General features: G+C 42.6%; 3 protein-coding genes and 1 pseudogene across 6 annotated transcripts; 2 read left to right on the forward strand and 2 right to left on the reverse strand.

Annotated features, from left to right (window-relative positions):
* The first annotated feature begins 22,143 nt into the window (after positions 1-22,143).
* AHCTF1 (AT-hook containing transcription factor 1) lies at positions 22,144-101,985 on the forward strand. Of its 4 annotated transcripts, none has more exons than XM_036110987.2 (37): positions 22,144-22,477; positions 25,257-25,368; positions 35,511-35,635; positions 37,821-38,074; positions 41,624-41,804; positions 46,460-46,667; positions 47,646-47,762; positions 51,875-51,959; positions 53,510-53,660; positions 55,013-55,145; positions 55,229-55,410; positions 55,875-55,936; positions 56,772-56,900; positions 62,314-62,404; positions 63,429-63,518; positions 65,985-66,125; positions 66,759-66,863; positions 67,771-67,864; positions 69,450-69,573; positions 69,739-69,795; positions 70,980-71,126; positions 71,686-71,873; positions 76,763-76,907; positions 76,985-77,116; positions 77,802-77,952; positions 78,408-78,558; positions 78,887-78,979; positions 81,654-81,831; positions 83,810-84,013; positions 84,873-85,284; positions 86,824-86,947; positions 88,956-89,041; positions 90,672-90,880; positions 92,421-94,404; positions 98,210-98,343; positions 99,394-99,476; positions 100,240-101,985. In XM_036110987.2, exons 3-37 carry the CDS (start codon positions 35,518-35,520, stop codon positions 100,427-100,429), a joined length of 6,933 nt encoding a protein of 2,310 aa, XP_035966880.1. In that variant the 5' UTR covers positions 22,144-22,477; positions 25,257-25,368; positions 35,511-35,517; the 3' UTR covers positions 100,430-101,985. The 4 variants fall into 4 exon arrangements, with proteins under 4 accessions (XP_035966880.1, XP_077934005.1, XP_077934006.1 ...); XM_078077879.1 differs by having other exon boundaries at positions 53,510-53,648; XM_078077880.1 differs by having other exon boundaries at positions 22,349-22,473; positions 35,567-35,635.
* On the forward strand, positions 101,682-173,821 carry LOC118547481 (kinesin-like protein KIF28P). The gene is made up of 24 exons (XM_078077882.1): positions 101,682-101,750; positions 107,829-108,023; positions 119,606-119,809; positions 121,198-121,233; positions 132,790-133,014; positions 142,678-142,832; positions 146,529-146,640; positions 147,890-147,957; positions 149,730-149,848; positions 150,052-150,063; positions 150,419-150,510; positions 151,762-151,852; positions 152,833-152,887; positions 154,312-154,435; positions 155,463-155,607; positions 161,292-161,410; positions 161,997-162,104; positions 166,005-166,279; positions 167,505-167,639; positions 168,355-168,521; positions 168,762-168,868; positions 169,114-169,261; positions 169,541-169,731; positions 173,504-173,821. The coding sequence occupies exons 1-24, from the start codon at positions 101,682-101,684 to the stop codon at positions 173,654-173,656; spliced, it is 3,105 nt and encodes a 1,034-aa protein (XP_077934008.1). The 3' UTR covers positions 173,657-173,821.
* A 2,369-nt stretch (positions 173,822-176,190) lies between these two features.
* On the reverse strand, positions 176,191-212,673 carry SCCPDH (saccharopine dehydrogenase (putative)). The gene is made up of 12 exons (XM_036110990.2): positions 212,387-212,673; positions 210,830-210,942; positions 205,015-205,095; positions 202,743-202,872; positions 200,800-200,849; positions 186,920-187,050; positions 185,731-185,848; positions 184,122-184,241; positions 183,972-184,028; positions 179,398-179,509; positions 178,104-178,185; positions 176,191-176,830 (listed from the first exon to the last, which is right to left on the reverse strand). The coding sequence occupies exons 1-12, from the start codon at positions 212,574-212,576 to the stop codon at positions 176,725-176,727; spliced, it is 1,290 nt and encodes a 429-aa protein (XP_035966883.1). The 5' UTR covers positions 212,577-212,673; the 3' UTR covers positions 176,191-176,724.
* Positions 212,674-226,549: 13,876 nt separating this feature from the next.
* Positions 226,550-227,581, reverse strand: LOC118547478 (serine/arginine-rich splicing factor 3 pseudogene; annotated as a pseudogene).
* Positions 227,582-262,022: the final 34,441 nt, after the last annotated feature.

Genomic DNA, 262,022 nt, shown 5'->3' on the forward strand with positions numbered 1-262,022 from the left:
GCAGTTCATGACCACTAAACCAGCCCTACAAGAAATATTAAAGAGGACTCTTTGAGTGGAAAGAAAAGACCAAAAATGACAGTATGCAGATAGGAAACACAGCAGTAAAAATATTCATTTTTACTGTAAATCAGTAGAAAAATCAGTCAAGGAACTCACAAAATAAAAGGTTATAAAATATGGCACCATATACCTAAAACATGGGGAGGAGAGGAGTAAAGAATGGGTTCAAACTTAAACCATCAACTTAATATAGATGCTATTTGCAGAAGAGGTTATATACACACCTAATGATAACCATATATCAAAACCACTAATAAATATGCAAGTAATAAAGAGAAAGAAATCCAAGTATATTACTAAAGAAAACCAGCAAACCATGAAAGAAAGACAAGAAACAATCAGAGAAAATCTTCAGAAACAAACACAAAACAAGTAATAAGATGGCAATAAATACATGTCTATCAATAATTACTTGGAGGTGATGAATCACTAAATTCTACTCCTGAAACAAATATTATACTATATGTTAACTAACTAGAATTTAAATGAAAATTTGAAAAAAAAAGAATTACTTTAAGGGGCACCAGTCAGTAGAGCATGTGACTGGATCTCAAGGTTGTAAGTTTGAGCCCATGTTGGGTGTACAGATTACTTTAAAATAAAATCTTAAAAAATAATAATGGGGGGCGCCTGGGTGGCTCAGCTGTTAAGCGTCTGCCTTCGGCTCAGGTCATGATTCCAGGGTCCTGGGATCAAGCCCTGCATCGGGCTCCCTGCTCGGTGGGAAGCCTGCTTCTCCCTCTCCCACTCTCCCTGCTTGTGTTCCCTCTCTCGCTGTGTCTTTCTCCTGTCAAATAAATAAATAAAATCTTAAAATAATAATAATAATAGGTGGTTGCCTGGGCGGCTCAGTTGGCTAAGTGTCAGCCTTCAGCTCAGGTCATGATCCCAGAGTGCTGGGATCAAGCCCCATGTCAGGCTCCCTGCTCAGTGGGGAATCTGCTTCTCTCTCTCCCTCCACCCCTCCCCATGCTTGTGCTCTCTCTCTCTCTTGCTTGCTCTATCTCTCAAATAAATAAATAAAATCTTTAAAATAATAATAATAATAATTACTTTGAATGAAAATGGACTAAATGCTCCGATCAAAGACATAGGGTGTCAGAACAGATTAAAAAACAAGCCCTTTCTACATGCTGCCTACAGGAGACTCATTTCAGACCTAAAGACATATTGAGATTGAAAGTGAGGGAATGGAGAAACATTTTATCATGCAAATGGATGTCAAAAGAAAGCTGGAGGGGTGGCTGGGTGGCTCAGTTAAATGTCTGACTCTTGGTTTTGGCTCAGGTCATGATCTCAGGGTCATGAGATCGAGCACTGTGTCAGGCTCCATGCTGGGTGTGGAGCCTGCTTAAGATTTTTCCCCCCCTTCCCTCCCCCTCTTCTCCTCCCCCAACTCGAGCATGCACTCTCTCTCTAAAATAAATATATAAAATCTTAAAAAAAAAAAGAAAGCTGGAGTAGTAATAGTTATATTAGACAAACTGGACTTTAAAACAAAGGCTGTAACAATACACAAAGAAGGACACTATATAACCATAGAGGGGATCCAACAAGAAGATATAACAATTGTAATTATTTATGCACCCAAATACATAAAACAGTTAATAACAAACAGAAAGGGGATGCCTGGGTGGCTCAGTCATTAAGTGTCTGCCTTCGGCTCAGGTCATGATCCCGGGGTCCTGGGATCGAGCCCCACATCGGGCTCCCTGCTCGGCAGGAAGCCTGCTTCTCCCTCTCCCGCTCACCCTGCTTGTGTTCCCTCTCTCGTTGTGTCTCTCTCTGTCAAATAAACAAGTAAAATCTTTAAAAAAAAGAAAACAGAAAGGAACTCAATGATAATAATATGGTAATACTAAGGGACTTTAACACCCCATTTTCATCAATGGACAGACCATCTAAACAGAAAATCAACAAGGAAACATTGGCTTTGAATGACACAGTGGAACAGATGAACTTAACAGATATATTCAGAAAGTTCCATCTTAAAAAGGCAGAATACACACTTTTCAAGTGCACATGGAACATTCTCCAGAATAGGTTACATATTACTCCACAAAACAAGCCTCAATAAATTCAAGAAGATCGAAATCATGCCATGCACCTTTCCTGACCACAATGCTATGAAACTAGAGGTCAACCACAAGAAAAAGTCTGGAAAGAGCACAAATACATGGAGGTTAAATAACATGTTACTAAACAATGAACAGGTCAACCAGGAAATAAAGGAGAAATAAAAAAGCATATGAAAACAAATGAAAATGAAAACACAACTGTCCAAGACCTTTGGAATGCAGCCAAAGAGGTTCCAAGAGGGGAGTTTATAGCAATACAAGCCTACCTCCAGAGGTGATTCAGCGGCAGAGGCACTGAAAGGAAGAGATGGATTTGAATGGTATTTAAGAAGTGAGGCCCTCAGGACTTGGTAAATAAACTGGTCTGAGATGGGGCAGAGGAAGAGTCTAGGATGACCACCAGATTTCTAACTGGGGTCACTCAAGGGGTGGTGGTGCCATCGGTCCAATACAGATGTAAAGCGATCACATAGCATCACCAATCGTCCTCCTGCTACTGGGCCACCAGGGCCGGTGATGGTGGGCTAGACATCCAAGCCATTCATCGTATTCACCGCAGGTGGGCACCCAGCTGGTGGCAGGAAGTCTGATCTGAGCACCATTTAGTCACAGACTCCCTTCCATCATGAAAGACCAAGCCCATAATATAAATATTGCTTTAATTTGTTAGACAGGGCTTTGTGGCTTCTTGCCCCACCTCGACTGCCCTATAAAGTAACCAGAGAAGGAGATTATGCCTGAGTTTCCCTAAACAGAAGTTTAGATTTGTCTAAAGGGACAAAGGTACACAGGCGGGATCATCACACCAAAATCTGCTGTGACAGCAAATATTTATGCACAGCACAGTGCCAGACACTAACCTAAGCTCATATGCCCTTGAGGGACTACTTTATTCCTCTGCCTTCCTGTGATGATCTTTCTGTTAATTGGATGGTGAGGGGAGTGGTGAAGAAGACGCTTTGGTAACCAGCCCAGTCAACCTCGAAGTCAGTGGTCACGGTGGTCAGCTCACCATTACCACCAAGTCCGAGCCATCTGAATGTCCCTCTGAGGCTGGGACTGGCTGTCCTTCCCAGGCTGCAGGATGAGGAGCCCAGAGCCAGCACCCAAGAAGAGAGTGTGAAGCATCTTTCATCTAGCAGAGGGACCAGGCCAATGGGTGAATGTTGGGTCTGAAGCAAAGGGACTCTAAGCAGAGCTGGTAGAGGGGGTGGGTGAGTCAATGTAGCAGGGTAGAAAAGAAGCATCCTGGAAAGATTCCCTGAGGGTCTGGAAAAGAGAAGCAGAACCTACCAATGAGTATGGAGAGAGATGTTTAAAGCAACTCACTTGAACACAAGCATCTTATACAGCTATGACCCTGCATTTTATGGAATGCAAGTGGTGGGCAGGGGCAATACGGGGGCATGCACTATAGGAAGATAGAATATTTGCATTCATTTATTTTAAAAGCTTTTATTGAGTACCTACATGCACATAAAACAATAGGTAGCAACAAAAGATTGCCACATTAATGGGATAAGCAGATTAGAGGCTGGTGCCGTTTAACCCATGGATAACTTCTAATGAAGGGTTATGCCTAATTAGAAGAATGTATATAATTTCTTTTTTAATGATACTATCAAAGATGGCAATTTTGAGTTAAATATATATCCTAAAAGAGTTTTATCCCACAGGCTTGAAGTCGATAATTTTTCTTGAACATTAACTGACCCTACTATGAGTTTCAATAAGTGAATCAAGCCAAGAGGTTCACCTTCATGATGTTTTTAAATGATAAGGGAAATAAAAACATTTGCGCTCAAAAGAGCTCCATAGATCCTTTTCTTCTGCGGCTACTTGTACTGTTCTTTGGAGAAGAGTTAGCTTCCTTGAACTATTGAGAACTGACCTGAATTAGTGGACAGATGTGAAGACAAGAGCTTGTTCTGCATGGCCAAGCAGTTCTTGTATGGCCTTCATACTCCAAATGGAAATAAATTGTACCCTGGGGCTTTAATATATATGGGAAACACAGGTGTTATTCTGTGTTACTGCACTTACCAACCTGTCTTTGCTTTTACGTGTATGACAAATAGCACTGAAGAAAGTAGCAAGCCACTGCAAAAACCCTCTCAATAGAGAGAGACAGAGACACAGAGAGAGAGATTGATTGATCTTTTTTTACAAAACAGTAAACATAAGACCTTGCTCGTGTACAGCAAAAGGCATCTGGGTCACTGAGAAATTTTAGGGTTTCAGGGTTGTTCTCTCTAAATACATTAGTGTTTCAGATAGAACCCTGGTTCCCTTTTTGCTGATATGTTTACAGTTTCTTTGATCAGAAAAGAGGAAGTATTACAATACGATTAAGCTTCCTTAAATAATGACATGGCAAAATGTGTGACTCTGATAGGCAACGTAAACAATTATGGGACGCCTGGGTGGCTCAGTAGGTTAGGCATCTGCCTCCGGCTCAGGTCAGGATCCCGGGGTCCCGGGATGGAGCACTGCATTGGGCTCCCTGCTCAGTGGGAGTCTGCTTCTCCCTCTGACTCTCCCCCCTCTAGTGCTCTCTCTCTCTCTCTCTCAAATAAATAAATAAAATCTTTTTTAAAAAAGAAACATAAACAATTATGAATTCTTCATGAAATTTCTCGAACTTTCATTCTGATGGAAGAAAGAGCAGGACTTTTAAAAACTGGGCTTCTCGATGCAGCTCACTTTATTTCAAAGGGCACCTTTGTGAAATATATAATCTGATATGCTTATAGGGATCGGCTTGAGGTGAAACTATTTATTTCATGAGGACAACAACCTGCCAGAAATATCTAACCCTAGCTGTGAAAGCAAATACAGTTGTCATAGAGCTAACGGGTCAGAAACACAGGAAGGCACCTACTGTGTGCTGGGCACTGCTCCCAAGGACATAGCAGTGCCCTCAGGAGCTTATATTCCAGACAGATAATAGAAAAGAGCTGAGTTTGGAAAAGTTAACAGTGCTATGTAAATACAGGGGATTGTCACGTTAGCTTAAAGGACTGAAGCAAATCTTGAAAAAAAAATCTTTTATACAAAAGAAAATGGATTTGGATGAAAATGAAACCATTTCTGTTCTTCGTAGGTGTTTGGCAAGCTCAACGAGGAGATGAGAAATGCTGAGCAGATTGACGATTTTGGAGTGTAGAACATATCAAACGCTCTATAAAGGGGTTCTGCCTTCTAATTAAATTAAATTAGGTACTAGCATTTTGTCACATCATACTTGCTAGTTTTGACATTCTTGGTTATTATCTCTCTAACTCTTTAACAAGCAAGAAACCCATATCATGACAGAGACAGTGAGGCTCACAGGGTCATCTGATCCAGGTTCCACGCTCTGACAGATGATCTCATCAGTGACCCTTGCAGAGGGATTTGCCTGAAACTTGCGGTTCTGGATACACTTGGTTTCTATGTGCAGAAGCCCAGTTCTGAAGTCCCTGCAGTTAGATAAGGCTGTTGGAATCTTGTGTTGCCTTGATCTGTGTTCCTCATCTTCCATTACGTGTATTTTTCTGACCGTCCCGTGATTGCTGAACTTGTAGGGCCACCTCAGTGTGACGGTGATGGCCAGTCTGGAGGCTGCTTTTACGCCACCGGGGGGGGGGGGGGCGCGTGGCAGACTTCTCCAGCAATCTGGGCTGAACATAAGCAAAGCTGAGCCTGAGATCATCTGGGAGCCTTTCCCCCCTGGAACAGCTGACAGATACTGTGTGTATCTGCCTTTGGCCTTAAGCTGCTAGGCAATGAGGTTGGGAGTGTGCACCAGTCCTGGGGGATTTTATTCTCCCTGTTTAACAGTTCTTCGTGCTGTTGGCTCTCAGGGAAATTCAGGACAAGTTCCTTCTGTGACTTCAGGGTTAGCCTGATTGGCAAGGCAGTCTGTCTAGCTGGGCACAAATTGAAGACACTTGCTCATTCAGGGCTAACATCCCTGTTTTCAGGAACAGTTGTTCTAAGGGTAGCAAAATGGAAGACTGCGGAATTTCAGATATTGCCGACTGGCTATCCTCTTGGGACTCCTGAGGGTCTTAGCAAAGTCCCATGTGCTACACCTACCCTGAGTTACAGGTTTCTTTGTTTTTTATTACCCAGGATACTCTGCAGGTTTTCTTAAAATAAACGATCAGTTGCTAGATCCACATATCCAACTTTGATGACCTTCCAGAATTCATGAACGAATAGAACAATAGTTAGAAATGTCACATTAACCCGTTTAAATCCACTGGAATCTGCCAATGTTCTCTTATGCTCCTCTCCAAAGGAGGCTTGATGTTGGAGCAAATGGTAAGGAGACATTTATTAGAGTAGAGCAAAGCCAGTACTGAACCAGGATTCTAGGAATGCGATAGAACCTGGCTATTGGGAACTGGGGAGAATTGTAGTGGGGACGTGTCCCTTCTAGTATGGCCTAGGCCCGGCCATATCCTTTTGTTAGGTTTTCTCCAGCCTGGCTGAAAAAGGGAATACTTTCCCAGAAGAAGTTACTTAATACTGTTGGGGGGAGAAGGAAAGGTGAATTACATATAGAGAATTTAAAAACCATAACATCATTTATTCAACCACTCATTCCAAAAATATTCATTAAGCATCTGGTATACACTGGAGATACAAACAGTAAACAAAACTTGAGAGAAAGCTTGAGGCCCTGCCACCAGCCCCCTAAAGCTCGTAGGTTTTAATATCCTTTGCTGATTAAAAAGACAAAAACTGCATGCAAAATACAGGGAGACACATGAAAAAAAATTTTTTTTTTTACAATCACCTGTGCAAAATGCAGGGGAAACGAAAGAACACTTGATAAATTTTACCGGTGGTCCCTGTTCTTGTGGGGGAAATTGTCCTTGGGAAGTTAGACAGTAAACAAGTAAAGGTAACCTGCGTCACCTGGTGCCAGGAAGACACAGCAGGTGAGGGGATAAGGAGGGGAGGGGTGTACTTAGGGGGGCCGTCAGGGAAAGCTTCTCTGAGAAGGCCTGCAGATCTCATTCTATCCCTCTCTAGTCCCAAAGTGTTGGCTCAACTTTGCAAGCACCTCCTTGCTTCCCCGACCCCACCGGCCCCACGTGAAGGACCTGCCTCATGGAAGCTGGTTTTGCAGACAACATGGATTCCTCCTGCTGAGAATTCTCCGCCATTGGCCCGGGACTTGCCTCTAGGTTCTACTCTCTGGTCTAGGAGCCTGGATTAGTTTTCTAGGGCTGCTGTAACAAATGACCACAAACTGAAACTTGCTCTCTCACTGTCATGGAGGCGTCCAACATCACAGTGTCAGCAGGGCCACGCTTCCCCCAAAGCCTCTCAGGAGAGATCCTCCTGTGTGTCTTCTGGCTTCCGGTGGCCCCAGATGTTCCTTTCTTGCGGCTCCATCAATCCAATCTCTGCCTCCCAGGGACACCTTCCCTCTGTGTCTGTGTCTCTTCTCTTCTTAAAGGACGCCAGTCATGTTGATTAAGGGGCCATCTTACTCCGGTATGATGACGGACCTCATCACATATACCTATTTCCAAATGAGGTCACATTCTGAGATACTGGGGTTGGGACTTCACCATAGCTTTAAATTTTCTTTATTATTTAAGTATAGTTGACATACAATGTTATATTGGTTTTTGCATAACAGTGTGAGTCAATGATTCCATACACTACTCAGTGCTCACACAGTAAATATAGTCACCTTCTGTCACCATCCAACGTTATTGCAATCTTACTGACTGTATTCCCCATGCTGTACTTTTCATCTCCCTGACTGACTTATTTTATAATTGGAAGTTTGCACATTTTAATCCCCTTCACCCATTTTGGCCACCTCCCCCCACCCCTAGTGGCCACCAGTCTATTCTCTGTATTTATGAGTCTGTTTCTCTTTTTGTTTGCTCATTTATTTTGTTTTTTAGATTCCACATATAAGTGAAATCATATGGTATTTGTCTTTCTCTGAGTGACTTATTTCACTTAGCATAATACTCTCTAGGTCCAACCATGTTGCTGCAAATGGTAAGATTTCTTTCTTTTTTATGGTTGAGTAGTATTCTATTGTGTGTGTGTGTGTGTGTGTGTGTGTGTGTGTACCACATCTTTGTCCATTCATTTATCAACCGACACTTGAGTTGCTTCCAAATCTTGGCTATTATAAATAAAGCTGCAATGAACAGAGGGGTGCAGTATATCTTTTCAAATTAATGTTTTCATTTTCTCTGGGTAAATACTCAGTAGTGGAAGTGTTGGATCATTTGGTATTTCTTTTTTTAATTTTTTGAGAACCCTCTATACTGTTTTCCACAGGGGTTGCACCAATGTCCATTTCCACCTACACTTTTTATCCAGATCCTCACCAATACTGGTCATTCTTTTGTCTTTTGGATACTAGTCATTCTGACAGGTCTGAGGTGATATCTCATTGTTGTTCTGATTTGCATTTCCCTGATGATGAGCACCTTTTCATGTGTCTGCTGACCATCCGGATGCCTTCTTTGGAAAAATGTCTATAAATGTATTCTGCACATTTTTTGATTGGATTATTTGTGCGGGTTTTTTTGTGGTGAGTTGTATCAGTTCTTTATATGTGTTGAATATTAACCCCTTATCAGATAAATCATTTGTAAATATCTCCTCCCTCCCCTTCAATAGGTTGCCTTTTCATTTTGTTGATGGTTTCCTTTGCTATGCAAAAACATTTTACTTTGGGGTAGCCCTCACAGTTTGTTTTTGCTTTGTTTCCCTTGCCTGAGGACATATATCCTAAGTATGTTGCTAAGGCTGATGTCCAAGAGATTATGTCTGTTTTGTTTTAGGAGTCTCATGGTTTCAGGTCTCCCAGTTAGGTCTTCAATTGATTTTGAGTTTGTCGTTGTGTGTGGTGTAAGAAAGCAATCCAGTTTCATTCTTTGGCATGTGGCTGCCCAGGTTTCCCAACACCATTTATTGAAACTGTCTTTTCCCCAAAGTATATTCCTTCCTCGTTTGTCATAGATTAATGACCATATATGCATGGGTTCATGTCTGGGCTCTCTATATTGTTCCATTGATCTGTGTCAACATATGTTTTAGGGAGCACACAATTCAACCCAAAACAGAGACCAAGAGTCCAGGCAATTATTCCCCAAACAGGTGACTGGGCCAAGAGTGACTGACATCACGACTGAATGTGCACACACACTGGGAATTTCTTAGTGCCTCCATGGGAGGCCAACTGTATGACAACAAACTTTAATTGTGTGGAAAGCACAATATTCCTACAATATGAATAACACCCTTCTGTCATAAGAGAATGATTAAGGTCAAACTCTTGGTTTATTACTAAATATATGTTGACTGGTAGTAAACAAGTGAAGGTGGAATTTGAAGAAACTAGAGGCATCTGCTTAATTTTCTTAAATGTATAGTTCTCATAGGAATAGCTAATACTTCCTGAGCACTTGTTAGGTTCCAAGTAGAGTTGACCGTTGAACAACACCTGGGTTAGGAGCACAGACACAGTCGAGAATCCACATGTAACTTTTAACTCCCCCAAAACTTACATACAAATAGAGTACTATTGACTAGAAGCCTTACCAATGACACAAAGTCAATTAACACATATTTTGTATGTGTATTTTATCCTGTATTCTTACAATAAAGCTAGAGAAAAGCAAATGTTGTTAAGAAAATCATTAGAAAGGGGAGCCTGGGTGGCTCAGTTGGTTAAGCGTCAGACTCTGGATTTCAGCTCAGGTCACCATCTCAGGGTCATGGGATCAAGCCCTGCCTTGGGTTCCATGCTGAGCATGGAGCATACTTGGGATTCTCTCCCCCTCCTCCTGCCCCTTCCTCTCTGCTCTCTCTATCTCTGAAAAAAAAGAGAGAGAGAGAGAGACACACACATACACAATTGTTACTACGGACTGATGGTTATGTTATAAAATAGAGCAGTAATTAGTCTTTTCCATTACTTTGCAATGTGGAAAAGGTGTCAGCAGTCACACTGACCACACACAAGAAGGCAGGTGGAGGTGAGAAGGATCAGTCACTCTGGGAACATGTAAGAATGAGGACATTCAGCTCAGTTAGAAAGGAAAGCCCATGGTTCATGCGAGAAAGCTCTGTAGGAGACACTAGTCCCATGCTTTCAACATGGCCGTATTGAGCCACAGTTCAGGTTCATGTGCATCTCACAGCATTAAGTTAGAGAAAAATACCACACTATGGTGTTTCTATTTTCATTCTTACCAGCAGCGTCCTTCCTCTTTGTTCCTTGCTTTAATTTTGTTTGTTCTGGAGTTGCTGTCGCCCCTGGAAAACTTTTGCATATGGTTGTTTCCCTGAATATTATGCTACCATTCTTGAAAGTATCCTCAAAGCTGGTCAAAATGAGGGAAGAAAACTAGCATTTATTGGACCCCTACTATGTGTTTGGCACTATCCTGAGGGTTTTACACAGGCTGTATACTTTAAGTCCCAATGACAACTCGAGCAGGGAGGCACTATTATCACCCCAGTGTCGCCATGAGGGAGTCGATGCTGAGAGAGGTGCGCTGGGGCTGCAGAGTTGTGGGATGAATGACAGGTGTAAACCCTCAGCTTCCCACTTCTCTTCCCTTCTGTGAGCCAGTTGCTGGGCTATATCACTAGAAAACTCCTCTGTCAATGCTAAACTGCAATAATACCAACAAAATAACAAAAGAGACAACTATGTGTTGTACTCCTGGCATGTATCATGTGTCATCATTAATCTTATCCCTATAACAGCAGCTCTACTTAGTTGGTTTTATTTCCCAATTTTATTGCTAAGGAGCCAGGACTGGAAGGTAAATCAACATACTGCTTTCTTCATTGAGAAAGTTCCTCTTGAGAGAAAGTCAGTGCATTTAGTGAATGATTTCACATTCTGGTAGCAGCATCTTAGTTCCTTGAAGACCTATCTAGACTGCTTGAAGACCACGCTTGGAGTAGTGCTGCCTTCGAAAGGTCAGGTAAATCACTTGGGGTCTCACAGGCAATGAGTTGTAGAGACAGGATTCCAACCCAGGTCAGACTGTGCTCTCTCCCAGCATTGCGCTGTCTTCCCCGGTATTCACGGACCGAGGTGATGGCCCCAGCAAACAACCCTGGAAAATGTGCTTTGTCTCCCCCATTCCCTGCCATGATTTGACAGTAAATATATTATAGCAGGAAGAACAAGGGCTTTCACAAATGATCTGTTAGAATTATAAAAGAGTGTATGGGGCACCTGGGTGGCGCAGTTGGTTGAGCTTCCGACTCTTGGTTTTGGCTCAGGTCATGATCTCAGAGTCATGAGATCGAGCCTTGAGTCGGGCTCCACACTGGGTTGAAGCCTGCTTAAGATTCTCTCTTTCCTTCTCTCTCTGCCCCTCCCGCTCGTGCACTCTCTCTCCCTCTGAAATAAAGAAGGTGCCTTTTTGGGGTGCCTGGGTGGCTCAGTCAGTTAAACATCTGCCTTCTGCTCAGGTCGTGATCTCCAGGTCCTGCGACTGAAACTTGCATCAGGCTCCCTGCTCAGCAGGGAGTCTGCTTCTCCCTCTCCCTCTGCCCCTCCCCCCATTCATGCTCTCTCTCTCTCTCTCTCTCTCTCAAATGATTAAATAAAATCTTTTAAAAATAAATAAATAAATAAATCTTAAAAAAAAAAAAGAAGAGTGTAATATTGGTACATAGTAACTTGTAGAAGTGAGAGCAAGGTATCCCCCAAGAAAATAAGGGACATAAAATTGTCCTTTGAATGACAAATGAATGAAATTCACACATATCATGGATAGACTTGAGCATCAGTGAGAGTGAATCAAGAGACTGGATGAATACATGTGGGTGGAGAAGAGTGGAAACACCCATACATCACTGGCAGGCACCTGGAAGCAAACTCGGGGAGCCAGCCTGGTTGTAGTTGCACCAGCAAAACCCCCCTCTGTTGTACTGGGCTCTGTCTGGACTGACCTTGCACTCACATTGGCAGCAGTGAACCTTTTCTCCCTGGGACAGGAAGTCAGGGGCCTGGAGCCGGCCATGTGTATCCAGCACAGACTGTCCTCTGTTGTGAGGCAATTGTGAGTCATCGGGCTTCTCAGGCCTGGATGAAATCTCTCTCAAAACAATTCCCCCCTTCAAACTCTGATTTCATGTTCATCAAGCAATCTCTTGATTATTCCATTTCCCAGGTACTTCACTATAGGAAAAGGGGGTGCTCTGGAGAGGAGTTACAGGGATCCTAGTTAAAACAAGGAAATATCCACTACTGTAAGTTAATAAATTAGAATTTGTGTTTATATATAAACTTCTTACAAATGTGGTTCCTACAAGTCAATCTCCTTGAGACAGATGAGCTCTGGGAGTCCTGGCAGGACTCAGTTTCTGGACCTCCGAGGCCGAGACTGGAGCTGGGTCATGGTGCCGTCACCCTGAGGGGGTCTAAAGGGCTGCTGGCCAGATCCGTCGCTCTTAAAGCTCTTCCTCCCAACCTTCAACGACAAGTACAATGGTTGGCCATATAAATGCCAGGAAACAAGTGAAGGTCAGCAAACTTTTCAGAAGGCTAAAAAGTGAATCAGATGGCACACAAATCAAGAGATTAATAGGAACCACGTAATTCAGAAAAGTAGCAAAAGGAAAGACCAAGCTTTGGAAGAGAATGAAATTAAAAGCACGTTGTAGGGAAACAGACAAAAAATGTCACGGTGTCCACATGAGGCTCTGTCATGCAGGGATTCGTGGGCCCAGAAAACATCAGGAAGCACTCAGGTGGTCAGTGGCAGTGGCAGCGGGGTGGGGGGTGGGGGGTTATCAGGAGAGTCACAGGGCTTGAAAGCAGGGAACTGAGGATGATGCCAGGACTGGCAAGTGGGGGGAAGGGTTTGCCATTTCCGCTGCTCACTCTTAGGGGAAAGAAAATGAGCTAAAACAAAAACAAACAACTGAAAACACCTGTATTTATGGAGCTATGGCATGGCTTTAGATTTCTCTCATCTTCTGGTCATCTAAAGCTTTTCAGAGCACTAAGAATTCAAAATGGGAGTCATCAGGAAGACTTCCCTGCTTGAAATAAATCTTCATTCGGAAACCGTGGGGTGCTCCGGCACAACCCATACCCAAGGAGCTCCTCGGTGTAGACTGTAAGCTGCCCTAAGAGAGCCCAGCAGAGGCTGTGTCTCGGCTCGAAGGTGCACAGTACAGGGCTGGGATTGCCTGCGGCAGGTGTGTCGCCCCCCCCCCCCCGCTCCCCCCCCGCCGCCCAGCCAAGTCCAGTGCGGCCACATCCACGTGAGATGCAAATTAAAGCACCTCTCCCCACATCTACTTCTCATTGACAGTAAAGGGAGAGCCCCCCGTGTTTGTTTTTATGCACAGATACCTCTATCTTTTTTTCTTTCTTGCTCTCCAACTCCCAGAAAGAAGAGAAAGCATATTCATTTATTTCTTTAAAAAAAGTGAACACCTATAGATGGCAGGTTCTTCGAGGAGTGTTGCGGAAAAGTGACAGAGCCACTAACAAAGCTTGCCAGGTGGTCAGGAAGATAACTTATAAAAAATAATCAGAATACAGTGATACGAGATGTTGTAATGCATCCCTGAACACTTCCTGTGTTAAGACAACGGGCTTCCCAACCAGTGCAAATAGCAACATCGCTCATTAACTCCCTTTGTCTGGAGTGGCCCTTCCATTAACTTGCTGCCAACACACCAGATAGTAGCAGCAATCGTGGATGAAGATTATTTTATTTATTTATTTATTTATTTGTTTGTTTGTTTGTTTGTTTGTTTTAATTCTGGTTCATTAGGCTGGAAACGCTTTGCTTCTCATATCTCAACTGTGTTTTGTTTCTTGTCTAATTACCCATGTTGATGTTGGAAAATGGGCAGGAGAATAGACTTTATTTATTTGGTTTGCAGTTGTGTCATAAAGGGTAATTAATTTTCTTCCAGTTGAAGTAAATGGGATACAGCAACTCAGGAACACAGTGGGATGTCTGGTTTCAGTTTGCCAAAACTAAACACGACTTTGAGCAAGAATCCCATTGAAACAGGTTGGGTTAGGTCATTTCGAAGGGCCCTCTGACTCTGGTGACCCATGATTTATATATGAAATTATGTATTAGATGGGTTAACATTAAAAATCAATGACTAGCAACTTAGAAGAAAAAGCTTAATACAGCGATAGCCTGATATTCATGTAGAACAATTCATCCGAAACATCAGAGAAACATGTTCCATAACCTCACACATTGTTCTTTAAATAAGTCATCTAATGTCCAGCAAAGTGTTGGCACCAGCGAATACTTGGTAGAAGTTCAAAGTTTACTGCATGTTGTTACACATAATCCTTATAACAGACACAGACACAGAGGCTTGGACAGTTTAAGGTCTTTCTCCACGGACACAGATAGCAAAGGTAACATCATCTTTGGGATGGACATCCGCTCCCTGTGAATTCAGTGCTTTTGTGTTTCAACATACTGCTTCCCAAAGTGTTTCATGTTTCCAGAAAATTCTCTGGAGAATGCTGCTTTCAACTATGTGCTGGAGACGCTGCCCCCATTGTGTTGGCGTTGAGGCTGGTCTAGAGTGGAATGTGGCTCAGGCTGTGCTGGCCTGTGGGCCTGATGGTCTGGGGGGTTGCGACGGCTGACCTGAAGTTGGGAGCCACAGTTTCAGATCTCTTGTTCTCCAGGAGGCTGACAATACACAGGTTTGAAGTGTGCCAACAAAAATAACAAAGGAAAGAAATGATTCTAATTAAATACCATTAACAAAGTCACTGGGTTCTTAAGGACCAGCCTGCAACTGTCATTGAATGACATATGGAGATTTATTATAAGTAACAAACGGTTTCCAAATCAGCTGGAATCATACCCAAGCCTGCCAAGGTTGGTTTTCATGTATCACTTTGTCTTTTCGTGGTTCTGCCCCATGACTCCACCCAAGTCTTGCAGTACCAGTGGGACTGTATTTGACTCTTTGAAATCTTTATGATCTTTATTTTTAAATTTTTTTAGATTTCATTTATTTATTTTAGAGATAGAAAGAGTGCACACGTCGGGGGGGGCAAAAAGAAAGAGAGAGAATCTCAAGCAGACTCCCTGCTGAGTGTGGAGCCCCATGCGGGACTCAATCTCATGATCCTGAGATCATGACCCGAGCTGAAATCAAGAGTCGGACACTCAACCGACTGAGCCACCCAGACACCCCCTTTATGGTCTTTATTCTTTATTTTTATTTTTTGGGGGGAAGAAATTTTCATGATCTTTAAACTGAGAAACTCTTGATCATCTTCTCTAATCCTTGAACACTAACTCAAAGAGACAGGTACTCTTCTACGATGGCTTTGCTGTGTCCCTCCTCCCTCTGCTTTCGAGAAGTTAAAGTTTCCACTGTCTACCCTGCTGAGGAGATAGCTCCCCAGTCTTATTTACTAAAGATTTATCAAGTGTCTGTTTTCCAATAGCTGCTCCATTGATAAGGTAATATATGTTGTCTGACATGGGATTAAAAGATCGCATGAGTGTTATGTCAATAGCCCAGAGAGTGTAAAAACCTCCCAACCATACAAAAACGTAAATGCTGTGGGAACAATGTATTGCAAGGGGGTGTCTTTTTATTCGTACTTTAATCAAAGCACTGTATTTTGCCAAGTGTATTGATCTTTCATGTCCACAATCTGTGGCAAAGGTAATAAAGGGTAGTTATCTAACTTTAAAATTAGACCCTTTAAGGGGTGCCTGGGTGACTCAGTCAGTTGGGCATCCAACTCTTGATCTCAGCTCAGGTCTTGATCTCAGGGTCACGAGTTCAAGCCCTGTGTTGGTCTCCATGGAGACTACTTTAAAAAAAATAAAATAAAATTAGACCCTTTAAATAAGAGAATGTAGAATCATACAAACAAAAGAAATCTGGGATTATATAGCCATCATTCAAAAACATAAAAGTGGCAGGCCTTCCTTAATTTTGCCCAACTGGTAGGAAATGACTCTGTGACCCAACCAATTCTTTTGAATACATGGCTTAACCAAAACCAGAAGGTGAAGGTAGAATAGTCCTATGACTGACTAGGACACTGAGTGTTCGTTATAATTATCAATAAGATATTCAAGAAAGAGTTGTAACTCTCTTTGATTTCAAAGGAGGGTTTAGGGGCGCCTGGGTGGCTCAGTCAGTTGAGCATCGACTACTGATTTTGCCTCAGGTCATGATCTCAGAGTCCTGGGATGAGCCTCATGTTGGACTCAGCTCAGCAGGGAGTCTGCTTGGGATTCTTTCTCTCTCTCTGCCCCATCCCCTGCTTGCACGCACATGTGTGCTCTCTCTCTCTCTCTCAAATAAATAAATATTGAAAAAAGAGAAGGGGTTTTATAAAAAAATATTTCAAACAAAAGGTAATTTTTCATTTTATTATGTTGTCCTCATTGCGTTGCTGAAGGACACAGATACTGGTCTTATCAAGCTTTGTATCCCCAGTGCCTTGAGTAACGACCAGCCTACTGAAAACATTCAATAAATATTTGATGGATGGACCAACAAATGAATGAATGACAGGGAACTGAAACAAAACTGTAATGAAAAATACAACTTGAGAGTTCTGCTTTAGAATCTTAGGGATGTAATTTTGATTTTATTAAAGTTCTATATTGTTTTCATTACTAAACAGGAATTCTGTGGTCTGCTAATAAATAATTCATTTCTAAACCCTACAGATCTTCTACACTTAAACTTATTTTCAGGAGAGGAATGTTCTAGGTTATGCCGAACTTTATCCTGGACATTCCATTGCCGGCTCTCCACTTAGGCATCCTAGTGAACATCTTGTTTTGATTTTCAGGGACATTTCATGCTGAAAAATGGATACCACGTCACCTACGTCCTTCTCTAATCAAATCCAACAAATCTACCTGAAGTTTATTAAAAAACCATACAGAGGACCAGTAAAGATCAGAAAAAGGCAAAAGGGAAAAAAAAATCTACAGTTTATAATCTAAACCATGTAGAGCTATTGTTTTGACTAACAATTTACGACACTTTGAAAATTTAAAGCACCATGCAAACACCACAGTTCTTATAGGACATGTAAGCTCAATGGGATTCAAATAAGTTCATGAGAAAAAGTAAGGCTGAGAATCCATCGAATAAACTAGGCAGAAAGCAATTATTAAAATGGGTGACCTATTCCCTCAATGGAATATCAGACTTGGTCGTGCTCATTCCATCACTTTTCAACTGTGCAGAGCCAACTTCTCTTAGCTGGGCTTCCTTAGAGGCAGGAGCTTGGGACAAGTGAGAGATTTGTGAGTTATGAGCAATACTTGCAACACCACTGACTAAAAGAAGCTTGTAACTGTTACATGCCCTCTGGAATCTGGTATAACAACCCCCTAAGGCAATCAGGAGTCTTGAAAAGGCAAAGGTTGAAAAAAAAAAATGCCATGATATGTGAGCGTGTGGCAGAATTTCAAGATCCATCATTAATGATGTTTTCTGGGCTAAGGAAGAGAGAAATCAGACCCTTGATAGTTTTAGTTAAAATATACAGATCTTTCGATGCCTGGGTAGCTCAGTCGATTAAACCTCTGCCTTCAGCTCAGGTCGTGACCCCAGAGTCCTGGGATTGGCCCAGCTTTGGGCTCCCTGCTCAGGGAGGAGTCTGCCTCTCCCTCTATCCCTCCCCCAACTCTTTTTTTTTTTTTTAAAGATTTTATTTATTTATTTGAAGATAGAGACACAGCGAGAGAGGGAACACAAGCAGGGGGAGTGGCAGAGGGAGAAGCAGGCTTCCCGCCAAGCAGGGAGCCCGATGCGGGGCTTGATCCCAGGACCCTGGGATCATGACCCGATCCGAAGGCAGACGCTTAACGACTGAGCCACCCAGGCGCCCCCCTCCCCCAACTCTTGCGCAGGCGCACTCTCTCTCCCCAATAAATAAATAAAGTCTTTAAAATATATATATATATATACACACACACACACACACACACAGATTTTAAGAACTAACATTGGGAGAGGAGGATGTGAAAAACAAGGAGAGGCAGAAAAGGAAATAATTTTTAAGAAGAGATTAATTGTGGTACCATGTTCATGACAAATACTATCAGTGTTCAGAGGGAAAGAAAGAAACTATGTGGCTTTTTGGGGTATCATTCATGTAAAACATTCTTACAAGGGCATAATGACATAATAAGGATGCTTGGCTGGCTCAAATGACTCTTAAACTCTAGATTTGATTTAATATCTATTTTTTTTAAAAAGAAAACAAATAAAATCCACCCCAAAGTATTTGTGGAAAATCATCTGACAATGTGTTTCCCCATCTATAAAATGAACTGTTTGGCCTGAATATCTCCAGTGTCCCTTTTAATCAAATACTGTATATTTTGCTTTGAATGGTGAAATCAATACATATACACTAATTCACTAAACAATTATCTATTAATTTATATGTTGGCATTATGCCATCTCTGGAAGCATCATGGGGAACAAGAAAAATAACATTCTTCAGTCACCAAGCTAATTGTCAATTGGGAAAGTCAAGGGTGGGGCACTGCTTGTTCTAACCAATAATCTCTACAAGAATAATGAAAATGTAACTGTTAGGACAAAGGATTGCCTGTATTTGAGACAGACAAGCTCCCTTTGTTGTTGTTTTGCTGTTAAAGCAGGAAAGTTCCCTGCCCCCACCAATTTCTTTGTAAAATAAACAAGATCTAAATCACAACACTTCAGTGAGATTCTAAGATCTCTGAAATCACATGGTTGTCTGTTTGCTCCCAGGATGCTCGCATGGTCTTGAAATATTGCCTCTTAAATAAACATTCCAAATGAAGTCATGAGGGTCCCCACTAGACATGATCATTTTGTAGGCTTTTTACCAAAACCAAAACCATAACAACAACAAAAAAAAACCCAAACCTTATTGACCATATAGGTAAAAAGGGAATGAAGTTCTGAGCTGGGCACGTACTTTTCTTTAATCTCTGCAAGAGCCCTGCAAGGGAAGTAAGTAACGTTCTCCTCTCTTCCCAGAGGAGAGATCAGGTTCAGAGAGGGAAGTAATTCAGTTAAAGTCAGGTTGCCAGAAAGTAGTGAAAAGGATTAAAACCCAAGTTCTTTTGACTCCAAATGACCATATTCTTTTCACGACACAATGTTTCCTCCAGTAAGGGAAAGCTTTGAGGCCATGTTTACCAAGGTCCATCCTGGGGAACACCAATGAGGCCAGATGATCCAAGAGCATAAATGGAGTCCACGGTCAAGTAACTTTGGGAAATGCCAAGCCTATTAAAGGCTGTGAGGTAATACGTAAAAGAAATGTTTGATTTTATTTAATCAGTTTTTCCCCAAACTCATTTGACTAGCAAACCCAGATTTTTTCCCTCATTTAGTACTTATTAACATCTCTTGGAACTAACAAATAATTTGCCATATGCTTAAATGACTGAAAAAGAGGAAAAAGGGTTGAACGAGAGCATTAAAGTGAAAATTCACTTTTCCAATGGAATTTAAATAAACAACTAGCAGTTATGAGGGTAGCGTTAAAAAAAATGTGAGATACAGGGGCGCCTGGGTGGTTCAGTTGGTTAAGCGACTGCCTTCAGCTCAGGTCATGATTCCAGCGTTCTGGGATCGAGCCCCGCATCGGCCTCCCTGCTCGGCCGGAAGCCTGCTTCTCCCTCTCCCATTCCCCCTGCTTGTGTTCCCTCTCATGCTGTCTCTCTCTGTCAATTAAATAAATAAATAAAATCTTAAAAAAAAAAAGTGAGATATAGTCTGCTCTCAGGTTGACAGGGGTAATGGGAGGGGGATGGAGGGAGTTGGAGGCAAACAGGGAAACAGACAAAAAGTCACAGCATATTTTCAGGGCAAGTTCTTAGTAATGAATGTGGGTTAAAGTTGAAGAGAAGATTTGGGAGAGAAAAGAGGCTTGAGCTGGACCCGAGGGATATTGAGATTTAGACAAGGGGAGAGGCTGGGAGACACTGAAAGGCAGAAATATATTTGGAGGATAGTTCATGTGGGATCATCGAGCACAACAGTCAAGAATTCTTGAGACATTTTTGGTGCAAAAGGTGTTTTATTATAGCGCGGGGACAGGACGTGTGGGCAAAAAGACCTGCACTGTGATTGTGAGGAGTGACTGATCATATAGGGTCTTCTATCCTATGGAGGTGAAGGGGACATTAGGGCTCCAGGAAACTGAGTTTATAGGTTCCTGGAGGTCTATTATTAAGATTGTTTTTCTTGTAAATCATTAAGACATTACAAACTCTAGTGGAGTTTCAAGTCCTATATGACTGTGATCTTTATCAGTTGACCATTTATTTTTCCTTTGCCTTGTTCTTAGGCAGTTATTAGTGCCTGAGGAATATCTGATATATATATATATTATATCCCATCTTAAGTTGGGGGGTGCGGGTCGTGAGGTTTCAGCTCATGTTTTGCCCTCGGTTTGCCTTTTGCTTTCTCATCAGAGTGAAGAAAGGATCCTCAGAACTACGAAGGGAAATAAAATAGGACAGGTAGGATTGGTCCTGATTATAGATAACCATACAGAAACCATTCTGCTGGTAATGATGAAAGGAAAGAATAAAATCTGATTTAGAAAGTTGATTAATCTGTAATAATAAGTATGAGGAGATAGACTTTTGAATTTTACAACTGGCAGGCCCTTAGAGAAAAGTTAACAGATGTATGTGTAATGAGTCAATCCTCTAATCCAGTCCCCCTTGCTCTAAAGCTAACTGAAGCCCAGAGAGGTCACTTGATTTTCCTAATGTCACACAGCTTTAGGAGCAGGATACCAAAGTTAAGAACTCAAGAAGTTCAGTACTCATGGATTGAGCATAAAATGGTGCCAAAGAAAGTAAGTGTAGGATGGGAAGCTAGGCTACGACATAAATCAGCACATTTGCCAGAGGGATTTGTTTGAAAAGGTCTATTTAAAATAATTAAGACAAACAACCAAAACCCCTTTTAACTCTGCTGCCGCAGCTTAGCCCAGTACCTTTGCAAACAAATATGTTGTTACATTTAGATGTTGCTGTCAATAAAGAAACACAAATTACAGAAAAAAGGAAATTACATTTTAAAAGGTAGCATATCTCAAAAAAACATACGGGAGAGGGTAACAGAAAAGGACAGACTTTCCTGAAAACAGAAGCGGCCTGCTACAATCTTCCCTCTACCTTATGTTAATAATCCTTTTATTTGGTATTTACTATCAGGGACATAATTGACATCTATTTGTTTGAAACGCGTTTGGTGCTGGGACTAGCTTCAAAGATACTAACAACAAATTAAAGAAATTCCTACGGCGACCAAAATGGTAACTGATTCGGGGTAAAACTAGGAAAAAGATTCGACTAGGCGGCGTGACACCGGTGGCCACGAAAGCAAGCGCGGGTATTTAAAAATATGTAAGAGGAAGAAAAACGTTTCCCCAGTAGGCCCACCTTGGGCTCGAAGAGTCGGAGCACAGGGAACGAAAACCACCGAGCGCACACGCGCCTGCCACGGGGACAGTGACCACCCCGTGGCCGCCAGTGGACAAGGTTACACGCTAACGTGGCGTCACTCTCCGGGACCGCCAGGCACGCGGATCCCGGCTGCCGCGGCCAGAGACTACCACCCCGGACTCCGCGCGGATACGCGCGCCCGGCCGCCACAGCGGGGTGGCGCGAAAGGCATCGCGGGACTTGTAGTTTCACCCAGCCCCGCCCCAGCAGCTCTTTGGAGACGGCGAGATTCTGTTTTATGTAAATGACCCGCCGGTGCCAGGCAGGCTTCCCTTCCCTCCCTCCACCTTCTCCTGCGAGAGTTTGAAAATTCCCGCGGAGCCGGCGCCTAGGCCCGAAACACTCGCGAGAACTGAGGTCTCCGAGCCGCGATCTCCTTTCCGGCCGCTGCCCTCCCTCCGCGCCCTCCCTCCGCGCCCCGCCCCTCCGCGCCCCGCCCCTCCCCACCCCTCCCCCGCTTATAAGGCTGGGTCGGTCCGCCCGGGGGAATGCTTAAAGCAGGCTCGGCGCGGTCTGAGTGTGGGAGGCAGAGTCGCGGGAAGGAGGACCCGGAACCGCGGCGCAGGCAGCGGCGGCGTCGGAGTCGCCGATCTGTGCGCCGACCTGCAGCCGGCGGAGGTGCCCCCGGCGCTGCGGGTGTGCGGCGGCCGGCGAGGTCGCCGGCGGAGGCTGGAGGTGTGGCGGCAGCAGCGGCGGCGGCGTGCGCGCCCTGCCTGTGGCGGCCGTGTCTCCCGGGAGATGCTGTGACGGACCCGCGCGGGAGGAGCTCGCGCGCGGCCTTGCGACCCCTGCACTCAGCGGCCGGGGCGGTCAGCCGCCCGCCCTGCGTAGGTAGGGGAAGGGCGGGAGGGGCCGGGCGGGCGCTCGAGGGCGGGTTCGCGCGGCCTGGGCCGCAGGGCCGCGGGCCTCCCCGCGCGGGGCCGGGGACCGGGGGCCGGGGCGCGCGGCGCGGGGGCGGGGGCCGGCGGCAGTGCTCGAGGGGCCGGGCCGGCGGGCGGACGCGGTTGGCGGCGGGGGTGGCGCGCTCAGGGGGGCCCCCGGGTAGAGGATTACATAACCACCGACCGGCGGCACATGGCGGCGGAGAGGCGTTGCGGGATCCGCCTTCCGCGCCGTCGGCCCGGCCCGCACGTCGCGCAGGGCGGCCGGGCCCGCGGCGTGCCCTGGGCGCCGTGCTCCGGGGCGGTGGAGACCTTGGCCGGCCTGGCGCCGGTCTTCCGTCGGCGTGTGCTCCACATGCTCCTGGGCCTGGCTCGGGTGAGTCCGCGCCACGGGAGGGGTCGGGCTCGGGATTGGAGAGTGCGGCGAATTGGTCAGCACGTCTTGGGGTGGTTGTTAATTCGCCTTCCCGGTCCCCCCCCGGAAATTGAGGGCGATCACTTTTGTTACTAGTTGAGTGCTGGGCTGTGGGGGAGGTTAGTTTGTTCTCAGCGCCAAAGAGGCTGTGCTCGCTGTTACCTTTTTCAAATTGGCCGTTTGAGAAGTATTTGGAAGAACCTGGACCCTTTAGGATAAAATATAGACCTCTTGGAAACTTTAAGCTTCAGTTTATTCTCAAAATATTCTAAAGAATCAGTAGATTTTAAGAACCTTTCGTGAGCTTTGACCGACTTGGTCAGAGACCAGGGAATGACAAGCCCAGTTCAAGTTAATGCTGGAGGGATGCTCCAAGTGCGTTAAACGCTATGGGAAGTGTGCATTCTCTTCATAACTGTAATTTTTTATTCTGTTTTTCAGTAACCTATCAAAGTGTCACCAGGTCGCAAAACAGCCAAATTTATTTTAAAATAAAAATTTAAAAGATTGTTCTGTAGCAATTTGGGGATGGACACATCTTGATTTAAGAGGAAATAGAACACTGTTCCTTTCTCTCCTGCTGACCATGAAAATTTTCAGCACCTCCTAAGTTTTGTTCAGAACGAAGTCTAATTCTCCTAGGGTTAGGTCAACAGTCTCCACGATAAGTCTCTTCTGTCCATACTCAGCTACTCACAAATTTATGCTTTGCCTATTCCAGAATCTTCCCCTGCCTGGGCCCATTTTTCTTGAAGATGTACTTTGGTGTTCCTTTGCTCATGGCCTTCAGCCTGGAGCTCCATCCCTGCTTTATTCAAGTTATGAAATTTCAGATCCTCCTCAGCTTAAATGCCATGTTTTCTAGTCATTCTTCCATTTCCTTTTATCCCACATTATTTATACCACTTGTTGTAGCATTTATTTGTGTCTGATATTCTAAGGGTTGATTACGTATCTCCTTCTAGAAGGTAAACTCTTTGAGGTCAGGAAGTGGGTCATCTTCGTGCCCTTGCATTCCCTGCCCAGCACAATGTTTTAAAAGTACTTGGAGATTAATAAATGTTTGAATTAAGTTTGAAAGAGCAGCTACTAAAAGGCTGGAAGTTTCCGAGTCCCCTGACAGCTTACATGTGCATTGTAATTCTTAGTCTTTTTAAGAGTCACAAAAAAAGTAAAAATGCGTACAAAATATCCTGTAGAAATGTTTGCTCAATGTTGTTACAATATAATTATTGAACAACTAGGTGAGGTTTTATTTACTGTGGTGGAATTCAGCTGCTTTTGAGGATGCGTGTAATTTCCCACAGAACTGATTCGTGGTATTCTGTGTTATAAAATCTTTCCTAGTAGTTTTGTGAATTTTGTTTTGCATCTTAGTACTGAGACAATATATATTTAAAAATAAGTTGGACCCAAAACTGGCCAATATTGAGATTTTTCTTTTTAATAGACTTTATTTTTTAGAGCCATTTTAGGCTCACGGCAGAGTTGAGTGGTGGGTACAGAGAGCTCTAGTATACACTTTCCGCGCTCCCACTCATGCATAGCTTCCCCCCATTATCAACATTCCCCACTAGAGAAGAATATTTGTTACAAATGTTGAACCTACATGGACACATCATTATCACCAAAGTCCATAGTTTACATTAGGGTTCAGTCTTGGTGATGTGTATTCTGTGGGTTTGGACAGATGTATAATGATACGTATCTACCATTATAGTATTATCAGAGTACTTTCACTGCCCTAGAAATCCTCTGTGCTCTGCCTAATCATCCCTTGCTTGCTGCTAACCCCTGGCAACCACTGATCTTACTGTCTCCATAGTTTTGCTTTTTCCAGAATTGTCATGTAGGTTGGAATCATGCAGTATGTAACCTTTTCAAATTGGCTATTTTCACTTAGTTATAATTCTAATTCCTCCGTGTTCTTTCATGGCTTAATAGTTCATTTCTTTAAAGTTTTTGTTTGTTTGTTTTAAGTAATTTCTATGCCCAATGTCAGGACCCTGAGATCAAGACACATGCTCTACTGTCTGAGCCAGCCAGGGGCCCCTCGCTCATTTCTTTTTAGAGTTGAGTAAGTATTACATTGCCTAGACGCTCTACCATTTATTTAGCCACTCACTTACAGAAGGACATGTTAGTTGTTCACAGATTTTAATAGTTATGAGGAAAAGCTGTGATAAGATCTATGTGCCGTTTTTTGTGTGGACATATTTTCAACTCCTTTGGGTAAACACCAAAGAGTGTGATTGCTGGATTGTATGGTAAGAATATGTTTAGTTCTGAAAGAAACTGCCAAACTATCTTCCAGAGTGGCTGTACCATTTTGGATTCCCACCAGCAGTGAAGGAGAGTTCCTGTTGCTCCACATCCTCACCAGCATTTGGTGGTGTCAGTGTTCCGGATTTGGGCCGTTCTAAAAGGTGTGCAGTGGTGTCTCATTGCTTTGATAATGCATTTCTCTGATGACATATGAAATGGAACTTCTTCTCACGTGTTTATTTGCTATCTGTGTATCCTCTTAGTGTTTGCTAAGATCTTTGGCCATTTTTTAATTGGGTTGTTTGTTTTCTTGTTGGCTTTTAAGAATATTGAGTTTTTAAAAATTGATTTTATTGTTTAACATGTCTATTTCTGTTCCCTGTTAGTACTATCTTTGCTGTCCTAATTTACCATGTTTTGGATCTGTTAGTTGCAAGGCATTGTGACTCTGGAATTCACAGGAACAAGACATGATTTTTGCTTTTTAGGAATTAATACTAAAGGGGGGAAGACAGGCAAACACAAGTAACAAGTTTCAAAAATAATATTTATGATTGCTAACCTAAAGGTGGAAAGGAGTGAGCTCAGAGATAAGATTAAGTGGGAAAAGATTGGTCTACCCAGGCCACACTGGGAATTTAGTCTTTGATGGATGGGGTTTTGGCAGATAGAGATGAAAGGGGGAACAGCATAAAAGAATTTTAAGTGCTGGGCAGTAACAAACTGATGATGGTTTTGGGAGACAGACTAGAGATAGTTTGGAGCTGCCATTCATTGCCTGCGGCTGAGGATGTTGGTTTTTATATGAGGTAGAGAATCATTGGAGGGTTTTGAGAAGGGAGTGACATAATCCATCTGCTTTATCAAGAAGATGAACAATATTTTTATTTCATTGGCAGCCAGCACAGTGTCCTGCTCTGCCTACCTAGACCTTGAGAAGAAATTGAAACTTTCAGAGGTTGCTGATGTTGGCATGTCATAAAGGCTGGAACTCTACTTAATTTTGTATAAAACTGAGCAGAGCTGCTTAATGTGTATTTGTGAACATACATGTCTATATGAGATGTTCTTTTCAATAGTATAATTTTTCAGAAGTTCTTTTCAGTGTGCTTAAAATGTTAAAATTCATAACTGTAAATTGTGATTTGAAAGGTCTTGAAGCCAATTTTTGCCCTATGGATTCAAAGGCTAACTTGTGAATTTGAAAAACTTTCTCTTTCATTCACTGAGCACTTTTTTAACTCTTTTGTGCCAGGCATCATGATAAGCTAAGAGTTGGAGAGAGAGGTATTCACATTTTCTAGAAGCTTGGGTGTGACACGAAGACAGAGTAGAAAAGTACAACATTACATGTACTAGTAAGTGGTAGAACCTGGACTTAGAGCCATTTTAATTCAAAGTTCGTGCTTTTTCTAGTACTCTGGATGGAACCTGCAATTATTGTTCGACTTGCTGTTTCTCAGACACTAAGAGTTTTGAGAAGTTCTTTTTTCTCTTGAAAAAGGAACAGTTTGCGAACACTGCTCTAATTCTGGTGGAACTAAAGGGCTCAATTCCTTTAGTTATGTAGACGCTAAGTCTAATTAACTTGCAGGGCCAAGAAATGAATTATAATTATTATCCTAATCCTAAGAAACAATTGAATAAAGAGGAGAGATGGGGAGATGAACACAGAGGAGCACTTACGAGGAAGCTATGGTTTCAGCATTTCATTTTTGTGCATCAAGCATTTTACCATATGATAAGCATTTAGTATTGGTTGAATGAATTAAGAAATAGACTAAGAATTAATAAACTGATTATCCGTTGAATGTGAGAGGTTAAACAGGATCACTAACGAAGTTAGCAGCTTCAAGGATTCAAAGTTCTAGAGTCTTTAAGTTTAATTTTTAAGTTTCTAAGGATAGCACTAACTTAACATCATTATAATGTTAACCTTTTGTGGAAATACTGGTCACAGGACACTGTGTACCTGGGGTAGCTATAAAGAAGCAACTATTGGGCATGCTTGGAGGCATGGTGTTGACGTGCCTGCAAACCGTCTTGTTACCGGTCTGAAGTGGAAGGCATCAGCTAGAGCAGAAGCGACAGAGCTTTGGAGATGGATGGCTGCACCCTGGATATACCTGTTCAGAAGTCTTTCTGTGTTGTGGACTTGTGACTGGGCCTAGCAGAGAGAAAATCATGGATCAATTTAGGACAAGTACTTTTCCAGAGAAGTTGGACCACAAGTGTGCCTGAGAACCAGATAGTGGACCCCTTCCCCAGAAGACCAGCACAACCCGCCCCCAACCACATACACCATGTCTACTGACCACAGAGTGCTGCAAAGCTTCAGCTCCAGTGGAGACGGCATCAGGTCTCTTTTAACAAGCAGACCAGAGCACACCTAGTTAAAACTTGCCACACACTGCCCACTGCAGGCAAGGAGAAACTCTGCAGAGGACTAACCTGAGGGAAAGCACAGTGCACGCAGCATACACCAGGACACTGCCTGAAGTGCCAGGCCCTGGATGGTATATGACCTCTTAATAAAACCATTACTCTCGGAAAGAAGAAACATAACAGGCCTTCCTAACACACTGAAGACAGAGACTTAGACAAAATGCCAAGATGGAGGAATTGATTCCAAAAGAAAGAACAAGAAAAGGTCACGGCCATGGATCTAATTGAAACAGAAGTAATATGCCTGAGCCAGAATTTAAAGGAACAATCATAAGGATACTAGCTGGGCTTGAGAAAAGCATAGAAGACCCCAGGGAGTCCTTTACCACAGAGATAAAAGACCTAAAAACTTCAGGCCACAATGAAAAATTCAGTAACTGAGACTTGAAATTGACTGGATATAATGACAAGGATGGAAGAAACAGAGGAACAAATAAGTGACATAGAAGATAAAATTATGGAAAATAATGAAGCTGAAAATAACAGGAAAAGAAAAATTTTAGATCATAAATGTAGACTTAGGGAACTTGTGACTCCATAAAGCGTGATAACATTCCTATCATAGGAGTCTCAGAAGAAGAAGAGAGGGCAAAGGGGGCAGACGTTTGAAGAAATTATAGCCGAAAACTTTTCTAATCTGGGGAAGGAAACACATCCAAATCCAGGAGGCACAGAGAACTCTCATCAGAATCAATAAAAGCGGGCCAATGCAAAGGCATATTGTAGTTAAATTTGCAAAATACAAAGAAAAAGTTCTAAAAGCAGCAAGAGAAAAGATGCCTCTAACTTCCAAGGGGAGACATATCAAGTTAGCAGCAGATCTCGCCACAAAAACTTGGTAGGCCAGAAGGGAGTGGCATTGATATGTTCAACCTACTGATTGGGAAAAATAGACAGCCAGGAACACTCTATCCAGCAAGGCTGTCATTCAGAATAGGAGAGAGAAGGAATTTCCCAGACAAAGAAATACTAAAGGAGTTCGTGACCACTGAACCAGCCCTGCAAGAAATATTAAAGGGGACTCTGAGTGGGAAAGACCAAAAGCAACGAAGACTAGAAAGGAGCAGAAAATCTTCAGAAACAGACTTAACAAGTAATACAATGGTATTAAATTCATATCTATCAATAATTACTCTGAATGTAAATGGACTAAATTCTCCAAAGGACATAGGGTGCCAGAATGGATAAAAAAATAAGACCCATGTATATGCTGCCTGCAAGAGACTCATTTTAGACCTAAAGACACCTGCAGATTGAAAGCGAGGGGATGGAGAACCATTTATCATTGCTAATGGACATCAAAAGAAAGCTGGATTAGCCATCCTTATATCAGACAAACTAGATTTTAAACCAAAGACTGTAACAAGAGGTGAAGAAGGGTACTATATCATAATAAAGGGGTCTATCCAACAAGAAAATCTAACAATTGTCAATATTTATGCCCCCAACTTGGGAGTACTCAAATATTTCAAACAATTCATAACAAACATAAAGGAACTCAATGATAAAAATACAGTAATAGATAAAAATACAGTAATAGTAGGGGACTTTAATACCCCACTTACAGCAATGGACAGATCTTCAAAGCAGAAAATCAACAAGGAAACAATGGCTCTGAATGACACTGGACCAGATGGACTTAACAGATATATTCAGAACATGTCATCCTAAAGCAGCAGAATACACATTCTTTTCAGGTGTGCGTGGGACCTTCTCCAGAATAGATCACATGCTAGGTCACAAATCATGCCTCAACAAGTACGAAAAGATTGAAATCAGGGGCGCTTGGCGGGCTCAGTCGGTTAAGCATCCGACTTTTGATCTCAGCTCAGGTCTTGATCTCAGGGTTTTGAGATCAAGCCCTGCGCTGGGCGGGGAGCCTGCTTAAGATTCTCCCTTTCCCTCTGCCCCTCAACCCCCACTTGTGCTCTCTCTCTCTCTCCCTCTCTTTCTCTCTCTCTTCTTAAAAAAAAAAAAAAATTGAGATCATACCATGGGTATTGTCCATCACAATGCTGTTTGTCTTCCCCCCCCCTTTTTTTTAAAGTAGGCTCCACGCCCAACATGGGGTTTAAACTCACGACCCTGAGATCAAGAGGCACACCGACTGAGCCAGCCAGGCACCTCTCCAATCACAGCACTATGAAACTTGAAGAAAACCACAAGAAAAAAACTGGAGAGACCACAAATACATGGAGGTTAAAGAACATCTTACTAAAGAATGAATGGGTCAGCCAGGAAGTTAAAGAAGAAATAAAAAAAATACGTGGATACAGTGTATACTTGGAACCTCTACACTTGAAAACATAAAAGGGTGGTTTACCCCACAGTCCATACAGCTCTGGGTTCTGTTTCTGATGGGTTAATGCAACAGATATTCATTTGTTGAATTTGTTTTGACATAACGTAACAGTAGTAATAAAATTCTACCCCCTGGTAAATTCAAAATAGCAAATGTTTCACACAACATTCTACTTCCTTTTATTTTAGGAGGTTCTACCCCAGACGTGGGGCTAGAACTCACGACTCCAGAATCAAGAGTCGCATGTTCTAGTGACTGAGCCAGCCAGGCGCCCTTACTTCCTTTTGTTTTAGATTAATTTTGGATTTATAAATTTTACCTTTAAGGTTTTCCCTCAAATTAGGCTGCTCTTTTACAATTTAAAAATTCTTAAATTTTGGAATTTAGTGATTAAGTCAAATGGCTCTGTGCACCCTCCGAGATCATGATTCTTGTCCCTTGAGTTTTCTCTTTCTAGACCATTGAGTACCCCCCGCCCCAAAAGCTTTTTTATTTCCATATGTCAGTTTTCACCTTCAACATCATTATCTTTTGGGGTTAGCCATTGAAGCAGGTTTTTTTTCCCCCTCAAAAAACAGTGTTGTATGCTGCGCTTCTCAGAATGATAGTACCAGGGATACAAAGATGAGGCAGGGTGCCCGAAACTATAGGACAGACATGGTGTCAGTTTTACCTGAAGATTTAAGGTCTCATTAATGCCCAGTACATAGAAGTTGCTTCATAGATTATAGCTTCCTTCTCACCACTCATTTTGGGGTAGGGGATGCTTTCAGATCTTTAATCCATCTATAATTTCCCATTCCTTTTGTGGTTTTTTTTTTAGATTATTTATTTATTTGAGAGAGAGAGAGAGAGAGAGAGAGAGCGAGCACATGGGGGGGGGTCAGAGGGAGAAGCAGACTCCCTGCCGAGCAGGGAGCCCGATGGGGGACTCGATCCAGGGACTCCAGGATCATGACCTGAGCCGAAGGCAGTCGCTTAACCAACTGAGCCACCCAGGCACCCTATAATTTCCCATTTCTGTATCATACTGAGGAGGAGTTTTTTTTCTTCCCAGCAGGGATGGCTAAATTATCCCAGAACATTATTAAAAGTTCGTAATTTTCCATCTGGTATCATTTTCATAGCGATTTGAAATGTAATTTTTGTCGTAAGTGGAATAGTTCATTCTCTGGTCTCTTGCTGGCATTGATCTATTTCTAAATACTATGTTGATTTTTTTTTTTAAGTCTTCTTAAAGAACCACCTTTTTGTTTTATTATTCTTAACTATGATTTTTCTGTTTTGTTTCATTAAATTCAGTTCTTTATTTTTTCTGTTGATGGTGGGTTTATTCCTTTTCTAGTTTCTTAAGGTGGAAGCTTAGTTTACTGATAGGAGATCTTATGGATGTTTAGTGCTCTGAATTTCCCTCTAAGCACTGCTTTAAGCTGTATCACACAAATTTTGATATGTCATGTTTTCATTTTCATTCAGTTCAAAATACTCTTCTTCCTGAAGGAACTTCTTTAACATTCCTTGTACTGCATATCTGCTGGTGACCATCTTTTTCAGCTCTTGTATGTCTGAAAGTTCTTTATTTTGCCTTCATTTTTAAGTGATTTTCACAGGGTATAGAATTCTAGGTTGACACTTTTTTTTTCTTTCATAACTTAAAATATATTCCACTGTCTTCTGGCTTGCATCGTTTTCCACAAGAAGTCTCTTGTCATTCTTGTTCCTCTTTGCAGTATGATACTTCTAAGATTTTCTCTTTGTCCCTTGCATATGCTGTATTTTGTTCCAATTTTAGCATGTGTGCTGCTGAAGCGAGCACAAGTATGATGTATTTTGGTGGTGTTTCTTCATGTTTCTTGTGCTTGAGGTTTATTGGCCTTTTTGATTTGTGGGTTTATAGTTCTATCAAATTTGGAAAATTTTGGCCATTAGTTTTTAAATATTTCTGTCCTTTTTTTTTTGGGAGATTGCTGCCCTATATTAGGGCACTTGATATTGTCCCATACCTCACTGATGCTCTGGTCTTTTCCTTTCTGCCTCAGCCTTTTTTTCTCTTTGTGCTTTGTTTTAGATAGTTTCTACTGTGGGTGTTTAGGTTCAGTAATACTTTTGGTGTCTATGAATCCCATTCAGTATTTCTCATCTCTAGAAGTTTGATTTGGTCTTTTTTGTGTCTTCTGTGTCTTTTCTTAACATGCTTATGCTTTCCTCTATGTTCTTGGACAGAGGGATTATAGCTAGAATAACTGATTTAATGTCCTCATCTAGTAATTCAAACTTCTATGTAATTTCTAGGTTTGTTTTTAATGGTTGTTTTTCCCCCCCTTATTTTGGGTCATATTTTTCACTTGTGCATGCCTGGCAACTTTTGATTGGATGCCAGATACTATGAATGTCACTTTCTTTAATACTGAATATTTTTGCATTCCTTTACATATTCTTAAGCTTTGTTCTGGGGTGCAGCTAAGTTATTTGAAAACAGCTTGATTCTTTTGAGGCTTGCTTTTTCAGACAAGACCAGAATGACCTTTAGAAAAGGGCTAATTTTGGGGCACCTAGGTGGCTCAGTCAGTTAAGCATCTGCCTTCAGCTCAGGTCATGATCCTAGGGTCCTGGGATCGAGCCTTGCATTGGGCTCCCTGCTCAGTGGGGAGTCTGCTTCTCCCTCTGCCTCTCCCTCTGGCTTGTGCTGTCTCTCTCGCTTTCTCTTTCTCTGTCAAATAAATAAGTAAAATCTGTAAGAAAAAAGAAAAGGGCTGATTTTTTTTCCCCCATCACTGAAGCAGTCAATACCTTTCTGAGTACTCTACTCAGTGCCTCATGTGTTATGAGGTTTTTCCATTCTGGAGCTATTCCTGGGCTTGTGTAAGCTTTGGGGATTGTTTCTCCTCTGTTTTTCCAGTGATTCATTCCTTGGCTTCTGGTAGTTTCCTTTCATGCTTACACCGATCATATGAAGGTTCAGGGGACCCCACTGCAGATATCTGGAGCTCTTTTTATATCTCAGACCTTCTATCTGATCACTATTCTACCTGAAGCCTTCTATCTATAATCCTTTAGAACTCCCTTTAAGGGAGAGTTTATTTGTGATAAACTCTGTTTTTGTTTTTTTCTAAAAACATGTTTCATATTTAAGGATAATTCCAGTGATATATAATTATATGTTGACAGCAATTTTTACTTAGAATTTTGAAGATATTCCAAACCTCTAGCTTCCACTGTTCTTGTTGAGAAGTCATTTCTTTTTATTTATTCTACTTAGGATTCACTGTTCTTCCTGATTCCAGAGAATTGGTATGACTACGGATCTGGGAAATGCCTTTTAGAATATTGATTCTTTTTTTTTTTTAATAGATTTTATTTCTTTGTCAGAGTGCACACAAGCAGGGGGAGCGGCAGACAGAGGGAGAAGCAAGCTCCCTGCTGAGCAAGGACTTGATGCGGGACTTGATCCTAGAACGCTGGGATCATGACCTGAGCCGAAGGCAGACACTTAACAGACTGAGCCACCCAGGCATCCCTAGAATATTGCTTCTTCCTTACTATTTAGTGTTATATTTTGAGGGATTCTGAATAAACATGTTAGATTTTTTCCCTCTCTTGCCTATAACTTTTTTTTTTTAAGATTTTATTTTTAAGTAATCTTACACCCAATGTGGGGCGTGAACTCACAACCCTGAGATCAAGAGTCAGATGATGACTGAGCCAGCCAGGCACCCCTCTTGCCTGTAACTTTCAACTACTTATTTCTTTGTCTCTCTGTCCTGCATCCTGGAAGAGTTTTGGTGTTCTCTTTCTCTTTCTAGTATGCAGTATTACCTATTTTTTGAGTTTGTTTTTGTTGACTCTAAGTAGGTACAAGAGAACTATTTGTTGAGACAAAAGAGTATTTGTAAGTTATAAAGAATCATGGTGCAGTGAATACCTGTCTACTCAACATCAAGTTTTAGAAAAAGAACATTACCATTACCTTGGAGTCCTTCTGTATTCCTCTCCATTCCAGCCCCTTTCCTTCTTCTCAAAGTAACTACTATTATGGTTTTTGTGTTTATTGTTTCCTTGTTTTATTCATAGTTTTGCTACATATGTTTGTGTTTTTAAATATTTTCTTAGTTTCACAGCCTTTTAAACTTTATGTAAATGTAACCATTCTGCAGGTATTTTTTGCTCCTTTTATTATTTAGTATTATACTCTGACATTTGTCCATACTGTTGGATATGCTGCAATTCTCATTACTCCATTGAGGTCTTTTCCCCATTGAGTTCTAAATTTTACTTATTTTTCATTCCAGAAGTTCTGTTATTTTTTTTTAAATCTACTTGACCATTTTTCATTATAATTTTTAAGGTTTCTTCCTCATTAGCAAGCTAAATCTTTGATTTATTTACCATATTAAACGTATTTTCTGTTCTCTGATCATTTTCAATATCTGAAATCTTTGATAGATTGATTCTGCTGGCTGTTGATCATAGTATTCTTGTTACAGTTTGTTATTTTGACTGTGAGTCATTTTCTTTGAGAACTCTTTGTGATTCCAGAGAATATTTGGTGGTGTCTGTGGGTTATGTGGAGCATAACCAACCTGGGAATAATTTATAAAACATTCTTCCCTGAGTGTTGTCAGATAACATAGCTTGAATTGTGGCCACCAATTTGTATGAAGGGAAGTATTCTTTTTCTGAGTAGACACTTCCAGTCATGGCCAAAACGGGCAGCATTATTGCTCCCTGTCCTGCACAATGGGTGTTTCACTGATTTTTATGCTGATGGTATAGCCTTATGGAGTTGAATGGCATGGGGAGGAGGCCCGTCTTAGCTTGCCTTGGCTCTGTTAGTCCTTAGCTTTTTCTTCTGCCTCTGTGGATCTCAAGAGTCTCAAGACAAAATCAAGAGTCACAGCACTAGATTTGGTAGCCAACCCTTGAGGCCAAAGCCAGCTTAGAGGTTTCCAAAATTCCTGCTGTCTCTTCATGTTTGGCTTTATCAGTTCATTCAAAAAAGTTTTTTAACCATCATTTTTGGTTGTTTACAATAGGAGAGTCATTCCAGGAATTTAATCTTCTATATATTGGAAGTGAAAGATAAATTTCAATTTTTTTTTTCCTCTATCCATTTAAAGACACATCCCAGACGTGATTCCGGAGGTTACTGTGTGTTTGGACATTTTTTATGGGCTTTCTCCCCTTTTACTGTAGCAGTAATTTTTCTAAAATGCATCAGTTCTCCCTGTTTGTGTGTGAAGAGTTCTTTGAGAGTGGGTCAGGCAATAAGATTAATTGCATTGAACCAGTTTTCAAACAAGCTAGGGAATCATGTATATCCTTAGGACATCTGGCTTAATAAATTTACACTCTCCTAAAGCTGTTGGGAAATATATTTTTAGGTGGGAATACCTCAGACCCAGAAGCACATAAAACGGGCTTTATAGTCAGATTTTAGTTTTAGCTTATTTACTTTTGTGTGGTGGTTTTTTTCTTTTTTTCTTCTGGCTAGAGATAATCAAGTATATTATAGTACAAAGATATCATAATAATGTTATCTTTTAAAAATACTTACAGTGAAAGTATGCGAGGCTTAACAGCAAAAGTGACTAGTGGTCTTCTGCCCTTGCCAGAAGTGAGTCTTCAGGCCCTGGAAGATGAAGTCACAGTGGAATCTGTGCTTCATGGAAAGATTGCTGCAGGTACAGTAATGTTGCTGAAAACTTACTGATCCGATTGATTTGTAAGCTAGTAATGAGCATGTATTGTAATTTCCTTTAGTGTGGGAGAAAAAAAGAATAGTTATAGTGGTCTTATATAACTATAAAAAATCTACAACTACTTATATAATAACATCTCTATACTCTCGAACACATTTTCAGTGAATCTTGGGGTGGTTATTGTTCATTTTTCCTTATTAAAAATACTGTATACTTTGTATCTTTTAGTGTTGGATATTTATATTTAGGAAGTAGAAATAATACACAGCTGTTCCTTTTTTAAGAGAGAGAGTGAGTGTGCGGGCATGCACCAGCCAAGGGGCGGGGGAGGGAGGAGCAGAGAGAGAGGGAGAGAGAGAGTCTCAAGCAGGCTCTACACCCAGTGCAGAGCCAGATGCAGGACTCCATCTCACGACCCTGAGATCTTGACTGAGCCGAAATCAAGAGTTGGACACTCGACCAGCTGAGCCACCCAGGTGCCTCTGTTATTTCTTTATAATCAGTAAGTTTTATTGGTGAGGAGTTTGGATTAGAACCTAAATAGTCATTATGAGTAGAAAAATCTGATTGTAGGGCCCTGGGTAATACAAAATATTCAGAAAGTCTTGTTTCTTAATTCCACTAATGTGAACAAGATTTTAATATATAGTTTGATTATATAATGCAGCAGAAAACCATACCAGAGTAGCCATTAAATTGTGGATTTCAGTCAAGTGAAAGATCTTACAGGACACTTCTGAAAATGAATTCACAGTCATCCATCCTAGCAGGTAGACAGCAAAACTTACCAGTCATTTAAGTAGTAACAGTGCTTAGGCAGGCACTGTAACAACTTTTCATTGAGGTATTAGACCCTCATTGTTCTGTGTGGCTAAGAATCAAATATCCCAGTTACACAGATAGCAAGTGGTGAAAGTGATCTTTGAATCCGGCTTGTTTGGGGTCTCCTTTGTGCCGTGCTATTTCCTTAAACTAGGTAGCCTCCCTTAGCTACAACGAGGTATAGCCAACTGTGTACTTAGATGAATGGTAGACATCACAAATTGAAAAGTTACCACCATTCATCTAGCCGCTCAAGGGAAAGTTCGAGTATGTTCTTGATCCTGGTTTTACTTACCTCCCCACATCTTATTCATCAATAAGCAAATCCTTTTAGTCCTGTTCTAAGATGACTCTCCGGTCAATCCACTTCTGTTTATTCACAGCCACTGACCAGGCAGAGGGTATTCTCTCCCCATGTGGATCCTGTGCTCCCCCTTATTGTCCATTTTCTGCTTAGCAGCTAGAGTAATATATAACAACATAAATCAGATTGCTTAAAAACCTCTAGTTACTTTATATTTTGTACATAATAAAATCCAGACATGACTACTAAGGGGTCAAGAAGTGCTTCTGGTATTTCCTATTGTTATACTAGTTATGTCTTCTCAGTTAGAGTTTGAACTCTTCGGGAATAGAATCATGTGTTCCATTTTATGAGCCCCAGAGCACCTGGTTTAATTGTTGAGGTATGACACAGTGTAAGTGTGAATTTTGGAGTTAGACTTGTGATGCACTTCTGGTTCTGGTATCTGTAGCCATACATTTATTTTTTTTAAGATTTTACTTATTTATTAGAGCACGAGCAGGGTGGGTGGAAGAGGCAGAGGGAGAAGCAGACTCCCTGTGGAGCAGGGAGCCTGATGTGGGGCTCGATCCCAGGACCCTGAGATCATGACCTGAGCTGAAGGCAGACGCTTAACAAACTGAGCCACCCAGGTACCCCTGTAGCCGTTCCATCTGTGAGCAAGTTATTTAACTGTATGAAAGTTAACTAAACTTACCTCTCTGTTGTCTTTGTTGAGGTGTGACAAGGAATAAATGAGATAATCTGTTTTATAGCATATATAAAGACACCCCATAGCATGCATAGTGACTTTACCGAATGGTTACTTTAGTATTGAGGTCACAGTTGTTCAATATATTTCACTAATTTGGACCACTCTGTTCTATAAATGCTTAGATTTCCCTTTGGAGATAATACATAAAGTTATATATGTAATGAGCTATGTATTATATATGTAAAAGATCTAACTTGTATTTAGTTAGGTGGTGTACATACAGTATTAAAGTAAGCAACATTTTTGCTTTTTTTCTTTTTTTTCCGTTTTTCTTTCCTTTCTTCTAGGGAGAAGAGGACTTGCTTGCCTGGCTTGTGGTCAACATCTGGAGGTAGTGCACTCTCTAACAGGAGAGCGGTTGTCTGCATATAGATTCAGTGCAGTCAATCAACAGCCTCCTGTGATCCTGGCGATGAAGGAATTCTCTTGGCAGAAGAGAGTTGGATTGTTAATTGGATTAGAAGAAGCGGAAGGGAGTGTTCTCTGTCTTTATGACCTTGGCGTGTCCAGAGTGGTTAAAGCAGTTGTTCTTCCTGGAAGGGTAGGTACTGGTTAAGGCCTGTGAGCTGCAGCTTTCAGAGCCGAGCCCCCCTGCTGAGGACACAGGTGTGTTCACTTTGTGAACGTTCAGTGAGCTGCACATTCATAATTCATTTACTTTTATGACATTGTGTTAGTTGTCATTAAAAGTTCAAGATCAAAAAGAGGTTCAAGGTAGTATATTATCAAAAGAACCTAACACTTAAAATAGAACTTCCTTATTCTTGGTTACAGAATTGCAGAGTGAAAGTAGGGATGACATCAAGTGTTCTAATATTCTTTTATATGAAAAGTATCATCTGAGTCTTGTTATCTTCAGTTGTGTTTTTCGAGGTTACTGAAAGTTTGTATTAGAATATTATGTTCATTAGTATGGCATTTTTTTGTTTGTTTTTCTTTTTTAATTTGAGACTGTAGCCTTGGAGCACTATGGAAAATATGTCTTCACTGTTGTTTAAGTTTTGAATAATATTTAAATAGCAGATTCATTTCTAATCACCATTTATTAATTCTAATATATGTATGCCTTCCATATGCCAAACATCTTAACCAGTAGTAAAGTATAGAAGTACTTTGAATTCAGGTTGTTTCTTCAGTAGGTTTATTCCTGCTCTTTCATATGCTAAGAAAAAGTATGTCCTTAACAAATATACGCACACATATAAATACAAAATGATGTAAGAGTAGAATTCTCTCTGTACATAGTATGGAAAAAATATGTAGCAAATATATAATAGCATATAAACAATATACAGTATAGACAATGTATAAAAATATATAACATACAGACAAATGTAGGCATGCATATAAATGTTCTGTTGTGGTCATAGAATAGCATTTTTAAAGTTAAGAGGGAGATAAATGTCAAAATACTATGTTTTTGCCATTTACAGAAGCTGACTCAGTGGGCAAATATAGGGGTCTGAAGTGGTTTATAGCCTGGTTATCTTAATCTTGCCAATGCAGATTTTAAAGGCAGAATTAATTTAGCAGTTTATTGAGTGCTTACTCTAGATCAAACTATGTGCTAGATTTTGGAGATGAGTAGATAAGTAGAACTTGGTCCACACTGTTAAAAGCTGGTAATCTAGTGGGAGAAGACAGGTCATAAGTTTACAGCATAAATATAATGAGTATTTTGGTAAACTCAAGCACATGGAACATGGAAACGAAACAGGTGGATAATTTCTATTCATAGAGGTTGGACGTTTCAGGCAAAGAGACCAGCATGTAAAAAGTCGTAGTATTTAGAACATTTGGGAACTGACCTTATTTGGAATGGCTGTGGGAGAGGGGAAAGCGGAGGTGGGGTCTAGAAGTGCTGAGCGTTCAGATAGTAAATGGCCTTGTTTGCAGTTTGTGGCCACTGCCTGAAGTCTCTGGTGAAATCATTTTAAGTTTAAAGCAGAGCTCTATAGTGTAAAAAGCTCGTTGGATTGGAGTAGTTCGGGCAGATAATGATGGTGAGCCAAACCAGGGAAATGACTCTGGAAACGGAGAGGATGGGGCAGATTCAGAGTATACTCAGGAGGTGACATGGGTAGGACCTGTTCATCATTTGGTTAAGAGTAAATGAAAAGGAACAAGACTTTTATTTTTTTTATTTTTTAAAGATTTTTATTTATTTGAGGGAGAGAGAGAGAGCACGCGCGTGCACACATGAGCAGGAGGGAGGGGCAGAGGGAGAGGGAGAAGCAGACTCCCTGGCTGAGCATGGAGCCCAACTTGGGGCTCCATCCCAGGACCCCAAGATCATGACCTGAGCTGAAGGCAAACTGTTTTGTTTTGTTTTTTTTTAAGATCTTATTTATTTGACACAGAGAGACACAGCGAGAGAGGGAACACAAGCAAGGGGAGTGGGAGAGAGAAGCAGGCTTCCAGCCGAGCAGGGAGCCTGATGTGGGGCTCAGTCCCAGGATCCTGGGATCATGACCTGAGCCGAAGGCAGACGCTTAACGAGTGAGCCACCCAGGCGCCCCAGAACAAGAGTTCTAGATAAGTTCCTGGTTGCTCAGTTGTGTGGATGGCTGGCATCCCATGGAAGAGGGAGAAGGGAAAGATTAAGAGAGTAGTGATAGATAACCTTCCATACAAGTTTGGTTAACTAGTTGTTTTTTGGCTAGGGCACAGTATCCCCTGTTAAATTTGTTTGCTTTTAACTGCCTTACTAATTAAGGTACCATTATCAATTAATTCAGAGTATTTGTATGGGGAATGCAAACAGAGTTCTTAATTCCTATCTGAGGGAATTGAAGAGACGGTGCTCTAGTATTTATAGACATTATTGCCATAATTTAGAAAAGGAAGACCGTCCATGAAATTACAGCTTTCAGAATTAGAAACACTGTAGAATGTTTTGTGTACCAATGAAATATAGACAGAGCCAGGCTTTAGTCTGTGATAATAAATTACAGCCCGAAACAAACTTTACTTGTATTAATGCATAAACCATTGATAATAAATTTACTCCTTTCTAGGACTCATCAGTATCATAGTAGAAGTCACTAAGTACTTAATTATCATATATCATACTTAATTCTTGTGAATTAATAGGAAACAGAAGGAAAGCTGAGTATAAAATACAGACTATTTATTTAGGTACAGACATTTAAAATTTGACTCATGAGAGGAAGAGGCAAAAACACAACTGTAATGTAGCTATAGTATGATATTTTTTAATTTTAATTTTTATTTTTTAAAAAAAATTTTAGAGAGAGGGAATACAAGCAGGGGGAGTGGGAGAGGGAGAAGCAGGCTTCCTGCGGAGCAGGGAGCCTGATGCGGGGCTCGATCCCAGGACCTGGGACCATGACCTGAGCCGAAGGCAGACGCCCAACGACTGAGCCACCCAGGCACCCCTACAGTATGATTTTTTAAAAATAATTTAAGTTCTTGTTAAATGTCAGTAATCCAGTCACTGCCGAAGCTTAGTGTGAAGTCCATTGTAATATGGCCCTTTTATTAAAGAAGGTTAGACCTCTTCAGGCTAAGGCATAAGCAAGACTTTTATTTTAAAGAGTAAACAGTAAATTTTTTTTGAATGATTTATTTTCACTCTTCCTTAGGAAGAGAGGCTATCTAATCATGGAGTAGCTGGTTGAGAACTTAAGAGAAAAATCTAGATTTGAGTTTTACACTTAATGTCTGTGTGACTTGAATAACCACAGCTAAACTTTCTAAGTTTCAGGGTGGTTTCATTTTTGAACAGGTAGAATTATATATGATCCAATATCCAGGGTTATCATGAACATTACATGAACCAGTTAGCACAAGGCCTGGCATATAGTAAGCTTTCAATAAACATCAATTATTTCAGCGGCATGATTTGTTATATATTGAAATAATGGTGTCATTTCTATTTTATTTGAAGATTTCATTATGTTATTCAGATTCACAAGTATCAAATGCAAATTTATAATTCTCTAATAGAAAATGTTTAAATCCATGGTAACTAATAACCTGCTTTAACGTCCAAATTTGTTTATTGTGTTTTTTAATTGTATTTTCTCACTTTGTATAAGAAAAACAAATGCTGTATTCTGCTTTCTAGGTGACCGCGATTGAACCCATAATTAGTCATGGAGGAGCCAGTGCCGGCACTCAGCATTTGCACCCAAGCCTCCGATGGCTTTTTGGAGTCGCTGCAGTGGTGACCGATGTTGGACAGATCCTTCTTATTGACCTGTGTTTGGATGACATGTCATGCAGTCAGAATGAATTAGAGGCCTCAGGTAATTGTTTCAAACCCAAAACTGAGCACCTGAATACTCTGATGCAATGGATTGGGTTTTTTTCCCTAAATATTGAAAAATTTTTATCTAGAAGCTTCTCTTCATGTGTCTTTGTTTCTTTTATTGTTTGGACTTATTGTATTATTGTTTTGGGCACTGGATACTTTTTGCATGAGTTATTCTATTTTATTGATGAGTTATTCATATACTTAAAGTAGGTATTGACAGAAATGGAGATTTTGATTTGTTTTTCCATATACACTTGAAAAATAGCTGTTATTAAGTATATGCCAGAAGAAGGGCTGAAGGTATAAAATCTTGATCTTTATCAGACAGTAAAAAACTGTCCAGCTGTGTAGGATCTAACAGTGTTTTTGGCACACTAGTTATGTGCCTACGGTAAGGCCAAGTTAGAAATAAGGTAGTGTAATAGGAAATAAAATAGTAATCGAAGGTTTTCTTCCACAAAATAACATCCTAAGATAGAACTAATACTTACTCATATTTTTACAAAGTGAGGAGAATTTTCTTCCTTTAACACTAATAACTTAATGCTTATAAGTCTTCTCATCAAATGCTTTCCGTTCTTTGACTTTTATTTATGGGACATTTAAATGATTGATTTATACAGGGAGGAGAACTAACCTAAAAATCTTAAAAAATGTATGTGTTAAAGTTTCAGGAAAGGACCATTTGATCTTGAAGACCTTCTTAATAGTTAAACCAGTCCTGTACTATTAGGGCAGATCGGTTTCTCTGTGGATCAGCTAAGAAACAAATAATTATTTTATCCCAATTTATAATGAGCATAACTAATAAAAATTGTCAGTGCATAGTAAAACTAATTAAAACTGCAAGTAGTAAAAATTGTATTTAACCAGAAATTTAAGAACCAAATCAGATTTCTGAGCAAAATTTTAAATCTGTAAAATACGACTTGAAAGAACTTGATTTGGCAGAAATAATGGCCACATGGACACTTAAGAAAAAAAAAAAGAAGAAAAATTCTCACAGTGATAGAAACTTTATCTTAAAATCTGATATGTACAAAGATCTGACTGATTAACCCTGGGTAAAGTTTAAAAGAAAAGAATTGACTAGCAGAAATAACAGTAATTAAAAATGTATTTATAGAATATTAGAAGTGCTTGAACTGGTCTTTATAGAAAATTGATAGAGGACTTCAGTAGTCTTTTTTTTTTTTTTTAAGATTTTATTTATTTATTAGAGAGAGAGAATGAGATAGAGCATGAGAGGGGGGAGGGTCAGAGGGAGAAGCAGACTCCCTGCTCAGCAGGGAACCCCATGCGGGACTCGATCCAGGGACTCCAGGATCATGACCTGAGCCGAAGGCAGTCGCTTAACCAACCGAGCCACCCAGGCACCCGAAGACTTCAGTAGTCTTGATGGAATTTTGTTCCAGAGTTTTGTAGACAGTATCATTCTACATGTAAGGCTAATTAAGATGCTTGTATTCATAATTAAAACTCTCTTCAGGGGCGCCTGGGTGGCTCACTCGTTAAGCGTCTGCCTTCGGCTCAGGTCATGATCTCAGGGTCCTGGGATCGAGCTCCGCATTGGGCTCCCTGCTCGGCTGGAAGCCTGCTTCTCCCTCTTCCACTCCCCCTGCTTGTGTTCCCTCTCTCGCTGTGTCTCTCTCTGTCAAATAAATAAAATCTTAAAAATAAACAAACCTCTCTTCAGACCAAAATAGTGGAGTTAAGACATCCTTTATTTCAGAGATCAGCAATCAGTAGTTGAATTCAGCACAAGGATGATTTTATAATGGAACTCTTTGGATTGTGATCAGAGATCAGAATCCTTTCTCAGTTATAAGATTTACAAAGCCATTGAATAAAAAATTGGGGTTTAATGCAAAAGTTTTTGTTTACAAAAGTAATTTATGATTACAGCTATTTGGACTTTGCTGTAATACACGTAACATAGAAAGTGAAGTTCCAGGGCACCTGGGTGGCTCAGTCAGTTAAGCGTCTGCCTTTGGCTCAGGTCATGATCCCAGCGTCCTGGGATTGAGTCCCACATTGGGCTCCCTGCTCAGTGTTTCTCCTCCCTCTGCCCCTCCCACGCTTGTGCATGCGTGCTCTCACTCTAATAAATAAAGAAAATATTTTTTTTTTAAAAAAAGTGAAATTCCTAATATTTATCGTACTATATACTGTTTTACAACTTTTCTAAACCTAATGGTATTGTATATCTTTCCACATCAATACAGATAGAGCCTACCTTACTCTCTTGAATAAGTGTACGTTATTCCATTGTATGAAGTACTTATTTTGGCAAAGTTTAATCCTTGCTCTTCTTTGGAAAAATAATCAGAAGCAGAAGGGATTAGGAGAGTAATTGTTCAAGTACAATATATGATTTTTCCCTTCTTCATAACAGCATTGAGGGAATCTGCCCTTGCTCGTGGTTATATCAATATATGGGCCTGAGTATTTTTCCTTTTATTGAAGATTTCAGAGATCTTCAAGTAGACAGAAGAATGTAAGAACTCCCACATATCCGTCACCTAAATTGTTTTCAGAACTCACCATATGTGCATCTTTTTTCTTTCTTTTCCCTCTTCCTCCTTTTGCCTCTGCATTAATTTAAAGCAAATATTGGCTGTCCTGTATAATCGTAATGCCATTACCAGTCCTAACTATAATAATAATTCCTTGGTATAGTCTAATAACTGGTCCGTAATCCAATGGCTCTAGAGCATCTTTTTGCATTTGTATTGTTTGAATCCGGATCTGAACAAGGTCCACACATGACATTTGAGTTGTCTCCTGTCTCCTTGAATGTAGAGCAGACCTCCCTCTAACTTCTCCTTTCCTATTTATTTTTAGTTCTACTGACTTGTTGGAGAAGTTAGTTTATCTGATAGAAAGCCCCACATTTCGGAATTAGTGGAGTGTTTTCATGTGGTGTCATTTACATTTTGTATTTTCTGCAAATATAAGTTAGCTCTGATTAGGTTCAAATGTGACATTTGGCAAGGACACTTCCAGAAGTGCTGGATATTTCCTACTGTATCACATCGGGAGGACATGATGTCTTGTTTCACCTTTAGTGATCAGTGGGTCCAGATGATGACACTGCAGTCCTTCCTTGTTAAAGTTTCCCATCTGCCTTTGTACCAGTGATTCTCAGCCAGGGGTGACGTTTGCCTTCTAGGGGATCTTTGATAATGTCCTGGGGACATTTTTGGTTGTTGCTCCTGGAGGGAGATGGTGCTACTGCCATCTAATAGACAGGCCTGGGGATGCAGTTCACCATCCTGCAGTGCATAGGACTGTTCCCCTCGGCAAAGATTTATCTGACCCAGAGTGTCCGTGGAGCCAAGCTTGAAAAACCCAATTTAAATTAATTGTTTCATCCATTGAGATTGTTACCTTAAATCTCCTGATTCAGTAGGGGATACAAAAATGATGATTTTAGGGCGCCTGGGTGGCTCAGTTTGTTAAGCGACTGCCTTCGGCTCAGGTCATGATCCTGGAGTCCCTGGATCGAGTCCCGCATCGGGCTCCCTGCTCGGTAGGGAGCCTGCTTCTCTCTCTGACCCTCCCCCCTCTCATGTGCTCTCTCTCTCTCTCTCATTCTCTGTCTCAAATAAATAAATAAAAATCTTTAAAAAAAAAAAAAAAATGATGATTTTAAAATTCTGTTAATCTAAAGAAGAATTTTCTCTTTATAACTAGGGCTATTTGTTTACCCTGAAATACAGTTTGTACAGAAGAGGCAGGATGAATGCTTACTATTTTTTTAAGTACTAATTTTCAGAGTAAGGAGCTGGTACCCAGTTACTTAAAATGGTTCAGTAAGGTGTTTTGTTGGTGAGGACAGGAACTCAGGAGGTTTTGCATACTTCATGTGTTTCATTCATTTACTTTCATAATTGTTTACTGATGTTCAAAAGAAATTTTTTTTTTAAACTCATGAGTACCCCTTCATGTAGTCTCACAGATCCCCTTTAGACTTTGATAGTTTCCTAGATTTCTGGCACAAGATGTCCTAGGCTCGTCTTAACATATTTTCTGCCCCAGGCCTGGAACCAGCCATTTCTCCAAGGGGAATATTTAGGTTCTTAGTTCTAAATTTGAATAAAGAAACCCATCAGCTTTTTGTTTAAAAAAAAAAAAGAGGGGTGCTGGGTGGCTCAGTTGGTTTAGTGTCTGCCTTCGGCTCAGGTCACGATCCCAGAGTCCTGGGATCGAGCCCCGCACCGGGCTCCCTGCTCAGCCGGGAGCCTGCTTCTCTCTCTGCCCCTCTCCCCTGCTTGTGCTCGCTCTCTCTCTCTCTCTCTCTGTCTAAAATGAATAAATAAAATCTTTAGGACAAAAAAAAGAAAACCCTGTCAGCTTTGTTTACGATTATTAAGGAAATTGTGTAATCCTTTTTTAAAAAAGTATACTTCAGATATTTGAGATGTACCCTGAGGTTTTTTAAAAAATTACACAGTTAAATGTATTTTGAAAATTAGAGCATTTAACCTAGGTATGGTTGGCTGTTTTATAGTTCAGCCTGCTTTGTTATCACTGATCTGATTTTAATTGACCACAGTAGTCCTCAGTTGAAGCTTGAATAGTGGGTGACACATTTGCTTTTATGGTTGTTATGATCTGTTAATCTTACTTGTCTTGTTTTTCTAGACCTTGAAGTTGTAACCAGCATCCCGGCCGAAGTTCCACACATCAGGGAGACCGTGATGCGCGAGGGCCGCCACCTGTGTTTCCAGCTGGTGAGCCCATCGGGCACTCCCGTGTCAGCCCTTCGCTACATCAGCAGGACAAACCAGCTTGCCGTGGGCTTCTCTGATGGCTACCTAGCTCTTTGGAATATGAAAAGCATGAAAAGAGAGTAAGTATGACTTTCTTCTCTCGGTTATTGGTAGTTTCTTTCTGAATATAACTTACTGTTTTAAAATTAGCATAAAGAGAAAAGGGTATGGTTAAAAATAAGACTTTTTTTTAAGTTTTATTTATTTAAGTAATCTCTGCACGCTATCTGAGGCTCGAACTCATGACTCCAAGATCAAGAGTTCCATGCTCTTCTGACTGAGCCAGCCAGGTGCCCCTCTTTTTTTTTTTTTTAAATAAAAAACCTTTTTAAAAAATTGCTGCAGAATTAACCCTTTATTGAGGGAAGTGCCCTTAATTGAGGGAGGTAGCAGATCGGCATTATAGACTTTTAATCTCTCTGAAGAGTTAAGTAGATGCCTGTTTTTCTCATAAGTTGTCAATTTAATATTCATTTTTTTCAAGGCATAGTGGATTTTTTTTTTTTTTTTTTTTTTTACTATGTACCAGTGATGAAGTGGCAGTGCTGTTGCCTAGTAGCTTCCTAGGGCAAGTCCACCTCAACTCTCTTTGCTTGAGAACCTTTTACTAGCTCTTGTCTTGGAATTGCTGCTCAGTGAATGCCTGGAGAACCTGGCTTCCACAGTCTTTCCCCTGGCACTGTCCTCTCTTGGTGAACTGTGCTTTCTAAGTGGTTTGTGGGAATTCTTCAGATTCTCCCTCACTGGGGTGTCGTGGTGAGGAAACTAAGCGCAGGCAGCTGAGGTGGAGTGTTGTGTCCGTGTTCATCTTTCCTAGGGGGCCTCTAGCTGGGAGCAGCCCACAGTGGCGCATCCTCACCTGACAGGAGGCACGAGTTCCCACATGCGCGTATGTGGGCACACTAGTAGTTTTGGCCCCTCCCCCGGCCATGCCTGTTGCCTCACTGTCCTGTGCCCTGTGCATTAAGATCAGACGATCGTGTGAACAGTAGTTGCTCCAACCTAGATTTTCACACGAGACCCAGTATGAACTGTCCTATTTTTTGTGCCTGTTGTAGATACTACACACAGCTGGAGGGTGGAAGAGTTCCCGTGTATGCAGTCACTTTTCAAGAACCTGAGAATGATCCACGTAATTGCTGTTATTTGTGGGCTGTTCAGTCGACACAAGATAGGTAAGTGTGATGCGTGTGGTTTTTAAAAACACTTGTCAAAGATGAGGCAGAAGTTCATTTCTTTCGGAAAGTCTTGTAGTATTTCTCTTTTTAGTGAAAACAGCATAATTCAGTGAATTAGTGAGTGGTAGTTGAAATGATTTTGAAAGTTAAATGATTGTTTCGACATGGTTGAGTAAATTCTGGGGTATCAGAAATGGTACTTGTTTGCTGTTTCTAGGAGTAAGCCAATACAGGGGAGTGGGCAGCCTCTTATTGCCTTAGACAATTTTTATGGCCTTCTGTGTTCTTACACTTTTATAATCTCATTTCTTCTCTTTGTTGTGTATGCCTCTCTCGTTTTTATTTACCCTTACTCTGTTCCCTGGTCCTCCTGTTTGCCTTTTTCAGTATATTCTTAGCATTAACTTGGTTAATTTTTCTCTGTCATAAGGTCTAACTTTGTCCCAATTACAGTTAGTGAGAAATCTTTCAACTGAATTCTAACCAGTTAAATTTGTTCAACTAGAATAGTGTAAGTATTGATTTTCTCTTATTTTTCTTTGGTGTTTTGTTCTTTCTTGGATGATCAGTGAAACAGTTGAGCTTGTGGTATAAATGCCATGATGGTGATAATGTGCGGTTCCCAGTACTTTTCTCTTCCCAAGTCCATCCTGCCTTGGGCTCTAGGTAACCTGCATTGTGGTCACTTGGGGTTTTGTGTTCTTATGTCTCCACTTGGTGGTTTGGTCTTGCCTTACTCTGTAGTAAGTCAGGAAATGGAGAATTGATTTGCCACTTTGAAATTTGTCAATCCTGGAAAAATACTGAAATGAAAATACAGAGCCTACTGTTGGGCTACCCCTCCTTGAGTCAAACCCGTATTTCCATTCATCTGAGTGGGGGGGGGGGGGCAGCAATTGGAGGGATGTGACCTGTGAGGGCTCTGGGTGGTGGGGAATGTGAGGGGACTTTCATCTAAACAGTTGTTGTATTCTGCTTATTTTTCCTCCTAGGACTGTCTCTTAGGATAAGTTCTATTAATTTTTTTATTCTTTATGTGGGTTTTTGTATTTTACTTTTTCTGAATTTCTCACACTAAACTGTAGAGTGCTTTCCTCTTATTTTGGAACTTGGTGAATAAGTCTGACTTCTTTTTTACCATACCACTCTTGATTCTTTTGGTGTTATCTGTAAGTGATGCCCACTCTATTCTTACAATCATGAAGCTATCTGAATATTCTCTGTTCCTGATTTTCTTTTGTAAAATCCTTGTGAAATGTATGCGCTTCCTTCGTCCTTTTTTGAGGTAGTTTTCAGAGCTCTCTACAGCTGATTCTTGAACAAGGTGGGAGCTGGGGCTCTGACCCCTCTGTGAAGTCAGAAATCCATGAAAACTTTTGACACCTGCCCCCTCCCAAATTTAGCTACTAATAGCCTGCTGTTGACTGGAAGCCCTACCGATAAACATCAATAATTAGCACGTATTTTGTGTGTTAAATGTGTTACATACTGTATTCTTTAATGCCTTTTTGCTTAATTTTTTCAGTATATCTGTGCTATGCGGTTCATCTGCAAGGTTTTTCAAATTGTCACAAGTCTCCAAAAAACTTCCCACTATATTTATTGAAAAAATCTGCAAATGGACCACACAGTTGAAACTTGTGTTGTTCAAGGGTCACATGTATTTGCATTTGAAGCACAAATGAATCATAGTTTAAAATATGGGCAGAATATACTGTTTTCGGTTTCTCTTAACAAGGTGATGCCCTGTATTTACTTGTCTTTATTATTCACAACACACCGAGGAAGTAACCCATAGGAACAATTCTCTAATGACTTGTAAACCACTTTCTAGTACTGTATATAATATTCTTTTAATAGGACAGGGTTAATTTAATTGGTAAGTTGGGTTATTTATTTCTGCATGATTTACTTTGCATTTGTCACTATTACTGATGTGAGATATTTTTGAGAGTGGTATTTTTGTGGACTTCTAGTCTTTGATTTGGGCCCTTAAATTAGTATGTCATGGGCCTCTTTGAGAATCTGATGAAGGCTGTGATATACATTGGTATGTGTATGTAATATGATTTAAAGCAGAATTCCTGACCTGTGGTCTGTGTGTAGACATAGAGCAGTCTGTGAGCTCCCGGAAATGATATACAAAATTATTTACATTTGTTCATATATGTCTATGAACAATACATAATAAAAATATATTTGTGTACACATATACAAATAATATGTATATACATGTATAAATAATACTTGTACACATATGGAAACAACACTTACATATATAAGTGATACTTATACTGGTATATTTAAGTGGAGGTTATTGGTATTATAAGTAAATGAAAATAATATAAACTTAGATTATAAGTCTAAATTAAGAAGACAGATGATGCGCTCCTTCCTTTTCCCCATCAGAGTGATTATTTAAACAATAAAAAAGGAAAAAAAATCACCATAGAGTGATTATATCACCACAGAATTACATGGGTATAGATCTTAAATTGTTGCCATAGTGCTCATCAATTATAATAAAAGCCACATTAAATTTTTAAAACTTATTTTTATTTAAATTTAATTAATTAACATATAATGTATTACTGGTTTCAGAGGTAGAGGTCAGTGATTCATCAATCAAGCCACATTAATTTTGTAATATGGAAAAGTGAATGAAAAAACCAACTGGTGTTCCCTTTAATGTTGGTTGTATGCAGTTTGTCTTATTTAATATTTGGTCTTTTAGAGGTTATTTGTCTTTGTTTCATGTCCATGTGTTTATTCATTCCACAAAATCATTGAGTGTTTATATGTGCTAGTGACTGTTGTTGAAAATGTAACGATGCGTAGCACCAATAAATTTCTTTTCTTCTAGATGTTTTATTTCAGCGAGTATATTTCATAAATATACTAGTGCATGTGTTTCATATAATTTCAGTTAGTGATGTTAAATACAGAAAAAGCTGGGAGAGGAGATATGGAATGTGTGGTATAGGGAACTGCTCTTTTAGATAGTGTAGTTGGGGAGATATGAATGAAGTCAGTTGGGGCAGGTAGGTAGGAGAGCCATGGGGAGATCTGGGGGAAAGAATGCAAAGGCCTTAGAAAAATGTCTCAAGGAAAAGGAAGAAGAGCGGTAAAGGGTAGAATGCAGACTGGTCATAGATGAGGTCAGAAGAGCAGAACTAGTTTATATAGGGCCATGGAGGCCAGGATAAGGTAAGTATACGAATTTGGTCTGGTCTAAATTAGTTTCTGATGGGAGGGTCTGAGCATTAGTATTTCGTCAAAGCTCCTTTGATGATTGTAATAATAAGCAACCAAGATAGGGAACCACTAGCCCAGAGTGAGAACAGTAGAGAAGAGAGCTGGGAATCCTTCTGCACGTGGAGGTAATTGATGGTGGAGAAGCAGAGGGTAGAACAGCCAGCAGAGGACTATGGATAGTGTAGTGTGAGGAACATGAACATCATGTGGTATCCTGGAGGCCAAGTAGAATATGTGTTCTAAGAAAGATCAGCCAGAAAGAATAAGAATTCACATTCAGACAATATGGAAATCTGTGCTCTTAATACTTACTGCACGCTGTCCTTGAGCAGTGAGGAGTTGATTTGGGATCTTTGCTTTATATTCATACTGTATAGCCCTCATCCTGTGGTCCCGGGCAGCAAGATCTTCATTTTAGGTAGAAGCATAATGAGATGGGGGAAGAAGGAACAAAGGACATGCAGTCCCCTAAGGACAGTTTTCTGTAGTTGCCACGGGATAATTCTATATACATCCTGTTGGCCAGAACGTGGGCCTCCTGCACCCAGCTCAGAGCACGCCTGTTAAAGACGGGGAGAAGCGGTGTTGGGTACACCGCTGTAGTCTCTGCCACATAAGGGGTCACCTAAAATGTCCAAATAACATCAGCTTAAGTTAATTAGAATCTGTTAAAAATAAAAATCAGTTATTGTTTCAAAGGACTGCATTTTGTGAAAACTAAATCACAGTGAGTTCTTCATGTTGACCTTAGTTTTGTCCTGTGCACTCAGTATTGTATACTAGACAGAAAGAGGTGCTTGATATATTAGTAGGATCTTGAGTGTTTCTTCTCAGCTCGTTTCTGTTTCTTTCAGTGAAGGGGATGTGTTGAGTTTACATCTACTTCAGCTGGCTTTTGGTGATAGAAAGTGTTTGGCATCAGGACAAGTCTTGTATGAGGTAAATGGTACTGGGAATATGGGTTCATTATGACCATTTTATCATTGTTTTGCCTTTTTTAGTTTTTAAGATACTAACATATTGAAAAGTTATTCTTCTATTCAAGTTAATACTGTATTCACAATGTAATGAAAAAAGTGTTAGATTAGGGATCAGAAGACTAGCAGTTTTACCAACATAGCCCTCTTAACTTCCCCACGTATCATTTTCATCTAAAATGAGGGGATTGGACACGACTCATCTTGTGACCTAATTGGTACACAGGAAAAATTGCCACACTTTGTTGCACTAATATATCAAGCAGTAAGCCATGGGGTGACTTTATAAACAATCTTGGGGCACCCAACTGGCTCAGTCAGTGGAGCATGCAACCCTTGATCTCGGGGTTGTGAGTTTGAGCCCCACGTTGGGTGTAGAGATTACTTAAAAATGTTTTTTTTTTTTTGAAAAAGCACAAGTTGGGTGGGTGGCAGGGAGAGGGAGAAGAGGATCTTAAGCAGGCTCCACGTTCAGCACAGAGCCTGATGTGGGGCTTTTGATCTCACGACCCTGAAATCATGACCTGAGCCAAAATCAAGAGTCAGATGCTCAACTGACTGAGCCAACCAGGCGCCCCACTTAAAAATAAAAATCTTAAAAAAATACACATTTTTTTAATTAAAAAAATGGTCTTGCCACTTACAAAAGAGGATAAATGCATTAGCCTTTCAGATGACTGTTTCTCCAGCTGAATTTGAAGAAAAGGTGGTGTGCTGCTAATAGCTACGTGGTCAGCCCCTACATTCCTTTCTGTAGAACAGTCTTTCTTAACCTAGTGTTTGAAGTTATGTGGATGGGCTTTAAAGAATCCATGAAGTCTGTGAATTATGTGTGACATTTTTATGATTATGCATTTTTCTGGGGGAGTTTAATAGCTTTCTTAGATTCTTTTCTTTTTTTTTCCCACTAAAGATTTATTTATTTTAGAGAGAGAGAGCAGGCATGCACAAGTGGGAGGGGTAGGGAGAAGAGAGGATCCCAAGCAGACTCTGCTGAGCATGGAGCCCATTGTGGGGCTAAATCTTACCACGACCCTGAGACCACGACCTGAGCTGAAACCAAGAGTCAGACGCTCACCTGACTGCACCACCCAGGCGCCCCAGCTTCTTAAAGAGATTGATGAACAAAAAAAAATGTATGGGCTACTGTTCTAGAGCAAGAATTTCTCTGAGAACAGAGGAGCAGGTTTGCTGGCCTGGAGTATCTTTGTACAGAATAGTGATGGTTAGTCCAGTTCACACTCCAGCCGAAAGTGCCTGAAGGTTCCTGTGGTTGATAACTGCTTTAGAAGGTTTGTTGGTCACTGTTTTCAAGAGACTAAGTTTAGCCTTTTATCTGTGTTTTATGCTATGTAAAATATCAGAGCCCTTTTCAGTGATTTGCTCTCTTTACTCTTTAACTTTTTTGTGTTTTCTTTGTATCATGTAAAAACTCTTCAAATACAGAGAACATGTAATTTGTGAATGATTTCTGGCTTAGAATTCCATTAAGATAGAGATTTTCTGTTTCAGGGGTTAGAGTACTGTGAAGAAAGATACACACTGGACCTCACGGGTGGCATGTTTCCTTTGAGGGGACAGACTAGTAATACCAAACTGTTGGGATGCCAGAGTATAGAGAAATATCGGTATCATGGCGACAGAGAGGAAGGTATGAATGAAGGTTGGTTAAAAGCACTCTTATTATATGTCATGTGGAATGCTTGATTTTAATAGTTATCTTGATGTAAGATTTGACAGACTGCTTTTTAGAGTTCATACTCCTGGCAGTTAAAAAATTGGAATATTCTTTAGGTCTGTGTCAGATTGTCAGTATTCTCATTCTCCAGTTTGCTATGCAGAACTCAAGAGTCCAATAGATTAAGGGATCCTTGAATTTTAATCCAGCTCTCTAAACAGGCAAGAATGGTCTCTAGTTTTGACTAGTATGAATAGTTTATGAATAATGGTTCCTTCTGTGTATTTTTTGAGACCTATGGCAAACAGGCCTTGGTTGTCTTTAATTTTTCTTTTTCTCTTTAGTATCATCCCTTCTTCCTGGTAAACAACCCTTGCATAGGAAAAATGGCATCGATTTGGAATCCATCATGGCTTCAGATCTCTGCTGTGTCACTAGTTGTGACCTTTGACAAATTATTTCACATTTCTGAGCCTCCCTTTCCCCATCTGTGAATGGAATAATACAGTTGTACCTTTTGCAAAGGGTGGCTGTGAGAAATAAATGTGATACCTGCATAGGTTCGTTCAGCTCTGGACATGCTCCCTAGGGCCCTGCTTGTGTGTGTTCTTACTGGGATTCATCCTCATGGTTCGCTCCTCCATCCTGGGCATGTCCTCTGCTTGTTCCACATCTGTATTTGTGGTCCAGTCTTCACGTCCAACTAAACATGCCCCAAACACAGCTCTTCAAACTCTTATCTTTTCTCATTCCCCACTCCCCTCTTTTTTGTTTCCCATTGTTTACTTTTTTCAGATGTTTACTTTTTTCTCTCATTGGTGCCTCTTACTTTGTTCCTATCTTTCCATTCCCCACAACCACCATCCAGGTCCTTGTCTTCCCCCCTTTTCCCAAAGAGCTGGATTAGCCCTTCTCAGCTAGAATTCCTCCAAAGAATTAAATGCCTCAAAGCGTCTGTTTTCAGTATTGATATTCTCTGGTACTGGCTGTGTTCCCTTGTTGGGAGAATATGCATTCAAATAATTTTCTACTTTTACGTCCAACACCTCAAAGTTGCCAAAGTGTTAAGTGAAAACAAACCAGGATATAACTTTTCTGATGAGTACTTTTTAATAAAATCTTCTTGAAATGGAGAAATAGTAAAGATATAAGTGAATGAAACCCTTCTTACAGAATGAAACCCTTCTTATAGAATGAGCGATAGAACTGTGCTTTGAAATATCAAATATGATTAAAACTTCTTAATTTATGTCAAAATGTTGCTAAAATTTTATTTGGGCTACTTTTACTTTGTGATTATTTATTCAATTTATAAAAATGATATTCTTTTCTTTTAGCTCTGTCTCCTGACACTAGTGTTTCAGTCTTTACCTGGCAGGTGAATATATATGGACAAGGAAAGCCTTCTATGTATTTGGGGCTTTTTGACATAAATCGTTGGTATCATGCACAGATGCCAGATTCGTTAAGGTATGATTTCGCCCTCTCTTCTTTTTCGTGTTTGTATGTGTAGCAGCTCAGTCATTTAATGATTTTGTAACATTTTCTTTTAGATCAGGAGAATATCTGCATAATTGCTCTTATTTTGCATTGTGGTCACTGGATTCTGTTGTGAACAAGACTTATCCACATTACATTTTGGATATACTAGTAAATGAGAGAAGCTTAAGTCGAGGAATTCCTCCTTCATATCCACCTCCTGAGCAGTTTTTTAATGCAAATATTTACAATTTTGGTATGTATTTCCTTAACATTAGCTTTCGAGAAAAATAACATGCACGAGTATGTCTGCATGTGTGTAATATATATTTGTGTAGTATGTGTGTGCATATATGTGCAGTATGTATATAGTGTGTAGTATACATGTATATATAGTTACCTGTTCATGTCTCATTACTGTTAATATATGGGTAATTTAGGAAATTAATTTGATATGTACATGAGAAATTTAATACTTAGATATTTTATAAAGAAATTATCACTATTATGAATTTGCTAGAAAAGGTAACTATTATTTATGTTGAAGTTTGGTATCTTGTCAGGATGGAAATACCTGGAAAAATTATTTTAAAATTTATTATATGTAATAATTTTGATATCTTGCCTAGCAGTCTCTTGTTAGGATAAATTTTGGTGTATTAATGCCATCTACAATATAATATGTAAGCACATTTTTTTTTTTTACATCTTTTTTTTTAGATGCCACTTGTTTGTTAAACTCAGGAATTGTTCATATAACTTGCAATGGCTTTCAAAAGGAGGTAGGTAACTAGCAATGTGGACAGAGTGTGCCTTATTGAACTGAAGTCAGATCATGGATTTAAACTTTCTTTAGTGTTAATTATATAAACTGTTGTTTCAGCTTAAATGGTAGCTTCTGCTAGGTTTGTGATATGAGCAGTTAGTAGCATCAGTTACTGATGGCAGCCTGCCAGAAGAAGTATTGGGGTTGTGTGGATGTTAGCTACTTGAACGTTAAGGAAAAGAGCAGAAGTAGGTCAGTGCCTTCACCATATCCCTTTGTATCCATACTCTTAATTCTCCTCTTTCTTCTCAGGAAGCTTATGAATAAGTGAAGTAACGCAAAGAAGGTGCCTAGCACAGTGCCTGGCACAAGTGGGGATGACTATATGTTGAAAAAGACTTTCCCAGGAAAACACAAAATGGCAGATTTCAAAATTGATAATCGGCTAGATGTGCCTGAATGCCATATTTATATTCATATTAGATCTCTCTTACATTAGATCTGAAGGAATAAACTGCAGGGGGGTGTGTGTGTGTGTTCATTAAGATCTGTCACCAGGTCTGTCAGCTTTGGAGAAGGTAACAGGGTTACCTGTCATAAAAACAAAAAGCCACCCAAAGTACCCTTATCAGTAATATTATTTATAACTAGCAAGCATTGGTTTAGCTCAAGAACCTATAAACCCTTTTCCTTTCAAGAAGTGTAAAAATGGAGTCTTACAATTTCTATTCCGTGTCTTTTAGCTTTATTCTCAAAATATTAAGTATAAAGTAGGGTGATAAGTTTATTATTCTTAAATTTGATTATTTGAAATTGTGTATTAATTGATACTTATTCATCGATCTTTACAGACTTTGAGGTTTTTAAAGAAATCAGGAGCATCCCTCAGTGAATTCATACCTGATGGCTATAATAGATGTCTTATGGCTGGCCTTCTGTCACCGAGACTTACTGATACTCACCCTTCCAGTTTAAGTCAGGTGAGATGATTTCTAACGCTGTTGTTTCTTTTGAACTATTTTCTTAGCTTTCTATTATAATAAAAGTCTACTAGATAATTTTTGCAAAAGTAGATTCAGTAGATGCACTCTGTATGATCACTAGCTATGGTCTTGGGTTTGGCTTAAAATACATACTCCCAGGACTTAGTAGGCCATAACTTGACACCAGGTTCACTTAGCTGTAAGAAGGATGTAGGACAGGAGGCCCATCATGGCATGTCATGAGTAGAAGCTGTTATAACAGGCCTGGGGCCATTTTCCAGCCCCTATGGGAACTGCATGGGTGCAAGAAAATGAGACCTCTGTGCGTGGAAATCATCTTGACTTAGGTAGCTATCTCATGGTCTAGAACAAAAGCATGTGATCACTGGCATGAGCGTCACTGGGAACTTGTTCATGGTTTCTATCATAGCGCTGTTTAATCAGAAATTCTAGGAGTGGAGCCCAGCACTCAGTGTTTTAATAAGCCCTTGGTGTGGGGGGCGCCTGGGTGGCGCAGTCGGTTAAGTATCTGACTCTTCATTTCGGCTCGGGTCATGATCCTGGGGTCCTGGGATCGAGCCCTGCATGGGGCTCCCTGCTCAGCGGGGAGTCTGCTTCTCCCTCTCCCTCAGCCACTCTGCCTGCTTGTGCTCACTCTCTCTCTCAATAAATCTTTAAAAAAAGCCCTTGCTGTGATTCTGATGCAGTGTTTTATAGAAACCAGTATCTTCTGAGAGCGTGTGAGAAGATTCGAGGTTCCTGCAAAACAGGGCTGTTGGTTCTCGAAGTCAGACTCACTCGTGGAAGCCAGAACCTTAACTTCCAAGTGGAGGTTTATAATCCATTCACAGTTTTCCTGGTCCCAGTACAGTTTACCTGCCAGGAGACATTCTAGCAGTAAACAGTGTTGCCTGGGGACAGCTCATAATTCACCTTTATTTTAACTCATTATTTGTTAGTAAAACATGCTAAATGAAGTAAGCTCCATTTTCCCATGGAGAAAGAGAAAATGTTAACTCTCCCCAGATAGTGTTTGGATAAAGTTATTTAAAAATTACAGTTGTGAAACATAATGAATTGCTGGAAAAAGAGCCTTTTAAACATCCGAAGGAATATAAATATTGCCACTGTGGTTTAACACTTATGGTTGGATTTTAATACTTAATTTCATGGAGTGAAGAGAAATACTCGATTCTATTATCGTTGGGAGATTTCCTCTCCTCATTCCCCCTCCTTTTATATTTTTGTATCTGTGTTTACCACATGGTCATGTCGTGATCAATGTTAATGTTCTTATTATGTAGCTTGTTTTTTCCTGGAGTTTCCAAGTGGCCTTTAAAAAACAAAACAAGGGCGCCTGGGTGGCTCAGTTGGTTAAGCGACTGCCTTCGGCTCAGGTCATGATCCTGGAGTCCTGAGATCGAGTCCCACATCGGGCTCCCTGCTCAGCAGGGAGTCTGCTTCTCCCTCTGCCCCTCCCCCCTCTCATGCTCTCTCTCTCTTATTCTCTTTCTCAAATAAGTAAATAAAATCTTTAAAAAAAATAAAAAACAAAACAAAACCTTGCCCAGTCTCACACAAGCTTAATTTTTTTCTTCTCAGTTTGTGTTTGCTCTTTGTGGAGCCTCCTTAGATGAAGGGTGTGACCTTCTGTTAGATTACCTTCGTTGCCCAGCGTTTTGTCACCTTTGCCTCTGGTTCTATTTTTGGGGAGATTTCTTCATCATCACCCTGTCTTCCTATTAGCTTTTTAAAGATTTGACCCTCATTTAAAATTTTTGGAGTACTTTTTCTTTGCTCAGTCTTTTGTTCATAGTATTCTGTTTTATGGATGAACCAGCTCCTGTCCGTGTGTGTTCACAGTCTTACTTGGTTCTCTGCATTAGCTCTGTTTCCTCTGCAGTTGGTTTTCTTCCTTTAGTCTCTTTGATGCTGGTGGCTCTCCTTACGTGTTTGGTGGCCCTTGGTCATCTGTTCGTATGTAAAGTGGGTCAGTAACAGATGATACACTCTCTTTTGCATGAGTATAGTTCATGTAGAGGCATCCTTTTCTTGGGGATAGTAGATGGGACGTGCACCATTACAGTGGAGAAAGCCCACACTTTGGTTGGGGCCATCCCATTTTTCCAAAGATCTGTGAGGCAGGCATCCGTGGTTCTTTGCTGTGGGATCAATGACTGGCTGTTCCATAGACTTAAGTGTCCACCAGTTGCCTGTTTTCAGCCCTGGGTCTGACCACTCTTGCCCCCCACTTTCCTCTGTACCTGGTTTCTCCAAGGACTTAGCCTGAGGGCTCAGAGAGCTAACCCGATTCCATTCTCATCTGTAGCTCCCCTCTGTGAGGACCTAAGGACGTGGTTTCCCTCACACTGCTGGGTCTGTCACCTTTCCTCATGACTGCTGTTCACGGATTTTGTTGAGCTGTCTTACCCCATGATGCCTTCTCTTTTCTTTGCCCTTGCTGATTGATACCTATCTCTGCTCTTTACGATTATTCACTGGGGTCTGGTGATGATCTGGAGGCAGGAAGTAAATGGCTGTGCGTGATGTTCCATCTTTATCCACAGGTAACAATTTTCTTTTGTTCAGAAAAGGCTAAAAGCAGTTAATGATAAGGTTTCTTTTGTTCATTGTGAGTAATACGGTCTTTTTAACCCATCTACCTTGTGAGAGTTATGGAAGAATTGCTAATAGGTTGTGCAGAAGAGATCTATTCTTTCTGTCTAATGGCCCAAGAATACTGTTGAGGGTTTGATAAAACAGCATCATCTAACTATGGGCTGTTGATTTCCGACCATATACATATTCAAAGGACACCTTTGATCAGTCTTTTGTCTGTTTTGTGGTGTCCATTCCCCTGCCCTCAACAAGACAAGGAGAAAAAGCACCAAATTCAAGATGGCTTTCTGCAGCTCTTGATTGGGTTCATTGAAAGACCTTAGGAAACTTTGGCCCCAGTGGCCCTGCCCATCCTCCCGTCAGGGACTGGAACTGCCTTTCCCGCCTGGTGCTTCAACTTCTGATGGCAGAGAACTCACTGCTCATCCTCGTCCTCAGGGCCTTGGGTGCTCCAAGTGCTCCATTTAACTTTCTCACTTTAAGGAATTTAGTACAGATTATTTTTTTCTGATTACATACTGTCAAATTTATTTAAAGCAATAATATCTTAAAAATGTGAAACAAGAAAAAATTACCTGTAATTCAGCCACGTGAATAAAACAGCATTTAGTGTTTTCTGTGATTAAACCTGGTATTCCAACCCGTTTAGGTTTTTTTCCAATTACATCAATAATATATGAATAATTTGGATTTAGAAAATTGGCTAAAGTGTTTGGAGGCATATAAGTATTGGCATTTTGTTAACCATTCTTCGTGTACCTTTCTTTTTATTTTTTAAACTCCATTCCTAGAACAGGCCAAGTTAAACTGTATTCTTTAGTGATACACATGTAGAATTAAAGGAAAAAGAAAGCAAGAAAGTGATGACTTCAGAAGGCAGGAGAGGGTTGTGGTTGCCATGGGAGATGGGAGGGGAGAGTGGGATTTGCTTTTGGTCAGGTCAGAGCAGACACAGCTTCCAGGTTACTGCCAAATATTCTCAGTCTAAACCTGGGTGGGGTGTTGTCAATGTCCACTTTGTAATCATTTGTTTGTATACATGGTGCATGGACTTTATACTTTTCTTTCATGCATTTCTTTATATATCCCTTCTTTATATACATGAAAAGGATGATACAGATGCAATTTCATATTTTTATTGACTGGTCAGTATTCTGTTAATTACATATTTATAGGGTTTACCCTTTTTTTACTGGGTTATCTATGGAAATTCTTTATGATACATATTTACCCTTTTTGTCGTAAATCTTCTAGATCCTCCCCCTACTGTTTTCCTCTTGATTTGTTTTATGGTATCTTTTGCTACATACAAATTAGTATTTTTGTAGTCAGATGTATTTTATAGCTCTGGCTTAAAAAGTCTAACACTTAAATGTTCCTTTAACATTTAAGGGTTCAGTTCATCTTTGTGTATCACATCAGGTAAAGGTTGATTTTCTTTCTCCCGGATGATGATGAGTCCAGCTGTGCTACACCACTTATAAAATAGAACGCAGAATATCCTTTGCTCATGCTACTGAGATATACCACATTCATTTGATTTCCTTTGTGTGTACTGGGTTCTGTTTCTGGATTTTTATTTCTTCCCATTAATCTGATCTATTTCTACGCCATTCATAGATTTCTTTGATATTCAGTGTGATTTATAATGATTTTAAGTAACAGACTTACTAAGACACGGCTATATCTTGCAGTCACCTGCTTACAGTGTCTAATTCAATGGTTTTTAATAAATCCATGGAATTGTGCACCTATCCCCACATTCAATTTGAGAACATTTTTATCACCCCCACAAAACCCCCATATTCTCCCCCCCACGCCCTGGCTTTTGATAACCACTCCTCTGCTTTCAGTCTTCATAGACTTCCTTGTTCCTTATATGAATCCACAGTTTATTTATGTGGTAGCATGCATTAGTCCCTCGTCCCGTTTAATGTCTGTGTCACGTAATTTCTGTATAAGGAGCGTACCACAGTTCATTTATCCATTCTTTCGTTGATGGGCTTGTTTCCAGTTTGGGGCTATTACGAATAATGTTGTTCCATGTAGAGTTTTGGTGTGGGCATGTGTTTTCATTTCTTTTGGGTGTGGAGTTGGCTGGGTCATGAGGTAACTCTGTATTTAAGTTTCCCAAAGTGGCTTTACCATTTTACATTCCCACCATCAGTGTATGAGGATTACAGTTACTCCATGTCACCACCAATGCTTGTTACTGTCTGTGTCTGTGTTTATAGCCACCTAGTGAGCTATGAAATTTTTTTTTTTTAAGATTTTTTATTTATTTATTTGACAGAGAGAGAGAGCGTGAGAGAGGGAACACAAGCAGGGGTAGTGGGAGAGGGAGAAGCAGGCTTCCCGCTGAGCAGGGAGCCCAACGTGGGGCTCGATCCCAGGACTCTGGGATCATGGCCTGAACTGAAGGCAGACGCCCAACGACTAAGCCGTCCAGGCGCCCCTGAAATGTTTTATTTCTAACCCTTGAAATGTTTGTATTCTTTCTTTTAAGATTTGTTTATTTTCGAGAGAGTGCATGTGGGGGGAGGGGCATAGGGAGAGAGAATCCTCAAGCAGACTCCCTGCTGAGCACAGAGCCCCTTGTGGGGCTCGGTTCCAGGACCCTGAGATCATGACCTGAGTCAGAATCAGCATTTGGACGCTTAACCGAATGAACCACCCAGGTGCCCCTAAATGTTTGAATTCTTACAGAACTTGCTGTCTCTGAGTCTGTGATCAGATATCCTTTATCTTCACTTCTTACTCTTTTTCCTTCTTTTTTTAATGCATGGTTCAGGAAGAACAGTTAGAAGCTATATTGTCAGCAGCAATCCACACAAGTTGCCTGGGACTTTTGACTGGATGTATCAAAAAGTGGACAAAAGAAGGTAAGATTATAGTTTTTAACGAATAAAAAATTACTTTTGTATTTTAAATTGTTTAAATGATTAATTCGTTTGGGGGGTTTAGTTAAACTTTATTTTGAGATAATTATAGGTTCACATTGCTATTTTAAGACATTATTTAGAGAGATCCTGTGTACCCTTTTATCACCACCTTCCCCCCCGCAAGACAATAGCTCAGTCAGGATCCCCATGTTGTCCTTTTTTATAGCCACACCTACCTCCTCCCACCTCTAACCCCCGGGAGCCACCAGTCTATTCTCTACTTCTGTAATTTTGTCATTGCAAAAATGTTCCAAAATGAAATGATATAGTATGTAACTTTTGGGATCGACTCTTGGGCAAAATTCTTTGGGATTCATCCCAGCTGTTGTGTATCCCCCTCTTTAAAAACACACACTCACACCCACATTATTTTTGTTGAGTCATTTGACAATAAGTTGAGGACATCAACGTTTCTCTACTTGTATTATCAGTATTCTTTCCAAGAACAGTCATTACAAAACCACTGTGTACTTAGAAAAATCAGAAAAACATTGAATATGCTATTATCTGATCTCAGACCTTACTGGAATCTTACTAATCATGCCAGTAATGTCCTTGGTAGCATTTATAGGGATAGGGAATCCAGAATGTAATCCAGAATATACTTTGTGTTTAGTTTTTATGTCCCTTTAATCTCTCTTAATCTCATGTAATTCCTAGGCTTTTATCTTTCAAGAAATTGGCATTTTTAAAGATTTAAGCCTATCATTTTACAGACAGCCTTTCAATGTGTGTGTGTTAACCTTTCCTCATGATTAGATTCAGATTTTACATTTTTCACAGCAGCGCTACATAAAATGATGTGCTCCTTGCTGTGTTTTCGTACCAGTTTGTTTCTGTTAGTGTTGATGTTCACATTGCTCACTTGATCAGCGTGGTCTCTGTCAGGGTTCCCCACTGAAGTTACTAATTTTTTGTTTGTAATTGAGAATTCTTTTTTTTTTCATTGATATTTACAAATAAGAACAACCAAATTCTGCGGCTAATCTGCGCTTTGTTCTTGAATGGACATGGAATAAAGTGGTTTTTACAAAAGAGGAATTTGACAGACTGTGTAAGTATTGTATTAAAAAATTAACCTTGGTCTATGTTTTAAGTACATGACAATTTTAATCATTTTGAAGTTGTAAACTTTTTTTTTTAAGATTTTATTTATTTATTTGAGAGAGCGAGAGAGGATGAGCCTTAGGGAGGAGCAGCAGAGGCAGAGGGAGAAGCAGGCTCCCCGCTGAGCAGGGAGCCCGATGCGGGGCTCGATCATGACCTGAGATCATGACCTGAGCTGAAGGCAGACGCTTAACCGACTGAGCCACCCAGGTGCCCCTGAAGTTGTAATGTAAACTCTTTAAAGAAGTCTCAGAAGAAAACCATTTCTTTTAATATTGGGGTGGCAAAATTGTATTATTTTTGTTTTTAAAGATTTTATTTAAGTGATGGCTACACCTGGTGTGGGGCTCAAACTTATAACCTCAAGATTAAGAGTCACCTGCTCCACCACTGAGCCAGTCAGGCGCCCTAACAGAATTATTTTTTGAGCGAGATTTTGCAGTAGATTGTTAAACGGGCAACATGTTAATATGTCTGCAGTACCAAGTTTCAGAGCTGAAGGGCTCTCATTTGCTAGCTTCTCCCACTCCCTGTTGTATCACACTCCCCTGCTTCACCCCTTTATACCTGCCTGACTCCTCTCTGGTGTTTAGGTTTGTCTTAAGTTGTTTCCTTTAAGGAGAGCTTCTCAAATATTTCCTCTGCGGGACCCCTAAGATCGGGAGAATGAACCATTTTCCCCACAGCTTCTGGAACACTGCAAAGTCACCTGTAAGAAGCCTTATCTTTGATCTTAAGAGATTAATTTATGAAGTTTGCTGATGATGGAGTCAGGAGAGTATGGCAGTTGACCTCAGAAGCTCCCCTACTTACTCATTTTCTATTTAAAATATTTATGACTATAAAAAAGCTGAAGAGGAGGGCAAAAACTCATTCACCTCTTTCTTCTACTAGCAGATGTCATTATCAGTCATTCAAAGCATTTTTCTTCTTGACAGTCTTACTTATTCATCTGTTGTCCACTTTGAGTCTTGAGGTGTCCTATAAATATCAAAAACCCATTATGTGCAAAAATAATCAGGGTATAATATGTGATTGCCCTGTACGTGAAAGTATAATTTAAGTTTATTTAGAAGTATATGTTTTTGTTATTTCTATCATTGTGTCAATGATGAATGAATAAGTGGACTTTTTAAATAACTTATTCTTCTACTACTATAGACACGGGGTTCTATGGTATTTTTAGGCCATACTTACGAAACTTATAAACATGAAATATTTTTAAATATTTAATCACTTAATACAGTTGAAGTGAGAAACAAACACCTGGTAATTCAGAGTCAGGGCAAAAAAATGTATTTTTTTGAGTGGAAAATATTTTCAGGACTGGTAATGTAATTCATGTAAGAAAAGAAAAAAATTCAGATCAGTTCATAAATTGTATGCCTTTGTTATACTTTGAGCATAATGTGGTACTTCAGGTTTGAACCTGGTAACTCAGCCACTCTTGCTGCCTTGAGCTTCGTTACTGGTTAATGGAGTTTCTTTTAAAAAACCTAAATGTAGGGCGCCTGGGTGGCTCAGTTGGTTAAGCAACTGCCTTCGGCTCAGGTCATAATTCTGGAGTCCCGGGATCGAGTCCCACATCGGGCTCCCTGCTCAGCAGGGGGTCTGCTTCTCCCTCTGACCCTTCCCCTCTCATGCTCTCTGTCTCCCATTCTCTCTCTCAGATAAATAAATAAAATCTTTAAAAAAAATAAAAAAATAAAAAACCTAAATGTAATTAAAATTCAAAGCATAGTACTTTAAATGTATTGGAAGTAAAACAAATCCATTTGATTGAGGAAGGATTTCTAATTATGTTTTCTGGTTTCCAATTATCCATTAAATATTAATGTGATTAAATCTTAACCAAAAGATGTAACCAGTAGCAACTAAAATACCCATTTTTTCCTGAAAAATGAATTTGTAAACTCATTGTTGAATTTAAATGAAAGGACAACCAAGTCTACAATGAATTGTAACAAGCATGCAGTTTTATTATCATAAGTCTTTATCTGGGTCTTAATTTTTAATGTCTCACTTTTGAAGGCTGGGGGTGGAAAAAGTGCTCTTATAAAATCATGACAAGACAACATGGCACATAAAAGATCTGGTATGAAAGATTTTTATTTGAGGGAGAAGCATTTAATGAATAGACCTCATTTCTAGTCAGCCTGAAGTGGACTCCATATCCCCTTCCTCTGCTCACATTGTTTACCTCGTTCTGCATCTTAAAAAACTAGGATAGGGATTTGTATTTGTCCCTTCTTGGTTTCTTGAGGTTATTTGCCATTTCCACTGTGTTTTTGTAAATCTCATAATGTATAGTCTGATTCTGTAGTTAATAGGAGTTTGAGAAATTTTGCATTTATGATTTTAACTAATTCAGATTTATTGTGTCAGAACTAACCTAGTATTTCCTCCCGGAAAGGTACACCATTATTTGATGGCTCGTGTCGTTTCGCCGACCCGCAGACAATCCAGGCGCTCCAGCAGTGCTACTTGCTCCTCAGCAACCTTAATTCCGTCTTAAACTGTTTTACCACAGAGGCCCAAGAGATCACGGAGAGAGGTGTGCTCTTTATGTGATAGGAATGAGCTTTTATTTAAATTTTACTTCGAGAAACAATAAACTTCCATGTCTTAGATGCATCACTGTGCAGAGAGGCCTTTTTAATTTTAACTTTTTAAATGGAAACTAGAGAATGTTATTAGATACGCCGTGAGCCCATGCTGAATGAAGCAAGCTTGGGAAATTTGCGGGTTAAACTGCCAGTGAACGTAGCATACGTACTTCCAGTGGAGTTTCACATTCTGAAAGTATATGTAAGTTTTTATTCACAGAAGTCATTGTAAGTGTTTGTTTTGCCATTTAAACAAAAGAGGCAGTTTCACTTAAAGGCCCGGTTTGAACAACCTATATTGATATATTATTGTGCTAGTTTGTGTTAATGTCTACATTTGACTTCTGAAACTAGCTAAATGGAAATGTAGCTTAGGTGGAAGCGTATTTACCTAAAATACCTACTTAGTGAGTTACTTTAGCATTTTGGAGGTTATTTATTCAGGCTAAGTGTGTTTAAAAATACACATAATGCTGTTAAAAGTCACCAAATAATTCGATTTTGGGAACTGTCCAGGGTCTTGATTTTTCATGTGTGGTTGATAAATTGAATGTTACACAACTGGTGTTTCATCCTCACAGGCCTCATGGACTTGCACAAAAAGTGCCTGGTTACCCAGCTCATCTGCCAGTACACACAAGTGGTGCTTTGGTTCTGTCATTCTGGGCTTTTACCGGAGGGCCTAGGTAAAACATTTACTTAATCTGTAGATATTAGTGGAAACATGACCCTAGCCAAATCTCTATCATTTGGGGTTTCTCATTTTCGGATTTCCTTTCTTCCACCATCCCTCTTACATTTTCTTCTAGTCTTACATTCTTTCTCACGTTGTATTTCTAGTTTCCTGCCCCACACCTGATGCACAGGCGTTCCATACATGCATATTGGGCCGAATGACATAAAAGGAAAGAATATTTAACAAAACATGGTTCCGAAAAAGGGTTCAATGATACCATCAGCTATAAATTAGATCCATTCAACTGTGGGTTTTATAATCTAGTTTGCCGATCTTTTTCTCCTTAAGAGTTCTTCTAATATGCTTATTAACCAAGATTATTTGCCATCAGTTGGAATACCTCTTTTCATCTAATAATTTGTGCCAATACCAAGAATTAGGGAGTTTGACTTTTGCTCTGCTTATGTAGAACACTTCGAAGGCCTCTAACTTCTTGCATTTCCAGGGCACATGTTACATTCTATTGAGAAGCACTTCTGTCCCTTTGCTAATTGCCGTTAACCTTACTTTTTCATTATTCTCTTTGATTTTTACTTAAATAGTGAATACTGCTTGCTTTCTAATTATCATTTGAAATTAAGGAAGTGATTAAGGATTAAGGGGGTAGAATCATTTCTGGAATAGCTTTTCCAGAGTTTTAAGCCAGCATCCTTGTTTTTACCGACTGTTGTGAGAGACTCTGTTTTCTCGTTTGTGTATCTGTTAATAAAGGGGTATGTAGTTATTAAATTTAGGAAGCCTGCAGACTAAAGAACATCATGCAATTATAGTAAAATATTAATGTGGGTGACCTTAGGTATTGTTGAGATATTTCAGAAATATTATTGACTTTTTTCCCGACTCTTAAAAAATTCTAGATGATGCTGTGCAGTTGTCCAGGTTGTACTACAACTACCCTATAATTCAGAACTACTATACCAGTCGTCGACAGAAGTGTGAGCGTCTGGCAAGGTACCTTACAGAACCTTCCAAAACCTCTTAGAAGTTACTTTTTTAAGAAGTCATCGCTTTCTCAGAATTCATCATGCTACAGAAAGATGAAATGCATGGAATTCTTAAGTAAAGTGACAGAATTTGTTAACAGCATTATTATTTTAGTTGTAACGTTTGCCTGTTTGCCTTGACCTAACGGTTACACCTTTATTTGATAAGTTGAGTGTGGCTACTCAGTATTTCCTAATTAAGAGTAGTTACCACAGTTGATTTATTAGAGGAGATTCTGTCACTTAAGCACATATTTTTCCTGAGGATTCTTATTCAGAAAAGGACTAAAAGCTCCAATTCGTTAGAAAACCATGAAGCATACCACCAGTTAGACTTTTTACGTTCTTTGCATTAACAGTTGCATTTCAGGCCCTTCAACCACTGTTTTCTTGTTTTCTTTGTCTTAATTCCTCTATTTCTCCTTTTTAAAATAAATAAATAAAATACATGAATGTTAACCTCATTGGTTCCTTTGAAATAAAGAAGCAGAGATAATAGAAGAAAGAGCAGGGATTAGTCATCTTCCTCAGGTGGGAATTGATGCTTGTAGAACAGCGTGCAGCATTGACAGCAGTGGTTCACGAGCGTGGACGTCAGGCATGTTGTAAGAATCCCCCAGAAATCAGTACTTAAAAGGCTGTGCTGGCTATAATTTGGTGTGTGGCAAGTTTGGGGTCCGGTGCTTTAGAAGAAGTAATCTCGGAGACTGAGCACAGACTTGGGAGATTTATTAGGCATTATTTATTTTTTAAAGATTTTATTTATTTGAGAGAGAGTGTGCACGCGAGCAGAGGGAGGAGGAGAGAGAGACTCTGAAGCAGACTCCCTGCTGAATGCGGAGCCCGATGCAGGGCTCCATCTCACGACCCTCAGATCATGACCCTAGCCAAAATCAAGAGTTGGACGCTTACTCGGTGGAGCCACCCAGGCGCCCTATCAGGCATAATTTAAAATTATAGATCTGTTATTTCCTAAGTGTGTGTCCCTGAATGGGTTTGCTAAGCTTTCTAGTCCTGCTTGTCACGTAAGTTACGCAGTCCATATAAATAAAGACGGAGCGGTGGATGCGGTGCCTGACTCGGGAAGTAGGAACTGCCGCTGCCTGGTGGTTAGTAGATGAGGAGGCAGGGACAGTATCTGCTGACCACCGTGTAGGCGCTCGGTGATACGTTTTTGAAGGAATCACTGGGTCAGAAGACTTAGGTGGTGAAAGGGAAATCATAGCTCTTTGACTTTGGACTGTAGCATGTTTATACCCGACTGGCTGCCACGCTCTTGGGCTTTTGCTCCAGAAGGTAAAACTGAGCGTCGCCTTAGGAATCTGGCAGCTGGACCATGCTCTCCCTGGGGACCTGACCTGCGTGCATGGGCTTGCTGATGACCAAGCCTGAGGCCTCTGCAAGGTTCATCTAATTCTTATTGGTGACTGGACTTCACATGATGCTAACTGGGGTCCTGTTCTCAACTCTCTTCTCCTTTGGATTGTGGAGATCAGTAAGAGTTTGGAATTAACACGAATAACGAATAATCCCGAATGTCACCCTTTCTGCAGAGGGAAGTGGAGCCCTGATTGCTTGATGATTGACGAAATGGTGTCTCAGTTAGGAGATGGCGTTGAGAGGTTGTGGAAGCGCGATGAAGGAGGCACGGGAAAATACCCTCCGTCTAGTCTGCACGTATGTTCGTGACCACACGCTCCCCCATGAAGACCCTGCAGGGTTGCCAGGGGCGGTGGGGACATGGTTAGCGGTACTGTTCCCACCCGGCACAGGCTTGGGGAAAATGGGGAGCGTGAATGAACGAACATATAAAACACAGTGAATTTTTTATCCCTTTTACAGGCACTGCTTGACATATACCTACTGGACGACGTCACTGAAACAAGCAAACATGCTGTTGTATCCTTTAAAACACTCAAATAATTCATGTATTACCGACATCATAAAATTTGAGAGTAATAGGAACCTCGCACTAATCTAATCTAATCTCAGTTGCACATTTGCAGTTTTTTTAAAGGAAGGTTAACCTAGGGTCTGTTGGTTGGGTTCAGATGGTCTATGGCAAACCTGAAACTATGCAGAATTTAGTTTTAGGTTTAATTTTCTAGGGATAGGATCCACAGCTCTCATCAGATTCTTGTGTGTGTACAGGACATCATTAGAGTTACCAACAGCAGTTCTGAAACATAGCTGGCCAAATGGTCTTTCTTTTTTTTTTTTTTTTAAGATTTTATTTATTGATTTGTCAGAGTGAGCACAAGCAGGGAAAGCGGCAGGCAGAGGGAGAAGCAGGCTCCCCACTGAGCAGGGAGCCCGACATGGGACTCGATCCCAGGACCCTGAGATCATGATCTGAGCTAAAGGCAGATGTTTAACCCACGGAGCCACCCAAGCGTCAAATGGTCTTTCTTAATGAGATTAACTTATGTGTTCAATACGAATACATGATAAGTTAGTTTAGTATTACCTTAGGCATCGGGTCTGAACCCAATGGTATTTGCAATAATATTTTTGTACTGATGGTCAGTTTCTTAATTTAAAAATGTAGTTCCAGGGAGCTGGGTGGCTTAGTCAATTAAGCATCTGCCTTTGGCTCAGGTCATGATCCCGGGGTCCTGGGATAGAGTCCTGCATCAGGCTCCCTACTCAGCAGGAGTCTGCTTCTCCTCTCTGTGTCAAATAAATAAATAAAATCTTTTTAAAAAACTATGTAGTTCCATTCATAATTTATAAGATATGTGATGTGTTTGCTTAAGCTGTTAGGTTTTGCTGATAACTGGAATTTTGTTTGTAGCTCTGTCTCTTCAGTTTGCTGATAAGCTACTGACTTCATGAAGAAAGTAGACTTTTGTTCATCTCTTTTGTGGTGGTACTTACTGTTGAGAGTGAATGAAGTTGCTTGTAGGACTGGCTGGACCTGCATTTAATAAAATTACCATACTTGGATATCCATTCTGGCTTATAGAATCCTAAAAGCAGTCTCTTCAAGCCTTTTTGCTGCTCTAGTCTGTTGCTACCTAATATAAGTAGATATATGTAGGAGATTTTCTTCTTGTTATTGTCCTTAATCCTCTTTCTTAAAGACCATTTATTTGTTGCTTGATATTATGTATTCCTTCCCAAACAAAACAGATACTTGCATTGAATCATTTCCCACTGCCTTTGCCATTCCTTGGGGCCAGGTGAAACTTATTCAAGGGTTTTGGCTGATAGATCATAATGACTATGGGGTAAGTCTGTTCACTTAGAATGTAAACTTTTATAAACTGTTAGTATTTCAGAAAGAAGTACATAGCTGGATTAAATGTGGTATTAAAGATATGATACAGTCTACTTCTGGAGTAATTTACGGACTCACTTCAGTCATTACCTTTACCAAGCGCTATCGTAGGCAGCAAGAATACGAAGATGAAACAGTTCAGGACTCCAGGTCCCATCCTGTCTAAAGAAGGAAATAAATAGTAAACAATTACTAATAGTGCAAATACGGCAATTGTTCTGTTAGAGACACGTTTGGTGTGTTGCTGTTAGAAGGCAGGGCTTGGCACTGATGTATGACGTTGGTGGCGGAAAGATACTACATCATAGCCCAACGAGGCCTCAGAAGAATGGGGCTTTTGATAAGGCTTTTATTTAAAATCAAACATACCATGGATTAAAGTAGATCTTTACAGGTTATGTTTAAACCGTTGTTTGTGGCTTTAGTGTTGCCCGTCTTTAAAGGCTGGTTACTTTGTCCAAGTGCAGGAAATTATATTTGCATTTAGCAGTTTTTGTGTCCTTTTGCAGAGTGGCTTGGATCTCCTGTTTCACCCAGCTACTGTGAAACCTGTGTCGTGGCAACATTCAAAGATTATTCAGGCCTTTATGAGTCAGGGTGAGCACAGACAAGCCCTCAGATACATTCAGACGATGAAGCCAACGGTGTCCAGCGGCGATGATGTTATCCTTCACCTCACCGTTTTGCTTTCTAATAAGTAAGTACCTGTTTTGAAAATACGATCAAATTCTTGATCGTATATGTTAAAGTGCAATTGATGAAACAGCAATATATAATATTTTGCTTTGGTTGCATTACATAATATTCTTAGGATTCTTCATCTGTCAGTGTGAGGAAAAACATAAAAAACCTTTTATCCTAGAATAGGATGAAGAAGGAGTACCCTTGAGTAAAAGGGGAAAGCAAACTGAGACTCGAAAATTATATCTGTTGCTAATTGGCAATGTGGACAGTCTCCCATGTGGGCGGTTGAGGTTTGAGTATGCTGAAAAGGAGCTAAAGATAATAGGGAAAGGATAAAATCCTATTGAGTTGTAAAATCAGGTTTTGTATCTTAAATACTTGAACCAGATTTGAGCAGGTCCTATCTTTACATTGTTTTTCTTCCCTATGCCATATTTTAATGTTCTCTAATCAGCACGATATATTTCCATTTATATTATAGCAGTATATATATTACTGCAGTTATTTGTTGTATATGTGACAGCTATGACAAGTTAAAGGTCATGATTGGAAATACAGTGGTCTGTTTACTGGGTTTTTTTGTTAACCTAATTAGTTGGGGAAATTGCTTGGAACTAATGCTTCTTACTAGATTGTAACTGTTTTATCCAACTCACTGTTTTTTTTGTCAGTTCTGTTAGTTGGTCACTTTCATAATTTTTAGAAATTGGTTGCTTTACTCACCCCAGATTGTCGTTTATGAACCAACACCATTTCAGCGTCAGCACTCTGAAAGTTTAGCTTTCTTTGTTCTCTTAATGTATTTCTGAGAGGAGAAGGTTGAATCTCCCAAATTTCAGCTGGAAGAGGAGTTATGTAGTATGGTAATGGGTTGGCTAGACAGGTAGGACATTGCCAGTGTCCTCAAAAGTAATCAGTTAGGAAGTACTTGTTGAAATGAAATAACTTGGATTAGCCACAAGTGTTTGGCTAGCTGAATAAATCTGGAATGAACATAACAGCAAAACAAAATTTAAAGATGCTAGTGGTGATAGAGATTTAATAAATGGATTAAGAGTCCCAGTACTGGGTAGTCAGGCAGCATGTAAACTATTTTGAGTTGTATATAAGCTGCTCACTCTACTGACTTGAAACAGGTGGTACTTGATCACTGATGCTTACATCGAAAAAACAGATGTTGGAACCTTGGAAAAACACCTTTGAAAGGTTGCTGGTTTTTCCTCTACGATCCTGTTGTCCTTCGATTCATTCACAACACATTTCTCTGGTTTGCTAGATCCTCATTCCCTCTCCTTTAGCTATAGCGAACATTATATATTAATGTTTACGATAACAGAAACATACTGTGTGATTTCTAAACCTGATTTGTCTTAAGTAAAGGCTCAGTTACCTAGTCTTGAAGTGTCCTGTAGAGGACACACAGAAGTAAAACCACAGGGCCACCTAAAATGGTGTTTGTTGAGATGATGTGGGTTCAGACTCGGTACAGGGGCTGTTTCAGACCACTGCAGCCAAGCGAGTCAGAGGAGTTTTGTTTCCTAGAGCATATGAAAGTTACACTTTTGGAGTATGTTGATGTTTACACGGGAACGTACGTCAGCCTGTCTTTGCTGCTGTATTACCGAGAACCCCTGTGCACTCCTTAATGAAAGGACTTTTACTGCCAACACACTAGTCTAGCCTTTTATCAGTTGAAATAATTTTCTTATTGCTCTTCCCACCACCATGGTTTTCTACCATAGGAAGCAGTAGAGTAATGGGAATTTGGGGGCTTTCTTATTTTTAAAATCTATGTTAGTGTTGGCAGTGGAACAGCCTTGCTTGAAGTTGGAGATAGCTGTGTCTCCTGCTGGAGGGGAAATGGGGAAAAACATTATCATTTGCCTTTGCCTTCAAGTATACTCTCCTGGTAGATTAATATTTGATAAGTCATAAATAAATCTGTCTTACTCTTACTGTTATATTTGCTCAGCATCATACTTTAAAGTGGAAAATTTCCATGGACTGGTGGGCAGAGGAGGGTCAGGAATTTGGTTTTTTGTTTTTTGTTTTTTTTTCAATAGTAAGATATTTACATGCTTCAGAAAGGTTCAAAAGGATACACCGTGCATTTCCAGCCTCCTATGCTGCTTCTTGGTACCCAGTCAGTGTTAATAATTTCTCGTGTATCCTGCCTAAGAAGTTGTGTACATATGTAAGCAAATGCATCTATGTTTCTTCCCACGCCTACTTAAAACCCTTCCCCCCACTTTTTGAAAAGCACTTGCTAGCATTTAATGAACCTCCCTCCATGTGGCTTCAAGCTACTGGGACGCAGCCAGTCGTTCCCCCCCCCCCCCCACGTCCCCCCTCACATGACCTTCATCTCCTCAGCTCTTCTCCTGAAGAATTTGCCCCTTACGATAACAGGCTGCTTGGGGAGCTTTCCTTCCCCAAAACTTTGTAGGAGTCCGATCACAGCACATCAGTGATGGGAGCAGCTCCAGGCTTGTTTCTGGCAGCATTTACCCTTCAACATCCGCCACACACACACACACACACACACACACACACACACACACACACACACACTTAAAATACAACAGCACATCTATGTCTTGGTGCAGTGTACTTTTTTCTTCTATTTAATTTGGATTTGATTTCATAATAGGACAAAAAGAGCTTCCCTACTGTTGACTGTTGCGTAGTAGTTCCTTGTGATGTGTCTGTATTTATCGAACTAGCTCCCCTTCCTGAACATTTAGGTGTTTTCCAGTCTGTTGCCATTTTAACCACTGCCGTGAGTAATCACACATTTTGCTCAGGTGCAGATTTAGTTTGTAAGACATAAAACTCTAAAAGTGGAATTACTGGGTGAAGGGATATTTACAGTTGTCATTTTGATAGATCACGGCACACGGCCCTCGTGAGGGTTAGGCCACTTCGCCCCCATCACCTGTGCCGTTCAGTTGGTGTTTATTCATCTGATGGGTGAAGGTGGTAATAGTCATAGGTTTTGTCTCACCATAATAATAATATTTTCATAAAGATGCTATTTCCTGCTTGTGACCTGCCCATTGTTTTTTTGTGTGTTGTTGAGATTATTCTTCCTAACTTGTTAGAGCTCTTTATGTTACAAATATTAATCCTGAGATTTTTTTTTTCCTCTTGTTTGTCATTTGTCTTTTTACTTTGTTTTAGAATGGATTTTGCTATGCTGAAAATCATGAAGTCAGAATTATCAGTATTTGCATTTGGCTTTATGTCTTTTTTTTCACTTTAATGTCATTATTTTTTAGTTTTCTCATGGTATCTGCTACCACTTTTATGGTTTTTGTTTTATCCTTTAGGTATTGATTGATCTGAAATTTATTTTGGTGAAGGCATTTTAAAAGAAGATTTCAGTGTACACTACACAAAACTAGAATAGTATGGTGAAGGTTCCATATACCTGTCCTATGTCAGATTCAACAAATAGTGAGATTATGTCATAACTACTTCATCTATACGTATGTTCATATGGTTTCTTTTTAATTTATGGTGATATAGTATTTATCCTTCTTATCTATTTTTCTATCTATAAAAATGTTGTGCTCCTTTTAATACTCCCATATTCTTTATGTAGGAAAAAAATTACCCCCTAAGACACTCAGGTTTATAACAACCATACTCTCCTGCCTGTTCTGGTATGGGGTGAAGAACAAGGCAATTTTAGATTTTTAGGGATACCTGTAAATGTGTTACTTATTTGGGTTCTTGACCTTAGTAAGTCCTGTAGAATATGTTAAAATACTCTAGTCCCAAGACAATAAAATGAACAGCTGGCCCCGCCTGGCCTGTCAGCAGAGGGAGCCCTTTTCTTCTCTGAGGAACTTGGTATCCACAGGAAGTCCAGGTCGGTGCTGCGAGAATTTCCTTCCATGCATTTTCATGCTGAATATTAATTGGTGTGATTTTGTTCACATATTCTGTGTTTCTTATATGTGTGTTAGTTATTTATTAACAAGTCTTTATGTCAGTGTTTGTGACTATTTCAGTAACCATAGCTAAAGCTTTTTTATGAAGATGTCCATTGAAATCAAAATTGTGTGTTAACTTAGAATTAGATAAAAGATGATTTTTTTAAGAAAATTATTTCCTTGATGCTCGTATGTAGGTGCCATGTTTTTATTCTACCCTCCACTTCAGCCCTAAAAGTTATCAGCCCCTCCAAAAATTCTGACAATTTTAGTGTCTGTCTTTCAAGACATTTTGTTATCTAATTAAGTAAATAAGCACATAAACATTTATAGGCTTTGTTTATTGGTTAAGTTTTTACAATTATAGTCACTGTTGATAATTTGAAGCTTGCTTTTTTTTTTTCTTAACAGTATGTCATGAGAAACACTGCTTTATTTGATGTCTTACTGCCCGCAGAAGACAGCATCTCATGGTCCCCACATGGTGTCTAAAACTCCCTAATTTAACCCGTGTTCTCCAATCAGATCTTGCTTATAGATCAGTCAGAATATTCTTTGAGCTCAGCCTGTTGCCGTCCCATAAACACAATGTTGCTTGTGTAGGTCTTTGCTCACTACCCCTTCCACTGCTCTCCCACTGGGTGCGCATACGTAAGGGCCTGGCTTTCTCTGCCACACCACACTAATCCTTGTCTGCTCCCCAGGCCACGTTCGTTTGTGTCTTCTCACTCCCGTGTATGCTCTGTGCTTTCCTGTCACACTCTCCACTAATGATCCAGAACTGCCTCACACAAACTCTGCTCGTTGAGATCAGCAAACGTCATGATGCCATGATGCGTGTTTAAGAAAAGCTCAGAGTACTTCTGGATCACACAGAGTGTCATTGCTATTCTATAGGTCGATCACTCATTTTGAATGCCTCCAACAGCTTTTCTAACACTAGGCCTTGTGGACACTGTTTCAGGTACATGGTGGAGGCCTGGACGTTCCTGCGGCAGCACTCCACCAGTCTGAACGTCGAGCAGCTCCTGACACACACGTACAAGGTCTGCCAGGAGACGGGCCTCATGGAGGACTTGCTGAAGCTGCCTTTCACAGACCTCGAGCAGGTAATGACGCCCCAGCATCCGCTTGGCGGAAACGCAGGGGAAGTGAGTAGCTGATGAGTGTTTTTCGTTCTTCTTAGGACTGCCTGGTGAAATTTTTGCAGTCCAGCACCAACATTCGGAATCACGAATTCCTTCTAGTTCACTATCTGCAGCGTGCCAATTACGTTTCTGCCCTGAGGCTGAACCAAACTCTGAAGACCAATTTTTCGGTATAGTGAAACGTGTTTCATTATGGGGGATAAGAGAGTAAGGAGAGGTGCTACTTTTGTTGTGTGAGAGTTTCTAGTTCGGTAACCACTGGGTTCTTCGTATCCTCTTGAGCTTGGAGAACCCTCGTCTGACCTTCTCTAGCACGTTGGGAACAGGGCATTATTATTACTTAACCTAATTCTTTTACATATGCCATTTCTATTTAGATAACTGCCCACAGTCTTGCCAGACTAACCACTTCACTCAGGGGGAACGAGAAGAAGAGGTAGAGGAGCAGTGGGAGTTACATAGTGCTCAGACGGATTCTTTTTTGTGCTTTGCTCTTGGAACACATTCTCTGAGCCTTGGTTCTTCATCAGTAAATGACAGTATCTCTTTGTGGGGATGCGCACAGGTGTGTCTGAGGTGATCTGTCACCTGACCCGTGTAGATGCTTGGTACATGATGATCATTGTTGCTAGTCGTGGTGAAGACTCGAGCCTGGGGGGAAGGCGGGGGAACTTACGGACGGATGAGGACTGATAATGCAGTCAGGTGTGTGTAGGAGGTCCTTGGTGTGGAAGAATGAATATGTAGGGAGAAGGAAGATAGTCTTAGGTATTCAGAATTATGTTTTAAATGGTAAATACATAAACATAGCGCTTTTGAAGATTAAATTTTTACCTATGACGTCATGTTCAATAGAATGATCGTGATCCTCGTTTGCGGGAGAGATCAGAGGTTCGAAATGCTATAGTAGAGCAATATGGGAAAGTCCTTCCTAAAATCCAGCGAAGATTAGCCATTGAGCAAGCTAAGCCTTACCATCTGTCCACATCACCTGTTCTTCGAGAAGGTAAGATTTGATTGAAAACTATCATAAAGTACTGGGTGAGAAAGGACATCAAGTGATTACCTCCTGAAACCATTGTTCTCTTATATTTAGCTCACTTTTGCTTTGATTCATTACTATGGTGCCTTTTTTTTTTTTTTTTTTTTACTGGGCCACTCCCACCAAATGTAATGCTTTCTTGGAGGATTTTATAGTTGATTTAGCAATGTAGTACAGAATAAAAAACTCGTTTTATTTCGCTTGGACACTCCTGTCCAACTGTTAGAGAACATGTACAGTAATTTTTTCACTGCCTCCAAAAGCCCCAAGTTGTTACATTTCTGCATAGATGTTGCTGAACTAAGTATAACCTGTAACTGCTTATCTTGTGAGCCCTGTGTCCCAGTCCCTCTTTCATACTCATCTTCTAGTAAAATCCTGGTGTTAGGAAATTAAACCCTGCATTCTTCACCTTACAGTTTCTAGACCCCAACCATTGTCCACTGTTACAAAGCAAGCTGCAACAGGGGCTGTGTTAACAAGATCTGCTTTCATCAGTAATGTGTTGTCTAAAATTGGAGAGATTTGGGCATGTACTGAACCTAAAGGTGGCACCTCAGCCCACAAGAGGTACGCTTTCCTTATACCTGTTATGCTCTTGCCGCTCGTTAATCTTTCCCCGGTATCAGAAGCGGTCATCAACCATCCAGCCTTGGAATTTATTAGTCTGTGTAAAAAGGAAAAACTCCTCTATGTTGACTATTTTTATTGTAAGAAGAATTTTTTTTTTGTCTTTAACTTTAAAAGCAATTATATTTATTGTAATTTGTAAATAAGCAGAAATGTACAAAGTAAAAAGTGAAAGCACTCCTCTCCAACCTAATCCCACCTTCTTAAAGCGTATTTTAATACTCTTCGTAGTACATGCTGAAAAGTTACATTTTTATTTTCTTTGTAGTCCTAGAAGAGAACCATCTCCTCTTCCACATCCACAAGTGCCTGAGGCATTTGTTGGAACACCAATTTTAAAAGCATCACAAAAGGTTTCTAGGTAAGACTTAGTTAAATCATTTTAAAATCACAATGTTAGACAATAATTACACTGTCATTTTTAATTATCTTTAAAATGTTACAGTATTTTAAATTCTTCAGTGAGTTTTTAATGATTTTTTTAATGCTTTTATTTATTTTTTTATATAATTTGGGAAGTAGTGTAGTAATTTTAGCACCAGCTGCTAACCTACTTAGAATTTTGGCTTAATGATTTCAGACTGCTTAGAGAAAAGAAGCAAACTTTGTTTTATTAAAAATCATGAGCAAAGTAAACTGTTAACTTGCTGCTTTTCATATCACTTCCTTGTTGATTGATCCCTGAATGGAGGTTATTTTTAGAATACGTAACTAATCTTGGTCAGCTCATTGAAACTTTCTCCTGTACAACAGAGCCCACTAAAATGCCTTCCGTGGCTTCAGATCAGTAATACTTGTACAACTTAAACTGTGGTATTAGAAAAGTAAATAATTAAGTCAAAGTTTTCCATCCAAGATGAAATTGTGATTGTATTTCATTTAAGAATATTGGATAGTTGAAATAGTTGTTCATATCCTCAATATTAGAGAACAAACAGCTGTCTCCTAATGTTTGCTTCCTTGTCTTTAATAGCATGCTCCTGATTATTATAAATTTCAAGAATAAAATTGCGTTACTTTTGAGAATAAAATGATCTGAATTTACGATAGAATAAGGTACTCAGAATAAGTTAATAATTTACAAACAGTTGGAGCCAAAGCTGTTGAGAGTGGGCATATTTTCAAAGCATGAAAGGGTTTTCTGTTTGGGGGATTTGGATTTAATTAGATTGATGTTGTTTTCCTTTAATTATCAGGAAGATTATTTCAGATAAAAGTCATTATTATTATCATTCTGTTTTCCTAGCAGTAGTGTTCCAGTTTTTCCCCACAAGTCACTTTTTCTCAGTCCCTTTGTACTTTAATAGATCTGGGGTTCAAGAAGGGAGCAATAATAAAAGTTTTCAGATTCATGACTAATGGCCTAAGGACCTAAAGAAAAAGAAGTATTATGAGAATCCTACAAAGCTATGATTAACTCAGATGGAAGAAAGTCAATTGAGGTGTGAATATTTATTTTTATAGAAATCATTCCATTCCCTAATTCTGTTTTTCAAACTGGTTTGCATTAGTGGGTAGTAAGTAAACTTGATTGTGACTAGCATATCTTTCAGTGGAATAGCAGAGGTGACATCACTGGGCACTGCGTATAGTAAGGCTATGTGCTGTTTGTGCAGTGTATGTTTTGTGTAACGCATTACTAATGTGTATCATGCTCAAAGATTTGTGGAAATCCTAAGATCTGATGCAGTATTTAACATTTTTAAAGAAAATATAATAAATACTTTTCCTGATAATTGTTTTAGTATTTAGTATTTAGAAGTATTTTATTAGTATAAGAATTTTGTTTTTACTCAGTAGGTACCTTTGTTGGACAGGCCCTGCTTTTGAGAAGCAGTCATTCATAAATGATTGAACACCTTGAACATGAATACCAACACAGTGAGAGGCAATTAACAAAATTCCAATTTGGGATAGTTCAGTATAAAAGTGAGCACACGGTTTACAAATACAGATTTTGAATACAAATGAGGTAGAGAAGGAAAAGAAGAATTAGAACAGACAATAAAGAAACAAATGTTAGTGGCCTGATGGGATATTTTTGGTTTGGTGGAAATCTAAAGCTGTGTTTAGTACAGAATAACAAGCAGTAAGGATTAAGGAAATGCTTCCTGTAAATATTTCCCACTGGGCACCAGGTTGGGTCTTAAAGCACCCATCTGTGACCTGTGTTCATCTGCCATCCCATTTGTGAAGAAGGACAAGGAAGGTACAGCCATGGGGAGTTTTTATTCCTGGGCACCGGGACACGCTGGACCTTTCTGGTCATTTTCAGCTGAACCACAGAGCACAGAGTCATTTTGGGGAAGTAAAAATGTATTGTTTGTATTGCTAGGAAAAGGACCATTATTCATTAGGAAATTGCCTATGCAAAGGATCCATCAGAAATTGTAACCTGAAAATTTCACTTTCAAGTTTAAATTCTTTATCTGTGAATTAAGTTTTTAAACTCTTGGGACTATGCATGCTTAATACAAGTTATCAGTGAGATTAGTTTTATCATTTGTATGAACTACATCCAGGACATTACAGAAAACCATTCAGCAGAATCTGGAGATTCCATTTTGTCACTGACCTCATTAATTTGAAAAAATTAACTTTTTGTGTGTGTTCGTGCTCAGTTTTTTTGCAATAAAAACCATAAAGGTAAAGCAAACCAGTATTCATTATGTACGTCACATGTAGATAAAAGGAATTTTTATGTGTTCGTAAAGAATTATAGCAAATGAATTTATTTTATCAGTGAATATTGGTGAGAGGGAGGGCGGGGGACTAGAGCTTTTTTTTTTTAATTGTTATCTAGAATTCCTAATTCTCAGTTTGACTACTGAATTAATTTTCTGACTTTTTGAAGTAATGGCATTATATTAATATCCTGACTGAACTTATAATTTCATGTGGTTACCATATTTGCCAGTGAATATAGAAGTCTAATGACATGGCATGATAAATTTTTTGGGTTTTTTTTCACCAGAACTCGATAAGTTAGTTACCTGGGTCTTTCTGTGTACTGTGTGTGTGTACTGTGATTACAGACCGCTGGATTTGGTTGTTCATCCTGTGCGCCAGCCTTGTCAGCGTTTGGGATTTATTCAGCAAACCCCCAAAAGATCTCCTTTATACGTGGCGTCCAGTTCATTGTTCAGAGGATCACATCACAGTCCCTCCAGGACTATAGAATTACGTGTACTTGAAACTCCTTTCGTGGTGAAGGTGAGTATTGCATAGCTCACGTTCATAGTGAAGCTAGGAAGTTCTCACGTGTCAAGCAGCAGGGAGAAAAAAGCTATCTCTAACTGATATCTCTGGGTAATGGATAGCATTAAGCCTGTTTGGGGGGAGTTACCTTTGCATAATGTTTATTGTATCTTTACATCTTCTTGAATAGGATTTTACTACATTTACCTTTTGTGCTTACCTGATGTACTCAAGGTTAACAATTACATCGTTGTTCTGAGGGTAATCCAAGTCTCTGTGGTTATTACAAGTTGAAACCTTAAATTAAAACCTTTGAAAAAAAGCTTTCACATTCTTGGGTTTGCCCCCCCGCCCCCGCCATTTCTGCTACCATTTTGCTGTTTCTTCTTCCTTCTGTCATATGCTTTTAATTTTTTTATTTTATTGTTTTAAAGATTTTATTTTTTATTTATTTGACAGAGAGAGATACAGCTAGAGAGGGAACACAAGCAGGGGGAGTGGGAGAGGGAGAAGCAGGCCTCCCGCAGAGCAGGAAGCCGGATGCGGGGCTCGATCCCAGGACCCCGGGATCATGACCTGAGCCGAAGGCAGACGCTCAACCAGCTGAGCCACCCAGGCGCCCCTCTGTCATATGCTTTTTAGTTCTCTGGTTTCTTTTTTTATTTATTTAATTTCTCTCCTTTGATGAAACTGCACTCTGTTACTCCTTCTTACTAGCAGTATATCTGTCTTAATTCCTTTTCCTCCACCATCTCTGATAAATCATTAGCTGAGAAACCACAAAACTAGACTTGAGGTGGCGGGGAGTGGGCACCTTTTCCCATCCTGTTGTCAGAATGGTTTCACAGCACTTGTGCGCTGGCAACTTGCCCAGCATCCTGGATTGAGTCCCGGAAGTGCCCTATCTTCATTTCTTTCCATTGTTTCTGGATATTCAGCATGGAGAGGGAAGCCAGGGGATTCTTAATTTTTTTTTTTTTAATTGTATTTATGAGAGAGAGAGAGAACAAGCAGGGGAGGAGGGGCAGAGGGAGAGGGAGAAGCAGGCTCCCCACTGAGGGAGCCTGACATGGGACTTGATCCCAGGACCCCAGGATCATGACCTGAGCTAAAGGCAGACACTTAACCAACTGAGCCCCCAGGCGCCCCTGATTCTTACCTTACAAGGTGAATAAAAGATAGTTCAACAAATGTCAGTCCTAAAATAGTTATTAAAACAAGTGGAAAAGAAGATTGCTGAGCTTTTTAAATGCCTGATATTTACTCTCCAGGGCTGATTCCTGGTGATTCCTGTTTTTATCCATTAAAAAAATTACATTTTGTATTCTCTAAATCAAGGAATAATTTTGTGTCTGCTACCAAAAACAATCTTGAAAAAAAAAATCAGTATAATATTGTAACAGATCTAATGGAATTTAATGATTTAATGGGATACAGCCATCTGCTTGCTAATCCTTTAGAGGAGAAGTGAAGTGAAGGAATTATTGCTGCTGAATAGTTTCTGTGCTAATTATTTTTATTAATTCTGGTAAATCTTCAGGATTCTCATAAGTCATCAGTTACTGTTGGATTCATGAGATGAAATTATATTTCTTGTAAAACATTCTTAAAGTCAGGTTTATCATTTGTATTAACTTGCTATAATTAAGCTTGGTTCTTTTCTACACACACTGTCCTGACTCTTTATCTAACTAAAGTTTTGTAGGCACCCATTAAATAATTTATCTCTGCACTCTCTCTTTTAAGTTATTAAACTGGGAATAACCAAGACCTTAAAAGAATGATTGTGGATGTAGTTTTATGTTTTGTAGCCTTATGTATAGAAACCTCTTGAGTAGAATTTTGTACTTTCTTTCCAGTAATCTGTAAAAAAACTTTTTATTGATGTGTCTGTTGGAGTTGAGTATGTTGTGACTCAGTTGACCTTGTCTGTCCTTATGTAAGCAGCTTTTACAGACACTAATGGTGGAATTTCATTCGTTCTTTGTTGCAGAGAGCTAAAACTTTGGCCATGTCAGTTACTTCCTCTGGATTTGCCGAGTTCACTCCTCAGTCCATCTTAAGGTCTGGTCTTCGAACACCACCTTTACCCTCTCCCTCTCTGTCACCTGGAAGGTCCGTTACCCCTCCTTTACGACTTAAGGAAACTAGAATTTCATTTATGGAAGAAGGCATGGCCACAAAACGGATTCCTGGAGTAAGTTTGATAATAGTTGGTACAAATTAAGAATATATTAGCTTTTATAAGTAAAAATTCAGATAAATCAATTTTTTTTTGAGAGAGAATGAGCCGGAGGAGGGGCAGAGGGAGAGGCAGACTCCCCACTGAGCAGGGAGCCTGACTTGGGGCTCAATCCCAGGACCCTGAGATCATGACCTGACCCAAAATCAGACGCTTAACTGACTGAGCCACCCAGATGCCCCACATAAATCAGTATGACTGTAGATTTTTATATACAGTCTCACAGATAGGCATGAAATCAGAAAACAGGGGTTCAGTAAAAATCTCATGGCACTGACTGGCCAAGCCAAACCGATCATTTACAACTGAAGTTTTAAAATAAGGCCCAGAAGCACCAAGCAAATTGCCTGTAATCAAATGGCTATTTGGTGGCAGAAATGGACTACAGTCAAGACCTCCAAATTTCTTAGTCCATGTTGGGTTTTTTTGTTTTTTTTTTTAACCTTATATTGTGTTGGCTCTCTTACTAAGTTCCTAATTGGGTGTCTGTTGAGACGGTATGTGGTCAGAGCTCCATTGTGGGTTAATAGGAAACCATTTGGTAGTAGTGGGTCATCTTGCCTATTCTGTGTTTTAGTCTTTTGGAAATACCGTTTTATTCCCAATCAGGGAAACATTAACAACCATTAACTTTCATGTATCTGGAGAGAATGGATTTAGAATAAATGAGTTTTGACTGAGAAGAGAATCTAGAGAAATACCAAACATGAAAAGGATGTAAGTAATCATTTACTATTGATTGGAGATGGAGAGCTTAGACTCTACTGATTTCTCCTAGTAAATTTTTTTTTTTCCAAAACCTTTTACTTGACAGGCTGCAGATGACAGCAAAACAAGACTATCTGTTACTACACCTCTCCATAAATGTGGAGGTCCAGCAAAGAGCGAATGGCTAAAGAGCAAAGCCAAGACAACAGCCTTTTCCCTGAGTAGTCCTGAAAAGGACCATCAGGAAGTGGAAGTGAGGTCCCAGGATACCCCTTCCCAGAGTTTGGAGAAACTGGATATGAGCCGAGAAAGTAGCGGTGCCTCCACCAGGTCAGACCAGACTACCTTGGAGTATCAGGATGCGCCGTCACCAGGAGACTTGGAAGATATTTTCGTGGCCTCAAGGCCAGAGAGCTCTTCCACAGAACTCATTAATTTAACTGAACCGACTGAGAAGGACAGTGATAAAGATGTGCCTGAATCAGAAGTGACTCCTCCAGACCTAGAGAAACAAACGGGTAAGACCTCCTTTCCAGATACTCAAAAAATGTGTAGAATTCTTTCCACCATAAGAAAAGCATCAGGATTAAGTAATTACATGATCCCAGTGTACTAGGTTCTAGACACAATGCACACATCTGCCTTAAGGCCATATTGTAGCTGTGAGAAGTAATAATACTAACCCTCCAGTCTGGGTTGTTACTACAGTTTCTACCTTGTCCAGCAGCCTCAACTTTCTAGAAAGCTGCTCAGAAACCAGGTTGGTCGTTCTTTTCACCATCCCTATCTCCGAAATAATCACTGGACAATCCAAACAGATATTCAGAGGCCCATGAATTTAGAGTCTTTATGTTTACTTCTATATTTAAAAGATTTTGAGCCCCTAATGTCTGTGGAGAACAGGTAGGCTCCCCTTGTGTGTGTGCTCCGTGTTGAGGAGCCTGCCCCTGCCTGCAAGTAATTTAGAGCCTCGTGGACTAGATACATAAACAAACAAGCACTTACAGTGTAGTTGGAAAAGCGTTCCAATAGGAGGCATGGAAGGGGCCAGGGAAACACCAGAGGGAGGGGAGAGACTTGGCTTAGAATCGGATGAGAAGGGGCGTCTGGGTGGCCCAGTCGGTTAAGCAGCTGCCTTCGGCTCAGGTCATGATCCCAGGGTCCTGGGATTGAGTCCTGCATCAGGCTCCTTGCTCAGCGGAAAGCCTGCTTCTCCCTCACCCTCTGCCTGCCTCTCTGCCTACTTGTGCTATCTCTCTGTCAAATAAATAAATAAAATCTTAAAAAAAAAAAAAATTGGATCAGAAAATTTAGTCTATTTTTGGTTTCGTAGCCCTGCACGGTTTTAACAAGCATATTTAAAGGTAACTCCTATCTTCAAATCTGTAAAACTAAATACTTCAGTAAAAATCTCTGTCATACTGGTTTCTTTGGGCTGTGATGTCTTTGTATAATAAACACAAGCATTATTGCTCTAAGAGCCTAGGACTGTCCTCATGAACAGCATCTGTCTACAAGTGTACATCAGTCCAGATGTGCTCTGTTCCACCAAAATAGTTGAATGATAAAACAGATGAGGATGTTCATGGCAGTATCTTCATTGATTATTCCTAAAAAGATGAGGCAGTCTCAAATAGAAACTTGTATTGTTTTCGTGGGGGATTATATAGCACACACTATAGGGTGAAACAGGCTAGCTGTGAATTTCAGCTACTTACGCGGCCTGGGATAATCAGTGTAACTGTACTTCTGTGTCCTCGTCTGTAAAATGGGGATAATGATCCCCCCACTTGGATTGTCGAGGACTGAGTCGCTCTATGTACAGCACTTGCATGTTAAGTCTCAAGTGAGGGAAGCGGTAGGGTACGGGGGCTCCCGGGCTGGGCTCGGGCTATTTGAAAGACCTGTTGGCATTCTGAGGCCAACGGAGTAACTCTAAAAGTACAAAAGAGCAGATCCAACAAGCTTGTTAAAAAGTAGTCATCCAAGAAAGATCATGAGTACTCGCTAAACAGTTGGCATAAATGATGGTAAGTATCCTTCCCACTGATTCATAGGCACTGTAGACGGCGCGAAGACAAAGGACCTCTTGGTTGCAGAGGAGGTGCTTGCAGACTTCAGTCCCTTGCGCCCCATTCCAGGAGGTGGAGCTTCCCGCTGTGCTCCGCCAGCCCACGACGGGTAAGCTAGCAGGGAGAGCTGCTCGTGCTCAAAGTGTGAGGAGATGGTGAGCCGGAAGCTTCCTATTCTGTGCGTAGATGAGCTTCTTTTTCAGACCTTGGGCATTCCCGCTTTGGTGCTGGTTTCTGTTGCGAAGGACGTTCATTTGTACAAGTGTGTGTTACATAGTAGTTATTGTGAAGTCTTAGAACGATACTAGATACTTCCTGAATGTACAAAGTCATGAAGTGAGGCAGATCTCCTTTTATATTCTTTGGTGACTCTGTATTTGTTGAAGTCCTCCTGGTTTCGGGTTGATGAAGTGGGTCTCCTACGGCATCAAGATGGAGTATAGGGGACATGGCTCAGAGGCAGTTGTGTTCCCTACCATGTGGTGAATACAAGACTCCAGCACAGGTTTTCATTTGTAATGACTGCTTGAACTGTTACGCTCTTGGTTAGTTTTATTCAGTGTTTGTACATTCAGGCACTGTACTAGACGATGTGGGGTCTACCAGCCTGATGCTTCTCAGTGGGGTCTAAGAGCTTGAGGCCAGGCCCCAAATGGTTTGTGGTTGCAACACATGACAGGCAGCTTGTATTAGACTCTAAACCAGTACATCACTTCCTTTCCTGAAAGTCAGCTCAACTCATCAGTGAAGTGATTGACTGCCGTTCTGGCAAAATCTCCTTCTCTTGTTGCAAGGCTGGACGCCTTGCGCTTCAGGACTTGGACCAACGCTGTTGTAGAGGATACCAAAAAGTTGCAACTTTAATTATCGTGAAGTAGTAAGGGTGATTTAGTAAGATTAATCCTTATAAAACATGGTCATTTAAGATACCATAAGTGGTTCATTGCTTTATAAGTCCTGAGGGAGTTCACACACCACCCACAAAAATCACTACCGTAATAGTCACATCTCCTACATAGAACCCGATCATATGCTTCACTTCTGAGAAGAGAAATCCTGATTAGTTGCAATCTTTGCCAGGCCTCCATAGAAAAAGTGGGAGGAAACTATAAAAGGATTATCTAGATTGTTTATTTAATTCTAATACTTCTTGAACTTTAATGAAAATAGGATTGCAGTGGGTTTGATGGAGAATTGCAACAGTTGCAAAGTAAAAAGTAATCACATGACAAGAAACTTTGTGGTTACTTGGCGAATCGTCACCATCATGACAAGCCTATGTCTTTTTTAAATATAAATTTATTAGTTGTTGCTTCTTGGTTATCGTAACATTGTGAGATGGAGATAAGTCTTAAAAATACATCTATAAGGGACGCCTGGATGGCTCAGTTAAGTGTCTGCCTTCAGCTCAGGTCATGATCTCAGGGTCCTGGGATTGAGCCCCTTGTCAAGCTCCCTGCTCAGCGGGGAGTCTGCTTCTCCCTTTCCCCTCCCCCCACATTCATGCTCTCTCTCAAAATCTTTTTAAAAAAATCATTTATAAAATAGGTATATATTCCAAATGCATGTTTTTTCTTGAATTTATTATTTTATTTGTCCCATTTTTTAAAAATCACGCTTTTGTTGGGTTTTGGGAAAGGGCCTATTCAGAATAGGAAGGGATCACTGTCCCCATATTTCCAGAACTTAATTTCACCAAGTGGCTTAATACAGGTCCCATTGGTCTCCTACTGTGAGTCTTTTTTCATACTCTTTCCACATAATACTAAAATATTGAACCTGATTTTACTGAGTATATAGGGAATACTCCATAATATCTGATAGACTTAAGAATGTGCCCACAGATAATTAAAAACTGGCTTAAGTGTAATTTATACTGACCAGCATTTTAAAATAATTTTATTTGTAGTTTAAAGCCATCATATTAGAAAGTGGGAATACCAAATACAGCATTACTTGTTTCTAAATTCACTTATAAATTTTATAGTGTTATTTAAAATGAATTTGGGTGGTATTAAGTTCTCCGAACCTCGGGATTTATTACCAAAATGACATGTAGCAGAGAAGAGCAGGTGGGACCTTCTTAAACACTAATGCATGTATTTCTTTTTCTAAAGGAAAATCCTCACCCTGAAATCCCAGGTACCAGTTTTAGACGAAGGACTAGTATCTGTTGAGACCTGCACTTCTGCATTTAGAGCAGGTAACAGTCAATGTGTGTATTATTTTGACTTTAGAATTATTTCATTTTAGGGGCGCCGGAGTGGCTCGTCGGTTAAGCATCTGACTCTTGATTTGGGCTCAGGTCATGACCTCAGGGTGGTGGGGTGGAGCCCTGCATCAGGCTCTGTGCTCAGCATGGAGTCTGCTTGGGATTCTTCCTCTCCCTTGCCAACCCCCAACCCCCTCCCCGGCTCACACATGAGTGCATGCGCGCTCTCTCTCCCCTCCCCCCCCCAAAAAAAACAACAAAAAAGAATTATTTCATTTTAGTGTTTTAAGAGTGTTCTTATCTCAGTTCTTCCTCTTTGGTCAGGTTCCGTAGCTGTAAGTAGCCTTGTGTTCTAAGGAGATGTATCAGAGCAGTGAGTTGCTTGTAAGGCGCTCTGTGGTCTAAAAGTAGACGTCTTAGAATGGTTTTTGTGGACCTATTTTCCTTCAGAACATCAAAGAAGAGTAAAATCAATTACCAGTCCCCAGCCAGGCGGCATATCTGCTTTTCTGTCTTCTGGGACTCCAATATCTACATGGGGCAACTTCTGTTTTTTAATTTAAGGCCAAGATTGGCTTTTTATTAGTGGAAAATAATTACAAATGACTGCATTTGCTCTAGGGAAATTAACAAATATGTAGAATTCATTTGATTTTTTTTTCAATCCAGTGACTTCTTTTCTTTCACACACTGATAATTGGAAGGTAAAGTGCTTATTTTCCCATTCGTCTTTACCAAACGGACAGGTGAAAAACTTTCCTCATTTTGTTTTATAAGCTGTCTTTGTATCTTAGGGATACCAGCCCCATTATCTGTTGAAAGCATGCAAATATTTTTTCCTTGGTTTTTTTGTTTTGTTTTGTTTTTACTTTTTTTATTGGGGTGCTTGCATGGCTTAGTCTGTTAAGCATCCAACTCTTAATCTCAGCTCAGGTCTTGATCTTAGGGTCACTTAAAAAAAACCCAAAAACCTTTTTACTGATTTTTGTTAAACACTAAAGGGTTTTGATTTAGTCAGATTCTACCCCCCCACCCCAAAATGCTTTGGGTGTCGTTCACAAACCCAAATGACATAAAACTATGCGTGCTAATGACATAGAAAACTTAGTCAAAGAGGAAGGTAAAAGATGAGGATTTATTTTTTCTAATGAGCTGTCACCCTCTCTCAGCTCCCCTCTAGGTTTTTTGTTGTTGTTTTTTTAAATGGTAGAGTATATTTTTGGCCATTTGGATGCTTTCTGCCAAAAGAGAGATACCTAGTCCTTTTCACAGTGAGATACAGCCCAGACTGCAGGTCCCTCTTGTCATTATACTGAAGTTTCACAGTAAGGGCCGGAATTATACCTAAGTTGGAAAAAAACAAAAAAAAAACCACCATTGTCATTTTTAAGTGTAAAATTTATCTTCCATGTGTTTGTAGAAAGCAGATACGTATTGTTTAAACTGGATACTGAAGAGATGGGATTAATATGTAAACTCTCATAAGGCTTTTCCCCTTTAAGAAGTTAGAAACTATTGGGCAATAGGACAGTTTTTCAAGGAAATATTCTCAAGTGCAATACAGCCTTTGCCTTTCTCTTGCTTCTCAAACAGTGTGTGTGTCTTTTTGTTTTTCTTTCAGCTCTGGCCGATGTGCACGGTGATAGTGGAGACTCTGGGCTTGCTATCCCTGAAAGTCCTGTGATCTCCGAACATAAGCCTGACCAGGAAATAACATTGAACTTACAGGAAGATCACAAAGTAGAACTTGATGTCCTGAAAGCAAGTGTTGACTTAGCGGAAGAAAAGCCTCCCGTTTCTGACGATCCTCCTGATCCTCAAGAAATTCATGTAAAAAATTAATTTTTTACTTTGTTGTTAGTTTTGGTTTAGTTAGATTTCAAATCATAGTTTAAACCTAATGTATTCATTTATTTGACTGTTGTATAAAAACCTCTTTTTAATGTGCATTAGAAAGAAGCATGTAAATATTTTGTGGATTATAAAAGAACACATCCTTTAAGTGAGAAATTGTTTTTCGTGACCACCAAAAAGCTATGTTAAAGAAGTCAGAATTCTAACAGTTTAATTTTTGCTTAGTATCTGGTTCAAATGAAAGTTCTTTTAGCCATGAGAAAACAGATACTGGCTACTCCAGAGAAAAGTATGACAACTAAACTATTCAGAGCATTTGAAAATAACTGAATACAGTTAGATAGGATTGTTCCCCCATGCATATTTGTAGGAGAGTGCTCATTAGCTGGCTGGGGTTTAACTTCTATAACACGAGAAAGGATTTCTTTTCTGTCTTTCTTTCCTTTCCTTTTTTTTTTTTTTTTTTTGTACTTAATACGATATGGTTTCTAAAAATTCCGCCACGTTTCTTTTAATATCAACAGGCAACTTTATATGATAAATGAATGTAAGATTAAAAAAAAACAAACCTCTTCTAATTTATAGAAATGTGATTGTATAGTATTTGGGAAGTTTCTTAAATCATAAAAGTGTCATGGTTGTCCATATTCATTTTCATGAGTATTCTCACTGTAAAATAGATGGATAAAGTCCCCTTACTTCAGCCGGGAAGCTAATAAAAATTGTGGGCGTGGTATGAGTGAGAATCCTCATTTCTGGGTATTTCCAGTCTTCATCTCACTGAATGTGTGGGGAGTGGGAATATGTCATTGTCTAGGTGGGTGGTAATGTTCTACCTTCTTGGTCAGGAGATCTCTCTGTTACTTTCTACCTCCTCCTTTTTCTCCCCCTCCCTTACCAAAAGGTAAATGCAAGGACCATTCCTTCTTCCACCAAACCCTTGCAGGAGAGGTACTGAACTTGAAAGCCTTAGGAATTTCATGGTTTATGCAGCCCCAGCAAAGGGAAGAGGATTGAGTCTAGCCCAAGGGAGCTTATGTAGGTGAATTCTTCTTCAACCTTATGGGGATCATGCTGTTTAGAAAAAGTGTGGTTAGTTAGGGATTTTGGGGATTACCATTAAAACACAATTTGGGGGTTGTGTCTTTTTCTCCAGTTAATGTTTTTTTCCGGGTGAGAACAGAATAAGTCCTTAAATTAGCATCATAGTAATTTTCAAGGTTTTGTAAAGACTGTCTTTTTTAGCTAAGGAAATGTGGAATTTCTATTTTAATTCCATTCAGAATCTCAAAATCTTTTTCTGTCTAGTTATTTTGACCAAGTAATAATCTCTGATTGCTTAAATAGATATTTTTATAAAATAAACCCATAAGTATATGCCATATCAAACGTAGTTTATGTTTAACAATTCATATACCAAGGGTGAGATGATTATTAAAAAACTGTATGCTTTAGGCTAAAATAAATGTACACATTAAAATTCTTTAACCAGTCTCTTATCTTTAATTCATTGTAGGTGACTGAACATGAAAAGCTCGGAGTTCAAGATTCAGAACACGAGGCTAGGAGTCTTTCATTTAATGAGTTGTACCCCTCAGGGACTCTTAAACTCCAATATAATTTTGATACCATTGAGCAACAATTTTGTGACTTACCTGATAATAAAGACTCTGCTGAGTGTGACGTTGCCGAAGTAGACGGGGAACTTTTTGGGGCTCAGAGCAACTTTACCTTGATATTGGAAGGTGAAGAAGGAGAATTAGAGACAGGTGATTCTGCAGCATCTAATGTGTTAGCTCCAGCGGCAAACACAGTAGCTGAGGAAAAACATGTATGCAGTGAGGAAAATGGTGGACACGACGCAGAGTTGCCAACGGTCCTGACTAGTGATCAGGAGTCCCAGAAGGTAGAGACCTTACCATATGTGCCTGAACCAATTAAAGTAGCAATCGCAGAAAATTTACTAGATATAATTAAAGACACGAGAAGTAAAGAAATTACTTCAGATACAGCGGAACAGCAGTCCATTCATGAAAACATACCTTTAATAAGCCAGCAGGTCACCAAGGTAGTCAAATCTACGTTGAAGACTGTTCAGGAAACAAGTACAGTGACTATAAACGTGAGCCAGCTTGATGACACGATTTCCTCCAGAACTCGCAGGAGAGGACGTGTCCAAAACCTGAGTGTCCAATCAGCACAACAGGAAGAGTCTGTAGCTGTTGCTACTCCTGACAGGCTGGGCCTTTTGGATAGGAGGACTCGGAAAAGGAAAGAAATTTCTGGGTCTTTTGAAGGTGCCTGTTCTGATATCAAAGTTATATCTCAGAACCTGCAAATACCTCAAAATTCTGTGACTCCTAGGAGAGGAAGGAAAAGGACAGAAGATAATCAGGACATGTTAGAAAGTGATCGTCCTATGGAACAGGACTTAGAGGTTACTCCAGATAGCAGACTAAGGAGGGTAAAACCCTCTCAGCTCTTGGAACCAGCTACTGGAAAAACTAAGCTTTCGTCTGTTACAAAAAAGACTCCTAAAGGAATTAAAAAATCTGTGGAATACCCGGAAAGTGTTGAAATGGTAGATCTAGATCTGACAGTTAGTAAAGTAGCACATCCCAGCGGAAGTACCCGAAAATTGAGAAGTGCCACTCTAGAAACTTCTAAAAAGACAGGACATAAGCCAGATGGAGAAACTAAGCTTTCTTCTGTTACCAAGAAGACTCCTAAAGGAATTAAAAAATCCGTAGACTATCCGGAAAGTGTTGAAATGGTAGATCTAGATCTAAAAGTTAATAAAGTAGCACGTCCCAGTGGAAGTACCCGAAAACTGAGAAGTGCTAATCTAGAAGCTGCTGAAAGTAGAGGACATAAACCAGATGGAAAGCCCATGGACGAGCCACCGCCTGTCAAGCCTGACAAAAGTCCTAAAAAGAGGGAAAGTAGCACACTCGATGTCACAGAAGACTCCAAACTGGATTCATCACAGCTGAGTCTTCAGGCAGAGTTTGGTAGACCTAGGAAACGTGGTAGACCGAGAAAAGTTAATCCATCTGGAGATGTGAGATCCAAGGCTGCCAAGGAAGTGAAAAGTCCCAAGAGGAGGTCAGGAACTTTAAGCAGCCAGAGGAGGTCGACAGGAAAGAACCCGGCCAAAAGAAAGACTGATGTTGCAAAAACACCCTTAGAAAAATCCGCTTTAGTGCCAAATGAACTTGCTGTGGTGACTGGCTCTAAGAAAAAGCTTATGAAAAGGACTGAAGATCCAAACCAAACATGTGCATTACGTCCAGTATCAGAAAAATACACTGATGAAGAAATGACAGCTATGGAAACTGACAACCTGGAAGAGAGGGGGCTTGCCTCAGCCGCTCCGCCAAAATCGTCCCGCAGCACAAGGACTCGATCTAGCAAAGCCATCTCATTTCCCGACCTCTCTGAACCAAAAAATGAGTTTGTGTTCTCTACTCCCGTGTCAAAGGTTCCAAGGAAAGAGAAAGGTACTTTTACTTATATTCAGAGCACAGTTTTCATCTCGCTCAAAGTCTTCAGCTTAAAATTCTGTTGTGTAAAGCGCAATTTAAGACCGTAATTATTTCTCCTAAAAATGATTAGTAGTTACAGGAAATTCCTCTCCCCCTCCAAAAAAGAAAACACACTTTAAATAGTAAAATTTAAAGATTTTAAATTTCAAAGGAATTTTCTGTTTCACTGTGACTCTTGAACCCTATAATTCACTTGACACAGGTTTAATCTAGAATAGTATCATTTCTCTTCATTCTGCCCTGACATAAGTGACTTAATTTCTCCTCAAATAGAATCAGCATTTTTAATCTTAAGTGCCACTGTGTTTGGCTCATGTCCCAGCAGATATCCGCAACCTCAAATCGTTTTGAAGGGAAGGAGCAGTAGAATTTTATTGTTTAGGATACAGAAATTATTTCAGTGCCACCTCCCTGTTGCCCATAAATTGGCGTGGCTGCACGTCCAGCCTCCCTCATTGCCCCTCCTGAGCTCACGACTGTATCGTTGGGTTGGTATAGCTCATACCTTCCCAGCGGGGGTGACGTGTCTCCCCAAAGAATGAAAATATCTTAGTCTTTATCTGTGCTATTAGGATTTGGAGGGGGGATGTTTCAGTGAAGCAGCCAATTAAGAGAAAGGGTCTAAAAGGTGGTGATGATGATTAAGGAAATGTTGAGACACTGGTGTAGCTGAACAGAACGTGTTAGGGTCGTTCTTGGCAAATGTAATAAAAATGGTTAGGTGAGCAAAATGTAGTTGTTCACTTAAGGTTGAAGATCTGAATTTCAGCAAAGCAGCTCAGGGACTCGTAAGTAAAGTAGGTGACTTTGTTGTATTTATTTAACCTTTCAGAACTGTTGCGTGTACTTCTAAAAGCATTAGTGAACATCCTGTAGAGTTAGTTGCCTTATGACTTGAGGAAGGCCACACGAAAGATAAGCCATTTAGAAATATGCAAACTGAAAATTTTCTATATTCAGCATTCACTCTGCAAACACTGTTTAAATGTGTTGGTTTATGCAGTCATTTATTTTAGTTACATAGTCTGAGCCCAGGAAGGGGCCCTTTGCCATCAGATTGATCATTTGTTTTACAAAATAACTTGTAGTTGCAGGAGGTCTGTCTCCCTCCCCTAACCCCCAGTTTTTAAAAATAGATCTTTGATTTTGTGGTACTGTAGGATTCAGTTTTTTACGGTTTGAGGAAAGGGAGGTCACGCCCATACTTTCCTTGGAGCAGGACGCAATGACCGGAGTGTGTCCGATTTTAGCTCACTTGACTAAGCTGCTAGATCAGATAAATTTTAAATGCCGCAGTGTGGGTAGCAGAAGGTCATTAACACAATTCTTTTACACTTTCCTTGTGACTTAGAAAAGTATAGCAAACACCCAGATTGTATGGTATTTTGGCAAATGTCTCAGTAGTTCTGATCTTCGTCATCTTTACATACTTGTCACCTATATACCCACGAACTACAGCTTGTGTCTGTAATAAAATACATGCCTGCCATAGAAAATTAGAAATTCAGTGTATATCCTCTCGTTACCTGAAGGACCGATAACCAGAGTTCACATTTTTGTGTGTCTCGTGGCTTCCCCACCGATAGGCTTCCCGGCTGGCACCGCATCTTGCTGATGGGCCACACATGCTTGTACCTTCTCCTGTTACGTATTTGAACCGTTGTCAGATTCTCTAGTGTTAAAAACAGGCACCTTCTCGCGTTAGAAGTGGTGAGAAATTGGGGACTGAGATCTCTCATTTCTGCCACTTAGTAGCTGGGCAGCCAGTCCTTTCACTTTTCCGAATCTGGCTTTCTCACTTTGACAACGAAGAGGACAGCGCCTGCCCTGCAGCCTTCTGACAAGGCAGTCACCAGCGTCCAGGCCCTCCTTGCTTCTCTTGCCCTCCGGCTAGAGTTCCCTCTCTCCTCCTCTGCCTATTCACGTTATCTTCTTAAAGCTCTTTAGGAAGGGCAGGAAGCACAGAGGAGCGGGCCCAGAAATATTATCGGATGACCCGAAGGCAGTCAGAGAAACAGCCGTCCTAGAATTTAGTTAGAGGCATTTCGCTGGTCAGAAAAACGTGAAGCTTGACATCTCCGTGGAGTCTGTCTAATTTCTGTTACTCAGCAGCAGGTGTTTAAGGGCCTGCCATGGGCCTGAGGCTGAACTGGGGTAGATGTTCGTCAGGTGATTGGATTCCCACTCCAGCGCAGTGAAGTGTAGCTACTGTTCTTCCTTCCTTCCACAGTGAGGGGAGGTTGAAGTTCAGGGAGACTGAGCCCCCACGCCACGCAGGCTGCGAGGCGGTGTCCGGACCCCACCTGCTGGCTGCTCAGAGCATTGACCAGTACGTTCCTGGCCTTGAAGCCGGCACTTTGGGTGTAGCGCTGGCATCAAAACTTCCCCTCAGGAAACAGAGAGAGGTGGGTGAGGAGTGAATATGCCAAGAAGTATCATAAAATCTTGTTTGGCTTAGTAGAAGCACGTGGAAGAAATGGGGGAGGCTGAACATTTTTGCACACAATAGTGGGTGTTCATATTTCCTTACTTCTTTGAATTGTAGGGGGAGATGGAGGGGAAGAAGGTGAGCTGGTCTTTGAAAAGCCAGGGCAGTTGTTGCTCCAGGTAGCCTAGAAAGAGAAAAACAGCATGTTTTCATTTCCTGGAAAGACCCTAGATAGGTTTCTTCTTAACGACAAAAGGGGAAGGTCACCACCAGCACCCCCACTGTTGCTGCCTCTGCCGCTAGTCCTCTGGCAGCAGAAAGAACTCTGATTTCTGACCTCACCTCGGTTTTTTCTTAACAATCATGTGCTTTAAAAGCAGAATTTGATGTCTTATAGAAGTCCAGGTGGGTGAAATAATGCTGAACTAGACTTGGAGAATTTTATTTCAGGACTGTAAATTCTTGAAATAGTAAGCACCTACTGTGGGCCACCCACGCTGTTCGATCTCTCATCTTCACGATGACTTGATAGGTCCTATTATTAATCCCATTTTGTAGAAACTGAGGCACAGAGGGGTTTAATTTGCCAAGTGCAGGAGCTGGGATTTAACTGGTGGCAGACGGCTTCAGCGGCTGCTTCCGTAACATGGCTACTGGCCATGAATACAGAGATCCTGTGGTAAAAACAAAATCTGAGATACAGTCTGTGATATTTTTAATTACGTATTTTGAACCAGTTCTTAATTAAACCATTTTTATTTATCTATGGCATTTCTTCCTATCAGCCTGTTCTTCCACATTCATTACTTTCTCTGCTTACTTTTTCTTTCCCTTTATGGCGGAGACTTTTCTGTTGTTGCTTTGACCCGAACAACTAGCTCAGAATGAGCTGGAAGGAAAGAACTTTTGAGTCTTCTTTGAAGATAAAATTACTTTTGTAAATGAAAACCTCGTCTCTGGAATAGGAAGGTTTACAAAGCAATCTAGCTCAGCTTATGTACAAGATTGACGCTTCCCTCCCTGAGAACATTTGAGGAGCAGTAAAGATTAGAATTAGTGGAATGATATAGTTCTGAGCTTTTTAGGTCTTATTTTTCTGTTGTAGTGTTAACTTAGATTGAGGCATTAGATGTTTCTGAACTTGGGATTTGCCCTGTCGTTCCTCTCCTCCTGGCGCAGCCGCCATGTTCAGATGCTTGTGTCTTCCAGGTTGTCTTCCAGGTTGCCTTCCCGATGTGCGTCGTTTGTTCCAAGCTTTAAAAAAGCATAGATACTGATACATATTTAGATGGACATGGATACAGTGTGTTTTTTCTCCCTGCCTTGCTTTAGGGAAAAAAATAGAGGCTCCCGCACAGCTGCAAGAATTAGTTTCAGATATACCTTCTCGGTTTGTCTTCTCACCTCCTGCGTCACGGACCAGGCGGAAAACCACATCTAACACATCCAGAGCTGGAGATGAACTGGTAAGAAATGAATTGTATTCATATGCTTATTTAAACATGCTCTTTACTTGTTTAGGCAGTGTTTCTCATTTATACCGAAAGCCCCAGATCACCTTGTGTGCACTTGGGGGGGGGCCTTCCCTTGGACACAGTATGTCACCAGTGGTGTGTTCCTGGCAGCTACAGTTTAGATGACCCATTAGGGGAAAGGCTTTTAGCTTTTAGGGTCTCATCAGAATGATCTGGATGTGTTTCTCTAGATTAGAGGTCCCTGAACCCCCGGGGTGTCTTGCACAGTCACACTTGGAGAGTGTTTCAGAGTTGACTGTATCACCTGATGGCACATAACCCTAAAATCAAAGCAGTTCCGGGATTGAGAGGGAGACAGACCCTTGTTTTAACAACATTAATTCATAAGCATTTTTTGAACTATCTGCTATGAGCCAGTTATAAGGACAAAGACTTACAGAGAAATCACTTGGGCAGATTTCATGGTCTTTCAGGAGCTCAGTTTAATTGAAGAGGCTAAAACACACATAATTACTTCACGGTATGTTAAGAATCATTTATGCCCAAATAACCCTATAGACGGAAGGTAAAGCAAACAGGCACCGCTGGAAGAGAAAACCGTGGATCACAGAGGCACAGAGGCCTGGCAGTGCTCGGGGGTGGGGGGCTGCTTACAAACGGGTGAACAGCCATGTGCACATTAAAGGAAACGTGAAATAAGTTCTAGGGAGGAAAACTGGTCTCTGGTGGCCAGTTCCTTTACAAGATGACGAGAGCCCGGATGTGGACGGAGGCAGTGGGAACAGGAGCGCAGCAGACAAGGACACGTTCCACGTGAAACATGCGTGCCTTGGAGATGAACTGGATGTGTGGGGATAGGGATAAAGAGCGGCCCTAGATGACCAGAGTTCCTACTAAAGATAAAAGGGGTCCATTTGGGACTTGTGGCATCTGAATTCACTAGCCCTCTTTGGCCATATTCCTTGATGCAGGATAGAACTAATACAACTCGGATTTCAAGTATTTACTTACGATTTAGCTTCTAAAATTTTTAACCCCTAGAAAGACAATGCTCCATTAATGGAAACTGTGAGAAGGCCAAAAGTGAAAACAACCAGGACGGCAAAGACAAAACAAGCAAGCAGGTATGAACTTTTTTATGCTGTAATTTTTATCCATTTTGTTTTGTAGATTAGATTTGAGAAGAGTCATAACTTAGAGAAATGAAGCTCTTCAGGAAAGGGTCATTCTTAGGGGCATTGTGCACACTGGCTTGTGGCGACGGCTGGGTCTCCCCACACAGCAGTGAAAGCCAACCTGTCCTTTTTAAAGGGGTCACGGGGGTCTTGTTTTTGGCAGTGGGAGGTTTCACCCTTTCCTTAGTAAAGGTAGATAACTATTAATAAAAATAATTATAAACTTAAAAATCTTGTACTTATTTTACTAGTAGCAATAAAACTTCCATTCACGAGGACGTTTGTCCAGGTATATTGATGCTTAGGCATGGTTGAATTTCATAAAAGTACAAAGTAAATCCATTTGATCTTCCTTTAAAAATGGACGTCATGAGACTTTGGACCATAACTCATAACACCGTTCATATATATATATATATGAAACGTTCATACGACGGAGGTATACCCGTACTTGCTGATTGCTGGTGTGCGAGAGTTGCTGTTTCTCACACACTTCACGGGCCTGCTGGGCTCTCAGCCCACCGACGTCATGTGAAGCCTTTACGCAGCCTCCGGGTACCCTGTGACCAAAAGTTTTGCTTCACTTCTAAAATCAAAGCACCAGGAAAGGGTACTGCTCCTACAGGCTTTTTTCCCCCAAGGTAATTGGGAAGTGGATTCTAGTTGATATTATAATGTATTTATTCTTACTTGAATTGTGTTTTGTTTTCAGAAGCAAAGAAGAAGATAATTGGTCACCTCCTCCCGTGAAAATCCAGCTGATTTCTCCTTTGGCGAGCCCGGTTGACGGAGTCCAGAGCAAGCCTCGAAGAGCGACAGCAGTAGCGGGAAGAGCTCCGGGAAGGAGCAGGAAGAAACTGTCTTCCCTTCCAAAGCAAGTTTTACGCAGAAAAATGCTATAATTTTTTTTCAAGTTTTTAATGAACACCAATTTGTAAAATCATCAGAATTGTGTGGATTATTAAAAATCACCTAATTTGGAAGAAAATAATTTGTATAAATTACTGTAAATTTTTGTAAACAGAAGGTCTTCAGTGAGTACAATAACTCCGTAAGGAGTGTGATTCTTTTAGTCTGGGCAGATTTTCTATTTTATATTGACTTCATACATTTATATAATATGTAAATATGGCTTCTTACTGGAATGTTAAATAAAGTGTATACTTCACAGTAGTTTGTGTCTGTTAGATTTTTGAGAGGGGATTTCTGTTTTAATAATGATTTTATAATGCTAGTAGGTATTGGTCCCATTTTCTTTCGCTACAGTTAAAAGGTATTAGACCAGCCTTAAAACGAAGATAATTGAAGAACTGCTGATTTTTTTTAAAGTTGCTATTTTATAATTTATGCACTGTGCTCCTATGATTGAGATTTCTAATCATAAAATGTATATATATATTTTTTTGCCTGTTACTATGTTGAAATCGAATTATGGGCATGTAATTTTGCCGCTTTTTGTAGTTTAACAAATTTTGTATATTCTACCTCAAATTTGTCATTTTCCAAGTAAGGCATTGGTTAAATACAATGTTTGCATTTCTTGTTCAGCAAGCTTAAAGGCTCTTTACCTTTAAAGTCTCTTCATTCTTCAGAGACTAATCATCCAGGTTAGACTGACCGGTTCACTGCTCACTAGCCTCCTGGAAAGGTTTGAGAAGAAAGGGAAATGTCGAACAAAACTATTTCATGGCTGCTCGATACACCTCGTGTGTGCCTAGTATCGACAGAATGAGAAGTCTGAACAAATTTTATAATATTCTTGCTGTGAAGGAGCTTGCTGTAAAATCACAGAAATCCCTTAATATTCAGGTTTGAAAACTGACTCATTTTCATAGGACCTCAGGCACAGACTATTGAGGACGGGGAACGAGTGTGAGGTGGGAAGGGAAAAAGAAACAAGACACTGTTGTCTGCAGTACAACTGTGCAGTTCAGTGGGGACGCTTGATGTAGCCTGTGAAACTCATCAATAAGTGAGTGCTGTAAAATAATTTATAACAGGTCATGGGTAGTGTGTAACGAATGGACCATTAATAATTGATTGTCTAGAAACAAACTGCTTGTGTTGGCTAAGCTTGTAATGTGTTAGTGTGAAGCAGAAGCACTGTGCTTTCCACCTTATTTTTCTACCAAATAAATCCACGGGAGATGGGAAATGATGACAGCGCCTCTGCCAAGTACGGACGGTGTGCGAGTAGCGGTGCGCGTGCGGCCTTTCAGTCAGGTTAGTGACGGAGGCGACGCCGCCTGGTTGAAACTCTGACTAGGACTTGCATTTTATTCCTTTTGCTAATGATCGTTATCAAACATGTATTCAAGCTGCTTGTCATTGATGGAATATTAAACTTCCTTTTAAATGAACTTGTTAAACGAGTAATTTAACGATCTCTACGTAATTAGTAAACACGTAACCTCATTCCTTTGCGCAAGTAGCTCAATAAAAAAATTGCTGAGAGAAACGTACTGTCAAGTTAGTAATTCTTTAAACCGATGCGGGTTGGTGACTACAGATATATGCTGTCCTTAATAAATGTACTTTTCCCCCCAGCTGCTCATTCAGCTGTGTTGCTACAACACTGTAGGATAAAATAGAGGTGGTACTTGTTCTGGGACCCTGTAGCAATCTCTGATTATCAAGGCATTAGTTACAAATTTTAAGATAATTCTGAACAATTGACCCATTCAGTGAACTTTTGACTGCTTGAATCAAACGCGGTACTAGAGAAATGGGATACAAAGCAGCTTGCTGTCTCATATGTAAGTAAGTAATTGATGGCAGAACGCACCACAGTGGTAAGGCAGACAGCCCCCAGAGACTGATCAGGTTTAGTTCATCCTACCTGGCTCGGTCATGAAGACTCTGGAGGTGGAGGCATTTCACATGACCCAAGGGCCGAGTAAGATTCAGACAAGGATATGCTAGAATGACGAGCAAGGGCATATTGGACAATAGTCCTAAATGGCATCCGATGAGTGCAATGGAGACCATATATGAGGTCTTCCTTCCCATTTGGACCTTGTTCAACCTGACGCTCTTCTCTGTGGTCCATCAGTATTCAAGATTGTTTTGCACGTTTTCAGTTGGTGTCCATGATTTCCTGCCCCCTAGCTTTCATCTGTATCCCAGAAAATACTTCAGCAACCAGGCGACATATCATTGGATAGCGCTTTATGTGAATAACGACCACTTCAAGTGTAGCGGCTCATGGGGGCTTCTAAAGGGGCATGGCTTTTCAGCAACCTGATAATAAAAATGTCAAAGAATTGTGAGGAGCAATTTAATGTTTTAACCAAGAAAAAGGAAATAAAACTTTTATAACCTAATCCGTCAATACGCTATAAAGTAATAATTCCAGGGTATTTTTCGCTGGCCTTTAATACTGCTAGAGTGGCTACAAGTTTTAAACAATGAGGTAGAAAGTAGGAGCTAAGTTAATTACATGGCTTTGGGACCTCTCATCAAAAAGATTGCATTTGATAGCATTCTACCACCACCGTTGGCTAGCTTATACTAGAACAGTAGCAAGGAGGAGAGCAGACCAACTCAAGAGGTGACTTGAGGGTGAACGGATATGGGGCATGCCTGGACAACTGGAGCCTGTCTGGGTAACCTGGGCTCTAATTCTCTGACTTCCGGTCTTAATCCTCGTGGTGGGGTCGGAGGACCAGCTTGGTGAGACTGACTGTGTTAGAAGAGGTAGCACTTTCTCAGGAACCTTTGAAGTCAGATGAACTTGGGTTCAAGACCTGACTATCACTCACCCACTGTGTGACCTTGAAGAAGGTTTTAATCTCTCTGAACCTTGGTTTCCTTCTGTGCAAAATGGAGATGTTGATACTTCACAGGCTGTTTCAAAAGCTAGATGAAAATAATGTGTAAATCAACACAATGCCTGACAAATAAGCAGCGTTGATATTAGCCACTATAATTCTTTCTTATTTGAGAGACCAAGACCATATGTTGGGGGGGGTGCGCGGGGGAGGGGCAGAGAGTCAAGCAGACTGTGCACTGAGCACTGAGCTCAATCTTACAACACCAAGATCACGACTGGAGCCAAAACTGAGAGTCTGGACACCCAACCAAATGAGCCACCCAGGTGCCCCTGCTATAATTTTTTATAAACATTTTCATTGAGATAGTTCACCTACTATAAGGTTCCCTCACTTAAAGTCTACAATTCAGTGATTTTTAATACATTCACAGATAGGTACAACTATCACCAGTTTCAGAACTAAAATTTTTATGACGTCAAGAATCTGTGCCATTTAGCTCTATCATCCTTATCCCTCTAGTTCTAAGCAACCCTTAATCTAACCTCAGTCTCTATATTTCCCTGTTCTGTACAAGTCATGTGAATGGGATTAGTCTTTTGTGACTGGCTTCTTCAATTTAGCATAATGTTTTCAAGGTCCATCCATGTTGTAGCATATACCAAAATTCCATTTCTTTGTGAGTGGTTACTATCGCATTGTATGGATATACACATTTTGTTTAATCCATTCCTCAGTGGATGTTTGAGTCGTGCTGGCTTTCTCCACAGCCTTATCCGCAGGATATAAAGCTGCTATAGACACTCGCGTGTAAGTTTCTGTGTGGACGTATGGTTTTTTTTCTTTTTTTTAAAAAGATTTTATTTATTTGACAGAGAGAGACACAGCGAGAGAGGGAACACAAGCAGGGGGAGTGGGAGAGGGAGAAGCAGGCTTCCCGCAGAGCAGGAAGCCTGACACGGGGCTTGATCCCAGGACCCTGGGATCATGACCTGAGCCGAAGGCAGACGCTTAACGACTGAGCCACCCAGGCGCCCCTGGACGTATGGTTTTATTTCTCTTGGTTTACACCCAGGCTGAGACATATAGTAACTAGTTTAATCGTTGGAGGAACTGACTTCCAAAGCCAGCTGTACCGTCTTCTGCTCCCCCTAGCCAGTGTACGACAGTTCCACTTTCTCCAATCCAATCCAGTTACCTGACTTTACTATAGCTGTTCTGGGTGTGACGTGGTGCCATATGGTTTTGAATTGCAGTTCCCTGATGACTAAGGACGCCATGTATCTTTTTTCGTATTATTGTCCATGAATGTATCCTCCTTAAATGTCTATTCAGATCTTAGGATTATCTTTTTACATTGAGTTCTTCTGGATACAATTCCTTATTAGATGTAAGATTTGCAAATTTTCTCTCATTCTATGGGCTTTTTCACTTTCTTGATGGTGTCCTTTGAAGAATGAACATTTTTAATTTTGATGAAGTCTTACTTTTTTTTTTTTTAAACTCATGCTTTTGGTGTTCTGAGACTTCTTTGCCCAATCCAAGGTCAGGGATGTCTACTGCTGTGTGTTCTCTTGTACTAATAGCTCTTACATTTAGGTCTTTGGTCCGTTTTGTGTTAATTTTTGCATATGGTATGAGGCAAGGGTCCAAGTTCATTGTTTTTGCATGTAGCTATCAAGTTTTTCCAGGACCGCTTCTTGCAAAGGCTATTTTTTCCCCATTTTGGCAGCCTTGATGAAAATCAGTTGGCCACGGAGGCCTGGGATGAGTTCTAGACTCTCCATTTCATTACATACATCTGTATGTCTATCATTGTGCCCATATCACACTGCCTTGGTCACTGTTTGGTTTGCACTAAGTTGTGAGATTGGGAATTGTGAATCCTTTGTTCTTTTTCAAGATGGTTTTGGCTATTCTGGGTGCCTTCCAGTTGCATGGACATTTTACCATCAGCTTGTCAATTTCTGCAGAAAATCAGGTAGGATTCTGATAGAGATTTCACTGAATTTGTACATCAGTTTGGTGATTGTTACCATCATAACAGTGCTAAGTCTTCTGATCTATGAATGTAGGGTGTTTTCCAATTTTTAGATAATCTTTAGTTTCATTCAACAATGTTTTGTAGTATTCAGAAGATATATTTTGTACTCCTTTTGTTAACTATTCCTATTTTGTTCCTTTTGATACTATCAGAAATTGAATTTTTCCATTTCATTTTCAGATTGTTCAAGTGTATATAATTGATTTTTGTGTATTGATCTTGTATTTTACAACTTTACTGAACTAATTTATCAGTTCTAATAGTTTTTTTTAGTGAATTCCTTAGGATTCTCTATATACTAGATCATGTCATCTGCAAAGAGATCGTTTTATTTCTTCCTTTCCTATCTAGATGCCTTTTATTTCTTTTTTCCTACCTATTTGTCCTGGCTAGACCCTCCAATACAATACTGAATAGAAGTGTTGAGAGTAGAAATCTTTAGGATATTAATTATGGGTTTTTCATAGATGCCCTTTATCTGAAGAAGTTCCATTCTATTTCTTAATTTCTTACATGAAAAGGTGTTGGATTTTGTTAAGTGCATTTTCTACATCTATTGAGATGATATGTGATTTTGGTTTTCATTCTCTTGATACATTACATGAAGTCATTATTTTAAAGTATACTTGAGATTTATTTTAATCGAGTATAGTAAGGTGATAGACACCAAAACAACTGCCTTAAAATTTCCAAGAGAATGGAGCATGACACACAGAGCCCCATGGGGAAGTATCAAGGTCAGTCAGAAGTCAGAAGGAGCACAGCCCACAGCCTTGATTTCTGCAGGAAGGAATGGGCAAGGCATAGTGGGTGAGTTTGAGCACTTTTAGAATTATATAGTTTGAGTAATTCCAGGGCTCTGGGCTAGAGAGGTGGTCTCTAGTTGTCAGGTACCTGGCCCTGGGGTGATTTTGGGCAAGGGAAATACTGGCGTGGTGTGTGAGAGGTAAAGTAAAGGAGGTGCCTGGGAGATGGACTTGGGATATGGACTTTGGGTTGGTTGGTTTACATGAAAGGCAAGTTGTTTACTATCTCTAGGGATTCATTAGCCCTGGAGGGACAGTCTCTCTAGGCCCCAGGATGTCAATACGTTATCAAATATAGAAATAGAAAATATGATTAATACAATCATTTTCAGATGTTAAACCAACCTTACATCCTTGGGATAAATCCCATTCGGTCAGGGTGGATAATTCTTTTTACATGTTGCTGGATTTGGTTTGCTAATAATTTATTGAGGATTCTTGCATCCATATTCATAAGAGATATTGGTCTGCATTTCCATTTTCTTGTGATGTCTTTGTCTGGATTTGGTATCAGGGTAACACTGCCTTCATAAAAGCAGGTTTGAGTATTCCCTCTTCTATTTTTGGCAGAGTTTATGAAGAATTGGTATTCTTTAAATTTTTGGTAGAATCAGCATTCAAACCAAACCCTCTAGGCTTTTTCTTTTTTCTTTTTCTTTTTTTTTCTACTTCAATCTCTTCACTTGTTATAGGTCAATTCAGATTGTCTATTTCTTGAGTCAGTTTCAGGAGTTCTGTATCTAAGAATTTGCCCATTTAATCTAAATTATCTAATTTATTGGTACCCAACTGTCCATCGTCTCCATTATAATCCTTTTTTTTCTCTAATCATGGTCCCTGGGTCCGGGGGCGGGGACATGCAAGGTGCTTCCTGTTTTAGAAGCCCAGCATTTGGTGAGTGTGGAAAAGCAGCCTGAGATCCTCTCAGCTTATCTGCCCTGGCATGGACACCCCCCAGGGGCTGGAGCAAGCATGGCCAGCAGCCTCGTATTCTCAGTGGGATGCATCCGAAGTAGAGCCTCCACTGCATGCGTGGGTGCTGGGTAGAAGAAGGAATCTCACCTCTCACCAAGTCTCTCACGGGAGGTGAGGGTAGGATGTGAAATGCTGGTATCCTGCTCCTGGAATCTGGGGAGAGAGGCAGCCTTGCGGCGTTGGCTGCAGCAGGCTGGAGTAGAGTCTCCACCTGGCTGAGCGGGCAGGAGAGAGGAAGGGAATGGTCTTGCTTCAGATACCAGACTCGACTCTCTAAACAACTGTGGTACTTTTCCTTGAAGAGATGTTTTGTCATTGGCTGTCTGCCCGGAGGACCTTTTCCAGAGTACTGAAATGGTTGGTTGTTTTTCCATTTTCATTTTTTTCATGAATAATTTTCACCAGTTCCACTGGGGAGCGAAACAGGGAAGTTCTCTGTTGCTATAGTTATTGCTATTAGCATAGCTGGGTGTTAGGCTATTCTCAGAAAATTAACATCACTAGAGACAAGCCTTTCAACAATTCTGAGGGGGTACAAGAGCCACTGCTTGTCATTAACAGCTGCTAAGAATAAGAGAGAACAAAATGAATAAATGGTAAGTACCTGACTTAATTTTTTATGAGGTATGTCTCAAGACTTGCAAAATAACTTGGATGACAAAGAAAAACTACAATGATTAACTCTGAATTTGTAATTTGACTATAGAGAGAGAAGACTTCTGGGAGCAAATGTGTGATTTCCATGCATTCCAGGACCACCACAACCATACAAGACCCTAAGAATCCAGAACATAGGAAGACATTTACTTTTGACCTGGCATATTGGTCTCACGATGGATTTCAAAAGGATCAAGATGGTGTGTTTATTTCAGCTGATCCTAGCAGTCAATTTGCAAGCCAGGTAAATTGCTTTAAAACACAACTTGAAAGGAAAGGTTTTTTTTTTTTTTTTTTTTTAAATGAAGTGTTAACAGTAGAACAGTACAATTTTTTAATGCAGGCATGCTATGATATATACTTCCATTTGAGAGTTTGATTTTAAATTTATTCCTTTTTCGGGGCGCCTGGGTGGCTCAGTCGGTTAAGCGATTGCCTTCGGCTCAGGTCATGATCTCAGGGTCCTGGGATCGAGCCCCGCATCGGGCTCCCTGCTCGGCGGGAAGCCTGCTTCTCCCTCTCCCACTCCCCCTGCTTGTGTTCCCTCTCTCGCTGTCTCTCTCTCTCTCTGTCAAATAAATAAATAAAATCTTTAAAAAATATAAAAAAATAAAAAAATAAATTTATTCCTTTTTCATGTTAAACATGAGGTCCCAAAGTACAGCTATTGCCTAAATAATTTTTAGGAACTCAGATCAATTGATTTGCCAATATACTGCCATATTTTGAAAAAGAAGTGTCAGTCAAATCAATTATATTTTCCCTTTCTGAAATAAGCAAAATAAGCAAAATTTGTGATGCACGCAGCCTTTGAGAACTCTTGTTTTCTCAAGTATTTATCACGTGCCAAGCATTATTCCATCTTAAAGTTGCCCACAATTTGGTATGGGGGGACAGGCAAGTGCATTCAGAAATGTTCCATGTTCTGGGATAAGAATACAGGAAATGATGGAGTACAGTGGAGAGGAGGTCATTGCAATCTGGACAAAGCTCATTAAGTTTCTTGGATCTGGGTGTGTATAGTTTCAATAAAATTTGGAAAAATTTCAATCATCATTTCTTCAAATATCTTTTGCCCCCTCCCCATCTTATTCGTTCTGTGATTCCAACTGATCTTGTCCCACAGGTCACTGAGGCTCTGTTCATTTCCCCCAAAACTTTTCTCAATATTCTTCTTGTCTGCCTATTTGTCTTCCAAACTCAGCTGAAAACTTACAGGTTTTATTAAACCACTCCTAAAAATACCCCCTGTCAAATAGTTCTGACTTCACAAACTCACTAAAAGGATCTCACGGACCCTGGAATGCACTTTGATAACCACCGTCCCAGAGTAATCAATTTAAAAAATCAAACAAAATTGTAACTCATCAGTCAATTGTGGGGAAATGGGATTAGGAAGCACTCAATCCAAAGCACAGCAGGAAAAGACGGGAAAAGTAAAAAGGAGACGGGAGAAGTAGAATACAAATAGCGAGCTGGTAAATTTCATGCCAGCCACGTCAGTTAGTACAGCGAATGTAAATAGACGTGCCAACTACAAGTCAGAAATGATCAGATATCATCGGAAAAGCGTGACCCAACTCCGTCCGTCTAGGAAACCCAATTTAAATATGGACACTCCATGTAAACCCTATGAAAAAAAAAACTAGAGAAGCCATATTTACATCACATAAAGTAGACTTCAGCACAAGAAACATTCCATAATGATAATTTATTAAGGAAACATACCATCCTAAATGAGTATGTACATAATAATAGAACTTCAAAGTACATGAAGCAGAAAATACTAGAAATTGAGGAAGAAATAGACGAATCTACAACTGTCATTAGTGATTTCATCACTCCTCTCTGAGTAATGGATAGAGCAAATAATCAGTACTATATAGAAAACTAGATCCACACCATCAGCCTGACCACTGTGTAATAGAGAACACTTTTGCTGCCCACCACCCAACCACAGCACAACACATCCTTTATATGTGAATGTGAAACTTCCATTACAATAGACCATATTCCAGGTCATAAAACTAGTCTCAATAATGTGAGATAACCTAAATCATACAAAGTATGTTCTCTGACCACCAAACTAGAAAGAAATGAAAGATCTTAGGAAAATCCACAAATATTTAGAAAATAACAGACTTCTAAATAATCCATAGGTCAAGGAATAAACCATAAACAAAATTAGTAAATACTTTGAATAAGAAATTTAGGGGAGCCTGGGCAGCTCAGTTGGTGAAGCGTCTGCCTTTGACTTGGGTCATGATCTCAGGATCCTGGGATTGAGCCCCGCCTTAGGCTCCCTGCTCAACGGGGAGTCTGCTTCTCCCTCTCCCTCTCCCCGCCCCCATAATCTCTCTCTCAAATAAATAAATAAAATCTTAAAAACAAAAATTTAAAAATTTACCAAAATTTGTGGGCCACAGCTAAAGGAGAGGCTTAGAGAAATTATATAGCATTAAGTTATTGGAGAAGCACAGTCTCAAGTCAACATTCTAGTCTTCCATCTAAGAATTTAGAAAAAGAAGAGCAAATTAACACAAAGCAAGCAGAGGAAGAAATAAGAAAGAACAGTAATTAATGCAAAATAGTAAAATAATAGGAAAATCGATGAAACTCAAAGCTAAATTCTTTCAAAAGATCAATGAAATTGAACCTCTAGCCAAACCAATCAGGAAAAAAAGATACAAAGTACCAAAATGAGAAATGAGCCATCACGGCAGAGTTTATAGACATTTAAAAAAAACAAAAAACAAAAAATAAATAAATAAGAAGGGAAAATTATGAAAAACTTATCGCTGATACATTCAACAGGTTAGATGAAATGACACAGCTACTGAAGGTCACAGCAAAACAGAGATAATTCAAGTAGCCCAAAAGAAGTTGAATTTATAGTTAAAAACCTTCTCACAAAGAAAACTCTAGGCCCAGATGCCTTTGCTGTGAATTCTACCAAAGGAAGAAATAATGAGAATTCTTAAAAAAAAAAAAAAAATCCTAGAGCTGAGAGAAGAAGGAACATTCATTTTTTGAGGCCAATATTACACCAAAACCAGCCAAAGATTACAAAAACACTACAGACCAATATCCATCATGAACATAGACAAAAAAATTAGCAAAATTTCAGCAAATAGATTCCAACAATATATTTTAAAACAATAAATTTCTATCAAGTGGGACTTTTCCTGGGAATGTAAGATTGGTTTAATATTTGAATATCTATGTAATTCATCATATGATCAGAATCTGGGGGGGGGCATATATGGTCAGAAAAAGCATGTGACAAAATTCAACACCCAATCAAAATTAAAACTCTCAGCAAACTTAAAATAGGAGAGAATTTCCTGAAATACATGGGTAAAATCATATTTGATAGTGAAAGGCTGAATGTGTTCCCCCTAAGACTGGGAACAAGGTAAGAAGGGCCGATCTCACCATCTCTATACAACATTTACTGCGGGTCCTAGCCAGGGCAAGAAGGTAATTAATAGAAAATGAATGATATGCAGATTAAAAAAGGAATAAGTAAAACTATTTGTACATGACATAATTATCTATGTAAAAAACCCTGAGAAATCAACAACAAAAAGGCCACTACAGTTCATGAGTGTGTTAGCAAAGTCAATATACAAAAATCAATAGTATTTCTCAATACTAGCAGTCAACAATTGGAAATTGAAACTGTGAAACATTTACAATAACACCAAAAATATGAAATACTTTAAGAATAAATTTAACGAAACACATGCAAAAGCTGTCCACTATAAAACATTACTGAAAGGAAGACATTCATGCATTAGAAGGCTCAATATTATTAAGAATTCAAATTTATCAATCAATTCAAAGCAATCCCAACCAAAATCCCAGCAGTAAGGTTTTGAAGCAATTAATAAGCTATTTCAATAATTTACATGGAATTGTAAGGGACTTAGAATAGCAAAAATTATTATTTTTTAAAAGATTTATTTATTTACTTACTTACTTTACCTACTTATGAGAGAGAGAGAAAGTGGGGAGGGGAGCAGAGGGAGAGGGACAAGCAGACTCCATGCACTGAGTGCAGAGCCCAATGTGGGGCTCGATTCCACCACCCTGACATCATGACCTGAGCCAAAATCAAGAGTTGGACACTCAACTGACTGAGCCACCCAGGCCCCCCAACAGCCAAAATTAATTTGAAAGACCCTGAAACCTGAATAATTTAAAACCCACTAGACAGCTTCAGTAGTCAAGACAGAGTGGTATTGGCTAAAAGATAGAGATACAGATCAATGGAACAGAATGAAATATCTAGAAATCGATCTTCGTATATTGTCATTTTTTTTTATGATGTGCTGTAATGGGAAAAATCTATATCCACTTAATACCTTAGAATGTAACCATATTTGGAAATAAGATATTTGCAGAAGTAATTAGGTAATAATGAGGCCATACTGGATTAGAGTGGACCCAAAATCCAATTCTTGTAAGATGAGGGAAATTTGGACATACAGGGAGAATGCCATGTGACTATGAAAGTAGAGATTGGAGTGATATTGCTATGAGCCAAGGAATGCCAAAGAATGCTGGGAGTCACCAGAAGCTGGGAAGAGGTATGGAAGGATTCTTCCCCAGAGCCTTCAGAGAGAGTGTAGCCTTGCCATCAGCTTGATTTTGGACTTTCAGCCTTCGGAATCATGAGAGAATAATCTTCTATTGTTTTTAGTCACCCATTTTGTAGTAATTTGCTATGGCAGCCCTAGAAAACTAATACTGGTGACAAGGTTCTTCAAATTAAAGCCTTTCAACAAATGATGCTGGAGATATTAGATATCCATGCGGAAAAGTATGACTTTTTCTCCTTTCCTCACACCATATAAAAATGAAGTCAGAATGGATCATAGACCTAACTGTTAGAGCTAAAATTATAAAACCTCTAAAAGAAAGAAGAAAATGTCTGTGATAGCTGATTTGAAAGATATCTTACGCAGGACACAAACCTTAAAAAAATATTTTTTAAGTTCAAGTACAATTATAATAAAAGAAAATAATAAATGAGACTCATAAAAAAAAAAAAGCTTTTGCTTTTTAAGACATCCCAGGAAGAGCATGAAAAGGCAAGCCACAAAGAAGGAAAATATTTACAAAACAGAAAAATATCTAAAATATACAATGAATTCTTATACTTAATATTAAAAAGGAAAAACAAATCAAGTTTTTAAGGGAAAAGATTTGATCAGAGGCTTCATTAATATAGATATGCAAAACCAATGAAAAACTGTCAAACTTTATTTATTTAGTTATTAGGGAAATGCAAGTTAACACCACAATGACAAAAATGACAAAGATGACAGAACGACAAAAATTAAAAACTGACAATATCAAGTGTTGACAGGCATGTGGAACACCTGGAACTCTAATACGGTACTTATGGCAGTGCAAAAATGTTGAGTTATCTTGGAAGACAGGCAGGTTCTTTAAAAGTTATGCATACACTTGACCATACAACCCAGGAATTCCAGAAGAAATAAAACATATGCCCTCACAAACAACCATCTGCAAGTGTCCTTAGCAACTTTATATATCATAGCCTCGAACTAGAAACTCACATTGAGAAAGGTAAGAGGGGCAGAGACACACTGGGGAAACAAACCTCAGGCACAGCAACCCTCACATAAGAAGGAAATCACAGGTGCAGAAGTTCTCCCCAAGGATTGAAAGGAGGAGTCCCGCAGTGGACATCCCCAGCCCTGGGGACCTGAGCAGCAAGAATGAGCCCCCATAACACCTGGCTTTGAAAATCAGCAGGCCTTAACTCTGGGAGAGCCGGAGGGCTGTAAGAAACCGAGACTCCACTGCTAAAGGTCCCGCACACAGGGGCACACAGTGTGAGACCCCACACAGCAGCAGTTGTGTGAAAAGCACTATATGCAAAGGTTTATTGACTGGTTTTAGGTGATGTGTCAGAGGGTCATGTATCTATAGGAATTTTATCCAGGAATGAGAATGCTGGCAGGTGCCATTCTTCTTGCTTTCCTTCAGCCTAGCTGGCCGAATGCTTGCAGAAGCCAGTTCTGACGCTTTCTATCTACCGTGTTAGCACTGTTTGCCCTGACCCAGCATTCCCCAGTAGACACAGCCACCCAGACTGCAGCTACTGCAGGCAATCCCTCCAAAGCAGCTCTTTCCCCACCAGGCTTGGCTGGGCCTGGAACCTCTCCAAAGAGGCTCCTGCGCTGGGTAAGCAGCCTGCCGTCCAGTTCCCCGGTACAACTACAGCCAGGCCTATTAGTCAGCCATGCCAGGGACCAGCCCTAACTCACCAGCGCAACCACAGCAGCCAGTCACAACAGGAGGGCACACGCAGCCCACACAACAGCCATCTCTAGACCACATGGTTCTGCTGCTGGGCCCTACAGGACACCTTTTATATAAAGCCATCATTTCAAGTCCAGGAGACATAGCTCACCTACCTAATAAACAAAAACGAACACAAAGGGTAAGACAAAATGAAGACATAGACAAATGTTTCAAATGAAAGAATGAGACAAAACCTCGGAAAAAAACTAAATGAAATGGAGATAAGCAATCCACCTGATAAAAAGTTCAAAGTAGTGGTCCTAAAGATGCTCACCAAACTCAGGAGAATGGATGAACACAGGGAGAATGTCAAAAAAGAGATAGAAAATATTTTAAAAATCAGTCATAGCTGAAGACTATAATAACTGAAATGAAAAAGACACTAGGAGGGATCAACAGCAAATTGGAGGATGCAAACAACAGATCAGCAATCTGGAAAACAGGGTGGTGGAAAGCACCCAGCTGAACAGCAATCATTAAAAAAAAAAAAAAAAAAAAAGAAAAGAAATTTTAAAATGAGCATAGGTTGTAAAACCTCTGGGACAACATCCAGCAGATTAACATTTGCATTATCGGGGTCCCAGAAAGAGAAGAAAGAGAGAAAGGGGCAAAACACTTATTTGAAGAAATAATAGCTAAAAACTTCCCTAACCCTTGGGAAGAAAATAGATATCCAGGTCCAGGAAGCACAGAGAGCCCCAAACAAGATGAACCCAAGGAAGCCCACATCAAGACACTTAAAAACTAACAGGTGAAAAATTAATGATAAAGAATCTAAAGAACAACAAAAAGAAAGCAAAATGGTTTATACAAGGGAAACCCCAAAAGGCTATCAGCTTGTTTTTCAGCAGAAACTGCAAGCCTGAAGTGAGTGGCATGATATATTCAAAATGTAGAAAGGAAAAACCCTACAACTAAGAATACTCTACCTGGCAAGATTATCATTTAGAACTGAAGGAGAGTTAGTTTTCCAGACAAAAATTAAAAATTAAAAAAGCTGATCAGCACTTAACCAGCCTTGCAAGAAATGTTAAAAGGACTTCTTTAAGTGGAAAAGGAAATGCCATAAATAGAAGAAAATTATGAAGGGAAAAATTTCACTGGTAAAAGCAAATATATAACAAAGGTAGTAGTAGATCAATTACTTATAAAGCCAGTATAAAATTAAAAAAAAAAAAAGTAGTGAAATCATATTTTAAATCAGTTAAGGGAAACACAACATTTAAAAAATGTAAAATATGGTATCTGTATATAAAATATACAGGGAGGGAGTAAAATCGTAGAGCTTTTAGAATGTGTTTAAACATAGGCAACCATCAACTTAATATAGACTGCTATATACAGCAAATATTACGTGATTCTCATGTAACCACAAACCAAAATCTCATCATAGATATACAAAAACTAAAGAGAAAGGGATCCAAGCATAACACTAAAGAAAGTTATCAAATCACAAGAAAAAAGAACAAGAAAGGAACAGAGAAGAATTAGAAAACAATGACCAAAATAACAAGAAGTACATACCAATCAATAATTACTTTAAACATAAATAGACTAAATGCTCCAATCAAAAGACACAGGGTGACTAGATGGGTGAAAAAAGCAAGACCCATGTATATGCTGCCTACAAGGGACTCCACTGTAGACCCAAAGTCAAATACAGACTGAAAGCACGAAGATGGAAAAAATATTCCATGCAAATGGAAGTGAAAAGAAAAGCTAGGGTAACAATATTTCTATCAGACAAAATGGACTTTATATATATATTTTTAAGATTTATTTATTTTAGAGAGAAAGAGCATGCACAAGTGGGGGAAGGGACAGAGGGGGAGAGAGAATCCTCAAGCAGACTCCCCACTGAGCATGGAGCCCTACTCGGGGCTCGATCCCAGGACCCTGAGATCATGACCTCAGCCAAATCAACGCTCAATGGACTGAGACACCCAGGCACCCCAAACAAAATAGACTTTAGAACAAATACTGTAAGAAGAGACAAGGGCATTATGTAATGATAAAGCAAACAATCCAACAAGAGGTTATAACAATTGTAAATCTCTATGCACCCAATATAGGAGCACCTAAATTTATAACGCCAATATTAAGAGATATAAAGGAAGAAACTGACAGTAATATAGTAATAGAAGGGGGCTTTAACACCCTACTTATGTCAGTGGACAGATCATCCAGACAGAAAATCAATAAGGAAACAGTGACTTTGAATGACCCATGAGAACAGGTGGACTTAACAGCTACATTCAGAACATTTTATCCTAAAGCAGCAGAATACACATTTTTCTCAAGTGTACATGGAACATTCTCCAGGATAGATTTCATGTTGGGCCACAAAACAAACCTCAATAAATGTAAGGAGTTTGAAATCATATTAAGCATCTTTTCTTTTTAAAGATTTTATTTATTTATTTGACAGAGAGAGGGAGCGTGCTCACAAGCAGTGGGGAGGGGCAGAGAGAGAGAGAGAGCATGAGTCGGGGTGGGGAGAGGGACAAGCAGACTCCCCCGCCGAGCAAGGAGCCCGATACGGGGTTTGATCCCAGGACCCCAGGATCATGACCTGAGCTGAAGGCAGATGCTTAACTGACTGAGCTACCCAGGCATCCTCAAGCATCTTTTCTGACCACAATGGTATGAAACTAGAAATCAATTACAAGAATAAAACTGGAAAAAAAACACAAACAAGTGGAAGCTAACCAACAGGCTACTAACCAACCAATGGGTCAATAAAAACATCAAGAGGAAATCAAAAAATACATGGAGACAAATGAAAATGGAAACACAAAGGGTCAAAATCTTTGGGATGCAGCAAAAGCAGTTCTAAGAGGGAAGTTTATAGTGACACAGGCTTACCACAAGGAACAAGAAAGATATTAAATAAACCTAAACTTACTCCTAAAGGAATTAGAAAAAGAACAAACAAAAGCCAAATTTAGTAGAAGGAGGAAATAATAAAGATCAGAGCCAAAATAAATAGAGACTTAAAAAAATAGAAAATAACTATGAAACTAAAAGCTGGTTCTTTGAAAAGATAGACAAAATTGATAGAGCTTTAGCCAGACTCATCAAGAAAAGGAGACAGGACTCAAATACATAAAATCAGAAAGAGGGAAGTTACAACAGACATCACAGAAATACAAAGGATTATAAGAGACTATTACAAGAAATTATAAGCCAACAAATTGGACAACCTATAAGAAATGAATCTGTAGAAACATACGACCTTCCAGACTGAATCAGAAAGAAATAAAAAATCTGAAAAGACCGAACACTAGTAACACAATTGGATTAATAATCAAAGAACTCCCAACAAAGTACACAACCAAATGGCTTCCCAGGGGAATTCTTCCAAATATTTAAAGAAGAGTTAATATCCATCCTCCTCAAATTACAAATACACAAAGATCAAAGGCACAGAGTAGAGAGCCAGAAATAAGCCCATGCTTATATGGTCAGTTCAATGGGGAAAACACAGTCTCTTCAGTAAATGGCACTGAGAAACTGGACAGCTACATGGAAAAGAATGAAGCTGAACCACTTTCTTACATCATACAGAAAAATCAAGTCAAAATGGGTTAAAGACCTAAAAGTGATAACTGAATCTATAAAAATCCTAAAAGAAAACATAGGCAGTAAACTCTTAGACAATGGTCTTAGCAATATTTTTATGGATTTGTCCCCTCAGACAAGGGAAACCAAGGCAAAAACAAACAATTTTCCATCAAGAAAATGGAAAGGCAACCTCCATAGATCAGTGGAACAGATAGAGAGCTCAGAAATAAACCCATGTGTATATGGTCAATAATCTATGACAAAGGAGCCAAAAGTAGACAATGGGAAAAAGACAGTGTTTTCAGTAAATGGTGTTGGGGAAACTGGACAGCCACATGCAGAAGAATGAAACTGGACCCCTACCTCAAACCACTCACAAAAATTAGCTTGAAATGTATTAAAAACTTGAACATAAGGGCTGAAACCATAGAACTTCTAGAAGAAAACATAGGTGGTCAGCTTCTACACATCAGTCATGGCAATGATGTTTTGGCTTTGACACCAAAACCAAAAGTAAATAAGTAGGACTATATCAAAACAAAAAGCTTCTGTACATTAAAGGAAATCATCAACAAAATGAAAAGGCAACATATGAAATAGAAAATATTTGCACATCATGTATCTGGTCAGGGGTTAATATCTAAAATAGATGAAGAACTCATACAAGTCAATAACAAAAAGCAAAACCAAAACCCATCCAAAAACAAACACACACAAAAAACAATCCAATTAAAAAATGGGCAGGGGAACTGAATAGACAGTCTTTCCAAAAGAAGAAATGCAAATAGCCAACAGGTGCACGAAGCACTCCTTAGGCTTAGCTAATAGCTCCTAAGGTAGAGTAGATATCCTTTATGTGAGTACATTTTTCTGGGAAAAGTATGGTCATGATGTTTTCAGAAACCACGGGTCAAATTCTGTATTTTAGGCCTGAAGCTCCCAGTATAATAATTTCTATTCCTTTCTTATGAGAAATGAACAGTAAGATTGGCTACTGTCTGTTGTCCATATATAAATCATACTATGTTGGTATGTGCATCTTTCCCAGAAGTAAAAATTATATAGATGATACAAATGTACCTATTACAGGGGCGCCTGGGTGGCTCAATCAGTTAAGCGTCTGCCTTCGGCTGAGATCATGATCCCAGGGTCCTGGGATCGAGCCCTGTGTCAGGGTCCCTGCTTGGCGGGGAGTCTGCTTCTCCCTCTCCTTCTGCCCCTCCCCCCACTTGTGCTCTTTGAAATAAATAAATAAAATCTTTTAAAAAAACAAAAACAAATGTACCTGTTTCAATGGAGGGATCACGTAAAACTCACTTACTATTTTATTGATATTAGAGACCAGAGAAGAATGTCTTCAGATAAGAGAATATGGCTGGCTTTGACCATGACCCAGATACTGAAAGAGCCAGACCACATCCTCTCTTTCCAGCAGTTGCGGGCGCAGGCATCTGTGTCTCCCACTGAAAAGGGGGGGGGGCGCGGTGAACATGTATGTGTGCATATTGTAGAAATGCTCCAGAACCGCTGGGTCTTGTGGCAAAAAAAAAAAAAAGTTCACCAGCAGAGGACTAAAATTAGTTTGGGCATTTGACTGATCTCTATCCCCTGACACCTTGAAATTGTTTCTATTTGCTGAATATTAAAGACTGAGCCAGGCTAGGTTTGGGCCAGGCTATGAGATTCACGGATTTGCTATTGGATACCAGCTAGTTGAAGATCCATGGTGATCAGTGTCTTCCAAATTGCCAACTCCCTTTTTGGTCTCCAGCTTTGTTCCACTGGTTCTAAGTATCAGAGTTTTCTATCAAATAGGCCGTATGATACTAATTAAGCAATTGGTCGAAACCAGAATATTTACTATATGTTAAGGGTATTGTGGAAAGCATGTGCTGAACGCGGTGTCTGTGATCTTCTTTCCAGAAGGATGTTTTCCACGATCTCGGCAGGGGGATTCTGGACAGCGCTTGGCAAGGCTATAATGCCACCCTCCTAGCCTATGGCCAAACTGGCTCTGGAAAAAGCTATTCCATGGTTGGGTTTGGTGCAAACAAGGGTATTATTCCAAATGTGTGCGAGGAGCTCTTTCAAGCAATAGAGAAGCAGGAGGGAAATGAAGAATACCAGGTATGCATTATCCGAAAATCCCTTCTTCCAGGAATTTCTTTTTTTCATTTTGGAAATTCCTGGCTCCAAATGAACAGCATCTCTATTTCAGGATAATGTTAATTTTCCATACCAAAATCTTCTCAGGATTGCAAAATCAAGTTGCAGCTAACTAGAATGCTGACCTTTTCTGGTTCTATGGAGGCAAACCCAAAGGCACTTCGAGTATCCTAGAAGCAGATGTCTTAAAGCTAACACTCATGAGAGACTGTCGTTGAGGCTGATAGAACAAGACCCTTGCTGACTTGCCGATGGCTTCCTTTACTCCCCTCTTCTACCAAGGCTGTGGGTGTGTGCTCATTTTCATTTCTTTCTTTCTTTTTTTTTAAAGTAGGCTCCAAGCCTGTGGAGCCCAGTGTGGGGCTCGATCCTGAGATCGAGACCTGAGCTGAGACAAAGAGTTGGATGCTTCACTGACTGAGCCACCCAGGCACCCCGTGGCATCCTGTTTTTTCATGGAGAGCATTCTTTCTCTCTCCGAAGCTATGAGTTAGAGGACTTTAAAGAACGTTTCTTCTACTCCATGCATCATCTGCTTTCTCGGAGTTCCTTTTTTCTACTGTTTGTTTGATCTCTCATATTGGAGCCTTTCCCTGTCTGCTAATCTTAGGCCATTGGTTTAAAACATGTGACACTCAAGCTCGTTGGAAGCTCTGGGGACATTAGAGGTGACTGGGAAGACCCACCACTGGGAAACGAAACCCACAAGCCCGCCTTCTCATGGGTGGCGGTGGCAAATGTCAGTATCTTAGGGCCTTTTCTCTATGCCAGAGTCATTCTGATTCCTCCAGCCTCCCACATACAGAGTGTTGGCTTGTCCAGAAATATTCCAGAAGGAATACACAGTAGGATAAAGACCAGTCTTTTTCTCTACATATGTTCAGATTGGGAGTGAGTAATAAAGAATAACCTTTTTCTGTTGCCAAGCAAGACCGAAATACACACACACAGCGTTGTGTATATGTTTTTAATTTATATTAAGAACTTCTTCCATATCATTAAAATTATGTGAGAATCATTTATTGCATGTGAATTAGCATTACTATATTTTTAAAAGATTTTATTTATTTATTTAAGAGAGAGAGAGCACAAGCAGGGTGAGGGGCAGAGGGAGAGGGAGACTCCCCGTGAGCAGGGAGCTGGACACGGGGCTTGACCCCAGGACCCTGGGATCATGACCTGAACCAAATGCAGATGCTTCACCTACTGAGCCACCCAGGTGCCCCAAGCATTACTATATTCAATATTAGCTTCTCCCTTTGTTGGAAATTTATATTGTTCCTATATGACTTTTTTCCCCAAAGATGAGGTTCTAGGGAATATTAACTTTATGCTCTTTTCTTATACAGGTTACGTTCAGTATGCTGGAAATTTACAATGAGCAGGTAACAGTGATTGTATTCTCTGACACACACACCTGAGGGTCTCTGCAGCCAGAGTCTCCCCCTCCCCCACCCTACAGCTAGAGTCCCAACTCCGTTAGCCCACCGTGGGCTACAGCCCTGTCCTACCTCTCCGGCTCCACTTCTTGCCCTTTTAACTCCACACAGTCTATGCTTCTGCCACATAAACGTCTTCCTCTCCGGAACATGTCATTCTTCCCCACATCTACCCTTCTCTGCCCTTCCAGGGTCCACTCCCCTACCCATCCAGTTGACCTCAGTCAGCATGTGGGGCAGAGGAATGGCAAACTTTGTTTTCAAAGGGCCAGATGGTTTGTGCTGCAACTATTCACCTCCCCCTCTCCCAGCACAATGGAGTACGGGGTGGGGGGGGGGTTCCAATGGGGCACAGTTCTTGGACACTGAAACTTGAATTTCACATAATTTTTGATGTGGGGCTGAGAGCCAGTGGTCAAGAAAGAATTCTTGAGATGCTTTCGGTGCAAAGAGGTGCTTTTGTTAGAGCAAGGCAACAGGACTCTTGGGCAGAAAAAGCTGCCCCAGGGTTATGAGGAGTGGCTGATTATGGACTTCTGTTAGCGGGGTTTAGGGACAGATAAGTTTCTAAGGAATTTGTGCATGTTAGAAGCAAGGCCTCCAGGACGCTGGATGTGTTAAGGTTGCTTAAATCTTTAAAGATACATCAACATTAAGGCAGCCATGATTTCCTTGCGGAACGCCACACTTTGCAACTTAGGCTACAAGGTGTGAGGAAATTTAATTTCAGCTGCATTTCTCTTGCCTTTGTTCTTCTCATCAGTTTTCACATGTCACAAAATATTTTTTTTTTTAAAGATTTTATTTGTCAGAGAGAGAAAGAGAGAGAGCGCATGAGCAGGGGGAGAGGCAGAGGGAGAAGCAGACTCCGCGCTGAGCAAAGAGCCCCATGTGGGACTCGATCCCAGGACCCTGGGATCATGACCTGACCCCGAAGGCAGACGTTTAACCAGGCATCCCCAGGCATCCCCAAAATATTTTTCTTTTGATTTTTTTCAGTCACTTAAAAATGTGGAAACCATTCTTATATCAAGGATCCTACAAAAACAGGTGGCTGGCTGAATTTAGTGCCCACACCATGGTTTGCCTGTCCCTGGGGTGGTTGGAAAGAGCATGATCTCAGATCCCACCTCTCTCATTGAGTAGCCATGTGACTTTGGAAAATCACTTTATCTCAGAGCTCAGTTTTCTCATTTATAGAGAATTTAAAATAAGACACCACACATTGAGGTGCACTGTTTTAAATTTCTAACACAGAGCTTAGAAAATACCAGATATTCATTGCCCTTTCCCCCTGAATTGATATTATACTGTGAAATTTTATTTACATATTTGTGTCTCTAGAACAGCTCATGTCCTTGTGAACATCTTTCAATATGAAATACCCTCTCAATCCTCAGTGCACTTGTAGGTTTAGAATGGGTGCTCCTGAATATTTACTGAGTGGATGAATTTTGACAAAGGCATCTAAAACTGTAAGTTTCTTATAGGAGACCATATCCTAATAGTTTTTGTGTAACCCCAAGCACTATCCAAAGCCTTGTACTTAATCATTCCTAAATAAATATTAAAGGAATTAATCTGTCAGTGTTTTTCTCTTTATATTAAAGAAAGAAAATATCCATTTTGTTTCTTACACTCTTTCATGAATGTAAGGTTACCATTGAAGGTTGATAGTAAATTCAATGGGTTCTTTTTTTAAAAGATTTTAAATTCCGATTAGTTAACATATTAGCTTCAGATATACAATATAGTGATTCAACACTTCCCTACATCAACCGGTGCTCATCACGACAGGTGCGCTCCTTAATCCCCATCACCTGATTCACCCATCTCCCCACCCATCTCCCCATCTCCCCTCTGGTGACCAGCAGTTTGTTCTCTAGAGTTTAAGAGTCTGTTTCTTTGTTTCTCTCTCTTTATTTTCCCTTTGCTCATCTGTTTTGTTTCTTAAGTTCCACATGAGTGAAATCATATGGTATTTGTCCTTCTCTGAATGGCTATTTCGCTTAGCATAATACTTTCTAGCTCCATCCATGTCATTGCAAATGGCAAGATTTCATTCTTTTTTATGGCTGAGTAATGTTCCGTTGTGTATATATTCATACACCACTTCTTCTTTACCCAATCATCAGTCAGTGGACACTTGGGGTTTCCATATTTTGGCTATTGTAGATAACGCTGCTATAAACATTGGGGTGCATGTATCCCTTTGTATTAATTTTTTGTATTCTTTGGGTTAAACACCCAGTGGTGCAATTGTTGGATCATAGGGTGGTTCTATTTTTAACTTTTTGAGGAAACTCCGTACTGCCCTCCACAGTGGCTTACCCAACAGGGTAAGAGGGTTCCCCTTTCTCCACTTCCTCATCAACATCTGTTGTTTTTTGTGTTTTTGATTTTAGCCATTCTGACAGGTGTGAGGTGATATCTCATTGTGGTTTTTATTTGCATTTCCTTGATGATGAGTGATGTTGAGCATCTTTTCATGTGTCTGTTGGCCATCTGCGTGTCTTCTTTGGAGAACTGTTCATGTCTTCTGCCCTTTTTAAATTTGGATTATTCGTTTTTTGGGGTGTTGAGTTTTATCAGTTCTTTATATATTTTGGATACTAACCCTTTTAAATATCTTCTCCCATTCAGTAGGTTGACTTTTAATTTTATTGATTGTTTCCTTTGCTGTGCAGAAGCTTTTTATTTTGATGAAGTCCCAGTAATTTCTTTTTGCTTTTGTTTCCCTTGCCTCAGGAGACATATCTGGAAAGAAGTTGTTATGGTCTATGTCAAAGAGGTTATTGCCTGTGTTCTCCTCTAGGACTTTTATGGTTTCCTGTCTCACATTTACGTCTTTAATCCATTTTGAATTTATTTTTGTGTACTGTGTAAGAAAGTGGTCCAGTTTCATTCTTCTGCATATCGCTGTCCAATTTTCCCAACACCATTTGTTGAAGAGACTGTCTTTTTCCCATTGGATATTCTTTCCTACTTTGTCGAAGATTAATTGACCATATAGTTGTGGGTTCCAAATGGGTTCTTCTGTTAAGGTCACTGATCAAGTTTCTATTTCTTTCAAGTTGCTAAGGCTTGGAAGACAGTGTGACTCCTTTATTTTGTACCAATGACTTTGGGAGGACAATTTAATTTCCTTTGTTACCAAGTTCTGGTGGGCATCTCACTGTGGTCTCCCTTCTGAAATCTGTTTATGATGATAGTCTGTATGGAATTCTGTTTCCTCATCTCTAAAATAAGAACACTGGACATCCTGGGGTGACTGGGTGGCTCAGTTGGTTAAGCGTCTGCCTTGGGCTCAGGTCGTGATCCCAGGGTCCTGGGATCGAGCCCCGTGTAGGGCTCCCTGCTCATCTGAGGATGAGTTAATCCTTGGACTTAATTCCCGCCATGGAGGAGTCTAGTGGGAGCTACAACACCCTCTCCAGACAGTGATGTATGACATGTGCGCCATGAATGGCGAAGAGCAAGGGGCAGAGAGGACAGAGTACATGACTACCTGGGATGATTGGCAGCAATGGTCAATGCTGGACTTAGGACCTCAAAAAATGTGTAGGAGTTTGGTGAGGCAGCCAGAGGGTTGGGGACACAGACAGGGGCACTTTAGGCAGGATTAGTTTTAACCAGTCCAAAAATACATGAGAATGCATGGCATTTAAAGGAACAGTCAGTACCCTGTGTAGCCAGAGTTGGATACATGGTGGGGGTCTGCCAGAAGTAAAGGGACTTTGTCCCAGAGGCAGTAGAGAATCCGTGGAGGGTTTTATAGGGAAATCAGATAATCAGATTGGGATTCTAGAAGAGTTCTCTAGCAGCAGAGTGAAGTTGGATTTGAAGGTGTGTCAAAAAGAGGCACAGTTAGGGGATTCTCAGGAAAGCCCAGGTGAGTGAAGGTCTTGTGACAATCACCAGTTTTGATCTCCAGGCACAACATGGAGGGTCCCGGCACCAGGGTCCAACCTTGTCTCTGGGTGCCCATACTTCCACTCCACGCAGATGAATCTACTTAGCTTTTTTCTAATAAGCCTTACTCAGTCCTATCTTCAGCCTTAGATGCCCCTTCCAACAATTTGTATGTTAGAGGAAAGGCTTCCTAGCTATACCAGAAGTGGTCTCTGTTTTGATATCTCCTTATCTCTGTCACCTTATGTCCATTGTCTTAGTTTGGCTTGCCCAAACTTCAATCTGTGATCTTGCCTTGGCTCTAGGACGAACAGCTGTAGAATACCAGAGCTGGGGGATTTCTTGGAGATAATTTAATCCACCTCTACCATTATGAATACTGGGAAAGTAAGAGATTTTCCAAAGCACTCCCAGGTTAGAGGCAGAACCAGGACTGAGAACCCAGGTCTTCAGGCTCCCAGTCCAGACATCTCTGCACCATATAACACTGGCCACCCCTCTGGGGCCTCTGGCTCTACCAGAATCCCACAGTAGGACCTAGTTGGCCTTGTCAGAGGTGCCTTTTCTTGGATGAGAGGCAACATGGGCTTTCACCCAAAGCCACGGTCTAGGTATGACATCTCACAATTCTCCAATAATAAGATTCAAAGAATCACCCATATTGTCCTGTTAGGTGTGACTGTAGCAGATACTGTTTGGATTGAATTAGTTTCCATTGGAAGTCGAGAGTTCAGGGTGGTGGCATTTGTGGGCACATGATCTCACCTAGGCAGACCAGGCCTTCTGCTTACATTAGGTACTTAGAAAGTTACTATCTACTATTTATTTTTATTTTCATTTATCACTGTTCTCGGTAAAATAAGACCGAGATTACAAAATTACTTTGTAATAGAGAATTTGTGATAATTCAGAGAGGGGCTAGGAGAGTGTATTTTTATATTATCCACAAAGGAATTGCTAATCAAATAAAACAATTAATAAGATTTCTAGGCAAATGTTTGTCAATAAGAGAATAAGAGTTTCAAGCACAAATGTTTTAGAAGCACCTGCTAAAAGCCAGACACCTGTGCATACCTACTCCAATATTTTATCCTGCTGCAGAAGCAGATCTGCAGCATCCTACATGTGATGTATTAAACATTATTTGTTAGCCTAGCTCTGGTTACACTGTTCTGTCAAAAATCATTCACTGAGTGCCTCTTCTACAATGGGAACTATGTCAGGATCTACTAGTAAAAAGCCCTGGTCCCGGTAAGAAGATCTGGATCTCTACAAACAGAATATCGCAGGCGGTTGGTTTTGAGGTACAAAGCGGAGAGCCGTGATTCTGCGGGCAGATATTGGAGGATAAACAGCAGCGGGAGGGTGCCTGGCTGTGGGGATCCTACACCGCCGGTGAGTGACAGCCTCGCGCGCTGCGGACGGGCACAGACTCGCAGACCAGTAGCGTCGGGAAAGGACTTTAGGGCAGCCCCCGGGGTGGAAAACCAGTGCGGCGGGGTCGCGCGCACGCGAACCGCAGCCTCCCGGACAGAAACCGGAGCGACGGTCGCGCGCACGCGAACTGCAGCCTCCAAGACGGAAACCCGGTGCACCGGGGTCCCGCCGGTGAACTGCAACCTCCGGGGTGGAAACCCCGAGCGGTGGAGTCGCGCACACGCGAACTGGGAACGGCTGGCGGTTTTAGAAGCACAAAGGGCAGAGACGTGCCCCGACCTGGAGGCAGGACTGGGAGCACACAACCCAGGCCGCTGCAGTTTATAGCAGCACGGACAGAAACGGAGACAGTGTGGTCTGGAGAGCTCACTGAAGAACAGACTGCGGTCTCTCTGCTCTGAGGCAGAGGGTTGGAAACTGTCTCTTCTGCTCTGACTCGCGGAAGAGATGCGGAAAGCCACCAGGGAAAGGCGCCAGAGAACAAAAGCCCCAAAAACTGATTCCCACTGAGCCCATCCCCCGCCACAGGGGCGCAGGGCAACTCCGCCCAAACAGGGTTGCCTGAGTAACAGCACGGCAGGCCCCTCCCACAGAAGACAGGCTGGGAAAACAAGAGGCCAGAAACCCTAAGGTCCCAAGAAAACAGGTGCATCTTGCTTGGGTTCTGGTCAATAATTTGGACTCTATACATTCCCTCAAACACCCATCAACAGAATGACTAGGAGGAGGAGCCCCCAAAACAGAAAAAACTCAGAGATTATGACTTATGCTGCAGATTTACAAATGGATGCAGATATAACCAAGATGTCGGAGATGGAATTCAGGCTAGCAATTGTGAAGACAATGGCTAGAATGGAGAAATCAATTAATGGCAACATAGAGTCTCTAAGGGCAGAAATGAAAGCTGAACTGGCAGAACTTAAAAATGCTATCAATGAGATCCAATCCAATCTAGATAATCTAACAGCTAGGGTAACTGAGACAGAAGAGAGAATAAGCGATCTGGAAGACAGTATAATAGATAAAAAGGCAAAAGAGGAGGCCAGGGAAAAACAACTCAGAATCCATGAAAATAGAATCAGAGAAATAAGTGACACCATGAGGCGTTCCAATGTCAGAATAATTGGAATCCTGGAGGGAGTGGAGAGAGAGAGAGGGCTAGAAGATGTATTTGAGCAAATCGTAGCTGAGAACTTCCCTAATCTGGGGAATGAAACAAACATTCGAGTCCTAGAGGCAGAGAGGACCCCTCCTAAGATCAAGGAAAACAGGCCAACACCCCGGCATGTAATAGTAAAACTTGCAAATCTTAGAACCAAGGAAACCATCTTAAGGGCAGTTAGGGGGAAGAGATTCCTTACGTACAGAGGGAGGAACATCAGAATAACGTCAGACCTATCCACAGAGACCTAGCAAGCCAGAAAGGCCTGGCAAGACATATTCAGGGTACTAAATGAGAAGAACATGCAGCCAAGAATACTTTATCCGGCAAGGCTTTCATTTAGAATGGATGGAGAGATGCAGAGCTTCCACGACCGGCAGAAGTTGAAAGAATATGTGACCACTAAGCCGGCCCTGCAAGAAATATTAAGGGGGGTTCTATAAAAGGAGAAAGACCCCAAGAGTGATCTACAACAGAAATTTACAGGGACAATCTATAAAAACAATGTCTTCGCAGGCAACATGATGACAATTAATTCATATCTTTCAATAATCACTCTCAACATGAATGGCCTAAACGCTCCCATAAAACAGCACAGGGTTGCAGATTGGATAAAAAGACAGGACCCATCCATATGCTGTCTACAAGAGACTCATTTTGAACCTAAAGATACATCCAGACTGAAAGTGAAGGGATGGAGATCTATCTTCCATGCCAGCGGACCTCAAAAGAAAGTTGGGGTAGCAATTCTTATATCAGACAAATTAGACTTTAAACTAAAGTCTGTAATGAGAGACACAGAAGGACACTATATCATTCTTAAAGGGTCTATCCAACAAGAAGATCTAACAATTGTAAATATCTATGCCCCCAACATGGGAGCAGCCATCTACATAAGCCAACTGTTAACCAAAATAAAGAGTCATATTGATAACAATATGTTAATTGTAGGAGACCTCAATACTCCACTCTCAGCAATGGACAGATCATGTAAGCAGAAAATCAACAAGGAAACAAGAGCTTTGAATGATACATTGGACCAGATGGACCTCATAGATATTTACAGAACATTCCACCCTAAAACAACAGAATACTCATTCTTCTCGAGCACACATGGAACTTTCTCCAGAATAGACCATATACTGGATCACAAATCAGGTCTCAACTGATACCAAAAGATTGAGATTATTCCCTGCATATTCTCAGACCACAATGCTCTAAAACTGGAACTCAATCACAAGAAAAAATTTGGCAGAAATTCAAACACTTGGAAGCTAAAGACCACTCTGCTCAAGAATGTTTGGGTCAACCAAGAAATCAAAGAAGAACTTAAACAATTCATGGAAATCAATGAGAATGACAACACATCGGTCCAAAACCTATGGGATACTGCAAAGGCGGTCCTAAGGGGGGAAATACATAGCCATCCAAGCCTCACTCAAAAAAATAGAAAAATCCCGAATTCACCAACTAACTCTACACCTTAAAGAACTAGAGAAAAAGCAACAAATGACGCCTAAGCCACGCATTAGAAGAGAAATAATTAAAATTAGAGCAGAAATCAATGAATTAGAAACCAGAAACACAGTAGATCAGATCAATGAAACTAGAAGTTGGTTCTTTGAAAGAATTAATAAGATTGATAAACCACTGGCCAGACTTATCCAAAAGAAGAGAGAAAGGACCCAAATTAATAAAATTATGAATGAAAGGAGAGAGATCACGACTAACACCAAGGAAATAGAAACAATTATTAAAAATTATTATCAACAACTATATGCCAATAAACTGAGCAATCTGGATGAAATGGAGGCCTTCCTGGAAACCCATAAGCTGCCAAGACTGAAACAGGAAGAAATTGACAACCTGAATAGGCCAATAACCAGTAACGAGATTGAAGCAGTGATCAAAAACCTCCCAAAAAACAAGAGTTCCAGGGCTTGATGGATTCCCTGGGGAATTCTACCAAACATTCAAAGAAGAAATAATACCTATTCTACTGAAGCTGTTTCAAAAAATAGAAACAGAAGGAAAACTTCCAAACTCATTCTATGAGGCCAGCATTACCTTAATCCCCAAACCAGGCAAAGACCCCATCCAAAAGGAGAATTTCAGACCGATAGCCCTGATGAATATGGATTCCAAAATCCTCAACAAAATCCTAGCTAATAGGATCCAACAATACATTAAAAGGATCATCCACCACGACCAAGTGGGATTTATCCCCGGGATGCAAGGGTGGTTCAACATTCGCAAATCAATCAGTGTGATAGAACACATTAATAAGAGGTGGGAGAAGAACCATATGGTCCTCTCAATTGATGCAGAAAAAGCATTTGACAAAATACAACATCCTTTCCTGATTAAAACTCTCCAGAGTATAGGGATAGAGGGAACATTCCTCAAGCTCATAAAATCCATCTATGAAAAACCCACAGCGAATATCATCCTCAATGGGGAAAAGCTGAGAGCCTTTCCCTTAAGATCAGGAACACGTCAAGGGTGCCCACTCTCACCACTGTTGTTCAACATAGTACTAGAAGTCCTAGCAACAGCAATCAGACAACAAAAAGAAATAAAAGGTATTCAAATTGGCAAAGAAGAAGTCAAACTCTCTCTTTTCGCAGACGACATGATACTTTATGTGGAAAACCCAAAAGACTCCACCCCCAAATTACTAGAACTCATCCAGCAATTCAGTAATGTGGCAGGATACAAAATCAATGCACAGAAATCAGTTGCTTTCTTATACACTAACAACGCAACTGTAGAAAGAGAAATTACAGAAACGATTCCATTTACAATAGCACCAAAAACCATAAGATACCTCAGAATAAACCTAACCAAAGAGGTAAAGGATCTATACTCTAGGAACTACAAAACACTCATGAAAGAAATTGAAGAAGACACAAAAAGATGGAAAAATATTCCATGCTCATGGATCGGAAGAATAAACATTGTTAAAATGTCTATGCTACCCAGAGCAATCTATACCTTCAATACCATCCCGATCAAAATTCCAATGACATTTTTCAAAGTGCTGGAACAAACAATCCTAAAATTTGTATGGAATCAGAAAAGACCCCGAATCGCCAAGGAGATGTTGAAAAAGAAAAACAAAGCTGGGGGCATCACGTTGCCCGATTTCAAGCTATATTACAAAGCTGTGATCACCAAGACAGCATGGTACTGGCACAAAAACAGACATACAGACCAATGGAACAGAATAGAGAACCCAGATATGGACTCTCAACTCTATGGTCAAATAATCTTTGACAAAGCAGGAAAAAACATGCAATGGAAAAAAGACAGTCTCTTCAATAAATGGTGCTGGGAAAATTGGACAGCCACATGCAGAAGAATGAAACTCGATCATTCTCTAACACCATTCACAAAGATAAACTCAAAGTGGATGAAAGACCTCAATGTAAGACAGGAATCCATCAAAATCCTAGAGGAGAACATAGGCAGTAACCTCTTTGACATCGGCCACAGCAACTTCTTTCAAGATACATCTCCAAAAGCTAGTGAAACAAAAGCAAAAATGAACTTTTGGGACTTCATCAAGATAAAAAGCTTCTGCACAGCAAAGGAAACAGTCAACAAAACAAAGAGGCAACCCACAGAATGGGAGAAGATATTTGCAAATGACACTACAGATAAAGGGCTGGTATCCAAAATCTATAAAGAACTTCTCAAACTCAACACCCAAAAAACAAATAATCAAGTCAAAAAGTGGGCAGAAGAGATGAACAGACACTTCTCTGAAGAAGACATACAAATGGCTAACAGACACATGAAAAAATGTTCATCATCATTAGCCATCAGGGAAATCCAAATCAAAACCACACTGAGATACCACTTTACACCAGTTAGAATGGCAAAAATGGACAGGGAAAGAAACAACAAATGTTGGAGAGGTTTTGGAGAAAGGGGAACCCTCTTACACTGTTGGTGGGAATGCAAGTTGGTACAGCCACTTTGGAAAACAGTGTGGAGGTTCCTCAAAAATTTAAAAATAGAGCTACCCTATGACCCAGCAATTGCACTACTGGGTATTTACCCCAAAGACACAGATGTAGTGAAAAGAAGGGCCATATGCACCCCAATGTTCAGAGCAGCAATGTCCGCAATAGCCAAACTGTGGAAGGAGCCGAGATGCCCTTCAACAGATGAATGGATAAAGAAGATGTGGTCCATATATACAATGGAATATTACTCAGCCATCAGAAAAGATGAATACCCAACTTTTACGTCAACATGGATGGGACTGGAGGAGATTATGCTAAGTGAAGTAAGTCAAGCAGAAAAAGTCAATTATCATATGGTTTCACTTATTTGTGGAACATAAGGAATAACATGGAGGACATTAGGAGAAGGAAGGGAAAAATGGGCAGGGGGAATTGGAGGGAAAGATGAACCATGAGAGACTATGGACCTGAGAAACAAACAGGGTTTTAGAGGGGAAGGGGGAGGGGGGATTGGTTAGTCCGGTGATGGGTATTAAGGAGGGCACGCACTGCATGGAGCACTGGGTGTTATACGAAAACAATGGATCATGGATCACTACATCAAAAACTAATGATGTATTGTATGGTGACTAACATAACATAATAAAATTCAATAAATAAATAAATAAATAAATAAATAAATAAATAAATAAAGCCCTGGTCCCACCCAAAGGGAGTTCACAGGCTGGTTGAAGCACTCTAGGTACTAGAAAATACTAGAACTGAGTTTTTAAAAAATTATGTTTACGTCACTTATTACAACAGGTTTCCGTCCTGTTTGCCATTCCCCTATTTCTTATTTACCTAAATAATGAGCTTGTCTGGTGCCTACAGAAACTTAACATTTATTCATTCATCTAATAAGTTTTTATTGAGCACTTAATATATTCTAGGCAGAGGTGTAGGTGTTAGGTGTAACGGTGAAGTAAATAGACATCTCTGCCTTCCTGAAGTTTACATTATTTATTCTTTTTTCCACAGGTAAGAGACTTGCTATCTAGAACCAAGAAACCTGGGGGACTAAAAGTAAGGGAAGACCAACAGCTGGGCTTTTATGTGGATGGCCTGAAGTCAGTGCCCTGTGAGAACTATGCACAGATTGAAAGGCTGATGGAACAAGGGACAAAAATAAGGACCACAGCATCGACCAACATGAATGCCAGCAGCAGCCGGTCTCATATGGTTATCACCATTCAGTTCAAGCAGGTGAGACTCATGGGAAGGCTGCTGTCCCAGTTTCCCACTAAGCGTGATCCATGGGAAGGGTTCCCAGTGGCATGAGTTGGTGAGTACTATGGAATCCTTTCAGATTTGACCTATGGATTAAGGTGGCTACTTCCAACCATGGGCTATGGGGTCAGAAACAGAAGAAAGTGAGGCACTTTCTCTTTTCCTACTTCCCCATATCCCTGCTCCACACAGGCTCCCCAGGATGATGATGACCAGCTTTCAGATCCATGAGCCTGGAGAACCACCAGATACTGAACTACCTTTCCAATACTTGGAAGTAGCAAGATAAGGTCTTTGAAACTAGCTAATCCATGTAACTTTCCACTAACTAGAATTTTTGAAAAAACTGAGCACATTTTTCTCCTCCATACTTCTTGGTAGATATCAGAGAGTAAACTCTAGATCATCATCAGTTTGATTCTAAATAGTTATTTACAAAGTCTGGGTAAGCATTACAGTTAACTATGATTTCACCATCTCTGTTCCCTAAGCCACATCCCTAGTAATAGACAGAATGGTGAAAATGAAGATTACCTTGCTCTAACCAGGAATAGTGGGAAAACACTGGACTATATCTAACTCTCTGTTTACCAGCTTTGAAACTTTGGGAAATAACTTACTCGTCCTTAGTCTCAGTTTCCTATTCTGTAAAATGAGACAAATAGCTATCCTGCAGGAGTGCTGGGACGCTTAAAGAAGAACCTGCATTTTAAAGAACTTTGAAGGATGACTGGGAAGATGGCAGAGAGGGCTCTGAGCTCACCTCCTTCCACAGAGACAACAACTATGCATAATCCAACTCGCTCTGGAAACGACCTGAAGACTGGCAGAACAGCTCTTCCACAGCTAAAGACATAAAAAGAAACCCACAATGAGAAGGGTAGGAGGGGCAGTGGTCTAGATGGAAACCAATGCCCAGGCACAGAGACCCTCAAGCAAGAAGGATATCACAGGCACCAAGGTATTTCTTGAGGAGCCAGGGTATCAAGCTTTACATCAGGCACCCCCCTGCTCTGGAGACCTGCATCAGAAAGACAAGCCTTATAACATTGGGCTTTGAAAATTAGTGGACTCAACTCTGGGAAAGGTGGAAAGCTCTAAGAAACTGAGAGTCCACTCCTAAAGGGCCAGCACACTACATCACGCACTGTGAGACCCAGCACAGAAACAGTAGTTTAAAAGTGCCTGGGTTATACATGAAGAAGATACAGTGACTAATTTTAGGGCATGTGCCAGAGGATCAGAGATATGTAGGAGCTCTTGTAGAAACAAGAGTGCTGGAAGGCGCTATTTTTCTTAACCTTCTGCCTAGCTGGTCAGTCCTTATGGGAGCCAGTTCTGACACTCTCCACCCACCTTCTTAACACTGTTTGCCCTGCCCGGTGTTTCCCTGTGGACATGCCTCACCCACCCACCCCTGTGGACATGCCTCACCCACCACCCCTTCCCTGTGGAAGGCACCCCTCCAAAGAGACTCCTTCCCCAAGGAGGAGGGGAGCCAGCCTTGACCACCAGCACACCTGTAGCAGCTACAGTCGGGCCTCTCAGCAAGCTGGCTTGGGGGCCAACTCTGCCCATCAGCACACCCACAGCAGGTGCAGCCAGTCACACAGCGGGTGCACACAGCCCACACAACAGATATCCCTGAAGCACCTGGTTCTGATGACCAGGGGGATTGTGCTGCTGGGCCCCCCATAGGATGCCTTCTACACAAGGCCACTACTGTCAGGACCAGGAGATATAGTTAACCTACATAATACACAGAAAGAAAAGAAGGGTCAGACAAAATCAGGAGAACGGAAAATATGTTCCAAACAAAAGAACAAGACAAAACATCAGTAAAAGAACTCAACAAAATGGAAATAAGCAATCTGCCTGATAAAGAGTTCCAAGTGAGACAGGTGCTCCACAGACTAGAGAGAAGAGTGGATGAGCTCAGCGAGAACTTCAACAAAAAGATAGAAATATAAAAAGAACCAATCATAGCTAAGTAATTTGCATTATCAGGGTCCCAGAAAGAGAGAGAAAGGGGCAGAAAATGTATTTCAAGAAATAATACCTGAAAACTTCCCTAACCTTGGTGGAAAAAACACAGACATCCAGGTCCAGGAATCACAGAGAGCCCCAAACAAGATGAACCCAAGGGACTCCACACTAAGACACATAATAATTAAAATATTGAAAATTAATAATAAAAGGAGAATCTAAAGGACAGCAATATTAGAAAAGCAAATTGCTATATACAAGGGAAACCCCATAAGGGTATCAGCTGATTTTTCAGCAGAAACTTGACCAGAAAGGAATGCCATGATATATTCAAAGAGCAGAAAGGAGAAAACCTACAATGAAGAATTCTCTACCCATTAAGGTTATGATTCAGAATTGAAGGAGAGATAAAGAGTTTCCAAGACAGGGGCGCCTGGGTGGCTCAGGTGGTTAAGCATCTGCCTTCACCTCAGGTCATGATCTCGAGGTCCTGGGATCAAGGCCTGTGTCAGACTCTGCTCAGCAGGGAGTCTTCTTCTCCCTCTCTCTCTGCTGCTCCCCCGCTTGTGCTCTCTCTCTCTCAAATAAATAAATAAAAAATCTTAAAAAAAAAAAGTTTCCAGGACAAACAAAATTAAAGATCATTACCACTACATTAGCCTTACAAGAAATGTTAAAGCAACTTTAAGTGGAAAAGAAAAGGCTCTAACAAGAAGAAAATTGTGCAAGGAAAAAATGTCACTGGCAAAAGCAAACATATAGTAAAGGTGATAAATCAATCACTTCTAAAGCTAGTATGAAGGTTACAAAGCAAAGTAATAAAATTAATTATATATACAAAAATCAGTTAAGGGATACATAACAAAAAATGTAAAATATGACACCATATACATAAAACATGCTGGGGGAGGAAAAATGTAGAGCTTTTAGAATGTTTTTGACCTTCAGCAGTCATCAACTTAATATAGACCTTTATTTACATTGAAAGTTATATGTGAACCTCATGGTGACCACAAACCAAAAACTTATAAGATACACAAAAAGTAAAGAGAAAGGAATCCAAGCATAACAGTAAAGAAAATCATCAAATCACAAAGGAAGACAGCAAGAGAAGAACAGAACAGAGAACCAGAAAAACATCCAGAACACAATTAACAAAATAGCAAGTATATACCTATCAGTAATTACTTTAAATGTATGGACTAAATGCTCCAATCAAAAGACATAGGGTGACTGAATGGATTAAAAAAAAAAAAAAAAAGCCACAAGACCCACGTATATGCTGCCTACAGGGATTCACTTCGGACATAAAGACACATACAGACTGAAAGGGAAAAGATATTCCATGCAATTGGAAGCAAAAAAAATGCTAGGGTAGACAAACTGACTTTAAAACAAAGACTGTGGGGTGCCAGGGTGGCTCAGTTGGTTACGTATCTGCCTTTGGCTCAGGTCATGATCTCAGGGTCCTGGGATCGATATCTGCGTCAGGCTCCCTGCTCAGCAGGGAGTCTGCTGCTCCCTCTCCCCCACAACCACCTACGTGCTCTGTCTCTCTCAAATAAATAAATAAAATCTTAAAAAAATAAAACAAAGACTGTAACAAGAGACAAAGAAGAGCATTACATAATGATAAAGGGATCAATCTAACAAGAGGATATAACAACTGTAAATCTCTATGCACCCAATATAGGAGCGCCTAAATATATAAAGGCAATACTAAGAGACATAAAGGGAGAAAGTGACAGTAATATAATAATAGAAGGGGACTCTAACACCCCACTCATGTCAGTGGACAGATCATCCAGACAGAAAATCAACAGGGAAATGGTGGCTTTGAATGACACATGCGACCAGATGGACTTAACAGCTACATTCAGAACATTTCATCCTAAAGCAGCAGAATACACATTTTTCTCAAGTGTACATGGAACATTCTCCAGGATAGATTTCATGTTAGGCCACCAAACAAACCTCAATAAACATAAGGAGTGTGAAATCATATCAAGCATCTTTTCTGACCACAATGGTATGAAACTAGAAATCAATTACAAGAATAAAACTGGAAAAAAACACAAACAAGTGGATGCTAAACAACAAGCTACTCACCAACCAATGGGCCAACAAAGACGTCAGAGAGGAAATAAAATAATACATGGAGACTGGGGCGCCTGGGTGGCTCAGTCAGTGAAGCATTTGACTCTTGGTTTCAGCTAAGGTCATGATCTCAGGGTCATGAGATCAAGCCCTGTGTTGGGCTCTGTGCTCAGCAGGGAGTTTGCATGAGATTCTCTCTCTTCCTCTCCCTCCTTCCTCTCCCCACTTGCACTCTCTTTCTCCCTCCCTCTCTCTCTCAAATAAACAAACAAATAAATACCTTAAAAAATTCATGGAGACAAATGAAAATGGAAACATAATGGTTCAAAATCTTTGGGATGCAAGGGCACCTGGGTGGCTCAGTTGGTTAAGCATCTTACTCTTGTTTTTGGCCCATGTCATGATCTCAGGGCCCTGAGATCAAGCCCCGCATCAGGCTCTGCACTCACCTGGAAGTCTGCTTGTCCTTCTCCCTCTGCTCCTCCCCTGCTCATGTGCTCTCTCTCTCTCTCTGTCTCTCTCTCAAATAAATAAAATCTTTTTAAAAAGTCTTTGGGATGGAGCAAAAGCACTTCTAAGAGGGAAGTTTATAGTGACACAAGCCTACCTCAAGAAACAAGAAAAATATTAAACAACTTAACCTTATACCTAAAGGAACTAAAAAAAGAAGAACAAAAGCCAAACGTAGTAGAAGGAAGGAAATAATAAAGATCAAAGTCAAAATAAATGAAATAGAGGCTAAAAAAAAGAAAATATCTATGAAATTAAGAGCTGATTCTTTGAAAACATAAAAAAATTGATAAGCCTTTAGCCAGACTTATCAAGAAAAAAAGAGAGAATACCCATATACATAAAATCAGAAATTAAAGAGAAGTTCAACAGACATCACAGAAATACAAAGGATCAGGGCACCTGGGTGGCTCAGTCAGTTAAGCATCTGCCTTCAGCCCAGGTCATGTTCCCAGGGTCTTGGGATCAAGTCCCGCATTGGGCTCCCTGCTCAGCAGGGAGTCTGCTTCTCTCTCTACCCTTCCCCCTTCTTGTGCTCTCTTTCTCACTCTCTCTCAAATGAATAAAAAAACTTTAAAAAAAAGAAATACAAAGGATTATAAGAGACAACTACAAAAGATTATGCACCAACAAATTGGACAACCTAGAATAAATTGATAAATTCCTAAAAACAATCTTCCAAGTCTGAATCAGGAAGAAATAGAAAATCTGAACAGACCAATTACTAGTAACAAAAGTGAATTGGGAATCAAAGAACTCCCAACAAACAAAAGTACAGGACCAGATGGCTTCCCAGATGAATTCTACCAAACATTTTTTTTTTAAAAAAGATTTATTTATTTTAGAGAGAGTGAGTGTGTGCAAGCATGATTTGGGGGAGGGGCAGAGGGAGAGGGAGAGAATCTCAAGCAGACTCTCCTCCGAGCACAGAACCCAACTCAGGGCTTGATCTCACAACTCTGAGTCATGACCTGAACCGAAATCAAGAGTCAGGCACTCAACCGATGAGCCACCCAGGTATCCCTCTACCAAACATTTAAAGCAGTGTTAATATCCTTTTCAAACTATTCCAAAAATTAGGAGAGGAAAGAAAGCTTCCAAATTCACACTATGAGGCCAGCATTACCCTGATGCAAAAAATAAATAAATAAATAATTGCAGATCAATATCCCTGATGAATATAGATGCAAATGTCTTCAACAAACTAAATTCAGCAATACATTAAAAGTATCATTCCCCACAAATCAAGTGGGATTTATTGCAGAGATGCAAGGATGGTTCAATATTTGCAAATCAATCAATGTGATATACCACATTAACAAAATGAAGGCTAAAAATCACATGATTATTTTGATAGATGCAGAAAAAAGCATTTGACAAAACTTAACATATGTTCACAATGAAAAGTCTCAACAAAGTGGATTTAAGGAGAACAACTCAATGTACATAATAAAGTCCTTATGTGCCAAACCCACAGCTAGCATCATACTCAATGGTGAAAAACTAAAGGCTTTTCCTTTAAGATCAGGAACAAGGCAAGGATGTCCACTCTTGCCACTTTTATTCAACAGAGTACTGGAAGTCCTAGCCAAAGGAATCAGATAATCAGATGTGGAAAAGAATAAAAGGCATCCAAATAAGTACAAAAGAATTAAAATTTTCATTATTTGTAGGTAAGATGATACTATACATAGAATAAAGACTACCAAAAAACTATTAGAATTAATAAATGAAATCAATAAAGTTTCAGGATAAAAAATTAATACACAAAAATCTATAGACTTTTATTTCTATACATTGATACTGAACTAGCAGGAAAAGAAATTAAGAAAACAATTCCATTTACAATTCTATCAGAAAGAATAAAATACCCAGCAATAAATTTAACCAAGGAAGTAAAAGAAATGTCTTCTGACAACTATAAGACATTGATAAAAGAAACTGAAGAAGACACAAATAAATGGAAGGACATTCCATGCTCATGGATTGGAAGAACAAATACTGTTAAAATGTCTATACTATCCAAAGCAAGCTACAGATTCAATGCAATCCCCATCAAAATACCAATACTATTTTTTTTTTTAGATTTTATTTATTTATTTGAGAGAGAGAGAATGAGAGACAGAGAGCATGAGAGGGAGGAGGGTCAGAGGGAGAAGCAGACTCCCTGCCGAGCAAGGAGCCCGATGCGGGACTCAATCCTGGGACTCCAGGATCATGACCTGAGCCGAAGGCAGTCGCTTAACCAACTGAGCCACCCAGGCACCCACCAATACTATTTTTTATAGAACTAATAATCCTAAAATTTATATGGAACCACAGAAGACTCCAAATAGCCAAAGCAATCTTGAGAAAGAGGAATAAAGCTGGAGGAATTGCAATCCCAAATTTCAAACTATACTACAAAGCTACAGTAATGAAGAGTATGGTACTGGCACAAAAACAGACAATAGAGCAATGGAACAGAATAGAGAGCCCAGAAATAAACCCACACTTTTATGGTCAATTAATCTATAAAAAAAGAAGGCAAGAATATACAATGGGAGAAAAGACAATCTCTTCAATATATAGTGTTGGGAAAATTGGCCAGCTATGTGCAAAATAACAAAACTGAACCACTTTCTAATACCATACACAACAATAAATTCAAAATGATTAAAGACCAAAAGTGATAACTGAATCTACATAAAGAAAAAAGAAAACATAGGCAGTAAATGCTCAGATAGTCTTAGCAATATTTTTTTGGATATATCTCCTTAGACAAGGGAAACAAAAGCAAAAATAAACAGTTGGAACTACATCAAAATAAAAAGGTTTTGTACAGCAAAGGAACCCATCAACAAAAATGGAAAGGCAACCTACAGAATGGGAGAAGGTATTTGCAAATGACATATCCAATAAGGGGTTAGTATTCAAAATACATAAAGAATTTATACAAATCAACATCAAAATCAAAACAAGGAACAGTCTGATTTAAAAATTGGACAGAGGCTCTGAATAGACATTGTTCCAAAGACTGATACACATACATGAAAAGATGCTCAACATCACTTATCACCAGGGAAATGCAAATCAAAACCACAATGAAATATCATCTCCCACCTGTCAGAATGGCTTAAATCAAAAACACAAGAAATAACAAGTGTTGGTGAGAATGTGGAGAAAGGGGAACCCTCGTGCACTGTTGGTGGGAATGCAAACTGGTGCAGCCACTGTGGAAAACGGTACGGAGGTTCTTCAAAAAATTAAAAATAGAAATACCATGACAATCCAGTAATTCCACTGCTGAATACTTACCCAAAGAAAATGACAACACTATGTGAAAAAGATATATGCACCTCTGTATTTATTGCAGCACCATTTACCATAGCCAAGATATAAAAATAACCTAAGTGCCCACTGATACCATATGGTATATATACTCAATGGAATATTACTTAGCTTTAAAAAAGAATGAAATCTTGCCTTTCAGGACAACATGGATGGACCTAGAGGGTATTAGGCTAAGTGAAATAAGTCAGAAAAAGAAAAATACCATATGACTTCACTTGTATGTGGAATCTTAAAACACAAGGCAAATGAACAAACAGATGCAAATAGAGACTCATAAATACAGAAAGCTGGTGGTTGCCAGTGGGAGGGTTTAGAGGAATGGGTGAAATAGGTGAAGGGGATTAAGATGTATCTACTTCTAGTTAAAAAATAAGTCACAGGGATGAAAAGTACAGCATAGAGAATACAGTCAGTAATATTGTAATGACATTGTATGGAGACATTTGTTAACTCCACTCATCACGGTGAGCATTTTGTAACATATATAATTGTCAAATCACTATGTTGTACACCTGAAACTAATGTAATGTTGCATGTCAACTGTACTTCGATTAAAAGTAAAAAAAAAAAATAGGAGCCCCTGGGTGGCTCAGTTGGTTAAGCATCTGACTCCTGGTTTCGGCTCAGGTCGTGATCTCAGGGTCATGAGATCGAGCCACGGGTGGGGCTCCACACTCAGTGGGGAGTCTGCTTGAGATTCTCTCTCTCTGCCCCTCCCACCCCACTCACGCGTGCACGTGCACACTCTCTCAAATAAATACATCTTTTTTTAAAAGTAAAAGAATAAAGAACTTTATAAACTTTAAGTACTATTCAGATGATTTTACATTAGTAACATTCATAAACTTTATATATGGTTTGCCCTTTTTTAACTTGATGTTTTAGAGGCAAGGGAAGAAATCCACTGAAAAAATATGTGTAGGGATCTAGCATTACACTCTGCGTATTAGTGTCAGTAATGATATTAACACCTGTTACTCTATGCTGGGCATGGTGAGAACCATTACTTCTCTTATCTCTTACCCTCCTAACACCGCAATAATATGCTGTGATCCCTGTTTTTCAACTAAGACAGTTGCAATTCTGAAAAGCTAGTTCTCACAGTCATGTAACCAGCAAGGGGATCTGTCACATTCTAAAATCTACGTTCTTTTCCCCTCCCTGCATGACCACACTGTTCCAAACATTTCCTTATTTTGCAGATTTCCCAGTATTTTCTACTTAAAACGTTTGATCACAGAAATACTAGAGCAGTAATTGGTACCTAATATACCACTGGAAATAGCTTTGCAAAATTGAGAAGGAGCAACTGAGACATTTGGGCCTGATGATGTATTAATGTGAAATGTCATTGTAAAGAAGATGGCCTTTTTTGAGAGAGAGAGAGAGAGAGAGGAGAGGAGAGTGAGCAGGGGTGGAGGGTCAGAGGTAGAGAGAGAGAATCTTAAGCAGGCTCCTTCACCAGCAGGTAGTCTGACATAGGGCTGGATCTCACAACTCTGAGATCATGATCTGAGCCGAAACCAAGAATCGGGTGCTTAACCGACTGAGCCACCCAGGTGGTCCGAAGGTAGCCTTTTAATTTGTAAATTTTAATATATAATTTTGAGTGTGATGTACAGTTAGAAAAAATGTTTTAAAGTGTGAACTAGATTGACTTTATATGTAGCCTGCTACCACTCTAATAGCATGACTTGTGGCGATTTCCTATAGGTTTTCCCAGACAGCGACCTCACCAAGCACTCCAGTATTAATTTGGTGGATTTAGCAGGAAGTGAAAGGCAGAAATCTTCAGGATCTGAAGGAGACAGACTGAAGGAAGGATCACGAGTTAACTTAAGTTTAACCAATTTAGGAAATGTTATCAGGTAAATAATCGGTGCATGGGTATTTATTTCTGCCGTAAAAATGGCCTCAGAAATTTTTAAAAAATCAGATTAATCATAGCCCTTGGTTCATGACCCACTCATGAATTCATTGGCTCATACCTGGTCCTCCTATATATTTTATTTTAAACTTATTGCTTTTTAATAAAACTAAAAACACCAGTAAATTCACCACCCAACCCAAGAAATAGTTGGTATTTCTGTGCTATGCTCCCCTTGGAGGTAGCCACCATCTTGAATTTTGCTTATCCCCTCTCTGTCCCTTGCTCCCTTTCTTTTTTCACCCATTCTTATTTTATCACTTGTGAATATTATTAGTTAGTGGCACTCATTTTTGAAATGTACAAAAAGGGTAAAATATTATACTATCTTTAGGATCTTGTTCTTTTTTAAGTGATCAAAGTATAAATTATATAAAGTACACAAATCTTAAATGTTCAGCTTGGTGAATTTTTATATGTATATATCTATGTAATTACCACCCAGCTCAAGATATAGAACATTTCCAAAACCCAGAAAGCTCCCTTGTACCCTCCTCCTAGCTTTTACACCCACCAAAAGAAGTTGACCTTTGCCACTAGAAATTGGTTTTGCCTAACTGTATTGATTTTCATCTAAATGACTGTATCTATGAGACTAAGCCATGTTTCTCATGTAATGTATCAGCTCTTTTTCATTGCTATGTAGGATTCCATTGTAGAAAATATACCACAATTCATTTATCCATTCTCTTATTGATGGACATTTCGTTTGTATCCAGGTTTTGACTATGAATAATGTTGCTATGTTGCTATGAACATTCTTGTACATATGCTTTGGGGAAAACAATTTCTCATTCCCCTCAAGGATACACCCAGGAGTGGAATTGTTGGGATTGGCTTTTTGATCCAACATTATTAACAATATGTATCCATGTTATGTGTGGCTTTGGTTAATCTGCCCTCTCTTCTGTCACTAAACATTGTGTTTATGAGATCCCCTGTTGTAGTAGAAGTTGTTACTTCTTTTTCATTATGATGTAGTGGGGAATTCCATTGTGGGCATATGCCACAATTTATTCATTTGTTCTCCTGTTGGATTGGCATTTTGGTTGTTTCCAGGTTTTGGTTATTTGCTATTATAAACAGTGCTATTATGAACATTCTTGTACAAATCACTGGGTATCACTATATTAAAGTTTCTCTTGAGTATAGACAAAGGACTGAAATTGTTGAATTATTTGTAAGGTGTATGCAATACCTATTTTTTTGGCAATACCTAACTTTTGACAGTGGGGACAAATTATTTTCCAAGCGTTTGAGCCAATTTATACTCTCAGCAGCAATAAATATCCCATTGATCCACATCTTTTCTAAGGCTTAGTATTGTCACATTTCTTGATATTTACTAATTAAATGGTCTTGCTATGGTCTTGATATTCCTGGTTACTAGAAATTTTGAGCATCTTACCATGGTCTTGATATTCCTGGTTATTAGCAAGTTTGAGCATCATTTGATACATTTACTGGCAATATGTCTCCTCTCAAAATACCTGTTATGTTTTGCCTCAGTCTATTCAGTTACTGTCTTTTTATTGACTTTTAGGTGTTCTTTACATATTTTGTATTACTCTTTCCTCAGGTATATAATAAATATCTTCTCCCAGCAGGTAGCTTGTCTTTTCACTTTAAGGTATCTATTGATGAGCAGAAATCATGGTAATGGTTTTTGTTTTGCATTTCTTGTGTCTTGTTTAAGGAAAGTAGAATCCAAAAGTTATCTCCCTACATTTCACTTAATTTCCTATCCATCTGGAGTTGACGTCTGTGTGTAGTGTAGGGTAGGCGTCCTTTTCATTATTTTTTCCTTATAGATTACCAATTTTTCCAGTTACACTTGTTGAATAGTCTCTCCTTTCCACAGTGGATTTTCTGCGCTACCTCTGTCATAGACCAAAATTCAATATATTTGACTTTCAACTGGTCAAAGTCTAAATATTAATAAATGCTTAAATAATACAAGGATCTCCATCCTACATTTGTAATTGTTGATATGTATGTTAATTCTATTCTTCTTTAACCCCAAAGACATTATTATTTCTATTTTACACAGTGTTCATTTTTCTTTTTAAAGATTTTATTTATTTATTTGACAGAGAGAGAGATAGCGAGAGAGGGAACACAAGCAGGGGGAATGGGAGAGGGAGAAGCAGGCCTCCTGTGGAGCAGGGAGCCCGATGTGGGGCTCGATCCCAGGACCCTGGGATCATGACCTGAGCCGAAGGCAGATGCTTAACGACTGAGCCACCCAGGCGCCCCCACAGTGTTCATTTTTTTAAATTATTCACTCCTTCTTGAACCTCAGAGCTGCTAAGATCAGTTTCCTCCTGGTGGAAATATATTCTATAGAATTTCCTTCAGTGATCACTTGCTGATGGCAAATTCTGCTTTTGTTCGGTTGAAATGTATTTATTTCACCTCATTCTTGAAAGGTAATTTTGCTGGGTATATAATTCCAGATGTGTAGAATTTTCTTTCAACTCATTATGGTTACAGTCTCCTGTTTTCTGCCAGTGGTCTAATTGCTATTTCCTTGAGGATAATCTATCTTTCCCCCTCGCTGCTTTTAAACTCTTTTGTTTTGATTTTCTCCAATTTCATTGTGTTGCATTTGAGTGTGAATTTATTTATTCTGCTTGGAATTCCCTGGCCCCCAAAGCTCTGTAGATTAGTGATTTTCATCAGGACTGGAAAGTTCTCAGCCATTACTTCTCATGTACTGTCTGTGCCCATTTATTTTCTCTCTTCTCTTCTGGAACTTCAATTAAACCATTTAAATATTCTCACACTGTCCTCCATGATTCTTAACCTTCCTCGCTTGTTTCCCGTCTCGTGTCTCCAGGCTGCAATCTCATTAATCTCTTCTGAACTATCTAGTTCACTAATTCCAATTACAGCAGTGTCTAACTTGCTGTTAAACCTGTCCATTGTATTTTTCGTTTCAATTACTGTATTTCTTTCTTTCTAGAAGATCATTTTGTCTCTTTTCCAAACCTGCTAGATTAACTCTATAAATTCCTTGTCATTGTTTGTGATCATAATTTCCCATCGATGGGATTGCCTCCCTCCTCCTCCCTGCTCCGGTCAGTGACAACACCACTGTGTTTGCGGTCCCCTGGAGTTGGGTGGGGATTGGCCCATTTGCTTATTCATGCTTTCTCTGGTGCCTTGTCATATGGGGTCCTAACTTTATGGGCTCTTCTGAAAGCAGTAGGAGAGAAAAGCAAGAAGAGGACTTAAACCTACTCCCCATTCTCCCCTACTCCACCGCTAGCTGGCTGCCCTCTTCCTCAGATTGAACTCTTCTTTATACACAGATTTACAATAGCCTGCAGGCTCCCCGGGTTTTCCTCACATGATTAAGCATGTTTGTTCCTCAGATCTAAGCTTCCCTCTGTCTGTCATGGTCTCTCCAGGGTTGAGGGCAGGGAGGGAGCCTGTGGCCCATGTGGGTAGCCGTCTTGCTGCAGCATCCTCGCACAGAAGGTGTCTCAACTAATTGATATTAGTTAGAGTCATGCCTCGGGTTTATGGGGTCAACGAGGGGATGGGTGGGGTGTTTCTGACTTATTCCCAGGGAGGCAGATTTCTTCTTGACATATTTTTTTATCTGTTGTTTTGTATTTTCTTTTTCATTCAGTGCTCTGGCTGATGCAGCCACGGGGAAGAGAGTCTTGCATGTTCCCTACAGAGATTCTGTTCTGACCAAACTGCTCCAGCCAGCTCTGGGCGGGAACAGCAGAACGACTTTGGTAAAGTGATTCTCTTACAGCATGTGACACCAATTTAGCTGTTGCTGTTGTTGTCGCTGTTACTGTTACAATTATGCTTAGTGTACTATGATGTCACACTTTGCATTTATGTAGCGCATTCTTACCTAGCTCGTGACTCCTGGAACTCTTTCTATTACAATGTTCAAATATTGTTCATTTTCGTTTTTTATTTATTCTTTTCTGTAGTGTTCAGGCTCTCTACAAGGAACATACTATTATTATCAGGAAAAAACATCAGATTTTTCAAATCACACTGATAAGGTCATACTATTCTAAATCAGGGGTCATTCAGGGCAAGACTGGAAATCAGTTTGACCATGTGTGAGACACAAGGCAGGTGTTTAACCTGGAGAGGAGCTGAACTGTGTCACCCTAGCAAAGACTCCAGACTCTTACTACTGAAGGTTTGCCAAGTGGGTACAATGTAGAATGTGTTAAAATCAGGATTCTGTGCTCTTTGGCTTCAGGTGTGGGAAGGAACAAAGCCGGGCAAACTCTGCCTGCCTCCTGCTTGCTGTCCTGATTGGGAGAGAAATGCTCACTGCCTGGCCTGTTCTGTGCATGCTCTCCCAAATTCACAGAAGACATCCTTGTTCTCTATCGCCGAATCTTGCCTACGCATTTAAAAATATTTCAAAGTTCTTCTGGTTGTCTGTTTGCCCGTGGGCCACAGTGGGCACATCCCCCAAGAACCTGGACTAAAAAAGGGCCCATAAGATGCTCAGAATGTTAGACTACAAAGTCAAGTGTAACAGGTCTGCAGGGCAAGGCCCTGACTTGGGCGCTACGACGCTTTAAGAGAGAAAGATGTGGTTTGGGAGGAAGTTGGGGGTCACTTAAAAGAGTATCTCTGCAAAGCCAACATCCAAGTGCCAGATCCTCTGTGGCTCCAATCCTATTTCCGGCACAGTTATCTTAACACCTCCTTTGTTTTATTTCTAAAGTGGATATGCTAACAGTATTCCCTTGAAAGTGTTGTTGTGTGTGTTGTGAATTTGTGTCGTGTGTTTGTGTTGTGTATCTGAGGTGTCTGTGAGCTGTGTGTGTCGTGTGTGTGGGGGTATATGTGGGGTCAGCATATGCTATAAATGTGTCACGTGCGTTTTCCGACTTGTAAAGCTTGAACAATACTGTAAATTACAAGATATTCTATGAACATTAGCTGTACAATATCTACAACAAAAAAACCCTCTAAAATCACACAAGCTGAAAGGGCTATTTTTTACAGATAGCAGCCATAAGCCCCGCTGACATCTGCTATGAAGAAACTTTGTCCACATTAAGATACGCTGAAAGGTACGGGTATGAATATTTACTATCCCTAGTAGCTCTCGGTTCTAAATCTGCCAGATTCTTCTGGTATCCTCTACCCTATGGGTTGGCAGTTGGGAAAGAGGTGCGGGAGGAGACAAGACAGAATGCTTCCTGGGAACTGGGGCCCTCCTGAGCCTGTCACTCGGTCGCTCCAGCTCTGCATGGGAAAGACACCGGGGGTGCAAACCGATGGGGAAGGGCTTGCCAATCCCCCGATGTGATTGGCATTGTCCTCCCTGTATTTTCCTGCCAAATAGCATGGCCATTCATACATTTCTTCCCTTGTCACATGGCCCACGGGGAGCGCGGAGTGGCAGGCAGAGGACTTTTATGCTAATAATGTGGGAGGCAACTCCCCGGGCTGGCACCCACTTTCCCGCTCCGCAGCTTTCCCCCCAGGCTCATTCTCATTTCTCCAGGCCCCACGCATACAGATCATACTCTCGGAGTAGGCCTGGCGGTCATCGGCATCTCCTCCCGGGGAGGGTTCATCATCGCCAGTTTCCTTCTGTCCAATGGGGCTGGGAAGCAAGTCTACACACTTAGCCTGGGGAGGAGGCTGCAGCCCAGACAGGTTCCTGATTTTCAAGGCAGGTATCTGGATCCTGCTTCTCCGGACCCTTTTAAGAAAGATGAGGGTACGGGGTGAGGGATACTCTAAGGAGGGTAGAAGCCACAGGCTGCCACCCCTCCTCCTTTCCTTTATGTGGCGGACATTGAGAATCTACCACTGAGACCCACCTATCGGGTTCAGATGGGACCTTGGGATTCTGGGCCTCCCCAGCCCTCAGCTGCATCCCATATGGAGGGAGGTGATTTCTCATCAGAGTTGGGGTGAAGAACACAGGCGATCAGGCACGAACTGTGCCAGACACATGGCAGATGCTCCAAACCATAGCTGTTACTGCGCCACCAAGTAGTGGCCGCTCGTCGGGGGCTTCCCTGTGGCCTGGGCTCAGGGAGGGAACCTTGCATTTCAAGGACACAGACTAGTGTCCTCCTGCCTCGTGCAGCCTCAAGACCGTGTTACATCATTAGACATTCCTTCCAGCATCTGCACCACAAGCTCAGATCTTTGGGTCAATTTTGTCTCTCTGCTTACCAGGTGCAAATCTGCTGCCAGCAGATTTCACGTGAGAGACTATGTGATGCAGAGGAAGGAGAAAACAGTAGCCAAAAGTCCCGGGCTCTGAGCCCGGATGTGCCACGGGCTGTGTGACTTGGGCGCCAAGCCTTGGAGATCCTCTCCTCCTCAGTGAAAGGAGTAAGGTGGCCAGAGTTAGTAAATAAAAACACAGGATCCCCAGTTAAGCTCAAATTTCAGATGCAGAGCAAGTCAGTGTGTTAGTGTAAGTATGTCCCATGCAATACACTAGAGGCAGTGAAAAAGTTAACCCCCAGGACCCCCACCCGTCTGGGGCACGTGCAGAGCAGCGTGGACAGCCTCCAGGGTTGAGTTAGGACAGTTGCAGCCGCCCTGACTGTGTAGACTCTTCCACTAGTGGAGTCAGCCCAGTCGGCCAAGTGCATTCAGGACCCAGGACGTGTCAGGGCCGGGCTGTGGGCCCGGCTGAGCTGCTCATGTTTATTTGAGCGGGTGGACATCACTCAAGTTCCTTCTGGCCTTAACGATTCACTGGAACCCAACACAGTGGAACCAGCTGGGCTGAAAGGCTCCTGTTCCGCCAGTTGCCGGCCAGTGCTCTGCAAAGGGGCCCAGGGCCTGAGTGTGTGTTCATGTTTGCACATGGAAGGGCTAAAAAGATCCAGAACAAAGCCGTGGTCAACACCTCGACGCTGATGAGAGAGTCAAAGGCAGAGAACAACAAAGTACTGCTCACACGTGGAAATTCCAGGATGGCAGGTAAACTGAGTCTGGAGTCAGTGCCCGGTCCAGGTCAGGCTGGGAGCAGGATGGAGGGAGGGACCGGCTGCAGCCTCAGCATGAGGCTTGGTCGGGGGGCGGCGAACACCTGCCTGGAATCGCTGGAGCCCTAGCCCAGGCCAGGGCAGCCTCTAGGAACATTTTGGCCCTGGCCTCGGAAAAGCACACTTTATTTTGAGGTAAACGCAGAGTCGCATGCAGTTGTAAGAAATAACGGCCCTGCCCGTCCTGGAGAGTCATTTTCAGTCTCATTTTTATTGCCATTTTTATTCCGAAGTCATGGTTTCTACCGAGACTACACTTTCCTTCCCAGAATTGCACGGCGGCCATCTGTCGTTTATTCTACTAATGGTCTCATGCAGTTAAATGATGTTCAACTCTCCAGAAACCTTAGTGGCAGCACCCCGACCTCACCATTAATCCCTGGGGGCAGCAGAAGAGCTCACGATGCCTCAGCTGGTTATTAGTTATTCTGCTCCTCCCCCTTGACATTGCACACCTGTTGCTGAAAATGCCTCCCCCTTCCAGAGCGGCTGGCCTACCCGCTGGCAGAACCAGGGCCCAGACCACAGACTGGCCAGCCGACCTGGGCGCACCAGCTGGAGCAGGCTCGGGAGGAGTGGCATCAGCAGTATCTGGCCATCACCCAGGTGAGCCTCACTGCCTCCACCTGCAGAGGCCGGGCCCCACGGGGAGCTGCGGCCAGGTGGATTATGGGAGTGGCTTCTGTTTTCAGTGAACATGTAGTATGGGAGATGTGACAATGACTTACATTAATGCTATTGGCAGGGACAAGAGGGAAGGAAGCCAAGAGGCTTGATGAGTGAGGCTGAGGGTAGATTCGAGGCTGTTGATAATTACCATTCAGGGAGAATTTGAGGACTACGACAAACTGTCTTGTGGGGACATATTGTGCCTACCCTGTCATTCACTGGCAGTATCAGATCCTAAATGGGCTGCGATGTGAATTTCGTACGTGGGTCAGGGAGATGCCCTCTTGGTCCCCCATCCACAGCACACTCCCGCCATGACCTGGCCCCCTAAAGCCACAGGTTCTGCATGAACCCCAAGTCAGGGGCCAGATGTGGAGCACTTTGGGAGTGGTGGCGGAGGTCCAGCCGGGCTTCTGAAAGGCTCGTGAAGCCTGGAAGAGGGGTGAGCCTCAGGCCAGGGGAGCCTAGTGCAGGCAGGGTCTGCAGCACCAGGAGGCCAGGCCGAGTTAGGGCCCAAGGATTCTAGAGGTGTGGACAGTAACAACGGCAAAGCTTCTTACCCTCCTTACTCTTTATCAGAATTCCAAGATTTAAAAGCTTTCCTTGTGCCTGCACCATACAGTCTGGTTCTCATTGACTATTGATCCTCTAGAAGTCCAAGACCAATCTGTACTATACTCAGGGATGAAACACGTTCAGGTGACCAAGAGAGAGTCCTACAGCGTGTCCCATTTTGTCATCAATGTCTGATGACCAGTGAGCTCGCCAGCAGGACGGGGGAGCATGAGATGTAGGGGAGAAGGCTTAGTGGAGGCCCAGGGAAGGATGAGCCAGGTGAGGCACTGGCCTGGGGCGTCGGGATGGCGGGGGACTCGGGGGGAAAGTAGAAGTCAGGGTGGAAGGGGTCGATGCAGGGCAGCCAGGAAGCGGGAACAGAGTTGGAGACGGGCTACACTTTGCAACACTCCTGTCCAGATAAACTCAGGCCCCCGATGGCCGACCTGCCAAAGGGGCTCACCCCTGCTCAGTCGAGCCCCCAGCCCCACTCAGCCTTCCTCGTCCGGGTTCGCTTTACTGGGCGATTTGACAGGATGTATAGACAAATGGCTTTGGTGCGAAGTGGATAGGACAGGAATGCTGCTCTCTCCTGAGCGTGCAGGCCCTAGGACCTCTCCATGTCTCCTCCAGGAGCGGCAGATGACCGAGACCTTCCCTCACCTTCTCAACGTCAATGAGGACCCACAGCTCACGGGTGTTCTCAAGTACTTCATTCAGGCTGGTACTCACCCCTCTTGATTCACTCTGCACCTGCCCCTGCTTCTTGCTTCACAAGCATGTTTCTGGTTCTTTTGAATCTCTGTTTTTGTGGTAAATATACGTAACATAGAGTTCACCATGCTGACTATTTTTAAGTATACAGTTCAGGGACATTAGTGTGTTCACAGTGCTATGCAACCATCACCCCGATCCATCTCCAGAACCTTCCTTCTTCCCAAACTGAAACTCTGTCCCAATTCAACAATAACCCCCTGCCCTTGCCAGTATCAGATCGTAAGTGGGCTGCACTTACGACTATTCTAGGCACCCCATATAATTGGAATCGTACAATATCTGTCCTTTTGTGACTAGCATGTTTCACTGAGCATAATGTCCTCAAGGTTCATTTATGTTGTAGCAGGTGTCAGATCTCCTTCCTTCCTTTTTAAGGCTGAATAATAGTCTATTATATGTGTATGCCACATTTTTTTTATCTATTCAAACTTTGGAAAATGGCATCGGTATTATAGTAACATCTGGCTTTCTGCACCCTGGCCTTACACACACCCCCGGACAGGAGAGGGTTCATGCGGGATGGAAGTGGGGGGCAGCCCCCCAGGAGGGCCGGTGTTGTGCTCTGGGCCTTGTCTGGGGGTCAGTGACAGGACTGAAACAGAGCTTCACAGACCAGGACCTTCCCCGTGGCCAGGCTTCATTGCATCTCCCAAGGCCCAGACGAAACAGTTTCTTCCTCCAGAATTCCCACCAATAAGGTGGAATTTGAAAAAAGTTAGGAATCCCACCAGAACAGCGCAGAACGTAAAACAATTATCCCTAAGGCAGGGTGGTGTCCAAGGACTTATTACTGAAAATCCTAGCAGCAAAATCCCCTCGCACGATCCTCTTGGAGACAAAATAGCACTGCCCAAACGTGAGACATGATCCCTGTCCAGGTCAAATCCTGACAAACTTTGAAGACCAATTATCCCAATTCTTTTCAAGGTTTGTGTGACGCTGGTCGGGCTGCGTCAAATGCCATCCTTCTTCAAGGTTTAGGGTAAGTCTACACGAACCATCTTTGTCCAGCATGCATGAGCTGTGACCAGTCAGTCAGCCCACGGGAGAATCTCAGTGTTTGTCTGGTTGTCGCCGGGCCAGGCCACAAAGCCTGCTGGACAACCCGGAACAAGAAAGTACCAGACTGTCCTCAGGATCCACTCCAGGGCTTAGGGAAGAAAGCCTTGGAAGGGCTTTCAAGCTCTCACTGGAATCCCTCCTGCTGCGCCCACCTTGTCTCCTTGGCTCCGATGTGGGGAGAAAGGGGAAGGCCAGTGGCTAGACACTGTATGAGAATTTAGCACACGGGGACATAAGTAGATGAGGCCAAAGAGTGAAAAGAGAGCCCACAAGTGGTTCACGTCTTTCGTGGTCTTAACCACCGAAGCAACAGCATCCTCAGATCTCTGTGCTCAGAGCCCTCCCTCACCAACTGGACTAAGATGAAGCCCAGCCTCTGAGGTGATTCCCCCCTATGAAGGGAGGCCCCCATGAACTCACAGCTGTCCCATACCTCTGTGGCCTGCCCACAGATTTCCAGCCAGGAGGCTCAATCAGCTCATACAGAGGCTTGACCGACCCATCCCCCTGATGTAACTTAGCCCTCCTGAGCTAAAGTGCAGGGAGAGGAGGGGAGGGGGCCTGTGCTGACCCTGCCCCACCAGCCTCTAGGTCCCTTCTCCTGACTCGTCCTGGGGACCCCCCTCCTCTCCCTTTCCAGACCACTCCCTGTGGGGACCCTACACAGATCTGTAAATGGCTGAACTCAAGAGGAGCTGAGGTTAAAACCTTTCCCACAGCATCCCTGGGCACCAAGCAAACAAACAGTATGGATGGACATGTGTCTCGACACTCAGAACATTCCATGACAGCCAAGGAGTCGAGGAACATTCTAGAAGAGTTAAGAAGCTGGTCATTCAGGGCACACAGATAATGTCTAGGGGGCAGCCAATTTCTGACACCTCTGACATCGATCCCCCAAATCTTTAGCGTATAAAGTCTGGATTTATATAATAAGACCCAGAAATGGATCTAAACTTCTCTGTGGTATGGACACTATTATCAGTCATTAGTAGCCGCCTGCCCCGGCATCCCTTTGGAAACAGCTTTGCTTTTCATTCCCCCCCGCCCCTCAATCCTGCTGGCCTGTGAGTTCTTGAGGACTCTAGCCATGACCCAGCCGGTCCGGGCTCCTTGTGGCTCTCAGCCCTCAGCCCGTGTGCTTCTGTTGGTAAAGGAATTGCTTTGTTGTCCTTCTGCACCTGCTTCTCCCCCTGCAGCCCCGGGAGCTACAGCCCCAGACTGCTTCCTGCCACTCGGCGGCCGCGGGAGGTCTTACTGAAGCAGGAGAAAGGGCAAACAATCAGAACTGTTCGCTAGAGTCATCATTATTGTGGCTCCTTAGACAAACTCTTGTCCTTCTAGAATTTCAGATAAACACGCTTCCTTCACCAATCTGGATGGGAAAGTGACAGTCACGCCACACAGCAAATGCAAAGTTGTCGTTAATGGGGTGCCCATCGTGACCAAGACGAAGCTGCAGCACCTGGTGAACTTTCCCGCCTGGTCACAGAATTCCCTAAGCCCAACCCGAGAGCTAGGATGGGGGTCCTCGACAGGCGCCAACCACCCCGTGTCCTTCTGCTACGGTCACGACAGACACGGTCACAGCCTGGGGTTGGGAGATCTGATATTAACTCGCTGTGTGTTCTTGGGCAAGTCACTTCACACATCTACAAAACAGAGAGGCGTGAACTAGAAGTTCACCAAGACCCTTTCCAGCTCTAATGTTTTGTGATAGCTTAGACTTCTTTAAAAACCTGCCACAGGGAGAGACTGTAGCACCTCGAAGAGCCTGGGCTCCCCATCTCCTCCCCATGCCCCCGCCTGAGTCCTCAGCACCATAGGGCCCAATCCCCTCTTCAACACATTCCCCACACTGTAGCCACAGAGAACCTTCTAGACAAGCTCTTTGGGGTAGACCCCGCCCTCCTGGAAATCCTCAGTGACCACACCTGTGTGAGTGGCCCCATCGCTCCGCCTCCTCCAGCCTCACTGCTCCGCACGAAGGTCACACTGACCTTCTCTTGATTGTTCAAAACATCCCAGGCTCTGTTCAGCAGCAGTCTTCTCTGCCTTGGTGAAACTTACCACCCCTGACGTCTTAGCTTAAATAGTGCACCTCGGGAGAGGATTGCTCGGATCCCCAGTACATATTAGGTCCCTCGTCCCTTCTGCAGAAGCACACCCTTTCATTCAGGCATCTCTCTCAGGCTATTACACTATTTGTCTATAAAGTCCTAGAGGGGAGGGCCCAGGTCTGTTTGGTCCCCACTGGGATTCCTGAGTCAGAGCTCGATGTGGGATACCGAAGAAAAAATGAAAGCATACACACAAAAGCAAGATGCCAACCTCTTCCTCCCTGTTCATGGGTCTCTTCCCTGTCTGGGGAACTCGTGAAGGTCTTGTGATTTAACACAGTCGGACTGGGCATGGGACCTTGGCCTCCCCTGGGGCAGGCTGATCCCACACCTCTGGCCTCCATTCTTCCCCTGAGCCACCTGTCTCCTCCCTAGGACCGCATTATCTTGGGATCCAACAGCGCCTACCTCTACATTGGGTTTCCTTCAGAGAGAGGCAATGAAGACTTGAACAGGTTTGACTATGACTTTTTCCAGCTGGAGAGAGCGGCTGCAGAAGGAGTGAGCGTGGACAAGCTCGGTGAGCAGCCCAGGGCCCTGCCTTCCCAGCATATTCCACGTGCTGATCTGAAAGCAACCGCTTTCTCTGTGTGCGCTCCTGCCTTAAGAAAATCATCTTTCACTGTTTCAAAGGGCAATGTTTGGAAAGTTAAAATAGATTTCCATGTAGATGTAGAAATGAGGGCATGTCAAAGATTTAATTCATTAAACTGTTTCTTTAGGGCACCTGGGTGGCTCAGATGGTTAAGCGTCTGCCTTCAGCTCAGGTTGTGATCCCAGAGTCCTGGGATCGAGTCCCCACATCGGGCTCCTGGCTCGGCGGAGAGCCTGCCTCTCCCCCTGCTCATGCTCTATCTCTGTGTCTCAAATGAATAAATAAAATCTTAAAAAAAATAAAAAACTGTTTCTTTAATAAATGGAGTAGAGAAGAGAGTGGTATATCCAGTTGACCCTTGAACAACACCGGTTTGAACTGCATGGGTCCACTTATATGTGGATTTTTTTTTAAATAAATACAGCATAGTTCTGTAAATGTATTTTCTCTTCCTTAGGATTTTCTTTTCTCTAGCGTACTTTGTTGTAAGAACACAGTATATAATACATAGAACAGACAAAATGTGTGTTCATCAATTGCTTCTTGGTGAGTCTTCCAGCCAACAATAGGCTACTAGTAGGTACGATTTGGGGGAGTCAAAAGTTGAGTGGATTTTTGACTCTAAGGGGGGTCGGGGCCCCAACCAATAGTTTAGTGAGTGGACACTGGGACATCCCCTTAGGGGATCAGAATCCCTACGCAGACATTTAAAGGACAGTCATCCCTTTTGCCTTATTTCCGTGTTCTGGAGGTTCTTCTCCAGAGCCTCCCCTGCACTTCACAGCCGCCATGTGGCTCTCACACACAATTCCCACTGCGTCGTGGCCAGTCCACCTGTCCTCAGTGCCTGGACACGCTCCGCCCTCCTTCCCCGGAGCCGCTTGCCATGGTGGGGAAGCACTGTGTGGGCAATTCTCAATTTTGAAGCAATTTCTTGAGATGTACAGAAAAGTTTCAAGAGTCGTGCATAGGACTCTCATACACACCTGAGTTCCTGTGTCAACATTTACTATACTTGCTTTATTATATATCTGTAATGTGTGTATATATATGTAAATATGTGTATACATCATCTTTAAATATATATATAATTTTTTCCTAATCATTTGAGAGTAAGTGGGTTGAGAGTAATTGAGAGTAATATGGACTTGATGCATATTTAACTAATTGTTCGTGTCAACAGTGTCCTTTATAACAACAAATTCAAGTCCAACATCCAAATAAGGACCACATTCAGTTGTCACGTCTTTGGTCTCCTTAAACCTGGTAAAGGTCTTTGTCTTTCATGACCCTGATGTTTTTAAAGAGTAAAAGCCAGTTGTTTAGCAAAATGTTCCTTAATTTATCTTTTTGGTGGCTGCCCAGTTTCTCCACTGTGAAGTTACTAATTCTATCTTTTTAATTAATATATTTTTTAAGATTTTATTTTTATTTATTTGACAGAGAGACAGCGAGAGAGGTGGGAGAGGGAGAAGCAGGCTTCCTGCTGAGCAGGGAGCCCGATGCGGGGCTCGATCCCAGCACCCTGGGATCATGACCTGAGCTGAAGGCAGATGCTTAATGACTGAGCCACTCAGGCGCCCCTTTAATTAATATTTTATGAGAGACTTAGATATGTAGATACCCTACATCTCGTCATACTTTCATCCATTAGTTTTATCATCCTTTGATCATTCTTGGCTTGGATTATGATGATGACTTTTGTCAAATGGTGAATTTCTAGCTCGACCCTTTCTTCTACATTCAGTTGAAAAAATCCACTGTGAAGAAGAAATGGTCTCTATTTGCTTATTCACTTATTTATGTCGATGTGAACTCACAGAATCCAATTTTACACAATGGGTTTTAATCTGTTGCTTTCAGAGTTTTTTTTGATGCACAAACTGTCCTAGATATGGCCTGAGGAGTCCCTTCAAGCTAACTTCCATGTCTTCCTGACATGTCCCCATCGTTCTTTGAACACCAGCTTCCTTTCTGGCAGAAGAACATATTCTAGGTTCATCTGTGGACTCTCAGTCCCAGCACTGGAGTCAGGCACTTCTCCCAGCATCCTGACTCCTTTTGGTTGAGAATGGCATTTATAAATCAAGATCTGGGGCTGGGTGTGCAGACTGCTGTATTGATATATGTCTCTATGGACAGAGAGATGTACATCTCCCACACACATATGGAGAGCTTTGTCTATATCCACAAAACCATGAGTTCATATATGATAACTTCCAATTCCAGTTCAATGCCCCAGGAGTTAGTCTAGTTTTCCCTTGGTGCGGAAAACTTTTAATATAATATTTATGTTCCATTTTTCTCCATCTGTCCTCTGGATTCCATCCCCCAGAGCAGAGGGAGAGGGAGAAGCAGACGCCACGATGAGCAGGAAGCCCCACGTGGGACTCGGCCCCAGCACCCTGAGATCATGACCTGAGTCAAAGGCAGACCCTTAACCAAGCCACCCAGGCGCCCCCACCCCAGTACCTTCTTTATCATTTGTCCCTGCAGAGTCCCCTCCCCTGCACCATCAAATGCTCTCTATGGGTCGTTCCCATCACACAAACATGCTCCACTATCTTCCATCAGAAAACTAAACAAACCCCTACCTTGACCCATGCCCCCCTTTAGCTATGCCATATTGCTTTTTATTCCCTTTGATAGAAAACTAGTTAGCTATTCCCACTTTCTCATCTCTCAGGCACGGCCTGGCCTCCTCCAGCCGGCCTCCGTCCTGACCATTCCTAGACGCTGTGCACCCTGTGTTCTAGATCAGTAGACATCTGTCCACGCCCATCTCACTGAGGTCTGGGCAACGTTTTACACTGTTGAGTACTCTCTCCCGTATGAAATATTTTCCTCTTGGAACAACACGCCCTCTTGGTTTCCTTCCAGGCTGCTGCTCCCACATCCCCTTTCCTGGCTCCCCCTCATCTGAGCCATGTTGAGCTTGGACCTTGGGACTCTTCTCCAGATGGATGCTCCTCCAGGTCCTCATCCAGCCTCAGTGGCGCTCAGCACCATCTTATGGAAACGACCCTCAGCAACCATTTCTTGCTATCTACTTGCGCTCTGCTTGGCATCTTCATCCAGCTGCCTTCCCGATAGTTCCGCCTGCACGTCCCACAGACATCTCAACCACTCACTGCACCCTATTTTCACCCCAAGATTTACCACATTGGCCTCCTCCCTTCCCTCACTTCATGATCCAGTCCACCTTTCCTCCATCGGCTTGCACTGCCATTTCTGTGCAAGCCACCTTCTTCTCTTGCCTGTTACTCTCAGGCTGAAAATCATTCATCAACTTCTCAGTGTAAGAATAAAATCCAAACTCCTTACCATGGCCTTGAAGGCCCTATATGACCCACCACAGCCTCATCTCACACCACTCTCTCCTTACCTCACTTTGAAACTTCCTGGTCTCCTTGTGCTCCTGCAGCACACACCAAGCCCTGTTCTGCCTCAGGGCCTTTGTACTTGTTGCTTGTTTTCCTTTGCCTCTTCAGCTCATTCTCAGCTTTCAACCCTCAGTTGAAATCTTACCTTTCAGATAGATCTTCCCCTTTCTTGGTCTTATCCAGTTACTCTCTCTTACATAATTCTATTTCCTTCTAACATTTATCACATTTAAAATTTTACTTATTGCTTTACTTGATTATTTTCTATTCATCCATGTGAGAATATCAGCTCTAACTGGGATTTTTTTTTTCTCTTGTTCATCCATTTATTTATATCTTCTTTCATTAAGTATTAGCTGAGCTCCTACTATGTGCTAGATGTGGTTTTAAGTCCTGGGGATCCTTCCCTGCTTTACAGAGCTGACAGGAGCATGTTCACTCCCTAATCTCCAGAGGGCCCTCAGTGAGTATTTGTTGTGTGAATGATGAATGAGATAAATTGAATCAGTCCCCACACAGAAGCTTAGTTATGCATGTGTGTGGCCCAGGGCCCAAATGCAGGCACCTCCCTGCTCTGTCTGGGAACACAGCCACCCCCAGGAGCATCATGCCCCGGACATCAGGTCCCTCCCAGGCGAGGGCAGACTGGGATGTGAGCTCCCCACTCACCTCCTAGCCCCACCCAGTGGCCTTCTGAGCCTACAGAAGCTGTGACCCAATAACTAGAGAGACCCAGTGTGAGGCTGGACAGATGGTTGGAGAGACGGTGATGGACAGAGTCCAGGCCCTGGACTAGAGAAAATCCAGCCTTGGGTTTCTGAGTCTAAGATGTTCCTTCTGCTCTCAACCTGCCTTCCACCCCCCAGCAATAATCTGGGATTCCTCAGAGTCAAGAGCATTCAAAGCTCTGACACTGCCCTTCCTTGCATCAGGGAGGCTCCGGAGCACCTTCCCCCTCTCCCACACCCAGGCCTGGGTGGCTTTGCTCAAGGCTCTCCTGGGGTCTGGGCGAACCGGCACTCCACGGAAAGCTTTGTGCTGTGCTGGGCCCCTGGGTGGAGGAGCGGCTCATACGTGCCAGGGCCAGCCCTTTCCTGGAGAACACTAGCTTGCCTGAACTTGCCTGAAAACCATGAGTGGAGGGCACTGGGATGCACCCACACGCGTGCAAAACAGTCTCTCCCTTTTCCCTACACCAGTTTTTTCCTCCGAATTTCAGCAAAATAAACGGATGCGAAATTCACCTCCTTACTCCTTTTCTGCTGCAGTTCCTGACCCAAACAAACAAGGCTCTGGAGCACCAAGCCTACATACTCCATTTACTCATGCACACCTTCTTCCCCAGCCCAGGGCTAGTGGCGCAACGAGGTGCAACAAGCGCCAGACCCTCGGTTGAAAGCACTCGGCATCTGTGAAGACTGCGGGTCCTCAACAAGGCAGTAGTGGACAGTTCTGCGGAGCCAGACCTCAGGGCCACAGGGCACAGTGTGGACCCGTGGGCAGGAAATCCCTAGAGTTGAGAGTCCCTGACACAAGGCAGCGCCAGCCTGGGTCTGGCAGGGGGACTGGCCGTCCCACCATCTCCAGGACCCCCAGCTGCAAGCTGCCCAAGGGACAGAAGTAAGAACAGGTTACCTGCTGTTCAAGAGGAATCCCCAGACCTTCATGTAGCCAACCATGCTTTACGCTCCCCACCCTCCTCCCGGGACAATCTGCAGCTGCTTTGATCAAGGACCCTGAGACCACAAATGAGAACCAGAGGCAGGGATCTTCCTGTCGTGACACTGCCGAGATTCATGGGTTGAGATGAGTAGCTATTTAAGAGAGAGTCGGATGGTGGTTTTTCTCCACACTTACTTGGTTTTGGGTTTTTTTTCAAGATTTCATTTATTTGAGAGAGAGAGAGAGCACGTGCATGAGTGGGGGGGGCAGAGGGAGGGGGAGAGGCAGGCTCGCCGCTGAGCAGGGAGCCCCACGCGGGACTCGATCCCGGGACTCCAGGATCATGACCTGAGCCGAAGGCAGATGCTTAGCCCACTGAGCCACACAGACACCCCTGGGTTTTTTTTGTTTTGTTTTGTTTTTTTTAATTACATGCTTATAATTTTTAAATGCAGACATTTGATGAACAATCGAACGAATGAGCGAGCATATGAATTCCCTTGTGGCTGACAAGTGTCCCGGAACAGGTGGCCAGCGCTCAGGAGCACTGTGCTGTCTTCCTAGGGGCCGCAGGCCACGGGGAGGGGAACGCAGACCCCAGCGTGCTGGCCGTGTTCCAGGACTATGTCAAACTGATGCCGCTGGTGGCGGAAGCGAATCAGATGGGCGAAGAGCTGGAGAAGGTAAGAGCTAGGAGACAGTACAGCGCCAGGTCCAGGAAAGGCCCCGGGGAACAAGGTCCACGGCCCCTCACGCCACTGCTCCAGCTGTCTCCGTGGTATGGATGGGGATATCGGGGCCTGGAGAGGTCAGGACCCGGGACCCCACCGTGAGCCAGTGACAGAATCCAGGTCAACACCCAGAACTCACCAGGCCCAGCCGCTAGTGCCATTCCTTCCACCTCTGGCCACTGAGGCCGCCACGGCCGCCACGGCCACCAGGGCCCCAGACCCCAGGGCCCCAGACCAATGCTTGCCTGCCAAACCACCCCATCCCAGATTGCCCTCCAGTGGGGTTTCTCTGGGCCCAGCACCCCGAAGCCTTCTAGGCCACAGAGAGGACCTGAGCGGGGGTTGGCCCCCTGGATATAGGATCCCAATCCTCAGGAAACTTGCAAGAGACTTACACATTTTGGGAGTGTCAGAGAAAGGGAAAGACAGGCAGGGTACAGTGTGGACCCGTGGGCAGGAAATCCCTAGAGTTGAGAGTCCCTGACACAAGGCAGCGCCAGCCTGGGTCTGGCAGGGGGTAAAGTGTTTCTCTTGCCAGGGACTCAGAATGGAACTGAAGGTGAAGAATTTAGCGTCGTCAGACTCTAGGGGCTACGACCTACAGAAAGAGGTCATGGTGAAAGTGACCCACCAAAGGACTCACGAGGTGAGGACACCTCTGGGGACGGGGTTTCTGAGGCGCTCTCCCAGGGACAGAGTTCAGTTCACCCCTACAGCCTGTGGAGACCCAGTGAAAGGACACCATGTGTTCTGAGTGTGAGCTGGGACTCTGTGGACAGTGTCTGGGGACAGAAGACCCCTCCTCTGTGTTTCCCTCCTGGGCCTCTCTCCCACACGGCACCAAGTCCTGGGATTGGTCCCGATCACCAGCACTGAATACTTTCTGTTGTTTTTTTTTTTCTCTCTTTTTATTTATTTATTTGAGAGAGAAAGAGCATGAGCAGGAGAGGGAGAAGCAGGCTTCCCGCGGAGCAGGGAGCCCAATACGGGACTCGATCCCAGGACCCTGGGATCATGACCTGAGCCGAAGGCAGATGCTTAACCAACTGAGCCACCCAGGTGCCCTATTTTTAGCATGACTTAAAGGCTTGAGTACCAGAAAGGAGCCTGAGAGTTTATCCAACTGATGGTGGTGTCTGTGTGCAAGACAGAGACAGAGAGACGTGCCCGTCTGGAGCAATGAGAAAATCTGCACTCCTGTTAAGATTCCAGAAAAGGCCGTGGCTGATCCATTCCCATGTTTGCCTTTGCTCACTGGCAGGAGGGTCCCCTTCAGGTACCTAAGACCCCTTGCCTTTCCCTCTGCCCAACAGAAAAGACTGGGGCGCTCTTTGGGTGTCCCTTACGTATTTTTGCCTTCGGAGCATGCCCCGGACCTCTGGCTCCAACCCGACACACACTCCTTAGCCCATCTTCTGAGATGAGCCCCGAATTCTCTGGGGGCCTCCGGGTGGGCTGCTCCCTCCCAAATCCACGGCCGGAGTTGGCAAACGTGCCGCTGGCGAAGGGGACCATCCGTCACTAGATGATCTGCTCTACCGAGCAACGAGCTGTTCCTTCTCTGGGTTTCACACTTCCGCTCGTTCCCCCAAAGTTGTCGAAATCTTCTGGGTCAAGCCCGCTGTGTAAAATCTTCTTAAAATTGTGAAATGCAACACACAGGGAAAGATAGGGGCCTGTGTGTGTGTTTTCTGCCAGGTGCTGGGGTCACAAGGTCACGGCTCGAGTTTAACGGGCCCCCAGGCTGGGAGGGCCCAGGGAGCAAACCTGAGCCAGGCCAGTCTCCACCCCGAACTTCTGAGACATGTTCCTGTTCTTTTCGGTCTCTTCCTCTGACCAGCGCCACGGTGGCCTCCTCTGAATCTCCTGGGGTGAGGAGAGAGGGGAGACATGTTCCATCCCTTCACGTCACTGTAGCAAGTCCCTCACCGCCGGGGAGGCTCGAGCAACAAAGCTTTATCTCTCACAGCTCTGGAGGCTGGAAGCCCAAAATCGTGGCACGGGCAGATTTGCTATCCAGTGAGGGACGGCTTCATGGGTCAGAGCGGACATCTTCTCGCTGGGTCCTCGCATGATGTTAGGGCCCTGGGAGGGTTCTGGGGCTGCCTTCGTAAGGGCGCTAACTCCACTCATGAGGGCTCCACCCTCATGAGCTGGTCACTTCGCATATGCTCCGCTTCCTCATCCCATCACATCGGGGGTTAGGTTCCAATGTATGGATTTGGGGGGACCTAACATTCAGTCCAGAGCAGCAGGCTTGATGCCAGCTCACCGCACACCCCCAGGGCAGCTCTCGGGGGTCTTGGTCTGAGACACCCACCCTGGGAGTCAACCTGGACTTCTGTGAGGCCTTCGGAGCTGAATCCTCAATGTGTGTGTGATTATGCTTTTGTTTCTTGTGTTTTCTGGAAGGTGCCACGAGGACAGAGAAGCTTTGGTGATCCAGTGTTCCACATGCCTCTCTGGGGCCAGGCATGCCCCCCGAGTTGGGGTTGGCAGTTTCCTGCTGTCTTGTCAGACCTTGTTTCAAGGAGATCTTTAGTTTTTAAAAACTGTTTTTCATGTGATTCTGTGTTCCAAGGCTTATTGTTTATTATGGTTTAAGGTGATTTGAAAACACTTTATTCAGCCTCTTCTATTATTAGCAGGAAGGTTACCTGAATCACACAGGCTGCCCTGGCCAGAAATAGAAGGCAAAGCCGTGTTTTTGCATCTTAGGGTTAAGCGTATCCTGGGGGAGAGCACTGGCCGGCTTCTGTAGAAACCACACTGGGCTCCCTTGTAAGGGGCTGGGCGCTAACAGATTTTATGGTGATTTTGTTTCTATTTTTCTTTCTTCTCAGAGGCTAATCTTACTGATCTGTCATCTTCAAGCCTGTCCATTTCACCTTTTAAAAGTATCAGTGACCTTTCCTCGAAAGAAGGTACTCCTTCCCCAGGAGCCCACCTGAAATGTTGGCGGTTGGTCGTTCTGGGAATGCTCTGTGGGTCTGGTCCTGAAGGCTCGAAGAACAGCCTGGTGCAGAGCGGCAATGTGGAGAGACACGCTCGGCACATTTTTGGTGGCTGGTCTTGCAAACGTTCGCCTCAGACTGCGAACCGTGAATGCCACTGGGAGGAGACAGGACCCACAGGCTGCTCGTGTGACCGTCAGAGTCACACGTCCCAGACAATTCAGGAGCTGGCCAGGGCCACGGGAGGAGAGGGAGGTTGTCTACACTGGAAAGGCTAGCCGCACTCACTTTTCAGGAGTTCCTGTGCAAAAGCTTCCAGCCAGGGAGTCTGTGCCCAGGGTCACACCTGCTGGTCCCACAGAGCCTCGATGACCTGTCACAGGGCCCGAAGTCTGCTCTCCGCAGGAGGGATGCAGCGGACTGATGATCTGGGTTCCCATGATCTTAGCTCCTTAGCCTAAAGGTCTTGAAAAAGCCCACACTCTCTGGAACTTGTGTTGTGCTCTGTCCACATAGCGTTTGCCGCGGCCACATTCGCAGGAACACTTGGAGGACAGGGCTGTGCCTCACTGTACTCGAGGCAGACGAGAAAAGAAAAAAGTCTTTTAGTGTGTGGAGGATGTTTTTTTTTTTTTTGAAGACACATTAACACTCCGAGAATGACGTATCTATTAGTTTCTTGTGTTTTCAAGCTGCTCAGAGAAGGAGTTGCTCAGTTTACCTGGAAACCACTTCTGATGTGACGTTTATGGTCCAGAACATTCCATCTCACTTGCATGCCCCCCCCCACCGCCCCCGCAGCTTATGCTTCTGTCCTCTTTCTCAGCAGCCATGCCCCTCACCCAGTGAGGGGACAGACAGTGGCAGGCTCTCTCAGGGCCATGAGCTCACACCTTTATCACCTTATAGTTCTGTAGCTGGAGGCCCAGCCCAGGCCTCCCTGCGCAAAAAGCAAGGGGCTGGCAGAGATGTTTTGTTTTCTGGAGCCTTGCGGGGCACTCTGTTTCCTTGTTTCTTCGAACTTCTAGAGGTCCCCACTTTCCCAGGCTCATGGCCATCATGCTCCATCTCCAAAGTCAGCCACATGGCATCTCCCTGACCTGGCTTCGGCCACCGTCTCTCCAACCATGTCTTCTGCTTCCTTCCACACTTAAGGTCCATGTGATTACACGGGGCTCACATGGATAATCCAAGTGAATCTCCCTATTTTAAGGTCAGCTGAGAAGCAAACCTGATTCAACCTTACTTCCCTTTGCCTCATGAGGTAACATAAGGGCAGGTTCCAGAGACTGGGACACGGACATCTCGGAGGGCCATTATTCCGTGGACCACAAGCCTCAAACCTCCATTTCTCCTGGGAGGACCCATTGTCTAAACCCTTCATCATCTCCTCTGAGTTGTTAGGCTCCAGCAACTCAAGGAATGCTGAAGTGATAAGTCAGGAATGAATGTGGACGAAGTTTGATGAGAGCGTGGTGTGGTCCTGAGTACCCCAAGCCCAGTCCACCTGAGGGAGCATGCTGGGAAAAATCAGGGGAACGACCCATGAGCAGGTGAAGTCATACACTGGTGACCCACCTTTGTATTTCCAGGTGTGGATCTGGTCAAAAGCCAAGTTTATCAATAGGAAATTCCTAATGGAGGAACTTTACCAGCGCTTTCTAGAGGGGGAAGATGGACGCGTGGCTCAGGAAGATGACCCTTTCTGGGATCCCGTCACGGTTGTCCACCTGGGCTCAGCTCACGTCTGGCTCCAGCCGCTTGCCTACTGCATGAAGCTTGAGGACCAGGTGGAGTTCCTCAACTGCGACGGAATAGAGGAGGCCGTGCTGCTCATCCACGTGACGCCCTGCTCCCCGGCAGGACAGTGGGTGTCTCCTTCTCCCCCTGGCCCGGCCCTGGGTCTGCCCAGCAGAAAGCTCATAGTGTGCCTGAGTTCTCCAGGAGCAGGTGGTCAGCTTGGTCCCCAGTGGAGCTCATTTAGTCATGATTTGGCCTCATCAAATTGGATTTTTGCCATGGCGGCCAAATCAGCTGACCTAGAATATTCCAGAGCCTGGTGGGAAGGCCCTAGAGCCAGAAGCGGAAAGCTGGTTTTCCAGTTCATCCCTTCTCCATCCTGGGTATAGGCTCTGATTTTTGTTGTTGTTGTTCCTTTTCTCAAGGTAGAGACTGAGGTGACTTTGTTCCCTGACCTGGCCTCATTCTGGGTGGTTATCTGACCTTCCATGGGGATGGGCTTTGCTTTAACTCTGTTGTGTTGCCTCTTACCCTCCTTCTGGGGAGCCTCCTCTGTTCTCTCTTCAGGCTGTAGGCAGTTCAGGCAGTTTACACAAAAACCCAAGTCTCTTAGCAATCCTAAGCAAAGAGGCAGGCAGGCAGGGGCTCTGGCCTGGGGGCTCAGTCCCCTTGGGTACCCACAGCAACCTTTTTGTCTTTCTGAAGAGGTAACAGGCTCAGGAAGGGGGCAAGAGGACTGCAAGGTCCTGTGACCCAGGGACCAAGCTGACCATCAACTCACTGTCTTTGTTGGGCTCGACGAAAGTTTCCGGTCACTGGGCCACCTCGGGCTTCTGGGCTACTGGATGGTTGATCTCTCATGGCAAGTTAGTAAGGCAGCATTTTAGTTTCTAGGCTTTGGTCTTTGTGAGCTTGATGGGAGTTGATGTGAGAGACAGCCCCTGTTGGAAAGCGGTCCAAATTGGTTTGCAAACTTGTAGGCTTGGAGTTGACTCTGGACTGTGAAGATTTCACCAAGGAAAATGGCACCTTGAGGAGGCCGTGTCTGGGCAGCCAGCTGGCTCTCCCTGGGTAGGAGCCCCTCTCCCCCCTGGGAACCTACCTAGGTCTCCACTGCTAGCTCAATTATTGCATGAAGTGGTTATATTGCTGTTTCCTCCTCAAGAAGATTGTGAGCTCCTTGAATGTCTCTTGAATGAATGAATTCCACAGCTGGTAACATCCCCTGTCTTTTCTTCAGAGAAGTTGGCCATCTCTTGAGGCCATCTCATGATCCCCTTTGAGGACACAATCCTAACTTGCTTCGGTCCCGGCTAACACCTGTGGTCCATGTTCTCTTTCTCTGTTTGCAGAGCATGTGGTGAGGAGGATGTGGTATTTGACCCTTCAGAGTTGCTGGGCAAGAGGATGGATTTCCAGATTGGCCTCGTGCAGTGCCTTGGCATCAAGTGGCTCAAGGAAGGCGCAGAGCGGGGCATTCAGATGGGGTACCAGCCTGCCCCATGGAGCTGTGTGCATACACCACCCCCTCTTGTGGGCCCCGGTGGGAAGGAGTCTTTCCTTAAGTTTCAAAAACGAGTGTATCATGAAATTTTCTTAAGTTTCTCTGCTTGCTCAACCCCAACATGAGTATTTCCCCACCTGTTTAATGGAAGCCCCACCTACTTCTAGGTTGCTGGACTGTAAGCCATGTGTGCTGAGAAGAGTGATTGAAGCAGAAGAGATTTTAATTATCTGATAGAATACCCAGTAAAGCTGTATTATCTACATGGAATAGTTTTGGGTTTTTTTGAGTTGGAAACAAAAGGACTGTATCACAATATGGTGGAAGCACTAGATAGGCTTAATTAGGCTAAAAAGATTTTAAGCGATAAAGGGAAGGTTTAAAGGACAAAAACCAAACCACCACCTCACATGGAAAATTAACACTTTTTGATTATTGAAGTAGAAAGTATTTATCAAAGTGTTTATCCATTTCCTTCCATTTCATTTTCCTTTTTGTTAGACATGTAATACTCTCCATATAGTGATGCTTCTCACAGTAAGTAGCTGAGACGTTGGGGGTAGCACTCGCGAGAAGCAATTACAGGTCACCCTGTATCGACTGACCAATGCAGGCCATTGTTCTTGGGCTCATCTGATCCTTTTCTTTATAAATGTGTCCCTTCTGGTTTTAAATCGTGTTTTCTGTTCTTTTCTCAGGTACAGAATTTATGATCTTTCAAGGACTTTCTATACCAAGCCTGTATGGAAAATTGTGAATCCCCAAATAGAAGAAACTGTCCAATTTACAGCTTTAAATGCATCTCAGGAGTTTCTGAGTTATTTACAAACAAATGCTCTCATTGTTGATTTATGGGGTCTTCAAGGTACCCTGTTTACTTCCTCTTTGGCATGATGCCTTCTTCCATCAGATATCATGTCAGTGTACCTAGGGCTGCCGAGGGAGGGAGGGAGGAGGTCAGGGTCTTAACAGCCAAGAGTCATCTTCTCCTGGGTCCCTGGACTCTAGTCCATGGGGGATTATATGGTTTAAATCTCTTCATACGACACTGGGGCCAGACAGCAGAGAGGTTTTTCCTTGATGGTGTCCCCCCCCAACATTGCAGAAGGCTGCGCCCAACTGAGCTGCTCTCAGCCGGACCCCATGGTCACAAGTGAAGGCCACATCATGGTGGACACCAAGAAAATTTCCACAGTGATGGATACAGGCCAGGTGTGCACATTTATGTGGCAAATAGACATGGCAGATGATGAAATCCCAGGTGATAGCCGCTTAGGGATCATCAGTGTTCCTTCCACTTGACAAGTGTTTTCTTGATTTACTCCTGTGTTTGAGGGGCTTAAACCCTGCTCACCAACCCCCACCCCCATCTAGTTGTCCCCTGGTAGTAAAAATTGCCAGTCCCAAAGGGTACACAAAAAATCCAGCAAAAGGCTAAACGGACATGTTTTTTGTAGACCACCTCAAATCAAATATCAGAACTTTATATGAAGTTGCTCAAGTTAGAACAGGAGATGGAACTGCTCAGAAACGTTAACAGAGCCTTGAGAGAGGAAAATGTGCTGCTCAAACACTCACTTGAGAAAGCTGGTTCTGCTCAACAAGGTGAGAGGCAACCCAAGTCTTGGTTGTTTACTTTCTAAACTCCTACATCTGAGAGGTGTGTTTGTATTTCTAAGAAATTTACTTTTTAATGAGTTGGCCTAGATCTTGTTTCATTAAAAAATGCAGAATTTTTTTTTCCTTCTGCCGGGTAAGATTTCTCTGGAGGAGTCTCCGTCGGGTGTTTGATAAACGCTGCTGGTGGAATGCCACCAAAGTAAATACACAGACACTTGGAGGAACAGATGATTAAATAAATATTATCTTTTCCCGCTACCTCAGCACAGAAGCCTTCAGATAGCGGGAAGGTCACTCAGATGCCAACACAACTCCCCGCAGCCGGAGAGATTCATCACACGTCCGCTCAGCGAGCCAGCTCTGACAGAGAGTTGGCCAAAGCTCTGAAGGTCTTCTACCAAAGCCTGAATGCGGCAAGAGGACAGTTTCTCAGACTGAGACATTATAAACCTCCTGTGAGTAACCAGAATCCTGGGAGCAAAAGCAATCTTTCTCCATTAAATTCAGGCATTTGAGGGAACGGCATTGCTTGAGCTTGGGGAGGGGTGTGTGTGTTTCAGCAAAAGCAGGGCTGGGGGCCTGAACCGTGTGTCCCCTGCTTTCTTGGGCAGCCATCTTTGCTCTTGCTTTTTTGTTCCAGTGGGACATCTGGCTGCTTCCAGGTATTGGCATTCATTGACTTTGTGATTAACAGAGTATCCCCGAAATGCAAATTGGGTTTATTGTTATAAACCAAATAAGATACTTTAGGAGAAAAATCATGATTAATTCAAGAGATTCAGAAAAAGCATATGATAAAATTCAGCATCTTACCATGATAAAAACTCTTAGCATATTAGGAATAAAATGTGCATTCCTTAATTTGATGAAGGCCATCTTAAACACAGAGCAAGCATGAGGCTGAGTGGCGAATCACTGAATGCTCTCCCTTTTACATCAGGAAGAAGTCCGAGATGCTAGCAAAATTTACTGCTGTTTCCCACTGTACCTGAGGCTCTAGCCAGTGCCACAAGGCAAGAAATATAAGGTAGAAAGATTGAAAAGGGGGAAAAAAGTCATAGGAACAATAGCACATATTTATACATTATTTACTAAGTGCTTTACAGTTACTACCTCAATTCCACAACAACTTGATGCAGTAGGAACTAAGATTAGCCTTATTTTACAGTTCAAGGGTCTCAGGCACAAGAAGGGTTAAGTAACTTGTGTGAGGATACACGACTATTTAAGTAGCAGGCCCAACCTCCAAACCCAGCAAGGGGCACTTCACAGTCTATATTCCTTCCTTCTACCCCAGGCTGCCTCTGTTTTTATTCCCAGATGATATGTTTATGTAAATTAAAAATCCAGAAGAATCTAGAAATTAACTAATAGAATTGCAAAGTTGCTGGAAAGAAAATCAGTATTTAAAAATTAACTGCAGGGCGCCTGGGTGGCTCAGTTGGTTAAGCGACTGCCTTCGGCTCAGGTCATGATCCTGGAGTCCCTGGATCGAGTCCCGCATCGGGCTCCCTGCTCGGCAGGGAGTCTGCTTCTCCCTCTGACCCTCCCCCCTCTCATGTGCTTGCTCTCTCTCATTCTCTCTCAAATAAATAAATAAAAAATAAATAAATAAAAATTAACTGCATTTGAATATAACAGCATCAACCAGAACTGCCTGTATAAGAGATGCCATTTATAATTGTGTCAAATATATAAAGTACTCAGGCCTACAACTAACATAAAACTATGTTTAAAAAGCCCATAAAACTATGGACTTCTATGGAGAGCATTTTAAAACTCGCTTGAGAGATGTTAAGGAAGATCTCAATAAAGGACGAAACATGCCATGTCTGCATGGTTGGGAAGATTTGCTCTTGCAAATCTGTCACGTCTCCCTGAGATTCCATATTATCCCAATCAAATGGAATGGGGTCTGACAAGATGATTCTGTAATTTAGATGGAATCGCAAAAGCAAAGAATGGCCAAGACCAAGACCCCAAAACAGCATGGGAAGATTGGCCACCTAACACCAAGGTCTGTTTTAATGCTACTGTACCAGACGGTAACACATCGGCCCCGATACACATAAAATAACCAAAGGAAAAGGACAGAAGGCCCAGAAATAGATTCACTCAAGACTAGAGACTTGATAGGTGACTGATGAGGAGCCGCAGTGGATGTGGTGAGGATGGATTTTTCAACAAACGGTGCTAGAATACATACACAAAAGGAAAAACGAAACTGGAGTCTCACCTAAGACGATACCCAGAAATCACTTTCAGTTGACAACCAAGGACCCAACCACAGAAGGAAAGAGCCTGGACACACCCATGAGCTCACAGTGGGACAGGACAGGAAAGCAGCCGCTGTCAAGAAAAACACTGATGGACGCACCTACATTAAAATGGTAAACTTTGGCCCAGATACCCAAATAAAGCCAAAAGAAGTTCGGAAGGGTTATTTACAACACATTTAACATACAGCGAACTAATATCCAAAGTAGGGAATTACACAAATCAAAAAGAGAAACAGCCCAGCGGAAACAAGAATAAAAAAAAAAAGGGATCAAAAAACCGAAACAGGAACTTCACAAAAGAAACAAAAAAGCCTATAAATATACGGAAAAGTGCTTAACATCATTAGAAGTTCGGAAAACACTACCTGAAACCACAATGAAACAGTACCATAAACCCAACCGTACTGGCAAAATTTAGAAGTCTCAAAACCCCGAGTTGTGGCGATGGTCTGGAAAGAATGGAAATTGGAACGACCACTTAAAACACTTTTTTGTCATTTACCCTATAAAAGTTGAAGCTGCACCTACCCCAGCAGCCTGCCACTCTCCTCCAGAGTCCGCTGGTCCTGCAGAGGATTCAGCCCCAGTGCCCTGAAGCAGAGGTTCTCAAAGTGTGGTCCCCGGCCAACAGCTCCCGAACCATCGGGGTCTCAGAAATACAAACCCAGGGCCCCTGCCAGCCCTCCTAAACCAGACCCCTGATGTGCAGCCCCAGAGTCTGTGCTTTCACCAGCCCTCCAGGTGACTCTGCCTTAAACAAGTTTGAGAACCATCTCGCGAGGCATTCAATGTATGGAATGAATTCATTTCTCTCCTTCGCGTCCAGAATGGTACTCGTTATGCACCATTCTTGAGAGAATTGAGAAAACAGTCACACAGATCATTTCCTGGTCTGTGGTTCAATGAGGAACCGGCTGAAAAACTCTGCAGACACCCACACCTACACGCACTGGCTGTTCTTACCACCACCCCCAAAGTAGCCCCAAACTGGAAACGTCCCAATGCACACCCAGCGAAGACAGGTAAAGTACCTCACCCTTCATACCATGGAACTCCATCCTGCTGTGAAAGCAAACATGCAACACAGGGAGTCTCAGCCCCGACCATGCTGACCTGCAAGTTACAAAAGGTACCACCCAGTAGGATTCCATAAATGATCAAGAAACAGGCAAAATAGACTGTTTAGGGGTGCATTGCGGGTAGCGAGTCAGGCTAGCAGTTGTGCCTGGGGGGAGAGTAGAGGGTGCGACCAGGAGGGGCTTGAGAGGCAGAGCTCTTTCTGGAGGAGGTGAATTCACTCTAACACATTACAGGTACTTGTGTGTTTATCTCACAATAAAAAGAAAGAAAAGCTTGTAGGTGAAAAGCTAAAAATAAGCCATAGCCTGTTTGTATTATTTCTCATCAAATAGTATTCAGAATATATAAACAAATACCTTTAAGAGAATGAGGTGGTCAGAAAACACATTGGAGAAAATGGCTATGGTACCTGAGCATCCATTTCATGAGTGATCCAGGAGGCAGAAACCGAAAGGCCCCGCAGGGATGGGCTGCGCGCCCACTGCCCCCTCCCATCTCAGCACTGCCACCCTCCAGCCCGCCCGCACCCCGGCAGCCTCTTCTCAGGCACCTGCTTCCCTGGGCGGGGGGACATGGCAGCCCACCCTCCCCCACCCACAGGAGAACCCCCAGCCCCACAGGGTCCTTGGCAGACCTCAGAACTTCTCCAGTATTGGAGGAATGTTGATGATTCCAACCTGAGAAACTTGCATCAGCTCCACATGTCTCCCTATTAGCAGCATCTTCTAGAGGCTGAGTGACTCACCACCTCCACCAGCAGCTCTCAGCCACAGCGCCGGGAGAACTTCCTGGGCACCCCACTCACGCCCGCACACGTTTTCACTCTAATCACGTGAGGCGACTGTCCTTTTTTCCCCTTTATTTTCAGGAAGACGATGGATTGCTTCGACCGTTTGTACACCAACAGTCACAGAGGTTAAAGGACTTTGGGGAGCTGCTCGAATCCAGCTTGTGGAGACTGAAAAGCGATGTTGCTCATATAGTGAAAGAAAAGAGAGCGTGTTCGCTGCATCCTGGATAGTGTGGGCTCGCCGACCGAAAACACCTGAGCTGTGGGAGAAGCTGGCTTGTGCAGCCCCCAAGCTTGATGAACTTGGCTCTCAGCTGAGCTGTGCACTCAACGTACCCAACCCATTTCTCGTACTGTTTCTGTCCTTCAGTTTGATTTCAAAACATGTAAAAATGAATCCACATCCAGGGTGAAGGTGAGCTGGGACTGGACTGTCTCGGGCTAAATCCTGTTTAATCGGTCACTTCCCAACTGCAGTTTGAGGGAAGTGCCTTCCCCTCGACAGCTAAGCCTCTGGTTCCTTATTATAGGGGAATGACAACAGTACTAATTGCAGATGGTTAACGAACATAAAGAAATACAGGGGTGCCTGGGTGGCTCAGTTGGTTAAGCGTCTGCCTTCGGCTCAGGTCATGATCTCGGGGCCCTGGGATCGAGCCCCACATCGGGCTCCCTGCTCAGGGGGAGGCCTGCTTCTTCCTCTCCCTCTGCCCTTCCCCTGCTCATGCTCTCTCACTCTCTCTGACTTGCTCTCTCAAAATCTTTTAAAAGTTTATAAAGGAATATAAAGCACTTAGAACAGTGCCTGGCACACTGAAGCAATTGAGAAGCATCGGTATCTTTACAGTAAACAGTCTGAAAGTTCAAATAAAGCTGTTTTGATACATTTCTTGCTGTCAGACCTGGAGACAAATGGTTATTTCAAGCCCCTCATTTTGTATCCTTGCTCGGGACAGAGTTGATATTCTGTCTCCGCGAGTTTATCTGCAAACTGTCCCGCGCACCGCACCGGTCTGCTGGTGTCAGTCAGGCCCAGGTGATCTTGGTTCCACACAGAGCTGCCTGCCCGGGCTCCGCGGGGCCAACGAGCACCGAGCACCAGGCGCTCTGGGAAAGGCTGCAGAGAGCCCCTGATAGGGACGGCAGGAGTACTAATACCGAGGTTCCGCGAGCACAACATGGCAGCTCACGTGTCCTTTGTTACAGTCCCATGAGTATGGCACAGTTACCTCCATGTTGAGGCTTTAAAGGATAAATGAACAAGGCCTGTCCAGGCCTCTGTGAGTGAGCGGTGGGCTGCCTCGGGACGGTGTTCCTGCGGCAGAACTGCCCTGGGGGGCGGGGGTTGTGTGGCGCTGGGCTGATTTGCATAAGAAACCAGGAAGGAGGAAACAGAGACAACAAGCCCAGTCCTTGCTCCCTAAAGAGTAAAGTTAGGGAGATCAAACAGGACACCGAAACTCCACTGGCAGGACGGGCTAGCGAGGGCTTCCAAAAGGAGTCTCCCTAGGAAGGCGGGGAATCTGGTGATTTCTGCTAAATAACAGGTCCCAAGGGCTTATCAGGGAGGCTTGGGTTTTCCCTGCAGCTCAGGTTCGGGACTAGGACACACATCAACTAAAAAATAACCTGAAAGCTTGCAGCCCGAGTGTGGAGCTCCGCATGGGGATGGCGGGGGTCCGGGGTCTGCCAAGCCGCACAGAGTCCCTGAGAGCCTGTCAGTGAGGCAGACCAGCAGTGAGGCCCCAGGAAGCAGGAAAGGCTTCTACCCCTTGGACTGAGCCTCAAAGTTCTCTAACAGTTTGCAGAAATAACTGCAGAAGGAATGTACTTCCAACTAGAGGAGCCTTGGGGGGTTACAACGAAAATCTGGATGAGACACACTTGTACACAGGTTGTATACACATCAGTGTCCACTTTAGAGCCGGACACGGCACACATCGCCAAGCTGCAAAGAACACTGACACAGCATGCAGCTTCACCCAAGTGGCTCCCAAATGCACATCTAAACCACTGACTCCTGCAGGCCACGGGGGCCCACTGGGGAGCCCACTGTTGCGTTAGGATTCTGCCATGTGGCTAGTGGTGAGATCTGCTGCTCCCGTACACCTTCCTGATTTTAAAGAGGATAAGAACTTTTCTAAGGGCCCACCAATGAGGGCACAGCTGAGCCTAGTTCCCAACCAGGCGGGGCAGAGGATGGACGAGACCCCAACACCACCACCACCACGAACCTCCCTCTTCAAGTTAGATACCCCCTCAGTACAGGCAGCACAGAGGGTCCCTCCACACGAATAAGGTTTCTATCCACGTCACGCTTCTCATTGAAGAGTAGAAATTTCATAAAGGCAGTGGCCATCCTCTTTATGTAATGAATGGCACAGAAGACTATGTATGTGTTTATTATATGCTTATTACAAAAGGAAAAGTCCTTTGCCTTATTTTAGGGCTTCAGGGGACAACCTAGTTTTCTAGGAAAACCTAGTTAAAATACAAAAAATTTGTGTTTTTTGGGACCTGTTTGGGACCTGTTATTTAGCAGAAATCACCAGACTGTTTTCTAGGAAAACCTAGTTAAAATACAAAAAATAAATTAGAGGAAAATTCTGGTCAGGCAGTGAAAATCAACAGAAACTGGCCAGCTAGATCTTTAAAACCAATCTCACGTACAGAACCAGAGAAAAGAAATGACAGGCCCAATTCTAGCAATACCCGGGCCAGACTCCAACTCAAATACCTATGCAGGTCCAAACACAAAACCACTGTTCAAGTGACAACCCTTTATTATTCAACTTAGGTAATAGTCAAAAAATCAGTGTCTATGGGTGAAAAACTAGGCTAAAATAGCAAAAAATGCAGTTTCATTTGGCAAAGGCCCGAAGAGTATGTAGAGAAACTTAGAAGGTGAGGTCCCGTTCAACACCATGGCAAAAGGAGAGTGGCGGTTACCGCCTCCCAAGACCACCAGCCTGAGCACCTCATCTGGGGCCTGTCAGTAGCACAGAGGGAGACCCCCACCCCAGCCTCTGATCTGCCAGCTCATGTTTAAAAATTGACCATGAATTCTTCAGTGAAAAAGTCAAAGATTAGCTCTCTCTCACGAGCAATAAAATCATGAAATCAGCTAAGATTTGAAATTTAGGGTAAGCTAGTACAATTTCCTGCTTTTAATGTGTACATATTTTAGATTTGACAATCTTTGACATATAGTCAGACAGGATATAGAAGAATTTAAAATTTAAAATTTAAAAAAGCCGTTAATTCATGCATTTTATGCCTTCAGGTAATTCTTCAACTGTTTAGACTTCAGAGCTGCTAATGACACTAAATTCAATGCCGCGTTGGTTGAGTCTGTCAATCAACTTTGTTCTGGAGAAGGCTGCTCCAGGGGTGAAGACCCCGCCCCTGTAAGACGAGAACAAGGTCAAACCGTGCACAAAGCAAGCTCCAGCCCTCTCCTCTGGGAGTGTGATTCGCTGGAGGACTAGCCATCAAGCCATGCAGAGAACTCATGAAAACCTTCATTCCATCATGGACTACTTTGGGTTCCTTTCTTAAAATAAGCCAAATGAGCAAAGGCGCTATAAGCCAGGAAGAAACTAGCACCCAGCAAACCCATCTAGAAGGGCTCAGCTCCCAGGGAGACTGTCTCCGTGGACTGCTGAGTGTTCGACTGAGGGTCATCAACCTAAGGGGCTGCTGCTGTCGGTAGAGACAGTCCTCAGACTCAGGAGGACAAAAAAGGACCTGAGTGAAATAAATTTAGGCAATAAATTATATGAAAGCATAAATAAGACAAAGTGGATGAAAAAGAAGTTTCTTTAAATCTATTGACTAACATTTATAAAATGCTAAGTATTTTCAAAGGGTATACAGTTGACTCGAACAACATGGGTTTGAACTGCATGGGTCCACTTATATGTGATTTTTTTACAGTACTATAAATGTATTTTCTCTTATGATTTAACATTTTCTTTTCTTTAGCTTACTTTATTATAAGAATATAGTATATAATATATATGTCAACAGTAAGCTATTATTTAAATGTGGGGGGAGTTAAACATTACACATGGGTTTTCAACTACGCAGGGGGTCAACTGTAGAATTATTTGGAAAAATTTAATTAGGCTTCACTTTATACCATTTTTATGTTTGTTACTTAATATTGTTTCAGGTCATGTCTATATTTATTTGCTTCTAAGCCTGCAGGCCTAGGACTCATCTGTAAAGTTGGCCTACTTTTACAGTAACAGCTAAATGCTCCAGTAACTGAGTCCACTTGATAATCCTCTAGCTGAGATGCCATGCATCAGTTCCCATTTGGTATCACAGCTTCCCACTGCTGGCTGGGTGTCATCATTACTGACTAGAGGCTCCTGATAATACTATTTAACAACAGGGACCTTTTCTGAGTAGCTGACTCCGGCCCTGCACTACTTTTACAAGGAATGAAAGTCAGCCTACATAACGCTCAAACTTCTCTGTCTCTTATTTATCTGTGCATTGTTCTCAGAGGCCAGTAAGAAACTGCCCTCCTCACAATTTTAATTTACCTTTATCTTTGGATCAGAGGTACTGTAATTGCTTATGTGCAGACCCAATGTCTGAAAACTGAATCAAAATAAGCTAAAATATAGATGAAAACGACATCTTCGAATTAGAAAAAAACCAGACTCACGTCTTCGGAAGATCAGAGATATCATTTAGAAGAGTCATGGCTGCCTGGACCATGGCTATGGAGGTGGCCACATAGCCAGCCTCTGTAGAAGATAGGTGATCAAAGAAAACTATTAATGAAGTGTGCATTCGACAACACCCAAAAACCAAATGGTCGGTTTGATATCTAACTCTAGGTATATAGAATTTTCTCAATAAATACTCTGTTCACTTAAAACTAATAATTAATATTCATATAGTACTTACTAAGTTAGGATCTGTTAGTAAGTGCTTTAATTTTATTAACCTCATTTAATTCTCCCAGCAATGACATGAAGTTAGTCCTATTTTCTAATCCCCATTTTACAGGGGAGGACACTGAGGCACAGACTCGAAGTCAGGCAGTGGCTGAGCTGGGAGCACATGGAGCTGCCGCGGTCCGTGGCTTGTGCCCCCTGCACTGCCCCTGGGCAACAACTGAAGCCAATGAGCCTCATTTCTTGTTTCTCTATTCACACACCAGGCTCCACTTAAAAAAAAATTCAATTTCTTTAAGAAAAACAACTGAGTAACTTTAAAAGAAGTCTAATTTTAAGAAGTAGCTTTAAAAGAAGTCTATAAGCAAGTGTAACTTTAGTGTTTACAATTCTGTCAAATAATAAAAATATGGTGAATTTATCTTAAAAAGCCTGGTGGGAATCTGAAAAGAAGGCAAGATACAAAGATATCTTTGCCATCTGGCTTGATTGAAACTGCAAAACAAGACCCCCTCTGATCTATCAGAGGTGATGGTAATTAAACTGGTAATTATACTAGAATTCACAAGTAGGACTGTCTCTGTAGAGTTCTGTAAAATTCATACCAAAAGTTCTTGAACTTTTTTGGGTGACAGATCCTTTCAACCACCTATCAAAACTCCTTTACCCTCTCCAGAAAAATGCACATAGGCACACACATTTTACAAACAATGTCAGCATGTTCACTTGGCCCACAGCTTTGTTATAACTTCACTGCTTTAAAGTGACCCTTGAGTATGAGAATAAATGTCAACCAGCCCCTTTTCTTATTAATATTAAAATATGCTACTCAGAATTACTAAATTATCCTAAAAAACAAAACCAGGGGGATGGATGTAATAATAAAATTAGATTATAACAATTTCAATCCTTCCTTTAACAGAATAATTTATATTATTAAATAATTTGTGCAAGTTTATTTCTAAAACAATGAAGCTTTAGGAAAAAACCTCGCAATACTGCTTTATACCTTAAGACAATGAAAAACTCCCCAGCAATCTTAAGTCATATGTGAAATACCTGGTCCTTTCACCTGAGTACAAATTCTCATGTTTGGTTTGTTCTTCTCAGGACTAAAGCCTTGGCTGTATCCTTGACCAAAGAATGTCAAAGTAAACGATGAGGCATCAATCTGAGAAGAAAGCAAAGGCCTTATTTAATAAATATGTCATTTCCTCCCTGAACATGGTAAAACCTACTACTCTACTTAATATGAGACATTTTCAATAGAAGAAAACACCACTCTTCTGCCAGAACACCCTATCAGCCTTTAAGCATGGGGCAAAAATCAATTCTTGGAAGATGCAAGTTTTGATGCCTGGTTGGTGCTGGGGGAGGGAGGTGGTGACGAAGAGGGGTGCAGGACAGACGGTCCTTAGCCGTGAAAACAGCAGTTCCAGAGGAAAAGCTAGGATGGTGGTGGTGGTAGATTGTGGTAATCAGGTATCTGAGGAGACAAGACCAAACTAGCCAACAAGTAATGGAAACACAGACCAGACAGAATTGCTCCACTTGGAGATATAAAAACCTGATTCAAAACATTCAATTCTAGAAGACTTATCCGAGCATCTTTCACAATCACTAAATTCAGAAATAAGATAATGAAGAATTCAGTTGTGGTAAAAAAAATTGTTATTAATGAGACCACTAAAATACGGTTCCTGTTTTTCTGGAGCTGACAGCTTAGTGGGGGATACAAATATATGTATGTGTGTAAATATACACATGTAGATCTAATAACAATGTGAGACATGAATTAAAAGATGCCAGACTATTCAAAGGAGGGTATTATTAAATCTGTTCGGTAGGATGGGGCAGGGTTTTGAAATGTGTACACACACACACACACACATACACACTCTAATGGAAGTGTACGACACAGAAAAGTGAGGTGGGCACCAGAAAGGAGAAACCATCGTGGAAAGGCAAGAAGGGATGCAGTATCACAGTGGACCAGGGAACAGGGTGGCACTTGAGTATTAAAGGTGCAGACAAGGTCAGACGCACTTGTCCCCACCCCACCTGCCTGGGGCACACGGGCTAGCTGAGCATAACCCTCTCAGGCGGGGCACATATTCAGCTTTAGAACAAATGTCTTTTTTTTTTTAAGATTTTATTTATTTGAGTGAGAGAGTGAGTGAGAGAGAGAGAGAAAGAGAGAGAGCGTGCACAAACTGTGGCAGAGGGAGAGAGAGAGAAGCAGGTTTCCCACCAAGCAGGGAGCCCGATGCGGGACTCAATCCCAGGACCCTGGAATCATGACCTGAGCTGCAGGCAGACGCTTCACCAACTGAGCCACCCAGGCGCTCCTAGAAAAATTTTCAAACACGGTCTCCAGGCTGCTACTACCAACTAATCAGAGTTGGCATGAAAACTGAAACCTATCTGCCACCCAGGACTAGATCATGAAGGACCTCGCTCCTCTGGAGATAGACTTCCAGCCAGTGGGACTCTCGGGGTGTGAATCAAAATCACCCAAACCGGACTTGGAGCCTGCCCACCTCCACCCCAGGGATCACAGCGTTGGCAGCACATTAACACAACTGGTTTTTAAAGAAAGCCCAATATTCAGGCCACATTCCAGACCAATCACACTTGAATCTCTGGTCATCAGTTTTAGGCTCTTTGTCAAAGGTGAGAACCACGGCTCTGTACTTCCAGGCCCTACTCCACACCTACTGCATCAGAATGTCCAGACTCAGGGTCGGGATGTGTATATGGAAAACTTCCTGGGGCATTCTCATACACAAACTCCCAGGTAAGAATCACTGCCCATGCAGTACGTCAAGGAACCAGGTTATGAAGATGACGACCAGGTCAGATCTGTCTTCCATCTTGGACAGCAGTGGGAAGAAATATTTGCAAATCACATACCTGATAAGGGATTAATATCCATTTACAGAGAACCCCTAAAACTCAACAAGAAAAACACAAACAACCAATTCAAAATGGGCAAAGGACTTGAATAGACATTCTCCAAAGAAGACCTACAAATGGCCAATAAGCACATGAAAAGATGCTCCACACCACGAATCGCTGAGAAGTGCAGATCAAAACACAAGGAGATATCACTTCACACCTGTGAGAAGAACGACTATAAAAAATAACAGGGTGCAGCTGGCTGGCTCCATTGGTGGAGCATGTGACTCTTGATCTCAGGGTCATGGATTTGAGCCCCACCCTGGGTATAGAGATTACTAAAAAATAAACCTTAAAAAAGGCCTGGGAAACAAGTGTTGGCAAGCATATGGAGCAAAGAGCACACTCGTGCACTGCTGGTGGGAAAATAACATGGTGGGGAGCCGTGGAAGAGTCTGGTGGCTCCTCAAAAAATTACAAATAGAATTCCCATAGGATCCAGCAATTGCACTTCAGGATATTTATCCCAAAGAATTCAAAGGAGGATCCTGAAGATGTATATGCACCCATGTTCACAGCAGCACTATTCAAAATAGCTGAAAGGTGGAAGTAACCCAAGGATGGATGGATGGATGGATGGAGATGGGGGACGTATGAATGGGGGGGTTGTGTGCATATGTGTGTGTGTCTGCGGGTGTCTGTGCATGTGTGGTGTGTGTGTATAAGTGTATGAAAAGGAACTACTATTCAGCCTTAAAAAGGCATGAAGTCTGACACCTGCTACAACACGGAGGAACCTTGAAGACATCGTGCTCAGTGACATAAGCCAGTCACAGAAGGACAAATACTGCCTGACCACTTGTATGAGGCACCCAGAGTGGACACATTCATAGAGACAGAGAGAACGATGGTGGCCAGGGGCAGGGGGAAGAGGGGAAAGGCGAGTTATTGTTTAATGGGGACAGAGTTTCAGTTTTGTGAAAGGAAAAAGCCCTGGAGGTGGATGGTGGGGATGGTTGCACAAATGTGCTGCAAACCAACGTGAATTTGTATAAAACGAATGTTTTGAATAACAATATGGTATTGATACCACCGAACACTTAAAAATGGTTAAGATGGTACATTTTATGTTATGTGCATTTTACCACAACTTCGGGAAGAGAGGGAAAAGAAAAGGAGAGCGGGGCAAGAGCCTTGGCTAAGGTGGGTATGATGGGTTTGGAGAAAAATCTAGAATGATGCCTACGTTCATGACTGGGCAGATGACAGTGCCACCAACTGAGATGGAAAACAAAGGAAGAGGAGTGTTTGAGGGAAAGAAGTTCAGATCATGACGCGTGCAATTTCAAGTACCCGAGGGACATCCAGGTCAAGATGTCCAGGAAAACAGGACAGGTAATCGGCAGATCTAAGCGGGTCTGCTGAGAACACTGCCGAGATCGCTTGGGGACAGTGGGAGGGAAGCGGACCCTCAGAAGTGCGGGGACGGCAGAGGAAGAGAGTGGACACTTGGAAGAGCGTTGGTCTCAGAAGCCAAGGGAGCGAGTATTTCAAGAAGGACAATGATGTCAGACATAACAGACTGAATAGGGACTCACAGCATTCAAAGCACTTAGCAGTATTAAGACCAACGTCAACTCTAGCGAGGGGAAGACAGGGTGAAGGAGGGTCGAGGACTCCTCTCTGGGTTGGCATGTGCACAGGATGAGGAGAGGCAGGAGGAGAATGGCAGGAGAGACCATAAGGAAGTCCGCAGTAAAGGTTAAGGCTCAGGCCGGTGTGGTTCTTGGGTCCACCGCATTCTAGCCACATGAACTTGGGCAGGTAACACCTGCTCTGATGACCTCCTCAGCTGGAAAAAGTGGCTAATACCTTTACCTACATGATCACAGGAGGACTAAATGCGACGTAAAGCACTTAGCTCTGTGCCTGCCACACAAGAAGTGCTTGATTTTTAAAGAGCACAGGTGGCGGGATTTGTCTTGTACAGAATCCTTCCCTGAGAAGCGGAGAAGGTGGAGATGAGAGCAGTTGGACAGCAGGACTCCACAGGGTGCACAACCCACGTTCTCAACTCCCATCAGTGAAGCAGGAGTTGAAACTGCGGGGGGGGGGGGGGTGGTTTAGATCGTGAGGAAAGCCCGTGAGAGGAGATGGACAGATGGGTACATTAAAAGCAACAGGATCAGCAAATGCTGCTCAAGTTCCAGCGAGAGGGGAAGCTCATTCGGTGGGGGGGCCTCCCAGGTGGTGCCCCGTGCAAGTGGGCGGAGCTCATGACCCGGGCCTGGGCCTGACTCGGGGTCTGTGAACCACCACATGGCAGGAAGGAGGCGCCGGCATGTGTGGAAGGGGAGGGGAAGCGCTGGGAAGGAGGGGGTACAGAGGAGAAAAATGAAGACTAAATGTTTCTGAGATCTCTATGAAGTAAGGAGAATAAAACTTCGGAGCCAGATGACTGGGCCCTCTCCCCAGCTATTTACTCCCTGTAGGACCCTGGGCAAGTTACTTAGCCTCTGTGCCTCAGGCTCCTCACTGGTCAAGTGGAGAGAATACCTACGTTAAGGGTGTTGGGAAAAGACAGAGTCACCTAATTTACATAAAGAACATAAAAGCACATCTGAAACATAGTAAGTGCTCCAACAAGTTTTACCTGTTCTAGTAAATGCACTGAGGAAAAGTAAAAACAAAATAAAGAAAATTATTTAAGAGCTGTATACAAAAGAAAGGGTTACCTGTTTTTGTGTTGGACCTTGTTTTGAAAAATAACCAAAGGAGAAGAGCCATGGGAACTAAAGGAAAAAATAAAAAAAACCCTCAGTGATATTTTTAAAAACTCATGGAAAATACTTCTAAAGACCTAATTTCATAAAAATATCACTTACTTTTATGAGAAGCTGCCTTCCAATGCCAAACTTCACAAAGAATAAAAAGAAAAGTCCCGCAAACATCAGCTTAATAACAGAGGTGATGCCTCCCACCGTCATATAAGCGGCGTACTGGACCTAGATAAGGACATAAAGTCAGAGTGTCACTCCCTACTTCTGTAGACTACGTAATACAAGAATGTTAGCTATTTAGAACTTCCTCTGTGGTCATAAACAGTGCGCAAAAGCAGTTTCCACTTTATGAACGTGTTATGTTCTAAAAGCTTGTTCAGAAACCAGACATTGGGAGCCTATTTTTTAAAGAAATTGTTGCAAATGGTAATTAGCTTCCTTGACCTGAACACAAAAGTCCCCATGATCCATACATAAAAAGCCCACAAGAATGTACCTAAATTTAGTAACTACACATTGTAAGACACAGATTCTACTTACAACCTCTTCTATGAGAAAATGATCTTTTAAATTGAGATACAGTTTCCTCTTTTTCCCCCCTGTGGCATGCTTTAGCTCTGGTCCTGCTTTCTTTCTTTTTCTTTCTTTCATTTTTTTAATTTAAATTCAATTAATTAATATATAATGTATTATTAGTTTCAGAAGTAGAGGTCAGTGATTCATCATCTTATATAATACCCAGGGCTCATATAACACATATCCTCGTTAATGTCCATCACCCAGTTACCCTATCCCCCCACCCCCACCCCTCCAGCAACCCTCAGTTTGTTTCCTATGATTAAGAGTCTCTTGTGGTTTATCTCCCTCTCTGATTTTGCCTTGTTTTAATTTTTCCTATCTTCCCCTATGATCCTCTGTTTTGTTTCCACATATGATAGCTGTCTTTCTCTGAATGATTTATTTCACTCAGCATAATACCCTCTAGTTTCATCCACGTTGTTGCAAATGGCAAGATTTCATTCTTTTTGATGGCTGCGTAATACTCCACTGTACATATTTACCACATCTTCTTTAACTACTCATCTGTTGATGGACATCTAGGCTCTTTCCATAGTTTGGCTATTGTGGACATTGCTGCTGTAAACAGTGGGGTGCAGGTGCCCCTTCGGATCATTATATTTGTATCTTTGGGGTAAATACCTAGTAGTGCAATTGCTGGGTCGTAGGGTAGCTCTATTTTCAACTTTTTGAGGAACATAGTTTCCTCTTCAAGTCTCAGAAGTCGGAGCAGTTATTTCCCACACCAAAAGGAATAAGATGTTACTCCAGAGATCGGAGGTCGCAAGGAGAGGCGAACCCAGACATCTCACAAGCAACAGAGTACCCTAGCAGCTAAAGCTTGCAGGAGGGGTTGCTGGGTGTTTATGACACCAGCATTCTCTGGACTAAATTTGCTTCTGTTCCGTTTCATTAACAAGGTATGCAGCTGGCCAGATGTGAATTATGGGGGAGGCTATCTCTAGCCCCATAAAATGCAAAATGCTTTATGCTACTGATTCTTACCCTTCCAGAAACTGAACCCTGCATTATTTAGCCTGCTTTTTTTTTTTTTTTTTTTTTTTGCTTTGTAAACATAAAAATCCTACATTAAACAAGTACGGGAACGATAATGAACAGTATACTCTTCATTAAAAATTAAATCGCATGCACTTACAGGTGATTGCTCTAAATTCTCGAGCAAGTAACGCTGAGTCCGCCTCACAACAGACACATCTGATCCCAAGAAAGGAATAGAATAGCTGTTCAGTTCTCTGCAGTAAGAAATCGGCCACCTGCAAGACAGACCCACAGACCCAAGAATATGCTGCATTTTCTCCACTTAGTTAACTCGGCAAAATTCTGAATAAAAAATGTAATTTTCTTGAGGCAGTAATGACAACAAAGATGGCAGATCTGCTCTCAGTTAAAATTCATCTATCTGTCCTGTGTTCTCCACACCTACACCAAACAAGTGACGACTGGGAGAGCAGTATTCTTCACGCCAAGGGCACTTAACACATATGTTCTACCCCCTCAATCTCCTTAGATAGTACACTCATTTCAACAGCCAAGCCCTAGTATGAGTTTAGAGTTCTCACATAAAAAAAGTTTTCACATAAAAGTGCTATTAATAGGGGCGCCTGGGTGGCTCAATCGTCTGCCTTCAGCTCACGTCATGATCCCAGGGTCCTGGGATCGAGCCCCGCATCAGGCTCCCTGCTCAGCGGCAAGTCGGCTTCTCCCTACTTCTGTACCTCCCACTCCCCTGCGTGTGTTCCCTCTCTTGCTGTGTCCCTCTCTGTCAAATAAATAAATAAAATCTTTAAAAAAAATAAGTGCTAATTATAGATAATCTACATAAGATCATCACACTTATTAAAATGGTGGTTTTACTGCACAAAACTTAACTGATGTTTGATTTTGATAATGATAGTAAAAAGGCACAAAATTCATTTTCTCCCAGAGTCCAAATATGTTATTATATATGAAGTACTTAAGCTTAAGATAATATATTAATTATATTTTATTTAGCTAGGAAGACAACCCTGAATTCACTACAAAACAGTCTCAGGCTTTTCTAAGTCGCATACTTTATAAACCACATCACCAGCAATATACTTAGACTTGATATACTAAAGAATAGACTTTGAGGCACCTGGGTGGCTCAGTCGGTTGGGCATCTACCTTCAGCTCAGGTCATCATCTCGGGTCCTGGGATTGAGTCCCGCATCAGGCTCTCTGCTCAGCAGGGAGTCTGCTTCTCCCTCTCTCTCTGCCCCTCCCCCTGCTTGTGCTCTCTCACTCTCTCTCTCAAATAAATAAATAAAATCTTAAAAAAAAGAATAGATTTTAAGTTACTATACCTTCTTTTCAATTTTGAACCAACAATTGGGACAGGTTTCAGATTTGACTCATTTCTCAGTTTTTTCAAATTACTTTGATCTCCAAAACCATAAACTGCAGACTTCCAAGTACCATCGTGAATGCACAACCCCTAATAAAAATTCAAAAGGTAAAGAAACATGACTTAAGGGATAATTACTAAAATGTAAAACCAAGAAATGTATAATTGTTTACAAAGAACATTTCGCCTCTATTTGAGCTAGCCATAATCCCTTACTTAATAATCTTGAGATGAATTTTCAGGCAGGACTAACACTCATTAGCTTGATCATACTCGATATTTATACCCACGTATGCTCTTTCTTCTTCCTTCCTACCATCATTTATGCTCCTTTTAAATGCCACTGAGTTTTACCTCTGCATTTTCACTCAACTAACTGACCATATTCCTTCAAATTAACCCTTCTAATTCCTATCCCTATGCGGATTCCTCAAAATCTCAAGATGTGTTCCTGAGCACGTTTACGCAACAGACACAACGTACATACCTATCCCGGCCCCGGCATACCTGTTGCCCCACCACCCCCAACGCCCCTTACTCTAGCCCCAAGTTATATAAATGCCTTCCACATAAGTCTTGTTAAAATATTTTTTTAATTTTAAGGCTCATTAATATGATTTATATTTCAATTTCTTTCCCCACTTCTTCAATTTCTTTCTGGAACTGTAGCCAGCAGAGAATCCTTGCTTGATCTTGACCAGACTCATCCGTTCCCTTATTTCTCATCCTTCAGTGCTTTCCATTCTTCCAACATAATTACACCCTCCACGACCCTCACCTCCAATGCCCATTAGATGTGAGCAGCAGAAAGGAGAACACGGCAAGGATATAACCTTGGAACTCAATGTCTTAGTGCTGACTCTTCTTTACCTAACTTCTAGATGGGCCTTTTAATTCTCTGTTATGTAAATATTTTAAATTTCATTTATAATTCTGATTGTATATAGCTGTTTTAAGTCCTGCCTTACATGTAGTTTACCTTGTTTGAATGAACAAAGTTATTTAGAAATATTCAAAACCAACTTTGTCACAAGATTTTGAAAGAGGAGTATCAGTAAAGCTGATGTGAAGATACTGTTGCTTGTTAATAAGCACAGTAAGAGAAACAAGAAAACCATCAGAAGATTCAGGTGTTTATATCAGAGCTTTGATGACACTGGAAGACAGAGAGACACCAAACTTAATTTCCATTTTGATATCTATTAGTATCTTCTATAGTGTTAAAACAAACAGAGCTACAAGTCTGAGGGGTTTCTATGTGAAACTACTCTAAATCTGGGCCCAGTCAATATGACCTATTTGCAAATATAAAGATTCCCAGGGGCACCTCGCTGGCTCTGTCGGCAGAGCACATGACTCTTAATCTTGGGTATAGAAATTACTTGAAAATAAAAGCTTTAAATAAAAATAAAAAAATAAAAGATTTCCAAATACCAGGAGAAAACAGCTTTTTGAAAACCTAAGAATATCTTCTTATACAAATAAGCCATCAAAAAGGCACAAATCACATTCCATTTTTAAAAACTGTTTATCTTATTGAAAAACATAAAGTACACAAAACATAAATATACAATTTAATGAAATTATGAAACAAATATCCCTGTAGCACAGAAGGCCCTCCTTCTGTCCTGCTTCATGGTAATAAAGACAAATACTTGCTTTCCTTAGAGTTTTACCACCTAAGTATTCATTCCTAAATTCACTTACTGTGAATTTTGCCTGTTTCTAAACTTTACAGAAATGGAAGCACACAGCCTTTGAGTTCGGCCTTTTATGCTCAAAACTGTGATGTTAAGATTCATCATGTGTTAGAAATAACTCCTACTTTGGAAATCAAAAATTACACGGAAAAATATGAAAATGAAAACATGACAGTCCAAAACCTTTGGGACACAGCAAAAGCAGTTCTAAGAGGGAAGTTCATAGCAATACAGGCCCACCTCAAGAAGCAAGAAAAATCTCAAATACACAACCTAACCTTACTCCTAAAGGAGCTAGAAAAAGAACAAACAAAACCCAAAACCAGCAGAAGGAAGGAAACAATAAAAATTAGAGCAGAAACAAATGATACAGAAACTAAAAAGCAATAGAAGCGATTGATGAAACCAGGAACTGGTTCTTTGAAAAGATCAACAAAATTGATAAGTCTCTAGCCAGAACCATAAAAAGAAAGGACTCAAACAAAATCACAAAAGAAAGAAGATAAATAATAACCAACACCACAAAAATACAAACAATTGTAAGAGAATATTATGAAAAACTTGGGATGCCTGGGTGGCTCAATTGGTTAAGCGTCTGCCCTCAGCTCAGGTCATGATCCCGGGGTCCTGGGATCGAGTCCTGCATCGGAATCCTTGCTCAGTGGGGAGCCTGCTTCTCCCTCTGCCTGCAGTTCCCCCTGCTTGTGCTCTCTCTCTCTCTCTGACAAATTTTAAAAAAAGATTATTATGAAAAACTATATGCCAACAAACTGGACAACCTCGATGAAATGGATAAATTCCTAGAAACATATAACCTACCAAAACTGAAACAGGAAGAAACAGAAAATTTGAACAGACTCATTACCAGCAATTAAATTGATCAGTAATCAAAAGACTCCCAATAAACAAAAGTCCAGGACCAGACAGCTTCACAGGTGAATTCCACCAAACACCCATTCTTCTCAAACTATTGCAAAAAATGGAAAAGAAAGGAAAACTTACAAATTGATTCTGAGGCCAGCATTACCCTGATACCAAAGCCAGATAAAGACTACACACACAAAAAAGAACTACAGGCCAGGGGCGCCTGGGTGGCTCAGTCGTTAAGCGTCTGCCTTCGGCTCAGGTCATGATCCCAGGGTTCTGGGATCGAGCCCCGCATCAGGCTCCCTGCTCCGCAGGAAGCCTGCTTCTCCCTCTCCCACTACCCCTATTTGTGTTCCCTCTCTGGCTGTCTTTCTCTCTGTCAAATAAATAAAACCTTAAAAAAAAAAAAAAAAGAACTACAGGCCAGTAGCTCTGATGAACATAGATGCAAAATCCTCAACAAAATACTAGCAAACCAAATCCAACAATACATTAGAAAGTCATTCCCCACAATCAAGTGGAATTTATTCCTGGGATGCAAGGGTGGTTCAATATTCACAAATCAATCATGATATATCACATCAATAAGAGAAAGGATAAAACCATATGATCATTTCAACAGATGCAGAAAACACACTTGATAAGGTACAACATCCATTCATGATAAAAACCCTCAATAAAGTAGGCTTAGAAGGAACATACCTCAAAATAATAAAGACCATCTATGAAAAACCCACAGCTAACATCATCCATAATGGGGAAAAACTGAGAGCTCTTCCCCTAAGATCAGGAACAAGACAAAGATGTCCACTCTCATCAGTTTTATTCAACTTAGTACTGGAAGTCCTGTCCTAGCCACAGCAATCAGACGACAAAAAGAAATAAAAGGCATCCCAACTGGTAAGGAAGAAGTAAAACATCTACTATTTGCAGAGGACATGATACACTACGTAGAAAACCTGAAAGACTCCACCAAAACACTGCTGGAACTGATAAAAGAATTCAGTTAAGGGGCGCCTGGCTGGCTCTGTCAGTTAAGCAGCAGCTCTTGATTTCGGCTCAGGTCATGATCTCAGGATCCTGGGATCGAGCCCCGTGTGAGGCTCTGTGCTCAGTGCAGAGTATGCTTGAGGATTCCCTCTCTCCCTCTGCCCCTCCCCCTGCTCTCTCCCTCTCTCTCTCAAATTAAAACAAAACAAAACAAAACAAAAAAAATGTATTCAGTTAAAGTCTCAGGACCCAAAATCAGTTATGCAGAAAGAGAAATCAAGGAATTGATCCTATTTATAATTGTACCAAAAATAATAAAATACCTAGGAATAAACTTAACCAAAGAGGTTAAACACCTGTACTCTGAAAACTATAAAACACCAAGGAAAGAGATTGAAGATGACACAAAGAAATGGAAAGACATTCTATGCTCATGGGTTTGAAGAACAAATATTGTTAAAATGTCTATACTACCCAAAGCAATCTACAGATTTAATGCAATCCCTATCGAAATAGCAACAGCATTTTTCAGAGAACTGGAACAAACAATCCTAAAATTTGTATGGAATCTCTGGGGCGCCTGGGTGGCTCAGTCAGTTAAGCATCCAACTCTTGGTTTCAGCTCAGTCATGAGCTCAGGATCCTGGGATCGAGCCCAGTGTTGGGCTCCGTGCTGAGCATGGAGTCTGCTTGAGATTCTCTCTCTCTCTCCCCCTCTGTTCCTCCCTGCTCGCACTCTCTCTCTCTCAAAACTTAAAATTACAATTAAAATTAAAAAATAAAATTTGTACGAAATCTCGAAAGACCCTGAAGAGCCAAAGCAATCTTGAAAAAGAAAAACAAAACTGGAGATATCACAATTCCAGACTTCAAGTTATATAACAAAGCTATAGTAATCAAAACAGTATGGTACTGGCACAAAAATAGACACAGATCAGGGGAACAGAACAGAAAACCCAGAAATAAACCCACAGTTATACGGTCAATTAATCTTTGACAAAGCAGGAAAGTATCCAGTGGAAAAACACAGTCTCTTCAACAATGGTGTTGGGAAAACTGCACAGCTACATGCAAAAGAATGAAACTGGACCACTTTCTTACACCATACACAAAAATAAACTCAAAATGGATGAAAGACCGAAATGTGAGACCTGAAACCATAAAACTCCTAGAAGAGAGCACAGGGAATAATGTCTCTGACATCGGCCGTAGCAACATTTTTCTAGATATGTCTCCCAAGGAAAGGGAAATAAAAGCAAAAATAAACTATTGGGACTGCATCAAAATAAAAGGCTTCTGCACAGTAAAGGAAACAATCAACAAAACCAAAAGATAACCTACTGAATGGGAGAAGATATTTGCCAATGACATATGCATTAGGGGGTTAGTATCCAAAATACACAAAAAAACTGACACAACTCAGCACAAATAATGCAATTAAAAAATGGGCAGAAGACATGAACAGACATTTCTCCAAAGAAGACACACAGATGGCCAACAGACAAACTCATAAAAAGATCTCATTATCACTCATCATCAGGAAAATGCAAATCAAGGGGCACCTTGGGGGCTCAGTTGGTTAAGCCATCTGCCTTTGGCTCAGGTCATGATCCTGGAGTGCCAGGATCGAGTTCCACATCAGACTCCCTGCTCAACGGGTATCCTGCTTCTCCCTCTGACCCTCCCCATTCTCGTGCTCCCTCTCTCTCATTCTTTCTCTCTCAAATGAATAAAATCTTAAAAAAAAAAAAAAAAAGGAAAATGCAAATCAAAATTACAATGAGATATCATTTCACACCTGGCAGAATGGCCAAAATCAACAACACAAGAAACAAGTGTTGGCGAGGATGTAGAGAAAGGGGAACCCTCATGCTCTGTTGGTAGGAATGCAAACTGGTGCAGTCACTGTGGAAAACAGTATGGAGGTTCCTCAAAAAGTTAAAAATAGAACTAACATACGATCCAGCAATTGCACCACTGCATATCTACCCAAAGAATACAAAGACACTAATTCAAAGGGATACATGGACCCCGATGTTTATTGCAGCATTATCTGCAATAGTCAAATTATGGAAGCAGCCCAAGTGTCCACTGATAAGATGAATGGATAAAGAAGACACACACATACACACACACTGGAGTATTACTCAGCCATAAAAAAAGAATGAAATCTTGCCATTTACAACAACATGGATGGAGCTAGAGGGTATTATGCTAAGCTAAATAAGTCAGAGAAAGACAAATACCATATGATTTCACTCGCAGGTGGAATTTAAGAAAGAAAACAAACAAGCAAAGGAAAAAAAAAAAAGAGACAAACCAAGAAACAGACTTTTGAATTACTATATTGTATTGAATCACTATATTATACACCTGAAACTAATATAACACTGTATGTTAACTATACTGGAAAATTAAAAAAAAAAAAAAGAAAGAAAGAATTCCTGCTCTACAGCTGGTCTTTCCATTTTCTAAATGGTATCTTTTGATAAACAGACATTCTCAATTTTAAATGTATACAGATTTACCACTTTTTCTTTATATCTAATGCCTTCTATGTCTCTTTTAACAAACCATTCCCTAAACAGCCTGGTGACTACAGTTAATACTGTGTTCCCTATGTGAAAGTTGCTAAGAGAGATCTTAAAAGTTTTTATCACAAGGGGAACCTGGGTGGCTCAGTTGGTTAAACATCAGACTCTTGGTTTCAGCTCAAGTCTTGATCTTAGGGTCATGAGTTCAAGCCCCATGTTGGGCTCCACGTTGGGCATGGAGCCTACTTAAAAAAAGAAAAATTCATCACAAGAAAAATAAATTTGCAAGTATGTATGGAGATGGATGTTACCTAGACTTATTGTGGTAAGCATTTTGCAATATACTACAGTATATACAAATGTCAAATCATTATGTTGTACACCTGAAACTAATGTTATGTCAATTATACTTCATTAAAAAAATAATAAAATATATGTGTGGGGGAAAAAAAAAGAAGCCATTCCCAACCCTGAGGCCATGAAAGACACATCATCTTCAAGAAGCTTCACCATGTTGCCTTTCACACTTAGATCTATAATCCACCTAAACTTGACTTTTTGTACACAGTGCAAGTACGAATTCAATTTCATTTCTCTCCATCTGGATACCCAGTTGTCCCAGCATCACCTCCTGAAAAGCCCCTCTCCCATAAATCAAGTGCTCACACACGCATGAATTACTCTGAGCTCTTTACTCTGTTCCAGGCCTACTGATGTCCCACTGCCAATGTAATGCACTGAATTAATAATAAGTCTTGATACCCAAGAGCATCTTTCTATCTTTTTCTCCTTCAAGAATGTCTTGGTTATTCTCAGCCCACCGCATTTCCATATATATTTTAGAATTAGCTTGTCAAGTTGCACACCAAAACAAAGCAAAACAAACAAAAACCTGTTTCAGATTTTTATTGGAATTACATGGGATTATAAATCAATTTGAGGAAAACTGACATCTTAACAAAATTGAGTCCTCCAATCCATGAATATGGTGGATCCTTCTATTTATTTGTCTTCCTTAAGGTCTCCAATCATGTGTTATAGTTTTCGTCACAGAAATATTGCACATTTTTCTATTACTATTTTTAGGTACTTAATTTTTTCTATGCTATTAAAAATGGTCACTTTTAAAAAAATTCATTTTCTAACTGTAGCTGGTATATAGAAATGCAACTAATTTTTATATTAATTCTGTCCAGCAACAATAAAGACTAGAATGGAAATAAATGAAACAGAGAATAGAAAAATAGAGAAAATCAATGAAACCAAAAAAAATTTTTTTTAAGATTATTTATTTATTTATTTGACAGAGAGAGACACAGCAAGAGAGGGAACACAAGCAGGGGGAGTGGGAGAGGGAGAAGCAGGCTTCCCGCCAAGCAGGGAGCCCGATGTGGGGCTCGATCCCAGGACCCCGGGATCATGACCCGAGCCGAAGGCAGACGCCTAACGACTGAGCCACCCAGGCGCCCCCCAAATTTCTTTCTTTGAAGAAATCAACCAAATTGACAAACTTTTAGCCAGACTGATAAAAAGAAGGAAAGAGAAAAAGAGAAAGCACTCAAATTACTAAAATCAGAAATGAAAGAAGGAACATTACTACCAACCTTACAGAAACAAAAAGGAGTATAAGGGAATACCATGAACAACTGTATGCCAACAAATGAGACAACCTAGATGAAATGGACAAACTCCTAGAAAGACACTATTACGAATTGAACCGTGTCTCCCCAAATTCATAGGCTGAAGTCCTAACCGCTAATACCTTAAAATGTGACCTTATTTGAAAACAGGGTTGTTGTAGACGTAATTAGTTGATATGAGGTCATACTGGAGTAGGTAAGCCCCTGTCCTTAACAGACAGGTGAAATGTGGACACAGCATGCCCAGAGGGAGCAGAGATCAGAGCGCAGCATCTACATGTCCCAGATGCCCAAGACAGCCAGCAAACCACCAGAAGCCAGAAGAGAACTATGGAGCAGATTCTCCTCAAAGTCTCTGAAGGAAAAAACTCTACCAACACCTTCATCTCCAACTTCTAGCCTCCAGAACTGTGAGAATAATAAATTTCTGTTTTTTAAGCAACCCAGTTTGTTATGGCAGAAAACTAATGCAGATGCAAACTACCAAAACTGACTAAAGAGGAAATAGAAAATCCTAGTCAACCTATAAGAAGTAAAGAGATTGAATTAATAATCAAAAAACTTCCCACAAAGAAAAGCCCAGACCCAGATGATCTCATTGATGAATTCTACCAAACATTTAAAGAATTAATACCAATTCTTTGCAAACTCTTCCTAAAAGGCCAGTACTAATTGCCCTGATAACAAAACCAGACAAAAGACATTACCAGAAGACTACAGACCAATATTCCTTAGGAACATAGATGCAAAAATCATCAACAAAATACTAGCAAACTAAATCCAGCAATATATAAAAAGGATTATATACTATGACCAAGTGGGATTTACCCCAGCAATGTAAGGTTGGTTCAACTATGAAAATCAATCTTAAGTAATACAATGTATGAAGAGAAGAAAAAACAAAAACCACATGATCATCTCAATAGATACAGAAAAGGCATTTGATCAAATATAACACCCTTCAGGTTAAAAACACTCAACAAACTAGGAATAGAAGGAAATTTCCTCAACCTGATAAAGAGCATCTATAAAAACCCACAGCTACACAAGGATGTCAGCTCTCGCCACTTCTACTGCCCATTGTACTGGAGGATCTAGCCAAGGAAATCAGGTAAGAAAAAGAATTTTTCCAGTAATCTATGAAACTCATTTATTAATTCTAATAATATTGCCTATAGATTTCTTTGGAATTTCCTACACTCACAATTACATCATCTGCTGAAAATAGTTTTGTTTATTCCTTTCTTTTTTTTTAATAAAGATTTTATTTATTTATTTGAGAGACAGAGATAGCAAGAGAGAGCACGAGTGAGTAGGAGAAGGAGAAGCAGGCTCCCCGCTGAGCAGGGAGCCCGACTCGGGACTCCATTCCAGAATCCCAGGATCATGACCTGAGCCAAAGGCGGACGCTTAACCGACTAAGCCACCCAGGCACCCCTTGTTTCTTCCTTTCTAACCTATATACAGTTTCTTTTTTCCTGCATTACTGTTCTGGCTACAATCTGGCTGAAGTAATGGGCACCCAGGTCTTATTCCTGAACTGAGAGCAATAAGTTTTCAATGTTAAGCACTGGGTATCATTTTTATTATAGCTTTTTTAAAAAAAGATAATCTTCCCTTCTACTCCTGGCTTGCTGTAAGTTTTAATCATGAGTAGATAGTACATTTTACCACACTTTTTCTCTCTTTATCAAGATGATCATAAGACTGTCCTCCTTTAACCTGTTAGTGAGGTGGATTATAGTGATTACATAATATTAACCCTTCCATTCCTCTCTAAAACTAACTTGGTCAAAATGTATTCTTCTTGGGACACCTGGGTGGCTCAGTCATTAAGCGTCTGCCTTTGGCTCAGGTCATGATCCCAGGGTCCCGGGATCAAGCCCCGCATTGGGCTCCCTACTCAACGGGAGGCCTGCTTCTCCCTCTCCCGCTCCCCCTGCTTGTGTTCCCTCTCTCACTGTCTGTAAAAAAATAAATAAAATCTTTTTTAAAAAAAAAGTGTATTCTTCTTATGTATTACTGCTTTTAATTTGCTAATATTTTATTTAGGATTTTTTACATCTATGTTCCTAGAACATGAAACTGGACTGGACTTTTGCCTTCTGGAATTGTTCTTGTAGGGTTTTAGAATTAAGGTTAAGTTAGCCTTGTCCAGTCAAGTCAGCCAACAAACACTTACTGAGCTCCTACTATGTGACCAGCACTATTCTGGGTGCTTGGTAAATTAAAAAGACAAAAATCCTTCTTTTTGTGGTGCTCACATTCCAGAGAGGGTGACAAACTCAATAAAAAATACAATACATAGGATTTAGAAGGTGCGAAGTACTATAGGAAAAAAGAAAAAGAGTAGATATGATGAACTGAAAATGATGGGCAAAGGAATTAAGTTTGCAGTTTTAAATGGGACTTCATCAGGAAAATGGCATTTGAGAAGACTTGAGGGAGATGAGGGTGTCAGTCATGCAAACATCTCTGAGAAGTGTTTTCAGGAAAAGGAGAGAGCCAGCACAAAAGCAGACAGGCTGCAGTGTGCTGGCATGTTCGAGGAGGGCACAAAGGTCAGTGTAAATGAGGGAGAATGCACAGACGTGTGGGAGAGGAGGCTGGAGAGGGGACAGGGGCCACGTCACTTATATACTTGCACACGACTGGAAGGACAAGATCCGAGTGAGGTCTGAAAAGGATCATCCTGGCTGTCGAGCATGGACTCTACAGGAACAGGTGGTAGCAAGAATCAGGTGGGAGAAAGAGAGATGGTGAAGAGTGATCAGATTCTCACATATTGTGAAGGCAGAATCAACAGGATTTCCTGACAGACAGGATCTAGGTTTCAGAGAACAGAGATAGCAATGCCCACACTGTTTGATCTGTGTGGAAGGACACGCTACTACCAACTGAAATGGATACAAATGACCCGAGGCTGGAGCACATTTGGAAAGGAGAAACAAGAGGTCAGTATGGACAAGACACAGTCTGAGAGATCTATTGAGTGTTCAAGTGGAGATGTCAGCTAGGTGATTGGATGTTTTAAGTCTGAGTTTAGAAAAAAAGGTCTGGATTAATGACATAAATTTAAAATACATTTCATCATATGCAAATATACAGAGATTTTCATGCTATCTCTTCATTGATTTCTAGCATAACTGCACCGTAGTCTAAAACACACTCTAGGGGCGCCTGGGTGGCTCAGTCGTTAAGCGTCTGCCTCCGGCTCAGATCATGATCCCAGGGTCCAGGGATCAAGCCCCCCATCAGGCTCCCTGCTCGGCGGGAGGCCTGCTTCTCCCTCTCCCACTCCCCCTGCTTGTGTTCCCTCTCTCGCTGTCTCTCTCTCTGTCAAAAAATAAATAAAAAGTCTCTAAAAAAGAAAAAATAAAACACACTCTAGGACAGGTTGGCAAACGGTCTCTGAAAGGTCCAACTTGTAGGTTTTACAGGCACAGATGGTCTCTACTACATATTCATCTTTGTGTTTCTACTATAGCCCTTTAAAAATGTAAAACCATCCTTAGCTCATGGACATATAAAAAAGGCCATGGGCTCGGGGCACCTGGGTGGATCAGTCGGTTAAACATCCAGCTCTTGGTTTCTGCTCAGGTCGTGATCTCAGGGTCATGAGATCGAGCCCCGTGTTGGGCTCCACGCTCAGCACGGAGTCTACTTGAGATTCTCTTTCCCTCTCCCTCTGCCCCTCCCACTCATGCTTGCTCTCTCTCTAATAAATAAATCTTAAAAAAAAAAAAAGGCCACAGGCTGACCTGCTCTAGAGCCGCAACAGCCACGATGTAATAAGCCCCCACACAGCACACACGGGACATTTCCATCACTGTGGGAAGGCCGGCCAGACTGACAGGACTATTCTACAGTGTATGATTTCAATCCTCTGAAATTCAAGCATGTGGTCTGTGGTACAATTTTGTGTGTAAAATAAAAAACCTCCAGGGGAAAAGAAAGATAAGGAGGGGCAGGACAATTCAGTGACTAGGGATACACAAAATCTGTCCCATCCTTGTAAAATTCAGACTGTGGATTTTGCTTTAGGGGGAATGAGAGAGGGAGCTGCACTCGTATGGATGCTTCAACTCTCTTGTCCTGAGTTAAGCCCCAACTTTAAGTTTGAATAATATTAATAAAAATAATACTTAATAACACTCACTGAGCAATTTGCTAACTGCCCACCTCTGCTCTGATTTATACTCATTGACTCAGTGACCATATGAAGTAGATACTATCACCATCTCCTTTTACAGATGGAGGAAGTAAGGCACCGTGAGGATAGTGTGGTACTTGCCCACGCTCACGTCACTGGTAAGTGGCAGAGCCAGAATTTGAGGCCAGGCAGTCCTGCTTCAAAATCTGGCTCGACTCAGTAAGAACCATCAGGGGCTCTTCTATCCCTCTAGTAAAGGGAAGACACTTTCTTTACATCAGCTCATCTTTCCAATTCATCTCCTGCTGCTCTTTCAAAAGCAGCCTCTTTTCTCCTCTACCAATTTTCTCACAATCTCCCTGTTGTGACATCTGGGTTTTGTCAGTCCTGCAGCAATTCCCTGCAACCCTCTACCTCATCTTCTGCTTATAAAACTCTCCTTCCTATCTGGAACATGTTCTATGTTGGAGAGATGGGCCTGACTCTGTGGTCCCCCCTCCAGAGGCCTGTGACCCAGGCCTAGGCAATCTGACTGCACCGTTACACCAGGTCATACTGATGGGCTCAAGAATAGCCGAATGGCCCAATACTTGACTGATCTTTCCTATCACGTGATAAATCAACTCTGCTAGCTGTTCCCAGGAAATGAGGAACTTTAAGGACAATGTACCCCTGACTGCCAGCACCTTCCATGCCATGCTGAGAGGCACACAAAGGGACCCAGCAGAAATGAATGCAGACATCAGTAAATTCCACACTATCCACCTGCAGAATCAGTCAGCTCCTTTTCATGCTGCTGGTTTAAACTGGGTGGAGCTGGGTTTCTACCCATGCTCCCCAGATTCAAGTACGTATCTCATTCTTGCTTCTGAGCCTATGTTCAGGTGACTGCCTCTGATCTTCCAAATGCTATTCCCTTCTCACAGCTAAACTCCACAAGGCCTCTAGGAGGCCTTCCCCAGTTACTCAGGCCCTCTGTCACTTCCCTTTATTCTGATTCTCCAGTGGGCATTCTCTGTAACCACGGATTTTAGCATGTGTTATATAGCTCTTTGTGTTTATTAACCTGATCCCACAATCTGGACGACTAGAACCATTACTCTTACCCGCACATGCCCCATCCCTCCCACAGCTATGTCCTGAAAATGCTACTCCCTCCCCCTTAGCCCAGCTCCACGGCACCAACCTCCAAAACTCAGTCCATGCCCAGCTTCTCCAGACAGCTCTTACCTCTGGCCTCCCAGCTGGATTTACTCTCCATTCTCAAAAAATACAGTATTTTATCTGATCTCTTTAACATTTCTCTCTCCTGCCAAGCTACGTTATTATCTCTTTCAGGACAGGTTTGCATCTTCTTCGTTTCTGTGTCACACTACCTTACACTCCTATATATATTTGCACCACCACAGAAGACTTGCTGGATGAATGGATTTTAAAGAGAACCTTAAGTGTAGACCTAGAATTGGGTCAAACACTACTGATGATAAAAGTCCTATCGTAAACATGGGCCTCTGGGAACGCAGCCATTTCAGGTCTCATGTCCCAAACAGGCTGGACAGTCGGTGATGACATCATCCATCTCTTTACGGCCACGACAGCACCGGGCTATGAGTGAGGCGCACAACACAAGTGCACAGACTTGGACTAAGGTGAGGACTGAAATGGCTGACAGCGTTTATTACACAACGAGAGATATTTTGGTGCTGGGATCATGGTAACTCATTCTAATACAGTGACCTGTGCAGCTGTTTTTAACAAAATTCTATTTTTGAGTCTAACTAATTCCCAGCAAGCTACCATCTTTACTTTTTAAAATCAAACATAGTGACTCTCACACCCTAAAAATTACAAATATATATGAAATTTAATTCATCTAAATCTTTTTAGGAGGCATGTGTCATTTCCAAAATGTTTTTATTAATTTTAAAAAACACCTGAGAAACAGAAAAACTAACCTCAGGTCCGGAATGTAGAGTCAGGAAACTTTCCACAGCAGTCAGAGTGCCTACGAGAGCAGCAGAACAGGAAAGTCAAATCAGATAAAATCCATGTGACTAAGACATGCAGTAATAAATTATTCCTATTTTTTAAAGATTTTATTTATTTATTAGAGAGAGAGCATGAGCAGGGGGAGGGGCAGAGAGAGACGCAGACTCCCCACTGAGCAGGGAGCCCGATGCAGGGCTCGATCCCAGGACCCCGAGATCATGACCTGAGCTGAAGGCAGATGCTTAACTGACTGAGCCACCCAGGTGCCCCAAATTATTCCTATTTATTTAAGGACCACTTTTACCAAGCCTACAGCAGATACAGTCAGAAAATCTGTACTGGTAATAGGTTCATTATGTGACTGAAAACAGACTTACGAAGCAGCTGAAGCGAGGTAAATTGTCAGAAAGAGCAGTTTAGAATAAAGTCTAAGTGTTAATACTGGCAAAATCTTTTCTAGTATTCAAACTCCCACCAAAGATCTCTTCCAACAAGGCAACAATTTAGTTCACTCATTTGCTGGAAGGCCATCAGCACACAGTTCTCAAAATTACATCTGTGGGATGAATTCTGTTTTCCAGTATGACTGCTTTCAAGGTGGCTTCATAGTAGTGATTTGTAATGAATGTGCAGAAAACCTATCGAAATGGCCTCTGTGATGGCTTATAAAATACTTAAAATAAGGCTGTTAAAATGAAATAAAAAGGGGCGCCTGGGTGGCTCAGTCGTTAAGCGTCTGCCTTCGGCTCAGGTCATGATCCCAGGGTCCTGGGATCGAGCCCCGCATCGGGCTCCCTGCTTGGCGGGAAGCCTGCTTCTCCCTCTCCCACTCCCCCCTGCTTGTGTTCCCTCTCTCGCTGTGTCTCTGTCATAATAGGGCACCTGGGTGACTCAGTCAGTTAAGCGTCTGCCCTCGGCTCTGGTCATGATCTCAGGGATCTCAGCGTCCTGGGATCGAGCCCCACATTGGGCTCCCTGCTCAGTGGGAGTCTGTCTCTCCCTCTCCATTTGCCTCTCCCCTAGTTCATGCTCTCTTTCTCTCTCGCTCTCTCTCTCTCAAATAAATAAAATCTTTTAAAAAAGTTAAACCTTTGGGGCGCCTGGGTGGCTCAGTCATTAAGCGTCTGCCTTCAGTTCAGGTCATGATCCCAGGGTCCTGGGATAGAGCCCCACGTCAGGTTCCCTGCTCAGCGGGAAGCCTGCTTCTCCTTCTCCCACACCCCCTGCTTGTGTTCCCTCTCTGTGTCTCTCTCTGTCAAATAAGTAAATAAATAAATAAATAAATAATCTTTAAAAAAAAATAAAGATTAAGTTTAAAAAAAAAAGTTAAACCTTTAATTATAATAGCTTCAAAAATTATATTCTTAAATGTGTTAGTTCCTAAACCAAGCAAGTTTGAATTATAATGGCTGTCAGAAATTCTTTTTCCAGAAATTTTACAGCTTTAACCATAACTAAGTTGAGACAATGGATAATTCCTCACTTTGGAATACACACAGTACTAACCACATCTCAAAAAATTGTGTCAATAGGATTTTATAACAAGTATAGCTGTATTAAACACTAAAGCATGTGGAGTTTTTTTATTTTTAAATTTTTTTTAATTTTTATTTTTTTTTAGAGAGGGAGAGCGGGGGTGGGAGGAGAAAGAATCCCAAGCAGGCTCCACACCCAGCGCAGAGCCTGACACGGGGCTTGATCCCACAACCCTGAGATCACAACCCAGACGAAATCAAAATTTGGATGCCTAACCCACTGAGCCACCCAGGTGCCCTGAACAAATCATGTGTTTAACGTTACCCATTTATAGTTATGTTTCTCTTCCCAACTAGTTTTTAGTTCATCACAGTTATAAACATGAAGATTTTCTATTGTTAAATTCAATTACTGCTTAGTGATTGATAGTTACCGTTCATCTTATTTCTGGTATATATTACGCCCAGATCTGCTGGAATGGAGTCAAAACCACTGCTTCCAATGATATAAGACCCTTTTTCTGCAGCTTTCTCATGATACTTCCAATACATTAATTCCAGAAACTAAAAAATTCAGGACAAAAATCTGAATCAGAGCTATACAGAAACATTTAAATCAGCATTAAATGATAGACCTTAAAAGACAAAGGAATTACATTTTGAAAATGCTAACCAATGTGGCTTTTAGTGAAATATTAACTGTGGAAATGTTTTTCACTTATTTGGCAAATATTTACTGTATATCTACCACGTGCCAAGCAGTGTGGGGGCACAGGCTGATCTGACTTAATGACACTAGTAACTTTTTCAGAATGAGTTTTAAATGCAAAAGTAATATTATGAAAAACTGAATTAATATACAAAAAAATACAAAGACAGCAAGAAAACAACACCCAAATCGTATTCCTCAGAGGGACATTATTAGAGACATGCATCGGCACACATATATTTAGTTAGGATGAAGCAAGTGGTAGGAGAGGAGGGGATGGAAGAGGAGAATAATGTCTGTTCAAGTCCTCTGTCTGTTTTTAGAAATTACTTTTAGAACAGTTTTAGATTCACAGAAAAGATTCACAGAAAATTTGAGTAGTGGAGAGTTCCCATGTACCCCAACCCAGTTTCTCCTATTGTTAGAGCTTTTCCATTAACATCTGCTACACTTAATGAATGAATATTGATAACATTATCATTAGCTAAAGACCATACTTTAGCCAGATCTCCCTAGTTTTTACCTAATGTCCTTTTTCTCCACCAGGATGCCACATTACATTTAGCTGTCATGTGTCCCAAGGCTCCTCTTGGGAGCTGTGACAGTCTCCTCGGACTCTCAGGACCCTGATAGTTTTGAGAACTTTTGATCAGGTATTTTGTAGCGTGCCCCTCTACTGGAATTTTTCTCCTGACTAGCGTGGGATTACGGCTTTGAGGAGGGAGGGGAGACCGCAGGGGTAAAGTGCATTTTGTGACATTCTATCAAGGGTACATACCATCACCGTGACTTATCAGTGTGGATGGTGGCCCTAAACACCCGGCTGAGGTAGTGTTTGTCAGGTTTCGCCACCATAAAGTTATTCTCTTCTTCCCTCCCATCCGTACTGTTCTTTTGGGGAGGGAGTGACCATGTGTGGTGCCCAAAGAAGGGGTGATGAGTCATGCTCCCCTCCTCGAGGGTGCAGTAGTTACACAAGCTTTTTGGGATTCTTCTGCACAGAACATTTGTCTCTACTCATCCCTTTTCCCATTTTTAATTGGGTGATTTGAATTTGTATTATTGCCTTTTAAGAGTCCTTTATATAGTCTGGATCTTTACTAGGTTTTGATATCACTTTTATTGTAGTTTATAGGATACCTTAGAAATGTTTCATCATTTTCTTTGCTCTGGGATTTTTTTTTTTTTTTTAATAAGACAGGAATTGGTTTCTGTTTCATTCAGGTTTCCTACCTCTTCTTGAATCACTTTTGGTAATTCATACTTTCCTAGTATTTTCCAGTACGTTACTATATTGCCATATTGGTGATGATAACAGCAGAGACCACAGGGACAGATGAGGTGACGGTTTTCAAGGAGCTGGGGTAGCTTGGTGCTTACTGACATCCACTTCCTGCAATCAGGCAAACCTCAGTTGGAGTCCTGTTCTTCTACTGAGTGGTGGCAGGACTCTGAGCTGCATGACTTAACCCCCCTCAGCTTCAGTTTCCTCATCCACAAAATAGGCAAGACGATACCGACTTTATGGGAATGTGGAACATTCAGATGACATAAAATGCTGTATTAGCAGAGTGTCGGGTGTGGGGTGAGCACTCAAGTGTGAATATCTAAAATGTTTACGTTTGGAGGATTTTACACTTCCTTTTCTGCATTGTTATAAAGGTGTCTGACTACAAAAACGGAATTCATAAGAAAAAGTGAGATTCAAAGAATTTACACATAGCGCACCATTTTAATTAAACCCTTTCACAGCATGCGGCAGCTACAGAAACCAGCACATCCTACATACAAAAGACCTGGAATAAATGAGGTGGTAAGGAAGAAAAAACTTCAAGAAAACAGAAGAAAAGACCTGACCATCGCACTCTCCTTCAAGCCGTCAGCACGAGGGAGGAGTCACCGACTTCTAAAATAGTCTGCAAGGCGGCACTAAATATTTTCCACTCTAACAGAAAGTTGTGTTGTTAACGCCGTTCTTTCTTTTTCCTTTTACATACCTGAGGTTCTCCACAGATGTCAATACAGCTGGTTCCATTTTCGATACATGCTTTTACTACAGGTTCTCCATAAAATCGATACTGGGGGGAATAAAGAAAACCAACTGTTTACTCTTATTTAGCAAGCTTGAAGATTTATTTATTTATTTGAGAGAGAGAATGCATGCACATAGGGGGGCGGGGCAGAGGGAGAGAGAGAATCTCACACAGACTCTGGGCTGAGCGCAGAGCCCAACTTGGGGCTCGATCCCATGACCCTGAGATCATGACCTGAGCCTAAATCAAGAGTCGGACACAGAACTGACTGAGCCACCCAGGCGCCCCTTACTTAGCAATCTTGAATAAAATACCATTGAGTTTTGCAAGTACAGTCTTGGTTATTAAGAATCAAATATTAATAAAGGAGCCAAAAGATAAATTGAGGAAAATCACGTAACAGCGCCATGCCACTTTTCAGTGTAAAGGAAGGCACGATGGAATTAAAGGAACATGTGCTAACCTCTAACTGAAAACCAAATGGAAAGTTTTATAGAACAAGTGATTCATTTGAGTTGAATTCTGAAGAATAAGGATTTGCCAGGAAAAAGAAAAATCCAGAAAAGGGAAAAGTATATGTGAAGGTGTGAGAGAGGGTAAAGGCACCCAAAGCTCAGAGTAGTTGGAAGGGAAGTGACAAGAGATGGGCCTGGAAAGGAACGCTGGGGCCAGATCAGGATTACTAGGCTCTCCTGGAGAATTTTAAATAGGACAGTGGTGTAAGGCTTCTAGAAAACACACGTCACTCTGCCCACACTACCAGAAAACGAAACCCATGGCTGGAAGAAATGACAAAGGGCTAAACGAAGAAGGGGATGGATACACCAAGGATGAGATCATTGAAGAGGTAGAAATGACTGGGCTTGCTGATTAGACAGACAAGGGGGCCAACGGACACGGGGCTACTGGTCCTATTAGCCAAAATGAAGACTAACAGGAAGAGAAGAACGTTTCTTTGTTGCTGTGAATGGCGTCACTCTCCACAAAATTCTCAAGTGAGAAACGCAGAAGCTGTTTTCACTCCACCTACCCTGGAAGTCACCAAGTTTTATCGAATTAGTTCCCTAAAAATCTCAGATCAGTTCCCTCCCCTCTACACATCCAAATCTGAGTTCACACCCTTACCACCTCTCATGCGATTTACTACACACAGTAATTGGCTTCCCTGCAGCCAAGGTAGCCCCATGTCCAAAGAAACACCAAATTATTATTCTAAAATAACAATCTGATGTCATCTTTGCTTCCATCACATACACACACACACACACACACACACACAGGCACGCACGTGCATACGTACACATGTATACCTCTTAAAATCCTTCGCTAGCTCCGCAGTGCCTGTATTTACTATAGTGTGAAGTCCAAATGTCTTAGCATGTCACAAAAAGCATCAGGTCACACCACAACCCCTTCATCCCCATATTCCAGCAGCTCGCAACTCCCTATAGTTTCCTAATCGTGCTATTTCTTCACCCTCCACTACCTGGAGCCCCCTCCTCTGCTCTGGCTGCCAGGCTACCTCCTGACCCCTCCAGTATCAGCCTTCTGGCCTTGGGTTAACTCCCCATGCTCAGATAGTGAGCTACAGCCTGTCAGCTACTCGGTTTATCTAGAAGTACTGGTGAGCTGCAGTAAAGCATTAATGAGCTTTTTGAAATAATAACAGCTCCTTCTGGAAAGAGTATGTGCCTCCCTATTCGCCACAATCCCCTCACTCCCTACATTGTATTCTGTCTCAACTGGCCCACCTTCTCTCTCCTCCAGGCAATCTGAGGTTGAGACTTCGGCACTAACGTCCTTATGTTGATACATTTTTTTTTTTGGTTTTTCTCTACTTTCTACCCTTGTGCTTTTATGAGATAAATGGACAAACGGTAACAATCCTTGATCTCAGAGGAGACATTTCTCCCCAGCAAAGCCAATTAGCTTACAGATCAAAACCGAATACTGTTCTCAGCATTCCATGTTCTAACGCGGGGGTCTCCTACGTGGGCAGGCTTGCATCAAGGGGCCCACAGACCCATTCCCTCAGTTATGGAAATAAATATCAGTATTTTTATTCATGCTACTTTTTATAGGAAACACAAAGAAAAAAATGAAGTTTTATTAACAGTTAATACATGAATTGACTTGGGCACGTTCCTTGGGCCACATGATGTGGTCCCTTGTTGAATGAAAGCTACACAAGGGACTCTGAGGGCAGCGTGGGAGCGTCCCACATGCAGAGGGGCCCACAGCAACTCCCTCATTCATTCATTTTAGGTATATTTCAACCTAATGCTTGTTTACATATGCCTAAGTAGTTTTACAGATATCATCTGTTTTTTAACTAAATAAATCTTCACAAAATGGACAAAGAAGTAAAAACAAAGAAAAACCTGCAAAGAAACTGGTAATGATCCCAAACTGGCAAAGTGAAAAATGCCAATCCCAGGACAGCCTAGGAAGGAGCAGGTTTGGGGGCAAAAACCTAGAGACTCATGCCCATGAACCATCCAAGTGGAAACATCAAGAAGGTAACTGGATCTACCAATCTGGAGTGTAGGGGGCAGTCCTCACTGGAAGTAATGTTGGCATCATCAGCATACAAATGGCATTCAAAACCTTTTTGACCACAACCCACGCTGAGAAATCCACTTCACGTGGCAGCCAATATCTACCAAATATATCAAACTGAAACGCAAGTTTCATGAACCAGCACTTACCCATATTATGTATAATTCACACTACTTTCTATTCTAGGCTATCTGATCGTTTTCTTTTTAATGCTTGAGTCTCACTCACTACACTACGCTGTTCAAAAATGCTGGCCCAAAATAGTCAGGTAGGAAGCACCAAAGATCTCTCTTCAAAAAAAACACAAACGAAAACAAACCTGACCCAGTTAGAGTTTCTGTCTGGGATGATGACAAATTCTGGAGATAAGATGGTGAGGGTTACACAACACTGTCAATGTACCAAATGCCACTGATTCGTACACTGAGAAATGGCTAAAATAGTCATTTTGGTTATGTGTATTTTATTACAATACTAATAATATACTTTTTAAAAGCCTGGCTCAGAGAGTGTAAACAGAGAAGAGTTTGTAAGGTTCGAGCTCTGAGCCTCTGATACTTAGAGGAAGATGAGAAGATCCAACAGAAGGGATGGGGACAGAGCTGGCAGAAAACCAGGGAAGGGCCAGACCCCAGAAGCCAAAAGCAGGAGGACGTGACCGAAGGGGACAAATGCCAAGAGCTCGGATTAAGGGGAGCGCAAGGAGCTGGTGAGGGCGAAGCAGAGCAGGCTCCCTGAAGCAGGGACGCTTACAGAGGCCTGGCAAGAGTGGCTTAGTGGGAGCTGAGGAAGTGGATATAGAAGGAGAGAGAACGATTTCAAGGAGCTTAGCTGAAAAGGGGGCAAAGAAACAGTCCAGTAGAAGGGAAAATGTGATAAAAATGTCAACATGAGGTCCTCAAATCCTGCACCCATGAGGAGCAGGGACCGTTTTTCCTCAAAACAGGTAGGGCAGAGTCAGGGTAATGCAGGTGTGCAGGTGAAGAAATTCTCCTTCAACAGCTTCTAATGTCATAGTAAAAAAAAAAAAAAAAGGAAATAAAATCATCAGATGAGTGAGGAAAGAGGGATGGGAGGCTAAAAACGTGAAGAAAAAGGACACAGAGCTGCTGCTTCACACAGCAGGAGAGAGAACAGTCTGGGCAAGTGGAGCAGGGTTGCTGGATGTGCTAAGGCCCCACGTGAGGTTTGTCACCACATATTTAAAGCAGGACCGTCAGCAAGGGAATACACGTTTCTCCAGACACGCAGAGCTACTGGATTACTGGCTAACACGGGGTTTAAGTTCAGGTAAGGTACATGAAGCTGGAATAGCTGGAAACATCAGTTTGGGTAATTCGAAGGGGCACCTGCACCCCAATGTTTATAGCAGCAATATCCACAATAGACAAACTGTGGAAGGAGCCCAGATGTCCACCGACAGATGAATGGTGGTATATATATATATGTGTGTGTGTATATATACACACACACACAATGGAATATTACTCAACCATCCAAAAGAATGAAATCTTGCCATTTACAATGACATGGATGGAACTAGAGGGTACTATGCTAAGAGAAATAAGTCAGTCAGAGAAAGACAAATACCGTATGATTTCACTCACATGTGGAATTTAAGAAACAAAACAGAGGCTCATAGGGGAAGGGAAGGAAAAGTAAGATGAAAATGGAAAGGGAGGCAAACCATAAGAGATGCTGAACTCTAGGGAACAAACTGAGGGTTGCTGGAGGGGAGGTGGGTAGAGGAATGAGGTAACTGGGTGATGGGCATTAAGGAGGGCACATGATGTAATGAGCACAGGGTGTTATATGCAACTGATGAATCACTGAACTCTACCTCTGAAACTAACTTAAAAAATAAATAATAAATAAAATACATACACACACACACACACACACACACAAATACCAGTTTTGGGTCTCTCCAGAGCACTGGGGTGGGAAGGGCAAGGAGGCTGGCCGAGGATATACATAAGAGAATGGTTGCAGCAAGAGAGCACAGAACCAAAGCTAATTAGGAATAATTAGGAATGAGATTAATCTAAACAATTTAAATACATTTTCACTGGATAATCAAAAAACCTTTCTGCTTTCATTTAAAACATTATTATCAATCTCCTAGATGCTTAGTTTTCAAATGTCTTGGCAATTGTGATGGCTTCCTCAGATCAGTAAATGTCACCAACACTCACCCTGTGACACAGACCAAAAGTGTGTCCTCCACGTCCAGAACAACAAAAGCTGGTGGTTTTCCTCTCAAAGCATCCTCTGACTCCAACCGCTCTCACCACCCTTCCAAACCCCCATCCTGTGCTCCACTTGCCTAGACCACTCCCGTGCGGGTCTTCCACTTCCCCTTTTTCCTCTCTCAGAAGACAAAGAACTACAAAACTGTAAATCAGCTCATGCTCTTGCTTTCAACCATTCAAAGACTCTGCGATACTTCAAACCCTCTGACCTAACTCTTGGGTTCCTCTCCCTCCTACCTTCCAACCTCTGCCCTCTCTCAAACACATGTTCATCTCAGAACGTCTGTAGCTGCCCTTCCCTGGAGCAACTTTCTCCTCAACTACTCCTGCACCTCACCCCCTCACCTCACTCAGGGCTCGACACAAATGTCAGGTCCTGACCATCTACCTCACAGAGACTCATGCGCCAATCTCTCTGTCTCCTTACCCTGCTTGATTTTTCTTCAAAGCGCTTATCACTACCTACAACTATAACCTTATTTTTCTGTCTCACCCACTGGACTGTAAGCTCCATGAGGGATTTTCAGTTTTGTTCGCCCTTATGTCCCAGGTACCCACACTAGAGCTGTTTACATGTAATAAACATTCAATGAATATGTATTGAATAAATAATACAGGAATATCATTCATCAGTAAGTAAAAAATATATTAGGGATATATGCTCAAGCATTTTTTACTTAAGAAGCATTCTGTAAGAAAAAAAAAGCTGGCAGTTATAGCTGTAACCAATGAAGGACCCAGCACCCAGTCCCTGAGGTGGTGTCACAGAAAGCCTGTCTCTCTCTCAGGAGACTTTGGTCACATCCACTGGCTCCTCATAAGGAGTGAAAACTCCCCCACACAGGGTTGAAGCCCTGAACCAACTCTTCTGTCCCCTATCCTTATGTTCCTCTGGAATATCAAATACCAGATTCTGCTGGAAATGAATACATTGCTTGTTCCGACACAAAACGGGGTGGATGACTTACTGGTCCCACACAATTGAGGACAACTGCTGCCTGTTTAGCCATTTCATCTAGTGAGGCTGGATTCGTGATATCACAAATTATTATTCCAACTTCAGATGGGAGTGTCGGTCTTCCTGAAATAAGAAATAACTATTTGAAGCAAATCCTGATACAGTATTATATCTTCCAGATTGTGTTTTTATAGTAATCAGGGATGGCAGATTTACTAAATATACTGACAAGAGATAAAACTTTTTTAAATTAGGTAATAAAAAAAGAGAAAAAGCTATGAGGAAAATGGAGTTAACACTACGGATTGCTAGAAAAAAAAATCATTAAACTTACAAAAAAAATCTAACTTAAGCAACGTGCAAATGATAACCCTGTGTAAAATGACAATTTTACAATCATTTAGATACTGAATAGATGACAGTCCTGATTTCCTCTCCGCCAAGAATCCATTATAAAAAGTTGCTCATCAATTACTAACCAATTATATATGACAAAATACGGGGGTAAAAAGGGGTTCTTAACATCAACATGAGAACAAAAAAGACTCTGAGGTAGAAAGCACAGTCTAGGTAAGAACACTCATTATAGGCTTATAATAAGTAAATCACTGGAATTAGCGGAATGCAGGTTTGATGGATCAAAGTGTACGTCCCACAATAACTGAACCTGGGCATTACAGATGCTAGGTAGGTAGGCTGCACCTGTACAGTCTTGTTGAGCAGGAAAAAGAAATGGAAGAATATATTTTAACAGTGAAATTATTTCTTCTGAAAAAGTAAAACAAACAAAAAACACCAAAAAGCTCTTTGATCAAGACTCTGTATATTGGTGGTGGCAGCAAAAGGGCTCAGTGTGGACTCAGCAGTGAGATGAAGATGAAACAGAAGAATGCAGGTGCACCTGTCTGTATGAGGGACACTCGGGTGGGCAGGAGCCACAGTTAAAGGCTCCTGAGTCCTAAATGTGTGTGTGCGGTCTCGCTCCGTCACATCCGTATCCCCAGCACTTAGGACAGGACCCGGCACGGAAAAGACCACGCAGTAAAACTATGTTGAACGAATGCTAAAAGAGTAAGTAAACGCAGCAAAGAGTAAGCCCGCTGGCGAATTCTTACAAGCAAAAAATAAATTGAAAAACGAAGGCCACAACGTTACCGAAACCTGGGAAGCTTCCTCGCCCACCGCCAAAACCCAAGGCGAGGGGAGAGGACAAACAGTCCCGAGGAAACCAATGTCCTCCTTTCCCGTCCGATCCCATGACCAAGAGCCGTCCAGCCCCCCCAGGGACCCCTGCCCTAGAGGGAGACGGGGCCGGCCAGGGAAGAACTGAAGTCCTCGGCTGCTTGGCCAGCGGGACCCGCCACGCCAATGAGGGAATTCAACAGAGGAGACATGCATTTATTGCTGTGCTTCGTGTGCGGAGTGGCACAACGCCACATCCCCAAGCACCGCTCCTGACGTCCGGCGGGCCCGGGCAGCCCTCGGGGTGCCCCCCCCCAAGGACAAACTCTCGCTGCGGGCGACCCGAACCCCTGGACCGAGCGGGAAGCCGCCCCCCCCCCCTTACCCAGCTTCAGGGCAGCCCTCTCCAGCACTCGCTGCAGCTTCTCCCGGGAGCGGCCCGCCACGGCCCATGGCAGGCGGGGGCTCTGCTCCGGGACCACCTGCTCCCGGGCCACCTCCTGGGCCACGAACTGGCCGGTGAAGCCAGACGCGCCCAACACCACCAGGTGGAAGGGCCTCGCCTCTGTCGCCATGACGAGCCCACAGCGAGCCGAAGCCCGGGGAGGGCGGAGTCCACCGCGCGTGCGCCTCACGCAGCGACCTCAGTACCGGGCGCAGCAACTGCCTCTGCCGTGGCCGCCGCCGCCGCCGCCGTCGCCGACGCAGCCAGCACGCCGCGCTCCCGACGTCCCGCGCGCGCCGCCGCGCCCGCGCCCGCGCCTGTTGCGCCCGGGAGGGCGTTGCACAAGGAAGGAGTTGGCAGCAATTCCTGATGTGTGGAAGGACCCCGCACCCCAGAACTGTTTTCCAAGCGCCACGGCCGAGGAGTGTTCGCGAAGCCAGAGCAGGTGGAGGGCGAGTGGGTTCTGGGGCCCAAGGCCGCAGCGCCCTGGTGCCCCTCCGCCCTCCGCCCAGGGACTTGGGGACCCCCTTCATGGTTGTCACTGCCCTGCCGCTCCCTGGGGAAAAACAACTCCCAGAGCTAGCCTGCCTTTGAGCTGCGAGGTTAGGGAGATCCTCCAAAGGCAAAAGAAGTAAGTTTCTTGAGCTGTGTTATTCATATATCCGGAAACATTTTAATACACATAAATGAATTAGTAAATGCATGGAGGGAGAAGAGACATCTCCCAGCACAGAAGAATTCCAAATAATTGGGTAGTTACTACCTCCTCCAGGAGAGGAGCTTACCTCCTCCCCTTTGGATATAGGGTTTGCTTAGTGACTTGTGCCAGCTATTTCAGTAGCAAAAATGGGTTTATTTGGAAATAGCAGAGAATTGCAATCCCGGACAAATGAGCTATGGCAAAATCAGATGCAAGTCTCCAGAACAAAGGAGGGGAGGCCTTATTTATAGAAGAAAAGGAGAGACCAGGAAGGATTTTATAAACAAAAAGTCCTTTGAAATAAACTGGGAGCTCAGAGTGTAATAGCTTCTCATTGGCTGAGCATGACAGTCTTTCATTGGCTGGCCTTTTCCAGGGAAGTCTATCTTCCTCCCGTTGGGATAGCAACCACCGCAAAGGTCCTTCTGTCCCTGTTGGGTCTGCAGTTGACAAGAGTGGCAGGGAGTGAGACCTCCCCCTGCTGGCCTCCCCCATTCCATTCTAGAGGAGGTTCCCTTTTATTAATGTTCACACTTGTTCCAAAGAGTAGAATATGGAAAGAGGAGGGAGGGGATAGCTTTACAATGGGGAAACCTGGTAAACATTTCTCCAGCCAAATGATCAAGGTTAACATCATCAATGATGAGGCATGTTAATGGCACGTATTTTTGATATGATGTGATAAGACTTCATCTCTGTGAGCTTCCTTCCAAAAACCCATAACCACAGTCTAAGCATGATGAATATTCTACAAAATACCTGACCAGTGCTCCTCAAAACTGCCAGGGCCATCCAAAACAAGGACTATCTGAGAAGACATCACAGACTCAAGGAGCCTCAAGAGACACGACAAAATGTAATGTGGTATCCTGGATGGGACGCTGCCACGGAAAAAGGACATCAGAGGAAAGCTAGTGAAATCCGAACAAAGTGGGGCATGTAATTAATAACAGTGTGCCAATACTGGTTTCTTAGATGTGGCAAATGTACCAAAGTAGTATAAGATGTTAACAATGGGGAAAACTAGTGAGGGATAAAAGGGAACACTCTGTACTAGCTTTTTAACTTTTCTGTAAATCTAAAACTACTCAAAAAACAAAAAATATTTTTAAAACTATTTGTATGCCTTTGTATCAGACACATGGAAATATCTTGTTTCATTCAATGCTGTTCAGCAAGCATTTCCAGGGAACCTGCTATGTGTCAAGACTTCAAATAGACACAGTGATTAATAAGACAAGGTCCTTGCCCTCCCTAGTTGGGAGATAAATAGTTTAATTGCAGAACACATGGTAAATGAGGAAAGGAACTATCTCTGGGGCAGAAGAAATAAGAAAAGACTGTTGTCCTCGGTTACAGCCTATTGGTCATGTCTAACACTCCTCTCAAAGAGGGAGTCTTCAGGAGGAAGTTGGCCTAGACTCTAATTAGTAGGGCTTCGATGTAGAAAGATTGAGAGAGACAGGTATTCATTTATTCAACCAACATTTATTGTGTGTACATCAGGTGCAGAAACCATGGCCAGATTTTGAAGTAAAGTGATACTTTTTTTTTTTTTTAAGATTTTATTTAGTCATTTGAGATACAGAGAGATAGAGAGAGCATGAGCAGGGGGAGAGGCAGAGGGAGAAGCAGGCTCCCCGCCGAGCCAGGAGCCGGACGTGGGGCTTGATCCCAGGACCCTGGGATCATGACCTGAGCTAAAGGCAGATGCTTAACCATCTGAGCCACCCAGGCGTCCCAGTAAAGTGATACATTTTTTAAAGATTTTATTTATTTGTCAGAGAGAGAGAGTGAGTGAGCGCATGAGCAGGGGAAGTGGCAGGGGGCAGAGGGAGAAGCAGACTCCCCGCTGAGCAAGGAGCCCAATGCAGGACTCAATTCCAGGACCCCGGGATCATGACCTGAGCCAAAGGCAGATGCCTAACCAACTGAGCCACCCAGGCATCCCGTAAAGTGGTATTTTAATAAACACCAAGAAGTCACTTGATGAGACTTAACATGCTGCCTCGATTTTTTTAAAAAGATTTTATTTATTTATTTGACACAGAGAGAGAGAGTGAGAAGGGGGGGCACAAGCAGGGGGAGCAGCGGAGGGAGAAGCAGACTTCCCGCTGAGCAGGGAGCCCCATATGGGGCTCGATCCCAGGACCCTGAGATCACAATCCAAGCTGAAGGCAGACACTTAACCCACTGAACCACCCAGGTGCCCACAGAGGACTTGTTTAGTAAAATACGGTTTCATATCCATTCAATACCAACTATGCAAGTGAAGAGGAATGAGGGAGGCATACGTGTCGTGACATGGAAATTGTCCAAGATACACTGTAAGTGAAAAGAACAAGTTCACTAACAATATGAGAGCATAAACCCTTTAAGATGAAAAGGATATGTGTATATCCCTATAAGAGCTTGGGAAGAACACATAACAAATCTTCATACAGCAATCACTGTAAAATGCTTGGGAACATGCCTGACACATAGGAACTCCTCAATAAATGTACGCTATCATTTAGCAGCAGAGCCAGTGATTATGACTGGGAAGTGGATTTGCATGAATTATGCAAGCAGAAAGGGACTTCTACTTTAAAATTTTTACCTTTCTATACTGTTGAAAGTTTTGGGCTTTTTAAACAAGTATGTGTTAGTTTTAGAATCATAATCTGTAAAGAGGGGCAGAGACTGGCTTTGCAGAAGGGCCAAAGGAGCAGCTGTGGGGATCATGCGTCACCATCGGCAGTCCTGCCCCTGATGCCAGGTTCCTGTGGCCCCCAGAGCACGTGTTGGGGTCCATTTCAACACACAACAATATGCATAAATCTCACAAACGCTCATCTGAGCAGGGAAAATCCAGGAAAGAAAGAGTAAATCTGCACAAGTCCATTTATTCAAACTCCAAAAGCAGGCCTGATCTACGGTGACAGGTGTCTTGGAAGAATTTGCTTTTGCGGGCGCCTGGGTGGCTCAGTTGTTTAAGCAACTGCCTTTGGCTCAGGTCATGATCCCAGAGTCCCGGGATCGAGTCCCGCATCGGTCTCCCTGCTCAGCGGGGAGCCTGCTTCTCCCTCTGACCCTACCCCCTCTTGTGCTCTCTCTCTCTCTCTCAAATAAATAAAATAAAATCTTAAAAAAAAAAGAATTTGCTTTTGCATGGAGCAGTCCCAGAAGGTGAGGCTCTTCCTGAAAGAATCCTCCACCCGAAGCATTGCCAAAGGATACGGTCTCCCCCAGGGATCAGCACAGAGGGTCATTTCAGCTCTAAAGGTAGCACCAAGGAGAAGGAAAACCCCCTTGTCCTACAAGAGAAGACAAGTTTGGCTTGTAGACAAGGCCGCTGGCCACCATCATCATGAAGTCAGAGACCCAGCCCTCTGTGACTTGGGGCCTGAAAAGAGAGGAGAATGCCTGGAATATCAGCTCAAATGTTTGCCAGGTGACACGGCTTCTCCAGCCAGGCCCCTCTGAGCCCTCCCCTCAACCTTGGCCTCTAAAGACTTGAACAAACACTGATACAGTTTATAACAACTCAAGGCCGCCTTCCAAGGATGATGCTGGACTCCCTTAAAGTGCCTGCCTGAGAAAACTCAAGGCTGCCAAAAGAATTCACTGTTTGTTCCAACCAACTCTGAAGATAGGGCCCCAGATTCCCAGCCTCTGCAGGAGGGTAGTAAGCTCTAATTAGCAAGCCCCGATGAGCTTCACATAGACCAACCCCTTCGTCCCACTTTTTGTCATTCTTCACTTCCCTGACTCTACGGAGCTCCCTATTCCTTCACAGGCCACCTCGGTTGAGTTCAGTTCACACTGGACTCTTTCCCTAGTGCAATAATGTATTACTGATTAAAATCTGCCCTTACCACTTCACCTAGTGTCTGGCTTTGTTTATCTTTTTCTTAAAGTAGGCTCTACACCCAACATGGAGCTTGAACTCAAGACCCTGAGATCAAGAGTCACACGTTCTACTGACTGAGCCAGCCAGGTGCCCCCTGGCTTTGTGTATCTTTGACACAGCACCTCAGAAAGAGAGAAATAAAGGAACACAGAGGTGGTTCTAAGGCTATTCCAGAAGAGAACTATACTTTCGAGGTGGGGGCTGTAGGAAGGAGGCAGAAAGCAGATGTAGGTAGGACCCATACTTGAGAACCACTATGACAGTTATGGCTGAATGTGAAGGGAAGAAGTAAAGGAAAGTCACCTCTAAGTTGCCTTGATTGCCAGAATCATTTGTTAATCTTCAGTGGATAAAGCCATGCTCCCAAATGTAAACAGAAGGCAGGCAAAGTAGCCAATACAATCAGAAAATCCTTCATGTGCAACCCCATTTTAGAACAGGTGTTCTCAGCACACAAGAAGTTGCTAAATAGTACAACACAGGCCCATTTCTAAATACGCATTGTCTCTACCAGCCTCCGCCCATCATGCTAAAAATGACTCAGTGAAAAGAAATTAGTCTGGGTTGATCTTTTAGGAAAGTCCTTTTTTTTTAATCAATTAGGTGCTATTTCTATCTTTTTCTTTCCCTTTTACATATCACTTTCTCTTTTTTCTAACTAAAAAGCTGTTAACCAAAAGGTCTCTGTGCAAATCCTCGGACATTTATTCTTTATCATCTTTAATGCTTTTATTTTTAATAAACTATGTCTCCAATGGTACAAATGAGGCCATTCATACTGGCTCACGAGAGCCAACTGTTCGATTTTCAGGAATTTTATGAGCCAGTTGAAGTCACATTGGCAACTTGAACCCCACCATGGTGGGAGTCTTAGTAGCACAGACCCCACAGGTGCTCAGTCCCCAAGATGGCCCCCACTTCAGATGCCTGTCATCAGCCCTGGGCCATCCGTACTTGTGACTCACTGGCTGTAAACCCCCTTCTCAGGTTTGATCATTTGCTATAGAGGCTCACGGAATATCAAGGAAACACCTTACTTATTATTCCAGGTTTATTATCAAGGATATTTTAAAGGATACAAATGAACGTCCAGATGAAGAGGTACATGGAACGAGGTCCAAAAGGGTCCCAAGCACAGAGCTTCTATTCCTGTGGAGTTGGGTGTCTCGTGCTCCCAGCATGTGGATACGTTCACCAACCAGCCTGGAAGCATGATCGATAAAATCACTGGCGATGGGTGGTGGAACCCAAAATTCCAACTCTCTGGCGACATGGTTGTTTCCTCTGGAGTGGGGGGTGGGAGGTGGGGGACCAGGCCCCACCCAGCAGCTCTCTAGGGACCCTCCAAGACTCAGTTCATTAGCATAAACTCAGGTACCTTTGAAAGGTGCTTATTATGAATAACAAAAGATGCTCCTCTCATTTCTTTCATTCAGGAAATTACAGGAGTTTAAGGGTCTCTGTGCCAGGAACCAGCGATGAAGGCCAATTATTATTTCTCATTATATCAAAAGATCACATGTCACAGGCACTCTTAAAAGTGCCAAGGCCAGGACTAGGGGGCCTCTCTGGGCCTTTAGTACAAAATTTAAGGAGCCATCAAAAAAAAAACCCTCAATAATCAAGATAAATAATATTTTTTAAAAATCAGTGCAGGGTCACCTGGCTGGCTCAGTCGGTAGAGCATGGGGCTCTTGATCTCAGGGTTGTGAGTTCAAGCCCATGTTGGGCATAGAGCTTACTTAAAAATAAATTAATTCGTTAAAAATAATTTTAAAGAATGTAAAATATCCATAATGAACAAAATATGAAAATCTCAATAAGGATAGGAGCAGGGTTATTGATTTTTACTTTGACCTCAGACTCCAGTCGGCTCAGCACAGCTCTGCCACCGACACAGCATCCAAAACATACTTGATGACCCAAGTGTCATGGGTTTGATCCCCCTACGAATGTCCTTCCTGCCTGCCTGCCTGCATTTTCTCAACACTGACTCATCGAGACCCTACTCTGTGCCATACACTGCTCTGGGCACCAGGGATCTAGCAGTAGAAAAAGAAAAAAAGATGAAATTCTCTGCCCTCATGAAGCTCACATTCTAGTAAGGAAGACGTAATAAGATAACAGAATAGGACATACAGAATGGTAGGTAGTTGGTGGAGGCAATAAAAGCAGGGAAGGGAGATGTGAACAGTCAAGGTGGGGTTGTGCGTGAGATCTTGGACGGAATGGCCAGAGAAGACCTCAATCAGAAGGTAGTGTGGAGAGAAGCCCGGAAGGAGAGGAGGGAGCTGGCTGTGCAGAGATCTGGAAGAACATTCCAGACTGATGATGCAACAAGGGCCCTAAGGTGGGAACTCACCAGGTGCGTTGGAGGAACTATGAGAAGACTAGTTTGAGCAGATGGATGAGGGGACAATGGGAGTTTATGAGGTCAGACAAAAGACAGGAGGACACAGCACATAGGAGCTTTAGATCACAGTAAGGACCCTGACTTTTCCTCTGAGTGAGACGGGGGTCCCTTTGGGGCAGAAAAGGCACTCTACTTTTTTTTCAAACCCCCGGCTTGCTGATGTAAGGCCCTTGATCCATAACAGAACTAATTTCATTTCTTTGAGATTTGCAGACCTCTGGCCTTGAGGAATAAGATACCAGAACGTTCCCAGGCTACGGAGGCCAGAGCCTGTTTGAAGTCACCTTGGCTTTCTGATGAGCCCAGCAATCGTTTAGCAAAATGTTTTTCTTCTTTAAGGCCACACAAAGGACTTTATTAACCAACCTTTGCACATCCGTAGACCTTTCCCTCCTTTTCAGAAAGAACAGACTACTCTTGCATCATCCCCAGGTACCAAGGAACCAGACCTTCATACACAACCACCCCCAGGTACCCAGGAACCAGACCTTCTTACACAACCACCCCCAGGTACCCAGGAACCAGACCTTCTTACACAACCACCCCCAGGTACCAAGGAACCAGACCTTCTTGGTCAAACCCTCCCTGGGCACCAAGAAATTAGAATTTCTTGCACAACCTCCAAGCCCCAAGATTACTCTGTAGCTGGCATCATTGAGGCTGCAAGTAACCAAGAAATGTCACAGACCACAACACAATGCCCTTTAGGGGTGCCTGGGTTGTGCAGTCGATTAAGCATCCAACTCTTGGTTTCAACTCAGGTCGTGATCTCAGGGTCATGAGATTGAGCCCCTCATGGGGTTCCACACTCAGCGGGGAGTCTGCTGGAGATTCTCTCTCCCTTTCCCTCTGCCCCTCCCACTCTCTCTCTTTCTCTCTCTCTAAAATAAATAAGTAAATCTTAAAAAAAAATAAAGCCCTTTAAAAATGTCTGGGCCAGGCAGAAACCTCAGAGTTGGCCTCTGGACAAGGGTCCACCTTCTCCCCAGGTGGCCAGCCTCCTGAATAAAGCTCATATTCTTTTCCAGTCAAAACTCTCTTGAGTCTTGGCCTTTGGAGAGCAATGGGTGGCCAAACTTGGATATAAGTAACACAAGAACTGAGTCCTGTGACATTCCCATATCTAGAGCTACACTGTTCAGTCCAATAGTCTCTGGCCACATGTGGTTATTACAATTAAATTTTAAACTAAATTAAATCTCAAATTCAGTTCCTCAAGCACACTAGCCACATTTTAAGTGGTTAACAGCCACACAGGCCTACAATACTGGAGAGTGCAGATACAGAACATCTCCATCGGTGCAGAAAGTTCCATCAGACAGCGAGGAAGGTGAGAGGAATCAGCAAAGGAGAATCACAAAGAACTAGAAAGGTACAGATGAAACCAGGGGAGTGTGGTATCTTGGAAGCCAACTAAAGAACAATATTTCTAGAAGAAGACACTTCATGGGGACAAATGCTCTGAGGACTGAGAATGACCACTGGCTCAGCAACGCAGTGGCCGCTGGGGATCTCGACACGGGCAGAGGGGGCGAAAATCTCACAGTGAATTCAAGCAGTTTTATTGTTAAGGGGGAAAGAGATCAAGGGCAATAGCTGGAGGGGGAAAGCAGATCTGAAGAGCTTTTTTTGGTTTGTTTCCTTGGTTGGTTGGTTGGTTGGTTGGTTGGCTGGCTTGTAGGACAATTCAGTGGAGAGAAACTGATGATACGGGAGAGAAAGGGGAAGTACCGGGGAATGACCTTGAATCAAAGACAGGATGGAGGTTAGTGCACCCCGGGCACCCCAGACAGTGTGTCAGAGATGGTGGGGGGCAATAATAGCACTGGGGCATAGACGCAGGTGTACAGATAGGTGTATGAGCTTATGAAAATCCCCGTCTGATTATGTGACTTTTTGCAGTGATGTCCGAAGCCAAGTCTCCACCTGGGAGGGAGACTTGAGGAAACAGAAGCAGGAAAGAAGGTATCATCTAGGAGGGAAGGGGCACTCCCGCTGGGCTGGGGTAAGACAGCATGACCAGCCTCCCGAGGTGAGGGTTCACACATTTACGGCAAGCGTCATCCCGCCACTGCTGTTTCTCTCAGCCAAGTTCAGCTGCACACGTGTGGAGTTGGGTCAGCCAAGTGCTGGATCCCTGCAGGATTCAGGCCCCACAGGTGGTGTCTCAGGGTTCTGATCACAAACATGTGCTTGTCTTCTGCTTCACAAAAGTGGGGTGAGGCTTTCTTTTTTGCCTGTTGCTCCCAACAGTAAGTACAGAGAAATTTTATTTTTGTTTAATGGGGAGCCTGGCAAAACATCAAAATTTGAAATAACACAGGGCATATGTTATCATGTGTTTGGAGAAAGGAATGTATATGCAAATTAAATAAGGAGGCTGGGGCTCCAGCTCTTTAAAAAGAAAGACAGAGGGACGCCCAGGAGGCTCAGTGGGTTAAGCATCCGACTCTCGCTTTTGGCTCAGGTCATGACCTCAGGGTTGTTGAATCAAGCTCCATGTTGGGCTCCACGCTCAGCACGGAGTCTGCTTCTCCCTCTCTCCCTCCCCCCACCCGTGTTCTTCCCCCCAAATAAATAATAAAATCTTTAAAAAAAAAATCTCAGAACAGTCCACTACCTGGTGCCCAAAAGCCTAATGACTATCAATAGAAAATGTACAGATAACAGATTGCTTCTCAGGGCAGGGGTGTGTGATGCTACTTGAGGAGGCATATTTAGAAACCAGAGGCTCTCAAACTGCAGCATGCATCAGAACCACCTGAAGGTTTTGTTGAGGCACAGACTGCTGGCCCAATCCACAGTTCCTGATTCAGTAGGTGTGGGGAGAGTTTGAGATTCTGCGTTTCCAGCAGGCTTGCAGGTGACGTTGCTGCTCCCAGACCACCCATTGAGGACTGCTGGTAGAGAAGACTGCTTCAAGAGAAAAACCAGAGAGAACAGGATCAGAGACTGTCTGCCTGCTGGCTATCTCTAGCACTCACCAGAAACCCTCATGTCAAGGTGCTAAATTATTTCAGTACACTGATCATTTATTGAGCATCGGCTAGGTACAAGCGGTAAGCTGGAGTATATTAAAAATATCAGCGCAAGGCCTGCCTTTTCCCTCTGATTACCCCTCCTGACTTGACAGGGGAATCTAGACTGTTATTTGATCCCCAGTGGGTGTACACCACCCTCCATAACCTGACCCCCAAGTACAATGCCACCCCTTCCTCCCTGGCACTTAATAATATCAAAATGCTTCCAGTTCCCACGCTCACAAAGTTATTTCATGCCTTCATGATTACGTCCATATTCTTCCTTCTGAGAAAAGGTCCCTTCTGTTTCCTCTTGCCTGAATAAAACTCACCTCAAAACTTACCTCAGGCTTCCTGGAACCACTGGGTTGGCGCCCAGGTGCCCCACAAGACGCTGTACCCACCTTGCTCCACGTCATCAGGGAAGCACCTCTTGCCCATGCTCTGAAGCTTCCGTGTGGAGAGGGCTCCCAAGAGCACCACTCCTAGCCTCCTTTCCCACCTCCCTCCCAGCAGAGGAGAACGCTTACCTGACTGGTGAGTCAGGAGAGGGAACGGGTCTTCCCCTCTCTTTGCAGATGTCCGTGCACAGAGTTGGTTCTGCTCCGCCGTGTCTAACTGTGTCAGTGCCCGGATGGCAACACCTGTCTAACTCAGGGGTGAAGGATCAGCTAGCCCACTGTGGCCACACATCCGGCCCTCAGAGAGCTGATCATTGCGACCTCCACCTGTCTGACTCCATGCCTGATCCCTTAATTAGCCCAGTTTGGGCTGGGAAGAGGAAGTTACTTACCAGGTTTCTCCAATGCTAACATACATTATCAGCCCATTACACATTCATCAAGCTCATTAAGACCAATATCTTATTCAATCCCTGTCAAAATACCAACAGCATTTTTCATAAAAGTAGAACAAATAATACTAAAATTTGTATGGAACCACAAAAGACTCCAAATGGGTTAGGCAATCTTGAGAAAGAAGAGCAAAGCTGGAGGCATCACAATTCCAGATTTCAAGATATACTACAAAGCTGTAGTAACCAAAACAGTATGGTGCTGGCACAAAAATAGACACACAGACCAATGGTACAGAACAGAGAGCCCAGAAATAAACCCACGACTATGTTGTCAATCTATGACAAAGGAGGCAAGAATATACAATGTGGAAAAGACCGTCTCTTCAGTAAACGGTGTTGGGAAACTGGACAGCCATATGCTGAATTCTTGCTGAATCATTTGGAAGTAAGTGGCAGACATAATAACTTTTGCCCCTAAATTTTCCAGCATTTTTTCCCAGAGAACAAAGACATTCTCCTACATAACCATATACCATTATCACACCCAAGAAATTTTACATTTATAATGTAATAATTTATAATATTAGCTAATATTTGGGGCATATTTAAATTTGAGATTTAAATATGTCTCCAAAATGTCTCAATAGGGACCCAATTGATGATCATGCATTGCATTTGGCTGTTAAATCTCTTTAATCTCCTTGAATCTAGAAGAGTCACCTCACCTTTTTTTTAATCTTTCATGACATTGACATCTTTGAAGAGTTCAAGTCAGTGGTCATGTAGAATGTCACATAATCTGGATCTGTCTGATGATATACTCAGGACTGGATTCAGGTTAAACATTTTTGGTGAGTTATACTACATTGGTGATTCTGGTAGGATTTCTCAGCAACCCTTGCAGTTGCGTAATTCCCTCCCTTTGAGTGTGAGCAGAATCCGTGACTATGATGAGCTATCACTCCTTTCTTATACGGCAACAGGGATTTTGCAGATGTAATTAAAGTGCCAAATCACTGGACTTTAAGATAGAGATCATCCAAGTGGGCCTGACCTCAACACATGAGAGCTTTAAATCAGAAATGGGGGGACCCAAAGATTTGAATTACTAGAGTTTAGAAGCAGATTTTCCCCAGAGGCACCAGACAAAATCTCACCCTGGTTCATACATTGATTTCAGTCTCCTAATGTCCTGAACAGAGCACCCAGGCAAGCTGGGCCTTTGAGTGCTGAGCTAACAGGTGGGTATTGCCTTAAGCCGCTAAATGTGTGGAACTTCGTTCCGCAGCCATAGAGAACTAGTCCAGCGTTGTTGCATACCTCTGTGGTGCTCTGCAGCACCCCAAAGGGACACAGTGTCAGCTTGTCTCAATGCTGGGGATATCTAGACTTCAGGATCTGAATGTCCTCATTGATATTGGGATATCAGTGTTTCTTAGCCTTTTCAATGGACAGAATCAGGAAACCACAAACTTACAGAAAAGCTAGAAGAACATTACAAAACCAACTGAAAATAAGTAGCTGACTTGATGTTGCGCCACCCTGAATACATGCATACACATAGTGTATACATTATCAGTATCAGTCTGGACTCGTGTATTTTTATTTGATTCAATGGCTTATGAGCTTTTACTAGCATTATTTATGCTGATATTCAAATTGTTCCATATTTAGCCAGTGGGAGCCTTTCATACTGGCTCCTGTATCAATAAGGAATTTTTAAAATCTTTTTTAAAAAGATTTATTTATTTGTTTGTTATTTGTTTGAGAGAGAGAGCACACGAGCAGTGGGAGGAGCAGAGGAAGAGGAAGAGGGAGAGAATCTCAAGTAAACTCCCCACTGAGCACAGAGCCCCATGCAGGGCTCAATCCCATGACCCCAAGATCATGACCTGAGGCAAAATCGAGTCAGACACCCAACCGACTGAACCACCCAGGCGCCTCTTTTTGAAAAAATCTTAAGCCCCAGGGTGCCTGGGTGGTTCAGTCGGTTAAGTGTCTCAGATTCTTGATGTCAGGGTTGTGAGTTCAAGCCCCGCGTTGGGCTCCACACTGGGCATGAAGCCTACTTAAAAAAAAAAATCTTAAGCCCCAAAGTCTCTCCACAATTAATATGAACAATAATTCCTTAACATAATGTCATATCCAGTTCACATTCAAGTTTCAGGATTGGCTTCATGCTATCTTTTTATAGTTCAGTTTAAATCAGCATCCAAACAATATGCATTATTTGTTGATAAAACTTGTAAGTCTCTTAATCTATAACGAATCCTTCTACCCTTATTTATTTTCATGCCATTTATTTGTTGATGAAATCACATCTCCTGTCCTACAGAATCACCCACATTCTGGATTTGGTTGATTGCATCCTCGATATGTCATTTAATACTTTCCTCTATTCCCCCGGTTTCCTGTGCATGAATAGGTAGACCTAGATGCTTGATTACATTCAGGGCAATTCCTCGCACGAGAATGCTTTGTAGTTGGCGCTCTGTATTCCCTATCATATCACACCATGAGGTGCAGAGCATCAGACTCTCCCACCTGTGGTGATGTTCAGTTCGGTCTTTGGGTCAAGGTGGGGTCAGCGCAATTTCCCCACGACAAAGTGTCCCATCAACCTTTCACCCGATTGGCAAGCATTGATAATCATTATTTCACTAGCATTGCAAAGCAGCAAGGTTCGAATTCTGTTGTGCCTCCTGCAATTATTATGCTGGGATTTACCAACTATGGAATATTGTTGGTAAGAAAAAAATGAAAGAGGGGCACCTGGGTGGCTCAATCAGTTGAGCATCTGACTTGTTTTCAGCCCAAGTCATGATCTCAGGGTCTTAAGATTGAGCCCTGTGTCCTGCTCAGCCCTCAGTGGGAGTCGCCTTGTCCCTCTCCCTCTGCTCTCTGCTCCCCCATAAATAAAATCTTTTTTAATTTTTTTTATTTTTTTTGTAACCAAAACTTTAATCCCAAAGATTCTCACAAACATATTACAAATGACAGCATGAAAAAAAATAAATCTTGCACAGTAACTCAAAGTTCAGCTCTACAATGTACCCTTAAACTGGCAGGACATTGGTATCTTGAATAGTTTCAAATGACCAAACAGAGAACGTTACAAAGAGCTGTGTGTTCATACACAGCAATCACATCAGGAAATTACGACCTAAAGCAAAGGTAAACTAACTTTCTTGCAGCTTCCAATTCTACACCAACTGGACACCCCTGCCCAGTATGAAGAATAGTTGGTTCTTTTTTTTTTTTAACCTCTAATCTAGTTTAACAGTGCAGCTTAATTTTTACCTGCTGGCTTGTGTTCACACCAGCTTTTAAAGACTGCTTCTTCAACTACAGCTGCTTACTATTATCCCAGCTATGGAAAGACTTTGTTCAATTTTTGCCAGTTTTCATAATATTAAATGTCAAGCTTTAGCTGGGCAGGAGTTAGAGGCTTATTATCAGTCTATGTGAGACTAAACTTCAAACCAAATTCAATTTTGCTTAAGGGAACATTGTAAAGTAACAATTCTTGATATTACATGCCTCATATGATCCATTCAAATCATAGAGAATTACATCTTTGTCGCTGTTCTAAGAGACAAACAAATGTGAACAGCTAAAACATCTTAAAAATGCACCAAGCTTATGAAGTCTCAAACAAAACTTGAATTTTCTGTACATACTCCTGTCAAATGAAGTTATTTCCTGTACACCACTCCTCTTGCAAACTGGTCTTCTATTTCCTTTCATTTGACCTAGATCGGCTACAAGACCTAGAGAAGGATCGGGAAGGCTTGTGATTTCTCTCCCGAGACAGTGATCTCTCTCTCCTCCTATCTCTAGAAAGGGACCTGCTCCGGCTGCGGGAGAAGCTTCTCCGTCTTGGAGATCTGCGGCGAGGTGGAGGACTCCTTCTCCGATAATCATCTCGAGGGCGACGACCCCAAGACGGTGGTGGGCCACGATTTCGACTTCTCTTTTCACCATTCGAGAGTTCCACTCCTACTCGGCAGTCACATAATGTTCTCCCATCTAGTTCTCCAACAGCATCGGCTGCATCTCGGGGATCTTCAAATTCAACAAAAGCAAAGCCGGGAGGGTTTCTAGCAACCCACACACTTCGGAGTGGTCCATAATAACCAAAAGCTCGTTCCAATTCAGTCTTGTTACCATTGTTTCCAAGATTACCTACATAAACCTTACAGGGCAATGGACAGGTATCATGATGCATTTCGAGATCTTGGGTTGGAAAGTGGACGCTCAAATCCACACACCCTCAGATGGGTCTTCCCGCTTCCTGCTCCCCTCCCCGCCCGGCTCCCGCAGATGCTCTCGCTGACCTGGCTTCCACGAAATGGTGGATAAAATCTTTTTTTAAAAAATGAAAGAAATGCTTGATTCCTTCCCTTCATCGATTTTCAGAATAATAACACAGTGACCGATGAATACTGTTAGAATTGCTATAAATTCATGAATTTTTATTTAATATGTTTCAACACATCACAGTCAGAATCATTTGGATGTTCAAACTCTCCCATTTTTGAACAGTAGGATTCCCTTCGAGTTGCCTTCTGTATTCTTTTTTTTTTTCTTCTTAATTGAGGTATAAAATAAACATATTATGGGCGCCTGGGTGGCTCAGTCGTTAAGCGTCTGCCTTCAGCTCAGGTCATGGTCCCAGGGTTCTGGGATTGAGTCCCACGTCGGGCTCCCTGCCCAGTGGGGAGCCTGCTTCTCCCTCTCCCACTCCCCCAGGTTGTGTTTCCTCTCTCACTCTCTCTCTCTGTCAAACGAATAAATAAAATCTTAAAAAACAAAAAAAAACAAAAAAACCTTAGTTTTTATTCTTCTGCTGATAGATCTTTAGGTCGTTTCCAGTTTTACTATTATGAATAAAGCTACCCTGACCTTTCTAATACATATTTCATATGGCTCATGTATACTCATGTCTGTGGGATATTTATCTAGCAGTGAAATTGCTGGATTAAAAGCCTGGCCCGTGTTTGGCCACAGTGGATAATGCTAAGCAATTTTTACAGGCAGCTGTTTCAGTTAACACTCCAGCCAGTGACTTTGGAGAGTTCTAGTTGCCCCTATCCTCACCAACACCTGGTATTGCCAGCCTTTTTCATTTTTAAGCCATTGCTGCTGTTGGTATGTAGTGGTCCTTCATCGTGTTTTTAATTTTTAATTTGTATTTACCTCGTAATTAATGATATAGATTGGCTTTTCACATATTTCTCGGTCATTTACACATCCTCTTTTGTGAGGTACCTATTCAAGTATTTCCTCTCCTCTCATGGTTTCATCTTCTTGGTGATGTTACTTTTGATCACTTGATTAAGGCGTCATCTGACCTATTTCCCACATATTCGAGGCTCCTTTCCTGCTTTGTCCCGGGTAAGTGATCTGTGGGGAGAGACGTGATGACCGCATGAGCGTCCGGTTCAATGTTTTGCATCCACTGATGACCTTCGCTTGGATGAATGATAGCAGTGGTTGTTGGTGGGCATCCGCATGGTCTTGACAGGAGTTTGCATTTTCACTGTCTCAGTAGTATCTTTTATTGAACAGAATGGCTTAATTCGAATGAAGCTCAATTCATCACTTTTCTTCTCTTAAGTTGGTGCTTTCTGTTTTCTGTTTAACAAATTTGGGGGTGCTGGGGCGCCTGGGTGGTTCAGTCAGTTCAGCGTCTGACTCTTGATTTCTGCTCAGGTCATGATCTCAGGGTCATGAGATCGAGCCCCGCATCAGGCTCTGCCCCAGGCCTGGAGCCTGCTTGAGATTCTCTCTCCCTCTCCCTCTGCCCCGCTATCCCTCTCTCCCTCTCTAGAAAGAAAGAAAGAGAAAAAGAAATCTTTGTGAACTCCAAATCTGTATGTTCTTCTAAAATGTTATTGTTTTACCTGACACATTTTTGTCCATGATTCATCTTAAAATTTTTTTAGGGTATCAAGATTCACTTTTTGTTCTCATGCAAATATCCAGTGATCCCATCAACATTTGTTGAAATAAATAGGTATATTTTAAACTCGTAAGGGTGCCCGGCTGGTTCAGTTGGTAAAGTGTGTGACTCTTGATCTCAGGGTCATGGGTTGGAGCCCCATGTTGGGTATAGAGCCTACTTAAAAAAATAAAATAAAATGTGTGACAAACGTGACATCTGAACAAGTTGATGAACCGAGTGGGGGAAATTTGAACACTGAATATTTGATGATATTCAAGTGTTAATGTTACTTTTCTCAAGTGTGATAATAGTATTGTTGCTAAATTTTTTAAATTCTTATCTTTTAGAGATATATAGTGAATTTTTTTTACAGGTAAAATGGTATGATGTCTGGGATGGCTTCAAAATAATCCAGGATATGTATTGACATCAAAAGTGAAAACATCTTTGTACCCCAACTGTAATGGTTATTTCTTCTAATCTATTTGAATAAATTCGTCATGAAAATTAAAGTATCCTCAAGAGAGTAAGGAAGGTTAATGTGTTACATCGCATAACACATGCTTACTTAGCAGTGTATTGACTCCAGCTGGTTGCACACCCACGTGCAGCAGTCGGGCACGCTGGTGCTGCGTGCACACGAGGGGCCCGCCTCCAAACAGGAGGTGATGCAGAGTCATCGGGGGGCTGTGCCTGGTGGCTTGATGATGCTTCTCATCTCTGCTTTCCAGGAGTATCAGTGGACATGTGTGGAATCCAGGTTTGGTCTCATCCAAACCCAGGCTTGCCTTTGTTCCATGGGACATACATTCAGACCTCCTGACATTTGTGAATATTCCAGAAGATGGTGGGTTTTGCTGATTTTTAGGCCTTGCTTTGTGTTATTCCTTGTATCTTCAGGCTCTCTCCCTCCCCCCACACACAGGCATTCAAACACCCGCACATGCATAAACTTCACTTCCAACATAGTTCTTACCAATTTTTTCTACATTTTAGGTTTTCTCTGAACCCAATAACGTTGCTTTGTATAAGATTTTCCCTAAATTCTAGTAGGAAACCACCCACCCCCATGCACAATTATATCAAACTGGAATATTTCAAATAATAAACATTCCATAATCACAAAGATGATACAACATATCAAACTAAGTGATAAATACATTGGCCCATGGCTGGGATTCCCAAATTAATGAAGATTACTTAGTTGCCACTTTTGCTTTATGAACACAAAACATTTCATATACAAAGAAAATACCTCATGTAATTATCAAACAACCTTGTGCAACGGATACTCTGACCTCTGTTTTACGCGTGTGGAAGGCACTGTCCTTTGGCACTCGGGCTTCTGACCCTCTGTGAGAAGTGAGTCTTGATCGCTCTTCCCAGACTTTCACCAGGAACAGGACTAGCAGGGGCCGCTAGGTGGCGCTCCTCCGCTCCTCTTGCCCAAAGGCTGCAGGGTTTGATTGGCTTGTGTGTTCCCCTAACACCGCCGCCCACCCCTCCCACCCCCGCCCCGCCCACGCATCCTCATATAACCCTTTCCACCGTTTTGGCTATAAATAGTGGCTCTCACACCGCAGGGCCCTGAGCCTAAGCCGTGTTTTAATCCTATGGCCTTCACTCAGGAGACAGTCCAAATCTGTGTTTCACTCTCTTCCTGAGATCATCCTGGCACACATAAAAATGAACGTTTTTATTTTTATTTTTTAACTCTAGCTTTATTTTTTTAAGATTTTATTTATTTGAGAGAGAGAGAGTGAGAGAGAGAGCACAAGTGGGGAGGGTGGGGGAGGGTGGGAGAGGGAGAAGCAGGCTTCCCGCTGAGCAGGGAGCCCAATGCGGGCCTGGATCCCAGGATTCCGGGATCGTGACCTGAGCCGAAGGCAGACGCCTAACCGACTGAGCCACCCAGGCCCCAAAATGCACATTTTTACACCAGTATAAATACTTACTAAAAGTGAGTCTCATTAGCCTTTGCCATGTTTTTAAGCATGCTGCCACGTAAGGAAGAGTGACGAGATGGAGGAATACGGCGCGAGCACCGAGGGCCACAGTGGGCATTTCTGTTACACCAGCTTCTGTCATTTCATGTGCGTGTGGCAGGGGGAACACAGAGGGCCTGCCCTGCTCTCACCCCAGTGGGGGTGGGGGGGGTCTCCTAGCATTGGCAAACATCCTAAGAACACTTATTAATATCTAGCAATCAAGGTTAATATGAAAGAGATTTATCTTCTTGGGGCTCATCTCTGAAGTACCGACAGTAGGGGCAAGCAGGGAAGGGTCTTCCAGAATGGCTGGATTGCAGGAGGCCGTGGGAGGTGAAGCAGGACGGGTAGAGGGAGACAGAGCAGAAAAGGAAGAGGTTACCTCAGGGTACCCCCCCCCATGGTGGTCTGAGCACCTAAAAGGTGGAAGGTCACCAAAGACGAATAATAGAGAAATATTTGCACCATCACCCAGCCCTTGAGTGTGTCTTTGGTCCTCAGGGGGTAGGAACGAGTTCTGAACGCCTTTTCCAGGAGTAGAGGGACAGTAATAGTGAGGGGGTGACTGCCATTTTTGCTTGGCTGACACAATTCTCCCAGACCAGTTTCTTTCCAATTCTCTCTCCAGCCACACGCCTTGGAATCAAGGCAGAGAAACTGATGTTAGTGGCCAGATCTATGTGAGCCACTATCAAACACATCTACTAGTTATCTGGAGACCCAGATTGTCCAAATTAGACTGAAAACATCTGCTTGTCTATATGAAGTAAGAATAAGAATAAATGAGGAAGAGTGTCAGCCTCAAGATGGAGGCGTAGGTTGTTCATGACTTCAGTCCCCCTCACAAGAAGACCAACTAGCAAGTAAACATGGACAAGACATCATCATTAAAAAGTCCCAGAACATAGGGGTGAGGCTGAAGCAGTCCCTGGAACACAGAGCAAGGAGGACCGCATTCAAAGAGGAAGAGGAGGGGTTCCATTTTGATCCCTTCCTTCCCCTGGCCAACACGGCGCAATATCAAGAGGGCCCCCTGGGCCCACCTTTTCTCCAGTGGGAAAAAGAGGGCCTAAGGTGGACACCCAGCTCTCCAATGTTATGGGACGCTTTGGGGGAAGCCCACTGGGTCTTGCTTCATGGAGATCACCATGGGAACCCATGGGCCTCAACCACTGGGGATCAGAGAGAGACAGACAAGGGGGCAGGGCTTACAGCAACCGGTGCTTAGATCTTGGAGGACCACATTCCTGCAGGCAGCTGTCCCCCAACCAGATACTAGCCAGCAGCTCTGCCCATCTACAGACCTAAGCTGGTGGCCCCTTCCAGCCGGGGACCTCGGTTGTAGTTCTGCCTGATTTGGATCCCCAGTCCACTGGGCTGAACCCGATATGGAACACGTCCTACAACCCTGCTTGGGCAGGGAAGCAAATTCACCATCCCACCCAACTGCTCAGCATAGCCTCCAGTCTTGCCCCTCCTGGAAGCATGGCCACAGATGCCTGGCAGCCATGGCCCGCTGGGGCAGGAAACCGAGCCAGCAGCCCTGCCCAGCTGTTGAGCGTAGCCTCTGGCCCCACTTGACAGGAAGCGCAGTCTCCAGCCCCACCCAACATGACTGTAGGATCCGGCCCGCAGAGCAGCCAGTAGGGGCGCACAGTCTGAGACCCCACCCAACCAGGAGCTGTCGCAGAGCTTGGCCCCTAGCCCTGCCCTGTGGCGGCGTCGATCGATGGCACTGCCACACCTGGGACTTTGCCCAACCAGAGGAGGCTGCAGAGCCTGGTGGGGGCTCCACATGGCCCCAGAGCCCAGCGGGCAGCCCTGCCCAGCCGGGGAGCCCACCCCAGGGCCCCACTCGAACCCGGAGCCTAGCAGCAGCCCCAAAGCAAGCCCCGCCTGCCTGTGAATGCTACCAGCTGACCCATACAGTGCGCCCAGCTGAGCCCACTGGCGGAGCTCTTTCCCTGCTGAGACGCACCTGTAAAGCCTGGAAGAGGAGATTATGCGCTCAAAGACACAGAGAGCAATGCAAGGACGCGGGGATCACGAAGACTCAGGTAAATAGGACACCACCATAGAAAACAAACGAAGCTCCATTAACTGACCCTAAAGAAATGGAGATCAGGGGCGCCTGGGTGGCTCAGTTGGTTAAGCGACTGCCTTCGGCTCAGGTCATGATCCCAGAGTCCAGGGATCAAGTCCCGCATTGGGCTCCCTGCTCGGTGGGGAGTCTGCTTCTCCCTCTGACCCTCCCCCCTCTCATGCTCTCCGTCTCTCATTCTCTCTCTCTCAAATAAATAAAATCTTAAAAAAAAAAAAGAAATGGAGATCAGGGCGCCTGGGGGGGCTCAGTCAGTTGGGCGTCTGCCTTCAGCTCAGGTCATGATCCCAGGGTCCTGGGATCGAGCCCCGCATCGGGCTCCCTGCTCAGAGGGGAGCCTGCTTCTCCCTCTCCCTCTGCCCCACCCCCTGCCTGTGCACTCTCTCTCTCTCAAATAAATAAATAAAATCTTTAAAAAAATAATAACTTAATAGAGAGGCTGGCCTGGGGGCTGGATCAGAAAGGGCCTTTTCCCCGGTAACTTCTGGGCTGCTCAGTGTTCTTGGGAACAAGGTGCCTTATTTCTGCTTGGCCACGTCCTCACCTCCGACTCCAGGGCTAGGCTCTGCAGTCCTTGAGCCCTCCCAGCCCCCAGCCTGGGCCTGCCTCCTCCTCTCTCATTCCTGGAGGAAGCAGAGCAGGGGAGGCGGGACAGGTCCCCCAGCCAGCGCACCATTGCTGTAGATGGGTCTGGGTCCACCTGTACTCATCTTGGTCGTCTCAGTCTCATGCCATTAGCTAAAGAAAACGGGTCCAGAGCATGTCATCTGTTTCTCTAACAAATTCTTGGTGTGTAGTTGCCATTTGGAATTTTCAGAGGATTCTCCACATTCCCGGTGGGCGTAGGAAAATCTTTTTTGTTCACTCGTCAGCGTTATTTTCCTCCTGGGAGGCTGGGCCCCTCCATAAAGTAGGTGGGAAAAATAGACAAGATGCTGGGGCCCCAGGAGAGGTTTGCAAAGCAGCGAGCACTGCTCCCTTAGTGGGGGCCCAACCCCCTGCCCTCGCGCTCCCCAGTGGCTCTGGCTGGCGCCCCTGAGCCCAAACTGCCTAAGTTCCTCTTGGAACCCAGGAGGGGGCGCTCCTGAGCACCAAAGCCGGAGCGAGGCACCCACCTCCTCCACGTACCCAGCACATCCCCACCTGGCTGGCTGTTCGTGCTTTGGAGTAGTCGTTGATTTTTCCACCTCTTCAAGTAGACATTTGCTGAGTGCTACCAGGAGTCAAGGAATGGAAACTGCTGAGAATTAACAGCAGTGCACTACCTGACCATTTACAAGCGCTTTCCCTGCTGAGACACGCCGGTAAAGCCTGGAAGGGGAGACTATTGACTCAAAAACACCCGTAGCTACCAGGCCCACAGGTGGTGCTGGCGTCAGGGAAGACCAGAGCTTGAGGGATGAGGAGGGTTTTTTCTTTTTGTTGTTGGTTTGTTTGTTTTTTAGATTTCATTGATTTATTGAGAGAGTGAGAGAGAGGAAGCATGAGCAGGGGGAGGGGGAGAGAGAATCTCAAGCAGACTCTGCACTGTCAGGAAGCCCCACTTGGGGCTCGATCTCACAACCCCGAGATCATGACCTGAGCTGAAACCAAGACCGGGGAGCTTAACCCACTGCACCACCCAGGCGCCCCGAGGGATGAATAAGTTTTATAGGCAGTGGGACTAGAGGGGGCTTGTGGGTGAGGGCAAGCCTGGGCACAGGGTGGGACTGAGAGCGAGGACAGGGGCCTGGAATGAGCTTCTCTGGGCCTCAGGGTTATCTTCTCAGGAGGCCCAGTGGGCGCCTCACCAAATGGGGGGCATGAGCCGAGAAGCCCGATCCTTCAGATGTGTCACTCACGTTTGCCCTTCTCTGCTCTAACAGAAGGGCCTGAGACCATGAGGTACAGGGACCCACATGCAAATCCCAGCCTGGCCACCTACTATTTAGGTGACCTTGGACAAGTGACTTGACTTCTCTGACCTCCAGCTTCCTCTTCCAGAGGATGGGGTTGCTTTTATCAGGGAAGAGGTTTCCTGCGGGGCATAAGAGCCAGGAGGCCTGGGTTCAAGTGTGGCTCAGCCACTTACTGACTGTGTGTCCTGGGGCAGTTTCTTCACCTCTAAAATGGGGACCTGAGGTGCCTGGGTGGCTCAGTTGGTTACGCGACTGCCTTCGGCTTGGGTTGTGGTCCCAGAGTCCTGGGATCAAGCCCTGCATCGGGCTCCCAGCTGGACGGGGAGCCTGCTTCTCCCTCTGACCCTCTCCCCTCTCATGCTGTTTCTCTCTCTCTCTCTCAAATAAATAATAAAAAATAAATAAATAAAAAATAAAATGGGGACCTAAGATCTACCTCATAGGATGAATGAAATTTGAATAAGGTGATGCTTTTAATCCAGGGCCTAGAACAGAGTGGGCACTCAGATAGCTGCACTTTTGCCAGAAATACAGTTTGGCCTTATATTGCTCACAAATGTTCTGTTTGCTGGCCTTGTCTCCACAACAAGATCTTAACTCCGTAAGGTCATAGAGTATGTTGCCGAGCACCGTGCAAACCGTAAGCACAGAATAAACAAATCTCCGTGCCCCGGACCAACGCCAGGATACACAGACGTTGGCCCTTTCATTGATCCAGCCAATATTCCCGGAGCTACTGTGGTGGGGCTTATAAATTCTGGAACTTTCCCTTTTAAGGACTTAAACTTTCTCCATAACCATGTTCTGTCACATGAGATGCTCCCAGGATCACAGAGGCATTCTGTGGCGCTGCTAGTTCTAACTAACTAACCTTTATTGAACATCTAATGAGCACCAGACGATATGCTTTCTACACATCAGCTTATTTAATCCTAGTAGCAACTTTATGGGGCGATTTATTATTATTCCCATTTACAGAGAAGGGACCTGAGGCAGGGTAAGGTAAGGAACAAGCTGAGGTCTACACAGCTAGCCAGTCAGTAGGACAACTGGGGTGTAAGTCCGGGTCTTCCCAGTGACGGAGCTCGCGCCCGTGGCTACCGTGCCAAATGCCTCCCGGGGCATCTTGACATACAGGCAGCACCGCACACAGCGTCTGGCACATGATGGCTACTCAGTAAAAGTTGGCTCTCTTCCTTCAATCAAGAAGTGTATATATTGGGGCGCCTGGGTGGCTCAGTCGTTAAGCGTCTGCCTTCAGCTCCGGTCATGATGCCGGGGTCCTGGGATCGAGCCCCACATCGGGCTCCCTGCTCCGCAGGAGTCTGCTTCTCACTCTCCCTCTGCTACTCCCCCAGCTTGTGCTCTCGCTCTTCTTCTGTGACAAATAAATAAATAAAATCTTTTAAAAAAAGAAGTGTAGATATTGACTCTAGGTTGAAACAATTCCAGCGGTGAATAGGCTAGGTATAAGACCTTATCTCCGGCCTCAGTTGAACCACTCTCAGTCACAACTTGTAATGTGCTGCAGATACTTGGGGATTTTCCAGCTGGGGCTGGAAGGGGGACAGGATGTGAGAAGGGGCCACTGCAGCTCCTCATCTAAGCACATGGTGCCTCGTGCGATGATGTCAGCATCAGGTACAATTTTCCCAGGGAGGTCCGCTTCCCAGGGGAGCACAGGGGAAGGCAAGCAGAAGGCAGGGGGGCCACACGAGGATCTGGGAGCTGAACTTGGTGTTCCTGAGAGATAGATACCTCCGTGTCCTCTGTCCCAACCCTGAAACCCACAGCCTCTGCCCCAGATGCTGGTCTTTGGAATCTCTTCTTTGGGGCAAAAAGAAAGTGAGCCTGCCACGGAGCTTATTTACCACACAGATGCACGGAGCTATTTTGAGCCAACTGTGCCCAAGAATCATTCTAGTGCAACTTGTATAACTGGAACGAGGTCACCAAGTAATCTCGCCAGGGTTGGAAGACGTGCCTCTGGGAGGGAGGACGAGGATGGTAAGAGGCAGCCCTTCCTTTGCCTCTTGTTAATCCATCCACATTACTGGGGAAAGCTGAAGACGTAAGACAGGCAGGAGGTAAGGGGACTGAACATTCTCTGTTAAAATTGGTGATAATCTGACCACAAAATAAAGGCAAAAGCACCACGTCCTCTGGGTTTTGTTTTGGTATTGTAGCCACCGAGGGTCGTCATGGAAACCAGCAGAGGTGTCAAATCCTAGTACTCACAGCTTGGAAAAGAGAGTCTGAAGTTCCTCTGATGGGAGCTTTTTAAAAATAGAAACTGTCTTGGGCCTGGATGAACAGGCCTCAAAGTTCTCCCTCTGCCTAGTTTGAAAGGTTGTTTCTGTGTCTCTTTTCTGGTTACAGACTCTAATAATGCAGCAAGATCTGGTTCCGGTGAGGCCTATAGAATGTTCCATTAAGACCTAAGTGGACCTATGCTGAGTAAGAAAGTGGGGAGAGGCAAGGCTCATTCGCTTGCATAGGGGGAAGCCTCAAGCTGTCTTAAACATTACTCAGAGACCCAAAGATGGCGTTAGGAGCATCTCTCTGTTTTGTCACCTGTCATCGTGGGGTCCATGTGTGGATGGCCTTCATTCAAGGCCCCTCCCAGGCAAGGATGTCATTTCCTCACAGTCTGCCCATTTCAGTTCAAGGGAGAGACACTGGCTTTGGGACGAACACACCTCGCAGTCGGGTTTGACTGGTTCGGGCTGGGACCACCTGCACCTTGGGCCAGTTGTCATGAGGGAAGTGTGTGAGGCAGGACCGCACATCATGGAGTCTGGGACAAGGAAAAGGAGCAGCCCCACAAAACCACGGAAGTGGGGTAGGGAAGGGCTACTCCCTGCCTGAGGCCCATCAGCTTCTCTGTCAAAATTTTCTCAGGTGTTGTAAAGGATCTGAAAAACTAATTCTGGGGGCGCGTGGGTGACTCAGTTGGTTAAGCCTCTGGCTTCGGCTCCGGTCATGATCCTGGGGTTCTGGGATCAAGTCCCACCTCAGGCTCCCTGCTCAGCGCAGAACCTGCTTCTCCCTGTGCCTCTCCCCCTGCTCATGCTCTCTCTCTCTGTGTCTCTCTCAAATAAATAAATAAATAAAAATCTTAAAAAAATTCTGTGTAGGATGTGTGTACAGATGATAACTAAATATGTTGTTTCCTCTAGGGGAGCACACCTCTATCAGTCTGGGCCCAATCGGAGAGAAGGGGACATTTAATATAAAGTTCCTAACTACAACAGGGGATTGCAGATGTAAGAACCTGCCGCTGCTGCCACAGGGCTGAGAGCTCCCACCCAGACTGCGATCCACACTCACGGAACAGCGTGAGTGCCGTGCAGTGGAAGTTTGTGGCAGTGTGTCCCCTGGGGCGTGGAGGAAAGCTGTTCACAGGGAACTGTCTGGAGCACTAGAGGCTCTCTGCTATAAAACTGCAAGGTGTGGGGGATACCCAGTACAGGGCAGGGGAGATGCTGGGTGCTGGGGGCGCTGTGAGTGTGCTAGGAGCCTGGCACTAGAGGATCCCCACACACTCAGGAACCTGCAGAGTGCTCACACCAGAGCCAGGAAGCAAATAAACCCATTTTCCTTCTGTGGTGTCTCTCTGGAGCCCTCTACTGGTAAACTTCGGGGCCAGCTCTGCAAGAAAAAGTCCTTAAAGGCCCAGATCCATTTTCACTCTGAAATCCAAAAGGGTGAATAATTTGGAGCTGCATCAGTAAATCAATAAACCGCACAATACCTAAGATAAAGATGCTCCACTGGGGAAATGGTTATTTTGATTTTGATTTCGATTTAGAAGCCATAAAGCCACCAATAGGTATTTAGCACCTTTATCTGCTATGCTTAGATTAGAATCAAATGGGAATAAGGTGTTTAGGTGAGTTTTGAGCAGTGGTGTGACATGGGGAATGTAGTTCTACCACATGAAGACTGCTTTTGATATTTAAAATCACTGTGGAGGAAAGTTTGCTTGTTCCCCAGTAATTAATTTAAAAAAAATGAAATTTAAAATTATTTCATTGCACCATGTTACATCTACTGGCAAAAATAAATAGGATGATGGAATCTGGTGCTCCCCAGGTATCGATACAGACACACGCAAATGCTGCTGGCCCCTTCGGTTCATTGACAAGGTCCCGATTTCTGGAGGAATATATTTAAGAGCCTTAAAAGAATCCCATCCCTTTATTCAGTAATCCAACACCTCCGAATATAAAATATTCCTAAGGAAATGATTCAAAATAAAGATTTATCTGTATGATAATATTTATGGTGGTATTAATTATTATAACTAATAATTATATAATATCTTACAGATTTAAATTATTCCAGTTATAATGGTTATAATGATATATAATAATTAATAGTATATATAATAAATTAATATGATTAATAATTCTAATACACTAAAAAGTAGAAAGGTTAGGTGTTCAGTGAGTAGAAAACAGTCAGGTAATGAAGGTATATTGGCATGATAGACTATTATCTCCCCAACTTAAATGTGACAACTATATGGAAATACAGAAATATGAGGATAAAATTAGGCAAAATGAAGAATATAGAGCAGAAAGATGTTTATGTTTCATGATTATTGCTATGGGGGAAATTTTATACATAAGACTAAATGAATATACTAAAAACCACTGAATTTTATACTTTATTTATTTATTTTTAGAGCGTGGGGGAGAGGCAGAGGGAGAGCGAGAGACTCTCAAGCAGACTCCCGGCTGAGCCCAGAGCCCCACAAAGGGCTTGAACTCATGACCCTGAGATCATGACCTGAGCTGAAATCAAGAGTCTAAACCAACTGAGCCACCCAGGTGCCCCTGAGTTGTATACTTTAAATGATTAATGATAAGTGAATTTTCTCTTGATTAAAACAACGCTAAATGAGGCCATGGAGAACATGTAGGACATTTCTGTGGTAAGGTAAAGAGATCTTTGTGCTTATGTTTTTCTCCAAAGTTGTTCAAATGTGAAATTTTAAGTAAAAAAGTTTGCTCCATCAGTCTCTGCCCTTCGTATTGTAGGAGGTCAAAGACACCCTCATCACCACGACGCTCTCAGGGGGTCACTCTGAGCTGGGCGGGGGGGGGGTCTTCCCCCATGGAGTGAGGAGCCAGGCTGCAAACTCAGAGCCCAGATCCCGGCTGATGAGAAGTGCTGCCTGAGCCTGAGTTAGGCGCCCGGATGGGCAGTGGCCCTTGAGACCTGCAAGGGATCATCTCACCGCCCGGCCTATCCGCCAGGTGCAGCGAGGAGCAGGAACTCACACCTGTGCAGGGCTGTCAGCTCCCACCCCGTACAGCAACCGACCCCGGGGCACCCCCCCATCCGTGTGCACGGCAGGCAGGGACGCCCACACAGACTTGCTCCGGACACAGGACACGCTGGGCTGCATTGTACTGTCCCCAGAAGAGCCCCCATCAGCACTTGGCTTCCCCGCCACCGCGGGCTTGAGGAGAGGCGAGAGAGTGAACAGGCAGAGCTCTGAATCCCAGGAGAAAAGCTATTCCACACAGTCAGTATTTACAGACAACGTGCTCGCTCTGATTTCGGGCCCCCAGGCAATGGTAACCTCTGGGGAGGCCCCGGAAGGGAAGTCGCGCCCGCGCAAACCAACTGCCCTAGCCACGGGGTTCCCACCTCCCTCGAAACACTCACTTCCTCTCTGCCAGACCCTTGGACCCACTGTGGCGCAGCCGGCCGTCCCAGTGTGGCTGGGACAATCCCTGCTCACAGCTACTGTCCTATGATAATTACGCCAGCTCCTAAGTGTCCTGGTTTGTGTGATAGGTGATGGGTCATCCTACCCATTCTTCCTATCTGCGTTTCACATTAAGCCTGCCCTCTACTGGTTAGGGCGGCTCATTACACATATCCCAGCCACCGCTGGCTCCGGGGGGGGGGGGGGGGCTCTGCGGACCCCAAGCGTGGAGGGGTAACATCTGAGGTTGCCCCCAGGGGTGGGAGGGACAAGAGGGGACAGAGGACGTGCTGCCTTGAGAAATGGAGCTGGTGCCTACTTCCTAGGAAAAGAGATGAAAACCTTGTAAGTCCGTGACTGGGACAGTTCATCCGCCCAGAGGGGGGCAGGATGACTAAATAAACATCCCCTGGCGAAGCACAGAGCGGGTTACAAGGGGGAAACAGCCAGATTTCCAGACCCCAAGAAGCTTCTAATTTAGCTGAGACACAAAGATAAACAACAGTGCAAGACAGTGTGTACCAGGTCCAGCAGGCACATGTTTATTGAATTGTTATTTTATTTCTCTTTCTTTCTTCTTTCTTTCTTTCTTTCTTTCTTTCTTTCTTCTTTCTTTCTTTCTTTCTTTTTCTTTCTTTTCTTTCTTTCTTCTTTCTTTCTTCTTTCTTTCTTTCTTTTCTTTCTTTCTTTCTTCTTTCGAGAGAGAGAGCGTGAGAACAGGGGGAGGGTAAGAGGGAGAGGGAAAGGAGAGAGGGAATCTTAAGCAGACTCCATGCTGAGCACAGAGCCCAACCTGGGGCTCAATCTCACAACGCTGAGATCATGACCTGAGCCAAAATCAAGAGTCAGACGCTTAACCGAGTGAGCCACCCCGGGGGATCCCTGAATTGTTTACTCATTCAACCAACACGAATGGAAATATCCCAGGCTAGGTGCTGGAGATATCCAGTCTAGTGTAATATACCCTCCAGATGGTAGGTGCCATGTACCAGAGTTGTGGTGGGCTCGCTGGGTCTCATTCCAAAATTGCCTGGCAAAGCTCTCCCAAAACCCACTTTATTGACTTTTGCATCACAGTAAATAGCATTCAGCCCAACTTTCTGCCCCAGGAGTTGGAGAGGAATGACCACTGGCTGGTTTGCCCTGGACGAGGAGGCTCCAGGAGATGTGGTGTGGGAGGGAGAAGAGATAGAGCAGGAACTCGGAACTCCTGTCCACACCAGTGCTGGGTACATAGTAATAATATTTGACTAAATGTGTAAAGGAAAGGATGTCCTTCGAATGAATGAAATGAATGAATGAATGAATGAAAACGAAGAAATGAGGGGACCAGGAAGGAAGGTCTGGTCTAGTTACTAAGACATTCTGAGGTCTTCTCCTGGGCGTTGGCTCCTCCCAGAGAGGAAGGGCAGCCCCGCCCGCAGGGCGGTGCTGCAAAGTGGTGGCCCCCGCAGTCCAGGGAACAGAGCCACGTTTTTGTTCGAACTCTGAACTCTGGCTGGGGCGGCGGTCACCGTCTCTGTGCTGAGCTGGACGCGTGGGGCCCTCCCTTTGAGATGCCCAGCTTCAGGGGAATGCAGAGCTTAATGAGAAATGGCACCTCTTGAGTAAAAAGATGGACTCCAAGTGGTTCAGATAGAAATGACAATGAGTCTTTGTCCCCATTAAAATGCCCATTAATGAGTCCCAGTGAGTGGAGACGATTTGAAGACCAAGGGTGCTTCCTGGAGAAGTGGCCTTTCTCCAAGGGGTACACTCAGATCACAAATTTACACAGCTAGGATTTGGAAGGATTTGAGGGGTTTGCGAGATTCTTGGCGGTCCTCTGAGCCCTCCCCACCTACTTCTCTTCCCTACCACCCACCCAGTGGAGGAGATCTAGAGCACCCCAAATGGTCCCAGTCATGTTCCCGCCTTTCCTCTCCATCCTCTTGTCAAAGTTGATGCCTGTGCCTGGACCCTTGTCCCTTCCTCTCCCTCCTCCCCCCAACCCCCTTCACCCCCAAGCCCTGCACCCCATACACCTTCTCTCACCCCCACACTTCTTTGGACCCTGCTACTCCCTCCAGTTACTTCCTCTTTCTTGTCAATCCCCAACTTTATTTTTTACTATTTAAGAAGTATTACTTGTTGGGGCGCCTGGGTGGCTCAGTCATTAAGCGTCTGCCTTCAGCTCAGGTCATGATCCCAGGGTTCTGGGATCGAGCCCCGCATCGGGCTCCTTGCTCCGCGGGAAGCCTGCTTCTCCCTCTCCCACTCCCCCTGTTTGTGTTCCCTCTCTCGCTGTCTCTCTCTCTGTCAAATAAATAAAATCTTAAAAAAAAAAAAGTATTACTGGTTTGCTGGAAAAATTTGGAAAAAACAGAAAGGTATCAAAAGGAAACAAATTACCTATACCACTACCATAAGACAACCAGTTTTAAAATTATTAACGGTTGTTTTAATGCCTAAACTCCTGTGTGTATACAATATATATCTTCATAAAATTGGTGGCGCATTGCATTTACTATTTTATAATATAATTTTCCATTTAGTATATCATGGACATTTTGTCATACAATGCTTCCAAAATGTATATTTTATTTTATTTTTTAAAGATATTTATTTATTTGAGGGAGAGAGAGAGAGAAAGAGCAGGGGGAGGAGCAGAGGGAGAGAGACAAGCAGATTCCCTGATGAGCGCGGAGCCCAAAATGGGGCTCAATCCCACAACCCCGAGATCAGGATCCTGAGATCAGGACCCTAGCTGAAACCAAGAGTCGGACACTCAAACAGTCGACTGAGCCACGCAGGCGCCCCACCAAAATGTATATTTTAATGACTGCAGAGTATTATCTCAAAATTATTTCAACCAATCATTACTAGATATTTAATGTTTCCTATTTTCCACTATCATAAACATATAAATCTTTCTTTATAGGAATAAATTCCTAGAAATAGAATTACTAGGTTAGGGCTATGTGAAATTTTTAAAGCTTGTGATCGTTTATCAAATTATTAGCCAGAGGATTTGCATGCATTTATCTTCTCCCAGTTGTGCGTGCATTTGCCTTCTCTGAGCAACCCCTCAGGACTCCCAGCCCAAAGTGGATATTATTGTTTTTAAAAACACCTCTAATCTAATTGTATCCCCATATTCTCACCATCTATTGTTTTCTTTAGCTCTTGTAATAGGACTTCTGATCTCACAGCTTCCCTGATCCAGAACTCTTTCTTCACTCCTGATTCTCCTTGTCTTCTGATTGGCTTTGTTTTGTTGACCCCAGGCGGCTCTACAGCTGGGCGCCTGAAGCCAAACATCCTGCTGGGCGCCCCCACAGCCCTCTAGCGGGCTCCTCACTATCAACCTCCCCCAGTGAGTTGGAGCTTCTAGACTCCTGGGGCAGATTTTAATACACCCCACATCAGGATGGATAAATGAATGACAAATCTTTATCCTCTGCTCTCTCTGGCTTTTCCTGCACCCTCATCCTCAGCATCCCTGCTCTGACTACAGATGCACCCTGTCCCCATTCCCCACCCATACCAGCACTCCCCTTCTCTGCGCCACTTGGGGGCTCACATCTCTGGGGCTGACCCCCAAGCCCACATGCCTAGCCAGAGATTCAAACCTGAGATCTGGACCATTTCCATGTCTGCTGAGCATCTCCTACTGGGTGCCTGCCCACCTCATCAATTCTGTCAACAACTCTGATGTCAAATTCAAGGTTCCTCTATTCCTATTCCTATTCCTCCATTTCTTATGTCCCTACTTCTGTTTGTGGTTCAAGTGGCCATGACATATTTGACTCCGTTTCCCCTCTTGCTTCTTACCACCAGTCATCCGCCAAGCCCCATAGGAGGACATCTTCCTGGTGGGTTTCTTCATGGGCAGCCCTCCTGCCAGCCTCACAGTCATCGCCATAGGTCCTCATTGCTCTCCTCCAGACAATTTCATCGGCTTCCTTCCTATGGGTCTCCTTCCCTTAACCTCTCCCTGCTCCAATTCAGCTTCCCTCCCAGTCGTTCCTGAAGGCTGTCCGCTGAGCCATCCCCTGGAAGCACTTCTTTAAAAATATATATATTTATTTGAGAGAGAGGGTGTGCAGGAGTGGGGGGGAGGGGAGGCAGAGGGAGAGGGAGAAGCAGGCCCCCCCACCCCCGACCAGGGAACCCCACACAGGGCTCAATCCCAGGACCCCGGGATCATAACCTGAGCCAAAGGCAGACACTTAAACAACTGAGCCACCCAGGCGCCCCTCTTCAAAGCACTTCTGATCATCTCAACTATCAGCTTAGACTACTCAGCAGTTTCTCACTGACCAGGGATCCCAACTTCAGCCTCTCCAGACTAGAAGGAGACTTTGGATTTTAGCACCAGCATTCTCTCCTAATGCCCACTGCACCCCAGCAAAGGTCCCACTTTCTCTCCCAGTGAGGGCACCGCCTAGAATAGGAACACGCCTTCCTCTTCCTCATCTACATATCTTCATTTATGCCATTCTTTCCATTTGGATTTGCTCTCCTTCAGGGATCACAACAAATCTTACCTCCTCTGCAAAACTATTCCTCATTCTTCAAAAAATTAAAAGTGATACTTTCTCCTCCTGGATCCTTATGACACTTCCATGTAACCATCCTTTCGAATCCTCGTGGAGGTTCGTCTGGCCCTGGGGTTGGGGAGGGTGGGTGTCCTGAGACGGAATCAGGATGAATCAGTCACCACATCCTTATGGTATTTACCACAAAATGCCTTAATAATGGCTAACATTTATCGCCCAATTACATGAGAAAACATGTTGCATGCATTACCTCATTTAATTTTTGCAGCACATAAGGCAAATTGGTGACTCAAAGATTTCAATAGAGGAGGGTCTTCAGGGCTGCCATCTTTTTTTAAAAAAGATTTATTTATTTATTCTGGAGAGAGAGAGAGAGAGAGCAGGGGGAAGGGCAGAGGGAGAGAAGAGGGAGAAACTCCAGCAGACTCCCCGCTAAGCATGCAGCCCAATGCAGGGCTCGATCCCAGGACCCCGAGATCATGACCTGAGCCGAAATCAAGAGGGTGTCCAACCAACTGAGCCACCCAGCCCTGGGCTGCCATCTCACTGAAGAGGAAGATGTAAGTGCCAAGTAAAGGTGCTGGTTTTGTTAAATTTCACACTTATTCAAGGTGCTTTGGAGGATACTGATGGTAGTTATGGAGGATGGGCAAAACTTCCCCAGCCACCACTTAGGGATGCCAACAGATAAGGTGTTATCATTGTCCCTATTGTACAAATGAGGAGACTGAGGCTCAGAGAGGGTGAGTGACTTGCCCAAGGTCACTTAGCTGACACAGGAGGGAGCTGGGTCTTGAGCCCAGTCCTTGTGATGACAAAGCCCATGCTTTATGGCATCATCATTGTGGGATTTGGGTTTTTACAAGGTTGTTTCTCCCAAATCCTTTAGCACATGCTTTAGTTGGAACCCAATCAATATTGTTTGAATGGATGAATAAATGAATACTAAGTGAATACAAGAGATAAAGCCATCGAGCCTCCTGGGTGGCTGAGTAGGTTGAGTGACCAACTCTTGATTTTGGCTCAGGTCATGATCTCGGGGTCCTGAGATCGAGCCCTGAGCCCCACATCAGGCTCTGAGCTGGGTGTGGAGTCTCCTTAAGATTCTCTCTCAGGGCGCCTGGGTGGCTCAGTTGGTTAAGCGACTGCCTTCGGCTCAGGTCATGAACCTAGAGTCCTGGGATCAAGTCCCACTTCGGGCTTCCAGCTCAGCGGGAAGCCTGCTTCTCCCTCTGACCCTCTCCCCTCTCATGCTCTTTCTCTCTCTCTCTCTCTCTCTCTCTCTCTCTCAAAGAAAGAAAGAAAATCTCAAAAAAAAAAAATTCTCTCTCTCAGCATTATACATTGTGTACTCTGTTACTTTATGTCTCAGTTTTAATTGAACATTAGGGAGTACAGTATTTTAATTGTAACTCTGCCAATATCTTCATCTAGAGGCCTTTTGCCATTTTTGTCTTTTATGAAATTTTTGTTGCCAAGAAAGGCAGGATTGCATTTTTTTCCCTTTCAGATGGAGTTGGTGTAGTGTATTCTTGGTTATCAAAATACTCATAGTTTGGGGACTTTGAAATGGTAAATATTCATGGTGTGTAAAAAAGCATGATATGTAACTGTGCGATCTTAATCACATTAAAATGCCTACTTAAGTGGATACACACATGGGACCTAGAAGTCAAACTGTAAACTGCTTGGGATTATGCATGACTTTGTTCTTTGCTTCTTGTGTTTTTCAGCTTCCTTTTATGCACATGTTAACTTTTAAAAAATAAATTTTTTTAAAACCTTAAAAAAAAAATTCGTTCACTCTCTCTCTAAAAAAAATAGCTCTCTCTAAAAAAAATAGAGAGATAAAGCCATCATAGTAGCCTTTTTCTTTCTGTACTTAGTTACTATCTCCAGAAAAATCCAGTTATCCTATTATCTCTAGAAAGGCCCTTGTTCTTTAGGTATGGAGTCTGTGTTTGTGTGTAAACATACATTGGTGTAAACTTGTGTGTGTGTGTTCTGGCTTCTCTGGCCGATATTCAGATTATCTGGATTAAGTAGGGTAGATATAATGATATTCATAGCTACTAGACTTAGGAAGGCAGCTTTGTTTTTAAAAGGCTACCAACTAACTACTTATTTAGCAGTTAAAATTCTGTAACAGGATGGATTTCTCTCAAACATGACTTTGGTCAACCTCGTCTTATATAGTTAAATACTGACTTTGGTCTTTTATAGTAAGATGGGGCTGAATGTGTGCTAGGAGGTAGTACATATCTGGGATGCAATACAACCTTGGGATATTGTTACGGCTGAATTGTGGCCCAATCCAAATTCATATGCTACCTCAGTACCTCAGAATATGACTGTATTTGGAAATAGGGCCTTGAAAGAGGTAATTAAGGTAAAGCGAGGTCATGCCGCTAGGCCCTAACCCACTGTGATTGGTGTCCTTAAAAGAAGAGATTAGGACCCAGACCCAGAGGGAGGACCATCTGGAGATGAGGAGAACACGTCCAAGGAGAGAGGCCATAGAAGAAACCAACCCTGCTGACACTTTGACCTTGGACTTCGAGCTTCCAGAACTGTGAGAAGGTGCATTTCTGTTGTGTTTTGTACCCTGTCTGCTGTATTTTGTTATGGCAGCTTTAGTGAACTACTACATATATTAAGGTCTTGATGTAGGAAGGTATTCTGGAGGACATCCAGTCTATCCACCCTTAGTATTCTTTTTTTTAAGATTTTATTTATTTGAGAGACAGAGTGAGCCTGTACACGTACACATGCGCATGGGTGGGGGAGGGGCAGAGGGAAGGAGAGGGACCAGCAGACTCTCCGATGATCATGGAGCCCCACACCGGGCTCGATCTCATGACCCTGAGATCAGGACCTGACTCAAAACCAAGAGTTGGACACTTAGCTGATTGAACCACCCAGGGGCCCCGTCCGCCCTTAGTCTTCTTGGTTTCACTCCTTCACCTAGCCCTTATCTTTCCAATCACATTTTTCTCTGAACATCTATCTCCCCTTTGAAGATCTCATCTTTATGGGATGTGTCTTTCATTTCAGGCAGCTTTGGCTGGTAGAAAGCTTTGTAGATTGAACAAAATCTTTGTCCAAATTCTGAAGGCCGCTCTGTAAGAATAGAGCTGGCATGGCACAGAGAACTTGGCACAATGTCTTTGCAGGCTGGGTTCCCCGGGACGCAGACTCTGGCATGCTGGTTAGCAGGAGGGATGTTTATGAGGAGGGTCCTTAAGATCAAGATCTGTGGAAGAAAGGGGACCAAAGCCGGAGTGGGCAGAAGAAGTGGAGCTCCAGTAGGGATGGCCCTGGCCAACCTGCAGGGATCTCTGGAGCTAGACACTTTCCCGAGTTGTCCTGCTTTGGCCTGAGATGGCTTTGATCTATCACTGAATGTGGGCCACTTGAGTCGGGGTGTGGTCTTGGAGAGGTAGCTCTCAGAAGGCTGAGGCAGTCCCTGAAGCCTCTAACCAGTAGGCAGAAGAGCAAGTGCTCAGTCAAGGCCCATCTAGTCTTTGGTGTTTTTTTTTTTTTTTTGATTTTATTTATTTATTTTAGAGAGAAAGGGAGAGCATCAGCAGGGGGAGGGGCAGAGGGAGAGGGAAAGAATCTCAAGCAGACTCCGCACTGAGTGCAGAGCCCGTCTTAGGGCTTGATCTCATGACCCCGAGATCATGGCCTGAGCCAAAATCAAGAGTTGGAAGCTCAACTGACTGAGCCATCCGGGTGCCCCTGGAATCTTTTATTGAGGAAAAAGGTGAGCTTGCCACAGAGCTTATTTCTGAAACAGACTCATAGAGCTATCTTGAGGGACCGTCCCTAGGAGTCATCACAGCCCAACTGGAGCTGGAGCTGGGTCACCAAGTTGTGTCACTTTAGCACTCCAGCCCCACGTGGCGGCAACACCAGGTCTTTCCTCCAAGGGGACTCTGACAGCACCTCCCTGTGTTCACCATACAATCCTGGTTTTATTCAGCAAATGTTTATTAATGCAGCCTGAATCATGTCATTAGCACATAGAGTCCATTATCGCTATTGGCTTTTGATGGCCATCCATTAGAATCCTACTGCTTTTTCACATGTGTAAATCTCTTCCTGCACAGAAGTCCTGGAAACCAAAGCAGCTGTATGACTTATTTTCTTAGAATAAACATTAATTAAAAATATTCTATTTGTCAGAGAGAGAGAGAGAACACAAGCAGGGGGAGCGGCAGGCAGAGGGAGAAGCAGGCTCCCCAAGGAGCAAAGAGCTTGATGTGGAACTCGATCCTAGGACCTTGAGATTATGACCTGAGCCAAAGGCAGACACTTAACCGCCGGAGCCACCCAGGCGCCCCCTCAGTTTATTCTTATGCTGTTTTAGACCCTTATTGACCAATGGCGTGGTCAGCCGTCTGGAGGGCCCTGCATTAATCTGGCTTTATGGGAGCAGGGGGAATCTGAAGGACAATGTTCCTGCAAGAGTAGGATTGCAGCCAAACCACACACTCCCAAACAGCATCAACCCAAGGGCTGGAAGGAGAAAACAAGGAGAACAGGACATTTGAACATGTGGTCCAGATCGCAACGTCCTGAGGAGGCAAAGAGGGAGAACCTGGGGCTTCCTGAAACGGGTGCTTGAAGCCGCATCTGAAGGAGGGGAAGGGTGCCTCTCTCTCCTACCCTGCACTTTGTTTTCCAGACTCACCAACGGATCTTTAAAAAAACAAAACTCTCTTTAATGTAAACGCTAGTTTGCCCTGCTTGGTTCTGATTGGCGGGAGGATGTGGTGGTGCAAGTTCTGATTGGTGGAGATGGGAGCGCCTGGCGCTGATTGGCAGGGACCCCTTCAGGGGCAACCAGGCTCTTCCCGGCCTCCGGGTGAAAATGCTCAGAGCCCGTTCCCAGCCCGTCCCCAGCTTCTCCCCAGCTTCCCATCCCTCCAGTGCCGGGTCCGTCTTGGAAGCTGTGGAGGTGCCAGTCCCTCCCAGCCCCAGAGGGCACCTGCCGCAGTGTCAGCCCCACCCCCCCCCCCGTTCCTTCATGTACGGAAGGCCGGCTCGAAGACACCTGTACCAGTTCAAGCGCCCAGCTCGCCCCCAGTGATCAGCCACAGTCACCCAAGGCGGCTCAGTGACCACAGGAAAGATGGCCAGCATTGAGATGGCCCGTCAATAGTTCTGCTGACAACTCATTAGAACATATGAAAAACAATGCGCATCACTCTTCATCACCATCTCCAGATTTTAGAAACATTGCCAAGGAGGGCAAAAAACCCAGTCTCCAGTGCCTGGCTTCCCATTGGCTTATCTGGCTTTTAGGAAATGAGCAGTCGTTGTTGAAGACAGGCTCTGTGCCCTTCCAGCCCCAACTCCCAGCCCCTCCTCCAGCCGGCCATGTGCTTTCCAGGGGTCTTTGGCTCATCTCGGAGTACCCGCGGAACATCCCTCCCTGTAACTGTGCGAGGCAAGAGCTGAGGTCTCAGAAAGGCATCCAGGAATCTCTCATTAAGATCTTGGAAGGCATCTGACTTGTCCCAGTTTGTTCTTTTTGGAATAAGAAAATTCTTCCTTTCGTTTTTACCATAGTATTCCACAGAAGAACTAAAAAATCCTACTGAAAATAATGTAGGGAAAAAGCAAGTCCATTACAAATGGGACCTGGAAGTTCAGGAGAGAAGGATAAGGAAGGGCTTGTGTCCCATAAACCAGCCTAGGACTAAGATGGTGGCTGACTGTGCACTGCACTCTTGTAGCTAAGACACCACTGAGCCCATGAGGTCACAGAAAGGTTGCTGTGGACAGTTCCCCAGGAGAATTGTCTCTGAGCCTGCGGGGAAGAGAAGTGCAGGTGCTGGGTCGAGGGCTGTTTGCGATATGAGCACTGTCCCTAGGAAGGCTTTTGCAGACAGATTTCCCTCATCTCCCCCAAACCCTGACCTCTCTCAGGCCTGTGTTTTGTGGCTTTTGTACTGTCACCATTTCAGCATTTTCCATTAGCATTTACTGTTATTTAAATTATTGATCCTTGGGCCCCTGGGTGGCTCAGTTGGTTAAGGGTCCTGGGATCGAGTCCCACGTTGGGCTCCCTGTTCAGTGGGGAGTCTGCTTTTCTCCCTGTCCTCCCCCCACTCGTTCTCTCAATTTCTCTCGATCTCTCACTCAAATAAATAAAATTTTTTAAAAATTAAAAATATAAATTATTGATCCTTTAAGTGTTCATACCTTGCTAGACTGAGTAGTAACTAGCTAAATGGCAGGGGTTGGGGGGGGGTGCGGGATTTACACACACACACAGGCACTCATCAATATGCGTGATTTCTAAAAATCTATTATCTTTTATTGCTTTCCCCTTTATTCCTACTTGCTTTTTCCTCTGACAAATCCAGGATGCTTTGCAGACGTGTAGGCATATGTGACATTTCCTGTGGCCTATATTAAAATCTGCAGTGGCCAAGGAGCTGGGGAGGGTACTTCCTAGGACACAAAAAAGCTCACTCTGCACAAGGAGCTTGACATCTGTGCACACGGGCTGTGTCTCTACAGGGACCAGCCTAGTCTGCTCCCTGACCCTTCTCTTCCTGCCCTTTTGCCAATTTATCATTCTGCGCAGAAGGGAAGAGACCAGATGGATTCTGGCCAGAGCTAATACTAATGCACTTCTATTTATGAGTAATCATTTTTAACAGAAAATGGGGTTTGCTGTCCTGAAGGGAAGGTCAGATAGAGAAGGCTAAATGCCTCGTCATGAGAAGCTGGTCTCACCGAGGGAAAACAAGAAGGCAGAGGGGCTAACAGTCATTGGTGCAAAGCAGGGGAATCGAAAGCTAAGCCTAGGAATATACCAAATTGAAAAGCCATCTTTTTTCACAAGGGGAGGAGATGAATAATTTAGTTTCGGCTAGGTACAGCCAGCAATCTTATATCTGGAACAGGGCCTGAATAAAATCAAGATGACCCAAGAGCGAAAACAAAATGGATATCATCGGCCATCTCTCCTCTCTGAAAAGCAGGAGTAAAAAACGCAATTCTGTAAGTGTGAGTGACTGAGTGTGATGGGCACTTAAGGACAAACAGCACACTAAAGCCACACTTGGAAGATTTGTCACTTCAGGGGGAAGTGCTAAATTAATTTTTTGCATCACATTCTAAGCTTGGCTTAAATTCTCACTTTTGTAAAGATTAAAAAGGGTTAAAATCCTACAGACGCAGAGTTTGGAGCACCACAAATGCCACCAAGTTCTGGCCATTCGCTGCCCCTTTGCAGACACATTGATCTCACAGCTGTGTTGATGCCATGTTTTTGGTTTACAGACCCACAACATTGCAGATGCTTCGGGAATCCACAAAGGGCAGCTGAGAGATGCTCCCCAGAGCTCCTTGGGTCTAATCCCCTTGCTTCTCTTGCCCTGATGAGCCTCTCCCCCCGGTCCTTGGCATTGGTATCACACTGTGGTCCTGACAGGATTGACAGATTTAGCAAGAAAAATACAAGATGCCCGGTTAAATCTGAATTTCAGATAAACAAGTCCTTTTTCAGTATGTCTCATGCAATAACCGGGCATGCTGTATTTTATCTGGCACCCATAGGTGCTGAGTGTATACATGGGGTCTGTCAGGGAAGTGCTTTGCCTTCGTACTGGGCTCCCCCAGGGTCCCTCACACAAGCATAGGATGGCTAACCACCAGATGTCCCAGGGTGGAGGCCTTGCAGAAATGGAGTAACCGCCCCTGCTGTCTTGTTCGTATGCAAGACGCAGGGTACAGAGTGACAGGTAAAAAAAGAGCAAAAGGAGGATGCAGTAGCAATCCCAGGAAAAACGCCCTGTAGATATTCCCAACTTCTGTTTTTTTTTTTTTTTTTTTAAGATTTTATTTATTTGACAGAGAGAGACAGAGAGAGAGAAGGAACACAAGCAAGGGGAGTGGGAGAGGGAGAGGTAGGCTTCCCGCGGAGCAGGGAGCCCGATGCAGGGCTCGATCCCAGGACCCTGGGATCATGACTGAGCCACCCAGGCACACCCCAACTTCTTGTTTAGAAGTAGAAACTCTTTCCTTCGCTCTGCTGATCTTGACCGTAAGGAAGTCACTGAAGCTGCTTGGATTCCAGCTTCATTTCTGACACCAGAGAGCAAATGAGTCAGTGTTGACACAGCCACGTAATGCTCACGCACAAGATCTGTTGCGAAGCTGGTCTCTCTGGATTCACAGGGCATAGACCAATTTGCGGTCACTTCTTTTAAGGAGCACTTGTGATAAAGGATAGTCCCCAGAGCCAGGCCCTCTGGACCTGGAATGTGTGCAGTGTAGGTCTTGGAGACTCTACTGTAGAAGCTGTGCTGTTTGTGGGACTCCAGCCTGAGCATTGGCATTGGCATTGGCATGGATCCCTGATGCCTGGTAGACTTCTGCTCCTTCCCATTGCCAGGATTGGACATAGACTCTGTACCCCAAATTCAAATGATCTGTTTGGGGCAGATACCATTTACTAGAACTCCTGATTCTGTATTGTTTTGGAGACTAAACACTCTCCAAAGAACTCATTCCTGTCCAGTTCACGATCCTCCCTTATGTTCAGGTTCTCAGAAAAGCAACAGGCTAGGGCACAATTCCCCCAATCCAATCAACTGTGGCCAGGGCTGTAGGGTGACGAAACATAAAACACAGCAACTTGTTGAGAAGGAACCACCTGTGGTGGCCTTTTCTTCAAGAGGAGCTTTGGGTACAGTGGGAGCTTCCAAGTCTATGGATCCATTTATATATTCCACCTCTTACTTCCATGATCAGCTTCAAAGGACCCCTATCCAACCTCATCCAACTCTTGCAACCCAACAAATACAGATATCCACGTTGTCTTTTCTCAGTGATGGAAAACAGAATGTTTTGGACATTTTAAAGTTTGATGTTATTTTAGAAATTACATAGGTAAGGAAACTGATGTCCAGGCTGAACATCCAGTTACTGTGATCTTATTTATCATCGAGATTCCAACTCTAGTGACCACCTCCCTTCTTTGGTTCTTCTGTACCACCAAACGATCCTGTATCCCGAGTCTCTTCTCCAGGGTTGACCAAACTACTCTTCCTATCCCAACAATTTAGTTTTTCCAATGGAGAAAAAAATTGAAATGGGAAAAAAAGCAGATTGCCTCTATTTACAGTCACTTTTGGACCAAGTTCCTATCCACACCAGAAGTGTAGGCAAGGACACTTTTCTTCTTTGTTTAGTTTGTATGGATCCTGTCAACCCCTAATCTTGTACTCGGAAAATCGGAACCAGGGGATGTCGTCATTCCAATGAATGATGTGAGCCTTCTCTGCTCCCTGAGTGCGTCTCTCCTTCCTGACCCTTGATCCAAGGCAGTTAAGAAAAACAATAAATTCACAAAACCTCACTTTTGATCAATGCATTCCGGCCAGAGGGAGGGAGAGCGGGTTGTCCTTACAGAATATCTATAATTAGATTGGGTTTGGAACTTGGACTGCTGCATTGAGTAGAGAAAAAGCATAGTTTTAAATCACCATCTCAAAACTTCCAAAGGAGCTAGAGGGATCTAAAAGCTCTGAACAGAATTGGGAGTGAAATCAAGGCATTTTGAACTAGTGACCTTGTTGGAACACCTTATAAGTAGGCACATGAGTAGTTAAGTCTTGCACAAATTGGAGGTCATCATTTCTCTGTAGCCCAATGAAGTAACAGCAGTGAAAGAGAATAAAGTATTCAGATAGACAGTACGGATTCCCTTGCCCCTCATAACACCTTGAGATGATATGAAGCTACAAATTGGAATTTTTAAAAAATTAACTTTATTGAGGTATAAGTTATATACATAACTGTATCTATGTAAATTGTATAACCCAGTGCATTTGGAAAGATGTATATACCCATGAACTTATTTTTTTTTAAAAGATTTTATTTATTTGACAGAGAGAGACAGCGAGAGAGGGAACACAAGCAGGGGGAGTGGGAGAGGGAGAAGCAGGCTTCCCGCGGAGCAGGGAGCCCGACGTGGGGCTCGATCCCAGAACCCCCACGACCTGAGCTGAAGGCAGACGCTTAACGACTGAGCCACCCAGGCGCCCCTATACCCATGAACTTATGACCACAATCAAGTTATGGAACATTTCCATCAATCCCAAAAGTTGCCCTGTGACCCCTGCAGCCCATCCTTCCGCCCCTCAAGGAACCACTGATCTGTTTCTGTCACCATGGATTAATTTGCACTTTCTAAAATTTTACATGAATGGAAACATATGATATGGGCTCTCTTGTCGCTGGCTTCTTTCACTCAGAATAATTATTTTGAGATTAATCCATATTGCTTGTATATTCACAAGTTTGTGCTTTTTATTGCTGACTGGTATTCTATTAGTGATGGGCACTAGGGTGTTCTCACTTATTGGCTATTATAGATAAAGTTGCCATGAACACATTATGTAAAAGTTTTTGTGTGAACACCTTTTCATTTCTCTTAAGCAAGAACCCAGGTGTGGAATTGCTGGAATCGCATGAGCAGGAGAGGTGTACTTATAAGAAACTGCCAAGCTGTGTTCCAAAGTGGTTGTACTATTCCATAGTCCCACTAGCTGTGTGTGAGAATTTGGTTGCTCCACATCCTTACCAACACTTTAAGTCTCTGGCTCCTTGTAGCTTAAATTTTTCTTTCTTTCTTTTTTTTTTTTTTTTTAAGATTTATTTATTTACTTGAGAGAGAGAGAGAGCATGGCGGGGGCAGAGGGAGAGGGAGAAACTCAAGCAGACTCTGTGCTGAGCGTGGAGCCTGACACGGGGCTTGATCTCACGACCCTGAGATCATGTCCTGAACCAAAACCAAGAGTCAGATGCTTAACGGACTGAGCCACCCGGGTGCCCCATTTTTTGTGTAACTTAAAATTTGCCTTGAGGCGCCTGGGTGGCTCAGTCATTAAGCATCTGCCTTCATCTCAGGTCCTGATCCCAGGGTCCTGGGATTGAGCCCCGCATCGGGCTCCCTGCTCAGCGGGAAGTCTGCTTCTCCCTCTCCCACTCCCCCTGCTTGTGTTCCCTCTCTCACTGTCTCACTGTTTCTGTCAAAAAATAAATAAAAAATCTTTAAAAAAAAAAATTTGCCTTGGGGTGCCTGGGGGGCTCAGTCGGTTAAGCATTTGCCTTTAGCTCAGGTCATGATTGAGCTCCCGCTCAGCGGGGAGTCTGCTTCTCCCTCTGCCTTTCCCCCTGGCTTATGTACTCTCTTGCGCTTTTTCTCTCTCAAATAAATAAATAAAATCTTTTTTAAAAATTTGCCTTTTTAACTCTCTTTAGGTGTACAGTTCAGTGGCATTAAATGCATTACGGTGTTGTACAACCATCACCACTAATAGCTACTTTCTTTTCTTTTTTTTTTTTTTTTTGAGATTTTATTTATTTATTTGAGAGAGAGAGAGAGCACATGAGAGGGGGGAGGGTCAGAGGGAGAAGCAGACTCCCCGCTGAGGAGGGAGCCCGATGCGGGACTCGATCCTGGGACTCCAGGATCATGACCTGAGCCGAAGGCAGTCGCTTAACCAACTGAGCCACCCAGGCACCCTAATAGCTACTTTCTAAACTTTTTCGGCACCCAAACAGAAACACTAACAATTAAGCAATAACTCTATTTCCCCTTCCCTCAGCCCCTAGTAACCACAGTTCTACTTCCTGTCTCTGAATTTGCCTACTATCCACACTTCATATAAGTGTAATCACACAATATTTGCTCATGTCTGGCTTATTTCTCATAACGTAGTGTTCGGGTTCGTTGATGTTGTGGTATGTATCATTTCATTGATCTTACTGTGGTTTTTGATTTGCATTTCCCTAATGATCAAAGATATTGAGCATCTTTTCACGTGTTTATTGGCCATTTATATATCTTCTTTAGAAAAACGTGTGTTCAAGTCCTTTGCTCATTTTTCATTGGAGTTTTTTGTTGAATTGTAGAAGTTCTGTATAGACTCTGGATATTAAACCCTTACCAGATATTTGATCTGCAAGTATTTCCACCCATTCTATGGCTTGTCTTTTCATTTTCTCCATAATTTCCTTTGATGCACAAAATCTTAAAGTTTTTGTGAAGTCAAACTTACCTGTCTTTTGTTGCTTGTGCTTTTGGTGTTTTATCTAAGAATTGGTGTCATATCTAAGAATCCATTCCCAAATCCATAGTCATGAAGATTTACCTTTATGTTTTCTTCTAAGAGTTTTACAGAGTTAGCTCATACATAGGCCATTGATCCGTTTTGCATTAATTTTTGTATATGGTATGAGGCAGGGGTCTAATCTCACTCTTGCATGTGGAAATCCAGTTGTCCCAGAACAACCATCTGTTGAAGAGAGTATTCTTTCCCCCTTGAATGGACTTGACATCCTTGACATCAAAAATCAACTGGCCAAAGATGTTTGGGCCTATTTCTCAACTCTCAATTTGATTCTTTTGGTCTATATGTCTATCCTTATGCCAATATCACAGTTTTTTGATTACTGTAGTTTTATAATATATTTTGAAGTCGGGAAATGTGAATCCTCCAATTTTATTTCTTTTTTCAAGACTGTTTGGTTATTGGATCCCCTTGCAATACCACATAAATTTGGTACTTAGCTTTTCCATTTCTTTTTTTTTTTTTAAAGATTTTATTTATTCATTTGAGAGATAGAATGAGAGAGAGAGCATGAGAGGGGTGAGGGTCAGAGGGAGAAGCAGACTCCCTGCTGAGCAGGGAGCCCGATGCGGGACTCGATCCTGGGACTCCAGGATCATGACCTGAGCCGAAAAAATGGCCATTGGAATTTTGATGGTGATTGCATTTGTAGATTTCTTTCAGTGTATTGACATCTTAATACATGTTGTCTTCCTATCCATGAACACAGGATAACATTCCATTTATTTAGATATTCTTTAAATTTCTTTCAGTGATGTTTCATAATTCTTGGTGTGCAAGTCTTCTCTTCCTTGGCTAAATTCATTCATATGTATTTTATTCTTTTAGATTCTTCTTCTTATTATTCTTTTAGATTATATTATAAATTGCCTTCTTAATTGACTTTCTGGAATTTTAATTACTGGTGTTTAAAAACAATTAATTTTGGGGCACCTGGGTGGCTCAGTTGGTTAAGCGTCTGCCTTCGGCTCAGGTCATGATCCCAGGGTCCTGGGATTGAGTCCCATGTCGGGCTCCCTGCTCAGTGGGGAGTCTGCTACTCCTTCTGCCTCTGCCCTTCCCCCTGCTCATGCACTCTCTCAAATAAACAAAATCTGAAAAAGAAAACCAACAACAATTGATTTTTGTGTGTTGATCTTAAACCCAGTAACTTTGATGAGTCCATTTATTAGCTCTGGTAGCTTTCTTGTGGATTCTTTAGGATTATATATATAATATGTATATAGTCATCTGCAAATAGTTTTACATCTTCTTTTTCAATTTGGATTTTTTTTTGTCTAATTCTGGCTAGAACTTCAGTACTATGTTGAATAGCAATGGTGAAAGTAGAATCCTGATTTTTTTTTTTTAAAGATTTTATTTGACAGAGAGAACACAAGCAGAAGGAGAGAGAGGGAGAAGCAGGCTCCCTGCTGAGCAAGGAGCCCAATGTGGGACTTGATCCCTGGACCCTGGGATCTTGACCTGAGCCGAAGGCAGCCGCTTAACCAACTGAGCCACCCAGGCATCCCTAGAATCCTGATCTTAAGGAGAAAGCTTCCAGTCTTTCACCATATTAGCTGTGTTTTTTTTGTTTTGTTTTGTTTTGTTTTGTAAATGCCCTTTATCATGTTGAGGAAGTTCCATTCTATTCCTAGGTTATTGAGAGTTTTTATCATGAAAGAATGTTGGATTTTTGTCAAATGCCTCTTCTCCATCAGTTTAGATAATCATGTCCTTCCCCCCCCTTTGTTCTATTAATGGCATTATTACATTGATTTTCTTATGCCAAACCACTCTTGCATTCCCAGTCAATCTTGGTAATTTTAATCATTCTAGCAGGTTTCTCATTGTTTCAATTTGCATTTTCTTGATGACTAATGATATTCAACATCTTTTCGTGTGCCCATTGGTGTATTTTCTTTTGTAAAGGGTGTCCAAAGATTTTTAACTGGATTGTTTGTCATAATATTGAGTTGTATGATCTTCACATATTCTGAATACAAGGCCTTTACCAGATAAAGGTATTGTGAATATTTTTTCTGCTCCTCAGCTTGCTTTTTCATTTTCCTAACTATGTAATTCAAAAGTACAAGTTTTTATTTATTTATTAATTAAACACTTTATTTTTAAGTAATCTCTACACCCAACATGGGGCTCAAACTCACAACCCTGAGATCAAGAGCCGCATGCTCTACCATCTAAGCCAGCCAGGTGCCCCCAAAAAGTACGAGTTTTTAAAGTTCAGTTAATAAATTGTTTTTCTTTTATGGTCGGTATATTTCATGTTCTAAGAAACCTTTGCTTACCCAAAGGTTGCAAAGATTTTCTCATTTTCTTTTAGAAGTTTTATAGTTTTAGTGTTTGTATTTGGATCCATTATTTCTAGTTAATTTTTACGTGTGAGGTAAAGGTCTAAGTGTATTTATTCCAAATGGGACATGCAGTTGTTCTAGCCTTAGGTGTTGAAGACTTTCCTTTGCCCCGCTGAATTACCTTGGAGCCTTTGTAGAGGATCACTGGTGCCCGCACACGCAGATGCATGTCTGGACTGTCCTTGTGCCACACCAGTCTGGTTACTGTGCCACTCAGTTTCGAAATCAAGAAGTACGTCTTGCCATTTTGTTCTCATGGTTTCATTGGCTATCTTCTTTTTTTTTTTTTTAAAGATTTATTTATTTGAAAGTGAGAGAGAGAACTCGAGGGATAGGGGCTGAGGGAGAGGGAGAGAATCTCAGGCAGACTCTGAGGTGAGCACAGAGCACAGAGCCCATCGTGGGGCCTGATCTCATGACCCTGAGATCACGACCTGAGCCGAAACCAAGAGTCTGAAGCTCAGTCGACTGTGCCATCCAGGCGCCCTCATTGGCTATCTTCTAAGTCACCTGCATCTCTGCATGGATTTTAAAATTGGCCTGTCCACTTATAGACACTGCTGGGACTTTGAGGTGATGTCAGGTCTGCAGATAGATCTGGGGGAACTGACATCTTCATGATACGGGGTCTTCTACTCCACAAGCAGATTGTATTTCCTCACTTATTTACGTCTCCTTTCAGCAATGGTTTATAGTTTCCATTGCACAGGTTTTGCACATATTTTGTTAAATTTTGAGAATCTTTCATGTTTTGGGTGCTATTGTAAGTGAAATGAATTTTGATTCTTTTATTCATGATTTTTAATTTCATGTTCCAATGGTTCATTGCTGGTACCCAGAAATACTATTGACTTTTTTGTATATTGACCTTGCATTCTATGACTTCGCTATACTCACGTATTCTAATAGCATTCTACAGATTCCTTAGGGTTTTCTTGATAAACGATCATGTCATTGGCAAAAAGTTTTATTTTGTCCTTTTTAGTCAGTACGCCTTTTATTTCTTGCCTTGTCGTAGTAGATCATCCCGTACAACACTGAACAAAAGTGATCAGAATGAACATTTTTGCCTTGTTGTGGACCTGAGGAAGAAAAGCATTTGTCGGGGCACCTGGGTGGCTCAGTCGTTAAGTGTCTGCCTTCAGCTCAGGTCATGATCCCAGAGTCCTGGGATCAAGCCCCACATCAGGCTCCCTGCTCCGCGGGAAGCCTGCTTCTCCCTCTCCCACTCCCCCTGCTTGTGTTCCCTCTCTCGCTGTTTCTCTCTGTCAAATAAATAAATAAAAATCTTTAAAAAAAAAAAAAAGAAAGAAAAGCATTTGTCCTTTTCAACTAGGTATTTGATATTAGCTGCGGGTTTTTTGGAAATGCCCTTGATCAGGTTAGGGAAGTCCTAGTTTGCTCAGAGTTTTTATCACGAATGGTGTATGAATTGCATGCACTTATTGGTATGGTAGTACGGTTTTCCTTTGTTTGTTAAAACGGTGAATTATATTGAGTAATTTTTTAATGTGAAAACAACATTGTACTCCCAGGATTAATCTCAATTGGCCGTGATGCTGTATTACCTCTTGTGTATATTGTTAGATTGGATCAACTGGTATTTGTTAGGGATTTTGTGTCTAAGTTCACGAATGATACTGGTTTTTAGCTATCTTATCTTATTGTCTTGTCTGGTTTTGGTCTCAGAGTAATCTTGTCCCATGAAACACTCTCCTTTCTGAGGTGTTTTGTAGGATGGATATGATTTCTCACTTAAATGATTGATAGAATTTACTGAGGAAGCTTCTGGACCTGGAGTTTTGTGAGGTTTTCACTTGTGCTATTCAGGCTTTCAGTTTTGAAGAAGGCTCTTAGGGAGAAGCTTTCTACTGCTGGAAAGCCCACCAGCTACTAATGCCACAAACACTAACTGTAAGTGAAAAGTAATAATTACCAGAACTTAGGTTGTGAGAAAAGACTCCTGTCTATCATGCTGCTATGCAGGAAGCCTAGATAGAATTTTACTTTAAAAAAAATCGTAATTTTTATTCTATTTTATTT

Source organism: Halichoerus grypus, chromosome 7 (genome assembly GCF_964656455.1).
Source record: "Halichoerus grypus chromosome 7, mHalGry1.hap1.1, whole genome shotgun sequence".
Lineage (NCBI taxonomy): Eukaryota > Metazoa > Chordata > Mammalia > Carnivora > Phocidae > Halichoerus > Halichoerus grypus.

Coding starts and splice junctions, on each gene's coding strand:
- AHCTF1 (XM_036110987.2), top strand. CDS start 35,518: ATGCGAGGCTTAACAGCAAAAGTGACTAGTGGTCTTCTGCCCTTGCCA. Junction 56,901..62,313: donor ACCCTTCCAGTTTAAGTCAG/GTGAGATGATTT, acceptor TGCATGGTTCAG/GAAGAACAGTTAGAAGCTAT. Junction 94,405..98,209: donor GGTTCCAAGGAAAGAGAAAG/GTACTTTTACTT, acceptor GCCTTGCTTTAG/GGAAAAAAATAGAGGCTCCC.
- SCCPDH (XM_036110990.2), bottom strand. CDS start 212,576: ATGGCGACAGAGGCGAGGCCCTTCCACCTGGTGGTGTTGGGCGCGTCT. Junction 185,849..186,919: donor GGTTCAAAATTGAAAAGAAG/GTATAGTAACTT, acceptor TCTGTCTTGCAG/GTGGCCGATTTCTTACTGCA. Junction 184,242..185,730: donor AGAATTTAGAGCAATCACCT/GTAAGTGCATGC, acceptor GTCCTTATCTAG/GTCCAGTACGCCGCTTATAT.
- LOC118547481 (XM_078077882.1), top strand. CDS start 101,682: ATGATGACAGCGCCTCTGCCAAGTACGGACGGTGTGCGAGTAGCGGTG. Junction 162,105..166,004: donor CCCACCAAAGGACTCACGAG/GTGAGGACACCT, acceptor TTGTATTTCCAG/GTGTGGATCTGGTCAAAAGC. Junction 166,280..167,504: donor CCCTGCTCCCCGGCAGGACA/GTGGGTGTCTCC, acceptor CTCTGTTTGCAG/AGCATGTGGTGAGGAGGATG.